The sequence below is a fragment of the Chenopodium quinoa genome, unplaced genomic scaffold (genome assembly GCF_001683475.1).
Source record: "Chenopodium quinoa cultivar QQ74 unplaced genomic scaffold, ASM168347v1, whole genome shotgun sequence".
In the NCBI taxonomy this organism is placed as follows: Eukaryota; Viridiplantae; Streptophyta; class Magnoliopsida; order Caryophyllales; family Amaranthaceae; genus Chenopodium; species Chenopodium quinoa.
Genome location: NW_018742684.1, coordinates 2,851,683 through 3,097,226, shown reverse-complemented (window position 1 = coordinate 3,097,226; position 245,544 = coordinate 2,851,683). Strand labels below are relative to the sequence as shown.

Sequence of the window (245,544 nt, the reverse complement as noted above, 5' to 3'; positions counted from 1 at the left end):
ATTTTTTTTTTCAGACGAGTATAATGAAACGTGAATTTTTTTTTTTGAATTACAGATAAATGGAGACTTATACGATTGTGTGGATTTTTATAAGCAACCTGCATTTGATCATCCACTATTAAAAAATCATTCTTCCCATCCTCAGGTTTGCAATATGATTTTTTTTTTTTTTCCTTATTATAATTCTTTTATATATATGTGTTTCGGATGAAAACAATCGAATCTCGGAAGATCCTTTTATCTTGAGGGAACTTGGTCTCGGTCCGAACAACGCAGGAGCCGAGGGTTTCCTGCACAACAAATACACGTAAACTAGCCTCGGGGGGGACGCCGAGGAAGGCCCCTCCGATGCTTAAGTCAGTATATTAGAGAGAGAAAGCTGTGCAAGAGTTTAGTTGCTTGAGGCTTTATTGTCTTACCAAGAATTGACCAAATTGTTGGCTTTTATACCTTGGCTAATGAAGGAGGCGGATTGGGCCCGGAAGTCAGTTGGGCTGGGCCAAGCTGATTGGGCCGTTGACTGACCTTGACATGGCTTTGAGGATGTTGATTTTTGACTTTAGCACATTTGGAGAGTTGAACCTTAACCTTGGGCTTTTAATTGGATCATTCAGTGACCAGGCCCAATTGGACTAAATTGGACCCAAACAACTTGCCCCCCAGACCCGATTTGGAAGGATGACGGGTCGGGTTTGATTTAATCAGAAAAGGAGGGAAGTGAATGATTTGTTAATCCAAAAATGTGAATTTAAACCATAATTAACCCATGATTAATGAGATAACAACAGTTAATGTGGATAATTGCGGAAGTTGGACGGGTAGTGGGCGATTTAACTGCAAGGTCGTGTGTTTAACGGTTACTTAGTGGGGTGCTTGAGAGAAATTGAAACGCAGACTCCTTGAATTCCCATTTCTGGAGATATAAATAGAGGCACGTCTTCTCTCCCCACTCATTCATCAACACAAACCCAGAATTCTCAAGAACGCTCAAGAGCCCGCATCAAAACTTCGCAAATTCCCCGAGCATTAAGCTTAGAAGCTGAGACTTGTCACTACCAATTCGTAAATCGGCGACTTTTGCTTCAGATCAAGGTAAATTCCTTTGATTTTATTTCATTTTTCTTCGACTTTGCACTCTTTCCCCTTTTTCGACTTTTTCCTTCGAAATTCGTCAATGGTGAGGGGAGTTAGAGGTGGAGCCCGTGCTCCAAGAAGAGCAAGGCTAATCCCCGATCCCAGGGACAGGATTGGGACCTGGAATGGACGAAGGACAGAGTCTGACCCTGCTGAAGGGGTTAGGGCGACTCCCATTTCTTCGGCTCCTCCTCAGAGGGCTGAGGGGGTGAGCGCTTCAGGACGGGATGATGAAATTCCCGCTGTCCTTTGGGATATCCTCCCAGGGTTTTCAGAGTGGGAGGATGCCGAAGTAGCTTCGGCCATGATAAAGAACCGCCCCTACTCATGGTGGGTGGAGAATGCTGATCAGTACCGGTTTGCCGAGCAAATTGAGTTGCATTACGGCATCCTTGAAGCCGATGGGTATTGGTGCCGAATGCCCACGGCCTCCGATAGAATCCACCGTCCACCCCCGGGGTATGTGGGGGTGTACACAAGACAACTCCAGTACGGGCTGAGGTTCCCTTTGGACGTATTCGTCCGAGACTTGCTGATCCATTACAACATTTCCCTGTGCCAGCTGACCCCCACCAGCATCCGAAGGGTAATGACGTACTTATGGGTCTGCAAATTCTTCAGGTACGTGCCGAACCTGCATTGCTTCAAAAGGCTCCATCGGCTAGTGCCAAACATTCAAAGTGGGCACGGATGCCATGGCTCTGGGTGGTATCGGATTGAGTCTCGGCCCCCGTTCCTAACCATGTGGCCGAACGACTCTTCAGACAAGGACTGGAGAGGTCAATGGATTTGGGTTAGGGCACCCACGGAGCCGAGCCACCCTTACGTTTTCAGCGCTCCCCGGTATCTTGCCGAGCCGGATCCTGATATGGGAAGTTTAGGTCCTCCCGAAGATAGCGGGCCAGACCCGAACCTTAATCAGCAGAACATCTTCGGCAAGCTGCCGAACCGGGGAGGCAGCGGCCGAATGCAGCATATCCCGGAGACTTGGCTCCCCGATACGCACTATGTTTTCCAAGAGAATATGCTGGCAGCTGTCGGCCTCAGCCGAAAGTTTAGGGATGGTAATCTTCTTCGGCTGGGGCCGAGGCCTTTTAATTATCTCTTTTCTTCTTTCATTTTGCTTTCTTGTGATGTGCCGAACTAACTGAATTGACTTCTCCCCTTTTCTTTTTCAGAACGGGACGAGACCAACGTCGGCATTGATTACGCTCGCCTTGGCGTCAACCGAGAACGAGTCGTAACTGATCGGGCTCCCCCTATCACTGAACCAAGGCGCCGAGAGGTTCACCTAGACTCTTCCCACTTCCAAATTGAGGCTGTTGCTCTGTATCAGAGGCAGAAGCCTTGGTGGAAGAAGAGAGATCCCTTGTTTCAGCTGCTGGAAGAAGAAGCTGAAGCTGCCCGTACAGCCGAAGAGGTTGCACGGGTTATTGAAGCTTGTGAAGGTGGAGAAGGGTCCTCCAGAGTTGCTGAAGAAGCTGCGGCTAGGGCAGCTGAAGAAGACGAGGCTTTGCTGAAGACCTCGGTGAGCCTTTAGACTTAACTTTGTCTTTCTTCTTTTTTTTTTTTTTTTTTTACTCACATTCTTCCCCCTGCCTGCCCTTTACAGTCTGAAGAGAGCAGCAGACACAGGGAAGGGAAAGCCCCTGTTCGTCCCGAAGACCAAGTACAAGAAGAGTCTTCAGACTCGGGTATGGACGAGCAGCCGCTTCAGAAGAGGCGCCGAAGAATGGCCATCATCGGCCCGCATGACTTTCAGCGGAGGCCGATGACCATCGGCGTTGAAATAAGGGAACCCGAGGAAGGCAATGGATCGCCGAGGGTTCCCCGGCCACCGCCTCAATCACCCCCAAGGGCCTCTCCGCCACCCCCCGAGATGGAGGTGGATCAGAGAACTCCCAAACCTAAGGGAGAGGTTCTGGAAGAAGCTCGAGAGAGTGCCGCCGAGGACAAGGATGGAGACGCCGTGATGCCCAGTGCTGAGGGTTTCACGGCGGACATTGCCAGAGAGGTTGGGGCCTTCGTCCTCACACCTGAAGAAGAAGAGGTCACAATAATTGACTCTTCTGAGAAGGAGGAGGACGTTGAGCCACCCAAAGCTAAAGAGGCTCCATCGTCATCCTTCCCTTCCTTCCAGACGCTGCAGTCTGGAGAAATGGGTTTCTCGGCCCCCCGAATTCCAGTCCCAGACCACATCTGGGACCTCATATGGGGTCAGAACCGAGAAGGTGCTGCAGCCTACTTCGGCGATTTTGCTGGCCTGTCCGAAGTAGATAGGGCAAGGATTTGGTCGCTGAAGGCCACTGCTGGGATGGGCGAATCCAGCAGATCAGTTCCTGACCCTGCCAGGTCCAACCAACTGCTGATGATGCAGGTAATTCTCCTTGCCTTGATTTCTCTCTGAACTCAACCTTTCAGCTATTATTTTTTACTTTTTTAACTTGTGCCCCTGTTTTCAGTTCGTGCACAATCAGACTCTCACTGTAGAGCTGATAGATTCCCTACAAGATAGGGTGGACGCTGCCGAGCACGATCAAAGGGTAGCCGAGGAAGAGCTAAAGCTTGCTAAGCTGAAGCAGGCAGCAGCTGAAGAGAAGCAGCAGAAGGCTGAGGAGTACGAGAAAAAGGCTGCTGAAGCCCTCCAGACCTTCTGCGATGCTATGGAGAAGGAAGTTTTTCCCTCACTGATGGAAGGGGAAAAATTCCTCCAAGAGCACCTGGGGGTGGACATCTCCAAGTTCAAGGCTGCTATCGAGAGCCGAATCCAAGAAGGAGCTGCTGCACAGGCTGAAGTGCAGCATCAGCTAGAATCTCTTGAAGCCAGCAGAATGGCTGCTGAAGAGATGCTCCAAGCTAGGGATGTCCAACTCTCAAGGGCTGCTGCTGCTGCTGAAGCTCAAAGAGCTAAGCTACAAGAGGCTGAGGATCAGCTCACTGCCAAGAAGGAAGAAATGGTCCAAGTTCAGGCCGAGGCTTCCCAGGTTCAGCAAGAGTTTACCGAGCTGAAAGGCTCCTCCTCCAAGCTCGTCGATGAGCTGAAGAGATCCGAGGAAGACTTGGAGGAGACGAAGAAGAAGTTGGCCGATGCTGAGGCTCTACTCAAAGTCCGTATCTATACCCAAGAAGAGTATGAAATGGGTTTTAGAAACGGGTTCAGAGTGTGCCGAAGGGTCTGCCTTCATGCTGAGCCGAAGCTGGACTGGTCCAAATGTGCTGAATGGGTCCAAGATCCCGAAGACCCTCACATGAAGTATGCCACTCCAATCGAAGCTGAAATCCTTAAGGCTGAGGAAGCCGAGGAAGAAGCTGAGAGGATGGAGTTGGAGGCTGAGCAGAGGGAAAGGGAGGCTCGGCAAAGTGCAAAGCCTGCTTCTTCTGCTGCTGGAGCTGAGACCACCATTGGGCCCAATGAAGCTGATCAGTCTGATCCTCAGGCTGAAGCATAGGAACTCGGGCAGTCGTCTTCAGAATCTTGCGGTTCATCATGCGCTCAACTTTAGACTTGCCGCTTTCTGAATTTTTGCCTTTTGTTTTTTTTTTGCTTCAGCTTGCCTTATCGTACAACAGCTTATTATATTTTTATTTTGCCTGTACGTATTTCGGCAGCTGTTACTTTCCGCTTGTGGGCGGCTGCCGACTATTTTTGTAATTCAACATTTTTATTTCAAAGAAGTTCACTTTCTCAGCTTTCTTGTGTATTTTTTTTTCTCTTCGCTTTACCAGTCTTCGCACTTTACTGCTTTCTTTGAATGATCTTTCAAATATTTGCTAAGTGCAGAACTTCGGCTAGCGAGAATCATTTCTGCTGAGACTTCTTTTTGCCGTTTGTACTCGGATGTTTTCAACTTGTGAAAAAACTGACATAAGTATCAAACTTCGGCTGAGCTGAAGGGTATTAGATCAGTTGTGCCATTTCTCTATTTCCCTCTGCCCCCCCAGAAATCTGAAGATGAGGTCTTCTGAATTCTGGAATGGCTGATAATTTTTCTCGGCTAAGCCGAGGATCTTTGAACACTTTGCTTTATTTTCTACATCTGTTTTTAAAGTACTGATTTCCCACCTGAGAGTTTTCACTCTAGAGATGGTACTCTTGTGACACTTTCTTCAATTCATCCAAGGGAACAACTATCCGAAACACCATGCCGGGGCAGCAGTTTATCTGAAGTACGAGGCATCATCATGCAATACTTCAGAGTTGCAACTACCACCCGGAACTGATTCATCCGAAGTACAAGGCATCACTATGCAATACTTCGGGGCTTTATCAGTTCCTATTTTTTAGGCTATGTTTCGGATAAGTCTATGGCCTTTTTGCCCAAAGGAACAGATTCTCCGAAGTACAAGGCATCACTATGCAATACTTCGGGCTTGTATCTTTTTTTGGCAGGTTTTACGGCTTGCCGAGGTACAAGGCATCATTATGCAATACCCCGGACAGCGCCGAATGAAACCTTGAATTTTTGAAAAACCGTAGAAAGCATAAAGACTTAAAGAATACACGCAATCTGAATGAATACTGGCTCGATGGCCTTTTTATAAACAAAATCAGTGTACTTACATAGATTGTACTATCCGAAGGATTTACACATAGTATTTTTTGAGCACATCGGCATTCCAATGGTTTTTCAGCTCGGTGCCATCCATTTGTTTGAGTCTGAAGGTACCGGGCTGAAGCTCTTGATAAATTTCATAAGGTCCCTCCCAAGATGCTGAGAGTTTGCCATGAATGCGACTTTTTTGAACAGCTGCAGCATTCCTCAAAACTAAATCCCCAACTCTGAGAGGTCGTTGATAGACTCTTCGGTTGTAGGACTTGCTCATTCTGAGCTTGTGTGCAGCCATCCTTTCTCGGGCTAGATCTCTAATCTCGTCAAGGAAGTCGAGGGACTCTTTCATGAGCTGCTCATTTTCCTCGGCTGAGAAGAGATTCACTCGTAGGCTTTCTGAGCCCACTTCCACTGGAAGCACTGCTTCGGATCCATACACCAGCTGAAAAGGTGAATGCCCCGTTGCCTCCTTCTCGGTTGTCCGGAGTGACCAGAGGGTTCCCGGAAGTTCCTCTACCCACTTGGACTTTTGATCCTCTACTCTTTTTCTGAGAGCGTTAAGGATCTGTTTATTTGCGGCTTCGGCTTGGCCATTACTCTGAGGGTGGCAAACCGCGGAGTAAGCCAATTTTATCCCGAATTGATCAGTGTATCGGCGCAAGGGCAGGTTGTCAAACTGTCTGCCGTGGTCGAACACAAAAACTTTTGGGATGCCGAACCGAGTTATTATGTTCTGCCAGATGAACTGTCTGACAGTTTGCTCAGATATGCTTGAAGCAGCTTCCGCTTCAATCCATTTGCTGAAATAGTCGATTCCGACTATCAGCCACTTTCTTTTGTATGGGGCCTCGGGAAAGGGTCCCAGAATATCCAACCCCCATTGTGCAAATGGAAGAGGATTAAGAATTGGCTGGAGATCTAGGCATGGCCGATGGATTACCGGTGCAAATTTTTGGCATTTCTCGCATTTTCTGACCATGTTCTTTGCATCCGAGATCATTGTAGGCCAAAAATACCCTGCCCTGAGAGCTTTGTGGGCTAAGGTTCTCCCTCCTATGTGGTTTCCGCAGATGCCGAGGTGAATCTCTCGGAGAATATAGTCGGCATCCGTTGGACCCACGCATTTCAATAATGGAGCGGAGAAGGATTTTCTGAGGAGTTGGCCGCCGAAGACGAGGAATCGTGAACTGATCCGCTTTATCTTGGAGGCCGAATTCCTATCCTCGGGGAGCTCGTCCCTGAGTTTATAAGCCAGGATGTCATCCATCCAGCTCGGCTCGAGTGCAGCGCAGCAGATTGATATTGCTTCGGCTACACTCTTTTCTCGGCGCACCTCCACATAGACAGAACGGCTTAACTCAGTCAGAGTTGAGCTTGCAAGTTTGGAGAGTGCGTCCGCTTGAGCATTTTGACCCCTTGGGATCAGCTCTACTTCGAAAGATCTCAGCTTCGCAATTGTCGATTTGATCCTTGTGAGGTAAGCTGCCATTGAAGGCTCTTTAGCCTCATACTCCCCCCGGATCTGATTGGCGACCAGCTGAGAATCTGTCTTGAGGTAGACATGCTCGGCTTCCAACGATATGCACAGGTCTAAGCCAGCAATGGCTGCTTCGTATTCGGCCTCGTTGTTAGAGGCTTTGAATGATAATTTTAGTGCATACTCGAAGGTTTTGCCTTCGGGAGAGGTGATGACGACCCCTGCCCCCGAACCGTTCACGGTGGAGGACCCATCCGTGAAGACGGTCCAGATTTTCCTCCTTGCATCCAGAGTCTCCTGATAGGAGCACTCGGCCAAGAAGTCTGCCAAGGCTTGCGCCTTGATGGCTGTTCTCGGCTGATAACCGATACTGAACTCGGTGAGCTCGAAAGCCCACTTTGCTAGTCTACCGGATTTTTCAACCTTGCCGAGGACTTTCTCTAACGGCTGATCAGTTAGAACCGCTATTTGATGAGAATCAAAATAGGGTCGCAACTTCCGAGCAGCCACCACCACTGCATAAGCCACTTTTTCTAACAATGGGTAGCGCGTCTCGGCATCCGTCAGGGTGTGGCTGACGAAATAGATCGGCTGTTGAACTTTTTCTTCTTCCCTTAGCAGCACCGCGCTTACCGTGGCTGGACTGACCGCCACGTATAAGTATAGGATGTCTCCTACGTATAAGTATAGGATGTCTCCTTCGGGTCAGGTGCTCCTTGCGGACCAGATCCTCAATCTGGTCCTTCAGCTGGACGCAGTCCTCGGTGCGATGTCCGGGTGAGTCATGGAACTCGCACCACTGGTCCTTTCCCCTCGTCTGATGCCAGGGAGGCAACGGACGAGGTTTTTTGAATCTCCCCTCGTCCTTCGTCGTGCTGAAAATCTTAGCACGGGGAAGGGAGAGTGGAGTGTATGAATCGTACCTTCCCGTGTAGGGAAAGTGTCTTTCCTTCTTCGGCTCGGCAGCAGAGGACGGTTCTGAGGCCTTAGCCTTCCCTTTCCTCTGCGCCGAGACTTCGGGCTGCTGCCCTTTCGGCTTCTCAATTCTCGGACGAGACTGAGACCTGGATCTGTTCCACTCCTCGGCTCGGATGAACCTATCCGATGCTTCCAAGGCTTCCTCCAGGGTCTGCGGGGGATGCATGACCATGAAGTCCAGGAACTTTCCAGCTTGGAGGCCGTTCCGTAGCGCGAACACGGCCAGGCCTTGATCCAGGCTCGTGATTCCGGATGACTCGTTGCTGAAGCGAGTCAGATAGTCGCGGAGGCTCTCGTCCTCCGCCTGCTGCAGACTCATTAGCTCTGCAGTGGTCTTCTCTCGGCGGTTGGCCGTAGAGAATTTGCTCTTGAACTTGTTGGAGAGGTCGTTCCAACCGGTTATGGAGCCTTCCTTGAGCCCTTTGGTGATCCAGGATTGGGCAACACCTTTGAGGGTCGTAGGAAAGTATTTACACCAGGTAGCCTCAGACCTCGGGTTCAGATACATGTGCCCCTCGTAAGAGGCAATGTGATCCTTAGGATCTGAGGTACCATCGTAAGTAATATGTGCCGGGATTTTGACCGTTGGCACATGCTCTTCCAGAATCCACTTCTGGAAGGGCGAGTTCGATGGAACCATGACCGCCTTCCCCTTGTACCCGGCCTCAGGGACCTCGCTCCCTCCTCTCTCAGAGGTGGAAGTGGTTTTCGTCCCCGGCTGAGACAAGGTTGGGTGGGGTCCGGTATCCTCTGGGAAGGTGAGGCGGCTATGCACACTCACCTCCCTCGAACCCAAGCGTTCATGAACGCTTTGGCGGGCGAATTCCGGGTCCTTGGAGGGCCCCATGGAATTCTGAGCTTCGGAGTGGTCAGAGGGTTGAGGGTTCCTCCTCCTCTCCTTACTGGAGTTTCGGGTGTCCCCTCGCCACCTCTGGCCGAGCTGTCTATGTGGTGGAACTTGTCCACCATCATCCTGACCGATCCTCCTTTTCAGGTTTCTCGGCTGGTGATCATCAGGCATCTGGATTGGAGCCCCTTGAGCTTTAAGGAACTCCATGCAGATGGCCACTGCTCTGGCCACTTCCTCGGTGGAGGGTCCGGAGGGAGGAGTCTCCCGCGGATGTGACCTGGATTGCACGCTATGGCGCGGCGGGGAGTTCCTCGCACCTGAGCCACTCGGTCTCGGGGATGGCCCCGGCTGCCGAGTGTGGTGCGAGGTGTTCTCCTCCTGGAGGCTAGGACCTCTTGAGGCTTCCCTTTCCGGAGAAATGGGGGCCTCCGATTCGGAAGAGGCTTGCTCCGGGGAGGGATAAACCGGCTGGCGTTCCCTCACCGTAATCCGGCCTCCTCCCTTCTTAGCCTTCTTGGAACTCTTTCCACTCTTAGTCATGGCGACTGCCGGAGTGTTTGATGACTGACGCGAAATTTAGTAGCGCTCCCCACAGACGGCGCCAAATTGTTTCGGATGAAAACAATCGAATCTCGGAAGATCCTTTTATCTTGAGGGAACTTGGTCTCGGTCCGAACAACGCAGGAGCCGAGGGTTTCCTGCACAACAAATACACGTAAACTAGCCTCGGGGGGACGCCGAGGAAGGCCCCTCCGATGCTTAAGTCAGTATATTAGAGAGAGAAAGCTGTGCAAGAGTTTAGTTGCTTGAGGCTTTATTGTCTTACCAAGAATTGACCAAATTGTTGGCTTTTATACCTTGGCTAATGAAGGAGGCGGATTGGGCCCGGAAGTCAGTTGGGCTGGGCCAAGCTGATTGGGCCGTTGACTGACCTTGACATGGCTTTGAGGATGTTGATTTTTGACTTTAGCACATTTGGAGAGTTGAACCTTAACCTTGGGCTTTTAATTGGATCATTCAGTGACCAGGCCCAATTGGACTAAATTGGACCCAAACAATATGTAACTATTTACTCGTATATATTCATACAAAGGTATGTAATTTACTAATTTCTCTAATATTTGCTTGTCTAATTTATTTTGTTGGGTTCAGATCAGACCTAGTTTTTCTCCATTTGACCCAGAAAATGAGGCACCCACAGAGAGGAATACGAAGTTAGAAGACGAAGGTTGCCCAACGGGAACTGTTCCCATTAAAAGATTGAGCAAAGATGATTTTTTTCGAATTAAACGATTTACGAAAGATTATGCTTCAAGATCCAAGCCCAACTTTGGAGATATATTCGGAACTCAAGTAAGCTAAGCTTTATATTTATCTTCATATAACTTATTACAAAATAATTCCATTAGCAAAATTTTTTTGCATTGATCAACTTAATCATAAAATTGATACTACATGAAGTCAATTAACAAACTTTTTCTAGGGCATGTATGTGAAAAGTCACAATTTCGATTTCTTTAATTTCTCCCTAATTTGTAATTTGTAATGCTCCAATGTCTCATTCGGACCGAAGAAAAACAAACACATACTCCATCTCTTTATTTGTTACGGTTATGTATGGAGCAATTTGTAATTATTTGGCTTACAAGGATTTTAACACGTCTGAATAAAGATCTCTTTAACAAATAAAAATTAATACATATGACATAACATTTAGATTACTACAGATTATTAAATAATAATATTTTGATGTTCAATAGTATTTGCAAAATTAACCATTGTTTTATTTATATGTAAAACCACCTATACTTTTCACTTTATTTTATTTAATTTTTTTTTTTGATATACAACAATGACCCATGCCAAAAACTAGTTTGACTTTAAAAGACTTACCATAAAACTGATGTAGATCTTTTAAACATTCTTTTTAATTTTTAATTGTTGGTTTACATGGAAAATCACGCATGCATAAAAAAAATTATTCTTATTATATTAGCCAAGAAAGGGTGAAAAGATTGAAAACTTGGTGTCCAACTTTGAACTACCCAAATTGCCCCTAAAAACATATATGAAAACTTAAATAAATAAATATTTAATATGATTATGTTAGTTTCCAAAATATTACTACAATTTAAAATATTTCCAAAAAAAAAAAAAAAAAAAAAAAAAACATTAGTCACCATATTTGCATTATTCCATAAAAAAAATTAAATAAATAAATAAACCATAGGAGAATAATATCAAATCAAATAAAACTCTACTAATATTACCATGTAAAGGGATATTATTAACCCTCATGCATTATTACTGTACATGACATATGTCTAATTATCATTGATGAAATTATTTTCCCCTTATTTTTTTTTCTTAAAAAAAAATCTATGCATTTAAGAAATTTCATAAAAGATAATCACTACTAGAATCATGTCGATTTTCAACGAATTGGTTTCGACGGACACGTAATTCCATCGGAAAACCGAAATTTTTGACGGATTTTTTTCCGTCGGATATTTTTCGACGAATTCAAAAAATCCGTTGTGAATCTATTGGAAAATATGTACTTTTCGATGGAATATTCTGTCGGAAAATTAGATTCAAAATAATTGAGAGGGCTTAACTTTAAAAGTATGCTTCAAAGGTCGATTGTAAAAAAAGAAACATTGAAATTGTAATAGTAATTGTGGAAAATTGAAGTTAATGTAGCAATAATTGGGCGGAATACGCACATATAGCGTGTATATAAGACTAGTATTACATATGTTACAAGTTTATCACGATTACTTTTTAGAAAGTATAACAAAGAGTTACCATATGTTACGGAGTATAAGTTTATAACGATCTAAAAAGGTAACTAGTCTAGATTCTAACTCTCTCAAGGATTGGGGGTTCCTTGTCAATTGCAGTTAATAAGATTTTATTTTAGTGTAGATAGCCACAAGGGCGGGGTGAGAATCGATCCTACGATCTTCTGAAATCGGGAGGGAAGCTCTAACCATTTGAGCTATGCCTCACTCTCGGCCTCTCGCTGTCAACAAGATTTACAAAAGTCACGATTTTGTGTTTGGTCTGACTCCCTAAAGCTATGATGACAAAAGCTTGTTAGAAGAATTTAATTCATTTAACTCTCTACAAAATAAAGGTACAACCACTACAAACGAAAATTTTAAACCTAGAATATTCTTTATTAAAATATAAAAATTAGATAATAAGTGAAACAAAAATCTCAAAAAAAAAACATCCTAGCTTAGCATATAAATTACTTCGTATATGTTAAAAGTTTTAACCTACATAATCTAAAACTCTAAATAATCCTAACCTAACTAAAAGTCTTGATAATTATTCAGTTGCACGAAACTTCAGTACTCACACAATAGATTTGAAATTTGATGAATCAAAACATATTTATTTATTTATTCATTTTCCATATATGTGATATGTGGTAATACTTTGTTGGTGTCACAGTTTGCTGTGGTTGAAACAAATGATGACTCACGTGAAGAGACTTACAAAGGAGTAAGATGTAAGTTTAATCTTTATAATCCAGAGATTAAACAACCACAACATTCATCAGGAGTAATGATGATTCAAAATACTGATGACCGTATACAAGTTGGATGGACGGTAGGTTTTTATTAACCTGACTATTTACTCATTTCCTTATTGGCTACTCTTTTGATCAATTTTCATTGCCAAATACATGCCTTTTTTGGTAGAGAGCGAGGGATAGTTCAAATGGTTAGAGCTTTCCTCCCGTCTTTTTTGGTAATATTTTGTTGGCAATACAATCCCAAGCCCAAACACAAGAAACAAACATAAGAGTTTATTTTGTTCATTTAATTAATTAGTATTTACAAAAATCTCATTCCAACCCAAATCTCTTGATCATTTCAGTTGTCACGAAAACTTGTCATATATCAAAACATGACTGAGTTGATTTGACTATTTCATCTTTAATACTTTGTTTGTCCGTGCGAATGCAGGTTAATCCAGGATTAAATAATGACAAGCGTACTCATCTTTTTCAATTCTTTATTGTGAGTTTACGATCCTTCAATTCATTCTATCACTATTCACTACTACCATGATAATTAATACGGATCGGAGTAATAAGTATACTACCTCCGTTGTAGGTTATGTGCAATGATCAGACATTTTCCCTCTCTGCTTTATGTCAAACCGTTACACATAAACTGTAACGGAGGTAATATAATGAATATTTTAGAGGGACTCCACTACCTCCAAGTATATACTAACAAAAATAATATGCTATTTATTTCCAGGCTAACAAAACCCGGTGTTTCAATATGTTATGTCCTGGATTTGTAAGCACGAGTTCAAATGTTCCAATTGACGCGGCATATGACGGTGTATCAGTAAGAGGAGGCACTCAAGGGTATATTACAACTTCCGTTTATCAGGCGAGTACAAAATCTTTCTTAATTAAATGTGCATATATATATATATATATTATTTACATTGAATAATGGGTTTGTAATTGTTTGTAAATTAAAAAGGATCCGAATACGGGGCATTGGTGGCTAGAATTAAGAGACGGGCGGTATTCATACGCAATGGTTGGATATTGGCCACGAGAAATATTTACAATGTTAGGATACACAGCAAGCTACATTGCAGTTGGCGGGGAAGCATACAATTCACAATATGAGCCTCTCACACCCATGGGGAATGGCTATTTTCCTAAAGCAGATGCTCAACTATCTGCACATTGTGGTCGTTTTGCTGTTCTAAATGAAGATCATAAAGTGGTGGATCCTGATCAAACTGACTTATTAGTTACCAATTCCAGCTATGGTGTCATTGATGTTAAAGATTATGGCGATCTAGGCCGAACTGTCTTCTTTGGAGGAACAACAAGAGACTAGCTTAGTACTCCTAGCTAGGAGGGATCGATTGTAAACAAAATTAAACAATTGTAATAATAAATGTTTGAATTGTTTTTCTGTAATTTACTTGTATATATATTCAAAAGTTGGTTGTTTACCTGCTAGGTAAGAGGCTATTCTGAGTAAATAACTTCACACTTTTGATTTACACAACTTCACACTTTTGATGTTTCAAAAAGTTGTTCATGATTGCTTATCTTCTACTCCTTGATATTACTCTTGGTAATTGTTGTTTTTTTGTTTAGGGAGAAGAGATTTATACATACAAGCTGAATGAACAAAGATATTATAGTAAATAGATCTTTGGTTCTGCACATCAATACTTATTTTGTTTATGCTTTTTTTTTTTGGTATCATTTTTTTTCTGGAATAGACCAATCTTAAGCTGAGTTTATATTCATGATACTGTTTCTTGTAAATATTTGGCTTCTTTTATCGGTTTTGATGAAGTACTGTATAATCATGGTTGGTCTTCTCTGGATATATCTCTATATGCTGGCAGTTGAATCTTGATGCAGTGTTCAACATTATCAAAGAACATATATGAAGCAACAATTGCTACCCATCCGATTCCAGACAACTGACTTCTCTAACATCAATAAACATATACAAGCACATGCCTATCTTAGTTGCCGCCTTTCCCCATTTGTTTTTATGTACGCCGTTTCACCCCATTCTTTGCTATCAAAGAATATTTGTTGTTGTAGACACCCAAATGTGTCTTCCCAAAACCAAACCCGGTGATGAGTACCTTTCGCGTCGAATCATAATCGAATGAAGTGAAAGTGTAGAAAGTCTAGTGTTGCAGATAGTTTTTAATTTCTTTTCTCTTCTCTCTGTTTTGAAAACCTATTTTAAGAAAACGGCCAACCAGTTTGGTTTGATCCATAGCAAGGGTTCAATAATGGTATAGTTGGATGGGACTTGAAAAGACCTTTCCAACGATATATTATAAGCCCAATTCCGATGAATAATGAGGAAGTTATGGCCAAATTACTAAACTGGGCCCGACTTGATCCTTATATGCGGCCCAATGATCTAGAGGAGGGCCTAATATGGATTTATCATTCCTAATGCAATTTCTAGATTCTTCTAGACAGTTCTTTTCAATCCTAATTCAATTAGCATTGATAAATTGACTTTGGTTGACTTTTTGGAGTTTTAATCAGAATAAAAGAATGTTTTTGAGGAAAGTACGATTTTGCCCCTTATGTACGGCTAAATTTTATCTGAATTAAGAAAACGCGTGAAAATAATAATTAGCGCCTGACGACAGACATTGGCGCCTGGCGCTAATGACCAGCGTCTAGCGCTAATCGTGTTTTATTCTCGTTGAAACTCTGATTCGTTTTTTTTTATCATATCCGGCTGATTTTCTTTATAAATAGCCTCCTAAAATTCTGTTTTCCATCATCAATTCTCATCAATTCTTATTATACTAATTCTTTCTTCTCACCAACTCTCATAAATAATTTCTTGATTATCTCTCCCTCTTTCTAACCTAGTCTTTTACAAACAAAATTCCGCATTCACAAGACCAAGAAACACCTAGTATAATTCGAAGTTGCCTTCTCCCTATACGTGAAAGGTTTAATTTCTGAGGGTTTGGTCCCAAATCTCTATTTCAATTATTTAATTTAATTGTTTGATTTATTATTTTCCTTGAAGTTACTAACACGTGTATTTTGTTATTAGAAAGAGGTGTGAGGCATCCAAGTAAGTGCTTTAATTGGTTTTATTGATATTATAATGTAGAAATCATGTTTAGGTTGTTATTATGATTCCTAGCGTCATGTTAGGGTGTTTTGATCTTCCTAGTATCATGTTTAGGGTAACAACTAAAAATTCTTAATATCAAGTATGATTAAAAGTATGCTTCCTATATTCTTTCCTAATAGCATGTTAGTATCATGTTAGGTTTAAAGCTTTGGATTTTATTGTTTAGTGACATGCTAGGATTTGTTATTAATCTTGTTAGTATCATGCCTAGGATCTTGCTATTGTTATGCTTTGACATGAACATGTTTATTTTTATAATTATTATTTATTATGTTGCTTGATGTTTATTGTTATTATTTGATCACACCTTTTATGCATGTTTAAAGGGAATTGGTACTTGTAATCACGCTTAATAAGATAATTAATAATCTTGTTTAGGGTTAATTTGATTATAATTTAAGTGATCGCCAATAATAGGTTTTATTTGTGCATTGATATTCAACCAACATATATAAACAGGTTTAGGGTTAATCCTATTGATTGCATGTTAGTCAGAAAGCGCACATGAATACGATCAGAATAAAGTAAAGGCCTATTATTAGGGTAGGTTCAATCTCTTTTAGGTTGGATTTGTACCTTCATCCCCGAACTAGCAGTCATGGTTCCAGAACTATTGGAGTTGACGATCTTCTGGATCGTTAAGCGGTGTAACCTTCACCCTGTGGACTGTTTACAAGTTCCTAAAACTTGTTGGCGACTCTTTTGCTCTATTTTCTTTCCCTTTAGACGTCACCGTACTTTAGTGTATGACCACAGTGGGGTTCAAGTTTGGGGTAATGCTTGAAATATTCCCTACAGTTGCATATACTTCATTTGTTATAAAACATCTCCAATCTCCCTTTCCCTTACATACATCATCCATCTTTCTTATCTGATTTTGTACAACTATATATCAATTCTGATCGAATTAAGAGTTCTTGATGACAGAAATGAGTCTAATATGATTAGCTCAATACAGAGGAATCATTAAAGAGAATATTTGGAGAAGAAAAGGAGATAGAGAGATAATATGATTGCTTAAGGAAAACGGTTACATCATCACATCCTTAATACATGCACTAGGGGTAGAGCATAGCTAGCTGGCAAGAATCTAATACATTCATGCACCCAAAATAACAGAAAGCTAAATGACAAAAAGGAATAACAGAATGACAGCTCATTGGATTAGCTAATAATCCAATTATTTGGTGTAATATCCTTAATACCCCCCCCTCAAGTTGGTGAGTGAGGTAAAGATGAAGCTCCTAGCTTGTGAACATGTTGATTATGCAGCTGAACAGGCAGAATCTTAGTCAAAATATCAGCAACCTGATCAGAATAAGCAATTTTCTCAGCCTTGATGGTTCCCTGTTGAATCTGATCTCTAACATAATGACAGTCAATTTCCACATGCTTAGTGCGTTCATGTAGAACAGGATTAGCAGCAATGGCAAGGGCAGCTTGATTATCACATTTAAGCACAGTTGGTGGCAAATTCTTCAAGCCTAGGTCCTTTAAGAGAGTTGTGAGCCAAGTAACTTCACAGTTAGTCAATGCCATGGCCCTGTATTCTGCTTCTGCAGAAGATTTGGCAGTGACATATTGTTTTTTGACCTTCCAGGAGATAGGAGAGTCACCTAGGAATATGCAGTAACCAGTTGTAGATCTTCTAGTCATAGGACAACCTGCCCAGTCACTGTCACAATAAGTTGTAAGAGTAGCAGCAGAACTTGATGCAAGTAAAATGCCTTGAGAAATTGTACCAACTAAGTATCTTAGCAAGCGTTTAGCATCCTGTAGATGGACAATAGTAGGCTGATGCATGAACTGAGCTAGAATCTGAACAGAAAAGGCAATATCAGGCCTTGTAATGGTGAGATAGATGAGCCTACCAAGCAACCTTTGATAAAGGCTAGGATCAGGAAGAGCATCACCCTTGTCAGCAGTTAACTTTAGATGACTGTCCATAGGAAGCTATAAGGGTTTGGTATTCAGCATACCAAATTCCTTAAGTATATCAGTAGTGTATTTCTTTTGAGAAAGAAAAAATCCATCTTCTGATCTGTCTATCTCAATGCCAAGAAAGTATCTAACTGGACCAAGATCTTTCAAATGAAAAGTTACAGGTAGAAGAGATTTGAGGTTATTGATTTCTTCCATATTGTTGCCACAAATAAGCAGATCATCCACATAAACCAAGATGAGAGTGAGAGAGTTGTTCTGAAGTTTGGTGAAAAGACTGTAATCTGATTTGGATTGAGTGAAGCTCATTTGCAGCTGGGTACAGTACAACTTATGAAACCACTGTCTTGATGCCTGTTTGAGTCCATACAGAGACTTCTTAAGCTTTCATACCAAGGAAGGATCAGCTTTAGGAATAAGAAAAGTGTCTGCAGCTGTCTGAATTCTGCTTCCAAGACATGTGTAGCCTTGGGGAAGTTTCATGTAGACTTCTTCAGAGAGATCACTATGCAGGAAGGCATTGGTGACATCCATTTGAACAGCATGCCAACCTTCCAGAGCTGCAACAACTAGCAATGTTCTCACAATTGTCATTTTGGCAACTGGGGCAAAAGTTTCAGAATAATTAATCCTATACTGTTGCTTACACCCAAGAATAACATGCCTAAATTTATGTCTTTCAATGCTGCCATCTGGGTTGTATTTTTTTTATACACCCAATAACACTCTTACCAGCAGGTAAAGAGGTGATGTCCCAAGTATCATTGAGTTCAAGGGCTTCTAGCTCAGAATTCATGGCCTTGACCTAGTGAGAGTGTTTGACTGCATCCTTAAAGTGAATAGGATCAGTTTCTTTGGTTAGGGAAGACAGAAAATAGCTGAAATCAGGTTGAATAGTGGTGAAAGCAAGGTTAGAGATATGAAAGCTTGGTTTGTTGAGCATGATGTAATCTTTGCTCCAAACAGAAAGATTATGAGTTCTGGTGGATTTTCTTACAGGAGGAGGAGTGGGAGAATTATTTGGTGTAATTGGTGGAGGATGAGTGGGAGAGGGTGTGTTTTGAGGAGTAGAAGGTGAGGAAGAGTGAAGAGGGTAAGGAGTAGGTGGGGTGTCATCTGACTTAGGCTCAGAATCTTCAAAATCAAAGAGATCAGTAGATATAGGCTTAGATATATAGGTCGCATATATGAATACTTAGAGTTAGAGTCGTATGGAAAAATGTGTTCATGGAATATGACATCCCAAGACACAAAAACTTGTTTGGTCAGCAAATTTTTCAATCTGTAACCCTTCTGAGTGGCTGGATACCCAAGGAACAGGTTAGTTACCCCTCTTGCTGCAAACTTATCAGTTGGATGCTCAGGATTGTATGAAAAGGCCAAGCATCCAAACACTTTCAGGTATTCATATTCAGGTTGTTTGTGAAACAAACACTCTAATGGAGTTTTATTGTCAAGAACAGGTGTGGGAATCCTGTTAATAATATGAGTTGCAGTCAGAACACATTCACCCCAATACATCAAAGGGAGAGAAGCTTGAAATCTCAGAGCTCTTGCTACTTCCAGAACATGCCTGTGCTTTCTCTCCACTCTAGCATTTTGTTGAGGTCTTTTGACACAAGATGTTTGATGTATAATGCCATGCTTGGCAAAGAAATTCTGACAAGGGCCATCATCAAATTCTAAGGCATTGTTAGACCTTACAAATTTGATTTTCTTTTAAAAGTGTGTTAGAGCATAAGCCTGAAAAAGTTTCCAGAGTCTTGAGTGAGTCTGACTTGTATTGCAGCAGATACACCCAAGTGTTCCTGCTATTATCATCCACTATGGTGAGAAATAGTCTGTATTTGCCCATAGAGCAGACTTTGTATGGACCCCAGATGTCCATATGAGTTAACTCAAAAGGAACCTGAGCATGTGAATTACTCAAGGTATATGAGAGTTTTGTGAATTTTGCCATAGGACAAGTAATGCAAACTTTTGTGGTTTGCTGAGTGTAGGGTTTTACACAGGCAATATTCTTGAGTTTTCCTAGGGAAGCATGCCCTAATCTGTTATTCCAGAGAGTGAGAGAACTGGAATTATCAGGCACATCCTTCCCATTCTTGTATTCTGAGGTAAGAGCACTCATCTTGCCTTTGAGCAAGATGTCCTGTGCCCAAGAGTCTGTGAGGTGGTTCACTAGATAGTATAGACCATCTCTCATTCTTCCCATGCCTCTGATTTCTTTTGTGGTGCTGTCAAGAATCACACAATAGTGTGGATAAAACTAAACTTCACATTTGTTGTTCTGAATCAGCTTTTGAACAGACAAAAGATTGTGCTTGAATAATGGCACACACAACACATTTCCAAGTTTGAGTCCTATTTCAAGGACAGAAGTTCCCATGTGAGTTATTGCAGCTTTATCACCAGTAGGTAGGTTGATTTTAGGTGTGATGTGCATAATTCTGCATTCACTCAGATTATTCAGGTGAGGGGTCATATGATCTAATGCTCCAGAGTCTATGATCCATTCACTTGGACTCACAGCAGCATGACATGAGATCATGCCTGAGAAATGTTCTAGTTCTTCATCAGTTTCAGATCCTTTGGCCTGAGTCATCAACTTAGGCATCATTTTAGCTAATTGCTCCAGTTGTTCAGGTGTGAACAACAAACCCCCATTTTCTGAGCTGGTTTGAGCAGCAGCTGCTAGTCTAGTTCCTGTATTCTTGGGACCAAAAGTCCATCTCTGAGGAGTAGCAGATTTTGATCTATTGTGAGAGTTGGAAGGATTGTGCTTAGAGTGCCAACTAGGATAGCCAATGACAGTCCAACATCTGTCACTTCTATGACCCTTAACACCACAGGCTGTGCACACAAAGGATCTGTCAGCTCCAGCAGGCTTACTGTATAGAGCCATTACATCACCAGCACTCTTATTGAGGTTCAAGACCTCTCTCTGAGCTTCCTCTTGCTGCATAGCAGCAGCAGTTTCAGCTGAAGGTAAAGGGATCATGAGAAGTAGCTGACTTCTCTGAGGGTTATACACTTCATCTAGGCCATTCAAAAATTGAAATAATTTTGCTTCCTCTTTCTGAGTATTAAAGGCAGTTAACAAAGATTGCACTTCTGGACTAGGATTAGAAATAGCAGGCAACATATTCATAGCATCTAGTTCTTCCCAGACTGCTTTCATCAAAGTGTAATATTCATTCACAGGCATTGAATGTTGTTTAATCTCAAATAGATCTTTATTGAGTTTATATTTTCTAGAACCATTTGTTAGAGAAAAACGTTTTTCCAAATTCAACCAAATTTCTCTAGCAGAAGTCATGAACATAATAGATTTCTTAACATTAGAAGAAACATTGTGGGTGATCCAGGCAATTACCATGTCATTGCAGGTGTTCCAGAGTTCTGCCTTCAATTCATCATCAGTTGGTTTGTCAACCGTGCCAAGAACAAATCCAAGCTTGCGTTTGGAGGAAAGATTAATCTCCATTGTCCTGCGCCAAGCTCTGTAATTAGAGGATCCTTGTAGCTTATCTACTTGTACTGAAGTAGCACTATCAGAGGGATGAAGAAATAAGGGATTCAGCATATCTTGCAAGGAGATTCTACATCAGCCATTGATAGAAGAATAGGAAGAGAAAACAAGAGAAATTTTAAGAATGAGAGATCGAGGAGAAAAGAAGATTAGAAAATAAATTTGAGAGAAGGAGACAGTACAGAATATTATCAGCAATCAGAAGATGATCATTCCAGCACTGTATTGAGGTGCTTTGATACCATGATGACAGAAATAAGTCTAATATGATTAGCTCAATACAAAAGGAATCATTAGAGAGAAGATTTGGAGAAGAAAAGGAGAGAGAGAGATAATATGATTGCTTAAGGAAAACGGTTACAACATCACATCCTTAATACATGCACTAGGGGTAGAGCATAGCTAGTTGGCAAGAATCTAACACATTCATGCACCTAAAATAATAGAAAGCTAAATGACAAAAAGGAATAATAGAATGACAGCTCATTGGATTAGCTAAAAATCCAATTATTTGGTGTAATATCCTTAATAGTTCTAACCCTGCTTATGACTATCATACCAATTCTTTTACACCTTGTTTGGATAAAAGGAAATGGAAAGAAAAGAAAGGAAGAGAAAGGGAGGGGGACAAACTCTCTTGTTTGGATAAAGGATTGGGGGAAGAAAGGAAAAGGAGAGGGAAGGATCCATTTTCCCTCTCTCTTTAATAAGCATAATCCCTCCAAATTTGGAGAGATTTGTAGGGGAAATGGAGTTTACCTCCCCCTCCCTTTCTTCTCTCTTCCCTTCCTCTTCTATCCCTCCCCTTCATTTCCTTCCTTGTTTTCTATCCAAACAAAGCATTACTCATTTTATTATTATTTGATGCTCTTCGCTATCCAACTAGATCAATGGATCATTTGATTCTTTATTGTTGTGATAGTAGCAGAGAATGAAGAACAATAAATATATGACCTCATTTATGCCGCTTCCAGAATTATTATGAACAGAAAAATACTATTAAGGTTGGATAAATGGATGCCTAAAATTGTCTACACCTTGTAGTTCAGGTAGGTGAGCAACTGTGCAGGTGCTGAGCATCTACTGATTGGTATATCTTCAGTTCAGATATATGACAATAATGTTGCTTGACTAGCAAGCTGGGAGTATTAAGAATCGTTTCTGCTGATGCTTATGCTGCTCTCTACTGTGGAATATTGGAAAGGTAAAATTATGCTGTTGTATGATGTCTGAAGCTTTAATTCTGAATTTACTGTATATTTTAAGCTGTGAAGTGATTCATCATTTGTTACGCATTTCACTTTTGAATCTAGCTAATCGACAAGAGATGATATAAAGAGAGGCATGCACACTTATTTAATATCGTGATTATGTTTCTAATCTTGCTACTATTTGTTGTTTTCTAAAACAAATGAACAAATGTAAGCTTGACTCCTTCCAGGCATGGCAGCTGCTTATTGCAGCAATCGCTCATCGAAAGCCTTACATGTTATTGCAGAACATTTTTTGTTTTTTGGATTTCACCTTTTTATCTTGGCAGATGGACCGTTTAAATCTCTTTCTCAATATTTTTTCTTTATAAACAGTTGAATTGGTATGTTTGGAAGAATTGCTCTTTCCTTAATGATATGTTTGTTGCCTAATTGTATGCTCTTTGGTTGCCTGGTCTTCATGCTGATGTACTTTTGATATTATTTTATTCTTTTATAAAAATTGGAAGCAGATATGAAACAGACATGCTAAAAGAATAGAGGACACCACATAGTATATCTTCGACAAAATCAAATTTCTTACTAGGATATGATAGTGTATTGAGTTGGGACTCTTTTCGTGATAATATATCAACTGAATTTATAGGGGAAATGGAAATAGAGATGTGTAGCAACCCCAATTTTGATCCATTGACCTTGAGTGGTGATGATGAGTACTTTTCTGCTAAGAGAAGCCTTGGTAGTTGGTATCGACTTACCAGCTGAGTTCATTGATGGGGATGATGAGTTAGCTGCCAGAATCTACTTCTCTTTGCCTGATCTATGGCTTCCAGAATTTGATTATGAGCTAACTGAGCCCTTGTGTCCTCCCATGTCTGACCATGATTTTATTCGGTTCTACTCCCTTGACCTTCGTGTATCTGGCTTTGTGACTTGTGTTGATTCCGAAACATTCACCACAGAGATCTCAATTTGAGTATGTCTCCCTCACACAAAGTTAGACCAAGGTTCCAGATATTTCATTTCTCAACAGCCTAAATCTTCAGATATTACAATCTTGCATTGGTTTGCTCCTTTGTTTTTCTCAGTTATCCCAAAATTATTATATCTGCAATCTAGCTAGCAACTCAACAACCAGAGGTACAGGTACTTCCTAATTTTGCTTCTGTGACCAACCACTTTGCTCTTAATCTAGCTTTTGACCCTTATACTTCACCTTATTATAAGATCATTTGTGTGCAAAAGTTAGAACTGCAAAAGCCACTTCATCAGATATCAATCTACGCCTGTGAAACTCAAACTTGGGCCGTCTCAGGTAAGCCTTTTTTTGCACCCGGGAACATAGATTTCAGTGATGGGGTGTTTTGCAATGGGATGAGACGTACAACAATAGGTCTGTACTTCAATGTAGAGGAAGAGTTTAGTACATTTGTCTTCAGAAAATATCCCCAGTATTCTCAACTAGGCATAGAAACAGTTTAGTACATTTATCTCTGTCAACATTAGGAGTGAATGTAGTGGTGGTCTTTACAGTTCATACAAAACTCAAACGATCGAAGCCAAAATAAGACTTCGAAAATATAGTGGTGGTCTTTACAGTTCATACAACTGCACATTAGGCTAATAGGAATATTGTTTCAAAAACATCTCCCCAAATAAAGGAAGATTACTTGCTGCTGAATTGCATGCTAATCAATCTCCCCTATTTCGCTTTTTGTTCGAAAAAGAGAAAAGAATTACTTCTTTGATGTTGTCTGAAGCTGTGAGTAACATGACCAACCTGTCAATGCCAATCCCCCAGCCTGCGCAAGGAGGAAGGCCGTGCTCCAGAACACTAAGAAAAGTCTCGTCTACAGTAGCAGCTTCTTTGTCTTTCTTGTCTCGTCTTCCTTGTCTTCGTCTTCCTTAACTTGTGAACACGAAGCAATTTCATCACAATGCAAGAACAAGTAACTCTGGTTTACTAGTAAGAGAGAGCGCGGGTTTACTAGTAAGAGAGAGCGCATGCAAGAGATAATAGTGCCTTAATTAAAATCCAATGACCAGCAAGGCAAACACTCAGGGCCTGTAGATCAAGGAATTCTAGGTAGATGCGACAGAAATGGGAAATAAGTGCGCTGAAATAAGGACAGCAACAAAAGTGTGGGAAAAGGAAATTAAGGGAGTGGTATGGCTTTGCAAGATACTTTCCAAACAGCAACACAGTAGAAAAATAAGAGTATATAAAGCTGACTAGCTAAATGGGTTGAACCCAGAGCAACCAGTCAACCTAAAAATAATTGTTTAGTTAATCTTTTCAAGTATTGGGTTTGGCTAATTATACAAATTAAGGTAACTTCCGGGGGAAATTATGAGGTTACTATTATTATCAGCTGTCTGAGATAAACATGCAACACTTGAAGCTTAGGGTTTGTTTGGCATCAATTTTGATTTGAATTGAAGCTGTCTGAGATAAACATGCAACACTTGAAGCTTAGGGTTTGTTTGGCATCAACACTTGAAGCTGTCTGAGATTTTCATCCTAGTTTAATTAAATTGTCTTTTCATTATCATCTCAGTCCCTGACAATTGCTAAATTTGTCATTCTCCCTCTATGCTGAAAAAAATATTAGGCATTAACTAGTGTACCTGATTATTTTTTAGATATGAGAATAAAAACTAAATAAAATTCATTGTAAGAAATAAGAATCCTTGTAAAACACTTATAAACTAGTGTACCTAATCAGTGAATTGCTCACGCTGAATTACGGGGTCATTTAACTCTGTGTAGGCATTAATCAGCTCGCGCTTATTGACAAACAGCTCAAAACGTTCAGTCAGACCCTCCTTTGTTCGATGATGCTTTGCCATGTAGCTCATTATCACTGGGTGATTCATGATGAAAGTTGGATTGACACAATTCTCCCCAAGAAAATGATCTGCGAGCTGCAAGGCCATATCAGTTCAGTTCAGATTAAGTTAGGGGGGAAGGCTTCGGTTTTGCAAGAACACAAGAACTTACTTTATCCAGCAAATTAAACGAGCTGTTCTCATTGGTGGCTTGCATTTGATGCCATGTCTCTCACATGCCTCAATCAGATATTTATTTGCTTAACACTCTCTCCAATTCTTCAATTAGGTCAATCTTCCTGCAATTTTTGGGAAGTAAAAAGTAATATTAATCACCAATTACCTTAACACTTGAACTAATTACAACATATCAGAAGGGAGGGACGTCCCTTCTAGGAAGGTCTTCCCTAATCCCACATATTATATACACAATTCAAACTTTCAACAATCAAGTTAACTCTCAAGCCATTGCCTGTCTATACTTCTGATTTTCTGAGGTAGCACAGCAAAATCACACAATTTCACATCAGCTTTCATGCAACTGGCAACCTGTTCTAGATTTTTGACATAGTTGTCCCAAATTGGAACATTCCTGGTCTTCTATATATTAAACACAGTTGCTGCAATAATGACAGTATAAATATCTCTATTTCGAAGCACACTCCCTCAAAATCTTTAATTGACTCAGTTACATTGTCTACTATGACTATCACCCCTTGAAATCCCAGGCTAGGCTACCAGAGGAAGCAGCACATCCATCCCATAAGAAGGCTCTACAGCAAGCTATCACTTTCTTCATAACTCTACTTAATTGACAGGAGAAAATTACTAGCCAATTACCTATGCATATTCAGCAGAACAGAATTAATTAGCTGTGTTTTAGCAACACTAACCTAAAAGGAGGAGTAAAATCAATCTTCATGGGCTTCTTATCTTTGTCAAGGCACTCTATGACATGACTTCCATCAGTGAGTTACATCAGCATTTCTGTTTGCATAGACATTGTCAAAACTAAAATATATTGCAATCTAATTAAAAAACAATCTTAAAAACACTTACCACTTAGCATATCATCATTCATGGTAATCAAAGTATTGTAATCTGCATATGACATGTAGAACTCACAGGTTGTAAACTTTAGATGATGAGTCATATCGATGTTCTCACATCGAAATTGTTTTCCGATTTCAAAAACCCGTTCATAACCTCTTACTAACAGCTGTTTTAGATGAAGCTCTAGAGAAATCCGCATGAACAACGTCTTCAAGTTATTGTTGGTGACCACAAATGGGCGTGCAGCTCCAATACTGTGATTTGCATTCATTACTGGGGTTTCAACCTGCATACAGATTAAGATTGTTTTAACAGGAAAGGAGAAAGTTAGCATCAAAATTTATTCTAATTATTCTAATAATACCTCCAGAAAACCTTTCTTGTCAAGAAACCTTTTGATAAATGAGATGACCCTTGCTCGAATTTCAAAGATTTTTCTAACGTCAACATTCACAATCATGTCTAAGAACCTTTTCCCATACCGAGTTTCCTACAACAGGAAACAGTAACTCGCAAATTACACTTTATTTCTCTGATAAATAAGAAAGGTAGATTTGGCAACACGATTTCAACAAAGTCTAATTTAACAGTTTAATACCTGATCGTTCAAAGTATATTGATCAGGATGCCTTGGTTTTCCTGGTGCCCAGCTCTCCATTTTCTGTAAAATAGTCATGAATAACGCCGTAAATAAAAGCCAAAAAGTGGAAAAAAGTATAGAAGGATAATATTGAAATAGACATCTAACTTACCTTAGCCAACGGAAATACATGGAGACAAGGTGATAGCACAACGAAGCGAGTGGGAATAATACACATCAGTCCTTTTTTGCTTTTCCCTGCATACAAAAAATGAGACATTCAATTCACAATCAGCAAGGTAATATAATTGTTCAATGTAAAAAGCTCAGTGAAACAAGAAGAATTACGAAAAATTTCAAAAATAGCCGGACATAATACTCACTAACCTGGAAATCCTGTAACGCCTGCAATATCACCTCGCTTGACAGATTGATGAAAATTCATAAACTCTGTTTCTTCCAAATTAGAAATACTAGCAACAAACAAAGAAAAAATAAAATAAATGTAGAGCCAGTCAAAAGAAATTATGCATACAGCTATTCAAATTACAGTGTATACCTAGCATTAGCCATTATCTGTGTTTCACCACCAACATCATGAAGATCGTAGAAAATCAGTTTCGACGAAATTGTACGTTTAGTCATTATCCTTCCAGCTAAAGACACTTCGACGTCCAGACGATCGTCATGGTTCAGCTCTTTATCATATCTATCTTTAAACTCCAAAATGCTTATTCTCCCAGCAGGGAACTCATGCGGATAGGGATTGATTCCGGATGACTTTTGCTCAGCCAGGAACGCGAGCCTGTTCTTATAGTAATTCTGCAGTCAACAAAAGCAAAACATTGCAATTGTTTGTTAATTCTACCAACTGGATCGATAATAACAGTAACTACACATATATATCATATATGAGCAGTTCCAATTGCAAAAATTAAACACATCGAATATCTTTCTGTAGACAGCCATTTGTGTCTCCCCAAAACCAAACCCAGTGATGAATACCTTTCACGTCGAACCATAATCGAATGAGGTGAAAGTGTAAAAAGTCTAGTGTTGCGATTAGTTTTTGTTAAAATTCTTTCTTTCTGTTTTCGAAAACCCACTCTATTTTATGAAAACGTCCATTCCAGTTTAGTTTGGTCCATGATAAGGGTCCAATAATGGTGTAGTTACATGGGGCTTGCAAAGAGCTTTCCAACGATATATTATAAGCCCAATTCCGATGAATAATGAGGAAGTTATGGCCAAAATACTAAACTGGGCCCAAACCAGATTTTGCCTACGACCCAATGATCACGAGGAGTGTCCAAAGGTTTAATCCTATTCCTAAACTAATTAGGATTGATTATAATCTTCTATAAGTTTCTAAAATATCTTAATTATCCTTCTTTGAAAAGATAAGATTAAGGAATTTGATTTAAATATAAACTTTCCTTTTTTTATAAAACTTTCCTTTTTTAAAGTCCTAATTCTATTCGGATTTAAACATGTTCAAAGACAGTAAGATATTATTTTCGTGCCTCATATTTTTTATCCAAATTTTATATGGTTGGATAGATCTTGAAATTATCTTTCCAATGATATATTATAATATTAAATCCGAGCTATAACGGAAAAGATATGAATAAGATATCAAACTCTATCCGAAACTGACACCGTCTCACTATTTCATTCATATCTTTTATTCTACAACATATTTTAATCTGATTCTAATTGGGTTAGAAAGTAGACTTCAAGATATTTCCAACGACATTTTATTCATCTTATTCCGATTCCTGGATCAAAAGATATGATAAAAACAAAATCCGCAAAAACTGGTGTCTACGAGTTTTATTTCGATTCGAATTTGGATTCTTTTCTTAATTCTTCGACCCTCTTTTTTCCTATAAATAGAGGTCATATCTCCCCTTTTTTCAATTACCAACTCTCATCAAGATTTTCTTGATTATTCTCTCTCTCTCTTTTCTAAACTAGCCTTTTTTCAAATACAAAATTCCGCATTCGCAAGATCTAGAAACACTTAGCCATATCCGAAGTTGTCTTCGCCCTAAACGTGAAAGGTTTTAATTTCTGAGGAAAGAAGTACGAGGCATCCAAGTAAGTACTTTATTGATTTATTGATATTATGATGTAGATATCATGTTTATATTGTTATTATGATATTCCTAGTATCATGTCTAGGGTATTTTTAATATCAAATATGATTGTTATGATGCCTTTTATTTTCTTCCTAATATTAATTCATGTTAGTATCATGTTAGGGTTACAGATTTGATTTTTAATGCTTAGTGACATTCTAGGGTTTGTTATTAATCTTGTTAGTATCATGCCTAGGATCTTGCTATGCTTTAATATGATTATGATTATGATTGATATTATTATTATTAATGATGTTGATTATTTATTATGTTGCTTGATACATATTATTTTATATTGTTATTGCTTGATCACCTTTTATGCATGTTTAAAGGGAATTGGTACTTGTAATCACGCTTAATAAGATAATTAATAATCTTGTTTAGGGTTAATATGATTATAATTCAAGTGATCGCCAATAATAGTTTATTTGTGCATTAAATTCAACCAACATAGATTAAACAGGTTTAGGGTTGATCCTATTGATTGCATGTTAGTCAGAAAGCGCACATGAATACGAGTAGAATAAAGTAGAGGCCTATTATTAGGGCAGGTTCAATCTCTTTTAGGTTGGATTTGTACCATCATCCCCGAACCCTTATTTGGTTCATGACCTTATGGAGTTGACGATCTCTTGGATCGTTAAGGGGTGTAACCTTCACCTCGTGAACGGTTTACAAGTTCCTCAAAAACTTGTTGGCGACTCTTTTGCTTTATCTTCTTCCCTTTTGGACGCCACCGTACTTTAGTGTATGATCACATGGGGTTCAAGCTAGTAGGGTTTTAAAGGGCTTGAAACTATTCCCTACAAACAGTAACTACACATATATATCATATATGAGCAGTTCTAATTGCAAAAATTAAACACATCGAATGAACAACCGATTAATCATCCTACCAATAAAATCAGTACAGATCAAGAATCCAATCACATATCTAAACAAACAACAGTATATAATTTAATTTTTTTATCACTTCGAAAAAAGGAAAAAAAAAAAATTAGACGCATAAATGCTCCAAAAATACGTTGATATATTCAAATTTCAGCAAAAATAAATTCCGGATAATCATCAACTTATTACATTAACATGTAAACAACAAATTGCACCAAAAAAAACATGTAAACAACAAATTGCACCAAAAAAAAACACGTGAACAACAATAATAACTCAAAATTTCTCAGATGAATAGCGTAAGTAGACGTGATTTATAGAAATTAACGTACAATCAAATCAAAAACAACACAAATCCTTTCAATTACACTTCATCTAAAGAGGATTGAAGATTATCAACCGGAATCACACGTTTATACGAACAATATAATGGATCATATACAACTTTGAACAAAACAATGTTTAGATAATTACGTAGTACAATCACATTTAATTAAAATTATTTAGGTCTGATTATCAAACTTTGAATACTAACCTGATTCTATTGTTGATTTTTAGAGAGAGAAAGTGCAGAAATCCAGAATTCAGATAGAAATACAACTTCACAGAGAGATTATATATATATTATTCCTATTTAATCATATTTAACTACTAGTTAATCAAATTTAATTACTAGTTATTCCTAGTTAATCAAATTTGAACAAATTTTTTTAGATAATTACAAGTTAATCACATTTAATTTAATAATTTAGGTTTGATCATCAACATATAAATTTAAACACTAACCTTAGCTTCGTTAATCGCCATTGTTGAGTGCTAGAGAGAGAAAGTGAAGAAATGCAGAATTTTAGAGGGATTTTTTTTTTTTCTTGTCTTAACAGAGAAATAAACGTGGGAGAGAAATTGATTTGATATACTTGTCTAGTTGTCTACATATATATAGACACACGTATATTCTACATCCATCCTACTTAATAGCAAGTGACAAGCAATCCCTTTTAATTCACTTTTTCCACGTCATTCCTCCCCTCAATTGTTTTTATTTTTCTTTTAAAAATTAAAAAAAAAAACAAGAGCACGCACTGCATCATGGCCTCAAGCAATGATGATAATAATCTCTATCTTACACTTCAACATTGCAAGCACTACACAACATACAACTTCATAGTATAGCCCTATGATAAATCAAAGCAATCATACAAGTAAATAAATAACTAATTGATACTCGAATTTATGGGTATAAAAACTTATACATTGGTAAACGTGAAAACCGTAAATTGTTGTTTAAAAATTAACCGAGAAAGTACCTATTTGCAATGCGAGACGTTGGTACAAAGAATCTTCTCCACGAGAATATGACGAGGCTTAGGACGGGTAATAAAATCCTTAAGGATTTGATGATCGGTCATATTTGGAGATGACACTATCAAGGAGGTGTACATGTGTGAGAATGAGACCATGGTCCATTTCGTGATTAGCCAAGGCCTTAATGTGAAATTAAGGTGTATCCAACCTCACGTAAATAAAAATTAACATGAGCAAAGTATGCTCCTGCCCACAAATAAATTGAATTGGGTTTGTCCATGTGTCATACTTGGTTTGGATATCTTTGTCCTAACCCACAACGTCGATTATGTTTATGAGTTTATCTATTCTTAAAAGATCGATCTTCTATAGGCTAGTCTAACAAATCACTGTTTGAAGTCCTAAAAATCTTCCAACAAACATTTACTCCGTATTAAATAGGATAAAATGGCAACAATCCCTTAAATCTTATGCCCTCCTTTCCAATTTAAACGTGTGGCAAGAATATTTGTACAGAGATTTAGGTGATAAGTTCTTGTTATTTTTTTATTTTTTTTTAATAGAAGTTCTTGTTAATTTATCTATTATATTATAATAAAAAAAATATTGATGTAATGACAAATATTGGATACAAATTTTAATTGAATGAAAGAGAATAGTATGTCTTGCATGGACCCGGTCCACATTAACTTTATGTGGACCGAAGCCCATCACTCCATCAGTTAGCCAAAAAAAGGAAATTCATTTTTACTGAAAACCACGCATGGTTGTTGTTCTTCCTTCTCCCTCTAAAAATGCTCTCAATCAATTTTAGGGATAATTTCTCTCTCATCTCAAGTAATTTGGGGATTTTTCTCTCTTCTCTCAATATTTTTTCACAAAAATCATGTCAAAACAAGATCAAATTGATCTACATCAGTACATATATATGAAGCTATAGATCGAAGACTAACTACAACTACAATCACTATATAATTTCGATTTGAACGAAGTCTATGCATGCAATCGAAAGCAATTAGGAAGGTAAACATCCAGATACTTGTTATAATTCGTTCAAATTATACAAGATTTGTTGATTATTGTTATTAATATAATGTAGAGAATTTAAATAATCAGCCAATTGAATTTGGAATTCAACAAGAAGAATGGAGTACAGGTTGAGAAGGAAAATCAACCTATAATACAAGCTCATGCAAAGATTTGTTATAATTAGTTTTTATTTGTTATAATCAGTTTTTATTTGTTATAATCAATTTTTATTTTATGTAATCAGCTTCGTATAGGTACAATCAGTTTAACAACATAATCAGTTTGATTTGATATAATCACTTTTTATTTATTATAATCACATTTAGTTTGATATAATCACTTCTTATTTTTATATTCACAATTACATTTAGTTTAATATAATCACTTTTTATTTATTATAATCACATTTGGTTTGATATTCACTTTTCATTTAGTTTGATATGATCATATACCTGTTCGCTTACTCCATTTTGATGAAATTCCACCTCTAGTTCACACCACCATTGTTAATTTTGGTGAACTTCCAACTATAATATTCACCAAAGTTGGAACGTAGTACAGAGAACCTCAAAGGAGGAGAGACAAAAAAAGAAGAAAAAAGAAAGAGAAAATCATAAGAGAGAGAAAGAGGCGTGTGATATAAGCTTCCCCAAAAAAGACGTGTGATAGATAGAGATTGGTAAAAGTCATGTGATATTTACTCGGTGCACATTAATGTGGTACCTAAGCTTTTGGGAGTGAGAAAGATATTATTAGGCTCATGTTACAAAATGAAGCAGATAACAATAATGTATCGAATGAAAGGAAGGCATTACAAAAATGAAGGCAAACATTATTAATAACCAACATCATTGGACTGGATTGATTGAATCGAGATAAATGTAACACAATTTCACGTGACTATATTAGGTAGTGTTCTCTTCACTTGTGTTTCATTTATCTTATCTTTTTGGCTAACTTGTTAACCCATATTTTTATCAGAACTTATTAACCTTATCTTATCTTATCATATTAGACCTTATTATAGGTTTTACACACACATATATATATATATATATATATATATATATATATATATATATATATATATATATATATATATCTTATCAAATTTTTGACTAACGACTTGAATTGCCTTTAGATGTTAATAACGTGAGTTTCCAAAATTTTAGTAATACATCAATAAAAAAGAGCAAAAAGAGGGAAAATTGGCATAGAATAATACCAACTATCAACGGTGTGTGCAAAATAATACGAACTCAACTATTTGCTATTAGCAGTACCACCTTTTATACTATATGTGCAAAATAGTACGCAAGTGAGAAAGTCACCAAAAATGTATTTTGGGTAACATACCGTCTATATTTATTACTTTTATTTTATTAATTTTGTTTTTTTCAAAATACATATTGTATTAATAATTTCCTTTACAATCAAATTAATAATGCATGCTCCACCCCTTTGTTAGGTTATTTTTTTAATTGTCAATATGTATTTAAATAATTTATTTCAAAGTACATGCAGTGATTATTTCTAGAGTAAAGCACAAATACGGTCCCTAAACTTTCGTATTTGAGCACTTTTAGTCCCTCAACTTTCATTTGTGCACTTTTGGTCCCTCAACCACCACTCTTGGTGTTTATGACTAAAAAGTTGAGGGACCTAGCCCAGTCAGCAAAAGATTAGGGAGTATAGGGACCCTAACTCATTTTTTTCCTCTTTTTATTATAAGCTATTAATAAATTAATATTTATTATTAATACACAAACTTTGATTAAAATAAGTTCATTAAAATGAAAGAAAACTTTGATTAGTAAACTAAACACCACCAACACCCTTGTAACCACTTTCTCACCACACTTAGATATGAAACGAACCCCACTAAAACCACCAAAAACCCACCCAACCAACTCGCACCACTAGCGACGAACACCCCCCACCACCCTCTCACAATCTCACCGCCACCAAGATATAAAACCCCACATCACTACCCCTAAGATTGAAACCCCACCTCATCACCACCAACCGAAACCCCACCTCACCAGCCACCACCAACGAACCAAAACCCCATGTCACCAGCCACCACCAACGAACCGAAACCCCATGTCACCAACCATCACCAACGAACCCTACATCACCAATCACCAGCCACCACCAACAAACCAAAACCCAAACTCATCACCAACAGTAAACTAAAATTCCACCTCACCACCACTTAGATTTGCAACCCATTTACCATCGCTAAAATCGTAAACGCGCAACCATCAATACCTCACCCTTATTGATTAAAAATAATCATTGAACCCTACCCAAATTGCGAGTCGAAAACTTTGTACAGAAAAAAGGAGGCGGCAACAAACAAACAAGGTGGAAGTGGCGCGGTGAATCGATCGAGTAATTATGGTGGTGGTGTACGTAAAGGTTGTGAGAGAAGAGGGAGGCATTATCGTAGCTTGGCCTAAATTTTTTTTAAGGTTAGGAGCCGCCATTGTCGAAGGAGAGGAGTTGTAAGCTATGGGACTATGGAAGAAGGGAGGACAGAGAAAATTGGAAGGGGGTTAGGGAAGAGGGGGGGGAGAGAGAGTGGAATCCATGAAAAGATCTAGGTTAAATTTTTATTTTATTTTTTCAATCAAAATAATAAGTGATTTTTTTGTTTTATTTTTAATTACTTTAGATTTTTAATTAATGCTAATGAAAAAAAATTAATACCATCCAAAAATAAGAAAAATGATAATAATACAAAGATATTTTTATAAAAATAAATTTTGATAAAAAAAAATAAATAAATAAAGTCATACTCCCTTAACTTTTGCTGACTAGACAAGGTCTCTCCACTTTTTGATTAGAAACATCAAAATGGTGGTTGAGAGACCAAAAGTGCACAAATGAAAGTTGAGGGACTAAAAATGCACAAATACGAAAGTTTAGGGACCGTATTTGTGCTTTACTCATTATTTCTACTACCAATCTACTATACAATAGTAAAAGGGTATTTTTTATTTAATTAGTTTCAAAAATTGTTTTAAAAATCCAAAAAAAATCCTACATTATTTTGGTTGGTGAATGTGGGAAAATTTCGAATATTTTGCAACTAATTATATCAACATAATAATAAGGCATTTAAATACCCTATTTACTATTGCGTGATGTAGAAATTACTATATGTATTATGAAAAAAAATTAATAACAAAAAAATCCTAACAAAATGGTGGGGCATTATTAATTTGGATTGTAAAGAAAATTGTTCACATAATACTATGTATGTATTTTGAAAAGAAAATAGAAAATTAAAATAAAAAATAATAATTAATTACAAAGATAGACGGAATATTCATCAAAATACATTTTCGGGCGTACTATTTTGCACATACAGTATAAAAGGTGGTACTACTAAAGGCACTAATAGCAAATAGTTGAGTTTGTATTATTTTGCACACACGTTGATGATTGGTATTATTTTAAGCCAATTTTCCTAAATAAATTATTTACATAAATATGTTAATCAATCAATGTTCAATTTTGATTTTCGTATTATAATTATTAATTTTCTAGCTAAGATCTTAATTTTTAAAATCATATGTTGTTATTGTTGAAACGATTATTGATGCAATAATTGCTCTATTATCTTTGTTAAATTGTGACTTGAAATCTAGTAGGGCTGACTTTGAACGCTTATATCTCTCAAAATACAACTTATTTTGAGGTGATTCGAGTTGGAGGTGATAGCTTGGTTCAAGATCTTTCTAACGATAGGTCATATGCCCAATTTCGATAAGAAACAAGAAAGTTATGACCGTTTTAGGAAAACCTGACGAAGCTGGAAATTTGCAACGAGGCTGCGAGCTATAGCTCTATGCGAGTGAGCTATAGCTCGGCCCTATGAAGACTTGCAGCAGGTATGAGCTAGATGACGAGCTATAGCTCGGTAGTTAGGTTATTCTAGGATAATTTATGGAATATTTCTTAAAATTATATCTTTTCTATGACGGCTATTTGAGTATACTTGGGGAACAATCTTAGAGTTTTATTAGGGTTTCCTTGTGTTATAAAAGGACCCTTTAGTAGATCAATTAGATCATACCTTATTGAGCCATTAGATTTAAGACTCCTTGTATTATTCTCTCGTTCTTTCTCCATTATAGTGAAGAAGCTCTCGAATCCCCCACCCGTGGATGTAGGTCTATTTTGACCGAACCACGTAAATCCTTGTGTTGTTTGTTTATCTTCTTTATTGTTTTTCTCGTTCTTAATTTCATTGACTTGTTCCGCATTAATCAAACACAACTACACCCTAATTTCCTAACAATCTTCATCTATATATCACAATGCATAAGTTATTTAAAACACAATTTAAATTATGTATTACTAAACTAGAATATTCGGCTCTCAAAAAAAAAAAAAAATCAATATTCAATTATTTATGACTTCATATTATAAGATGGTTTGGAATTTTATATTTTTTATTAACAAGGAAAATTTGTGAATTACTACCTCAAAAAAGAGGCATTTGTGAATTACTACCCTAAAAAAAAGTTTGCTAATTACTACCCTAAAAACAATTAATTATACCGATCACTACCTTCTCCTCTTTTCCGATCACTTAATCTTACTAATGACATCATTTTCCGGCCAAATTATGATTAGTGACTTTTAAATCCTAATTAATTAAATAAACCCTAAATTACCACTTATATATCCACCTTCACACCACCACCGCTCCATCTCTGGCAGCCCCTTTACCCCATCCCCACCACCAGAAATTCCCCCTTCCTTAGCCCCACCACCGAAAATCCAACCTTTACCTTTCCCCCACCGCGAAACTCATCCCCTTCCCTTCCCCAACCCCGGATCGCGCCTCCACCTCCCCGTAACACCTAAAAACTGTCTTATTCCCATCCATAACCCTCAATTGCTTCCCCCTCCTTTCCCCAAACCTAGAAATTAAACAGCCCCCATCTATTGCTTAGCCCCCGATAACAGCCAATTCCCCTTCCCCAACCCCTATAATTGTCCTCCACCTTTTCCTTAGCCGCAAAAACCGCCTCCATTCCTCACCCCAAAACCTCATTTCTTTGCGTTCATGGTGTTTAGTGGTGGAGGGGGGATGGGCTCATGGTGTTCATCGGGGGAGGGAGGTGGGTTTGTGGTACAAGACGAGGGAACGGAGTCGCCGTCGGGAGAGGATGGGGTTTGGTTTGTGGTAGGTGCTCGCCGGAAAAGGGGGCTAGGGTTTTTTAATTTTTAAATTAGGATTAATTAGGATTAAAATGATTAAATTAGAATTAAGATGACAAATGACGTCATTAATGAGTTAATTAGCCGAAAAATCCACTTAGGTAGTAATCTGTACAATTTATCACAATTAGGGGTAGTAATTAACAACTTTTTTTTAGGGGTAGTAATTCACAAATGCCCTCTTTTTAAGGTAGTAATTTTCAAATTTTCCTATTAACAATTTATGTAGCATCTATTAATCTATATAGCTTTTTTTTTTGAGGAAAATTAATCTATATAGACAATACAAAGTGTATGACCAAAATAATTAGATTTTTCATATTGGGTACGGTGTATATTTCTTTTACTACTTCTTTATTTATTCTTTAAGCCATCAATCAATATATATACTATATACTTACTAGGGCTTGTTCACTTCACTTTAATTAATTTCAGTTCAATTCAGTTCAGCTCCAATCAGTTCAGTTCAGTTAAGCTCCAATTAGTTCAGTTCAGTTCAGTTCAGCTCCTAATTTTCTTCTCTCATAAAATATTCAGTTCAGTTCAGCTTCAATCAGCTCAGTCCAGCTCATTTCAGTAAATGTGAACAGGCTCTAAGGGGTTGTTTGGTTGACAAAATAAAATGGGGGAAGTGAAAATTCATGGGATTTTGTAATTTAGGTAGTTGTTTGGTTGACACAAAAAAACAAAAATGGAGGAAGTTGGAATTCATGGGAATTTCCACTTACCACAAAATATAGGAGGTAAATTAAATTACCTAGCCCCTTTTGGTCATTCAAAATTCACGGGAATTCCAACTTCCCATTGCACAACCAAACAACTTAAGAAAATTCTTAGCAATTTCATTTGGGAAATAATTTCCCATGAAATACCACTTCCTATGGGAATTCATTTCCCATGTCAACCAAACGAGGCCAAAGTAATCATTAGCATTCTCCCAAAAGTACACATGCCATTTCCACAACAAAAAATTTCCCGTCAAAACTTTTTTTTTCCTTAAAAACAATAATAAGATAATTGTTATTTAAAAAAAAAGAATATATTCCCTCTGTCCCTTTTTTAGATGCCTATTTCTAGCATTTATTATTACTAACGTAATAAAAGACACATCAACAATGACACGTGTCATCTTTTGATGTGTCCATAATATTTTATTTTTTTGGAAAAATTGTAAATAATGATCCCAACTATGCTCCATTTTCTTTTAATAATCCCAACTTTAGATTATTCTAGGGAAAATTGGCTTAAAATAATACCAACTATCAACGGTGTGTGCAAAATAATACGAACTCAATTATTTGCTATTAGTGTTACCACCTTTTATACTATATGTGCAAAATAGTACGCAAGTCATTAAAAACGTATTTTGAATAATATTTCGTCTATAGTTTTAATACTATTATTTTATTAATTTTTTTTTTCAAAATACACATTGTATTAATAATTTCCTTTACAAACAAATTAATAATTCATGCCCTACCCCTTTGTTAGGTTTTATTTTAATTGTCAATATGTATTTAAATAATTTATTTCAAAATACATGTAGTGATTATTTCTACTACTAGTCTACCACACAATAGTATTTTTTATTTAATAAGTTTCAAAAATTGTTTTAAAAAACCCAAAAAATCCTTACATTATTTTGGTTGGTGGATGTGGAAAATTTCGGATATTTTGAAACTAGTTATATCAACATAATAACAAGGCATTTAAATACCCTATTTACTATTGTATGATGTAGAAATTACTATATGTATTATGAAAAAAAATTAATTACATATTGATTTATTTTTAAAAAAAAATCCTAACAAAAGGGTAGGGAATTATTAATTTGGATTGTAAATAAAATTGTTAACATAATACTATGTATGTATTTTGAAAAGAAAACAGAAAATTAACATAAAAAATAATAATTAATAACAAAGATAGACGTAATATTCATCGAAATACAATTTCGGAGATTGGCGTACTATTTCGCACATATAGTATAAAAAGTGGTACCACTAATAGCAAATAGTTGAGTTTGTATTATATTGCACACACCGTTGATAGTTGATATTATTTTAAGCAAATTTTCCTTATTCTAGAATAATCCCAACTTTGGGGGTTGTTTTCTTTCTTCAATCCCAAACCGGTCTATAGAAGTAAACGAAAACAATTATTAAAAATTAAAAATAAACAAAAAAATTGGCATATTAACCGGTCAACATATTTAAAAAGAAATTAACCAGTTCAACAAGTAACCGGTAATTGGGATTGAAAAAAGAAATTAACGAGTTCAACAAGTAACCGGTAATTGGGATTGAAAAAAGAAAACAACACCCAAAGTTGGGATTATTCTAGAATAATCCAAAGTTGTGATTAATAAAATAAAATGGAGCAAAGTTGGGATTATTATTTGGAAATTTTGTCTAAAACCACCCGCCAAATTCTTGTTTTTGTCAAAAACCACCCAAAAAAAATATGTTGCCTAAGACCACTCAAATTTAAATTTCTGTTGTTGAACACCACCTGGATCAACTTTTCGGCATTGACTTTGAATTCCGGCGTTGACCAGGGGCACGTGACAACCACGTGACCCCCCTCCCTTTTTCTTTTTTTTTTCCCCTTGAATTTTTAGTCTATTATTGACCACCACCAGCCCCACCTCAGAACCACCAGCTCACCCAACCAACACAAAGACCCCAACCACCAACCTACCCACCACCACTCCCACCAGCCCATTCCCCACCGTCACACACAACTGCACACCACCACCGACACCACACACCACCACATACCACCACCATTCCACCAGCCCCCACCCCACACTACCAGCTCCACTTCAAACCACCACCTCACCCAACCAACACAACGATCCCAACCATCAACCTACCCACCACCATTCCCACCAGCCTCTTCCCCACCGTGACACACTACCACACTCCACCACCATCCAAAAATTATTGCGAAAAACCAAAATTAACCCATTAAAACGATAATCAACCCCAAACAATCGAAAATTAACCCAAGAAATGAAAATAAGCCCATAAATAAGAAAATTAACACAATAAAATCGAAAAATACCACACAAAAAAATCAAAACCATTAGATCTAAAAAAAACGATAATTAACCAACAAAAATTAAAGAAAATATATAAATATACAATTATCTAATAATATTTATAAATTAAGATCACAATTACATAAAAAATTAACTAGATCTACAATCTAACCTAAATTAAAACAAGATCTACAAGAGATAGTAAGTTATTGCCTCGCGACGGTGGTTGCCTTGTTGGTGTTGCACAGTTGTTGTAGTTGCGGTTGACGATGTTGGTTGTTGGCTTTGTTGTTGTTGTTGCGGTTAATGTTGGTGGTGGTTGGTTGATATTGTAAGTGTTGCGCCGTTGTTATTGTTTATGGCTGTTGATGTTGGTGGTGGACAGAGAGAAAAGAGGAGGGACAAGGAGAAGCTAGATGAGAAAGAGGAAGGAGGACCAGAGAAGGAGAAGAAGAGGAAAGAGGAGAGAGGAGAGAGAAATTCAAGGCAAAAATGCCCAGAAAATTCAAGGAAAAAAAAGGTGGAGGGTGTCACGTGCTTGTCACGTGCCCTGGGTCTAGGGGTGTCTGTTCGGTTTTCGGTTTGGATTTAGTCCAAATCCAATCCAATCCGAAATATAATTCGGTTTTCACTTTTCCAATCCGATCCGATTCGAATTTTTCTCTTGATCCAATCCGAATTAAAATTCGGTTATTTGGATCCGATCCGAAAATCCGAATTATAATACATTATTTTTTTAAGCGCCTAATACAATTATAAAAATAAAGCTTTACTATAAATAAAAGTCTTCAAAATCATGATTAAAATACATAGTTCAACGTCAAGTCATTAATTAATTAATACAAAGTCTCTCTAATTTATTTTATGTAGTATTAAGTATTTGAGTTAAACTTCAAAATATACAGAAATCCATATTTATACAAGCTTAATTTTACAATTTGATTTTCGGTTTGGATTGGATCCAATTAGGGTCAATTCGATCCAATCCGAAAATCTGAATTTCCAAAAAATCTCAATCCGATCCGATCCGATTTAAAGTTCGAATCCGATCCGAATTGATAATTCGGTTTGGATTGGATTGGATTTCGGTTTTTATCCGAATTATGGACACCCCTACCTGGGTCAATGCCGGATTTTGAAGTCAATGCCGAAAAGTTGATCTAGGTGGTCTTAAATAACAAAATTTATTATTTGGGTGGTCTTAGGCAACATATATTTTTTATGGGTGGTTTTTGACAAAAACAAGAATTTGACGGGTGGTTTTTTTTAAAATAATTTGTTAGTAAGAAAAAAATATTTTGCATATAAATATAGCAATATATATGCTTACTTATTCAATATTCTAGAAGATTTTACACGATGGGTTTTTGCTGGTGGTGCGTGAATAGGTGGTTACACGGTGGGTTTTTGGTGGTTGTGAGTTGGGTATAGTGGGTTTTGGGCATGTTTCGGATCTTGTGGTGGTGAGAGGGTGAGATTTTGGTTCGTTGGTGTTAGTGAGATGGGGTTCCAGTTGGTGGTGATAAGGTGGGGTTTCGAATCATAGTGGGGGTGAGGTGAGGTTTTAGATCTAGGTGATGGTGGGGTTTCGGGATTTTGTTCATGGTGGGGTTTTCGGTAACAATGGCGGTGTTAGTGGTGGTGTGAGTTAATTGGTGAGGTTGCTTATGAAGGGTTTCAGATCTAGGTTGTGGTGAGAGTGATTACAAGATGCGGTGTTAGTGGTGGTGCGAGTTGGATAGTGTGGTGCTACTGGTGGCTGATGCGAGTTGGTTGGTGCAATGTTAGTGGTGCTACCGGTGGGTGGTTCGAGGAGAACATGGCAGTTGGTGGTGGACTAGTGGTGGCCCTTGATTAATTAATTATCCCCTCTTTCTCTCTCTCTCCTTCCCTTAATCACATACCTTTCACTTTGTTAATCAAGTATTATCAAATTTTGTCTTGGGAAATGTGCAGCTAAGTTTATTGCAGATTTTATGAAACGGAGGTAGTATTTAAAGTTGTTGTTATTAATAAAATAATAATTAATTAAGAAAAAAAATATATAATGTAGATTATATTATGAAAAATCACACACTCGACTGGATCTTACGGATCCCGTTCATTCATCACATGATTGATCATAGAATAGATTCTCTTGAAATGAACCAACCTAATGCCTATACTCTTTATAAAACTTATATGGCGGTTGGACAAAAGACCGACAACTCGACTTGTGTGTGGCTGGCCATATCGTGTGACCAATTATAAAAGGAAAAAGTAACTCTTTAAAATTGATCAAGTAACTCCTATAACACTGTCTGAGTAATACATATTACATTGACCAAGTAACCCTATAACACTGACAAAGTAACACCTTTAACGCTGACTAAATAATTTCTATTACACTAACAAAGTAACCCCTATAATGATTGGTCACACGGTGTGGTCATCCACATATAAGAATTTGTGAAAGATCAATGCTAATGTGATAGAAATAGACATATACCTACACGACCTAATCTAAAATTCTTTTTGGTCTAAAGAGTGCCACAAATATCGGCTCAGCCAAGTCCACTGATGGTGGGTTGGGCTTAGACAACCCGACCCAAAACCAACTTTACCTAATATTCCTTGATTACTTACTAATCAGATACTCCCTCAGTGCTAAGGATGACAATATTAATTACTTGTTTTATTTTGTTGCAAACTATTTGTTCAAACAATATGTTGTCATTGTTTCCTTTTTTATCAATAAAACAAAAAATATTGTATAAATAACGAAAAAAAAGAGTTTATGTGAGTTATTTTCACTTAAAATGTTCATCCATAAATCATCCGCTCCACCCGTTCCATCCGCGGATGATAAACGGATGGACATGGATGAAGCAGATGATGAATGGATGTGGATGGAGCGATTAAAATAAGGATGGATGCGGATGAAGCTCCACCCAATCCATTGCCATATCTACTCAGTGCTTAGCTCGACAGTCGCCACGTGCACTTTCCTAAACGTACCGCACCATTAGCTTTTTCCCATTTTAAAATCCCCCTCCCCCGAAAAAAAATTAATAATAAAAAAATCAAAACACCACCATTTTGGCATTTTCTGTGCCCTAAAACCCCTCATCTTCCCCACTCTCTCTCGAATTTTCCAAAAACACGTCATTTTCATCTCTTTCTCTCTCCTCAACGACGCCACATTCCTACTCTCTCGATTCCCAATCCAAATCCTCCAATCTCGCCGGGAAATTCTTCGCCGCCAATTCTCCAGCGCAAATCGCCGCCACAATCACCGCCGTTGAATCGCACCTCTCCATTCACTCTCCCGACCAAAACCGCCATTTCTTCTCCCTCGCTTTTCCTGCTTTCCTCTGCAAGTTCTTCGGCTTCGACGTTTCTTCGTCTTCTCCGCAAAAATCGCCTTCTACTGCAGCTGGTTGGATCGATACGGTGTCGTTTTCTAATGATTCTGAACTCGCTGGTAAACTTTTTAGCCTTTTGTCGCCTAATGGAACCTTAATGAATTCAATTATGGTTGTTGATCGATTATCTCTTGTGAAATTTGTTTTCAGTCATGAATAAGATCGAAAAGTGTATATTTTTTATAAGTATATATTTTAAAAAATAATCCAAAATTAGAATTATTGTGAGTAAACGAGCAAAAGTTGAGATTATTTTTATCAAATTTTACCATTAAAGAGTGCCACAAATGTCTATAATAGAATAATCTCTAGAAAACCTGGCCCTAAACAACCTTTAGTTGACCTGGTCCGCACTCCTCGATCAGCCCAGCCAAGTCTATTGGTTGTGAGATGGGCCTAAACAACCCGGCCCAAAACCAACTTTACCTGAAACTGGATTGCTTACTACTCACTTACTCACTGATTTGCTCGACAGTCGCCACGTACACTTACCTAAACGTATCGCGCCATTTGCTTTCTCCTCTTTTTAAATTTTTTCCCCAAATTAAAAAATAAAAAATCACAGCACCACCATTTTCTGTGCCCTAAAACCCTCCCTTCTTCCTCACTCTCTCTCTCCAATCTTCCAGAAACCCGCCATTTTCATCTCTCTCTTCTTTCTCTCTCCTCAATGACGCCACATTCCTACTCTCTCGATTCCCAGGCGAAATCCTCCGACCTCGCCGGAAAATTCTTCGCCGCCAATTCTCCGGCACAAATCGCCGCCGCAATCACCGCCGTCGAATCGCACCTCTCCGTTCACTCTCCCGACCAAAACCGCCATTTCTTCTCCCTCGCTTTTCCTGCTTTTCTCTGCAAGTTCTTCGGCTTCGACGTTTCTTCGTCTTCTCCGCCAAAATCGCCTTCTACTGCAGCTGGTTGGATCGATACGGTGTCGTTTTCTAATGATTCTGAACTCGCTGGTAAACTTTTTAGCCTTTTGTCGCCTAATGGAACCCTAATGAATTCAATTATGGCTGTTGATCGATTATCTCTTGTGAAATTTGTGTTTCCTGTTGAGAGGTTGCCTGAGTGGGTTAGGTTTTTGCTTTCCAGTGAGAAAGAATGTCGAATTTTATCTGATTTAGTTCCCTTGTTTAAGGGGAGGATTAAGGAGGATGAAATTAAAGGGAATTTTCAGGTTCATTTGAATGTTTTTGAGTACTTGATTTTTTGGTTTGCTTATTATCCTGTTTGTAGAGGTAAATGTGAAACTTCTGGAACTGTTTCTGTTAGAAATAGTAGGAAATCTAAGCTCGAGAATTGGGCTTCGTCGATTCCGGTGATTTCGAGTGGTAGTAAACGCGCGCCGGAGCAGAAAACTGATTGTAATTTGTATTTGAAGCTTTTGTATGCCTATTTACGTGCTTTCGTGCCAATGAATGATTTGAATGCACATCAGCCTTACCGTAGTTCACTTCTTCATTACTCGCCGAGCTATGATGATTCTGTTGTTTTGAGAGCTGAGTTTTTCATTGAGACCTTGGTGCACTATTGGTTGTTGGATAGTGACTTCTCACCGTTGGCTGTGAATGTGTGCAAATCGTTTGGTTTGTCGTTTCCGTTTCGCTCTGTGTTGGGTGAGACACCCCCTGCTTCAGGATTGGGAGAAGCGGTGAAGTTGTTTGTGAAGTACTTGAATTTGAGCTCTGTGGTGGTCACTGATGGGTCTAAGCAAGCTGAGTACGGTGGAAGTCCGATGCACACGAAGTTGGGTTCCAGTGATCTAGTGAAAGTTAGGGAGGCTCCTTATGTTTTGTCTAGCTTGTCAACTGGTGGATCTTGGAACTCCCACCTACAAAGGCCGTTGTATAGATTCATTTTAAGAACTTTTTTGTATTGTCCAATGGGGTCATCTATGAAAACTATTTCTGAGGTTTTTGCTGTCTGGATTAGTTATATTGAACCATGGAGGCTTAGCAAGGAAGAATTTGCAGAGTTTGATGCAATGGAAGACGCCTCTAAGAAAAGAACAGACAAAGAATGTGGTGAGTCCAACCAGCTGCAATATTCGAGTAATTGGCAAGGCTATGTGCTGTCTAATTATCTCTTCTACACGTCATTGGTCATGCATTTTATTGGTTTTGCTCACAAATTTCTTCACACTGATGCTGAAGCGATTGTCCAGATGATATCAAGGGTATGTTTCCTGCACATCTGTTGATTTTATTACTTTTGCTTCTCTATATGCTGAATGAAATTGTTTTGATTTTCTTATTTAATCTCTAGCATTATCACGAGATCAGTGACTCAAATTACAGCATTTAGTAAGTCGGTGTAATTGTGCTGGAATATTAATGCATTGAAGAGTGGAACTCCTGAAGTTAGAAAAGAATCTTGTTCCATGCCCCATTTTTTAATTGTTAATTATAGATACATTTTACATAATCGTAAACAGATATATGGGGGAGGAAGACATCTAGAGTTACCATCAACTCTTACTTTGTTAGACAGGGGTGGAAAAGTATGCTGTATTTGATTGGGCAAATTGGGAATTATCATGTTTAGTATGTTTGCGGTCTACCCATATTGCATCTATTTTCCACTAATACTCTGCTTCCTATCACTGCTGAGCGATACTAATGAAAAAACCATCTACCTAAGTCATTGAAAACATCTTTGGTGGCAGTAGCTATTTCCATTGACATTGTATTCATTTACAGTGGCTAAAGAAAAGTTAGTCTGTTGCAATATTGCTATGTTGTTTAAATCTAAACCCACTGTATATGATATTAATTAAAATGAATAATGGTGCTTCTCATATAGAAAATCTTGAATGCTTGGTTGCTGTGTCAATACTCTTTTTTTTTTTTTTTTTTTTTTTTTTTTTTTTTTTTGACATTTGTAATATACTGGGTTTATGCATCCTGCCGCTATCTGAGGATTAGCTGATTTTTGTAAGGTAGCACCTCTTCAGGTTACCAAACCTGTCACTTATATGCTTTAACCTGAAGCCATGTTTGATCGCCTTGGAATTGTAATAGATGTGAGCTTGTGATTAACGTATCTTATGACAAGATCCATTTTGGTGCTGTCTCATTCATTTTGTTTCATGGTTGTAACTTGTGATTCTTTGTTGAGATCAATCTCCAATATTTGTAGCTTTTACTACATTTGTCATGTAAAAGTGGAGAAATGGAATTCTGTCAAGCTTCGCGGAAGAATTGTTAACATCAAGAGTGGCGGACTTGGGAGAGTTCAGGTCAGGGAATTATGTCAAACTCCTTGTAGTTTTTAAAGATGGCATTGATCACTATCTTAACGACTTTTCAGGCCTAATTAGCAGCATGTCGAATACCTGCTAAGCATGAATTTCATGTGATGGCTGGTTTCATGTATGCCGTCAATGTCCAGCTAATGTAAATGTTTGTTATGTGCTTTTAAATCAAACTTTTGAAGTGTTGAACACTTTGGAGCTGAAGTTTTAGTCAAAACCATGTTTTTTTTGCCTACTTTAGGTTTATTTTATTTATTGTAGTGCTCTATGCATCTATGCACTTATCTTGGCTCTTAAGATGGCATGTTTATGAAAAATTTCTTGATTACGAACACATATTCGAGTTCTCATATGATCTTAGGCTGGTCTTATCTTATCTTATCTTATTTGGCCTCGCTGGTCTGATTTATCTAACTTTGACCTTAAGTGTACGATAATCTATAAGTAAAAAAATATATCAAGTGGGGTTTTGTTAGATTCGTAATAATGTGTATTTTGTAATTTTCAACTTTTTTTCATTACAAAATTAAAGATATTTAGTGATAAAAATTTGCACATAAAACGATAATCTGATTTGAATTTATTTTTTCTGAATTAAGTAAAAATAAGTTGAACTAAACAAAGCCCGAGTCACCACTAAGAGGCACAACTACTCCCCTTCCCTTTCTTCATGTTTGTTCTTGGTTTCTCTTTCCTAGTTCCCTTGCTTCTCCTTTTAAAACTTCCCCACCTTTGTAGAATACATGGACAGTGTGCTGATATTTCAAAAGATAAGGTGAAAATACTCTATAAGGATTTACAAAAAGTGCACCTCGTATGTGTGTTACGCTTGCCTTTACCTTGGCATTGAAAACCTTTTGTGGTTTGGGTTACTCGTGCTTTTCTTAGTTTTCTAAGACATAGTTCTGTGATGATTACATTTATCAGTAAAGATGATGTAGGAGTTAGGGGTAATTTTAAACACCTTTGGAGATTTTTGAACTCGTGCTTTCAGTCACATTGTTGTCTGATCTTTTTGGTGAACTGAAATTGCATGTGTAGGTAGATAGATGTTGTGCTGAATTAGGTGATTATGTCAAATTGTGAGGATGTTTAGCAATTTATAATGCTAAATGATTATTCAAGCTCATCTGCAGTGAAGGAGTAGGTGTAGTGACAAGAGTGGCTTTTATCATGGCTGTTTGCCTGTTTCTACTATGGCGTTTGTGGGGTGAAGCTTTGCGTTATTCCCCTGTATTTTCAACTTTTTGATATCTTTCAAAAGGAAATTGGTAAACAGTTGGCTGACTGGTGTAGGGGCACATAGACCGTGGTAGTACATATTGACTTGGGATGTGATGACAATCATCATGTAGATCATCATGTATTGAAATATTTGTTGGAAGCTGAAATATTCTGAACTGTGATTGCCCTTTTGATACTTGATGTGAATAATTAAGACGTGCTATCTTCTGAAAAGTGTGGATTTTAGATCTTATGTAATTAATTTTTCCAAATGCTTGGTTTGTCATCAGCAGATCTTTCTTGGGGATAGTAAAGTGGAACATGAGTTTTTATTGAATGTAATATGATCCATTAGTTACATATTTATTTTATAAAGGCACCCGTGATAAAAAAATAATTTCAAATAACACCTTTTAAAACACTTTTGTTGTGAAAAACCACCTATATACACACACACACACACACACACACTCTCTCTCTCTCTCTCTCTCTCTCTCTCTCTAGAAACACACCTCAAACCATCTTTTTTTTATTTTTATTTTTATTTTTTTTTATTTTTTTTTGTGGGATAACACCTTAGGCCAGTTTCATGGGATTGACCCTGGTTTCCCGGCGTCGACCCTCACGACAGGGTTACTTGCTTGCTTAGAATAAAACCCACTCTTTCTTTTATTCTCTCTCTCCTCAAAACCACCAAGGACACACCGCCTAGCCAACCCCAATTGTTTTACAACCCACCTTCAAAAACCTATCCTCCATTTCCGCCCACTTGAAAAAAAACCCTCCCTTTCTTTTTCCCCTTTCCCCTTTCCCCCCTCTTATTAGACTTTCTTTCTCCTCTGTTCTTCCTAGCAACCCTCGAATTCTATCAATTGAAGGGGCAAACTCCATTGTTTTGCTCAAATTGCTACAAAGAACCTCAATTACCCTAATTTTGAGGCAAGTAAGTTGTTAAAGTTAATGAAATTGGCGGTTAATTTTGTCGGTTTTTGATTTACCTTAGTTTAGGGTTTTTATTTGGAGGTATTAAAGGGGGAGAAACCGCTACCAACCCTCTTATCTCTCTATTGGTTTGTTTTAGGTTGTTAAGGGTTTTTGTCAAGATGTCTGGGTTGTTATTAAGTTGGTGGTTAGGGGTATCTATGGAGATGCTTAGGGTTTTTTAGGGTTGTTTTCATGGTGGGTCTAGTGGTTCAGGAGGGTGGGTGATGGATGGTGTACGTGGTGGATTTAGAATGATTTGGATGGCCGATGATGGTGGCTAGGCGGTGGTGTCGGTTTCGGCGGTTAGGTTGGCTGGGTTGGCTAGGTTGTGGTTTGGTGGTTTTGAGGAGAGTGAAAGTAATTGGAGGAAAAAGGGGGAAAAAAGAAAGGAAGGATTTTGGCACCTGACCTTCACGTGAGGGTCAACGTCGGGAAACCGAGTCAATTCCCCTAAAACCGGCCTAAGGTGTGTTCTCGAAAAAAATTCTGGTTTTAAGTGTGTTTTAACAAAAAATAATTTATAAGGTGGTTTTTCACAAAAAAAGGGTTATAAAAGGTGTTATTTGACAAATTTTTCTTCTTAAGAGGTGTATTGCAGGTATGATATATATCTTCTGTCTGCTTGACTATTTTCTTACCTCTTCCTTCTGATGTTTAAATGTTATGGGAAACTAGCATGCTGCTGATGTTTCTCATGATTTGGTAGCCTTTATGATTGTGTTCCACCCCCTCAACTCTCCCCCCACCCCCAATTTGTGACCCTGTTTGTAACCTTCTATTTTGTGGCTCCTACTTTTTGATAATATCAGTATTATTTAACAGCAATTGAATAAATATACTACTTACACAATTTGATTCTTATTAATCATGATAATTTGTATAGTCAGCACAATTTGGCTGTCCATGTTTACTGATAACATCAACAGTCAACACTGGGTTCTAATTTGATGCCTAGGCTATGGAGGTGATTGTAACAGCTGTCTGATGAGTGTCTTAGTGATAGATTTTTGTGTTGATTATTATTGTAGCTATATATAGTATAAGCCTCATTTTGCTGTCTCTGTGTGAATGCTTTGTCTCTGCTTTTCTCAATTTCCCCTTTTGGACCCCAAATGCTTTTGAAAGGTGATTGGGATATAATGACTCGTGGGTATGGTTAGAGGTGAATAGCTGATTAAATGTCCTTTGACTTCATGTTTAGAGAGTATTGTAGCAATTCCTTTTCCTCTGGTTCAAATGTCCTCTTCCAGTGAAAAAGGGTTAGAATATGTTTTTTTTTCTGTGAACTTCTACTCTGTTGAAAGATTGCAGATATTATCAGCTAATTTAAATGTCATTCACTGTCTCGTCTACTCATCCTTCCATAAGCTCATTTAGTTTTCTATTCTGGCGCTATAGTGTTGCCTAAACTATCTGGAAAGTTTATTGATGATTATCTGTCTCTGCATTCTTTTCAACAGGTGATAGACATATTATTATCTTCAAATGAGTTACTAGAGCTCATAAAGAATGTCGATGCAGTTTTTCACTCAAAAAGTGCTGGGTCTAGCAAATCAGCTCTTAGTAACCTTAACAAATTTATTCCACTGATTCGTGAGCAACTTCAGGTAAACTCACCTTAGTTTATTTAACCATTTTATGTTTCGTTGGATACTTGAAAGTAACTGACGATGTATTTGATTTTTACAGTTTACTTTATTAATCATCTTTTTTTTTCTTATCCTTTTTCCTTCCTAACTTCCATGACCCATCTTATATGTTTATATATAGGAGCTCTGTGTTGATTTATAATTCTGTGATTGACAACATCTTTTTTAAAATATGCAGGATTGGGAGGATGGCTTAAGTGAGACTGAGGCTGATGGATCCTTCTTACATGAGAACTGGAACAAAGACCTTAGACTCTTTGATGATACTGAGGATGGTGGCTCTCAGCTGCTGCAGGTATCTCCATCTCTTCAGTGCCTTGCTCTCTGTGCTCCTCTTCACAAAACCAACTATAATAATGAAAGTGGCTTAGTCCTGTTTGTTTCTATTACTAGGGTTTTCTTTTAGTTTTGGCTGATTTTGGCATCTGCTATAAGCCTATAATAATACCTTGTGATTATTTTTCAGCTGTTCATATTGCGGGCGGAGACTGAGCTTCAGGCTATCTCTAGTGATAATCTTGCAAACAATCTCCAGTGTTTGCAATCTTTGAAGTCAAAGTTACACCGTTTATTTGGTGACCATGCTGTGAAGCAGTCTCGAATGTCTCCGAGATCTAAACAGCAACAACAATCCCGTGATGAGCTATTCAAGCCTAGAAGGGTGGGTAATGTTTCAGCTGCCTATGATAACTATAAGGGTGATTGGTTGAAGCGGCCCATATCAGATGACGAGGTTGCTTGGCTTGCAAAGCTTTTGATCCATTTATCCATCTGGCTTAATCAAAGTTTAGGGCTATATGAAGGTGGAGTTGATGGTAGTTGTCCTTATGTGGAAGTACCAACTGACGTAGTAAATGAGTGGGCTATGTCTGATTTTCTTAAAGTGGTGATGTGTTCCGTAGCATCTTGGCTTTTGGCTGTGCGTTTGACAATATCTAGGTTGATGATAAGATACGGACTGAGAGTGAATCTGAGGGTCTTTGCCTCTAAGAAGATTGTAACAGTGGTGTTTGTGTTTGCGATGTTCAGCATGCTGAGGAGAGCTTTTCGGTCTATTTGGTAAAACGTAGTTAAGTGAAAGAGTAGATAATTTGGAAGAGTCTGTCTATGGCAAGATTTTGGGGATTTGAATTTTCTCTGTTACTGTAAATACAACGTGCGCACAGGTAGATCTGGTGAGTGATACTGGTTTTCTCTCAGTTAACTACCATGGAACTGGTTTCAGCTGATGTCCAATCAGAAATCTAGAGGAGCAGAGGTATCATTTTGGATTGTGAAGGCTTGAAGCTTTGGTCTCTTTTTACCAAAAAAAAAAGGGTGCTGAAATTTTTGGCTCTAGAATTGGGTTTGAAAACAGGAATTACATGAATGTCGAAATATAGTTCATGAGGCGATTGAAGCGTGATTCTGGCGACCAAGGACAGGTTAATGGATATCAGAAGGCATGAGTTCCAACTTATTTCGTAAAGAAAAAGATACGTAGTTTTTGATTGCAAAGGTGTGGAATTATACAAAGGTTGGTTTGTAACAATCCTTTTTTTTTTTTTTTTTTTTTGGATTTTGGCAAAGTCAGTATGTTCTGCACTTCTCATAGATGAAAGATGTATTGCAGCTAATGACCTTAATACATCTTACTGCGTATATATGATGTTAGTAATGATACCTGTTCTTTTTGACAATTATGTCTTGGTAATATACTCGATCATGGTTTTCTGATGAAGTTTATGTTAATCATATTATGCTTTGAAAATCAGGCACTCGAGAAAATTGGAATGGGATATTATCTATCAGCTTTTAATTTTTCCATATTGTTAGCTAGCTTGCTCCAGCCTCCAAGTCCATATCGTTTATACTACGGATGTTGCTTAATAACATAGGAAGGATGTCCACTTAACTCACCTTAATTGTATATGGGTTAAATTAATCAAAGCCTTTTGTAATACTAATATAAATGAATTGTCGTCTAAAAAAAATGAACTACACGTTTTAGTTAGACATACGCCCATATGTATACACATTTATTGATTAAGAAGTCGGACTCTCTAGATTGGTACATCCGGCCCTTGAAGGCATCACATGTAGGGTGGGCTGAAGTACAAAGTGAGATGATTTCGGGCACCAAGCTAATTAATAGGTCTCTCGGAATCCCGGGGCTGTCTTGGAACCGCAGGAATAGCTTTGATGCTTAATCATGTCGGGTCCAAAAAATGTACTCCGAAAGCCAAAAGTTTTAAGAATATGTGAAGCCTCTGCCAGCAAAATAGATTAAACTTGGAGTAAACTCACAAGTGGCAAGCGTTATTATCTAATATTTGGAATCGATTCAGATCTGTACAACTAAAGGTTGCAAGAGCAAATTTATAGGAATATAGGCTAAACAATGTTAAGTTTTTGTATATTTTCATTGCACAGAGAATAGATTATAGGTACATTGTTTACACTTTACTGTAATACTGTACAGTAATAATTACTTTGTATTAAGTACAACATCAATGGTTTTGAGAAGAAAAAAAAATCTTTTTCGTGTATCACCTAATATCAACTATTTCCTATGTGCATCGTGTGGAAGGTATTGAATTGTGTTGCTTCAATATATTACATGCAGAAGTGTTTAAATTGGTGTATACTGAAAGGTGAACTTCAGTGTGAGGAAATCAGGAAATGAATGAATGAAGAAATATCGCTATCCTCTGATGACTGATGTATCATGTAGTTAAAGCATTGAAATATTAACCTTCATCATGTGTTGTATTTCATATACTATGATACAGTATAATCTTGATTAAATGACTTGCTTGTCTTGCCATCTCTTGGTTCTTGATTTCCATACCTCAGACGGAAAAGCACATATCTATCTGTTCAGTCTTCCTGCAAGAATCATTATAGAACTTTAATCTATGGCGAATAAAAGAAGACAATAGGTCCACAGGAGTTTAAGATCGTGCTGATAAGTCACAGGCAACTGCAGATAGCAGGATCAGTCTGATACCTTAATAATCGAATGAATGGATTCCCTTTCTCTGAATGTGCAGTTTCGATTGTGCTAGAAGCAAGATGCTATTGTAGCATCAAGATAAGCAGCAAAGTCTGTCCATTCTCTCTGAGAGTTTCCAGTAGTCATCACTTAGGAACAAATTCTTCAAACAATAACAGCTAAATGTTTCTTGGCCTAATTATATCAGCATGGCACAACTCCTCAGCTATCAGGAATTTGAATCTGGCTTAGTCTGCTATGCCATATTGAATGCAAGATCATGTGGAATAAATCATACTTTATTGGCCTAGAATTCCAAAAGAAATGTCTCTGAAGCATTTTCAGGTTCTGAAGCATTTTTAAATATCGTTTTAGTGGGATAGCCTCAAGAATTTCTTTCAACTTGAGAATGTCCTCCTCGGCCACTGTCACAGAAAACGCACTCCAATCAAGCACATCATCAAATGGAGGAACAAAATTGTCTGCAATAATCACGGGAACACATTCATAGTATATAGCCTCAACTATCCTTGGGCTGTTGACTTCATAACCCATTGGACAAAGGCAGAACTTGCTAGATTTCATGTGCTGAATATATGACATCTGCTTAGATACCCTATGAGGCAAAGGTCCATAAATCCGCATAGACTCCTCTTTGTTATGCCAATGCTGGAGAAGCAAAGGACGGACTCTTCCATGCATATTTCCAGCAAAAAAAGCCAGAATTGGGCGTTGTGATACTCTCATCCCACCACCAATGTTCCGAAGAGGTCTCCTGGGTACTCTTATGGTGGTTTCTGGTAGGGACACATCTTTACCAGCCTTAAATATTCCTTCAGATAAATCAGCATTACAAACAGCTTTTATGGAATTCTCCACTAACTCTTTGTGTGCCTTTAATGTGTAAGGGCCCTATATATACAACATCAATTATATGTTAAATGGAGCAGAATAAAAGATAAATAAGGTGAGAAAACAAAACTGAGGCAGTCTAGTTCTGCTGATGACCAGAAATCTAGTTAGTTAGTAAAGGGCATAGATATGTACCCAGTCATGACAAGCCACTAAAAAGTGATCTGCACCACGAGTGCGGTTCCAAAAAGGATACTTCGCAGCCAGCAAGTTCACATAGTCTCTGATGAAAAGAGAGAGGGGAGCCAGATTATGTGATCCTTGTACATAAAGCGCTTGCTGGAGCTGACGAGCACTATATGGCAGATAGAACAAATGAGCCACCTCAGGGTTTCTGGTGACAAATTGCCTGTTTCCTTCTAATAGCTTCATAAACCATCCCTCAGAGGCATAAATTCCGCTAAGATGTGGTTCGTGAAATATGGGTGGACTTCCATCAGGATAAACATATACTTTAAGTATCAGCTCCATTAGATCATAACTCCTACAGTTGAAAGCGAAAACATTAATCAGGATGAATGATGTTACAGTAGGCTTTGTTATTCTTCTCTAATTCATTTATTCCTAACATGACATAAGATTACCAAGGCTGCTAGATGCTTAGATGAATACAGTTCTTTCACTAAAGTGCTTACTACTAACAGTCTAATACCATGGTTTTCGTCACCTCTAACCTCTAAGCAAAAGAATAGCAAAACAGGAAAACTATAATTTAACCGGCTAACAGGAAATTAGAGGCATCATATGTATTGCACTATTACATATTTAAATATATGATTGCATAGAATCCACATAAAATCCAAGTCACTTTCACTTTTAAGAACTTAACACCTTTAGTTCCTGTTGTGATTGAGAAATGATCAATAACGCCACGAGTATCCTTCATGTAACTCTGATCAGTAATCACTCCAGTGCAAAGATTTCATATTTCTAAGGAAACTAATATAAACTTGGAAAATTAGTAGAGAACATACCTTTTAAAATTAGAGACATTCTTAAAGATAGGAGCATATAGATCAGAATCATTGCCAATAAAAGTGGCATTCTTCAACTCCTTTTTAGCATACAAAAGTGCTTCCTTAGGTGATAAGGACCATACATATCTCTATACCAAAGAGCAAAAAAAAAAAAAAAAACACAAAGTCAAGTCATGTTAAAAACACAATATTGTTTGCAAGAAAACTTCAGAAAATATCAGACAAAACAAATATACCTGCAAGGGTGTTGGTGGAGATCGAGGAGGTGGAGGAGGGGAAGCCGGGATTTGGAAATCTTCTTCTCGCTTTCTCCTCCTCCTCCTTCTTCTCTCTACACTATGTACTCTCTTATTTATTAAACTCGACGAATTCAATGAAACAGGTACAGAAATTTGGTGTAATGGCCAGTGTTTTCCATGTCTCAAGCTTAAATGCAGAGAATTACTGAAATCTTTAGCACTTGTTATTCTGATCATGGGAGAATGAAGCCATGTAGAAATTGGAAATGGAAGAAGACTAATTTGAAGAATAATTCCAACTGTTGTTACAATGGTTAATATGAGAAACAACTTTCTCCAGTCAATTTTGTACACCAATAATACAATAAGACGTTTTAGTAATTTGTTCATCTCATCTCCAATTGTTTCACCTCTTAGAACCCGAAACTCCCCTGCCATTATAAAAAATGCAAACGATTAAAAGGAAAGTAAACATTCGTACAAGTAACTTTCTTCACCATACACACGTGCTTTTAAAGCAATTTATGTTGTGTCTATTCGGAATTAATTGTCACGTTGAAAATGTTACTTGAGCTTACCGTGACAACTAAAACCCCTATCGTACTTTATTCAAATAGTCACCATACAAGGTCAAATGTCAATAATGAAGTGTTAAATTGCCGATCAAACTAAATCCTTTTTCTTCCCAACTAACCCACTAGAAGCATTAAACCTACACTCAACTAATGAAAAAGTTTTCTCCATTAATTCAAAATTGGAAAGAAACCTTAAATTAATCATATCAATCAATATACAAAAATGGGTATCTTTAATTTGACAAAAAAATATATAAAAACTTAGCTTTATGCAGAAATTTGAATTCAAACCTCTTAGGAAAAAAAACCCAGAATTTATTAATTTTCATACTACTAAAATAGAAACAAATCCAGAATTCTCGACTTAATAATTCCAGAAAATTGGAGATTATATATTAAAAATACATCTTTTGGGAAATTAATAAACATAAATTTAATAAATCACCAAACATAAATATAAATCTATTAAAATAAAAACTTACAGAAGAAGAAAAGGGTAATTCAGAACAGAGTAAACATCCAATAGACGAACAACAGAGAAGCTGAAAAAGGTAAAATTAAATTGAAGAAAAATCGAAAAATAAAAAGAAAAAAGAAAGGACGAAATTATGAGGAAAATCGTCTTCAAAAAAATGATGAAAGAAGAAAAGAAATTGAGAAAGTCAATTGAGGAGGGAAGAAAGCAAGAATCCGCGGTTAACGGCTTTCCTTTTTATAGTTGGACCTTAAACGATAATTATTTTAAATATTTGAACAACCTATTAACTTGTCTTTTCTCCTGGATTAGCTATTAGACAGCTAAAGGTTGTTATTCTTATTTTTTTGACAAATTGACAAAGATTTATTAACAAAATTATACTCTTATTTGTCTGATATAACATTCCTCGGATCACATCTTTAGGACATGTAATACAGTAATAACAAAGTGCAAGACTAAATATAAGAAATCAACCCGTGTTTCATTCCATTAAAAGAAACATGCAAATTTTGTTATCATTCCTAATTTTAAGATACTCAAATTTTAAGACTCAATGACATAATTATATTAATATTAAAAATATAGAAATATATTATTATGATATATATTTCATATAGATCTTATAAATTATTTAGAAAAATAATATATTTTCCTATATTCTTAGTTGCAAAGTACATACAATCGAGTGTAAAATATTTCATATATTATGCATGTACTTGTGTAAAAGATTCTTGTAGTTTGTATTAGACATTGTAGATAGCAACATGCTTGTTGATTTAATTGCCAAATTATGATTAGATTGAACCCTAGCATACTAACATTACAATGAGGTATCAGACTAAATAATTATAAATTACATAATTGTTGTTTAGCCAATTTGGAACATTGTAACAATTATCAAATGCACATGCATTATCACATGGTTAGTTCCAAATTGTGCCCATATTCTGTTTGCAATTGAACATAATTTAAACTGGATTTATTTTCTACAAAAGTTGGCCAACCACACCAAATTTGGTAATTGTTTGTCTAGATTTAACCGATATACAAGATTTGCTGTATGGCTGGAATATATGCCCTAGCTTCATTATTATTATAGACCTTTTTAATTTTAAAGTGTGCTAATTATTTACTTTGGAATTATATATAGAAGGTGATTATAAAAATATAATGGTTGCTTGCTAGTTAAGGGATTATTTATTTGTAGAAGTCGGTGGAAAATTTTGTTCAAATCAAACCATATATAAAAAGGGAGTTGGCAATAGATTATAAAATATAGATTTTGGGTGTATCTTAAAGTAAGTTTGATTGTCACCATTTTTAGTGGATTCCATACTTATTTATTGACATTTGATAGTCATTAATAAAAAAAATGTTCCCTAATAGCTTGTGATAAAATATTATACTTTTTTTTTTAAAAAAAAGAGAGTTGTAAAACATATACTCCGTATAATATAGATAAAATTTGATAACTAATGAACTAAGGTATCATTATAACCAATGAACTAAGTTAAACTATCTTATCAGATCATAACTTCTCACAGGTCAATCTGGTTGACTTTGAGGGCTAGACATTTTGAGAGCAGGAAGGAAGGTTAAGGGAAATTTCTACCTTTAAAATGCCTCTAATGGAAATTAAACCCCCAAACTAGAGACTTAATCTATTTTACCACTTGCCCAAACTTTGTTTAGTATCCACTACTTGATACGAGTATTAATTCATAGCACAATCCGTATATGAACATACCCCTAAAATATAAATTATTAAATAACAATGTTTAGGGCGAACTTAAAAAAAACTAAAATTTATTACAAAAAGAAAAACCATAAATACAAAGCCCCCCTGATAAATAAGGTATAAAAAAACTCTTCATACACCAACTATTTTCTTACAATAGAGTAAAAAAAAATTGATAAACATTTAGATTAAAAGTCAAAACGTGTTAATTAATAGAGGTACTATCTGATTCGATACTTTTAAGTTACCCGTCAACGGGTAAGGATGAGGCGACATTCAGGACGGCCCAACGTTTATCAATGGGCTCGATCTGGTTCAATCTGGTATCACCTGAAGTCTGGAAGTCTGGAACTACTTAAAGCGACGTCGTTGAGGTAAGAAACTACTTGTACAACAAGAAAGTAGTTGACACGTAGAGTCAAACAGAATCAACCAATCACATTTTGCCATGTCGTCAACACCACTTCCGTCTCCCACTTCCAGCGTGGCACTACTGAAATTCCCAAATTACCCCTACATCAGCTGACAAATTAGTGAAATTACTCTTTCATAAAGGGGTAAAACCGTAATACTCAGCTTTAATCGATTATCTAATTTTCTTTTTATAATTTTATTACTCATTAGAAGAAAAAAAAAAAAAAAAAAAACAAATACCAGTAAATGAAAAACAGCACTAATAAGAAAACTTTCGATTTTCTACCGATCTGATCACCGAACATTGAACAAATTCATTACAAATAATTTCGATTATCCGCAAAACTCAAAATTCGATGTATTAGTCGTGATAAATTTCGATCATTAGACGATTTTTGTCGATTTTTTGATATAATTATTCGTATAATTTACGAAATTTTGTAGAGTAATTTCAGTTGGTTTCTGCAATAATGGCTGCTCCATTTTTCAATACTCCGTTTCAACCTTACGTCTACCAGGTAATATTCTCTCATACTGTTGAAATTCGATTTAATTTTTTGATTTTGTTGATCTAATTTTTTTGCTGGTTAGGGTTTTGGTTTAGGGTGAATCACAAGTTTAATTTACTGCATTTGATATTAATGGGTGAAATTCTTGCTTAATTCTGTTTGATTTATGTGCAATTTGACTATATATTGTCAAGTTTACAGTATATGTGTAGTTCAAGTATTCTGTTTATACCATTGAATGCGGAATTTTCAAATTGCTTAGTTCGTAGTTTATGAAGATTACTGCAATTGTTTCCCTTGTTTTAATGCAATGCGCCAATCCTGGAAATCGTGTGTATTGTTATTGAAGTTTAGGAGATTGAATATGAACTACCAATGACTTTGATGATTGATTTTTGGTTTTGTGCGGTTGAATGTAGTTTGTTGATTCACGAGAACATAGTTTGTTCTCATGAATTTTCAGAGCTAGGGGTGTAATGAGGCTTATATATGCCGTGTTTTGTATGGTTCGTAGTTTAACAAAATGCTATATTGTACAGAGTCCGCAAGATGCTGTCACACCTTTTCAGATTTTGGGTGGAGAAGCTCAGATAGTTCAGGTGTCACCAATTATTTTAAGTCTAGCATCCTCTACTTCTAAATTCTGTCAGTTTAGTACATAAGGCTAATTATGAACCTTTGTGATGGTTTGTTTATGATCAGATTATGCTGAAGCCACAGGAGAAGGTTATTGCTCGGCCAGGTATGCCTCTGCTATTTGTTGTGATTGCCTGCCTAAGTTTGGAAATTCAAGAATTTTTAGTTTTACATTCTTTCCTTGTAATTTGGTAATAACCTTGATGGGGTTGTTGGTGTCTCTTTCTGGTGTTCCGACAATGACAATGCACAGTTTTTGAATTCCTATTTGTAAATATATGCTATAATTCCTGCCTGATCTTTTTGGCAACACATGATGGTTGCTGGTTTTGGTACACTGTCAGTAGAAGGTTATTAGAGAACAAATGCTGATGTTGTTTGGGTGTTAACCAATTTTTTTCAAATTATTTTTGTGTTTGCTTACAGTTTTCATGTATCCTAGCATCTTTTCTTGATATGAATTGTCTAATATGTACCCCTTTATTTACTAATATTGTACCATCTCTAGCTCACAAATTGTGCATTCCTTCACATGCTTTATTGTTTTTTTCATTGACCTGGAGCTTGCTATTATTCATTTATATCTTTTCAACTGTAAGTTGTTGGGAAAATAACTTTTGTAGTTTGCAGGATCTATGTGTTATACATCTGGATCTGTTCAAATGGATAATGTTTACATCACCGAACAAGAGGTGGGAATGTGGCAGTGGATATTTGGGAAGACTGTGACCAGCATTGTTCTTCATAATTCCGGTTCAAGTGATGGATTTGTTGGAATCGCTGCTCCATCACTTGCAAGAATCCTTCCGGTTGGTCCACCACATCATGCTTCTTTCTTTATATTGGCAAATTCACAGCAATTTACTAACTATAGTTCTTTACTCTCTGTTTTGTACTGCAGATTGATTTGGCTGTGTTTGGTGGAGAACTTCGATGCCAGGTAGATCTTATATTTCCATTCCAGTTTTGGCATTTTGTCTGTGACATGGTCACATTTAGTAACATTATAGCCCATTGTGTCACAAAATTGTTCTAATCCCCATGTTCAATTCATATTATTTGTAGCCAGATGCGTTTTTGTGCTCAGTAAATGATGTCAAGGTTACTAATGTAACTACTGATCCTAGGGCACGTAACGCTGTTGTTGGTGCAGAGGTTAGTTAGTTTTCATCTTGTGTCTCTTTGTTTCAGCTGCTCCCTATACTAGTTCTATAGTAAATTCATGCACTGATAAATTGATCATGATTTTGCTTCTGAAGGTTTTTTTGCGGCAGAAGTTGTCCGGACAAGGACTTGCATTCATTATTGGCAGTGGATCAGGTGTGTGTGTGTGTGTGTTTTTTTACTTTGTGATTTTAGCAAATGCTATACAATGTTATATACATACATGTCCACAGCTATGGATATAGATCAGATATGGACATAGATAATTAGATATAGATCTATATAGATTGGTAGTACGATATAAAGGTCTATAATGCAGCTGGATGCTTTTAATAGTCCAAGGATACTGCTGGTCATTAGTTAGGTTGTCCTTTTTCAAAACTTTTTCCTTAAGGGTTAGATATTTACATAACTCCTGTGCATCATGTGGTTTTCTGCTATTAAATACTTCTATCAATTCAAGAGTTACAAACTTCAAATCCTATGGTATTCAGAGTAATTGATAGTAGGGCTAGTAAGTAGAACTTATTGATGCCTTAGAACTGTACACGTGATTTCAAGATTTTATTTAATCATTCATAGTGTTGTCTTCTGTCTTAACCTTTTTTTCAGTAGGATCTTTCAATATTGAGTTTTTATACAATTTGGTCCATGCCAGTTATACCTTGTCTCTTCTGGGGTCCGATATATACACAATTATTTCCTTGAAAACAATTTAATGTGTCAAATAGATCATTTTAGATGCATGCAGTGTATCCAGATTTGGCTTTTTGTGACTTAGTTTTATAAGCATAAGTTCTGCAGAGCGAGTCTGTAATTTTCTTTTGGATAAAAATGTGTTATGTAGAAAATGGCTTTTAAATTGTCTGTGCTTTTTTTAATGGGAAATATTGCTTGGCTGTTGCATTTCAGACCAATGGTCAATTGGAAACTCCCCCCTTCCCTGTTTTCCAATCAATGGAGCCTCTTTAGATGCATTTGGGTGATATTTGATGGTCTTATATAGGAGGGGTAGCCACAAATTGTCTTCATGTGAGATTTAGAGAAAAGGTATAGAGCTACCAATTGTTTATTGAAACTCTGGGCTAATAGTTAACATATGATGTGAAGTATATTGTGTAAATCCACCCAGTGGCTGATCAAGAGTTCAAGACTTCAAATTGGGTAATGGTCAGTTTTTTGGATATATTTTGTATCAAAATATTATTTGGAGATTGATTGAGAGTGGATGAGGTTTGTGGAGATTGAGGAAAATTTGGCATTAGATAGGATGCCAAGGAAATGTCATGACTTTAAATTTATGTTTTTTTGTTTTTTTTTTTTTCAATTTTACTTAAACTCATTGTGTTTTGCAAACTCTATTTATTTCTTATGTTAAGTTTTTCTCACTCTTTTTCTCTTTTACTCGCTTATTTTTCCTCTGTTTTATTTTCATTAAACTTTCTTAAATTATATATTTTTTTCCGAAAAGTCAAAAATTAAGTGAGAGGTTTTGTGAAATCTTCGGTTTTGGACGAGATCTAGAACTATTCTCAACGGTTTCTTGAATACCTAATATGGCAGATTACATTAACCCCCTTTTTTTGTCACCACGGTTTTTTCTGGTTTTTGACTTTTTGTCCACTTTCAATTATCACTTTCCTTTCTTTGTTTCATTTTTTGCGGACTGTTCCTTATGATGATTCACCCCAAATCATTTTGGGACTAAGGCTTTGTTGTTGAATGGTCTTCTAATATTTTTATCATTGGCTAGAATTTTTGTAATTCATAGTACAATTATCTATGGATTCTTGCTGTAATATAGGTCTTTTTTCTTAGTCCGTGAGTGATTTATGTCAATTTGGTAAGTGTTGTTACAAAAAAATTATGAAGGTCATATTTGTTGTATGCAGCTATCTCTCTCTCTCTCTCTCTCATTAACAATTAGCTTCTTGGTATTTTTTTGTGAGCGATTCCCATCATGCTATTGTTTTTGTCTTTAAACATTCATGTCTAGTCCTTTCCCCAAATTCTTTTACACGCATTTTCTTGAAACTGCTTTATGAGCGAGCCCTTTAACAAAAAAAGAAAGTTGCTCGACTATTGACAAACAGACTTTACTATCTTGTCTTAAGACAAGATGACATGCACATTACAAATGCTATCTTCACATGACCTTGCAGTTTCACTAAATGCCTTTGGTCTAATATATGTTGCAACTACCTACTTGGAACACTGTCTCACAATTCTCTTTTCTACAGTTGTGCAGAAAAACCTGGAGGTGGGTGAAGTACTTGCAGTTGATGCATCTTGCATCGCTGCCGTTACAACCACTGTCAATGTTGAGGTTAAATATAATGGTCCTATGAGGAGGGGTGTCTTTGGGGTAAGTTGCTACAATGTTTGCAGGATTTGGTCTGGATATCTAGAACCTGTATTGTGTGTTTTGTACCTAGTCCCTGTTTTAGAACAAAATCGCTCTTTTATGTTATTATTTTTCTTTCTGTTGTGAGCTCTATTATCCTTATGTTTTTTTTTTTGGAAAGGCATCCTTTTAGTTTTCATCATTAGTAGGTTGGCTCCTTTGTATCTCTTGTCAGCACATATTTCTTGTATTTTTTGGCTGATTAAATGGCTGCATTTATTTGTCTGACTCGATGAGTTGACTGTATGAGTTGTTGGAAGGCCTGGAACGTAATATCAAGAATACTTGCTAGTAGCTTGCCCATGCTTAACTTGTCTAAATATGCAACCATGTGCTGTGCTGTGATTGGTACGCACTTTGATATTGTGGTAAATAATGATGAAAATTAGCTTATGAGTGGCTGTTGTAACATTGTAGGCAGACAACCTTGTAACTGCTGTACTAACAGGCCCAGGGATTGTTTTTATCCAGAGCTTGCCCTTTCAAAGACTTTCTCAGCGTGTTGCAAGGTAATCGTCTTTCACTTTCAGATGAGATATATCAGAAAATTGAACTGACCGTCTGTTTCTTAATAGAATCAATATTTATGTTTGGTAGGGCGGTGACAGCACCAAATGTGAGAGAAAACCCCAAGTTCTTCATCCAGTTGGCCATTTTCTTCTTTCTGGCGTATGTTGTGATTGTATCTTCATTGTTATTGACTGATGTATAACATTATGCAAGGCTCTCTTCTTCCTGCCGAGTTATCACTCCCTCTTCCTGATGTCTCCTTAGTTATACATGATTAAATGGCCAGAATTAGGATAATAGATAAGATGTTATAGATAAAAAATTTCAGTTACTGACCCTGCAATCTCTCTGTAACATGGAGTATGAGAGTTGTAGCCAGTTTCCTCTAATTCAGGGAACAGTGAGATTACAATGTTTGAAATCTAGTGCACAGTAATACTCATTTTATCGTGCAATTGGAGTTTTTTTTTTTTTTTTTTTTTTTTTTTTTTATTTTTTTATTTGTTGATAATTCTTAGATTTGGTATGTCAAGAATAATTTGTTCATAGTATGGAGTAAGCTCTTTTTTTTTTTTTTTTTTTTTTTTTTTTTTTTTTTTTTTTTTTTTTAACCAAGTCTATATTTTTAAAATAACGACAGTGAACACATTGCTCCCACCTCGTTATCATCCTTTGCTTCCTCTCTATCACTTTGTCACTTTTGTGTACACATCAGATGGCAGCCCTTTTAGCCTTTTAGGTGTTACCTTGTCCTAGTTTCTACCAAGTTATTCTCTTCACAATTCTCTTCATTCAACCTTTTTTTTTTAAAATGGGGAACTCTTCATTCAACTTCTTTCAGCTATGAATGTTTAATTGCCACCAATGAATATTTAATCCCGACTAATAGACAACAGTGTAGATGGTATGAGTTTGAATTAGAGTATTTCGTCAACATATAAGAGTATAAAATGATATCAAATTTATTAAATAAAATCATAAATTAAGGGCTTGTTCACATTTAGTGAGCTGAACTTAACTTAACTTAACTGATTGGAGCTGAGCTGAACTGAATATTTTATGAGAGAGGGAAATTAGGAGCTGAATTGAACTGATTGGAGCTGAAATGAACTGATTGGAGCTGAATTGAAATGAAATTAAAATAAGTAAATGTGAATAGGCCCTAAGTTAAAAATTAATGGAAGATTGATTGTGTAAATTCTTTGGTGTTTAATTGCCTTTTTTTTTTTTTTATTCTCAATTCAAATTTAAATGAAGAGGGATGTTGTGGTCTTTTTAGGTGGACACCACACCATAGTCTCTCTACTTTATTTATACTAGTTTTCACATGCACATAATGCGTGCGTCAAATAATAATAATAAAAAATATATATCATGTGTTCAAAAAACAACCTAAATAACGGGAACAAGGTTGACACCAAGGTGATGACGATTGTCGTGGTTGATGATGGAGATAGTTAATTGTTTTACATTTCTTGATGACATGAAAATGTTTTTCCAAAGCATGAAGAACATTTATAAATTAAAAGTATAGAATTGAAAAATTAAATAAATTGATTAATGGAGAGAATAATTTTACGGTATTTAGGGAATTTGTGATTTGATTGAAATAAGAGATTGATTTCTTAAAATCACTAATTGAAGGAATTAATAAAATTATTGAATTTAAGAAACTATTTGATGTAATAGAAGATGATGATTGATAATGGCATTTATTATATCAATTAAAGACATTTGATTTGATTGCTTTTTAATGGAATCAATTAAATACAATTAAATAATAGTCTCTCCGTTCTACTTCTAGCATATTATAAATCTAATTAAGAAACTAAGGGAGTAAGAACTACGAGTACTATTTTTTTAACCTTATTTAACCATAAACCAACCGAGATACTAAGGTCTTTTTAGGAGAACACCACAACCTACTTATTCAACCATAAACCAACCGAGATAGTAAGGTCTATTTAGGGAAACACCACAACCTTCTCCTTGACTTATATAATAGAGATAATAGAGGGTGCTGATTTCATCTTAATAAAAAATAGTAATAACAAGATCACTAATAACCCTAATATAATTACAATAACAAAATAAATCGATGTAATATTGCTAGCCTTAATTTAGTTTCTAGAAGCTTAAAAAAAATAAAAAATAAAAAATAAAAAAAATCCACACCTCTAGTCCTCTCTTTGTTGAGCAAAACGCGGGAACAAATATCTTCTTTGCTGTCTTTGTAACTTAATTCCTTGCCGCGTTACTTGTACTCCAAGATTGTAACAAATCTCTTTCTAAAAATAAAAAAAAAAAGATAAAAAAAAAAAGATTGTAACAAATCTCTATAAATACAACCGCTCCTTTAATCGCCAGAACATACCACTCTGCTTTCTCTTCCTTCCTCCCCCAATATACAAACCCTAACACTAATTTCTGTCTTTTATCCTCCAAATTCATTGCGATTTATTCTATTTCATCGTAAAAATCCATCAATCATATTCGTCTACCTTCCGATTCTCCGGTGGATTGCTTTGAATCGCAATTTTCAACCCCTTAATCAGAGAATTCCTCGTTGTATGAAGTTTGAAGTACGATAGGCGGCAATCAATTGATCGATTTTGACATTGGAGTTCGTAATTGATCGATCACCAGTCGGAAGAGCGTTATTGCGATCGAAATTTTCGATTTTCATATAATCAAAGAGAAGGCGTTCGAGAATTCTGCATCGTTGTACTGAAGAGGAAATCAAGGCGACATAGAGATAAAAAATCATTGTACTTTTGTTAATTTTTGTTGAAAGCTTTGAAACCCTTAATAAATTGTTATCTAGGGTTTCATTGCGTTTGAAATATAATTTTGTTTGGTTGATCGATTTGTTTGTGATTGAAAGAAAGAAAAAAAAAATAGCGAGAAATTATGGCTGTGTATTATAAGTTCAAAAGTGCAAAAGATAATTTTTCGATTCCTGTTGATGGTCCTTTCATATCGATTGCCAATTTAAAAATATCGATTTATGTATCGAAGAATATGAGAAAGGGTACTGATTACGATCTCATCATTACCAATGCACAAACCAATGAAGGTTGGTCAATCAATTTTGATTGTTTCCAGCAACTTTATTAACTAGATCTTTTTCAATTTCATACTACTGGTATATGATGTTATTTAGTTGGAGCGATCTAATGTTGGCTTTTGCTGTGTCTATTGCTTAAACTCAAACTCGAAGTGTTGATTGTAGCTACTGGTTTACGCATAATTAGGCTTTTCGCTTTTTCGTATTGCTTAAACTCAAAGTGTTGATTATATAAATTTATATCTATTGATTTCGCGCGCAATTAGGTTTTTCGTAGTTGAATGGTTGATTTTGATCAGCTTGCTGATCACGGTTGCTCAACTAAATAAGTTTAGTTCAATGCAATTATTTTATCTTTATGTTTGATTTTTTTTGTTTGTATATGTCACTTATAGTAATAGACCGAGTTGACTGGGTTGGAATTAGATATCCTGGTTTGGTTTTAGTCTCTTTTTATTTTGCCTAATGTGGTTAGTTTTAGAGGAAGGAGGGGCACGTCGCGGTGTGTGATGCGTTTTGTACGATAATCTTTGATAAGAATCCCAATTTGGTCTTCATTTTGAGATGGGTTTAGCACTTAAGCGTCCCTTTAAGAGAGTTTGAGCCAGGGGTCATTATGACATAGCTAAGTTAACATTTAGATTTCCCACAAATAATACCTGCCAACATTTGTCAATTGTAGATTGACAATTATTTTAGTTACTGAATGTTGTATTTGCTCTTTTTCATGGTTTGTCTATATGTGTTATGATTTCAGAATATCTTGATGAAGAAATGTTGATTCCAAGAAATACCTCTGTTCTTGTACGCCGTGTACCTGGACTGCCTCGTATGCCCATTGTTATACAAACAAACAAGTAATGTTCTAACCTTTCTCCTTTTGACCTTGAATTATGTTTTGCTGCAACAGTAGATGTTTTATCTAATAAACCATTGTGTTGGTGTGTTTAAAGAAAATTTTGTTATGCATTTATAATGTATTTCAAGGTTCTTGAATCTTGAGTATATATGCTGAACAGAATTGTAAATTGTATCATATGAAGAATTATGAATTAAAATGTGACTTGGTTTCCTGATCTAGAATCTTTTATTTTTCTGTAGTGCAAAGTTCGAAAATCAGACTGAGGATGATCAAAGTGCGAAAAGCAGCATTACAACTGCTGAGTCTTCAGGCATTTTAGCTGTATGTATCCATTAGTTCATTACTTAAATGGTTCTGTGTCACAATACCTCGTATATGACTGATGACATTAATGATTTTCTTTTTTCCTCAGTTTGAAGATTCTGAAATGGATGATGAATTTGGAAGTAATCCATTTGCAATGACCTCTGAGATAATACCAGGACAATCTAGGCTATCCAGCAGTTCAGTGCAGGATTCAGTTTGTGTAAGCAAAGCTGACAAGGACAACAAAATCAAGGCTTTAGTTGGAAATTCTGGTTTAAACTGGCAACTGTAAGATATTTTACATTTCTATTAGCACTATGGATATTGTATTTGTTAATGAATCAACTTTTTCATGTACTAATTGGAACGTCCTGTAAAAAATGCAGTCATCATACTGATGATTTTGGCTCAAGGAGAGGTTCTGGAAGAGGTGAACAGAGTACCCGAGGATTTGGTATGTATGTCTATTAATTGTAGTTTCCTTATATGGTTAGCTTATTGTTTTATGGGATATTTCCTTTTGTTGATGAACCATTCGTTAAATAATAATCTAAAGGGAATTTTTGATCCCATCAATGCCTGTCAACGAGTCAAGTAGTTGGGTTATGGAAATATTCTTATTGCTAATTATGTATCCTTTTTTATTAGTTTGCGGTGGTTTGGAGTTGAAAACACCTCCACAAGGCTATGTTTGTCATAGGTGCAAAGTTCCTGGTGAGTTTTTAAACCTTGACCATTCATGCTTATTATGTTAAGTGTTGTATTTAACGTAGTTAACATTGCTGATTGTTTGTAAAAACTTCATAACTTAGGTCATTATATTCAGCACTGCCCAACAAATGGTGACCCAAATTATGACATTAAGAAAGCGAGACCTGCTACTGGTATCCCAAAGTCGATGCTGGTACCTACACCAGATGGCTCCTTTGTATTGCCGAGTGGCACTGCTGCTGCTTTGAAGCCAAATGAGTAAGTTAACTTTCTTAAGTAGCTAATTACTCTTTTCAAAGCTGGATTCTCGAGCTAACATGACACTTTCACTCTGCAGGGCTGCCTTTGATAAAGAAATGGAAGGGCTATCTACTTGTTCTTTTAAAGATCTTCCACCTGAACTCCATTGTCCATTGTGCAAAGAAGTGATGAAAGATGCTGTCTTATCCAGCAAGTGTTGTTTTGGAAGCTTCTGTGATAAATGTAAGTTGAATGTAAACCATGATTAATTGTCATCAGATTGATATGTCAACTTGTGGTGATTGCACATCTTTTAGACTTAATGTTTATCTAATGGCTGTGGATATCTTTGAAGCACCCCTCCCCCCCCCCCCCCCTAAATTGCATATAGGTATTAGTATTGCACTATTGCTATATTAATGAGGTAATCTGTTGTTTAAGCTGAATGATGAAAAATGATTTATGATCTTGTATATATGTTCAAAGATGTAACAATTTGTTGATTATTGATTTTGAATCTCCTAGAAAAATGTTTTATGGGTGAAATTTGGATCTCCTTTAGTATAGATGAATTATTGAGTTAATACTATTCTTATAAATAGAGAGTTATGTGGTCTTTGAATTGTGATGAACTGTTGAAATTAACTTCTGTGTTTCTTTAATCTCATCTTGTCGTCAATGTTGATCAGGTATCAGGGATTATATCATTTCAAAATCAATGTGTGTCTGTGGGATAAGAGATATACTTACAGATGATCTTGTGCCAAATAATACATTACGGAATACGATTAATCGCATCTTAGAGTCTTCTGGTAATAGCAGTGTAGATAATCCAGGAAGCTCTGCTCAAGTTCCAGGTAGCTATTTAATCTTAGTTTTCCTCTGTTATGATTGTTATTTTTTATTTTGTTTTCCATTATTTAATATTGTATGTTGTGTATTCAGATAAGGAGTCTGCACATCATCCTCAAACTAGAATTTCATCACCTACTCAATCTGCTGTGTCAGAAGGGGCCCCAGATGCTAAAGAAATTTCAAATTTAAAGGAGAATATGGATGATGGTGGTAAGCCTAGTGATGCTCCACAAGTTCTGGTACAACCACAGACTTCAGGGGAAGATAAGATCACTAAAGTTCCAGATGTATCTGAAGCTACACATGAATATGTTACTGTGAAGGAACCTGCATCACAGGATAGTGCTTTACCTCTTACGGAAGGAGGTCAGCCAAAGGTGGCTGTTAACGAAGCAGGTAATTTCTGCGACAGGTGGTTGACATGATTTAAAATTTGTTTAAGTTGCCTGATCTGGAATAGTTTTCTCAGCTTGACTTGTGCCTTCTTGCACCCCTTTTTGTTCACTTGTTGCACTTATTTCTAATCAGTTTCCTAGATGTTGCCTGCTATCCTAATCAGTTTCCTTTTCTTTGTCTTTCAGGGAAGAAAAAGAAAAGGAGGAAGGTGTCTTCATCTGTAAATGGTAAATTTATTTTAATCTTTTTTTTTTTTTTTTTTTTTTTTTTTTTTTTTTTTTTTGCTAAAACTCCTCGAGATGATGTTGTGAGTTTTTTCTTTATTAATATGTGTGTGTTTCTTGTTTAATAATCTTCTAACATTAGGTATGAAATTGGAAATTTGCAGTTTCAGGCGTGCAATGGATGAGTATGACTGGCATAGACGAAAACATGTGCAATTCTGCATTTAATCCTTACCAGAGAGGCATGCAACCTGCCGTTAATGGATTTATGGGCCCTTATGGTGGTAACATGCCTTATAACATGGGGTACGGTCCAGGATCTATGGATATGTTTTTCGGAAATTTTATTTCTCCAGATTCTTTTGGAGCACAAGGGTTCATGATGCCCCAAATGCTTCCTCCACAAAGGTATGTGTTGCCGAGTTTGTGTTTCCTTTTCTTGCTCAATGCATATACTTTGTAGTATTTTCCACTAATTACAGTATGCATGCAGATGAGTGGGTAACTGGGTATAGTAATACATTTTGTACTTGCATCTTTTACCTTTTCATACTACGCCTAAAAATATGATCATGTTTTAAATGTTCTGTAGTAAGCAAACTGTAATTGAATCATGTGAGAATTGTGAATGGGTTGTATTATGCTATTGCCTTTAATGATGGGTTAAGTTAAGAAGTTTGCAGGGCTATTTCTTTGGCTAATGTCTCAATTTTGTTATAGTTAGAGATTATTTGTAGTTGTATTGTTTGTATCCTATTTGTAGTTGTATCTTGTGAATAGTCAATTTTGTTTTGCTTTTATCTAATCCGAACTGAACTTGTGTTGCAGCAGGGACCATCCTAAAGATCGTGATTGTCACAGAGAAGCAAGAAGCAATGACAATGTCCTGCCTGAGAAGTCCGAACTTGTATGTTATTTTGTTGTCCAAATCTCTGTTCTCTCTGGCTTTGATCTCTTGTATTATAGGAGTTGCATGTTGACAAATGAAAATTTTCAGTTTATTTTCTCTCCTTTTGCTGTTATTAATATTTTGGAGAGTTTCACAGGAATAACAGATGTTGTGTTTGTTTTGGTTTTATTGATTTTTATATTTTTACACTTGCCTTGCACTTGTATTTTGTTTTTATTTATTTTTCTCTATATAAAACCTACATGATTGTTTTAGGGATGGATTATCAGAATATTTTGTTACTGGAGCTTTGTTTGTTTGTTTGTTTTTTTAAATTGTAGATTGTGGTTGTGTACTTGAGTTTAGCCATAGGCCCACAGCTCTTACTGTCAAATCCTCCAAAGTCCTAACATGAGTTAGTGCTATGAATTGTGTTATTTTTGTTGTCTCATGTTTGGGGTAAAAAAAAAAAAAATAACAAACTATACAAATTAACAAATACGAGTTAAAAAAAAAAAATATATGTTGAACCTAAGTTTATCAGAGCATCAGTTGATTTTCAAATTTTGTAACAATTATTATACAAGTAAAATGTGGTTAACGGTAATTAACGTTGTGCTAACATGAATACTTATGGCCTTTTGGGATAGTTTAAATGAATTATTTACTAAGTTGGTACTCTGTCTTAGGTTAAGGATTTGTGACAAAATCACGTATGGTGTTACTATTTGATTATTGCTTAATATTTTTTTTATTATTTATCAAAAATTTGAATCTCATGCAGTATCAATTTTTTTTTTAAAAAAAAAAATAATTGAATATTTTCATCAATCCTTTTATCACTATGCTCAAGTGTTTCTTAAAACGTATAATTGTTATTGACAAAGATCTGTGGACTTCGTGCAGAAGCCAGCATCAGCTCATAGGTCTTCAAGGGAAGAACACCACGATTATTATCATGATCGCAACCATGACCGTAAGAGAGAGACCAAGAGAGTCTCTATTGACCATGATAATTACCATTGTAGCCACCAGCAGATCTCCCAGAGTCACCAGTCTTTTGATCATGACAGCCATGGCTCGTATCGAACTCGGCCATCTTTAAAAAGAAAATCTGAACATTATGAGATGGATCATCATCACAATCACCATTATGGCCGCTCCAAGTCGTCATCCTTAAGGCAGTGACCGTCCAAAGTGTCCCCTCTGTAAGAAGTGAGACCAGAAGGCAGGAGAGTGTAGATACTTAGGTGCCTTGAGCAAAGTTGTATTGAGTTGAGAAATGTAATATGTTCGTTTAGTAACTTCTCGCAGATGTGAAATGTAATTGATTTTTCAAGTATAATAAAAAGTGGTTTAGTTACCTTTCACATTTGCTATCAATCTTTTCATATTAATGTTTTGGGATAAATCCTGGTCATTGAGAATGCCTATGTTTTGGAGTTTTTTTTAGTCCTTAATAATATCTAAGCTCGTACTGAGTAATCTTTTATTGTATATTTGTACATATCTAGTTAGTTCTTTAACATAGATGACTACATTTTCATCCTACAAAAAACCTTCTCACATTAAGTAAGTATTGAATAAGTTTGTGGGAATCATATAGTTTTTTCTATTTGTTACTTCCCTCTATATTTAAATAAATAAAACATTTTACTTTGAGTTGAATATATTAAAATAAGCTCGTGGAGTATAAGTTTGAGGGGAGAGAGGAAAAAAAAGGGATTTTGTAGGAACCATTAGTTAGTAAAAAGTAGAGAGTATTATTAAAAAATAAAAAAGGTTACTAAAAAAAAAGTTTCATTTATTTAAACACAGTCGTAGTATGAAAGAAAGTGACGAGGAGCATAATAGGTTAGGAAACAATTTCTTGAACCCAAGAGAGAGAGAAAAAAGGAAGAAATGAAGGAGAGAGGAGAGAGTGATACTTTTCACCATTTCAACCAAAAATAAGCACCATTGATTAAGCTTTTTTTACATCGTTAAAATCTATAATCATGGACAGAGCTTCAGACTCAGCTTACATCTTATTAAGTTATTAACCTCATTTCAGTAAAGAGAGAATTTTGAGCTCAACGACTCTATTTCCTTTGGTTCATATATGTGGAGCTTAATTGGATCTGCATGAGATTCTGAGTACATTCCCATTATCTGGACAGCCTGAGGGGTCAAGGTAGGGATGGCTTGGACCTAAGAAGCTGAGGGCGCTGGCATGCAGCCACATAAAATCTCATGAAATGACAGGGATAAGCTTCAAAGATAATAAACTCCAAAGAGGCAAATCTAGATTCTTACTACACCCTTTAACTATCAAAGGTTTTTAGACCAAACTTTGAGCATTATTATTTAGATAAGCAGAATAGCAAGCACATCAGTTACAATCATACTCTGATTTATGACAGTCTTACAGCCATAAGAAATGCAAATCTATGGTGAAAAGAAAAGGAAAAAAAAAAAAAGGAAATCTAATACATAGCAAGATAGAGCCCTAAATTCTGGAGATCACATCTGGTAATGAGGAGAATTGAGTATTGATTTGAGCTTGTATATCCAATCTGCAACCTGCAGAAAGCAAATTTCTATAATTAATGAAAGAATCAATCAATCAATCAAAGCCTCAATCCCATACGTGGGGTCGGCTACATGAACCAAAGTGACATCAAAGATCAAAGTTGGATAAATGAACAAAGAATTAGAACATCTAATGTTTAAACCAAACCACAAGTATAGAACAAAGGACAATTGGAGTTGGCTAAGTGATTTTTAATGCAACTTGCTTTCAGTTCTCCAGAACCACAGGGCTAATTAATGGACACATTTCTAAGAGACTAAGTACACTTATTGTCACAACAGATGACTTTATTAGCAATGGGTCCAAAAAAATGATATATGAACGCCAAATTTGAAGGCTATAATACACAAAAATTAGAGCAATTTTGGACAATAGGACCCGGTGTCAAAAATTCACGAAATACTATGGGATGCATGTAGAGGTCATATAATGTTGTTTAGATCCATATATGACCATTAATCGGCTACATAAAGACACCGTGAAAACTTATAGCCACTACAAGAGGCATGTACAAAAACGGGTAAATTGGATGCTTAAAGACAAATTGGATGGTTCCAGTCACTTAATTAGACTCCCGAAGAGTATTGGGGTCTATAGGAAGCATCTCGACAATTTTTTTTTTTCAGGTCAAAATTGTCCAAAATTGAAGGCTATAATTCACGCTTTTAGGGCAATTTATGAGTTTTTTGACCCGGAGTCGAAAAATCTCGAGATGCTAGGGAATACATCCTGGGTTCATATAATGTCATTTGAAACCATATATAATCATTATATGTTGTCATAAATGTCCGTGGAAGCCTTGAATTAACGAAATTGACGCAAGTTGTAAACGAGTAAATTGACCGTTTAAAGGCATATTGAATGGTTTCACCCACCCAAATAGACTCCCGGAGTGTATTAGAGTCTATGAAAAGCATCTCGGCAATTTTTTTTCCTGGCTCCAAAAAGAGAAAATTTGTTAATGAAATCCTAAGTTGCCACTTGTAAGTCGTAACAATCTACATGATATTGTGACAGAGAACCCTTTCTAGATCAGTCACAATATCACATAGATGGTTACGACTAATGAGTAGCATGCAAAACATGTACCAGACATTGAAGCCAGGTATGAGCCACGATAAATGCGATGTTGCTGGATAATGATGCAACGGCTAAACAATAGTGGTCTTCAACCGAAAAAATGGAAGCACGAGATTTTAGCGTTGGCTGAGAGATAAATACATCCAATAGCAAGATCAACTATCCCATAAACCTAACTGCCACCATTAAACCTGAATTATAATAATTGAAAATTTTAATGATACTAAGCAATTGAAGGTCAAAGCCTAGGTGACAGCTAAATCCACACGTTAATTAGATGTTACATTGCACCTAACAAAAGCAGCATATTTTGTACTCAAACTAGTATGTGATAAAATGACCAAAATATTATAATCTACAACTGTTGTAAGCTAGCCTATTGCAGCAGTAACAAAATTTCCTGAAGTAATCCTTTTCTACAATGGATAAGTGTAGCAGATTTAACAATATACTGAGTGGGTGAGTATATTGCCATGATGTACAAGCAGTTAATGGAAGGATAAAAGGTAGGGCTACACAAGCCTTTGCAAATGGCCAGGAGAAGAGTAGAAAAGGGCAATACAATATGGAGGACAGACACTTAGATGGAGTTTCTTTGTAGCTCAATACCACACCATAGCATTGCTACAGTTCCACTGATGAGGCATCTGCCTCTGGCAAGGTTAAGGGGTTAAATTTTATGCCACCACATACATGTTCAAAAAACTGGTTTAGAGTTATCAACTGAAAAGAAGTTGTTCTCATCACAGCTCTAATCCAAAAAAAAAGGCAATGGACTGGCATACTTCCCCCATAAAAAAAGAAAAAAAGTAAAAAAAAAAAAAAAAAAGTAGAAGACAGCTTGAACGGGCATTGATTAGTCTATTCAAATTCAAAGTTGACAAAATGCGACAAAACACAATACGCTTAACAATTTTTGACCAGCTTCAATCCTAAATTGAAAGATAGCAATTATAAATAATAGTGTACATGCACAATTCAAGTTAGTTTAGCATCAAATAGGGCACAAAAAAAGGCCATAAACATATTTATTTAGTTTGATTTGATATTTTTAAATTTCACAGGACTAAAAATACTGTATTAATTATAGCTATCAAGGATTTTTTTTTTTTTTTTTAATAAGGTGCACATTTTGGGCACCAGTGAGCACCACTAGCTTCTGTCAGTTTGTTAAATGGTGAGGGGTGAGGTTGCAATAGATTTCTCTAAAATCACAATTCATACAGGGTTTAAGACTTCACGTTTCTCTTTCATCCTTAGTCTATTACCTTTCGAAGTGAGTCCCATTTATAATTTGGAACGTCTCATTTGATTGCCCAACTTATTCATGTTTCCCTACGTAATCAATGCACTAATTCGTAAAACCATATCCTTACTGGTTATTTTTCATGTTTTTCTGGGTTCATAACTTCATATATACACCAATCAATCTAGTTATCAGAATCTTACTCATCAAATTGTCAGACCAAAAATGGACATTAAAGTTGCTGCAAGAAATAACCACAAATACTCAAAAAAATGATTGGAGTATTATCTTTCCATGTGCGTGTGTAAGTCAATCCAATGTGCAGATGTCCAGCATTGGTGATCACCTTTACAGGAGGTTTGAGTAGATAACATTAAGGGCAACAATTTAACAGGTTGTTTTGAGCCCAAAAATACATATTTAGGTTCTACAAAGATCCCAGCCAAGATAAGACAAAAACCATCTCTTATTGGCATTTGGAATTTGTGAAGTTAATACCTTCCAAAAAGCAGCACTCCTTAGTGAACTTAAACAGTTGCTAGGTTAGTACATCGCCAGCTAAGAACCTAAACAGAGAATCAGCAAGTAACTATAATGCCCTGAAATGAAATCCCTCACATCAACAAAAGATCAAAGAAATAACCTAAAAGGCAATCCCAACATAAACATCATTAACCAACACAGAATGATGAAAGCTCACAAACAGTACACTAGCTCACATCAATTCAATTTGGTCAAATCCAACATTGAAGTTCAACTCTAAGGAAGGTTTAGACAACTAATACTAAGGGCATCACTTCCCAACAGGTTGACCTGATCCCAAAAAATTACAATTTTGAGTTTAACAAGTGTCCCAAACTAGCAAGTAGCAACTACAGTAACCATCTCTTATTCCAACAATACCATTCGGATTTAGGAAAGTTAACTCCATCCTATAGCAGCACTAACAAGTGAACTTAACCAATTGCTAGATACCTACATCACCAAATGAGAATGTAAACAGGCCAATAACAAGGAACTATACTCTGAGATGAAATCACTCAAGCTAACATAAGATCAACAAAGCAATAACTTAAAAGTATAGAACACAATCCCAGCACAATCATCATCTAACCAACACTTAATAATGAAAGTTCACAAAACAATATATAAGCTCCAAGATAGAAACATACCCAACAAAACTCAAACTCAAGAGTCAGCAGCTGCTAGCATCCCAGCCTTCCTCGCATAGGCGAAAATGCCACCGGCTTCGATAACAGGGCCAGCATCCCCAATAGACTTCAAAGTATACTCCTTTCCAGTGGTATGATTAATCAACTTGCTCTCACCAAGCTCAATAGTTGCAACATCCCCAGTAGTAAACTCCTCACAAATCTTAACCTCTGATTCCAAGGGATAAATTTCTCCAGTTGACACAGAGTTCCTAAAGAAGATCCTAGCATATGACTCAGCCACCACAGCTTTAGCTCCAGCAGCACCCAAAGCAACTGGGGCATGTTCCCTTGATGACCCACATCCAAAATTGGCACCAGCAATGATAATAGAGTACTTTGTCTTCATTTCATTATCATCAACAAAACGAACTGGGTATGAACTGGGTAATCCAATTAAGGCATATGACCCAAGTTTTTGGTATTCTTCAGGGTTTGAAGGGACCAAAGTGAGGTACTCAGCAGGGATGATTTGGTCAGTGTCGATGTTATCGCCGACGACGTAGCAGATACCGTGAAATGCGGTGGAGGGTACGAAATCAGAGGAGGAATCGGTGGCTTTCAGCGGTGATAGAGACGGCGGAGAGCGGGTGGATTGAGTGTTGGTGGTGAGGAATTGAGTGCGGCATTTCGTCAAATAGGTGGTGGGCAGTTTCAGAATTGAAGAGTTTTGAAGAGGAATTGAGGGTTTTGAAGGAGAATTAAAGGTGGGGTTTGAGGAAGTGAAGGTGCAGAAGGTTGTCGGAGCCGCCTTAGCCATGGTGATTTCGACGGAGATACAACTAGTATGAGGAAAGACAGAGAAATGCAGCGGAAAGGGGCGGCTGATGCTCAATTGGACTAGTAAATGGGGAATATGGAAATTTTTGTGTGGACTAATTATAAATTTCCTTCATTATCCCCAAGGACCCCAACTCCATTAGAATTTTACTCCGTATTATAGACTCGGGTGTAATGCACATCCGGGTCATTTGCTGACCCCGGATGTATGGTACATCTAGGTGTACTTAATAGGCTCTCCAACTCCGTTTATCAACGAAATAAGCCATGTTCTTTTGAGTATGTGAATTACTTTCTCCATTTCTTTTTACTCCGTGATTGATACATGTTGACCTTAGACAATATTATTCATAAACTATATTTTGACTATTTTTTGTAATTTTTTAATCATAGTTATGTGAAATATTGTTAAATTCGTTTTAAGGTATATATTCAAAATATCAACATTTTATAATTTTAACTTGTATACAAGTATGAAGTATAGATATTAGTATTTAGTAATTACTTCCTTCGCTTATCAAATGCGGACTTGTTTACAAAGTTACAAGTTACTACTAAATATAGTGTGGATCAAATTTGAAGGCAGGCTAAAAGAAAGATGAGACAATTAGACAAATACTAGTATTGGTATTCAGAAACAAGGCAATATATAAGGAGTACTTGTTTAGTTACAGTAATAGAGTTGAGAAGGTTATTCGCTTTGATTCCATCCATATGATATCACAAATTGACAATGACATCAAACACCATAGCGTCCTTTCAAATAGAAAGAAAGGTGGGGACAAATAACGAAAGATTAGATATTGTATTGAATTGAATTTTTTATAACAACGCAAAATCTTTTAATTCTAGAGTAACTGAAACTAATTAAGCATTATATATGCTATGAATTTAAACATGATTTTACGCTACTATTCACAAATGCGAAAGATATAAAAAATCAATTAAAGAGCTAGAATTGAAGAACAATAAATGCAATTCATCATATTCCCAATTCAATGGTTGATTTTCCCACATTAATCTTGTGTAACTCAACCATCAGTTTTCACCAGCAACTCAAAACGGAAATATACACACTTTGTACACACGAATCGATCATCCCTTATGAATACGAGCTAGTAAAAAGACCTGAGATCAAATATCGTCTACCAACTTCAACTAACAGATGTTGAACCAAAATCCGCGTCAGCAACAGCCTTTAACTGATAAACTATCCCAGTAGTTTGATTCACCAAAACCCTCTCTTCAACATCAATAGTAGCAACATCCCCTGTTTTAAACACATCACAAATCCTAACCTCAGATTCCAAAGCAAAAATCAACCCACTCGAATTCGACTTCTTAAGAAAAACCCCATCATAAGATTCAGCCACAACAGCTCTTGTTCCTGCAGCACTCAAAGCATCAACATCAGCATGTTCTCTTCCACACCCAAAATTATTCCCTGCAATAATAATCGAGTATTTTGATTTAATCCCATCATCCTCAACAAATCGAAGAGGGTAATGATTCAAGGTGGAATAATATTGTGTAGGAATGATTTGATTAGTATCAACATCATCCCGAACTACATAGCAAAGACCGTAAAAATATGTGGAGGATGAATTATTTGAGGTGGTGGGAAAGGAAGCAGATAAGGAAATTGCGGTGAGTGGTGGTAGTTTTATTCGAGAGGCGGCGAAAGCGGTGGCGGGAAGCTTGAGAAATGAAGGGGTGTGTGGAGGGATAGAGGGTTTAAGGGGTGAAAGGAAGGTGAGGGTGGAAGAGGAGATAATGTGGGATGTATTAGCCATTGTTTTTTTTTTTTTTTTTTTTTTTGAGTCTAAGAATTGAATGAGTATTGCAATATTTGGAGTTTAGACGTGGAATTTATGGTTCATATCTTCAAGAATTGAAGCACGTGTTAGACGCGTGAAATTTAGAGTTGATGTGATGTTTGTCTTTTATAATGCATTATGCATGTAAAATATCAATATATATATATATAATATATGTGATTAACCCTATTTTCAGTTGACACGGGCATATGTGATGTCAATAGAATGTCTAATTAAGCTAGTTGACAAAAGAATATAATGGATTATTTATAATTATTTGGTGTAGATATCATTATGGTATATTGTTATTGCTGATTTATTGGTAATAATTTGGAGTAGTTTGATATAGGAACAATTCTCTTTTTATATAAGGAAGTGGTCAATATATTCGGTTGTAAATTTTTCCGGAGTCACTCATCAATATTACGGAGTATGATTTAGGCATAATAACTCATTCCCTTAATACTAGTATTAAATTATCTAAAAAAGTAAGAAAATAAAGAGAATATACATGTATATGATTTAAGATCTAAATAAATAAAGAGAATAAAGAGAAAATAACACGCCATTTATATAAATTATTAAATTGTTTATTTGGGATGCACAAAGAATATACTAAGTATGATGTATATTACTAAGTATGATGTATATGATTCAAGATTCTGTACTTTATTATTATTTTGGTTCATCCAAAGGTATAGAAGATTGTACATACTAATGTAAAATATCCAATCTTGTAGAAGAGATGTGTATGGCGATTAATGAATTGAATATACTCTATAAAACCGGTTATGTTAAAGAAGATGGAGAATATTGTGACAAAAACCAGTAAAAAAAACCAAGACAAAGATTTACAATAACTTACAAATACTACGTATGATAAAACAAGATAAAATAGAAAATCAAGGAAAATAAATCATACTAGGTATAAATTATAGAACACAATTGAAGTTTAAGATTTTAAACTAAACCATTCATTTCAAATTGATTGTCTTGTTTGAGAAATTCCAATGCTTATTGAATCTAATACTTTATAGACATATATGTATTTCAAACGTACTCATATATTCATGTAAAGTCTTGTCAGATTAATCTCGATTCCAACACTTACTGAATCTAACATGCTAACCCAATGTCATCCTTACCAAATGAGCTACCAAGTCACATTGTTGAGAGTGAGGAATAGCTCAAGTGGTTAGAGCTTCCCTCGCAATCTCAGGAGATCCTGGGATCGATTCTCACCCCGTCTTTGGCTTTCTAAACACCAAAAAAAAAAACATTGTTAGACTTTGGGGCAAGTTCAAGTCCATATTACAAAAACCCCCCACGACACCCAACCCATTTTGCGAAAACCCTACTCATTCGGGAGCTGAGCAGACAATCATGGATTATTGAAGCTGAGCTGAGCTGAGCAGACTTTGGGGTGAGTATCTTTCTCTCTCTTCCATTTTCGTAATTCCGTGTCTTTCTTCTAAACTACAATTTACATTTTGAAATTGCTTTATGATTATTGAAGCATTTTCTGTTCTTGATTAATGCATTTTTTGATGCATTACCCTAATCATGTTTGCTAAGATTTGTGTGACTTTGTTAAATGAAGGGTATTTCGAAATATATGTGATTTGTCATTGTAATTTTACACAATATATACTCGATGATTATTATTCAGATAATTGATTGAAATTTTGGATTTTTTTTCTAGCTGGATCAAGCTTCATTGTTCAAACTCTGAAATGTTCTTGAGTCCTTTGCTCTAAATGCCCTTCATTTATGAGTAATTTGGTGAATTCAACTCTAAATGCTGAGGGAATGATTGAAGAATGGTGAGAATTCAATCACTTATTATATGATGAAGTTCAATTAGTGTGTTTTATATGGATTGAGATATTGGAGTAAAAGTAACTGATTTTATTCTTATAATTGTCAGGGATTTGTGGTCTATCCCATTCATGTGAGAAGAGGCGGTCATAAGAGGCCGGCGCCAAAGGTGTTGTGAATTGTTAGCCAACATGCAACGGTTTAACTCAGTTAAAATTGCAGCACAGCAAGAGGTCAGTTGCGGACGAGCGTGCTGGACTGTTGGTCACAAATTGGGTGGCCTGATTATCTTTGGTAGCTTCATATGCTAAATATGGTTGATTTTTAATTATGTTTTTTTACTTAGAAATTGGGCAAATGATGACTAATCTTGAGTTCCTATAGTTGTAGCCAACACCAATTTGTGGTAGGAGGCTCACTATAGATGAGTTTGCTTTGAGCAAATGATGAATGCAGTCTTTTATTTTGTAGCTATAGCCTCCCCACTCGGCGGTTTTTGAGGCTTTGCTAACGTGTTTCAAGGCAATAGCCACCCCACTTTGCGGTTGTTGTGGCTTTGCTAATGCAGTCTCTAGTTTAATAGCTATAGCCACCCCGCTTTGCGGTATTTGAGGCTTTGCTATAGACTTTGCTACTGTTGTTAAATTGCTACTACTGTTGTCTTTCTCTTTGATGTTGTTGTTGTTGTTGTTGATGTTGCTGCTATTCTGCTGCTACTGCTGTTCATTATGCCTCTTCTTCCTATTCATTCACTTCTCTTTATTAATGCTCTTTTCCTGAATCAATTGTTGGGATGTCTTATGTGGCATCTGGACAATTATTTGGGGGGTAAAAGAGTTCTAAAATGTCTCAAGATCTGATGCCCATTGGATCATTTCCTTTACTATTTTTTTTAATGAACCTGAGGAAACCAACTGCTAAAAAGCTAGACTCTTACGTCTGTCATTGTCCTGCAGAATTAAACTTTCAAGCACTATAAAGTACGGAGTAATCCTTATTGACACTGTTTACAACGCCATCAGAAACAATTCGGGAATCAAACAGGAATTACAATTCTGTCCGCGTGCATAGAGAGAGCACTGTGACATACATTGGCAGGCAAAAATACAGCAGTCTTCATGGCAGCGGTCAACCTCAAGAACAGGCCATCTTGCAGGGCAACACGGAACAGAAACTGGACCAAATCCTTGTGTTGATACAATTAATTTCGGTTATTTGGCCTTTTTTTGGCATCACACATTAGTTCTTTTCTAGTCTGTATTGCTGCTTAGTCTGAAATTTAAGTACTGAATTGTTCAAGACTATCTTTCTTAAACATACAAAATACAGCAGTCTAACTTGTCTAAGGTAGATAGTGGTAATCTAATGCTGGTTGAAATAAAAATATTGGAAACTTTCTTCTAGTCCCTTTTCAGTTCTTTTGCCTTCTGGAACGAATCTGGTTTATGACATTCAACTATGATTTTTTTTTTTTTTGACAACTATTAAATTGAACAATTTAAAAGGCACATCATTGCTGGGTAATATGTTCAACAATCTTGAACTTAACTTCTTTAAACTACTTCCCTTGAGGAAGAATAGTGATTTAGTTGAAGTTCCTAGCATGTAAAGTTGTAGATAGAAGAGAAGTTGTTCGTCTAAAAATTTTATCACGTAGAAGCTCAACAACAATGTCTTCGTATTACATCTCAATGATAACCTTCCCAAAAAATATCCTATGAAGAGAGAGTTCAAGTGCGTCAATTCTTAAGCACTCTACAACCTGCCACTAAGGTAATTCTCTTTGAGAGTTTGAAGCGCTTCTCTTATCGAATCTTCATCATGATTAGAGTGCTTCAAGCATATTAGCCTCTGTGCCACGCGGTAAAGCATCTGAATGGGATAGTATTGCAGTTCATTCACCTCCATCTTCTTAGCTTGCTGTACAAAATAATGTTCAAATGTGACTACTAGACCACATAAATCTTTCTCACATATTGAAAGAGTCAAACCATCTTGACTCTTGAGAGGCTAGAGGTTTAGTACATGTTGATTTTAAGAGCGAAAAAAGGCTTTATAATGGTCTACTATTGTTAGGTTCTAATTCAGTTGCAGAAAAAGAGAGAAATAAACTAGGAAGTATGGAGATCATGAGGATTTGAAAGATTGACCCTCTCTAGCACTTCAAGGTTTGTTAAAAAAAAAATCTTCGAACATTTGCTAACCTAGAGGAACCTTATAGTCTCCCATTGTTTCATTTTACTAAATGTCGAAGGGGTCATATGATCCAGTGTTTGGGACTGCAGTTATCTAATCTAATAAGTCGATTTTTTCACCAAAAGAAAAAAAAGCATACAAATAGTTTGATACAGAATTATGAAGACTTCATAACCAAGCAATTAGTCACTCTCCAGCCTATATACTTTCCATAAATAGTTTTAAAATATATGAGGATTAAGCCTTACGATGTTAAATTATTGGAAATAGAGAAAGGTGATTTGGTTATAATTGTATTTAAGCCAAAGAGGAAAATCAAGTAACGGAGGCTAAAAAAAAGCATTTGAGCCAAAGAGGACAACTGAGGGAGACTTGAGAGAGTTCTCAATACATATCACCTGTTCTAAGATTCTAGATGTGATGACTGAGGCTGTCTCGATCACGGATTTAGGAAGTCCTGCTACACCTGCAAGTAGAAGGCCATAGTGGGGAATATGTCGAGGCCCATCCTTCAGTTGAAACTGGCAAGATGAATGAATCAAGTGTTTAGACACAGAAAAATAAAGAAACATGCCTTTCTGGCCTTGTAGATTAGATTGCTACCTTGAAATCCAATCGGTTGTTTCTTATGTCGACATGAAAATGTAGAATTTTCACATTGGGGTAGAGGGTTGCTAAGTCTGACAGATTTTCCATATGAGTGGCAAAAATCGTGTACCTAAAGATCAGCAAAAGAAGCATATGTCAACCTTCCTGGATAGAGCAATGCCAAAAACTTTCTAAAACAAAACCTATGCAGACACAGAAAAAGTGTAATAAAGGGAATATGGAAGCTAGCAGAATAAGTAGATTCCAAGATAACAGTTCAGCTTCTTACGCTTTCAGAGATAGCAGATGCTCACAGCAGCTCCATGCAACTGCAAATCCATCTGATGAAGAAGTGGCCCTCCCAAGTTCATCCATGACAACTAAACTTCTGCATGTAAACAACAAAGAACTGTCAATATGACAACTATAAACATCTTACACCATTAAACCTCACATGTACCTCTGAGAAACATTCTGCAATATAAATGCTGTCTCTCTCATCTCTGTCATGAACTGTAAAACCAAAAAAGATTTATGTAATGATTGTGTTTCTCTGTAAAAATGAGTAAACTAAAAGTTTCCTTGCACTAACATATATTCTGCTTAAATAAAATTTACTGAAGAAGTCCATTGCCTTTTACATCTGAAAACTTAACAGGACTTTTGATAGGTCTTTGTTCAGAGGGTACAGGGAGCCAGGGTTTCACCATTCCCTGCCTAAATGATTAAAGAAACCACACCAGCAGTTCCACTAAAAAATTAGCATAGGCACTACGGTGGACAGAGTATCCAGATGAGATTTATCCCAAGTAGGCAACCATTAGAAAAATATGGAACTTGTCTAGACTCTAGGGTGCACATGTGTGATAATTCATAATTCTTCGCTAAACACTGTAGACTTCACTTGCATGCTTAATAAGTATATTAAAGATCCTTATGGACTATAGCCCATTTTTCATATATCCTGTAGGCTATGGTGAAGAAGGCCAGGTTTATTGTCAGTCACACATAATACATACTCTGGGAATTCAGGCACAAAGTCATTCTATACTTGGCATCTTTTTTTTACTAAGTCTATACTCCGTTGCCAGTAAAATAGGCAGTTTAGGGCAGAATAGCAGATCATAGCTTCATTTTTCAGAATATTGGATAGCATAGCATAAAGTAATCACTATGTAAAGAGAACATACCGTACTAGAATTGGATTCAAGATTGTCTACCGCCCCGATTCGAGTAAATATACGATCAACAACTCTTATAGTGGCAAATCGAGCTGGTATGTAGCAGCCTATTTGAGCAAGGATGACAATAAGACACACTTGTTGGAGGTAAGTGCTTTTGCCACTCCTGAAAAGAAAATTCCATTATTGCAAGGGTAAACTTAAGGGAGTATGTTTTTGATGATATGTTGAGTGGAAGAATTTCAACTCCAAGAAAGAGAGGGGGAGGGGGGGGGGATCAACCATTATGTTGAATGGTGATTTGATTCATCAGCCACCATATCACTTCCAAATATATCCTACATACCAAGGTCTCTTTTTTATGTTAGGATAGGTCAATATTCGACAAAAGCAACTACAATATCTATGTGGATCATGTACTCTGTACACAGTAATCGTACAGTTGTCTTGAGCTTCTATTGATGTCCCAATGACTGGCAAGATGAAACACATAGATACTGAGAATTTTCCAGATTCACAAATATAGTAATTATACAATTGTGCTGTACAAATAGTCAAATACATACTTTGTACATTTTAAGCACTATGTTGAGAAGACATTAACGGAAAATTGAAGTGTTTCTAGAAAACATTAATGGAAATTGAAGTGTTTCTTACATGTTTGGACCCATAACAATCACCATGTTTGATGCTTCAGAAAGAAAGACATTGTTGGGCTGCCAAAAGAAGAATTAGAGAAAGAAAACTTATTTAGATATACCTCTTATGCAAGAAGGTAAATAAAAAGAATTTCACAAGAAAAACACTATCTCATACAATAAAGTCACTGTGTATACTCTCAAGGATAGGATGTCTTCCAGCATCAATTGCCAACGGGCCACTTTCTGCAAGATCAGATGATGTAATCATTGCTGCAGGCACTTAAATGCTTATTTAACAACCTAAAGCTAAGACAACCATATGAAATTACCTGTAAATCCTGGTCTAATATACCGATCAACTGGCTTGGTTGATATCATGTGAGCAAATGAATTGACAATCATATCCAAAAGGCACAAGACCTCTGCAAGCAAAGTGAGTGCAGATACATCTTCCCTGATGGCATCATTGAGAGCTGCGGTTCACATGGAACATAATTAATCACCCGTAGTGTATCTATTGCATTGGTATTTAAGAACCTTTCATTTCCATGTCATCGACACACTAGCTAAGTGTGAAACAGTAACTGTAACAATCAATGGGCAAACCAAAAATTTAAATTCAGAAAGAAGAAAGAAGGGATAACTATCCTAAAGGCCATGCTCAATTTTAAACTATTAAATATTAGTTTTGTAATGACTGAAGCACAAGTTTAAGCTATGCAATATCAATTATTAAATTTCAATTAAAAAGGAGAGAAAATTTAAAAAGCTCTGTCCAATTAGGAAATCTAGTACTTTACATATTTATAGCTTGATTACTTGATTAGGAGTTGAGTTCAAGTTAAAGTTATGCAACATTGGTCGCTAGAGGCGGAAAGAGAAGCTTTCACTTTTCACATTATCCTATAGTTGTATTTCCAAATTCCATGCTTACATGTTACAACTTTCAAGCAAAAAGCCTTGAAGGGTAGCATAAGATAAACTTTACAATGACAAAGTCGTCAACTAGTTAGACAATAACTGATTACGAAATTATTTTTAAAGAGGAGCATATATTATTACCCTTCACTGATTACAAAATTACTAAAAATTAATGCCTTCACTGAGTTCAATTATCATTAAGTTAGATACAACCTTCCAAGCATAGTTCTGTTCTCATACAACACTCTGCAGCTGCAGACTTGTTTCTGACATTCAGCTGCAGAAGTTACAAGCAATACGTAAACAAAGCCATATAGGTATAAATTAATGAAAAACTTTTTCAAATTAATTTACAGATACAGGTGGAAACAGAATGTGAGGGTGCAAATAAATTATGACGCTGTAAAACTACATGGAAACAGCTACGAAATAAGAAGTGTTCATTTTGACACTACTTGACATGAAATATGCTTCGGGACTTTCAATTCCCCACTCTGATATCACACAACAAGCCAACAAGGTAGCTATCATTCAAGTATGAAGAAATGCTAGTTGGTCACTAGTCCACTACCTAAGGTTTATCTACTTCAAGGTGAGTGACAAGAAGAGTTGATATTTACAGGTAGGGGTGTGCAGAAATGGACCTGGACCGGAAAACCGACCGGGACCGGACCGGAATTGGACCGGACTGGCCCTGACCGGTTGATTCCGGTCCGGTCTTCGGTCCTCACAAATTAGGGATTCCGGGTTTCCGGTCCGGAATGGACCGGAATGTGTATTTTTGTAATTTTTTGGGTGAAAATTTTAAATTTTATGTTTAAATTTCTAAAAAATATAGGTACAAAACTTGTAATTTATAAATTCTAGGTGTAAAATAGGAAAACACGCAAACAAAAACAAGACGTTAAAAATATATGTATATATTAAGATACTAAAATGAAAAAGAAAAATAAAAAAATAATGTAACCAGTCCATTCTAAACAGGTCTGGACCGGAACCCAGACCGGTTGATTACGGTCCGGTCCCGGTCCCGGTCCCCAAAAAAACTCGATTCCGGGTTCCGGTCCGGTTTTGGACCGGTGCACAGCCCTATTTACAGGTAGATGGTGAACTATACAGATGCGATGAAAATATAGGTTTGGGAGAATTTGTTGAATTCGGAAAATTATGGATTAAAGCTTGTTGAGAGACCTATGCCATTCTAACCATATCAAAAGCTAACAGAGTAACACGATAGCATAAATTTATAAGGATATTGAAGGAACTGCTAAAAGTCACAGCAGTACAAGTGACTTGCTTATTAATCTAGGATCCAGTTGAAGCAGCCTCTCTGCTATTAAAGAGAAACCACATGGATCTGATATCTGCATCCTACCTTAGGTAGGAACCTCATCAGTGGCCCATACAACCATGAGATATTTTAAGCAATCTGTGCTTTCAGTTTTCCAACATATAAGTTACCAGAAAGCAGACCAAGAACTGTCAGATACTCAGATTGCTCCATTACGCACGGCCAAGTTCAGGGAGGCTTACATTAGCAGACCCATCCAAAGTTATTTATATGGATTCATAATACAATAATCCAGAGCAAGCTTTGATTTATGGTCACGTCACTATATAAGCAATCATCTAAAATTCATGAATTATCACTAGACTACCTAATTATATCTTAGTCTTAACATCTACGAGGATGTTATCTACATAAACCATTTAGTTATACTATGAAGTGAGGAGCCTGAGGACTCTAGCAAGGGGATTCAAATAATAGAAGCCACTCAATTACTCAGCTGTTTCAACTTGGAACCCTACAGCTGAACAAAAGTTGAACCCAAAAAATAAAGTTTAAGAGTTTTTCTTCAAACAGAACAGGTAAAACAACTTATCTATAAATATAACTAAAGTAACAACCACTGACATCATCCCCTGTTTTAATTGTACAGATGTCAAGTTGCGGTAAAAAAAATTCCCGCCTAAATCAATTGCTGACATCATATTCTTATTTTTATTTTTACTTATTTTTTGAAATCTTCTTTTTTTTTTTACCTTAAATTATTAAATTATATATACGGAGTATATTGTTTTTTGAAGACAATTATCATAATATGTTATTTCTATTTATTTTTTTTTACATTATTATGGATTTATAAAAAACTATCTGGATTCCAAATATAATTACTCTCGGTTTAAGAGTACTCCGTATTGTATAATTTGGTTAAATTTTTACTATCTTTAAAATTATTTAGATCTAAATACCATTGCAATTAATGGTTATGTTTCTATATTTTTTTTCTCATATGAGATACATATATAAAATATAATTATTTCAAAGAAATTTATTATATCGTGCATCGCGCGGGGCTAATTTAGTTTTATAACTATAGATCACCGTGCATGGCACGGGATCTAACCTAGTACACAAGTAAAGTTTAGACCAGTATACTCTTCATGTGTTTCTAAAACTGGTCCCAGAGTAAGAAGCAATTCACAACACAAATATGATTCTCAAAGCTAAAAAAATGGACCTTAAAGAGAAATTCGCATCAATATGATACTTACAGATGCAAGTTCCAACGTAGAACAGTGTATATTGTTTCCATGTTTGACAACCTGCTTCTAAGAGTCAGAAACTGTAGGTGTATACAGACACAATATGAAGTCTTAATGTTCAAATTCAGAACCTGAATGAACTTGCTGGGAAGCTTTCCTTGAACATCTTTTTGAGGTATGCTGAAGTAAAACCCTTGTCTGTTGTTGAAAGGAAGTTTTAGGTTTGGCAGTTTAAAATCTTCACGATATTTGCTTGTTAGCTTATGTATTGCTGTAAGGCACGAGAAAATTTATTTGGTGAAAAAGTGGATAAAACCTATAAGTCATAAAAAGGTATTTCTAGACAAATAAAGCAGATAATACCTTCACTAGTATCACAAAATGTCCTTCTAGCGACATCAAGCAGCCCATCAATACCAGCCTTGACAGCAAAACATTGCTGTGTTCGAGCAATAAAAGGAACCCTTGCATGGACTACATCTTCATCTATCACTTCTCCAATTCTGCAAGACAGTTTAGTTTAACGAAATAGATTAAGCCAAATAAAATCAAGTGCTTTCTCTTATTTTTGGGAAAATGTATTTTATTGCAGAAAATGCACAAGTAGCTTGTGGAAAAATTTGTGTCCGTGAATTTTTAATCAAAGGGTTGGTTTTAGGGCATACAGACTGATACAAAGCTAGAAACACAAAGATTAGTTTCTTCAAGGTTTCTGTCTACAAGTAAGTTGCAAAAGGTTTATGATCTTGCAATGCCAGAACAAAAAATCTAATAGAGCTAAAAAAGTGGCTAATCAGAATGCATGTTTATATGAGTGAATAACAACCTACATAGGCATGAGTTTTAGTCTGATTTGTAATGGAAATGCACATTATTCAGTGTAATCTCACAGCATTTGACACAGAAATTTTCATGATACAAGAAGATATTCACATAAATTCCATTTAGCAATAGAGAATTCGCAATACCTTTGTTTGATGAGTGCATATTTTTCATTTTCACAAATAGATTTGTAGATGTTTCCAAGAAGAAAGCTTTTTGCATCTTTTAGCACCTGAAGCAATGAATGATTATCATTAGTTGGCTGTGATAAATGGTCTAGAAGTGCAGTTGTTTTGTTAATTATCAAAGCATGGAAATATACCTTGGAGAGCAGAGGCAAGGCATCTAAAGCAGTTTTGAGAAGTATAATGCTTGAAATTATTATTTGGCTCTTTCTAGCACCGTCACCAGCCAAAACTTTGTTTGAGACCTTTGGCTTGAAGCAAAAGTGACATAATACTCTATCTGAATATAGAAATCAAAAGGCATTTGCCACTGTTAACTAACATATGAGCAAATAATATATATGCAAAACCCTTGGTTTTCTTACTCTCCTTTTCCTTACCAGTTTCTTTTGGAAACTTGCGGAGAACCTGAGATAGTCCAAAGAAAATCTGTTCATTGCTCATTAATTCATCCTATATGAAAATCATGGAAAAAGATCTTTTTGTAAACTACAAGCTTCAGGGGACTCATTCCACAAGAAAAGAGTAATGATGAAACTGTCATAAGACAAATGAACTTTTTTGAAAAAGAACGACCAAACTCATATGCACAATCAGGTAGGAAATAGGATGACAAGTCGGCTCAACCTAGTCAATACAGCCATAGAACAGTAGAAGATACTAGAACAGTCAGAGACAATTTTAGAAACTTTTTGGCGCAAATCATGCAATGGTGCATGTAGTTTCGAAACTTAAGTACCAGTCACTCCCAAAATTTAAGGAGCATTTGTAAATCTTTGAAAAACCTCCATAAAAATTAATTTTAAATGACCTTATTAATTAAATAATATGAGATCTAGGGTTTGAGACAAGGGTGGTTCACATGTATAAAATGGCCTCTAATTACATTCTAATTAAGCATGCAACAAAAACTATATTTAAAAAAAAAAAAAAAAAAAATTGGCAAAATTGGTGGATACATAGATATATAAAATTGGTTAAACATTTGTCAAACGTGCTATTTCAATCAACTAAAATACAATTATAAATTAATTAGCAAAATAATTGTAACTCAAACAACAAAGTCATAAGCATAGTTCACTATATATAATCATAAATGTCCATAAATGCCAGTGTAACCCATCATTAAGGTTCCAAAAAAAGGTATAGAATCTAAACCACACACCACATTTCTCCTAAAATCTTAATTTGAACACTTTCCTTTTTATTTGCACCAAATTAGTTAGAACACTTCATCATTTTTGGAAAGGTCCAGCCAACTGTTTTATGACTTTTATCATGTCATCTTTCCTTTTGGACCCATTAATTCCTTTCATGCCTGTTACTATTTAAAAATGATACAACACTCTCACTAAATCTCAGCACATCTACTTTTCTTATAAAATAGCATAGCCACAACTCCTTTCCTATGTATTGATAAGTGCTCAAATTAAGGTGGGACGGTGGGAGTAAATCATCAACCAGACCACCAATCAATAGAGAAAAGAAGACACTATTAAACGACATCAAAAACTGAAAAATTTGTGATTTGTGCTAACAAACGGACTTACAAGGCAAACAAGTTAGCCCAAGATAAGTATGCATAAATTTAAAGTTTTGCACGAGAAATCTTCAATTCTTCATGCAAAAAGTCCTAGAATCAGAAACTGTATTTCATGAATGTTGTATCACCCCACTCTTGAGTCCAACATTAGAATGGTATGTACCCTCGTGTCTAACACTTCAATATGTTTTGTACAAGAATTTAGAAAATTTTACAAGCCGATTTCCAAAGACAAGCATCTAACACTAACCAGGCAATCTAGGCGAGCATTTATAGTTTCAATATCTTTCAGAGGCTGCAGAAGATTAGCACGAAGTAATCTAGTGCTGAAAAGAATACACAACGTAAGAGCAGATAACAGGAAAATAATAGAAGTTCATGATTAAATTGTATGTATATAATGAAAATGCATGAGATCTTTTGAACTTCGGAGATGAAGGAACAGCCAATATTGTCTTTTTACCCAATATTGAATTCATACCTCTCTCTTTCACTTGCACAGTAATAAAATTCTTTTAGCAGAAAACTATATCATAATTGATTAATAATCAAGATTCAAATAAGTAATCAACGCATAAATAATTCCTACAGGAAAAGAGCTCTCTAATTAGCTAACCATGCTAGACTTTTGAGCTACAGATTCATAATCCTTTTCAGATCCATGCTTCACGGAAGACATAGGTCGCTGCCTTGAACATATATTAAACATGATAGACTGGAAGTAAAGCAATAGTAGCAGTTCTACAGTCTATTAAATCTATCATTTTCTGATCTATAGATAAGAAATCAGTGCAAGTAACATGATAAGAGATTGTAAGTCAGTCAATAGTAGCAGTTCTGCAGTTTATTAAATCTATTTTCTGATCATCTACAAAACATCAACTTGCAGTTAAAAGTAGAAAGTCCTAGAATTTTTACAATTAATATAAAAAGGGGAAATTGGGGAAAAAAAGTTGATAGATTATCAGACACTGAATGGACCAGCAAAATTATTGAAAGCATACCCCCCTGTGGTTCTTGTTGTTTTAAGCATATGGAAGATACTTTTCTTCTTGTTATTTGTGCCCCAAAGATTGGAATGCAATGGCTCGATGAGTTCCAAGTTTTGCACACTGTAAAAAGAAGCAAGAAATTAATGTTTCTAATGACATTAATTTCAGCATAAAAGGGCAGTGCCAACAGACATTCATTAGATGAAATTAATCTTTGAAACCATGATTGATAGATAGAATGCTCTTGATCAGAGTCTAAAAAACAAATGTTCATCCCCTACAGCCTTGCCTTTTGCAGTTAGCTCCCAGACATAGAGTACTGAGACACTCAGGAAGCCTTTGAGGAATCAGTCAATGTCGGTAATTTATATAGCTTCATTAAAATTGCAGAGATCAGCGACGGCCATCCCAATTAGTTAGATGTTCATGTATAGTCAATGTAGCTATTAATGATGTATGTGGCTATGTGCACTGCCTATCATAACAAGGAATGAAGTTCTAGAGATTCAAGAAGGTACCTAGTAGCATCAATATTCATATGATCAAAGGACCCATTAAAAGTGACCTGAAAAGTTAGAAGGATGTGAAAGTTGAGATTATCCACAACTAATGAGGAAGCTGAACTGTGAGTGGAATGCAATATTGTGAAGCATTGAAAAAGAAAGAAAATTTTGCCCATCACCGATGAATCGAAACAGACTCTAGGAGTATTAAGTGTTGATCCTTTCTTAACTTTTGACTGTTTGATATGTCCAAAGGTCGAAGAGAATTATATGGAAAAAAGCAAAAGGTTGGATTCTCTTGAACAGAGATATGAAATTGATTTGTGCTATAATTATGACGAAGTAAAAAAAAAAAAAAAAAAAACAAGAAAAAAAAAAGGGAAGTAGAACATAGCATAAAGAAAGCGAGGCATACCAGTAATGAATGATTAGTTATAACAACCCCTTTTTCTGCCTCAGTCCTGCATATCATCAATATATAATTAATAATGCATGACTTAACCCTTTCGAAAGAACATCAATTCGTATAAATGCGTGAACAAACAGTTGTAAATGTTCCATATCAACAGCTTATTCACAGCAATCTTAGGTTCCTTCAAAAACACATTACAAGTCTCCAGGATAATGATTGTTATTAATATAAGAAAATTGGATGATTAGATACTTTGATATTTTGATTTGATTATTGAAGAAACTATAAAATCTTTCATAAACAATAGGAGGAGCATTTGAAATTACCATCTAATAGTAGCAGCTGCAGCAGCCAAGCAAAGATAATATTGCTTGTAGTAACTATCAAGACCAAGGGCCGAGGGTTCCTTTGCAGCCAAGTTCTTGACCAAGACAGCTCCCTGTACCATAAAGGATTCATCAGAAAAAGATATTTAAGATAGAACATCGACATCAATTAGCTACTTATCTCAGTTGAATTTTTGGTTTTGGAGTAAGATCGTTCAACCTTGGTATCATCAAAGCAGCCACGAGCCATTATTACCTGCAAAGAAGCACATATTTGTTTGTTGAGATGCCACACCAAAAAAAACAGATTGCAGAAGATATGAAAAGGACTATCACCTTCTTGCTTGCAGAGTAATATCTGTCTACTATTACTGACACTCCAACCATGTTATCAGGAGCCAACTTGCTAGGAGGAACAATAATTGACATTGGGTCGTAAAATTGCAACAAGGTCTTGGTATTCTGGTAAGAACTACTAGTTTCAATGTACTGAGAAAGGTGAAGTGAAGCAGATCTTAAGTCCAAAGCTGCAACGCCAACCTGTCCAAACAAATGGTAGCACTCTCTTCACACAAATAATAGCAAATAGTAGCACTCTTATATTACCTATCAAAGCAGTCTAATAAATTTTCAAACTATATACCTTAACCAACCCCCTAAATCCTTAAAAATGACAAATTAATAATTACCCTAGTTTTCAGTCTGAAAGCAACAATTATATTTTGTTAAAACAAAGTCCCCCAATACCCCCTCCCCCCCCCCCTCTCCTTCTCTTCCCATTCGAGGAGACTAGGTAAATTAGCCTAGAAGATCCTCAAACAACAGTCCAACAAAAGCTTCATTACACACGAGTGAGACAACCAAAAAACTTATTACAAAAACCAATACAACAACATTGAAAACCTGAAGAGTAAGGTCTTCACTAAAACGCCCTAGATGAGTGGCATGAGCCAAACGGACAGCTGCATAATAGGTAAATTTACTTTCATCTCCAACATTTATTTAATATTTTCCCTGAGAGTAACTATTCTATTTAAGTGATTTAACAATCAAGTAAAATGCAATTAACATAGTCCTTTCACAAAAATTAAGCAAATTAAGTCTTATAACGGTATCTATATCCACATCATCATATCATTCATATGCATCTGATGAGTGAAACTACGAATTATACAAATTGATTTGAAATTACTATATCATATAACAAACTACTCATACAAGAAAACAAACTATACAAACAATTTGATATTACTCCAACTCTCCAAGTGAATATACAAATGAGAATTATAGTCTGCGTTGAAGTCCACATTCATCATCGAAACTTTCATAATTCAACTCTAAAGTGAATGCGCCTACTTTAGGAACAATTTTTAACACTTGAAATCGCATGCAAATCACATTTTTATAAAGTTGAAAAAAATTCTTCAACAATTGAATTTTAAGTATAGTACACAACAATGAAGGTCTATTTCATCGTAAAAAATGTCACAATTCAGCTATCGCAGAAATTGAGAAACTAATCAAAGTAATTTCTAACAATGTTGCAACAAAAATTCTCAAAAATTTCGGTCAAAATTATTCCTAAAACGACAATCGAACGAATGTAATCTTCAAAAACTTCAAATTCGACGCTTATAAAAACCTAATTCGTCAAAAATTACAGCAGCCAAAAATTGCTGATGATTGAAGATGAAAGTTGCTGAAAAATCTGGAAAAGTAGAGCAAGGAGTGAATGAGTGATACCTCTTTGGCTCTGTTTTCAATGATGCCGATTACGAAGCTCGATTTCTCTCCATCGTCCTCCATTGTCACAAGTTTGAGCTCCTTTGTTTCAAATTTTTTTCTCGACTGCGGCTTTTAAATGCGCGCGAGGCGTTGCGACTTGTAGCAAAAAAGGTGGGCCACTCTCACGAGAAATGGATTGAAAATTCTTTCAAAAATAGAAAAAAAGGATCGAAAATAGACAAACTAAAATTACTGTAGGTAATTATTGTGTGGTAAAAGGATAAGATTGTGTCAAGGTTGTAGGATAAATTCAAAAATGTGTACCTAGACGGTGTGTACATTTTCACAATTTTGTATAAATTTAAGAGTAATGATATACGAAGTATGTAGCTCTTAGAATTACAAATAAAAATTATGGTATTAATTCATAAGTACTATGATATTTTAATTTGTTTTTTCCATTTTAACTCCTTAACACTATGAATATCATTATGCTAAATGGAATAAAGGGGTTATTACTTGTAACTCAGGAGTGTACATACATCTTAAAATTTTCTTTATTTTCCATTTTAAACATTAAAAACTTATTCTGAATAATACGAAGTATTAGCCAATAATTTCTCGAATAATACGAAGTATTAGCCAATAATTTCTCTATGACTAAATAGTTGCACACTTGCACTATCAGGTTATGAGTCCATTAACCCCATGATCAAAATCATCATACACATGGACAAATTAAGTCCCTTCTAGTTGTGACAACAAACTCCTCACGAGATGATTTGTTAAATAGAGATTGAGTTACTTGATAATTGATAGTATTACAATACTTATACACTTCGTAGACAACTTTCAAAAGTCGTAATTGCTTAAAATAATATACTATACAGTTTGAATAATTCTCCGTAACTTCTTAACATTTCTGAGATTTACAAAGACACTCCTCCCTGGTGATAAAGAAAAGAGAGGCCAATATGAGCATATTAAAACACTCTCCCGGACTATACAGACAGATGAGATGATGATTATTTAGCAACTTAACCTTTTAAGACCTCTTCCATTGTTACAAACCTACCCTGCTCAATTGAAACCTGTGCAGCAACTCCAATAGTAACCGAAATCAACCCGTCTATTAAATCCACCTCAGGCGCCTGGGTGCCTTTGTTCCTAATGGCATGCAAAAAGTTTAGGTGCTCTAAGAAACTTGAACCATGATGTAATCCATCATATCTGCAATGTAATGCAACATAATGTAATTAGAGAAGCACTATTTTACTAACATTGGTCATTGTATCTTAAAGCAATAGGATTAAGATAAGATTGGTTTACTTTATTCGTTCATCTACTGTTTGTATAGTTTGCACACCATTCCTGCCTGCTTCTCGAGTGCCAAACCTCACAATGCCCTCTGGAACAAAGGCCTCACCCTGAAATGAGATTTTCAAGGATTCATGAGTATTAGAAGAAAACCTCAACATGCCACTTCTGGTTTTCCGAGGATTGTGTGGAAAAAACAACAAATTGGATATGCTATGGAGTCGATTTAACAGTTAGGTTTCACCTTTCCTACATCCCCAACTACAGATATTTCTTGCTCATTTTTGCTTCCTTCGGCAAACATGCACAGGTCAAGCATGCCCCGTGAGCCATTGTCAAACTCCACAATAGCATATGCGTTGTCAATTATATCAGGAACCTGTCTCAAAAGCAACAACATTGTTATGGACTCCATCCATATTGCAACTTTTGCCAACCATTTTAAGTGAACTAGGATCTGGATACTAGAATATGCAGAAAATTATTTAATTTAATTTTTTAAAAGGCGTTTCAGTAATGACTCAGATGACACACCTTTTTACCAATTTTCATGACCATTCTGACTGATGTTAACTTAATTATGAGTCCACTTGATGCATCACCTTCTGGTAGTTCCTCATAGTCAGACATTGCAAACATGAGTCTTCTAACAGATTAAATTTAAACTGATGTTTGCAATGTCTGATATCATTATAATATTGTACTTTGCATTAAACAATTAGATGTATAAGCAACTTCACTGAGAAAAATGACTACCTTTCCATCATAAACTTCATTCTTGTGATTAACATCCATGGCACCAGAAGCCATCACACGAACAGGATTTGCACCGACAATTAATCTCATGAGATCAAAGAAATGACAACATTTCTCCACTAAAGTCCCTCCGCTGTTTGCATTGAATCGATTCCAGTTGTTGACCTATATGTGATCAATAAAACAGGATAGAAAACCAGGGATTACAGATTTACAGTGAGTGCCTGATTGGTTCAAAAAAATTGTCGCATTATTAACCTTAACCAAGAAAGGAAATCTGTGCTCTCTTATTGCCACCATTCTGATTGGACCTACTTCTCCTCCCTTAACTATTTCTATCAACTTGGCTACCGGTGGCATGTATCTGTACTCTAAACCCACTTGCACCATTATATCTGGTCTTTTCTTGGCAGCATCTACTACCTGAAAGTAAAGCTTAGATTATGAGTATCCTGTGACTCAACTAATTCCAACCATAGCCATGATGAAAACTTGAAACACCCCAACAAAAGAATTTGAGTACAAAATATATGTCAGATCTTTCATCTCAGGACTCAGATATGGCTTCCTGTATTTAAAACCAGTGTCCTAAATTTAACGAATCAGCCTATAAAACACTCAGATGCATACCCATACTTCAATCAAGTAATATGGACTGTACAAAAAATAAACATGAAAACAGATAAAAGCATTATCAATTTATCATGCAACATAAGTACATAAAACAATCTTTATACATAATCAATCTGCATGAGCTATATATATGATCATCCTTAAACAAACTCCAAAGTACACAAGGATCAGAAAGAGTTTAGGACACAAGGGACACAATGCTGCACGCAGATATCTTACTGTTTCAGTCTGACTTTCTAGTGTTTGCTTGTCAGTGATTACTTAATAAGGAATACCATCGGGTGGGATAAGGAGTACGGTGTAAGAACTTATAACCCCTCTATTGGCTCTATCACCATGTACAATAACAGTTCAACACAACAATGCCACGTCCATTGTTGAGCATCCAAATTTCTGAACAAACTTTTTCTGATCTATTGTATCTACTACAATTGCAGTTAGATGTAAAGCAAAAGAGCTATTGTGAGGGTTCCTCATGTTACTTTACTCATGTGATGCAGTTTGGGCATCAAATTCTTCCTTTAAGGTTGCCTATGATGTTGTGAAAGTCAATATTGGATAATGGTGCAACCAACTACAGAAGTATTACACTATTCATTGAGGGACAATGTAGCAGCAGAGAAATTCATGGAAATTGAAAGAACCTAATTCAGATTTTCTGGCATTTCAAATTTGCCTCACTATATGGAAAACAATCAAATACAGTTAAGTACAACATGCACTCCTTTCCATAACTAGAGCCCGCTCTATGGCATGAGCTCCATGAGCAATGGCTCAGGGCCTTTTTTTGTTTTTGGTGCCCCACATCTTTTTCTGAAAAAAATAAATAAATAATAAATAATAAATAAAAAGTCTTTTCTAAGAATTGAGATAGCATGTTTATCAAAAAAAATAAAAAATAATAATAAAAAAAAAAAATAGGTAGCATTATTTTTTTTTGAAACAGAATAGATAGCATGCTTTACGCCTTTCATGTTCTTGTTTTTTTATTTTTATCTTAATTTTTTCAAGATTTATACTAATTATTACACTCTATTTACTTTCCAACTATGATAAGTAAAATTATTCTCTCATAAAATTTTTCCTACAAGCCTTGTTTGGCGGTAGCGTTTTAAGTAGTGGTTAGCCTTTAAACTAGGTCAAAACACTAGTAGGAAAAACTATGTGCGTTTGGTAAGGTAGCGATTCATATGGCGGTTAGCGGTAAAGGTAGCATTCAGTTAGCTTTTGCCAAACGTTAATAATTGCGTTTGAAGGATAGCGAGTAGCTTTTGACAAATTTTGTTTACTTTATAAGTATTATGGATATATTTTTATTGTATTTTAACATATCAACCGCTATTTTTACCAAATACTAATACTATTAACTGCAACATTGATAGCTAACCTCTACCCAAACCTACGCGTTACTCGACCGCTGACCGCTAGTTTTTCAAAAAGCACCTAAGTCTTATATAAGACGGGTGTACGTTAATTTTATTGTAAGACGGTCACTTTGAGGGTAACTACTATTTCTATAGTAACTTTAACCCTAGTAACTTTTAATTTGTCGTTGGTTTAAATTTTATTTTAATGTGCAATTTTTTTATAGATTCATGATTACAAATTATAAAGGTTAATATGATTAATCTAATACATTATAAGTTTTTTGTAAAATTAAATTTATTCAATCAATCAAAGCCTTAATCCCATTTGTGTGGTCGGCTACATGAACCAAATTTGATTATTCAATGTAAGATAAAATTTATTATTAGAAAAATAAAAACTTTTGTAATATAAAGGGTAACAATTTTTTAAGATAATATTAACCAGTTTTACAATAAATTAACGTACACTCACCTTTTTGGAGAATTTGTGTTTTTCCTATTTGTTCTTTCTAATTCAACCCACGCTTGATAATGAGATATTGAGATGTCCAATCATAGCTTGTGGATAATTGATGAACTATCTTCAAAATCCATTGGACAAGACAAGAGAAGAATAGGTAACGTTGACCTTCTCTAATGTTGGATCACCCACCAAGGTTACCGACACTCCGGCGATACTAAAACTCATTACATGAGTTTTCCAATCAGTCGTCACCGTTCTGAGCTTCTCAAGCCATTGCACTCTAAAGATTACATCGGCGTTACCTAGCCCCAAGTGCAAAAAATCCTCCACTAAGGTCACCCCTCTACTCAACTTGATCTTCACGCCCCTTAAAATTCCACTTCCTCTTACCGTTTCCCAAAGAAACATCTAACTCGACACCCTTGTCTAGCGGCACCTTCGCGTCTTCAACCACCCTTAACGATAGAAAGTTATGCGTTTCCCCGGATTTGTCATCACGGTGACTTCCTTGCCTTGTACGAATCCCTTAAGTTTCATGGTTTTTGGATTAGTAAGCCCCACCATCGAACATAGTGACACCTCAACCACCTCTTCTATTTCCCTTTCCTCACTGTCAGACACCATCAAGTCATCAACACACACACTGAGCTCCTTCCTCTTACACCTATGCGCGATGCCTCACCTTTCATCACAACGAAAGCAAAGGCCTTTTGCTCATCGTTCTTGTAATTCGGCTTATGTAAGTCTCCTAGTTTCAGTAGTGCACTAGGAGGCTTGAATATTGTTGGGCCTGTTTAGATTGACAGACCCTTAGTGATTCGTTGGGCTTAGGCAGCTTCGACTTGGACCAGCATCTAGGGGTAGTCCATAAGTGAGGTCATCCCTCTTCCTATTTTGTTGCTGCTGACCCCACTTGTACTCGGACCGATTTGACTCAGTCCGGTTCGCCACGGTCCGAGCTCACTTTTTCCTCTACTAACCCGGTTCCTAGCCTCAATTTTCCTAGCTAAATCCATAGCCCGTTCCAACGTGCCCGGATCTAACAACCTCAGTTCGGCTTTGATTTCTTCATTGAGACCATGTATAAATTGGCCACTCATAATTATCTCTAGTACGTCCTCCAAGCGAAACGCCAATTCAAAAAAAATTCTTTGGTACTCCTCCACAGTCGTCGTTTGTGTCACTACAAGCCATTGCTCTTGCAAGGTGCCCGAATTGGTGGGTTGGAACTCCTTCGAGATGCGGCCGCGCAGATCGTTCCAATGGGCGAAGGGACGCCGACGATTCTCCCAATGGAACCACTACAAAGCCGGGCCATCCATGGCCACCACCCCCACGGTCACGCGGTCTTCAGTTGATAGAAGTCGAAGTACATTTTGGCCACGGTTGCTTTCAACTCCTCTATGAATTTCTCATTTACTGCCTGAGCCTCCTGGTCCCGCCTGAAACGGTCGATCCGTTCCTCCAACCGTATTCTATCTTCTTCTAGCAATTTTCTCCGCCTCAAACAACGTGGTGAAGTTGTCAGTGATGGCCTTCTATGTTTCCGCCATGGCCCTGCTCACTACCTCTGCCACCACACGCCCAATGGAGGCATCTTGGTCAATAAGCCTCTCCTCGATGGACTTCAGCCGCGACTCGACCTCTTCGAGTTCTCGTCCACCGCGTCCGCCCATTGGGTCAGCAAGGGTCCCGCCATGATCAACCGCTCTGATACCAAGTTGTCAAGGACCGATAATGGACAGTGTAATTAACTCTAATTATTAATTTAATTAAGGGGAAAACTTAGATGATTAATACTAATTAAGGAAGATAAAAGAAATAGCTTTAAGCTATTAATCTCACAGTAACTTTAGGTTACTAATCTCTCGAGTATTTCTCTCATTAATTTCTAGATATCATTTCTAACATATAACTCTAAGCTGCTAATACAAGGGAATGCACTCTACATGTGATCCTTAACACTAAAATGGCAAAACCAAACTTAGACAATTAAACTACTTGTTGCTAGCTTCCCCTGATTAATTCTTAATAATCTTTGTCATATTGTTCTTTGTTGTTGTTGACTTCCTTAGACCTTGCTAACTTTTCCTCGATTTTCGGGTATATACCTCGTTCAGGTTATGGGCTGATCCATAACACATTTTTCATCCGAATTCCTCACTTTTCAATGTTTATACTTTATAGTATGAGATATGGAGAGTAAAAAGCAATTCCAAAATTCCGAAAGCATCAAATGGAACGAATACAAATTAAGAAATAAGCCAAACACAATTTAAATTGGATATAGAGTTCTAATAACAATTTTAATCGATTTAAAACCTTGATAAGTCAAAGTGTAACCTTAATAGTGATAAAATTCGGACGTACGTGAAAGTTTAATAATGCAATAAATTTATATATATTTGATAGAACAGATGCACAAGTTTAATGAACCTAATGTAATACAATAAATTTACACATTTTTGGTGGAACGCAAGCGAAAGTTTAAAAATACAACGAATTAGCACATTTTTAGTGGGAGACTCGCCCTAAAAAACTCATATTTCTAATTTGTGAGAGTTAATGTTAAGTTCAGGTCTCTCACTGCCATGTGAATGCTTTTGCACTCTAAGTTTTATCATGACTTTGGTGCAATATTATTGTTTTTCCACTCAACATCATACATAACATAACATGTATTTATAGTGGAGAATGTTAGTTCTTTACCACACTATTCTTGTATTTGGATTTAGTTGTAGATTTTTCTACTTACAGCTAGAATTCTCTTCTCTAAAATTTGTATAAGATTTTTCTATACAACATAAATTCTAGATTATTCTTTTTTATTCCAGACAAATTTCTATACTAGATTTTTCTAAATTACCATATTTCAACAAATAGCACTACTAAACAACATTCTAAAGCTTTTAATATTATACAACTTGATTGCTAATTTTCCGGCACTACACCACATACACAATACAATTTAAGGGGGTGTTTGGTTCGGAAAATGGAAACGGAGTGGAAAGGAAACAAATAATAGGGGGGAAAGGAATCATTTAGCTTTGACCTTTTCATTTGTTTGGTTTAACCATGGAAAGGGTATTTTTTAAGAGGAGGGTAGGGGTATTTGTTACAGAGAAAATACTTGTTAATATTGCATATTAACATCTTTTGTTTATATGGGGGTGCAGTGGTCAATTTGCACACTTTAGTAAGGGTAGACTCGTCATTCAATTGGTGTCTTTAGTTACTAGTTAAACGCTCGTCAACAAACGTCAATATACTCTGTTCTTGCCACTTTGCCAGACTATGTGTATGACCCCATAAGCAATTCCTCTACGGCTCTACACTAGCAAACTGCACACCACGGTGGTTAAAATTGTTGTTGCGAAGGAGATGATTCCCCAAAGGGATTGATATGGCCCTAATTGACACTCTTTGCTATTAGGGTATCTATTTGTGTCGCCGCGAAGCGACTTTGTAACCTCGAAGACGGTAGTGGTGACTGAAATGAAGACGGGAAGACGAAGACAAAGATGGTGGTGGTGGCAAGGATTTCACGTACGTTGGTCAGACCAAAAAGTGTATGGTTGTGGTCTAGTGGAAGCCATTTTAGATCTGAGTATCAATTTTGTATTTTTGTTGTTTTTTTAAGTTGGAATTTTTAAATGTAATCTATTGGTTGTTGGACTAAAATTTTGGTCTCATATGTAATTTGATTATGACTTTGTCGAATTTGAAGAGTAAAGCATGAGGAAAAGAGTACATCAAGAGGAGGGATGGGAAGGAACGGGGTTGTGTGAAGCTCCAGAACAAGAACAGAGTTACAAAAACGTTAAGAAGCGTCCAGTTAAGTGCCCCATCAGCAATATTCAGAAATAACATTAAAATATTTCAGGAAGTGCTCATAATTGCGAAAATGCCACCATATTAACATATTTTGTTAATATTGCATATTAACTGGTCATAGCTCATTTGTTACACAAGTTTTGAGAGGTAACAAATAAAGGGTAACAGGAAAATGGTAATTGTTACCATCCCTTCAAACCAAACACACGGTATCGGTATTGGTTTAATCGAATCCGTTTCCAATCCAAAATACACTAACTAAACACCCCCTAATTGTATAATCATACATTCATGATAAATCAAAGCAATAATACTTTTAACCAAAAAAAAAAAAGCAATAATACAAAAATTTAATGCAGAAAACTTAGTTACTTGTAATTTCATTTCAAGTCTAATGTTGGATTCTCAATCCTTAACATGGACACAATTCATGTAAAATTTTGGCAAAATTGGCAAGCCAGAGACTTAAACATGTACCCATATCCAACACAAGTACCCGTGTCCGGGCAATGTAGATTAGAAACATACCTGTTGGCAATGGGGGACAGTGGTACAAAGAGGCTTCTCAACAAGAACATGATGAGGTTTAGGATGAGCAATAATATCCATAAGAATTTGATAATGGGTCATATTTGGAGATGAAACTATCACAACATCACACAACCCACTATCCAACATCTCCTTATGCCCTGAAAACACCTTTCATCCAAACGACACCCATTAAAATTAAACCAAACAATAATTAAACTCAAACATCATTTTAATTTTATAGCAAAATTAGAAGTGAAAATTGTACCTGAAGGGGCCAATTGAAGGAGTGAGCAAGATCAAGGGCGGAATCGAGGGAAGTAGGGTGAGGGTCGGCGGCGCATACGACGGAGACACCGTGATCGCGGAGGTGGTAGAGGTTGATAAGGTGTTCTCTTCCCATCATTCCTACTCCTATTATTCCGTACTTTACTACTGTCTTCTCCTCTTGCTCTGCTACTGCTGCTGCCGCCATTGTTGTGAAGGAAAGATCGTAATTGGGAGAGTATTCAGTTCAATTGGGATTTCAGTTTTGACAAAGTCTGTGTGTTCAATTTCCTTCGTCAGAGTGAATTTGGCGTTTTGGTGGATACTGGTCAAGTACTCAAGTAGAAGTTGGGGAGAGTTTGTAACAGGATGAGAGAATTTTTACGGGACCGTGAGAATCTAGGTTGCACGGAAACGGGAAACGGGAAACGGAAAACAGAAACGAAAACGGGGAAATGGGGAATTGGGAAAACGGAAATTTTAAATTTATGGGGAATGGGGACATGAAAAATAATAATTAAAAAGACATTTTATTAGAATAACAAATAGCAAGAAAAAATAACAAACTAATACTTAGGGTCTGTTTCGATTGACTGAACTCAGCTGAACTGAACTGAACTGAACTTATTAATTAGTGATTTTTAACTACGAATTAGTGATCTTTGATTATTTATTATTATACATATGTGTATATACAAATTATTATTATTATTATTATTATTATCATTATTATTATTTATTGATTATTATTAGTATTATTATTATTATTATTTATTGATGATTATTATTATTATTCATTGATTATTATTATTAGTATTAGTATTTCAATTATTATTGTTATTATTATTATTAATATTTATTGATGATTATTATTATTATTATTTATTACTTATTGATTATTATTATTATTATTATTATTATTATTATTGTTAATATTATTATTATTATTGTTGTTGTTGTTGTTGTTGTTGTTGTTATTGTTGTTGTTGTTGTTATTGTCGTTGTAATAAGAGATTAAAAGAATGAAATTTGGCTTTATATCATTAGCAATATCATTAGACATAAATTAAGAGCTGAACTAAACTGAAATGAACTGAACTGAACTGAGTTGAACTGAACTGAACTGAACTGAATTTCAACGGAAGAAAACAGGCCCTTAGTCTTTTAAGTAAACATGGGCACGGGTCGTGCCCGTGCCGCCGCGGGCCGTGCCTGGCCGTGCCGGGGTGGGGGCCGTGTCGTGCCGGCTCCGCGGCGGGCCGTGCCTGAATTTGGCACACCCCAGCCCACGGCACGGCACGGCCCACGTGCCTTGCGGGCCGTGCCGTGCCAGGCCGCGGGCCAAACCGTGCCAGCCTTTTTTTTTTTAATAAATGAAAAAAAAAACGAATTAAACAATATATATTTTTTTAGTACAACTTAATATATGTGATTAATTTATGTTTATGTTAAATGTTAATGTTAATATATTTTGTTTTCATTTTTTGAACAACTTTATTTTAATTTAGGTTATATAAATTATTTATCTAATTAATAATTATGTTTAAGTTTATTTAAACAAATAAAAACAATTTTATTAATTTAGCAAAAAACAACAATGCATATAATAAAAAAAAATACGAGTGCGATAATCCGAAAACACAAAAAATTGAAGAATAACTTATTTTATTATATGACGGTAGCCGGTACGAATGTACGATAATTCAATAATACAAAATAAGTAATGACAATTAAAAATCGTACAATAGTGTATGAATATTGAATAACTTCATTTATTATACGGAATACGAAGTTCGATAATACAAAAAGAATACAATAGTGTATAATGTAAATATGTAATCATGTAATTATTATTGGTCGTCTTCGCCTTCGTCTTCATCTTCGTCTTCGTCTTCGTCTTCTAGAGGTTCAAGTTCATCCGCCAATTGAGTTGATTGAGAAGTATGAGAACTAAAAGAAGTCGACGTTCCTTCATCGTCGTCGTTTTGTGCATAAGTACGATCTTGAGAACGAGTTTCGGCATCCAACCAATCCTTGAAGCAAACACACATTTCAAGTGTTTCGGGTTTTAGTCTTGTTCTTCTATCGTCTAAAACTCGTCCCGACGCACTAAAAGCTCTTTCGGAGGCAACGGAGGAGACTTGGATTGCAAAAATATCACGAGCCATTGCCGACAAAATTGGATGTTTCACGGTTTGTGATTTCCACCAATCGAGGATGTCGAGGCCAAACTTCTCTTCATCGTCCATGCCTTTCATGAAGTCGTAACTTAAGTACATTTGCAACTCCGAAACATCGCTTTGTGTTCTCTTACTTGATGATGATTTCGTACCTGAAAACTTGGACATCATGTTAGCAGCTTGTGCAAATAAACCTTTGGCCCGTTTACTTACATTTTTGGATGTTTGAGAAGGGGCAAATCGAGACACGGTTCCATATTTACTTTCATAAACTCTATATAAAGAAAAAAAATCATTTGTCACCTTACTTTTAAAAGCTTCAACATCATCTTCAAAATTCATGTTACTATAATAAATATCAATTAATAAAAAGGTGCCATCATATTTTTGCCTAGGATCTAAAATAGAAGCAAAAATATAAATCATATGAATATCGGTGTAATATTTACGCCATTTTTCCTCTATAGATGGAAGATATCCACGATAAACATGTTGAGATCGGTGTTCCGCAAAAAGTTGTGCAAGTAAACATGCATTACTAAGAAAAGAATGAGAACAAGGATTATATACAGAAGAAAAACAATGGGTCATACCATATAGTAATTGTAAAAACTGCATATATTTTTCACAATTAACCCAATCATCTTCTAGTAAAGCATTTGTGGAAATTTCATATTATAAAAAAGTGTTAAATGAGCCTTGTACTCGATTGCCCGACTCAACATTTCATAGGTGGAGTTCCACCTAGTTGGACAATCCGGTGCTATTTTTATGGTTTTTATCCGTTGTTGCCTGCAAAAACCTTTCCATTTTTGATATCTCATGTTAGAGCTATTAATAGACATAATAGCATTCCTTATTTTGTGATAAAATGGACCAATTGCTTGTGTTCCATCCTTCACACACAAGTTAAGAACATGACAAATGCATCTAACATGAAGTGCATCTCCATCTAATATAACATCGGTCAATTGGTTTTTGACCAAATTCGCACTATATGTCATAGAAGTTGCATTATCGAAAGTCATTGACATGATTTTATCCCTAAGACTATATGCATCAATGGCTTCCATTAAATAATGTGAAATGTTAAGACCGGTATGAGGGTATTCAAGCATTTTGAAATGAATGATGCGTTTTTGTAACATCCACTCATTATCTAACCAATGACAAGTAACACATAAATAGTGGAGTCCGTAACCACCATCCCATGCATCGGCGGTTAAAGAAACTCTACTAGGAAGATTAGCTAATTCATTTACTAATTTCAATTTGTACTCTAGATAACTCTTCATGGCAGCAGATCGAACGGTTTTTCGGGAGATTTTTTTGTGTTTTGGTTGTAGTGCTCAGTTAACATAGTTGTTGAAGGCATCATTTTCGACGAAAAGAAAAGGTTGTTCCGCATGTACAATCATTCTCCCAAGTTCATCCCTATCTCTCTCGTAATTGTAAATGAAGTCTTGTGGATGGAATTGAGAAATTTTGGGTTGGGTTGGATCACTAGATGGTCCACCACATTTTTTTGTATGTCTATTAAGGTGTCCCGTCCCTCCCTTGGTATCGGCCGAGAAAATTTTACCACAAGTCCGACACTTAGGCCTTTTGTCCATTTTTACTTAATTGATAATGTGACCAAACTTCACTCTTTCTTTTGGTTTGAGAAAAATCCTCTTCGGTACACCACTCTAATATGTTAGGATTTTGGGTGTTGGGCATTGGGTGGATGGTTCACTCGACCCGGAGGCTTGTGTTTGGCTACCTTGGGAAGGAGGAGGAAAAGGAAATTCATGTTGTTGAAATTGACTTTGTTGAAATTGGGTCCAAGGAGCCATATCATCCATTTGTTCTTGCCCTCCCGTGTTTTGGGGATGAAAGAAAGGGGTGGAAGTGTTTGGAAAGGGCATGTTAGGGGAGGGAAAGGGCATGTTAGGGGGGGGGGGCATAGGCATTGAAGTGTTTGGATTTGGTGATTCCCTACGTTTTGACTTGGCTATTCTAGAGGAGGAGGAAGCGTTCGAGTTTGATGCCATGATTAATTAATAATAATAACAATAAAAGTAACAATAACAATAATAATAATAATACAAATAACAATAACAATAACAAAGTAACAATAACAATAATAATAACAATTCACAACAATAATAATAACAATAACAATAAGAATTAGTAAGTAGTTTTTATATAAATTAAATTTTTAAAAATAATTATAATAATAGTAGATTACTTGGATCAATGAGATCCCAGGTAGGAGAGGTTAGGAGCGACGTTGTCCAGAGCCAAGTCCCGCCTTAGACAGATTTCAACAATCCAAATAACCCACAATTAAAATAGAAAGTAGTTTTTATATAATTAAGTAGTTTACAACTTCCAAGAATACAATAATAATAATAATAATAATAATAATAATAATAATAATAATAATAATAATAATAATAACAATAATAATAATAATAATAATAATAATAATAATAATAACAAGATTAACAACTAACAATAACAAATTAAAATAAAGTTGAGTTAGATCTTACAATGACGCTTCAATGCTTTCCCAAATTTATAATTTCCCGAACTTATAATTTCCCGAATGTAAATATAACAATTTTTTTTTTTGGTAGTAGACTAATAAAGGTAATAATAGTAAAAATGTAAAATTTATAAGAGAGTAGGATTTTTTTTTTTTCACAAAAGAGAGCAAGATTGTAGGAATTTGAGAATTGAGAATTTGGGAGTAAGAAAATTAGAGAATAAGAGAGAAGAGATGAGTTGTGAAAATTTTGGAGGAAAATATGAGGTATTTATAGGGAATTTGGGTGGGAAAAGGGGTGGAAAACTAGCCGTTTATAGCTGTTGGAAAACGGCCATAAACGGATAGTTTTCCAACGGTAATTTGGCACGGGCCGTGCCTTGCGGGCTCGTGCCGTGCCGTGCCGTGCCTTGCGGGCTCGTGCCGTGCCGTGCCGTGCCACGTGCCGTGCCGCCGGGTCGTGCCAGCATGCCGGCCCACGTGCCGGCCACCGTGCCGCCCGGCGTGCCACGTGCCGTGCCCGTGCCAAATCCCACAAATTTGTTCACGGCACGGCCCACGGCCCACAGGTGGCCGCCGTGCCGTGTCGTGCCGGCGACCGTGCCATGCCGGAGTCGTGCTGGGCCCGTGCCGCCCGCGTGCCGGCACGGGCCGTGCCCATGTTTACTTTTAAGTATGAAAAGCACAAAACTTCCAAAACACGTGCTCTACTCCAGTACATACATAATTGAATATCTTGAAAGATACATTAAATAATTTAACTTAAAAAAAAATGTACTATTGTCGACATCTCTGCCAAACAAAAAGCATTCATCAAGGCATTCATGTAATATCGATCAAAATCAAAACTAAAACAAATATTACAAAAATCGGTTGGTGGTAATTGGTAATTACCTCTGTTGTTCCGATAAGGCGGTGACGGTAGGTCGGCGGCAAATAAGGGTCTCCAAGCTTTGAAACAGCAACTATGGAAGCGGCAACTATGGAGTATGCTGCTCGTACTATGTAAATTGTAAAATCAGGGGTTTAATTGCTAGCTATTTCTAAGGGAAACGCCTATTTATATTGAGAATCAAGTTTCCCAAGGGTTTCCAAACTTCCCGATTATACGAGACGTTTTCCAAGAATTATGAAACTCTATGAAGCGTTTCGAAACGAGTTTCGAAACATGATACGTTTCCAGAACGTTTCGGACACCGTATGTTGCAGAAATTTGCCGTTTCCGTGCATCACAAGTGAGAATTTTAAGATGGCACTTGGGCGGGCTAGCATAAATCATGTGTTACTACTTACTAGACCTGAGAAAAAGACAACCCGATACAATAATTGTTGCGGTTTATGTAATGACCTTGACCTTTTTATTTTGTGTTTTGCATAAATCAACCTATGTCACAAAAATGGTCGATTGTGTACATATGTGAAGCCTTTTTCTATGTCGTACTTAGTCAAGCCTTAAGACATATCTCTCACGTCACGAAAGATGGATTGGCATGAGCAAAATATGTTCTTGTTGTAAAAGTTGTATCAGTGGTAATGTAAATTGGAAGTTTGTCTCGTGAGTTATAGCTTGCACATTCTTGTGTAAAAGTTGTATTGATAGTAATGCAAATTGGAAGTGTGTCTTTGCGAGCCATTGAGTGAGCTATATCTTGCACCTGCTTAGCATGGCAAGTACAAGCTATAGCTCACAAGCGAGCGATCGCTCAAATGCTTGTATTATTACGGTAAGACTTAACTATAGCTCACAGGCGAATGGGTGATAACTAAGAAGCATGATTGCTTGCGGCAAGGCCGAGCTATAGCTTGCAGGTGAGCGAGCAGGCGATAACTTGGCTGCTCGTGCGTGCGGCTTGGACGGGAAAGGTCTTTTTTTTTTTCATTGACTACGCTTATATAGGCTCTTTTACGTCTGAAATAGATTTTTATTGAAAGTTTGGATTATTTATATCCTATATTGAAGTAGATTTTTTTTGAAGGAAATTTTTCTCATAAACTCTACTCTTTTTTACCGAAACATATATAATTCAATTCCTATTATGTAATACTGTATTTATTATAAAACCGAATATGATTTGGACAGTATCTAATTGAATAAACAAATCAATAAATAATACTCCTCACAGCATTTTTTTTTACACACCGTACAACATTACTTGAACAAGTATTGGAAGCGGCATTCCGCGGCTCTGGTTACTGTCTTGGCCTTCAAGACAACTGCTCCTTCCATGTCCTGCAACAAATTCCAGTAACTGTAAAATCATAAGCAAAGAAAATCCCCAAAATGAAATTTAGGGTTCATCGGAAATTCCCAGTATTCGATAATATCTATCGAATTTCCAGTCTCAAAGTCCTTCAATGTCGCAATGTTAATCCCTTCTTCATCAACAAGCTTCGTTCCTTTTCTTCTTCTGCTAAAGCTGCTCTCAACGATGGCCATAACAGCAACAGCAGCAGCTCTAATGGTTTCTTTCTCCTATTTTTTGAAAATTTATTTGAAATTTTCAGTAATCTAAGTTCAAGAATTTTAGTTAACTTGAATTTTTGATATAATTTTAGCAGGAAATACATTTCTGTTGCCTGGCGCAACTGTGGCTACTATACTTATGCTTGGTGCTCTTCATGCTCGTCGCCTTTACGATGATAAGAAGGTCATTTTTCCATTCTTTTTATTTCTGTATTAATGTTATGCTTATTTAGTTTGGTTGATTAGTAGTGAACTTATATTGATTTTGATTTTTGTTGTTGTTGTAAAATTAGTATGAAATGGATCAAAATGTAGTTCCATAATTAAATTGTTATTTTCTGTTGACGATTTTAGCTGTTGATTAGATTTTTTTAGGTTTTGTTTATCACTAATTGGTTCAGATAAGTTCGTGGCTAATTTGTTTAGATTAATGCATGAATAAAAGTTTAGGTCACATAAATTAAGTTAGGGTTTGGGAAAAAATGGCTACCCAAGTTCAATTTACTACTACAATATGCTCATGCTGAGATGTTCAAAAAAATTGAGTTCAGGGCTATTAAGTTCAAAAGGTTTGGATGTGCGTAATTCAGGTGAAGAGAACATGTCTTTCGCGAATTTATTTTTACTCCATAAGTTCAGTTCATGCTTGTGATTTGTGAAATGTATGTTGGTTTTGAGAAAATGTTTTAGTGCTTGACATTGAAATTGTTTGTTGATAGGTTGAGGAGGCAAAGGAGAAAGGCTTTGAACCTGGGTTCCAGCCTGATGCAAAAGTAATGTTGTTGCTTGATTGTCTATTTGGCTTTTCTCGTGGACATATATTCACATTGATTCATAAAATTGATGAGTACTTGTTTGACATATTTTTTATATACTTTGTATGCCTGTATTAGGCATCATTTTTGGGACTGCTACCCCTACGCACTATCTCTCGTATGTGGGGCTCCTTAATGAGTGTGGTGAGTTTTAACTTTCACTTCAATTTGTAACCAGAAAGTTGTTTACCTTATGAATAAACCATCTGCTGTTCTTAATTTTTATAACATGATGTGCTGCCTGTAGTGGTCAAAATGAATCTTCTCTTGTTTAATTTATCGCAGGAACTTCCTGTAAAAATGCGACCATATGTGTACAGAGCATGGGCACGGGCATTTCATTCAAGTAAAAAATCATTTGCATTGCTTTTAGTGCTCCACTTTTTTCACTTGACATCAATGATGAAATCACTGTCTTTATTTGTTTTGAGCTGTTGTGAGCTTGAGAAAATGTAAGCTTCCTGCAAGGAGTTTTATGAGAGGTTTTTTATTTGCAGACTTGGAGGAAGTGGCTTTGCCTCTGGAAGCATACCCATCTATGCGGGATTTCTTTGCTCGGAGGCTGAGAGAAGGTTGCAGACCTATAGACAATGATTCTCAATGCCTGGTAACTGGTAACAACTTTTTGGTTTCTTTATATGTCTAACCTGCATTTTTATTATCTGCCTTTTGTTCATTATATGGTGCTCGTTTATGATGACAGATCAGCCCTGTGGATGGCATTGTTGTGAGATTTGGGGAGTTGAAAGAACCTGGTGCCATGATTGAGCAAGTTAAAGGTTTTTCCTATTCTGTGTCTGCTCTTCTTGGACTAAATTCTTTCCTTCCCATGGTATCTGGAAAAGATGTGGCTGAAAAGAGCAGTGAAGTAGAGAATGTTCACAGGGATCAAACTAAGAAGTCATGGTGGAGAGTATCCTTTTCTTCTCCCAAATTTCAGGAACCAGTACCTGCTAGGTAAAGAGGCTATTCAGACTACATAATTTTCACACTTTTGATGCTTCAAAGAATTTGTTCAGTATGTTCTTGATATCTTCTACACCTTGATATTACTCTTGGTAATTGCTCTTATTTTGTCAAGGGGAGAAGAGATAGCATTGTGGCTAGTCAAGTTCTTTTCCTTGTTCTGTGTTCTTATTGTTGCCCATGCACGGGCCATATATTGACCTTTGATTTGCTTCCATTGCATTGTTGATACTGTAGTTATCTCTTTATGCAGGTATTTGGTCTTATATATATTTTTTTTTATCATTGATGTGTGCCTGCTATGTTTCATTCCTTTTACAAGTACACAGTCACATATACATAAATTGCACATCTGCTAATAATTATGATTTATTTTGCAGTCCAATGAAAGGTCTTTTTTATTGTGTCTTGTACCTAAGCCCTGGAGACTACCATCGTATACATTCACCTGTTGACTGGAATGTTCTTGTCCGCAGACATTTTTCAGGTGATTCAAAAATTCAGTTTGTTTGTAGGGAAAGCTCTATCTAGAACAATTTGCTTTACGGAGAGGAATAATTTAGATAGTCATGGTTTGAATAGCCAACTTCATCTTCTTGAAACAGAATGTTGTTATTTCTCGTGTAATCTTTATGATACTATCAGCTGATAGTATTAATTTCTTATTATTCTGCCTGGCCTAGTTATGCGCTCAATTTAGGTTGCCCTTTGGCAAGCAATAGCTTGAATTGAAAGATTAGGCTACATGCTCATATTTTGTCTTCTTAGGATGTTAAGCTGCTGTGTTTTACCATAAACATTCATTAATCCTTCATCTTAATTTTTGTATTGGACCTTGCTGGTTGAATGCTTATATACTTACCGGCTGATCCACTTAGCCAAAATAAACTGACCTGAGCATGGCTAACTGCACGGTGTTATGCATTTTCTGCTGTTGCTATTTGTTTTTAATATTTACTTCAGCTATCACCTTCCTTTTATTTGGTGGTTTTAACTATAAGTTAGTCATTTTTATTGTTGTAGGTCGCCTTTATCCTGTGAATGAGCGTGCTACTAGGACAATCAGAAACCTATATGTCGAGAATGAAAGGGTACACAAACTTCTTAATTTCATAACTTTCATAGCTGTAGAAAGACTAGAAAATGCACTCTGCAGAATCATTTGACGATTAAGGAGAAATTTTCTTACTGCAAGTGTCAAACTGGGCTAATCTGCTTTTTATAATGGTCATCATTGGCACTAGGAATGACCACTAATTTCTTTTTTCTGTTATTTGTGGCGGGTGAAACCTAGCTAAAAGTCAATGTACAGCCAATGGTAGACATAGTAACACCTTCTTCTACAGTCTGCATGTGGTTGAAAGTCTAATACAACAAGCAATTGCTCATTTTACCATAATGCTTACGAGATTAATTTCTCTTGAATTCCCAGAGGAGTCATATACTCATATGCAGGCCACTAGTCTTTTACACTACATCCCTAGTCAGCCACTAAAATGCTTTTCAGCTCCTAATATCATGAGTGATGTGTCGAAGCACTGCAGCTGCAAACATGATTTTGTACACTAAGAAGCTAGATAACATGTGTTTTTAGAATTTGTACATGATCTTTTCACATTTTTGCTAATGAGGTTTTCTCTGTTTATTATTCGGCTAAACCAGGTTGTGCTAGAAGGTCACTGGCAACAAGGGTATCTAGCACTTGCAGCAATAGGTGCTACAAACATTGGTTCTATTGAGGTAATCGTATCTCTATCTCTAATTTTTTTGAGCTAGAGATTCCCTTTGCTTTACGTTGCTTGGTTTGCCTTTTTTTTTTTTTTTAATAAAATGGTACGTGCTATTTGTAAGAGTCGTAAGACCACCCTTTATGTAAAAAATACTGATCTTTTTGAACCCTTGATGACCGGAAGCAAGCTGTGTACTTAATAGTAATAGCTAATAGCTAGCTTCTGCAAATTTCAGACTTTTTATTGACTTTTAAAATTATCAATTCTTAACATGATTTACTTCCTTGCACATCAGCTTTACATTGAGCCAGAGCTGCGTACAAATCGTCCTAGAAAGAAGTTTCTACAGTCAGAGCCACCTGAGGAGCGCGTGTATGAACGAGAAGGTGTTGGCTGTATGGTTAAGAAAGGAGAAGAGGTTAGAAATGAAATCCAATCTCTTTTCAAAGTTACTTTACCCTTACTTTCTTGATATTTAGAGGTTAATGATCTTAATTCTATTATCATTCGATTCTATGTTTTGATGGTGTTTCCTTTCATTTGTTGAGTTTTTGTATGAGTGATGACTGTTAGCCTCAAGTCTCGTATGTTTTTGAGATCTGTTTGCGTGTATAGTCTTGATAATTTTGTTACATTATCAAAATAATTCAGGTTGCAGCTTTCAACACGGGATCAACCGTGGTACTTGTCTTTCAGGCTCCGGTAGCCAAATCAACAAAAGACAACACACCATCAACAGACTTCCGATTCAACATCAAACGTGGTGATAGAATCCATGTGGGAGAAGCCCTTGGGAGATGGAATGATGCACAGAAAAAAGAATGAGGCTATATAATGGAACTTGTAGGAGCACACAAATTTTTGTAGGTGACAGAAGATATCATAGAAGTTTTGTCCATTGCAACTATTGAGAGAGCCATTACTAACAAATATATACGCATGTAGTCCCCACTTAGAATTTAATGTATCGTGGTTTTATGTGAAATTCAATTGATTGCCTAATTGTAAAGAGGGGATATATTATACACTAAACACCTATATTGAGGCTTATTGGTCCATATTATGTAGTATAATACTATGTGAAGATTTGATCTCTTCTCTTTTAAGCGTAGAGCATCCGATCACAAACTTATTCTTCGGTTGATTGATCAGGTGTAGAAGGCATTCCAATTTATCTCATGTCTCCATTTCCATCTGTCTACCACAGTAATGGGAACCTGCATGATTCTTCTGCATTAGATTATATCTGGGCTACTAATAGGGTTATCTTGTCAATAGGCTGGTAGTACCAGATACAATAACATGCATCACGAATACTTGTATCATGTAAAAATGCGTTATCTTTACGGCTAAAATTCAATAAACCGAACGAGGTGGATTTATAATATAACTGCTTCTCAAATTATAGCAACCCTTGTTTGTAGTAAATGGAAAATATTTCTTTCAAAAAAAAAAAAAACATAATCCATATGATATTATGATGTAATATTTGCATGCCATTGCAAAGTACGGCGTAATATTACAGAAAGTTAGCAAGAGCTGCGGATCACCGCTCACAAGCAGATCAGCAAATTCCGATTTGGGACTATGATCAGCAAATTTTTTTACTAGAAGGTGGGAGATTAGTATGTGTTCCAACCTCACCTGCAAGTAAAGGCATAGTCATATACACAGATCTCCGACTGAGGATATATTTAGTCTTTCCAGGCCAAATAGAGGGGTAGGGGTATTTTGGGTCAATTTCCCGCAAGTCCACTCCAAGATATGTCAAATTTACTCATCACAGAACAACAGGAGCTGCATGAATAAGATAGCTTACCTTCAGGGTAAGCCATTCTTCTCTATTGATTGAAAAGGAAATATGATCACAGGCATTACTTAAATGAAAAATAGTGGAACTACTCATTGCTGTCACAAATAGGAATTCCCAGTTATGATAATTGACAGAAGCTGTGCTTTAAATGAACAAGCATCATGAAAAATCAGTGAGGAGAAATTTACGAATATTGATTAAGCCATAGGTGATAGGTCCTGTATACCTGTTGCCTTATAGTCCAAAATGAAAGATTCATGAAATTCCAACAGTTGTTGCTAAGGACTTCTTGTATTTTACAAAGCCCCAAGCTACTAGCTTAACCATTGGAGTTGAAATGAAAAACTAGCTCAGGCAAACTAATTTGCTTGACAATAAGAGGAAGAAGAAGCTAACCTATATTGATAAGTGAGATATATTTAAATAGCTAGTAGCTGACCATAGGAATAAAAACTAGCTAACAAGGGGAATAGCTTGAAATCTCTTATGGCATGACAAATTTAAAAGCTAATTTGGCAATCAGTTTGTCGTCGGAGATTCTCTATAACGCTTAGTTTGAAGGACCTCCCTAACAGAATTATCATCACATTTCTCTCAGCATAGGGCATAACAACATAGGCAACACGTAGTAATAATGTTAACAAGAAACCAAGTACAGAAGTGGCACCATTTACCATAACCCACACACCGACCCTAACCCCAATCCTAGGGAGTCAAGCATGCTGCTCACTATAATTCACTTATACTTGCAAAATAGAGACCCTAAATACTAAGGAATTAAAACACCCAAGGGAAGAAACTTCATAAAATCTGCACATTTACTTTCACTTGCACCAACATACTGCCAAGGAATTGACCAGCTTTAACAATCCAACATGGCAACAGTCTGCCGATCTGGCCATAAGCCAACCACTTTTCTTAGCCACTAAACACTGGTATCGTTCATATGGATAACTAAATACAAACAAGGGAAGTTAAGTTGCACTTAGTTTCAAAATGCAGTTCTGAACTAGTTTCCGAAATACAAGTCTCTGGACTGTATAATCAAAAGGAAATGAAAATAATAGCTTGGATAAATCTATTCTCCACAGTTCACATCAAATGCCATCTCAAGTTCGAAGTAGATTAGCAGAGGCTCAGTATTCACCTACTTAAGAGAATTTCAAGCAGGAATTTCAAGAACCAAAGTAATGGTGTGCAGCAACATCGGTCTAGTCAACCTTTTCGTATTCAATATAAGAAGGCAAAGGGAGTCATCAATATTCCATATAACTGAATTCGAATTAAGCTAAAGAAACAATAAGGCGGCAATACATCAATATTGTGCAATGAACACTTCTTATATAACAAACATTTAACAATTCCATATGACCATACATTTACATTGCCACTATATGGATCAGTCCGTGCATTACATTACCCTTTTACTCATGTCACTCTTCATACCCAAATGAACACGCCGACGAAATCTATAATCACTTCTAACATCAAAATTGCTCTATATCAACCCTTTGTTCCTGAAAATACAACCAAATCACACCCTTCAAAATCCTTCCAAAACAATGTCGAAACTTACACTAAGGCCTTGTTTGGTTTGATGTAAAATGTTTTCATAGAAAATGAATTTTCCATTTTTTCCCATTTTCCTTTGTTTGGTTTGTTAAGGAGTGGAAAACAATTTTTCAAGGGTGAAAAATTCCATCCTTAATGATGGAAAACATTTTCCTTTTAAAAACAAAGGAAGCCACATTTTCCTCTCTCCTCCTTACCTCTTTTTTTTACTTCCCTCTCATTCATCCTTACATTTCCACTCTTATTTTTTATTTTTCTTGGACTTTTCTTGTATGCAACCAAACAAAGGAAAACTAATTTACAATTGTGTTTTTCCTTGAAAATATGTTTTCCATGAAAACTAATTTTCCATTGAAAATGTTTTACATTAAACCAAACGGGGCCTAAGATCAAAGCCAAATTCATATAAATCACTCATAGGATGCCAAAATACACAATCAAATGAAGCAATCCAATTTTCACACTAATTCTCAAAAATATACAATCAAAATCCTATAAAATTGGAGAAAACCTAAATCAAAACTAAAATGAAATTGCAATTAAATTCTGGAAAAAAATACCTACGTCTGTTTGGAGAAAGAAGGAGAAGAAGGAACACGCTTATTGCGGAACATCATGTAACCAAGCGGCAATACGACGCCGATCATCATCACCATTGCTCCGATCAAGTATCTCAATGGACTTGGCGGCTCTACTTCTATCAATTTTCCAACCTGCCATTTTCCAAATTCAGTCAGAGATCTAATTCAATTAAAGGATGCCAAAATCGGTAGAAGATTCTAGAAAAAAAGCTAACTTACAGGCATTGTTGAGGAATGGAAAACACAACAAGATCTGGATTTTCTGGAATGTGTTTTGATGATGATGATGAAAGAAGAAGGAATCGGGTAATTCTTCTTCTTCACCCAAATTGCTCCTTTATGTTTTTGCAGTTTAGTATGAAGCTGGAAAAATGAACACCAGATTTCTAATTTCCCGTTTTGATTTCGGGTTGATAATGATTTCGGGTTTTGATCGTTTTGGGTTGTGATATTCGGGTTGATTCATTGACCGTTCGGGTTTGGATCATTTGGGTTGTGTTAATCGGGTTGATTCATTCATCGTTTAGGTTTTAATTGTTTTGGGTTGTGTCAATAGCGTTGATCCATTGATCGTTAGGGTTTTAATTGTTTTGCTACCTCCGTTACAGGTTATATGCAACGATTTGTCATAAAGCAGAGTGAAAAATTGTCTAATCGTTGCACATAACCTGTAATGGAGGTAGTGTTTGATTTAGACCTTACTCTCGTTTTAAGGTTGTTATTGATTAATGTTGAATTTTATTGATTAAAACATATTTTTTTCTACTTGTAAATTTAATTTCGTAAACGATATCTAAAGTAAAGAGGATATGTGTCTTGACTAATATTGATAAAAACTGAATTGTACTAACCTAAACAAATTTGTAAGTGTCAAAGTTGTCAATTAGGAGTAATATACAAGTAGATGTCAATGACTTAATAAGAAAGTCACTAAAATAAAGGTAGCATGTTGAACATGACGATCTCTCTTGTTATTTTTTATGTTTTGAAAAGTTTTCAGTATAAGAACTTTAGTTGCAATCAGACACAATAAATTCTTAATTGTTCTCGAGTACACCTATAGACAGATATATTTACAAGTGTTTTCTATTAAATCATATAATTAGTTTCTCATATTAAAAATTTTAAGGAGAAATTTTCATTAGCCATAGGTGTTTTTTATTTTTGGCATTTCATATCTTTAAGCAAAATTATGACTTAAATATTCATTAAAAAACCACTCAACCACCTTGCTAAAAAGGGTTAGAATTTTGCTTCAAACAAGAATTTGATAAAACGGAGCCCACCCAAAACGGCGTCGTTTAACTTGTTCTCTTCGCAAGCTTTACAGCGTTGCCGTTTGGACCCTACAAAAATTTTGATCCTTACCAGATGAAAGTGGTTGGCCACCATTTTTCCCGATTTCAGCTTTTTTAAAAAAATCCTGGAAAATGGGAGGCGCCCATTTTTACCATTAAGAGAGAAAAACGGAATGAATGAAAAAAAAAAGATGAATTTCTTCCGAAAAATCTCTTCACAATCCCAGTTTTCCAAAATTACTCAGAGATCCTTCAATTCTTTCAAATTTACTGCAGACTCCCTAGATCCTCCTCTTGTTCATGGCATTCATGTCTTCCATTGCCCAGTAAGTTCTTCTTATTATATTAGTTTTATTCAATTAAATTTGTGATCTTTGGCTTAATTTGATTCAAGATTGAATTTTTTTTTTTTTTTATTTTATTATTTTGTCACTGTGTTTTTGGTGGGAAATTTGAAAATTGGGTAAATTTGTTGGAGACAAAAAGGATGCAGTTGGAATAGTGGCAAAGTTATCAGAATGTTTAGCTTCAAGGGGTGGAAACATTTTGGGAGCTGATGTTTTTGTACCAGAAAAGAAGCATGTCTTTTATTCTAGAAGGTTGTTTCTTTTGCTTTTTATCTTTGTTTTCTTCTTCATTTTTAGTATCTTGATTAGTTTTGATTTTTATTTCTATATATGATGTTGCCTTCTGAATATTCCTGCAATAAGCTAATCAAGTTTCAAGTGTTATTTTTGGGAAATAAAAATAAAAATAAATAAATTGTACTTTGGTTCTTGTACACTTTATTATGATTGAACCATAGAGGGTTATATTTTATTGATTGGAATGGAGATCTTAATTGACATATAGATGGTTGCTTGATGCTTACGGGCTACGAGTATGGTCTGAATAAGTGTATCACACTTTCACTGAATCAATAATGTGGTGGATGGTGCAAAATGATGAATTGAATGAAGGATGTGATATGTAAAAATGAGACTGATTTTATCCTAAAAAGGAAACTGAAATGTCCTGAATCCCAATTCCCAAATGAGTGACACTCTGAGATATCTCTATTGGGATTGAATGAGTAGGGACTGTGTTTGGTTTTTTGATGAGGTTTTTTTTCTTTAAATAGAAAAACAGTTAGGTGGAGAAATGAAGAGCGTTTAAATTGGAACAAGTCAACTAACCCTTTTTGACTATTATATTGGAAATTAATTTTGCTATGTAGTTGAATTGGTTTGGGGATTTGAAGGAAAAAGTATGTGTATGTTTCTGTGCTTTATAGGCAAAGAAACCAAATTTTATATTAGTTGCTCACCTTAAAGGTTAACATTAAATGATAAAAATTGTGTATTGATGATTATCATCATTCATCAGTAGATCAGTATGTAAAGTTGTGCTTGCAATTTTCTGTAAGGCAAATATCACATTCTCACTTATGATGGAGAATGTGACAACTACTTCTGATTGGAGGGTTTCTTTGCCTTTTGTCTTCATTTCATCCTAGCTTAAAGGCAATGGTATCATTGTATCTTGTAGACATCTAGTTCTGCTGCACAAATGTGATGTAGATTGTGTTATCTACCAAGTTACAATGGCACCATAACATGTAGTTTATCAAGGATTGGTATTCACATATGTGAATATAACAAATGTTTGAACTCTTCTTTTACAGTGAATTCGTTTTTGATCCTTTTAAATGGCCAAGGGAGCAAATAGATGAGGACTTCCAAAAAATTGCTGAAAAGTTCAATGCAATGAAATCAGTTGTTCGTGTGCCTGATTTAGATCTGAAATACAAAATCGCAGTTTTTGCTTCAAAACAGGTCTCATTACTACATATTTTTTTGCACTTTTTTTCTTGATCAGGTTATGGGCTTGAATTTTGTCTTTAACTTTGTAGGTTAGGGTAATGTTTGCTGCACTATAATACCTTCTGGCTTCATTATTTATTTATTTTTTTATTTACAAACCTTTGTCATTTTTTTGATAGGATCATTGTCTTGTTGACTTGCTACATTCATGGCAGGATGGAAAACTGCCTGTAGATATAACTAGAGTGATAAGGTCATTGTTGAAGATACTCTGACCATGTCTTTTGTACTCTCTTTTGGTGATGTGGGCATTGACTTAAATTTTGTTTTGTGTTTTTTATTTCTTTTTTTGGCTCTTGTAGTAATCATGATAGACATCCTGATTCCCATGTGATGCGTTTTCTTGAGCGTCAGCGTATTCCTTACCATTATCTGAAGCCTGTCGCTGGAAACAAAAAAGAGGAGGAGATCTTGGATTTGGTTCAGGATACAGATTTCCTTGTACTTGCTCGGTACATGCAGGTACCTCAAGTTCCCATATGAAGTCTTTTTTCTTTTCTGTGAAACTGCAATTTGTTTGTGTAAGCCAGTATATATCCTTTTTATATATGGTAATCAAGTCCATTCTCAAATTCATTTGATTTCTTAGTATTAATGACTTTCTGTAAGCATTGTGATCTTGAAATTTAAGTTTACTGCTGGGAGAAGGAATGATATGATGAGTTTTCGAGGTTGAACTCTGGAGAGGTTAGATTATCAGTTATGATTGTATATAATTTATGTAATTAAGTCCAGAATTATGATACCTGGGGTTTATAATTCACCAGTGTATTGTCGGTTAGTCTGTTAGTTCAAATTGGCGAAATCATAAATGTTATAGACTAGAAGTTAGAGGCTAATTTAATTCTGTAAAATTTACCATGATTTAGTTATATAGATCAGTTCATTAGTTTTACTTCATGATGATATATGGAAATATGAAGTACCAGGAAGCTGCTAAGATGTGTGTTGAATATTGGTGGCCTACTAGAGTCAAAGACAACCTCCTTTTTCCATGTTGCTCATGTGTTACTTCTAGATTCCAGTTGTTGTAGGAAGCTCGATTCTCATTTCTATAATCTGATATTCTGATTATTGTGTTGCTTTTGTTTTGCTTCTAGTATCTAAAATCACTTGTCTGTTCCCCTGTTTTTAATTATTATTTTATTTTGCAGATATTATCAGGAGATTTTTTGAAAAAGTATGGAAAGGACGTCATTAACATCCACCATGGCCTTTTGCCATCATTCAAGGGTGGGAATCCATCAAGACAGGTTCGTTTATTTCTCGTCTATGGCTCTTGTCATATCTCTCTTTGCAAGGTATTTTGCTTGCTTCTCATGCTCATATTTCGTTGTTAATTTTGGCAGGCTTTTGATTGTGGAGTAAAAATGATTGGTGCCACAACTCACTTTGTAACAGAAGAACTTGATGCAGGACCAATCATTGAACAAATGGTATGTGCTTTTATTTATGTATTTATAATCTTTTATTTTTCCACTGGTCCATTTGAGCCTACATAAGTTGAGTGATTACATATGTGCTTGGTTTCAAAAAAAGTGCAAGTAATTATTTATTTGGAACTGCAGGTTGAGAGAGTTTCTCACAGGGATAACTTGCGAAGTTTTGTACAAAAATCAGAGAACCTTGAGAAACAGTGCCTCTCAAAGGCAATAAAATATTACTGTGAGCTACGCGTTCTACCATATCTGGATAACAAGACCGTTGTGTTCTGAGTGGAAAATGGTAGAGATTCAGCTAATGTATGTATATACAAACATTCATTTGACTTAGATTTTGACAAGGAAATATGATTATTCTTAAAGAGAAAATTGAGATAAATATATTCAGCTTCCGTTGCCAAATGTGGGTCAAATAAAATGCAATTTATTTACTATGATTACGGTTGCAAGTCTGCAAGTGTAGGTCAAGCAAAATGCAATTTTAGGCTAAGTTTGAGCTTATATGGTGATACAATATCTTTGTTTTTTCCTCTTTGCTCTGCTACTGAGATTTTTAGTATCTCTAGTTCTTTAGCCTTCTGAGATTATTCATGCCTCTGAGTCTGTAAAAACAATACTCGTATACTGCAACTTTACCTGCTGCTGTCACCCTGTTTTCGATTTACTGCTGTATCTTCTCTCTTAAAACATTCCAGTGTAATTGTGTGCTTTATGATGCCCTGTCCTTCCCTCCCACCCTGAAAGAAAAATTAAAAAAACTGGGTAACCAGTGCTTACCTTCTAAGTTGACAACAGTCTCAAAAAGAGATTGAAAGATCAAATGGAATCCAAATTCTGATCAGAAAGAGTAGTAAAGTGTCAAAGTAATCATCTTTTCTAAAGGAATTAGATACATCATATATGTGAATGTCTGAGGTCCTCTCCATATTGATTACTTGTATAGTGGATATGGTAATTACATGAAAAAAGTGAAGGCTTTCAGTTGTTGTAGAATTCTCGCTTTGTCAGAACCCAGACTTCTGCTATCCTAGGTAAGTTGGCTATCTGCTATGCCTATTTAGTTCATAGATAGACTGATAAGAACTTTGAGTGAAGGGAATGTTCTATAGGACTGCTATTTATTCAGATCTATAATAATTGGAATATTGGGAGATAAGATAAGCTAAGGTTAGGATGATGATTGTGGCCTAAATGCGTATGTTAGGAGATAAGATAAGATAAGCTAAGGTTAGGACTGCTATTCATTCAGATATATCAAAATTGAAGAGAACCACAGTAGGGTCAGAGTAGTAAATACATGTATTCAGATGGAGAACTGGCTACAGGGATTTGGACATTTCTGATACCAACAGCACAAGGCATTCACTTGGAGAATGGAAAGAATGAGAGAAAAATGAGCATCTAAGAAATTGAGGGAAATTAAAGATTACAGGATAAAATGTGTAAAATAGGACTTGGAAAACTTAGGTTTCTAAGACTAGTGCGTTGGAATTTGGTTAATGTTGAGGCAAGTAGAGACATTCAAGTGAGTGGATGGCATCTTGGTCTGAAGTCTGAACAATCGACCCCATATTTGTGATCAAAGCTCTGGTGTTGTTGTGTGTCACAAAAGAGACTACAGAGGGAAGGGGATCTCTTTGTTTGTATAGATAAATGGCAACAAGTTTGGAAGGGCATTAGAGGAATCCATTTTCTTTCCACTTCTAATAAATCTGGAAGAGCATTACAAGACCATCCATTTTCTTAGCTCCTTTCCTTTCTCCAGGCTCCCCTTCCTTTTCCCTTGATTGTTATGAAGAATAAAAAAAAGGTTAGTAGAACATTTATGGCGAGATGGTTTCTTAAGTTTATGGTATGGCGGCTGAAGCAGGAAAGAATATGTAGACAATGCAACAATAACTTAATCTGAGAAAAAGCATTTATAACTGATTTTTACATAGTTCCTTTGAACATTGCCTGTGGCTGTTGGTACTGTACCAAGTACATTTCAGTTATTTCAGTACAATATGCCACCCTTAACCCCCCTCCCCCTTTCTCTATCAGTAATATGTAACATTAGTTTCCATCATATTACCAAAATCCCTGATCTTTATGCACATACAAGAAATCAACTAAGAATGACTAAGAATTCTTATTTGACATTAATACGCTGCAACGAGCTGTCAATGTCTTCGATACAACATACTTTATCTAGCATGCTTTGAATCCCATCAACCCATTGCTGCTTGTGGACTTTGTTCTTGCACTTGAACTCCAAAAACCCTTGTGCTGTCTTAAGTCCAAAATAAGCCTCTAAATTCTCCCTTTCTTTTCTGAAGGGCCATGTTGAGATCTGATCACAAACTTCATAGACTAGACCTGTTACAACAAAATAACTCATTTTAACACATGATTACAGTTGTTAGTTTGGAAGAGATCTTGATATTGAAGGTAATAATTAAGCTTACATTTGTCCTTCTTTGAGAAAGCACCTCCTACATGCTTGCTTTTTAATTTAAGTATGACCTGTTTATCAGAGTTAATGTCAGAAACTGATGGAAAATGCTCAATTCTGCTGTCATTTCAGGAAATTGTCTATACCTGAGATTTTTTGTTGATGTAAACTGTGACTTGCTTCCATCTTAACCCACCTGAAAATTAAAACGCGCAATTTTTAATATTAAGCAGAATTTGGATATACCAACTTATGATCTGTCTCTTCTATTGATAATTAATCATATTATAAAATCCTATATAAAAATTGTAATATGATCTCAATGATTTGGGTAGTCATCCATGTTTGAATCAGAATGATGTTTCAATTAAAAATTGTGCTGAATTATTATTATTTACACCAGCCCTCTAAGTTGACATGTAGCCGACTAAGACTTATTTAAGTATTAGTTCATGGGCAACATGTCCATCAGTTCATGTTAGTCAATGAAGATGATCTTGCTAATTAGACCTGGTTAAACCAGTAATTAATTCAAATTTTATCCATTAAAGATTAATAGTGCTAAAATTTTAATTTTCAGCCAAGACATACCTTTCTTTGAGTGCTGCATTAGTTCACCAATGCAGGGGAATTTCGGCTCTTCAGTTTCACTGTGGTAAGGATCAACGCTACTAGCATCGCTTAACCCTTTATCGCAGGGACTGATAGCAGCATTCCTCTTTGCATCTTTTGGCAACCTTGACCTTAATGCTGCTTCTGCTCTTAATGCTGCAATTAGGACCAAGAACAAAAGGCTTGAATTAATCACAAAAATTCCAAATCATAGCTGAACAGAACATAATCTACAATAATTCAATCACTTGAAATAGAATTAACAATTATACCAGTTGCAGCAGCTGCTGTCAGAGTCATCAGATCACCAGGGCTCTGAATATCAACAGCTGATCTGACAGCTGACGCAACACGATCATGATCAGCTCCTGCCTGCTCAGCAATCTCAATGCAATGGGATGCTAAGAGCTCAGTAGCTGATGCAATTGCCCTGCTCATTTTGGAGACTGACGAGGAATCATCAGGTGCCGCAACAGCAGCAAGTGCTGCTGCAAGGCCTGCAATTGAGAGCGCAGCGTGCATATGAGCATTCTCTGCTCTTGCCCTGTCCTTTTTCCTAAACGAGTTGAGATTTGATTTCGAGTCCTTATGGTGATGAAACCACTTTCCTATTCCCCCATTCGCCGGTGGTTAGGATTACTCTTCGACTTATCAACCTGCTCAGTTTTAGTTACAGAAAAGATTAACATCTTAAAATTTCCGCCCTCTCTGAATAAACCAAAACGGACATTGAAAAACACTGACAGAAAGTAGCAGTAGAATGTATAAAAGAAATATAATTAGGGAAAAGCCATTAAAATTTACTTTTTTCAAAACCCAAAATTTTTCAGCCTCTGATGATATCAGAAATATCCACATCAAACTCTTAAATGTGTTAATTTCTAGTTTTCTACCATGTTTTCTGATCTAAAATACTTAAATTAGCATCATACTGTTAGTAGTATAACATAAGAAACAACTAGAGAAACACCAAACACGACAACAACGACAACAACAACAACAACAACAACAAAAGCAACACAATAAGTTTAACATCCAACATGAAGATACAAGAATACTTACAATATGAGGAGGTGAGCTAGATGGTTCTGAGATGAAAGAGGGGGAGTCAATGAGATGCTTATCAAGAAGAAAATGCTTGTGTTTATTAGCAAGTGCCTTAGAAATTTCTTCAGCTGATACACTCCATGATCTTGACAAGAATTCCATTGGCTCTTTCGGTGTTTGTGGTTGAACAACTAATGGTAGTGATTTTGCTTGTTTTAGCTCTTCTTCTACTTCGCCTAAACCATTTAATTTGCTTTTCTTCCAACTTAGATTTTGACCTGTTTTCTCCATATTTTTTTTTCTAACGTTATTTCTAGTTGAAAAATATCAAGAATTTCCTGGGAAATTACTTATGCCAGCTTGCTTGTTTCCTGTCAAAGAAAATTCAAATACAATTTAATTAGATGTCATTTGAAACTATACCAAAAGTCAGATTTTATAACTAAGTTTTGAAGGTTTCAAAAGTTTAGTGAGAGTGGATTAAGTGGTAGGATGCACTATCAAATAAAGAAAGAAATTGTACGAAATTTTAAGGAATTCACGTAGATTTTTTTCGCGATTTTGAAAATGAGAGGTACCCATGTAGAAGAAAATGATGCATATTTTGTTGGCAAAAAATCTACCTATTATAAGTTGCTAACAAAAACAAAACCCAAAAAAAAATCTTCTTAACATTATTAGAAGGAAAACACCTATACAATGAAGAAAATTAAGTGGAACCCATGTAATTTAAGAGAAATAGATGCTTTTCTTTTGTATACCAACCTTTTAGAATTAGATAGCAAGAACACTTGAAATTTGAGTATATGTCCACTTGTGTAAGACATGCATATATATACCACACCAAAAAGTAAAACAAAGGGCAAAAAAGCTAGGACAAAATCCTATAAAAAATAATATTATTTCAATAATTCAAAATAAAAATAAAAATAAAAAAAATAAAAAAAAAGAGAGGAAAAGAAGTATGAGTGAGGTTTAATGGAAGAAGGAGATATTATAATAGAATAATTAATTAAAGTATGCTTTGTAACAATAAAAAGGATTAATAATATAAGGAAGCAAACAAGGGAGAAGAAAATAATGCGGTTAAAGTGGGGGGATGCTCCACTACACTCGTGCATCTAAGCGCGCATATCTAAGCCCAAACCTTATTATTATAAGTTGCCATTTTTGGGTTTATTTGAAAGATTATACTTGAATAATTTCAATAATTTTAGTTGGTGGGCGAAAATTCTTACGTGTAATTAGGTGTATCTATTATTAGGCGTACTTAAAGATATATTTATTTTTGTTCATTTAACAGTTTTTGTTAAACGTTTTCTTTAGATGTACCTATTATTTTTCTCTATGAATACATAGTAAAAAAACGATTCTCAAATTTGGAAATGATATTAGATTTGGCCTACCTAAAATTATTTTCTAATATTGATTTCTTTGACTATAGATTGGCCGTTGATTATTGCAATTGTTGGGGGAGAATTAAGACGTAGAGAAAGGCAAACTTTCGGTTGGAGCTAGTGAGGTTTAATAAAATATTAATATTTTGCCTATCAAAAAAAAAAAGTATTAATATTTTGGGTAACCCCAAAAATTAAGGGGGTGTATGTGTATGTAAACTTGTGTAGGGTGTATCAGCCGTTTCATGAACCTTTGACTATTTAAGATGGTCTTGGTGTGATGCCCCATGGTGGTTAGTACAAGTATTAATATACTAGCATGCTTTATAATTGGCGTTAATTTGCTTAGTAGATTGCACAAATGTTTTAGTTGGCTTAAAAATTAAGGGACTATTTTGACCAAAGGAATTGAATAGAATAATTTGAAGACATTTAGATTACTCTATCTACTTGGCTTTAATTTTGACAGGTAATAATGAAGTTATGACAAAGTGATAGTTGTAAGATTCACATAGCTTGCAGTTACCACTTAAAAGTGTATACGGAATATGTTACGATTTAAATTTGTCCGAGCTATAATGTACTGTCGTGTTTATTTATTTAGAGGACGATATTTTAAATGAGATTTCATCTCACACCTTGAGTATCATTTTCAAGTGCATTAGGGTGTATAATGTTGTCGTCTTTTTCTATTGGATGAGTTGAAATCTAAAGGTTAAAATCTTAAGGTTATTGTATGCTGCTCAACCTATGTAGCAAATAACACAAATCATCTACTAGTATGTAGTATATATAGTATATACGATAACACAAATCATCTACGATCTACCTATGTACTTGTAGCAGATTAGCAGTTATACATGTAATCAAGAGAGATGGATTAGCTAGTTATTACATGTATAATTTAATCATCACTCTTTTAAAGATGTACATTATCAATTTTTTTAAAAAATAAGATCACAACATAATTAAGATAGTTATATCAAATAATGTAGACAAAACTGAATGTTGATGTATATTACAGCAGCAAACTAGTACTAGTGCTACACTTTATACATCATACACACATTTGCAACAAGCATAATCATGAGTTTGTAAGTGAGATGTTGGACCCAAAAAAGCGATGAAATACTACTTTTGGGTCGTCAAATCATATTATTTGTATGATATGATGATACTAATATAATACTCCTAGAATGTGATTATACACTATGCTTTATTGATGCATGTTTCCTATTCATTGTTTTTGCAGTAGCAGCTAATCACAAACGTGCAATTGCCAACGAAGTTGTATGCCAATTTACACAACAAAACTCTCGATATTTTAAAACTAAGTTACCTCTATTTTGTTCCCTGGTTATCTTAAAAATGTCGGTTTGGCTTCATAGTTTATGAGTTAGGACCACAGCCAGTTTGCCACGTTCGATTTTGAGCTTCATTTAACTTAGCTTTGTTTTAATTAAGGATTCATGAAATTAATAATGATATTATTTCATTTAATTTGGGTGTAGTACACACGTGAGAAAGGAATAAATGAAATAGCTAATTAGCTAGGAAGTGTGTGTAGCGTGAATATAATCAAGGATAAGAGGTTGGAACAATATGAAAAAAATTAACGTGGATAGTTGGTAAACATGTATGGAAAGTTTATAAGATGTATGATGAACGAATAATGATCTTATAGGTTCAATAACGTATAGTCGATGATCATGATATACATACAAGTTGATACTTGATAGCTTTATGCATTTACATAAATCTTGCCAAAGAAAGCCTATACTTGATTTAAAAGTTGTATCATCTACAATTGTATAGAGTACTTCGTATAACAGTACATATGCATGGCTTACCATTTTGTTAGCACCAATTATCTTTGAGCCTTACAATCTTTAATACTCTATAACAAATCAGTGTAATCTTACTAATAAATTTTTATGAAAGATAACCAATTAATCTAAATACCTACCTAAGATTTAAAATCTTCAACTAAAAGTAAGATTTATTTGATTCTTTTCATCTTTTAATTCTCTGTTTTTGTACGACATTATAAACATCCCATACATTACACAAGTCTCAGTACAATGCTTCTACGTGGTGATGGACTGATGATTACTCTATATTCTTGTAACAAGAGCAATGATCATCAATAATCTTGCGTGTAATAAAAATGCAACTTTAGAGCATGCAGTGATCATGTAAAATAATTCAAATTTGGGCATTTGGCTTTATAACAAGGAAAGAATATCAGCTTTAAAAATCAACTTTCTACACTCAAACCAGTTAATGCTTAACATGGCTGGAATCATCTTAAGCAGGCTGTAACTCACGTGACAGGAGAGAGAAAAACATAAACCTGACTACCTGAGTTGAGATTTAAGACATCCAATTAAAAGTCACTTTTCATGGTCAAATCTGACCTTGACTTTAAAACCTGAATGAAACGACATTGGATTGTTGTTGTTATGTTCTTGGCCCACCATGACAAAGCTTTAGGGTCCAAATTGCATACTTTTGGCTTTTTTTAGTGTTAGTGCTAAAGTAGATTTACACTCACACAAAGGTTTGAGTAAGATGTAGTGAAAGGAATCATTTTTGCTTCATGATCATGAAAGTAAATACATGGTAAAAAAGATGCACATGTAAATTGGAAGAGATAAAGGAGATGGAAGTAATAATTCTTTCAAACCTATCCACTTAGGTCCTTACCGTTCTATTCAATCATTTCACTATGTTGATGTTATTGTCATTGATTAAATTGATCTTTATTCTCTTCAATTCAGAAAAAAATACAATAATTTGACTTTTACACTATTTATATATCTTATTATTATCAAACTTTTATTGTACATATCTCGACTATTAGCTTTAGTCTAACCCGTCACATGGCTTACAATTTTTCTTGTGTGAGATCTGGTAGTACATTGGAAAATGCTTGTCACTGAGTAATTGAGGATGCTAGTTCAAATATAGATGCTCTACAATGGCAACCATGGAGAGACTGAGCTGTTGTTTATTAGGGAGGTATATAGAATTAAACGTAGGTTGGGTAGTAGTTTCAAATTTCTTAATGTTTTTTTCTGAAGCGACATCGAAAAAATATGCAACAAAGATAGGCGACAGTAACCACTCAAAGTCATACAGAATAGCTGTTAGTGTGGAGTTGGACAATTGAATCACAAGTAGAAAGCTTCTGAAACTACCTCTCCCAGCATTAGTTCTTCTGGAAAAGGTGAATAAACTCAAACAGACGTCAAAAATAAACCAAATTACAATTAGTTTGAAAAATGGTTACTCTTTAAGAGAACATCAAAAACTGGTTTGCACTGTGAATCTAGGAAGCAATATCAAATACTGGTTTGCACAATCAATCAATTGCAGAACTCAGACTGAAGCTATAAAATTATGCAAGCAAACAAAAACTGACTCCCGACAAGACAGACTTGCAACCAAGTGAATTGAATTGGCAATTGACGCCATTCTAATAGATATCTATTCTCCCCAACTCGGCCAAAACATAATTATGGCCCAAAGATTGCACATGGAAGCAAAGGACGCTTGGAACTTTTGTGATCAAAGTATCCGATTTCAATGCTGGAATATACGGATCTGTATGTGCTTACATAAAATCATAATCATCAACAGGATCATAACCACCAACAGCTATATCATCATCAGGCTTATCAACAAGAAGCTGCTTCTTCTTTAAGCCTGCAAGAAGAACAAATAGATGTTCATAAAAAAATTCCTGACAGGACATGTAAATTTTCAAAATGTTGAAAAAGCAGTGGACAAGCAATATTATGGGTATCCAAATCTCTTCACAAGCTGCAGAAACCCATTTGAGTAACCAAAAAAAGGTTTACAAAACATCCATAAGTTGGGCCTTTAACCCTAGTTGCTTAGATAATTTGACGACAGAGGGTAACTTAAAGCACTTAGAGGTGGATTTTGTTACTTTTCTAATGCTAATTAAAATTATTATCAGACAAACAGCATTGTCTGAGTATATACAAGAACACAGGAGTCAACTGTACTCAAAGAGCATGTTGTAATTCATGAGCATCCTCAGGATCTAATATATAGGTAATTGGTCCTCATAAATCATTGTAAATCAATTTTAAATAATACGGCTAGCACAACTTATATATGCATTCAAACCTAAATAAAAGAGCAACACAAAGATGACTACAGAATGTGTAAAAGATTATATTGGACAAAAAAATCACCATGATTCAGTATAAACAAAACCCTTAGACCACCAGCCAGAAAGCTCACAAGTTACATTACTCAATTTCACATCTCACCATGATGCCTAGTACTTTTTTTTTTTTTTTTTGAGGCAATGATGCCTAGTACTTGAACAACAAAAAAAACCCTAATAATTGCCAAATAAGCTACAGCAGACAAGTTAAGAGGCAAAATATCGAGAACTTTGGTCATATATCCAACATTTTTAGCAAGTCTTAGTTCTTAACTCAATCTACTAATCCAACGGAAGCTCCTCACGATGTCAGTAAGATGGAAAAGAAATGATGGTTCAGATAAGCATAGTACACAGCAGGATGATACACATGTGGATTTTGAAAATATGAAAATACATCAGCTAAAAAAAAAAAAAAAAAAAAACCAAAAAAGGTCCCAACTAATAGGTAAATTCCTTGAGGGCTCTCCTTGTGGCAATTGAGTCTATCTACAAGTGGGGTAGACAGAATACAACTGTAAAGAAGAAAAGGTTAAAGGCAAGTGAATTGTTGAGCAGCAGAGATTAGTTTTTATTCTAATATATACATGTTGGTAAACCGTTATAAGGAATATGATTTTCGAAAACAAAACCTACTCTTCTATGAATATTTTATATTAATAAATCTGTTATGAACATAACTGGAACTTCATGTAAGTAAGGTCACAAAGAAAGTAGTAGTCCATTACATAATGAACTATTGAACTAATAAACAGGATAATCCGTCTTCACCAAAATACCTAATGAGATCTACCTCAATATTTATAGTTTCACACTCCCTGCTCATCCAGTCATAACACCAGAAAAATGAAGGTATGTGTATGCCCAACCAAGCTAATTCACCTTAAAGAAGGACAAAGCAGAAACTGATGCTTCTCAATTTCAAACTATAAGGACAAAGCAGAAATTGATGCTTCTCAATTTCAAACCATAAGGACATAGCAGAAATCACTTCTCGATTTCAAACTATAAGGACAAGGCAGAAATTGATGCTTCACAATTTTAACTAAGGTAGAAAATTGAAACAATAGGCATGCATGTTATTTGATGCTAAGTTCCATAAAGAGGGCATATTAGAGAATAGACGAAAACACAAATACATCACACAGCTTTGGCATGTTCTTTTTCTTGTAGAAAACAGGAAATAGTAAAATACATTAGAAAACACAAATACATCACACAGCTTTGGGTCCAATTTGAGGTCAGAATTAACAAAAAATTATCGTAAATGTTTTGTTTTGCCTACTAAAAATACCTTAAGTTGCGTAAAACAAGGCATTTACGATAATTTTTGTCAATTCTGACCTCATATAGGAACCAAAGTACAAAAATGACCCCCAAAAGGACCAAAATACTTTTTTAGCATGAAAATCGAAAAATTATTTTAAAAACAGTTAGAGTTAACGGTTTTCTTATCGACAAGTGGTGAAAAAAAAAATAGAATTATTTTGTTGGTAAAATAAAAATTTGAGAAGTTTTGGTGGTAAAAAACAATTTCGTGATTTTTTTATAGTAAAAGTCAAAAAAAACTTTATTACTCCGTACTCAGACATTTTTCCATAGAGAGGTGATGCAATATCATTCCATGACTTTAGTAAGTTTCAAGCTTGTATGAAGTGACTGCTAATGTTGAATATTAAGCTTGAATCAAATCAGAAATTTATTAAAAGACAGTAGAATCAACACCTTTCTAAGTTTGGCCAATTGACCATATTGGTATATAAGTTAACACCCTTATGACATATTGGTATATAAATTATTGCCGGCGACATATTGGTATAAAAATTAACATGTGGCGACATATTGGTACATAAATTAACAAATTGTGACATTTACCCCTATTTTTTCTTCGGATGAAAGAGCGTGTTGTATACTTCATAAATTTGTTTTAATTACTTTTGCAATCTTATTTATTATCATAATATACTTATTCAGCACCAAATAATAATTTTTCCCTCTTCCCTTCCAATACAATAACTTTGATAAATCAATCAAACGATAAAACCCCAAAGAACTAATAAACAATAGACAAAATCTCAATATTAGTTATTTAATTTCAAAACCAATTACTAGTAGACGCTAACTTTCATTATTACTTCATTTGTATTATACCCACAGCTTTGTAAATCAACAATATAATAAGAAAATATATATATATGAGTGTTTTTTTAAAAAAAAAAAAACCTACCCTTGTGATGCTTCAATGACCAACAGCTCCAACGCCCTCAATACATTCAAGCTTATATCCCTTTGCTCAAGCTTTCCTATTCATTTTCCCCTATCTTCTTTCTCATCACTTTTGGGCTTTCAACTTTTTTTTATTTTTTTTGGATTTTTACTTCATAATTTTTTTAAATTAATATAAAACGTAGAGAAAAGTACAAAAAACAAAATGTCAAATAAAAGTTATTAGCACTAAAATTAAGCGCGTGTATCATACGCATATCCTCCGACGAGAAAATAGGGGTAAATGTCGCAATTTGTTGACTTATATACCAATATGTCGCCACATGTTAATTTTTATACCAATATGTCGCCGACAATAACTTTTATACCAATCTGTCATAAGGGTGTTAACTTTTATACCAATATGGTCAATTGGCCTTCTAAGTTTGATGGAATCTAAAAATTTAAAAATCATCTACTGTTCATAAATAAGAATTTACAAAACTCATCTCATACCACTTGTTTAGAGTACTTTAATTCAATCAGAAACCAAGATCAACCCCACATTGGACTCTTATCTTAGTTTTAAGGGCGCAAGGTGCACCAAGTCCTTGGAGCCTAGGCGCAAGGCACTCGCCTTTTGTAGGTGAGGCGCACATTATTCATATAGAAAAGAATTAATAGTTTCTATTAAATAAGTGTAAAAATGAAATTATGAGAAAAGGTGAAAGGGCCAGGTGATCAGTAACAAGGGATCTTCAAATTGAATTATATGAATGGAATTTCTCTCTCCACTAGAATTGAAGAAAACCTGCCCATAACAAAGTCTTGTGGTATACTTTAGGAAAAATAAACTAACACAATAGATATTGATGCTTTAAAACATGAAGTGCAAAATAAGGCTCAAGAAGAAGCCTAGAAAAAAGCACAAAGGCGCGCGCCTTTTGTAGGTCTTTGAACCTCAAAGAACTAAGGCACCAACTCTTGAGCCTCACTGCGCTTAGGCGCACCTAAGGTGCGCTTTTTAAAACTAAGACTATTATTGTATTTTCATTACACACACAACTAGCCATTTGGTGAATATATGCTGGTTTAAGCTTTCACTTTGCTGACTAATAAGCAATGTAGTAAACAAATAGTACAAGACTTGTTCCAAAGTTAGCTAGTTGATGTCATAAAAAGACGAAAAACTACTGATAGTAAAGACAGTATTTTTAAAGTGAAGAGTCATCTTTACAATCCTTTCTACACCCGACCCGTATTCCAGGTAGAAGGCAGGGAGGGAATGATACTTCTACTTAACATATTACTTGATAATCAAAACAGGTATAGGCAGCCAAACTTTACCCCCCACCACCCTACGAAAAAAAGGGACAAAAACCAGGTATAAAGCAATAGGTCGCAAACTTTACCAACACAGGTCTTACACAGAAGCATACCTGTTTTCTTTTTACCAGCATTGGCCTCTTTTTCTGCCTTCAGCTTTTCATTTGCAATTGCTGTAACAGAGGAGGCAACTTCCTTTGCATCTGCAGCTTTTAAAGAAGTTGTTGACAGCCTCATCACTGCCTTCAGTAGCCCAATATAATGGAAACTCTTCTGCATTGAGAAAGAAGTAAACCTTTAGTAATACATTCCTGCATTGTCATATCTGTCAACGAGAAGATATAACTAAAAAGTACAGAGAAAAGGAAACAAATGGAGCTGATGAGATCACACCTCATATGGACGAAGCTTATGAGAAATCAGCTCAGCGTATTCTAAAAAGTCACTTTCAGATTTTGGTATGAAGTTGTCTAAAGTCTTGTCATCACCCTTTCTAGCGAATAGCTCTGTTGTGGCCTTGTAATCTGCTTCTTCCACAAGCCTGCAACAAAAAACAAAAGCTAACTGAAATTACAATCTCAAAAATATAGCGAACTGCATCACTATCTTCAGGTTGAAAGGAGCCTACACATTATGCAGTCCCAATTAAGTAGGGCTGTAATGATGCTAAAGAGATATATGTACAGGGGGAGGCAAAGTAGTTATTTCATTAATACAAATGGAAGTAAAGAGCTGACAAGGTAAGTAGCTTAGTAGCATACACATGCTAAACTAAATTTTTTACTAAAAAAAAAAGCATCACGAAAACCCCGAAGAAATGGATTTCCCATCTTCTAGAACTTCAAAGAGTGGGAAAGAGTGTGATACCGTAAGAAGGAAAGGTGATTTATCAGTAATTTACTACCTAGGCTACGTAAGTTACTTAAATTCTAAGGTCCAATTAGCCCAATCAGATATTAGCAATTCAAATGATACACAATAAACTACAGATCTTGGCACAATAAACCAACTTGCAAAGTGGAAGATATAACTTTAAGTTCCAGACTATTTACTAGGTAACACCGAGCCATAAATATTGGAAATTATTTTTTTGATAAACAATTCTTGATCAAGAAGACTCATGATTCCAATTCTAAAGCAATCATAAATTTAGCCTAACTCAATGAGTAAAGTTGGGAAAACCTAATTTTAGATAGCACCCTGAGCAGTGGAAAGCATGAAACAACACATTGGAAGTCTTTTGTCTTTCAGAACAAAAATTAATATCTTTTGCATACAACTATACAAGAATGGATGATCCATTAGAATAAAGAAAAAACAAAATGCCAACCATCAAGTTAAAGTGGTCAACCAAGCAGAGAAATTTAAGCTAATTGATATAAACATACTAATGAATAAGGAATCAATGCTAGCCCCAGTACTTCCTTAATCTAAGGTTTTCTTATTAGAAGGTTATTAAGTGTGTCTACAATGATATAGTTCTGCAAGCAACAGATGAACAAAACAAACCTACAAGCCAGTAAAAGTTGTTATAAAAAAGGTTTCTGATTAATTATCATGATGGTATGATCCTGAAACTAACCTTTGTTGACGCAATTTCTCTGTGACAGGATCCAACGCTGTTTCTTCCACATCTTTTCCTTTTTTCCCAGTTTCCTTTGAAGCAGCTTTCTTGGCAGGCTTTTCAGGTACTTTAACTGGTGGAGGTGCCTGAGAAACAAAACAAAAGAGCATAGAAAGAAAAACCATGAGTAGAACTTAAGGGTATTAATCAAATGTAATGATTCAAAACATACATTAGACATTGACATGTGAGACTTATTGCTATAAAAAATCTACTTGTCATTGTCAAATTCTATCATATAATAATATGAACTAGTAAATCACAGTTGAAAGAGATCTGAGGTTCAAAGGTCAAATACCAATACCCATAATGGCCATAACTTACAAAAATCTACAGGTGAAGATCATAAGAAAAAATATATATTGATGAAGACACTGTTCAACATTGGCACAAAATAACTCCACTGTAAACATACCTGCTCTTCCTCCTCCCAGGATTCCTTCACGTCATCATCATCAACATCTTCATCATCCCAACTACTTTTCAGGATATCCTTTTTGGCAACTTGTGGTGTGAAGTCCTCATTCTCTAAATCAATAGGATAGATTTATTACAGGTCAGGAATCCAAAAAATAAAAAACCATGACCAACATCAGCAAATGTGATCTCTTTGTATAGTATCCAAATTTTGACAATTCTATTCTCCTAAAAAATCAATGCACAAGGATTCTGTCGAACAGAGACTCTACATGAGAACGATTACTGCCTCACCAAAATAAGGATGAAGAGAAAAAATTTATTCCCAAAAGTTGAGCCCCCAGGCTTCCCATTAAACTTTATGCAACATGTATCTATAATTCTATAAAATCGAATCACGATTATCAAATAAGTAAAATAGCAAGATATGTTGACACCCGAATTTTTCACACTTAAAAGACATAAGCTTTCGATTACTTTCACACATATAGTGAATTATTAAGTTTAAGGATTCACTTCTATGTCTAAAGATTGATGACACCCGATTTCTTACCCTTATAAGACACAAGATTTCGATTACTTTCACACCTATAGTGAGCTATTAAGTTTAAGGATTAACTTCTATGTCTAAAGATTGATGACACCCGAATTCTTACCCTTAAAGACACAAGTTTTCGATAACTTTCACGCATATAGTGAGCTATTAAGTTTGAGGATTACCTTCTATGTCTAAAGATTGATGACACCGGTTTTCTTAACCTTAAAAGAAGCAAGCTTTCGATCACTTTCACACATATAGAGAGCTATTAAGTTTAAGGATTAACTTCTATGTCTAAAGATTGATGACACCCGATTTCTTAACCTTAAAAGACACAAGCTTTTGATTATTTTAACAGATATAGAGAGCTATTAAGTTTAAGGATTACAGTCTATGTCTAAAGATTGATGACACCCGATTTCTTACCCTTAAAAGACGCAAGCTTTCGATCACTTTCACACATATAGTGAGCTATTAAGTTTTAGGATTAACTTGTATGTCTAAATATCAGAAAATATCAATATCAAGCTTTCGAATACTATTGCCATAATCTAGTAAGCCACTTTCAAATATTCAAAAAATAAATCCTTTTTCTCTGAACCCCACTACCTACCAATTCTGAATAGTAATAATAATAACAATCAAATTTAAGAATAATAATCAAAATCTTACCCCAGTCGTCCTCCATGATTGAATGCTTGTTAGATGAAATCAATCAACAATTCAAAGATATCAAATTCACCTCAAACCCTAACCAAAAAAAAATCAATTCAATTAATTTGAGGAATTCCACAGTAAGGCTAAAAATCAAAAACACATGCAAAAAAAAAAACAAAAAAAAATCATACCTCGCGAATCTCGTATGAGTTCGAGTTCGCGCGGTGCAAATCGATGAATTCAAGGGTCTGAACTTAGAGTGAAGAACTACAATTGAATTTTGATTAAGTTGAATTAGGGTTTAGAGGGCGAAACCCTAGATCTAAGAATTGGAAGTAGAATAGATGATTAGAGGAAAGGAGAAATTGGGGGTTTGATTAGTCTGGAAAAAGTTAGCTACTTTGCGAGTAGAATGGTGGAATACTATCGTCAAAGTTGCTACGATTATCGTCTGCGCTCTTTGTTCTGGTGTATGCTTGATGCTTTTTATGGGTTGAGAGTCCTGAGACAGTGCGGATTATCGCAAGCCCAACAATATATACGAGTATAATCCAGCATGGAAATTACCAATCACCACAAATATGGCAGCTTTTAACAACCAATCGCAATCGGTATACAATACTCCCTTCGTTTCTATATATTTTTGTCTTACATGAGTAGTTTCTCTTTTCCTAGTTTAGAGATCTCAAATGTTGTTTCTGAAATTATTTTAGGATAGTATGTTAAGATCATTATACACTCATTTTTTTTTAACTTTATTCATTATACTTCCTAAATTACCCTTGAATTTTACACATGCCTTGTATTTTTTTTCACTTTCTCTCCCTAAATTTTGTCTATAATTGTACTTTTTACTTGTAATTAATGTATTTCATCCACTTTTATTAATGTATAGGACTCAAGAGCCAATTAATTTGACAAGAAGCTTACAAGTTTAAATCTCATCTACCACTACAATCTCATATGAGAGAACGTGATAGGCCCTGACTAGGCAATGTAGAGCAGCAGTTAGCGGAGCAGAGCGAATATTAGCAATAGAGCACGACAGAGTAGAGTAGAGTAGAGTAGAGCATGCAGGACATATTTCAGTAGAATACAACAAGGTTTCCAACACAATGCACAACAGATCAGATTTCAGCAAAGTATGAGAGCATATCAAGGCAGAAAGACAAAATAAAGCAAGCATAACAACTCAAAAAGAACAGGGCCTATATACACCAATATTAGGCTTCAACTAGGGGTGATTAACTATGATCTGCCCGATAAAATGGTGGGTTTGGACAAACCAAAAACATTTTTTTTTTAGTTAAAAACTCGAACCAGCTTGAAAAAACCCATTTTGACCGGACAATGGCTTGATACTTGATGTTAAGGCCCGACCTTAACCGAATTTTTATCACCTCTTACATGACTTTGAACGGTCTTATGTAAAGTAGTATTAGCAAGAGACTTTTCATTGCCTTCACGCAATCTTTTATGTGAAGTCTTTGAATATGCTTAATATTACTTGGTAAATCAATGTTACGAATTGAAGGACATAGTCTTAACCAACAAGCTTGAAACACAAGTAATCATTTTAATAAATTATAAATGCATATACTTTTATTATTCTTCACATCAATTTTATATGAATCAACAAGAAGCATACTTTGATAGTATCACATTATATAAACAAACTTGTATTAAGACTAAATTCAATTATAATACAAAATTAAATTACTACTAAATACTAATGAAGAAAGCAGCATCAATATGTACAATATCAGCTGATTCAACACTAATTGAAGCCATTATTGGTAACCAAGACTTAGCAGATGAAATATTACTCAGTTTATCTCCAAAATCTCTAGTCAAGTCCAAATGTATATCCAAGAAATTTCTTTCTATGATCTCAAATCCATATTTCGAACGTCGTTATTCCCTCCTTCACCCCCCTTCTTTCTCTGGCCTTTTCTTGGTTCCTACAATTATCGGTTACAACCCTGAAATCGAATATCTTTCTCTAGGTCAATATGATCATGATCACCACCCAAATGGACCGTTGATAAGCTTTCTTACCACCCAAGGTTTCAAGATTTTACAATCTTGCAATGGGTTATTGCTTTGTTCAAGAAATTATTTTGGCAAACAACACATAACAACATATCATGTATGCAATCCCACAACGCGACAATATGTTGATCTCCCTAGGAATACCTTCATGAAGGTATATCATTTCGAGCTCTCATTAGCTTATGATCCTTTAAGATCGCGTTCTTACAATGTTATTTGTGTTCAAATACTTGATGAACATCAAGGTCTATGCCAAATTTCAATTTATGAATCAATAACTGGTCTATGGATGCCTCACAATGAGCTCTTTGTCGCGCCTGAGGGAATAGATTTTGGTCACGCGGTTTATTGCAATGGTAACATTCATTGGATTAAGGGCTCTAAATCTAAGGGATTGTTTTTCAATATCGATACTAAATGCCTCAAATCATTGCCTGAATTACCAACGAAAGAGCATGATCTTCCTCATCAATGCATATACGAGCACTTTGGCCATTCACAAGGCTTTTTACAATATGTTGTTACATCTCCTAGCCTACGACATTTTGAAATATTCGAGATGAACAAAGATTACTCAAGATGGCTGTTCAAATTTAGGATCGATCTTGGTGCATTGGCGCGCAAATTTCCAAGCATGGCTCGTAGGTCTCTTGGTGGCTATATTATGGACTCGAGCTATGAGTGTGATGTGTTATCAGTTTTTCGAGGACAAAATAATAATAGTCATTATAAGGTTTTGCTCTCAATCCCCGGTGAGGTTATTGCCTACAATCACAAGATGAAAACTTCGTGGAAAGTTTGTGACTTGAAGGTTCGTGCTCAAGAGAGGCGTGTATGGTATAGAGTTTACTCTGCCTACGAATATTATGAAACCATTTCTCCTCTTTAACAATGAGGACCAATTCAAGGCATACTCTATGAATCCATGTAGACTTTGTAAATAAGTGTGAAGGCTTTGTTGTTTGAAATGTGTAGACTTTGTATTTAACTTAAAGTAGACCTGTCTTTTATTAACATTATTACAGTTTGTAAATAAAGAGGTTACCATCTCCGTGTCATAATTATTTTCGTGTATACTACTTTGAAATTTGACCATTTTTTACCCAACTCTTGTTTGTTTTCTTAAAATTCGTGTATCGTGACAAATTTTTAAAAGGAAGATTTATAGGAAGGGGTTTAAGTTAGGAAATAGGAATGAAGCAAAAAAAAAAAAAATGAAGATTTGATTTTGAGTAAGGAAGAGGAAATTCACTATGAAATCTGTACAGTAACTTTATTTCACATGTATTTATACAAAGAATTTCAATTTGTCAGAACATATCAGACAAACAGCATAAATCTGTATATACAATTATACAATTGAAGTAGTCAAGTGTTTAGACTACATATATACAACTAATACAATAGAAATTAAGTTGTTAAAAAAGAAACAGGGGAAATGCTCTCAACAAAGTCATAAACTTGATAAATACCATACCATACTTTCTTCTCTTTTTCACTTTTTCTTGATTTGTATATTTTCCTGGAAGTCTTTTCCTTACAGTTATAGGCTATAACTTCACCAGGAATGGACATAATAATCTCCTCAAATTCCCCATTATGACCGCGGAAAACTGATAGCACGTGACATTGGTACATAAAATGAGGGTCTCGAGGGTAAGTCTTCATGGACATCTTCGGAAAATGCAAGGCTAATTCATTGAGCTCAATCTTACATTTGAAATCCCATGCTGAATAATCTTTCTTCATCTCGAAAAGCTCGTAGTGGTGCAAACCTTCCATGGTAAACAAACAATACAAGTACCCTTTAGAGTGGCCAAAGTACTCACAACTACATTGTTCTTGTCTAGGATTCTCTGGCATATCATTTATCGTCTCCTTCTCTATGTCGAAGTATAAGCCCCTCTTCACCCTTTTAGTCCAATGGACTGAGCCATTGCAGTATATCCCACTCGTGAAGTCTATATCACCAGGAGCAGAGAATTCAGGTGCTTTGGAGGGTGACCAAAGGTTTGATTCCGATGAATAGATAAAGATCTTGTACATAGAATTTGAATTTTTCCTTGTTTTTGTAAGGCCAATGATCTTGTAGTGTGGTGAAATCGAAGGTTCGAACACGAGACTGTAATATACAGGGCTTACAGGAGAAAAATCAATAGGAAGGAGTTTCTTTTCTTTGATTGAAGGATTGAAAACATAATATTTTTCCCCTTTGCAACAGAGCAACAATCCATTACAAGATTGTAGTAGTGTGACATTAGTCATATCTTCAAAGGGAAAAACCGGGGTAATTGATTCATTTTGATCACCAAGGCAGATATACTCGATTTGATCATCTTTCTTAGTTCGATATTTTGGGACTAATAAGAGGCCAGAAAGTGAGGGTGGATGAAGATGATTGTACCTTGATACAAAATATAAACTCGAGAACCATAAGCGCCATAGAGTTGATGCCTTTCTAAAGCTGATGAGTAGTTTCACAGACGAGCGAACGGACACTTCACCTAGTAAATCTTGATCGTGTGCAATAGTTTCAGCTGATTTATTTGTGGTGGTTGATAGAGTAGTTGAATTGGCATTCACTGTTTGAGACATTTTCAGAACTCGAAAAGGCTCGAATAAGAAAGTCTGCAGCTCTGCTTTTTAAATACTATAACTGAATCCTTCTTCATCAAGGCAAAAGACAATGTCCACAATTTGAATAATTGATTGTCTTAATTTTCATTCTTAGCTAATTCATGCTGTTCTTTAATCTTGATGCTCAAAGATTTTGTTTTTAGATAAAAAAAAAATAATTGCGTAGTAGCATATTATTTATGATTTTATGTAGATAAAATTGTGTTGTGTTTATGATATGATGAAGTCATCATAATAAAAAGACTATTTTAGCAGTATAAATTATTGCGAAGTCCTCCTCTGTCAACTTCAATTCCAAAATAATGGATGACTGAGTTCAGTTGAGAAGGGGAAGACCACCTCAGTTAATCTATAATTAGGACTTTTTGGAGGAAGTCAATTGTTTACATTAATTTTTCCTTTAGATCATGAAATAAGCCTTTATCATCAATTTTTCGTCCATATAGTTGAGACTTTTCAAAGGGTGTCATATTGTGTGATGGTAGGTCTAATGACATGGTGCAGTGGAAATTTAAATTTTAATGGAGATCCGCCCAGTTTAGACGAGGATGGTGAAGGTTTGGTGAATGATGGGTGTGTTCGTGACGTCGTGTAGATGGAGATTATATATTATTAGTACCCGCTATAGGCCTATAGGTTGTGAGACGGGTATGGATTTTAGGTTGTACTAATTCATGCCTTTATCATAACATACCCCTCAAGATCATTCTAATTTTTATTAATTTTATTTACGAAATATAAGTTTATCACTTCTATTAGTTTATCCACACATATAAGGGTTGTATATTAATTTTCTACGTGGAAACCAAAAGTGTTAGCTCATTTAGTGTTACGTTTCTTAATAAGCTTAAATTTAATCCATAAATACTGGATTAAAAAGTCCTATTTACAATATAAAAAAAATAATGTGTACGTAAAAGCTTGTAGGAGGCTAGTGTCTATAACACTAGAACTTTCTTACTAAAAAGATTAGAAATTTCTAGCACATTAAAGTTTCCATGCACTTCAGCACTTAGCAAGGAAGTGTATAAATAATCACCCCTTCATTTGTACAACGTATATTGTATTTGAGCATTGTACTTATCTTGTATTTATCTCGAGTAATCCAAGCAAATTTAGAACCGTGTAAGGCTTTTTTTTTTAATGCCATAATTTTTACAATATTGTTAGGGTTTGTATAAATAAAGTCAAATTATTTTATTTATTTATTTATTTTTCAATATAAGTTCAAAACCTTAAGAATTAAACCTCCGATTGTTGGTTTAGACAACATAACAAATAATTAAAAAAAAACAATCATATATTGTTGGCATTATGTGTTGGAACAATATGTTTAATTTACAATTTAGAAATTAGTATTTTTCATCCCCATGATCTGATATGTTGTTGCAAAATTACTACATAGTTTTGTCTCAAAACACGCTTGATAATGTACAAATACTTGGCCATAAATATCATGAATTAATAGCATGCATGTTTAGCAAATCTCCTACCATAATACTTCATTTACAAATGTTGGTGGTTCTTTCAATCATGATTAGGTTAACTATTTGTAAATAATTCAATATTGTGTGAATTATTATATATATGAGTTAACTATATACAATATAATATTTATGTAGCAATAAATAATTTTTATTTTATAAATAATATCACGTAATTTGTTAATGCATAAATAATTTTAATATAATTTATTTCATTTTATTTCAACAATAATACTTAAAGATTACACAAGTTATGGAAATAATATCAAAAATGTGAACATCCTTTTCAATACATCAAATCAATATATGTAAACACAAATTTTAAATCCGCAAATAAAGTGTCAAAATAAATACAACAAATAAGATTTTAATAATTCAACAATTTTATTTATTACAATTTATAATATGATATTCAATCTCGATTTCAACGACACATCAATTATTTGTTTTGATGGCCTAACTTATTTATTGGTTATAAAAAAAAATTATATTGAATTAATTATCTTAAATACGAGCTTACTCCATTTGTTTGCTGGGGGTTAGTCGTGGACAGACTGGTCATGCTACTTACTGTCTCTGATAACATAAAGAAGATGATATTGTTCCTTCTCTCGAACAATAAGCGAAAAAGGGAGACGAAATAGCTAATTAAGAAAATTGAAATACAGTAGCAATTAAGACAGTGGAGTTGACCCAAAACTTGAAATTCTATCCAGAATAATCTTTGTTCATCTAGTCAAGATGTTTTTGAAAGACTTACCATGAATCTGGATTGTATGTAACATATTAGAAATTACTCTTTTAATGGTGTGACTGTACAAGATTACATACATGTATTTTTCTTATTTGAGAACAATGATGCGAACTTGAATATAATTGGAATACTCAACAAATACGATTACAGTTGTGAAATGGAGGAGAAAAATAAATGTTTCTTTTATATTCCATTTTTTTTTATAACAGGTGATTGGCCTTAAGTTCATTATCTCAACTTTAATTCCTTTCATTGCAAGCCTACAAAGCGATGCAACGCTTTAAGGTACGCGCTAAGAGTAATGCATTGAGATTGTGTTGATTGATTCAGAAGAGCAATCTTAATTATTTGTCATTTCTCTATATCCAAAATTTTTTGACATGATACTAATCTAAATTTTCATTTTTCTAAAGGTTCGATAATAAACTTTTTACAAAGCATATATTACGTGCATTGAAATGTTATCCGGTCTCTGTCAACACAATATTGTGTTGTCCTTGCATCCCTTGGAGCCTTAAAAAGTTGGAAGGTGGGGTTTTGTCTAAAATCTTATGCTATGTTCTACTCCTGTTAAAAAAAATAATAAGGAAATTTTGACAATTACCATCTTCTGTTATGTCCATTTTAGCAATTACCACCTTCTATTTTTTTTATTTTTATTTTTTAAAATTACCACATTCTATTTTCAAAAACATCAAAAGTTACCACCTTCTTGCCTCTCAACTACCACATGACGTCATTTTGGGCTCATTCTTTCCCTTTCCTCCCTATTTCCCTCACATTTCTCATTCTTAACTCGATTCTCATCCCCCCTTTCACTTTTTTTCCCCAAACAATCAAAAACACTTCAGTTCACTCCTCCAAATCAAAATTGATGAACAATTATTGGTGGTTTGGGGGAAAAAAAGTGAAAGGGGAGATGAGAATCCACATAGGAATGAGAAATGTGAGGGAAATAGGGAGGGAATGGAAAGAATATATGGACCCAAAATGACGTTACGTAGTAGTTGAGGGGCAAGAAGGTGGTAACTTTTGATGTTTTTGAAAATAGAAGGTGGTAATTTTCAAAAAAAAAAAAATAGAAGGTGGTAATTGCTAAAATGGACATAACAGAAGGTGGTAATTGTCAAAATTCCCAAAAAAAAAAAAAAAAAAAACTCTACTTACCCAACACCTTATACGAAGTATAAAATTACAAATCCCAAATTAAAAAAATAGTTAGATGCAAAACATGCAAGCATAGCTTAACACTTGCGTCCCTACTTTGATCGTGCATATTCTGGTTGGTCTGCACAAACACAGTTAATAACTTAATAATAATATCAAGCAAAAGCTCAACAAATTTGGAATCTGTGATGAATTATGTCGTTTATGTGGAGACTGTTCAATGTCTATTCTTCACCTTTTCTTTCAATTCAATGCGAAAACAAAGCAAAAATCACATCTCATGCAACATTTCTGAAGTAAATAGTATATATATATATAGTATATATTAGACATTATAATACATGTTAGGATGATCCAAACTCCAAAGAGATGAGTTGAGACCACGTCTCAATCGATATGAGGAGAATTCTTGATCACCCTACAATTTCCCTTTCTCCCATACATACAGCTAGCCATATTTCAGGCAAGTACAGTTTTAGAATACAAATGTATAATCTCCTAAAGAAGAATTCAAAGCCTTTATAATGCACATACATGTAACTAGATAATTTATGATCAAGTCTAAATTATGATCATACTTTAGCAAAAGACCAGATCGCGTGCTCATCAATTGCCATGGATTACAATTGCATAATTATAACTAGAGCTTACCGCGACATAGTAACAACCCACTGCTATGTAGTAGAATCTGAACAAGATAGGAACTAAAGTTGATAGATAGTACACACTAAACATATTCTGTCTTAGATTATGAACAAATAATCAAAGGATAGAAAAGAACAGATAGAAGGGGATATTTATGTACCTGATATAACAAAATGATTTAGAAGTTGGGATACATTTCAGGCATTTGGCAATAAATTCTGCAGGGTAAATGACATCCCCTGATATTGTATTAGCCTAAATTATGTTTATATAGATAAAACAAATTATTATAATATCATTAAATTCTTAATGTGTATAATAATTGGGGATGATTATCTCATTAATTATTGTGCAAAGTGTGGAAAACTAAGTGGTAAAGTTGGTTGAATGTGCAAAATCTAAGCAAAATTTAAGGAATATGCTTTGCTTGCTTAATTAAGTGATTGAGCCGTGAGGATAAGGTCAATCTTAATTATTAGGGTACAATTATTTTTATTATGTTTTATTCGGAATCCTACAAAAGATGCTGCTGCAAAATCTGGAGTTACACACTAATGTGTATTAATAATACCAATTGGTCTTGTATGGACCCGGTCTACAATAAATTATTGTAGACCCAAAATTTGACACTTTCAAATAATATAATCACATTCTGGATAATATAATCACTTTTGCAGACGATATAATTATCCTTTTGTGATTCATATTTTGAATTATATAATCTCATATTAAATCATTTAATGAGATTATATAATTATCTTTAGGATGATAAAATTTAAAAATCATCTTTTGAATGATGTAATTAACTATTTGATACTTTTTATAATGATAAATTTACTATACATTTACGTATCAGTTTCAGGATTATATAATCACTTTTGTAGTAATATAATCACATTTTGTATGATATAATCACATTCGTATGGTATACTAGAAGGTTGGGTCTACAATAAGTTATTGTAGACCGGGTCTATTCTAGTCTTTATATAATACTAATTATACAAGTATAGAAAACTTGATCGAATTTGCTTGAATTTAAATTTTGTGTACCTAATCTTTGACTAATAGAAATTTTGTCTCTTTCATACTTACGATTTATAATTTAAACTAGACTCGGACCAAACCAGGTCGGGCTAATATTGATTGATTTTTTTAAAGTACTAGATCCTTTTATAGGTCTAAACATGACTCTAACTAAACTAGGTGATTCATTACCCAAATATGATCATAAGAATCATAATTTAACTCAATTAATTATAGATCCTTATCGAATTTACAGTAATCAAATTATTTTCAATCCAAATTATGAGGTTGCCTCTTTGATTTACTATTAGTGCATTGTGAAGTCATTGCACCCCTTAAAGGGTGAGGTTGACATATTAATAATTGTAAATTTGTATGTAATATGTACCCCAACTTTTAAAAAATGTTTAAATGTGCAAGCAAATCTTCACAGTTGCGTCATGGTGGATACATCCAAAAAGGATAAACTATAATTAGTAGGCCAATCTCATTAACTAATTAATTGTCCTTATTTCATGACATTTTTTAAAGGGTTAGACCAATTAATTAATGAGATTAAACTATTTAGATGGAAAAATCAGCTCAAAGAGCAATTTTGTTTATTGCAGTAATGATATCGAAGTAGTTTAGTGGTGCTAATGACAAAAAACACGATTTTGTAAGAGGAAGTCTAAAGTCTGAACGTGCATACATACCATGGTACAAGTTTTCCTTAAAATATTACTTCATATCATTTTTGGAGCTAGCCAAATGAGGTCCTTTTGTCCCTTTCGAAATTTTGCATTTGAAAAGAAAGAAACTTTGATCATGATGATTCGTCACGATGACGTGTAGTCTCATACTCTCATTATACTCGTATATCTCATTTCATCAAATATAATTAGGGAATACTAAAATACTAGCGCTTAAAGATATACAAGTATAAAATAAAACTTGAAAAAAAATTGAATGAAAGTTCGAAATTAAGATCAAATTATACTTCTTCCGTCTCATTGTGCAACTAAAAAAAAAAATTAAATGTCTTATTGAGTTATAAAGACGACGTATTAAAATTCATTTTTATATTTGAGCCTGCTCACGAGCTTCTAAAGCCTACCTTACTCGTTCAAGTCTTTATTCTAGCTCACACTCGGACCAAGCTTTATTGCTCTAACCAAGCTGAGATTAATGTGGCTCAAGAATACACTAGACAAGTATACTCCTCATTCCTCAACTTTTCTTGGATATCCATAAACTCTAAAACAACAATACCAACTAAGCAGTAGTTTATCAGGTACTGTAAAAGCGCAACGATTGCTGGTATTCACCAAAGAACGAAATCTAACCATCAATTCGCTCCTGTATCAATTATCCATAGAGTTATAAACTTATAACATAGTTCACTCCTAATGTTGACCGAGATAAGTGTACTGAACTTTTTCTATGCCTAGTTGAGTATACAGGGGATATTTTCTGAAGACAACCAATAAAATTACATAAAACAAAAGTAAAACTTCATTGTATACATGAAAATTATTCAAGATGAACATAAACAAGGCAAAACTAATGGGACAATCGCACCAACGTAAATCAAGACATATCAATGAAATATGTGTAATAAAAACAAACATATTTTTCTTGATTCTGTCTGTGCTTCATTCACCCTTCTTTTCTACACTGCAGATTCACGTCTGAGCATGTCAGACGCGCTAGAAACCAACATCTGTGACTGAAATGTGTGCTCGGTATGATATGACTATGAAGCATAGGTTAAGGGACAAAGAGAAGTTCGACTGCAATTCTTCACAGTACTTGATAGGAAGTATAAACTCTATACCACACTGCTCGTTCATATGGCCTTACCTTTAAGTCACACAGCTTTTTTGCAGATCTCTTCTCGTGATTGTAAGTAATGACTTCACCTGGAATTGAGAGCGCAACTTCTAAATCTTCATCATCATGGCCCTGTACAACAGACAACACATCACACTCATAGCGCGGTAAGAAAGGATGAGGGTTGCTAGACCTACGAGCCATAATTGGAAAATCCTTCGCTAAAGACTTTAAATCAATTAAACTCCTCAGAAACCACCCACTGTAATCTTCCTTCATCTCAAAGAGCTCCAGAAAAGACAACTCTGGTGATGCAACTACATAGTGAAGATGACCTCGAGACTCCCCAAAGTACTCACAGCTAGCCAAAGGATACCCTTCCTTCAGTGGAGGCTTAGGCATTTTTGTCAGAATCTCTTCCTCTACATTGAAGTACAGACCTATTGTTGTACGTCTCATCCAATGAATTGCACCATTGCAAAACACCCCGTCACTGAAATCTATGTCACCGGGTGCAACAAAAGGCTTACCTGAGACGGCCCAAGTTTGAGTTTCACGGGAATAAATAGATATCTGATGAAGTGGCTTTTGCAGTTCTAGCTTTTGCACACAAATGATCTTATAATAAGGTGAAGTATAAGGGTCAAAAGCTAGATTAAGAGCAAAATGGTTGGTCGCAGAAACAAAATTAGGAAGTACCTCTGGGTGTTGAGTTGCTAGATTGCAGATATAATATTTTTGGGATGATTGAGAAAAACAAAGGAGCAAACCAATGCAAGATTGTAATATCTGAAGATTTAGGCTGTTGAGAAATGAAATATCTGGAACCTTGGTCTGGCTTTGTGTGAGGGAGACATACTCAAACTGAGATCTTTGTGGTGAATGTTTTGGAATCAACACAAGGCCTGATACAGAAAGAGGGAAAATAGAGTAGTACTGAAGAAAATCATGGTCAGACATGGGAGGACACAAGGGCTCAGTTAGCTCATAATCGAATTCTGGAAGCCATAGATCAGGCAAAGAGAAGTAGAACCCGGCAGCTAACTCATCATCCCCATCAAAAAACTCAGCTGGTAAGTCGATATCAAGGCTGCTCTCAGCAGAAAAGTACTCATCATCACCACTCAAGGTCAATGGATCAAAATTGGGGTTGCTACACATCCCTATTTCCATTGCCCCTATAAATTCAGTTGATATATTATCACAAAAAGAGTCCCAACTCTATACACTATCATATCCTAGTAAGAAATTCGATTTTGTCGAAGATATACTACGTGGAGTCCTCTATTCTCTTAGCATGTCTGTTTCATATCTGCTTCCAATTTTTATAAAAGAATAAACTAACATCAAAAGTACATCAGCAGGAAGACCAGGCAACCAAAGAGCATACAATTAGGCAACAAACATATCATCAAGGAAAGAGCAACTCTTCCAAACATACCAGGTCAACTGTTTATAAAGAAAAAAAAATACTGAAAGAGATTTAAACGGTCCATCTGCCAAGATAAAACAACAAAAAAAGATGAAATCCAAAAAACAAAAAATGTACTGCAATAACATGTAAGAGTTTCGACGAGTGATTGCTGCAATAAGCAGCTGTCCTGCTTGGAAGGTCAAGCTTAAGTTTGTTCATTTGTTTTAGAAAACAGCAAATAATATCCAGATCAGAAACATAATCAAGATATTAAATAAGGGTGCATACCTCTCTTTATATCGTCTCTTGTCGATCAGCTAGATCCAGTAGTGAAATGTGTAACAAATGATGAATCACTTCACAGCTTAATATATACAGTAAAATTCAGAATTAAAGTTTCAGACATTATACAACAGCATGATTTTACCAATTTTTACCTTTCCAATATTCCACAGGAGAGAGCACACGCATCAGCAGAAAGGATTCTTAATACTTCAGCTTGTGACTCAAGCAGCAAGATTGTCATGGGACATGGAGGAATCAGTAGATGCTCAGCACCTTCACAATTGCTCACATACCTGAACTGCAAGTTGTAGACAGATTTAGGCATGCCATTTACACAATCTTACAATATTTTTCTCTCCATTTATCCAACCTTGACAGTATTTTTCTCTCCATTTATCCAAACTTAACAGTATTTTTCTGTTCATATAATTTCTGTTCTTCATTCTCTACTGTCGTAACAAAAAAGAATCTAATGATCCATTAATCTAGTTGGGTAGTGAAGAGCATCAATTGATAATCAAAATTACAATAGAAGAATTGGTATGATAGCCAAATGCAGGGTATATAGTTATGCGAAATCAGGGAAGAAAAATGGATGATATATATGAGGAAAAGGGAGATGTTTTATAACAAATGAAGTATATACAACAAAAATTCTTTGATAGCAAAGAATGGGAAGAAACGGTGCACAGAAAAACGAATGGGGAAAGGAGGCACCAAAGATCGGAATGCTCGTACATGTTCTTTGGTGTTAGAGAAGTCAGCTGTCTGGAATCGGATTGGTAGCAACTGTTGGTTCATACATGTTCTTTGATAATGTTGAACACTGCATCAAGATTCAACTACCAGCATATAGAGATATATCCAGAGAAGACCAACAATGACTATAAATTACTTCATCAACACCGATAAAAGAAGCCAAATATTTACAAGAAACAGTATCATGAATATAAATTCAGCTTAAGATTGGTCTATTCCAGAAACAAATTATACAAAAAAATACATATATAAACAAAATAAGTAAATAGCAAATAAAATCATATAGAGATATCTGGAAAATTGACTTCACAAAGGAGAAACACAGATTTACTGACATACTCTGCATCAAATAACAGATAAAGTCTCAAAATGTTCGTAGACTGAATACATTTTGTACCATATGGTTACATCACTGGCCCCAAAAAATTCATCTGGAATGAATTGGTAAATTTTAATCTTAAGATTCCTAATTACGACATCACCGGGAACTGAAAACACTATTTCCGCACCTTCATCCCTTCCTGCAAGATTAACGTACAGAACGTCACATTGAAGCTGTGAGAACATAGGATGCTGCAAAAAGTTCCTAAGCATAGCTGGAATTTTAGCAATCATCACAGTGGGGTTAACCTGAATCTTCAAGTCCCATCCAGAATAGTCCTCCTTCATCTGGTAGAACTCATATTCATTTAGTATAGCACGCGAAACAGCATAAATTAGGCACCCTTGGGATTTCCCAAAGTATTTAAATTTGTATTCTGAATCCTCATGCCTTGGAGTCTGTGGCATTTCTTTTAGTATACCTGTCTTCAAGTCAAGATATGCTCCACTAGATTTGCTCTTCAGCCAATGAATTGCACCATTGCAAAAGACACCTTCATTAAAGTCTAACTTGTTAGGTGCAACAACAGGCTCTTGAAAGAGACTCCATAGGCGAGTTTCAGATGAATAGATTGCAATTTGGTGAAATAACTGCCGATTATTTAGCTTTTGCACACAAACCACCTTGTAATCAGGTGAAGTGAAGGGATCAAAAGCCAAGTTAAGTGTGTATTCTTTTTCCATGTATGGACAGTGAGGAAGGACTCTTAATCTAAATAATGAGGGATTGCACACATAATGTGACAGCCCAAATCGACAAAGCAATAGTCCATTGCAAGACTGTAGGATTTGGAAACCTTTGGAATTAAGAAAGGCAACAAATGGCGTTACCTCAAATGTATTCTTCTTGAATGAAAGAAAATGAATTTTAGGATGTTGAGCAGTTTGTCTAGGGACCAAATACAGCCCAGACAAAGAGGGAGGATAAAGTAGGTTGTGCCTCGAGATAAATTTTCGATTTGAGATGATTGAGAGCCACAACTTTGATACCCGTAGACATTTAGCAAGAGAAGTTGCAGACAGATGACTAAAAATCTCAGTCGCTAAGTCCTCATTTTCTGCAACCTCTTCAGCTGATGTTGGTTCAGACTGAGGGTCAGAAATTGGCTCCTCCATCATTCAAAATATTTGGAACCTGTGAATTTTATCAACTTTCATACAGACAAATCCCAAAGCACCTCCATCAGATTCAATAAACTATTGTTTTTCTACTTAAGATGAGGACACTTTGGAACAATAAGATGAAGAAGCCAAATTCTACAAGCCAAAATCATTTTCATATGTCAAGGATAGTAGTAAGCTTTTTTTTAAAAAATAAATATAAAATAAATAAAAAATTACTTAGTCAATCTATCAGCCAATGTCAATTTCTTTATCTTTATTCTACTGAGGAGGTGTGGAGAGGACCAATGAAATTATAAAAAGTTTAGAAAAACCGAAGGAGCTTGAAAATTAGGTTGCTTTGCTATCTTTATTAAAACCTTTAAACCTTCCACTTGTTCATGAAATGTCAAAAGATCTTTCTTTTTTCATAAATCTGTCAAGAAATTCAAAATTAGCAAAGATAATGGCCAACAATGATCATGTCAAACGAAAGAGAAAGTCTTAAAATTGAAAATTCTACAGGCTGAACAGATTTTATCATATGGAAGTTTGCTCCCAAAATAGAATATCAACATTAAATCAATCATAGTTTTCCTTTCAAAAACTCAATTAGTATATCTGATCTTTGTAACAGAAATTTATAGCCAACAGTATAAGATTAACTCTACTTACCACTAAAAGTGTGAGCGCCATACAATACCAAACCCTAACTTGATGCAGGGAAGAGTCAAGACTAAGAAAAAAGCAATAAGCTAGAGGTTTGTTTCCGCTTTTGGGGGTTTGACAACATCAATAAGGATCAAGACTAACAAAATAGCAATAGTACACTGTCTTACCTTTTCCAGGTGCAACACTATGGTTTGTAACAAGGATCCTACACAAACCTCCAACTCGGAAGTACTTAATGGGCGTCCCATCAAGGAATATTTCATATTACACCTTATTTGCCACACCATGTGTAGTTTTTAGGTTACAAGGCAACAGTAAGGCCAAGGCAAGGTAATAGCATTTTCAAAAAGAATTTTTTACGAAATATAACTGGATGATATGTACAAGAATATATATATGCAGCGACAGGGTCTGTGAAGGAAGGACCCACAATGAACCTAGAGATTGTGTAACAGAAAAGAAAATACTCCTGCAAAGGCTGCAATAGTATAATCTTACAGGTACACTTCCTACTTAAGAATAATGATGCAAAGCTGCATATCTATGAAATATTAAACAAGCAGAAAACCATAAGACAACTGTTATTCCTACAAAAAAGATATATACGAAATATGACTTTATTATCAATGAAGATAGCAACTGTAATCGCAGAAATTCAAACAGGATACAGCACAAATTTTCAGAGCTTCCCAAGGACACCAAGGAAGCATCTATCTAGACCCTCATGAGGTTTTTCCACAGACTAAGCTAGCTAATGGCATCCTCTACTTAAAATATTTTTGCATGATAGAAGTCTTAAAACCTGATTTCACAAAAGAGGCATGCAGAAGTTTATCGACATAGTCTGCATCAAACAACTGATAATGTCTCAAAATATTCATAGACTAAATAGGTTTTGTACCATATGGTTACATCAGAGGGACGGAATACTTTATCTTGGACTACTGAAACATTTTTCTTCTCAAGATTGAAAAATATGACTTCACCTGGCACTGACAAAACAATTTCCATGCCTTCATTGGCCCTAGCGTGATAAATGCACAACACGTCACATTCCAACTCAGAGAACAAAGAAGGATGACGCCCAAAGTTCCTAGCCATAACTGGAAATTTAGCAATTAACACATTGAGATTAACCCGAAACTTCAATTCCCATCCAGAATAATCTTCCTTCGTCTGATACAACTCATAGTGGTTAAAAAGAGGGCGTGAGATAACATAAAACAAGTATCCTTGGGACTTTCCAAAGTACTTGAATTTATATTCTGACTCCTCTTCTCGCCTGGGAGGCAATGGCATTTCTCTTAGTATCTCTGTCTTCAAGTCAATATATGCTCCACTACATTTGCTTGTTAGCCAATGAATTGCGCCATTGCAAAAGACACCGTCCTTAAAGTCTAACTCATTAGGTGCACAAACAGGCTCTTGAGAGAGACTCCATAGACGAGTTTTGGAGGAATAGATTGCAATACGGTAATGTGACGGCTGACTACCTACCTTTTTCAAGCAAACAACCTTGTAATTTGGCGAAATGAGAGGATCAAAAGCCAAGTGAAGAGTGTAATCTTTTTCTGCATATGAACAGCTGGGAAGGACTCTTAATTGACATGTTGAGGGATTGCACACATAATGTGACAGCCCCAGCTGACAGAGCTATAGTCCATTGCAAGAATGTAGGATTTGAAAACCTTTGGCATTAAGAAAAGCAGCAAATGGAAGAGTAAAAAATTTACTCTTATTGAGAGAGAGAAAACGAACTTCAGGATGTTGAGCAGTTTGTCTAGGAATCAAGAACAGGCCAGACAAGGAGGGGGGATAGAGAAGGTTGTGCCTTGAAACAAATGATTGATTTGATATGAATGAGAGCCACCACTTTGATACCCGTAGACATGGAGCAAGAGAAGTTGCAGGTAAATGAATGAAAATCTCTGTTGCTAGATCCTCATTTCCTGCAACTTTTTCAGCTGATGTTGGTCCAAACTCAGGATCAGCGATTGGCTCCTCCATCTTGCAGGGAATTTGTAATGTGTGGAATTTATTTACATTTATACAAAGAATTCCCAGACCACCTTTAATATTAAACCACGTAAGTCTAGGCCCTTCTACTTAAGATGAGGACAATTTGGAACAGGAAGAAGTCAAATTCTACTAATAAATTTTATATCTCAAGGAGAGTACTATGCTTTCTGTTTATTCTAAAATGTGGTCAATACATCAGCCAAGACCAATTCTTTATTTCTTAACTTGGGTAGTTGGGTTGCTTTGATAAACGCTTGAAGTCACTGCTAAATAACATTCTATGACAATGTCCTCTGTCTAATTACTAAAAAAAATGTCCAAACCTACCATTTCTTCATGAAATAGTCAATCATCTTCCTTTTTATAAACTAAAATTTAGTAAATCTCACCTTGCCACTAAAATTTGAGCCAACGGCAGTCCCAACTCCCAAGCCCAAGCCCGAGCTGAAGAGTATAATATTGCCTGACCTATTCAAGGACAATGCTGCAGTTTTGAAGAAGGGGTCCCACACCAAAATCCAACTGAGAGAGATATAGTTAGTTGGCTGCCTACTTAGTAGGTACTAGATAAATCAGAAAAAGAAGCAGATAGCAACTAGCTGATGCAAAATGAAATTCCTTCTCACCAATATATTATGTGGAGTGATCAGCTGATGAGACAACACTAATGACAAGGGAAGGCAAAAGCATTTTCCAAAAAGCTCAATGAAAAAAAATGGTAGTTTAACTATCTATACTAGAAGAATGCTCAATAGGAAAGAAAATTAAACTTAAAAGAGCTTGTTTCTAAATTTTCAAGAAGATAGCTACGTAGCTATGTGTATACTAGGAATACTCGACAGATAGGAAAACAAAGGACAGTAGGCAAATACAAAATCAATACGCCCAAGCAAAAATAGATGAGTTTATCTCCTTGTGCCCGAAGATGGAAACTGTGGTTGTTTGTAGAAACTGGAAAGAGAAATAAGCAAACTGCATTTCTCGGAGCATCCCAAGAACAACGAGGAAGCAATTAGTTATAGACTTACAAGTGTATCATGCATGCTTATAGATCCTAAAATAAAGTTGGCATTCAATCACTTGCAAACCACCTTCTGGATAGCACTTCACAAAAAGCTCTAGGGCCAATCGGACTGTGGAAATCAGAAAACCCAGCCAAAAAATTTGGTAAGATAATTAAGAGTAGCTACTCTCTTCTAGGAAGCTACATTTTAATCTGTAGGCAAGGGAATCTCACATGATTGACATGATAAGTGTCAATCATTCAATCATGATTGACATGATAAGTGCCAATCATTCAATTATATTTTGGGTAGAGAGACTAAATGCCATTGGCATAGCTAGCTAACTTAGTTAGTAAAGTCTCGCGTATGGTACCAACTACCAAGGATATACATGTACATCAATGCCCTTTGCGGTTCTATATACACCAAAAACTATTTTAACTAGTAAGTTCAACTTCAGTCCCTTGAAACAAGTCTATGGCTCTATGCAATTCTCTTAAAATAGCATTAGACCCAAGAAAATCATTAAGAGGGGAAAAACTCTCCATTCCTATTCAAATTACAAATAACACCAAAAATGCTACAATACTAAAACTAAAGGTGATTTAGTTACGCTTCGTATTGACTATTGCAGTATTGCTACTCAGTTATAGCAGCATTGCTACTCGGTTATACGATGGAACCTCACTCGACTTGTGTTTGGCTAATCAGTTGCTCACTTGACATCCAACAAATGCACATATATCCACTTATATGTAGGCAATCTTACTCCTGGCCAACCCAACTAACACCAAATGTGAATTTGGATCAGCCAAGCAATAAATTAAATTGTATCATCCAACTCTTTTATGTACCCAATTTTCCAATCACCCGAATTTGCAATTGTGAAATAGAGGTCATGGAAGATAAAAATCAAAACTTCCCTCTTTTTTTCTTTCTTTTTTTTTTTCCTGAATATTGATGGAAACATAACCCATTACATCAAATTTAAAATTCTCCCCCTTCTCCAATAATCTTTTCTAATTTTCATACCCTTCCTAAATTTCGAAAGAACAATTTAGGTTTAGAAATTACTGGGGTTAATCACTAATTAGAATTCAAAATCAACTTATAATGCACTATACTAGAAATAATTCTTGATCAATAAATGACAATAATAGTACGAAGTATAATTTAAGCATCTAGTATAAGAAAATTGCAACCAAAAAAAAAAAAAAAAAAATGATATTAAGTAAGCAAGTACATACAAAGGAAGAAAGGTAGCAAAAGGAGTGCCATTTCCACTCTTCCGGATAGCTCTCTGTTGTCGGCATTAATCCATCGTCTGCAACACTACGATTTTAGAGGTATTATTTTGGCTTTGATTGTTTGATTTTGTATGAACTAGGAACTTAGGAAGTGAAAACCATCACAATATGGTTTTTTTTTTAAAAAAAAGAAAAAAAAAAACATTACCCCCGAGTTGACTTGACAGTTGACTCAAGTCGAGTTAGACATTATATCGAGTTTAGCCCACCAGCCATGTGTTGTGTCACATTGAAATTATGTACTACCTCCATTACATATTATTTGCAACGATTAGACATTTTTCTTCTCTACTTTATGTCAAATCGTTACAAATAATATGTAACGGAGGTAGTATGTAAGTATGTTATACTTAAGTCAAGTTCAAGTTTAGCCTACTAGCTAGTGTTGTGTCATATCAGAATTTTTAAAATGATGGTTCACCAAAGCTGATATGCTAACAACAACTAACGTAATCTAACGCGTAATAGATATAAATAACCATTAATAAATGCGAGTACCATCGAGAAATATGAGAGAAGTAGATACACATCACAAAGACCAAAATGGTCTACATGGCTAATACGTCTATCAACACTATAAAATGTTAACACATTGTGATTAACATGTGCTTTTCAAGGAAAAAAAACACCTACTCCGTATAACGTATTTTAGAGTTTGTTAGTCAAAACCATAATGTGTCACCAAAGAGGATTCTAGTGAAGTATCTAGCATAAGCCTAGCCTATATGTGAGTATGTGACTCACTGACTCGAACATAATGATAGCTTTGCCTATCAAAGATGCTAACTTCATAACACGAAAAAGATTGAGATGAAACAGTGGATCCATGGAAGACCTTGAGGCGGCGTAATACTAATAGTTTTTCAATATAGCAATGTATATCAAAACATTCAGAATTATTAAAAACAAAATGATTGATCTAATTGTTCCAGCTTAAAATAGAGGAGAATGTTCAATAATTTCACAAAAGAAGGAAACAAGAGCGGATAAAACAACCGATTTAACAAGAAACTTTTATCATATACATTGCTTTTACTAGCAAATTTCACACAATAAAAGACAAGTGCATTACAATAAAGGCCAGATTTTGCACCAAATATTTAGGCATTTTCCTCTAAAAAGAGAAAACAAAAGAAAAGGATAATAACAACTTAAGCATAACTGTCAGAGGCTGGAACAGGGGTATATGACTCAATAAAGATGTCACCATATACAAGCCCAGCAAGCCCACCTCCAATAAGTGGGCCGACCCAATAGATCCAGCTTTGAGAAAGGTCACCACTAACAATAGCTGGGCCGAATGATCGGGCTGGGTTCATTGATCCACCACTGAATGGGCCTGCAGCAAGGATGTTGGCCCCAACAATGAATCCAATTGCAATTGGGGCAATGATTCCGATTTGGCCCTTCTTTGGGTCAGCAGCTGTGGCGTAGACGGTGTAAACAAGTGCAAAGGTGATCACAATTTCCATCACAATGCCTTCAATTGCGTTCATTCCTGAGGCTACTCCGTGGGCTGGAATGCTCTGTTTTCAAAATTAAGACAACCACAATATCGAAGTTTGTTAGTCTTTCTATTCCAGAAAATATTTGTAATAATTTGACTTTTGTACTATTGAATTTACGACATTTGACAATAACTTTTACTATTTATACAAGCTTACTATTGAATATTGATTACAGCTATTCTAAAATAAATAGAATATCTCATCTCTAATTGCCAAAAAATAATATAGTAGGGTTTAAGAATTTAAATTTGTAGGGTTTAAGCCTATAGAATTGAATTTGTATATATATCAACAATCAATGTAATAAATCGACTATTGAAAAAGTTAAGTTTTCTAACAACATACGCATGGTTGTTGGTTTATTTATTTATGGCTTTGTTCTCTTCTTATTCATATTATTTATTCTTGTTTAAGTCAAACCAGACTAGACCATACCAAAAAAGTATAAAGTAATAAGTTTAACTAGACATTAAATTTATATTAGACCAAAATTTCAAAAATTCAAATCAAAACACTTGAATAAGATGAAGAGAACAAAGTGATATAGCTCCCTGGCTAGCTAGTAAGAGGATCGAGAGAGAAAAGAAGCTGACCATGCCATTGGTGGTGAATTGGAGGAGAAGGCAAGCAACAACAGAGCCAAGGACTTGGGCAATCCAGTAGAAGAAGCCAGTAAGAATGGTGATGTGTCCACCAATAGCCAATCCAAAGGTGACAGCTGGATTCAAATGTCCACCTGAAACATTGGCTGCCATGGCAACACCAACAAATAGGGCAAATGCATGAGCCACTGCCACTGCTACTAACCCTGCTGGGTCTAATGCTCCTCCTTCTGTCACCTTGCCTGCACATTATTCATAAACATATATAAGATTCAGTCTCGTATTATTATGACTCTGAAGAATTATGTCTACGTTATGAATTTTTACAATCTAACTATTTGTATGGAATACCATTTCGAAAAACAAAGGATTATTAGGATGCACGGTTAGCAAAACCCTTGTTTTTATTTATACCTCCAATATATTTCTGTTAAGAGTATTACTCGTAGACCTTAGCTTGTTTTCTTCTTTAATTTGAAAAACATTAGTTTTAAAATTTTAACCTATAAAAATAAGTTAAATATAAAAATAGCTTGTTTTAATCGGTAAGAATAAGGTGAAGCGAACTTAAAATGCTTTGTACGTAGTAGAAAACTTTTAAATTTGAACATAGTAAAAACTAATTAATGAAAGAAATAGCCTAAGAAAAAAAAGTACAAGTAGTACTAGACTTACTGAATGCGATTGCAGATCCTACTCCAGCAAAAACAAAGAGCAGGGTGGCAATAAATTCAGCTACATAACACCTGATTGAAGCAAGACTAAAAGAGTCACCAAAGCTACCAAATGCCAACTTCACCATTTTTCCACAAAAAATTCAAAAAACTCTCTAATTAAAATTTGAAGGGATTAATTACTTAGTTAATTAGCTCTAAGTTGTATATTGTGATGATGATTAGATGAAATTCTACTGTTTATATATGCCCTTGATCCATGTGGCACCGTCCAACGGCCCCATGTAATGACCTGTCACTCTTTAATTAGTCGCCGGCCTACCGCCCTTAATTTTGATTATAGAGCATTATGAGGCGCATAATCTTGTATTTTCTCCCTTAAACTAGCCTTGCTTACCTAATCTCAATGAACATAAAGAAAACATACAATAGTAGAATATTATGAACTTTAGAACTTTGGTGTATATTTCTAATGTTGGTCCGTTGGAATATCCATGTCACTAACAAAGAATGTTGTTTATTTTAATCTTAAAAAAGCTGTAACACTTATCCATAATCTTAAATTAAGCTCTAAATTTTGTTGTGGACTAGGCAAATGGCAATAAAAGATGATGAAGAATCTAATCATATGATCATATGATGGAGTGGTTTATCTTCAAGTAATTTTTAATGTTGTTATTAGGTGGACTTTGGACATGAAATAACGACTTTCATTATTACTTACTCCTATTATATAGTTAGTGGTAATGAACGTACGTATATCTTGTTAATTTGTTGTCCATAGTATTATGAGATGGTAGCTATTCCCATCTCCAAGGGCTTGTCTCGGGCTCGACCCTCACCAACTACAAGAAAATGACGATATGGCCTTGTACTAGTAAAGAATTTTAGTAAAATGCCGTTGGATGTGGATCTTAATTCTTCATTATGAGAGGCTAGGGTAACCCATGAATATCATATACATCGTAAAAGAATAGTGTCATACATAGTGTCCATATATGAAGCATGACTAGGTGGAGTTGTAAGAATATTGATTGAATTTAAATAAATCATATACTCCGTATATGAATTCAATTCAGACTTTATCAAACTTCGATCAAAATTATATGCTGCAACATGATTAGATCGATCTAACTCAAAAAATTTCACCTATCAATTTTTCTCCCAAAAATTATACTCACTATTTTGGCAATAATAAATTTGAGATCCACCATATGCTACCCCATTAATTTTCTGTTAGGGAATTAAGAAATGTTATGTCCAAATCACTAATTTGAATTAAATAATTTACGTAGTTTAGAATTTTTCAGATGCAATATAATATGATGTGATGGTTAAGTTGCTCATGTAAGCTTTTGCTAATAAGGTTGTGATATTGAATTAAATAATTTAATTAAATGATGATTATCTTCAAAGACTTCATTATATATTTATGCTTTGTTCTTTTCAACTTCAAACTTGTAAATTTTCACCTAAAAAAAACTAATAAAATTACAAAAAATCACTTATAATATAGGTCTCTGATAAACTTAGTTTAGGCTTGATAAGAAAAATGTGGACAAGATTATTCCTACGTCATTTATACATAGTGTTTACAAATTTATTAATTAAAAAAAAAAAAAAAAAAAAAAAAACTGTGAAAATAATATGGTATTTCAAATTACTCTCCATTTATTTACTAAAAAAAAATCATTTTTTCCCTTATATTGTTATGTTGTATCTTTTTAATTGGTCCTACTATTCGCTTACAAACACCTACCAACTACACTTAAGTTCTCCTTTTGTAAGGGTATGTTCTCTTACGTTGAAATTCAGTTCAATTCAGCTCAGTTCAATTCAGTTCAGCTCCTAATTTCCTTCTCTTATAAAATATTCAGTTCAGTTATCAATTCAATTCAATTTCAGTTCAGCTCAGCTTACTTCAGTTCAATTCAGTTCAGCTCAGTTCAGTTCAGTTCAGCTGAGTTCAGTAAATGAGAAAAGGCCCTAAATCCACTATTCTGCTATCCCCTCAGCAAGACATTAGTATCATAACAAATTAGCAACAGCATTTTATGTGAGCATATCTTTAACAGGAACCTTGCTTTGAACCAACACAAAAGGCTTCCAAATTGCTTTGATTTATGTTGACATGTCTTAGATAGGAACCTTTTTTTTTTTTTTTTTTTTTTTTTCGGGAAAGAGTCTTAGATAGGAACTTTGCCCCCAAAATTTTGCATTTGTTGCTCATTTTTTTCATAAGTGTTTCTTAAACGGTACGTGCATGTAATTAGCTTTTTTCTAGTGATGAGAGCCAAAGTAGGCACCTAGGTAGCAACCAAGACTAGGGATGACAATTTAATCCGAGTTCGATTCGAATCCGATCCGATCCGAAGGAAAATATTCGGTTCGAATCCGTTTAAAATTAGTCCGAATCCGATAAAATAGATCCGAATCCGAATAGGAAGTGGATCGAACTTGGACCCTACGCAAAGTCCGATGGAGTCCGATCCGAGTCCGAATCCGAGAGTATAAGAATATGCTCTATAACTTGGGAATATTATTTTCTTGTTTTGTAACAAAATTTTGTTACATAACTAGTTTATAATTTAAATATGTTATGTTTATACTTTAATTGGTATGACAATACAAGCAATTATAGGTATATGACATTACAAAAAATAAAAATAAAAAATATTCGGATTATTTCGGAGGTCCGTATAAACAGACTGGATTCGGATCCGAAAATTATGAGTCGGATCGGATTCGGACTCGGATTTTTCAGATTCGGATCCGAGTCCAGGATCCGTTTACTAAACAGATCAGATTCGGATTTAGCCACGTATTCAAGCTAATTAAGATGTTTGATTTCATCGTTTACATATAAGGGTTAAGGGTTCGATTTTCCCCTCCAAGTGTTTCACAAAGTGTATCAATCTCCCATATACTCCATTTGTTCCTTAATGTTTGTTTCATATCTCAACTTTCGCTTTTTTAGAAGTGTATTAACTTTGTAAAATTGTTGACAGTCTTGACACTCTACTACGCCGTACTCCGAAGCACTTACAGTCTTGACTAAGGGCCTGTTTTCATTCATTTATTTTCAGTTCAGTTCAACTAAGTTTAGCCTATGGGAACCGGCCCTAATACGGACTAACTAAAAATAAGGCAAATTCAAAACCGACTTGAATTTAATGACATTTTCATGCTCAAACCGGCTTTTAAGTTTCACCAGAGTGACTGGTGATTTCTGCGGATTTTGCCCACACTCCAAAAATAAAATAAAATAAAATAAAATATCATCAATCATCATTATCAGCTTGTTCAAATTTCCGTTTTCAAAGAGAAATCCTCAGAAATATTTCACACGCAGTTGCAGGTGAGAAAATTAAATGCTTCTTCAATTTCTCTCGCATTTAATGCTCCCAACTTCACACAACTTACCCCAATTCCTTCAATTTATCTGCTCTTCTGTTTTCTTCAATTTTTGCTCTTTTGTCCCACTTTTTTAAGGTAATTCGTGTTATCTATTTACTGGGTTCTCAACTCTAAATCATCACCAAAAATAAATCAATTTAATCAATTTCAATTTCAATTTCAATTTCAAATTTTTACCTCCAACTTTTTTATATTTAATGTGAAAGTTGATTGAGTAGTCTTTATCAGTTGTCCTTCAACATTTACTACACTAACTCTTCTTTAATTTTGTTAGTTGGAGAACAGTGAATTGGTTTCAATTTATTCACCTATTTTACCACTTTTCAGATGTTGGGAATTGGAAATTAGGGGTTTTTTGGTACAATTTTGACTGTTTAAGAGAAACCCAGGAAAAAAATTCAATCTTTTGAGGTTTTTAATGGAGGGTTTGAGCATAGATAAAGATGAATGTGTTGGTGGGAGGAGAGAGAATGGGGTTTCAATTCATCATAGGCGTTCAAGGAGGTGACAACATTGCTTATTATAAGCCCATTATTATATTCTTAATTTTCTTGGGTTATGTTTTAAATATTTTTAAAAAAATTGTTTTAACTGATAAAATCAAGTTAATTTGGCCTATTTGTTTATGTTGTTCAGTTGGGCTGTTGAATTTCTATATGGTATATTGGTACTTAATTAGTTGTGCACTTATGCATATATTCATGGGCCAGGACTTTAGTCTATATTTTTGTTGGTGTTTTGTAGCTTTGTGCCAGTTTCTACTTACTAGTATATGGTTAATTGGTTTGGCACTTTATAGCTGCTGAGATAATTTTCATGCTTAACGAAATTTTCGGACTTTGTTCCGCTTATCATTGGCTGTGAATTGGTTTTAGATCTTGGTAAAATCAAAGCTTTGAAGTTATTAAAAATGGTAATCCTGCAATGCAGTAACTTGATGGGTGCTTTTATCAATTTAGCATGGAAAAATTTGTGTTACTATGTGATGTATATGGTGCTAGTTTGGATGCTATTTAGTATTAGTACTCCAAATGAGAACAAATTGATGTATGAGTAGAGTAGTATACCATATTGGGGTGTTTATATTGCTGCCTTAATGTCTCCATTTTTCTCACTTCAGTGCTTCAGACAAGAAAGCTGATATATCAAGATTTGGAGTTCCTTATTCTATTGAGTGCAACCATGATTTATCACTTGTAAGACCACATATTCTCCTTATTGGTTTTGAATCCAGCTTCACTGTATGGTGGTTGGACTATAAGATGTTAAAATTGTTACAAAATTATATGTCGAAGTTTTGAATCTTGTTGTCTGCTTATTTATTTTTGGATGATGAGTATGGTTTACTTTGACGAATTACATGTTTTTTTGGGTTCTTGTTGTTCATAGGACTCACCATTTTCAACAAGGACTTTCATAGGGCGATCCATTGATTCGAGTACAAGCTCATCAAATCACCGTGCCTCTTTGGAAAAGGATGTAAGTTAGTTTGGCGAATGAATGAATTTAACTAAGTAATCCTAATTTTGAAAGATTATCTAATCTCACTTTAAGGAGAAAGGGATAGATGTCTTAGCAAGTAGGTATTCTGGTTTCTTGTTATGAAGTAGGAATCTCAACTTGTAATAGGGTTGTTATATAATGTGCTTAACATAATTATGCATGGTGTAATGCTAATTGCAGGTATATTTACTACAATCACGTTTGCAGCAAGAGAAGTCTATGCGCATTATGCTGGAGAAAGCAATTGGTCGGGCCTCTAGTGCTTTGTCGCCAGGTCATAGGCATTTTGCCTCTCAGGTAAAACAAAGACTCTAATATTTTAAACCTACTGATGCTTAATGACTCCCACTTGTGGAAATGTTTGTAATCATATTAGCTTTGATCATTGAGGAAACTTGGAACAAATATCAATACAAATGAACAATAAAGATCTTATAATATAGGAATTTAACTAAATGAATTTGTGAGTAATTAATTGCATTAGGGTCCTCAATAAAACCATGCCTTGATCCACTAGTGGCATAGTTGACTTAGGAGCTTGAATCCTTTTGCTTACTTGCACTTTGTGGAATATTTTTTATTAAGAAAGTAGAAGGTGCAAGTTAATGGTTATTTTGTCTTTTGGGTGTCTTAATTGGAAACTACTGTTGTTAACTTCTCTGATTTTATCAGGCGAAGGAGCTGATTGCCGAGATTGAGTTACTTGAAGAAGAGGTATCCAATAGAGAGCAGCATGTTCTTACTCTTTACAGGAATATCTTTGATCAGTGTGCCAGTCAGCCATCTTCTGTGCAAACATCTAGCTTGAGTTCTCCTGTTCATACTAAAAATAAACCAAGAAAGCATCCTAGCATAATTTCAAGCGCATTTTGTTCCTCGAAGAAATTCCCTTTGCGAGGTCTTTCGTTAAAAAACATTTCTGCAAAGAAAGATGGCAAGATTAAACATGGCTCATTATGCGTAGGAAAAATAGACATCCATAATGAGAAGCCCTGTTCTAACCAGATCAAGGTATTTTCTAGAATCCAGACACTTTTTTTTTTTTTTTGCTTCGCTTGGTCATGAAATCATGAATTAGTACCATTTTTTAATAATAATTTCTATCTAGAGTCCCTATCAAATCTTGTCTTGGTCAACAAAATGAAAAAAGAAATTGCCAAATTATAATTGATTTCCTTCTCTTTGTAGTGATTAGTGAGTGGATGCTAGATGTTTGAAATGATGTGATGACCTATTACTTTCACATAAATAGCTATATATGCATTGTTACAGTCCCCTAATCATGTAGCACAGAGCCACAGATATTAATCATTGTCATAAATTACATTTGATGGTAATTGCCAACTCTTTAATTTATAGTCTTCTCTTTATAGTGAGTAGATATCAGAAGCTTGAAATGATGTAATGAGACTGATGATGTAAAACTCTCACATCAATGTCTACATATGCATTATAATCAAAGAAAATCTCATCATGTAACATGCACTTACATTGGCACTTGATGTTCATATGGTATAATAGCTGCAAATGGATACTTTTATTCATGTAGAAAGGGAGGGGGATATGGCAGGTTTAAATGTTTGATATGAGTTCTATGAATAATACGAAGTAATACATAGTAATTTGGCCTGTTTGTAAAATGGCCCACAATTTCTGTTGATAAAAACGTCGGATTTGTTTATTTTACCCCACCCTACCCTCGCTCCACCCCAGCAAATTGAACTCAAGACTGGAGTCTGTATTCGTACTATTGCTTTGATATCAATGCCAGGGAAACAAGTGTTTAACTTCTTGGGCTGGGATAGGCTTATTAGAGCTGAGGCATTCAAATATAGTTATATAGATTAGGTATACTCAAACTTGGCCACCACACCATTTTAAGAAGTGAAAACTACAAAGATGAATTCAGGTGATGAAATAGGTGCTTTGGGTTCATATAGGTCGGATGCAGGGCATTTAGGAAGGTCGGTTAGGAATTTGAGAGTAGCAAAGATGTGTATGTTGAGATAAATGTGCAGGAGAAAATGTGGGAGGTGACATGAGGTTCTAGCAGTGTGTTGATGAAGAAAATAAGAAACGGATCATAGGGGTGGGGAAAATGAGTAACTTTAGGTAACCTTGTATGTACTTGTCTCTTTTTTTGTTGAGCAGCAACTCTTATTAGTACACAATTGGTAAAACAATGTAAAACTGTTTCTGTTTCTGTTTCTCACAACTGTTTGTTAGATTTGGTGGCAAGAAATTCTATTCCTAATAAATGTTTCTCTAGATTTCTAGAATCACTTTCTAGGAAATGTACTTTTCAGAAACAAAAGTTTATTTTCAGATGGCTTAACAGACCCTAACCTTAAAGAAAGTTAGGCCTTAGACCAGCATCACCAGCACTTGGGTTGTTTTTGTTGTTATTTAAATCATGTTGCATTGATTTTCCTGCCTTCGTGTATGGAGATGAGGAGTTCCTTATAGTTAATTTTATCTGTCCTGTTGTAATGATGGCATCTGCCAAAAGGTTGATTTAAATGTCTGAATTAGTCAGAGGCTCTTTCATCTGCCACTGACCTGGCTGTCTTCAACTAGTTCAACATGCTGTAATTTATTCTTATTAGGCTGTGCCTGAACCTCTCTCTCTCTCTCTCTCTCTCTCTCTCCCCCCCCCCCTCCCATTCTGCCCCCTCTAAGTGTGACTTTGATATTTGTTCTACACTTCTACTTAGATTTCTTTTTTGTGCTTTTCAGGTTCATGGAAAGTCATCAGACATGGTGAAGAATTCTGGTGTGCGAACATTGAAGGATTACCTTCATCAGTGCCCTAGCAAATTGTCTGAGGAAATGGTTAAGTGTATGGCAGCAGTTTACTGCTGGTTTTGCAGTGCTGCATCAACAAGCTCGGAAAATTTAAAGAATCATCAATCATCTGGTGTTGCAAAGTCTTGTGGTGATTTTAATCCCCAGCTTGGCAGCCAGAAAAAACATACTTCGAAATCCATGCTAGAGATATCCTCAATGCCAACTGAAAAAAAACAAGTTTCTCGTGCATCTTATGCAATCACCAGCTATAGGTGGGTTTCATTATTAAACATTACCCTTATGCCTGGAAGAGAATATTTCCCTCATTAGTGGCAAAGTGGCAAGGCTCCTTATATGTGGTCAAACCCAAAACTGTAATGTGCTGTTTACAAGTTTGTGTTATACAATCCAATTGTTTTGCAAAAGGGTAATTGGAACTTAGGATAGGTATGCTGTCATTGCGCTGGTTTTTTTTTTTTAAAGTAAAGTTTTGGATCTTAGATCCATGAATACTTGTAAATTTCAGGTTTACTAAGTCACCATATATTTTCTCTGATCAGTGGCGTAAATGTTTGGTACTTCTATCTTACACACATGAAACTTTTAAAGTATGTGTAAATTTTGAACGCAATCCTTTATTTCCACTTGCAGAGAACTCGTTGAGCAACTGAAAAGGGTTAATGTGAGCCAAATGGAAGTCGAAGCCCAGATTGCATTTTGGATCAACATCTATAATTCACTCATAATGCATGTATGGATTACAATATGAAATTGCTGTTTAATTTTTGCATGTTATATGTCTTCATTTTAACTCTTTGATCCTTGTATTTTGTAGGCATATTTAGCGTACGGAATCCCCCATAGCTCTCTGAGAAGACTAGCTCTGTTTCACAAGGTAGTGCAATTACATGATGTTCTTATTGATGCATCAGGTCATGCTTTATTGACAAGGGATATTATTTGGCATATTAGGCAATGTGTCCCTTACAAATAAAGTCACTTTGATATCAAAGAAACATTTTTTCTTTTCCTGCAATTCTCAATACCATCCTCCTTTCAAGGGTTCTTTTAGATCCTGCTGTTTGAAAGGGATCCAAATAATAAATTGCAACATTTTGATCAACCCAACTAAACAGCTTAAAAGCTGGGTTTGAGATGCATTTTATTCACTTGATTTTCACTTACTATAACTTATTTTACTTATTTTAGTTGTAAATTGAACTATTGGTGACCCTTGATGAAAGTTATTTAGACTTATTGTTCTAGAACATGTACTACTCCCTCTATTCCTAAATGCTTGCAATACATGTGTTTGCGTGTAGTTTAGGAAAGCTTGGGGGGTAGTATATTGAATTGAACAAACTAATCTACAAGTAGAGCTAACGGGGGCTATGGGGTTATTTTTAATTGTTGTGGAAGAGAGAAATAATAAAGAATTAGTGCAAGTAGGGTTAGTGGGAAAAAGAAACAATAAAATAATTGTGGAGACCCATGCCAAAATAAGTATTTAGAAACAGACAAAAGAGGCAAGTGTTGCAAGTATTTAGGAACAGAGGGTATCAAAACCTATTAATCCTTATTTGAATTTGTCTCAACTTATAAACCCTTAAATAAGTGGAAATAAGGTGAACAGTACAAGATCCTTAGTCTTGTAAAGGGGGTCAAGGGTGACCTATTATGTTTGTACCTGGAGTGGATGATACCACAAGCCATTTAAATTTTGAACCTTGTCACGCATGATACATGATTTTGTTATAAGGTTTCGCATAGTGCTTTGTCTAGCTCATGAATAGTGAGGATCAGGATTAAATTGATGATTCAGAAACATATGTGTATTTTTGCTTTACCTTTGACCAAATTTCTTTAATTTTCGAGCTACATGTAGCTACATGTTCTTAGTGATAGCTTTAGTAAGGTTTCGAACAGCATTATTCTTAAGAAATGGCTTTAAATAATTGTGTTTGTGTTTATATCTGAGAGGTTGGCTTCTCATATCTGAGAGGTTGGCTTCTCAAATAAAAGATGTAATTCATAAAAGGGGTTGCTAAAGCTCTTATTTTCAAGGATACTATTAGTCTCTTAGCTTAATGATTCGATAATAATTCTGTATTTTCACAAATTTTTACACCATAAAACCTGATGAATTGACAGGTTTCTCTGTGTAGTGCAGGCGGGCTACAACATTGGTGGCATAGTTGTCACTGCAAATGCCATAGAACACTCAATCTTCTGCTTTCGTACACCTCGAGTTGGTGGGGTAATTGCTTCTGGCTATTCTCTATCATTAATGTAGCTTAAGGAATGTAGTCTCCAGATTGTAACTGGCCATCTGCTTGTGTCCTGATACTTGATTCATATGGATTTGCCTTCAAAATTTTGTTAATACTCAAAATAATGTTAAAGAATCATTATTTGTTGTTGGCTGTCCTTTAATTAAGTGACTTTACTATCCCTAAAAATAATGAAGATGTATGTGTATAGCTTTATGTACTTATTCGAACCTTCCTATTTACACACTTCTCTCTCTTCCCGATATCCATAAGGAAAGTAGGTTTTATTTTTCAAACCTTCCAGTATTTTCTTAAACTGGACCTCTAACATAAAGAGAGCTTCTTTTTGGAATTGAGTAATGTACTGCTATCATCTATTGATTTCACCTCCTCCTCTATCCTGTTAGACTGATATTTACTCGCATCTTTAAAAATAAATATGTGCCTGCCAAATTGCGTTGCAGGGATCTGAATGAGAGAATGGTAGACTGGCATCCTTCCCTTGTAGAAAAGTTTGTACATGAGCATCCTTCATTTCCTTTTCCTTATGAAACTTGGAGAGAGAAAACAGTGGTGTGAAATCAAACTAAAATTTTAACTGGAAAAGATTAGATATAGAGTGATTGCGGAAAGTTTTTTTTTTTTACTGTTGCAGGATAATTTCCTATGTCTGCTTGGATGATATTCTTGCATTTTCACAATTTTAAATTTTTTTTATTGTTTATCAGCATCAGCTATGCAATCTTTTTGATTCAGTTGCATAGGAGTCGAAGAAAAACATGCCTTCACTAAGTAGTATTTGTTTGTGCAGTGGGTTGAAACCTTTCTATCGACTGCCTTCAGAAAGAAATCTGGAGATGAGAAGCAACTCCTTAGCTCAAAACTCAGTCTTCCTTATTCACAATCCCTTGTTTGCTTTGCACTCTGCACTGGAGCCTACTCCGATCCTGTGGTAACTTCCTTGCTCTTGGACTATCTCCATTATCTATTGTTGTGGTATAAAGCTATAAACGGTAAACACAAGTCTCAATCTTTACTGTCGTATAGATGGGACTGACTTGAATGCATTAATCACAGTTGATAAGGTGATTAAGGTCTATCATGCGGCTTAGGACAAAATTAACCTAGACATTTATCTGAAACATTTGGGCTTTGATAAATTTAATTAATGTGTTCCTAAACCATGGAAACTTTTTGCATTTATATTTGCTCTGTCAGTCTGCTTCTGTTATGTATTATTACTCATGATGTATAAAGTTGCGTATCTATGACATCCAGCTGAAGGTCTACACAGCAGCCAATGTCAAAGACGAGTTAGAACAGGCAACTAGGGAGTTTCTTGTATCCAACATAATTATAAAGAAATCAAAGAAGGTATTTCTGCCAAAGATGCTCGAAAGGTATTCAAGAGAAGCTTCCATAGGAACTGACGAACTTCTCAAGTGGGTTTGCAAGAATGTTGATAAGAAGCTCCAAGACTCAATTCAGCGATGCCTTGATTCTAAGAACTGCAAGAAAGCATCTCAGGTAATAGAGTGGTTACCATACAGCTCTAAATTTAGATATGTATTCTCAGAAGGACTTGCTACAAAACCTTGGTGGGTTTGATAGCTTTTGATTTTCTACTGCCTGTATGATGAGAACATATCGAGCGCGTTCCATGATCACATGTTAGAAGATTAATTTTCCCCAAAAATTGTATTAGGTTAATGCATAACCTAGACTTTAACTAATCTTCTCCCTTGTTACTTTGTACAGGAGTTTTCTAGGTCCTTTTTAGTTTATGAATCCACATGCTTTCAGTTACAATCTATCCCTAAAATCCAAACTCTGTCTTACAAAGATGTTTTACTGGCCGTCATAACATGGTGATGGTTTTTAGGCTGTCATTGAATATTATTTGTGCCTGTAACAATAGTTGCTAACATTCCAAAACACCGTGTAAAAGTCAATTTTTTTTATGACCATGCGTACTACAACACTCAAATTACGACCGAAGGCTGTCGTAGGTATTAACGATGTTTTTTAGACCATCGCCCTTAGTTTATTTGCGAATTAATCTATCTATTTTTATTTAATTTATAATCTTAATAATTATTTTATTAACATTGTATATTGTGTGACAAACAGTGATACACATATACAATTAAAGTAAAATTACAAGAATTGTTTCAAAAAAAAAATAATACAAGAATTGAATTCCCTAAATGCTTCATAAGGGGTGTGAAATAAAAATGAGAAATAAAGGAATGATTTGAGAGAAATTGTAGGAAAGAGGATTGGGGATTGGGTAAAAAAAAAAAAAATAGAGAGGGCGTGGATTGGGGAAGAAGACAGAAAATTAAGGAATGATTTGAGAGATTAATATGGAGGAGTTAGTTAAGAAATATTCCCTCTAAACAAAGTTACTAAGATATTTTGCGAGTACTCAGCAAGAAAACTGAGTTTTTTTTTTTTTTTTTTTTTTTTTTGATACATGTATAATTATTTTTCTACTTAAATAAAATTGCAAGTTTTATGCCTGTCAAAAAAAAATGTAAATTTTATGGACTAAAATTGTGTTGATGTTGCTAATGCTAATGCTAATGAAGTTTTAAATCTTGTTAATTACTACGTAAATTAATTAAACAAGTGTGTAGTTTAGGATTAAGGATCAACCCTTATTGTATTATCCATCAAATAGATGTAGCATTATTTGCTTTTTAAACACGTTTTATTTTTTATTTACATTTTTTATTTACATTAACTTTTAGGTTAAAGTAAAATTTTAGTACTCTAAAGAAAGGCTAAATTATAATTGACGGATATAAAAATAAATAGTGAAACTCATACTATAATATTTATGACAAATGCATTTTATTATATTCCTAAAATTAGAATACATTGGTTAGAATGCCATAAAGTTGATAATTTATTGCAAAATTTCACTTCATATAGGAGCATTTTTTATTTTTTTTTTTTGAACGGGAGGAGCATTTTTTATTTGTTGAATGTAAAATCGATCCATCAAGTAGTATTATGTTTACTTTGTTGTATGGGCATAAATCTAAAATGATATTGGACCGACCGTGAGTAATCTCTAGCTCATGATCCATGCCTTTTGAGGCCCTTACATTATCATTCAAATAAAAGTGAGTTGTTATGATTCTAGTCCAGCAAAAAAAAAAAACCCAATAATTAAGGTAAGAAAAACTAGTACAAAATTCAATTACGCAGTTGAAATTACGAACAACTTAACCCAATATATATATAACTGAAGAAGATTTTGTTAAAATACCGAGTATTCCATATTATAAATTACATGAGGCCCATCTATTAAAATATGGTAGACATACTATATTGGATTTTATTAACATCAATCACTTTAGTCGTGAGAAATGAAAAGATTTTAGCCTATATATGTTGTATGGGACATAAAATTCTAGCAATATAAGTCCATTATGGCGTTATCTAAACCTTTCATAACGAACCAAATAAAAGTTGGATTATTTAATTTATGTAATACTCTATTCAAAAACAACAAAATTGCAACATTTTTTGACAAGAAAATTGTAATACTTAATTGCATAATACTACTACATATAAACATTTAATATATTTTCTAAGTTCCTGTCGAAAAAAAAATATATTTTCTAAGTTAGTACTCCGTATTAATTTGAAAATGCATTATGCATGGTAAAAATATTCATAAAACAACATATGAACATAATTAGTGTTGAATTTAATTTACTCAGTAATATTTATGTAGTCATCATTTTTCTGTACTGTATTAATTTTATTAATCTTTGAATTAAGATCAGGATTTTTTTTAAACCAAATTAATTACACATTGTAATTTTGCATTATCCCCAACCTTAAAAAAAATACAAAACAATAATAATAAAAAAAAAAAAAAAAAAAAAAAAGGCGCGAATGAAATGTAATATACCCCCTGAAAACCCTAACTGCTCAAACCTCGGATCCTCCAAAAGTTTAGTGACAGTTATTCTCCCACTTCTCACTCTCTCTTTCTCTCTCCTCTTCCTCTCTTTCTCTCTCTAGCAGTTTATAGCAGTTACTCCTCTCATTCTCTCTTACTCAACTCTACTCTCTAGTCTTTGCTCAGTCTTTTCTTTCTCTCTTAAATCCCCTGTTTTTCCTCAGCTTAGACAACAAATCTATGGCTTTAGATTGGCAAAATCCTAACTACTTCCTTAACCAATCTTACCCTTTTCACCAATTTCATTTCCAAGATCCTAACAACATTCTTTCACCACCTACTGAAACAGAGCTCCTCTGTTTTGATCCTCTGCCTCCTTCGCTTTTCGACTTCGATGAACCCCTGTTTGATCCCATCCCTTTACAACAGCTTGATTTCAACTATGATTGCAACATTCATAACTGCAATAACAACTTCTCCCCATTCTCATATGTCGATTTCCAGCCTCCAGTGATCGTGCCGGCCGAGGAAATTCTCTCATTCGAGGATAATGATTATTACCCCTCTCAATTCACTACCCCTTTTTACAAGAAACAGAGGGTTTCAGCTCATCTCCCCTGTTTCAATGAATCCTACATTCCTGAAGCTCTCGCGGTGCCGGAGTATAGTGTTGATTATGTGAATGATAATTTCAACAATTCCCACAATTATGGTTACTGTTGCAATGGAAATGAGGGTGGAGCTAATTTTAATGAAGGGTGTGGGAGTAATGGAAATAAGGCGAAGGCGGTATCGGCTCAGAGTAAGGCAGCTAGAGAAAGGAGGAGGAAGATCACTGAGAAAACTCAGGAATTAGGGAAGTTGATTCCTGGAGGTAATAAGATGAATACTGCTGAAATGTTTCAAGCTGCTGCTAAATATGTCAAGTTTATGCAAGCTCAAATGGGAATTCTTCAGTCTATCAAAACATTACAACAGGTAATTTTCATTTGATTTGATTGTATATTACTCATTTTTATTATTTCAGCTCTTTTTTCTTCTGTTTTTTAGCTGATTTTTTTTTTTTTCTATTTCTATTAAAGAATCATGATTTAGTATATTAATTAGGATTTATTATTGCACTATTTTGTTGATATAAAAGCAATATCTAGAATTGCTCCTAGACAAGATTTAAAGGTCACAAACAAGTCGTTCGAATTGATTGGTATGAAGTGTTATGTTATGTTTTTTTCGGATTGAGTCAAGTTGAGTTCTCTTGATGTGTCACGTGTCAATTGAGCACCAACAATGATCGAGTCAAATATTGATTGCAAGAATACAATAATGAGAGTGACTCACTAATATACTTGTATATAATAGTCATGTTATCATATCTTATCAAAACATGTTGAATTGCTCCCCTATTTTTCCTTTCAAAAGTTGCTCTCTTGTAACAATTAATGAAACAAGATTTGTACTAACATGACAGTTTCTTTTGGAACATTATCGATTTAGTAGTTGATTTTGCAAACATTTGTTATCCTTATTTAATTTATTGTCTGTGTTTTTAAGAGATAGATTATTATTATCAGAGTTCTAAAATTGATTTTACATTTCAGCTTCTTTTTTTTTTTTTTTTTTTTTTTTTTTACTAACCTTGGTAGTGCTTTGATTGCTATAGCAGTTATTAGACAAGCTTGTGACCTAAATAAAAATTTGTTACTATCCATTATTTAGCTGTCAAAATTAAAACCACTATTTTAGGCATAATAATAGGAAAACAGTTATTATTTGACTAACTTTTTTTTTTAGGAAGACTAATTTATTTATTTAGTTATTTGTCACTTTTTTATTTTTTATTTTTTTAATTTATAGGCAAGTTACAATATGCTTTGTAAATATTTTGTGAACAACGCAATAGTCTAATCGATGTTGATGAATAGATATTAATGATCAAGATACGACCCCTAGTATGAGTTTATTGAATTTACATGTGTTTGCTGGTGTACACTATAAATCCGTAATCTGAATTGGAATATGTATTTGGATTTGTCAATTTTTGCAGGATAATGACAAAAAGGCCAATTTAAGCAACCTTCCAATTTTGTCATCAAGTATAGTTCAAGAGAAGCTATATGCAAAGGAGCAGTGTTTAGTTCCCTTGGAACTTCTTCCAATACTTGAAGAACATTGTGATGATTATGAGGCAGATCCATCAATTAAACAGCAAATCGAGGATCTTCTCCACTAACAATGTTGTTAATTATACGATGTTGTTTTAGAAGTCCAACATATGTTGCATATATGCCAATTCTAATTTTAGTCACTAATCACCTAATAGGCTAATATGTATTCTTTGCATATTGATTCCCTAGATTAGTTTTTGTTTATATGCTAATATTTTTTGTTGGTCATCGCACAGGGTGTGTTTTTACTACTCCATCAGTTATTTGTTTATTAATTAGGGTTGTTGTAGGTAAAACCGTTGAAATTAGGAATTGTTTTAGAATTTGTTATCATATATTTGTGGTTGTAGCCTTGTAGTTGTATTTGTTTAACTCGTATTAAATAAAATGGTAATTCAATTTTCTATTCTTTATATCATCTCATTTGATCTTGTGGTTGTACTTATATTTGATGTAAAAGAAAGACTAATTGTTGAGATCAGTAGCAATTACAGACTTACAGTTCATGTACATGTTTTATACTTTTTTAAAAAAAAATAAATAAATTTTTTTAAAAAAAATAAAGGGGGGAAAAAAGGTGGTATTGGCTGTCTAGCAAGAACAATGTAAACCACTACATGAAAATTGTATATTACTAATGTTAGTCATGAGTTTATTTTTACATGTAATAATCTTTCCAATGTTGATTAGCATAGTTATTTTTACCCCTAAATGCCATAACAAGTACTCTGTAAATATGTTATAAGTAAAATTTACGAACGAAGAGCAACAAATCAGGAGAAAGATGTTTAATAAGTGAAAATTTGGTGAATTTTTTTTTTTTTTTTTTTTTTTTTAGGAAAAGGTTGGACGAGCATATTATTATGTTAAATCAATTTCCGCCAAAGTAGTAATACTTTGAGGGAAAGGTCCCGTACAAATAAGTTCATCACACACTCCGGTATCCCATCTAGCAATACAATGGGCAACCGTATTACACGCTCGTCTAACATGAGAAAAACTACATGAATCAAAACACAAGTTGTCTAGTCTAACATCTTCGTAAATAAGCTGTATTGGAGTCCATCCAACCGTCTTGCCATGGATGCCTTGGATAGTATTCGCTGCGTCACTCTCAACTGCCAGATTGCGAAACCCAAATCTTCTAGCCAATGTGATCCCATACCTCACAGCCAACCCTTCTGCAATATCAGGAGATGTACAAGGAATTCGACGAGTTCCTGTTAATAAGACCACACCATTCTCATCCCTTAAAACAACACCAAGTCCCACTTGTCTTCCCCTACGCACATGAGCATCAACATTGACTTTTACCACCCCAACAGATGGTCTAATCCAAGCAGCAGCATTACTCACCACATTAGCCCTCTGCATTGCAGGCGCACATATAACGCGTCTTGCATACCCCCTATACTCATCCACCAGCCCAACAAAACCCGCAGCAACACGCATAGCACATGGTCTTTCATTGCAGAAAACATACTTGTTTCTGCAGAACCAGGCTGCCCACATCAGAGCCCCCATAGTGATCAAGTCCTTTGCATTCAATTTATGAGCAAGCCACCTCCACCTCTCCTTAAAAGAGTCAACAGGAGCCCCTTCTAACGGACTCACCAAATCACCATGTTTCCATATTTTCGTTGCAGCCTGATAGTGGAAAAGGGAGTGAATAATGGACTCAACACCATGCCCACATACCTGACACGTTGCTTCAAGAGTTACATGTCTATGTAGCAGCCTTTCTTTGACAGCCAAATTACCCATACAAGAGCTCCAAATGAAGTGTTTTAATTTCGGAGGGCAATCTAACTGCCAAATTCCTTTCCACAAGCTCGCGTCATCATTAGCAGCTTCACTCTCCAAATTAACATCCCCTTTACAGCGGGCCAACCAGTAGCAAGATCTAACGGAAAAAATTCCATTTTTTGTTCGAGACCAGTATAGCATATCAACAGGCATTCTGCTAGATAACGGAGTAGATAAAATTGCAGTACACACATTTGCAGGGAACATACTGCTTATCAAGTCTCTATTCCACTCCCCATTATATTCTGAAATCAGCTCGCTCACCATCATATCCATGTTGCTTGTAGTACTCGGGTTAGGAAAAATAACCTTCTGGTCATTAATGATCCACGGGTCTGACCAAACTTTTACATTGTGGCCATTGCCAACCCTCCATACCAGACCATCACGCAGCAGAGATTTGGCTCCCCAAATACTTCTCCATGAGAAGCTCGGATTATACCCCCTATTAGCATCCAAAACATTCGAATGCTTATAGTATCTAGCCTTTAAAGTGTGATGCAGCAACGTATTCTCATTCATTAGCAACCTCCAAGCCTGTGTTTGCCAATAAAGCCTGATTGAAACACTTTAAATCCCTAAACCCTATTCCCCCCATTGCCTTCGGAAGACACAACTTCTCCCAACTCTGCCAATGAAGTTTCTTCGTATCCTCCCTAGACCCCCACCAAAACCGACAAAAGAGGGTGTGAATTTCATCTAGAAGTCCATCCGGGATCCTAAAAACACTCATCATATATGTAGGAATGGCTTGAGCGACCGATTTGATAAGCACTTCCTTTCTCGGTCTAGATAGCAATTTCTCCTTCCACCCATTTAATTTCTTCCAGATCCGCTCCTTAAGGCACCCAAAGACAACTTTTTTTGATTTACCGATAACAGTTGGTAAACCCAGATATTTCTCATGTCTATCAACCTCCCTTACACCCAAAGTTTCAGTAATCTCCCTTCTCCGATCAACCGGAACACATTTGCTAAACGTTACCTCTGTCTTGTCAAAATTAACTTTCTGACCAGACGCCTTTTCATAACAACTGATTATATCAGCAACAATAGAGCACTCCTGCATAGTAGCTTTAGCAAATAGAAGGCTATCATCGGCAAAGAAAAGATGAGAAACCCTCGGAGCTCCATAACAGACCCTAGCTCCTTTTATTTTTTTATCCCTCGCAGCACGGGATAACAAAGATGAAAAAGCATCAGCACATAGTAAAAACAAGTACGGGGAAATTGGATCCCCTTGTCTGAGTCCTCTCGTCGGATGAACGTCACCTGCTATTACACCATTCACCTTAAAAGAAAATGAGACAATAGCAAGACATTCCATTATTTTACTAATCCAAGAGTCAAAAAACCCGAGCTTCAACATCACTTTCTCCAAAAAAATCCATTCGACTATGTCATAAGCTTTACTCATGTCAAGCTTCAGAGCAATTGATCCATCTCTCCCTTCACCCTTTTTTTTCATAGCATGAAAATTTTCAAAAGCAACCAATGCATTATCCGTAATAAGACGCCCCGGGACAAAAGCACTTTGATTAACTGACACAATATCATTCAACAAAGGTTTTATTTTGTTTGCTAGTGTCTTTGATATTATCTTATATAGCACATTACATCAGCTAATCGGTCTAAAATCTTTCATCTTTTTAGGCTCATCACATTTCGGAATAAGAACAATGCATGTTTTATTTATTTCTGACAAATCAACCCCACCTCTCCACCATTTTTTCACAAACAATATAATATCAGGGCCTACAATATGTTAAAATTTCTGAAAGAATAATGCATGCATACCGTCCGGACCGGGTGATTTGTTCGGATGCATTTGAAACAGGGCTATTTTTATCTCCTCATCACTTGGCTCGGCTTCCAGTCTAGCATTCGACACCTCCGATACTTTAGTCTCAAGACCCGCCAAAGCTTCATCGTAAAGTGATGGATTCTCCGTCTCGAATAAATCAGAGAAATAATCCGAGACAATGTCATGCAACTTCTCTTGTTCCTCCTGCCATACATCATGCTTATCATAGAGTCCATTAACATAATTCCTTTTTTTCCTCTGGTTCGCCTTTCTGTGAAAATAGGACGTATTTTGGCCACCATCCCGTAAATCATTAGCCCTTGATCTTGCAAACCAGTAAGACTCTTCTAGTCGCCTCAGTTCATCAAGTTCAGCAGATAAACCGACACATTTATGCATAGTTTGAGTATCCATCCTGCCAGATTGAGCCTCCCCAAGTTCAGCTTCAACTTTGCGAATTTTCTTCTTTAGCGAGCCAAAAGTAGTATCTGCCCACTTCGTTAGGTCCCTGGAACAATTCAATATGCGCATATGAGGATCAACCCCAACCTCTTTCCTCCACGCATTTGCAACAACCTCACTACACTCCTCCCTTGATAACCACATGGCCTCGAAACGAAAGAGTTTTCCCTTCTTTCCCCTTTCAAAGTAGTTTCCAGCTTCTAACAGGATGGGCGCATGATCAGAGTTCTGGAAAGGTAGGTGCTTCACCTTAAAAGTTGGCATCAAGTTACACCATCCGTCCTCAGCTAAGAATCTATCGAGTCTTTCGCAAATTATTGTTTCAAGCGTATTACCTCTCTGCCAAGTAAATTTATACCCCGAATAGCCCAAATCCCGAAGACAACATTGATCAATTGCCTCCCTAAAACCGTCCTTGCAACGTTCACTACGAGTAGCACCCCCCTCCTTTTCATTATTACTAACAATTTCGTTGAAGTCACCAAACATCAAACACGGCGATGACCCCAAAGAGTGTAAATTCACCATCATCTCCCATGTTCTAAATTTATTCTCCCTTTCCGGCCACCCGTATATGCCTAGAGCCCTCCACAAGACAGTGCCCTCCCCATTAAGAATATTAGCTGCAACATGATGTTTAGAGAATGAGATCAAACTGACATTAATGTCACGCCACCAAAACCCCATGCCACCCGACCTCCCATCACTACTCAAGCAAATTCCATTCTCAAAACCACATCGAGTTTTAATTCTCTCCAAAATACTGCTATGTACTTTTGTCTCTGAAAGGAAGACAATGTTTGGCCTCTCTTTCCAACAAATGTCGCAGAGAGTTCTAACCGTCCATGGGTTGCCAAGCCCATAACGTTCCAGCTTAAGGTTTTCATTGTTTTTCGAGGGCTTGGTTCGACCCAAGACCCTCTACTTGAGAAAAGTTCAGACCAGCGCTGCTTTGTTTCACACCTTTAATTTTCTTCACCTCCTTCTCACCTTCCCCTCCTGCATCACAGCCAATAGAAGAGTCGAGGCATCTTTTCAGATTACCACTCCCCCTCCCTACCAGATTACCTGATACATGATCCATTTTATCCTTCATAATAATATCATTCCTCCTAGCAATTCTCTTCCAACCCCTCTCCCCCTTTTGTGTTTCAGATCCCACATCATGCACTAATACACCCTCATTATCTCCTATTAAATTACTAGTAATTTCCCCCCTGATAAAATCAACATTGTTATCATTATGGTCCCTTACTTCTTCCACTCTACACATACCCCTCTTATCTACCCCATCTTGGTTCACCTCCCTTACACCACGCGCCTCATTCGACTGCCAGCCAACCGACTCAACACCACCCTCATCATCAGAACACATGTTCTTGTCATTCTCATTCACTACCGACTTTGGTCTGTAAACTAATTTGTTGGAGTTTTCATCCAACATCACTGTTAATTGAACTTCCCTCCTCTTAGGGGGAGACCCCTTTCCACTAGGACTTGGCGTAGCAAATTTGAGTTTACGTGCCACTCCTACAGGCCCCAACTTCACAGCTCTAGGATCATTATTCATTATAGTGCAAAGAAGATCCTCTGTTGCCACTTCTTAATTTCTCCACAAACTTTTTCTCCATCTCCAGAGCACTAGCAGCATTTTTTGATGTTTTTAGAGGAGACGACCTCAGCCACGGCCCATATTGATACACTACCTCCTCCCCACTATCCCCATCTTCCTCCTTTTTAACGCATTCTCTGTCAGTATGATCAAGCACTCCACAATAAAAACAAAAATCGGCCAGGCGTTCATATTTGATATCAACCCATTTGGGCTTTGCAACCACAACTGATACAAACAAACCACGCCGTAAAGGCTTACTCACATCCACCATTGCCTTAATTCTCAGAAACTCTCCCCACATGAGAGGATTCGACTCATCCATACCAACAAAGCCACCCAGAGCATCACCAATCTCACGCAGTACGTTACAGTTCCTTTTGTTAAACGACACATCGAAAAGGCGAACCCACATAGGCGTACGATCGAACACTACTTCAGAAGGTTGTTCATCCCCCTGTAGTTCTTTCAATAGAAGCAATTTCCCATCAAAAGACCAAGGCATACCATCCAAGATTCTGTTTTTATCCTCATCAGTCACGAATTGAAATATGAATAGGTTTTTGTCAATTGTTCGTATAACCATGTTATCCTCTAATCTCCACACATTCGTAAGGGTTTTCTTCATTGCTTCTATGTTAAAAGGTTTCACTGTAAGAAGTTTTCCCACCAGAGCCAATTGAATATGAGTACTTGACTCGACATCGTCTTCTACATCCAGCGATTCCCCAATTATTGAGTTTTCTGCTTCTGTTAATTGGAATTTCTCCCAATCTTATATCAAATCATCCGCCATCCAAATCACCACTCTCAGAGAACCAAGATCAATGAAAAAAACTAGGAAAATTGAGCACAAAATCGAAGCGAGTACCACGAACCCTAAGCAAAGGACCACGAACCCTTGAAAATTTGGTGAATTGAATACACCCCAATGAATTTAATTTTATTTTCTTTGTTTTTATTAAAAAAAAAGGTACGGAGTATTGATTTTCATTTCTGATTTTGATAAAATATTATGGATATGGAGAAATACCATTTTCTATATTTAGCTGTCAATTACTCGATGATAAATTAAGTTTAAATACATGTAATTTTTTTTTTGTTTTTTTTTTGGTGTTTAGAGAGTCACAAGGGCGTGGGTGAGAATCAATTCCAGGATCTTTTGAAATTGGGAGGGAAGCTCTAACCACTTGAGCTATCCCTCACTTTTTTTTTTGTAAGAAAATCCTTCACTCTCAAATACATGTAATGGTCTGAGGATATTTTATTTTAATATATTGTGTTTTGATATTACCTTATATAAGTTTATCCTTTTTAAATTGCAAATACCTATTATGTAAGATATGATGTATATATAATAGTCTTTAGTTCAATAATATATACTCAGTATGTAATAATAAATATATTAGCCAAATAGGAAGGAAACTACGGTAATTTATTGAATATTTTCCACTAACATAATAATTAGCAAAGATTTTTTTAAAAAAAATAATGTATTTCAGTTCAATGTATATGTAATAATATATGTTAGCCAATTAGGAATTAAAGTAATTAATTGTAATGCATTGAATAATAATGATTTATAATAATAATTGACAAAGGGAAAAAAAAGAGAAAATATTGAAATAATATATTCTAGGTCAATGTATATGTGTAACAATATATTAGCCAAATAGGAAGGAAATTATTGTAATGTATTGAATAATTTATAGTTTTCTACTAATAAAATTGACAAAAAAAAAAAAAAAAAAAAAAAAAAAAAAAAAAAGAGGGAATAAACTTTGACAGAAAAATATTGAGGAGATCATATACACGCTGATGTATTTTATTGATATACAATACACTAGTAAATACGTAAGTTTATCGAAGATACTAGTAAATATGTGAGGTTATCATAGATACTAGCTAATCAATATTTTCCTATTTTTCCATATACATCCAATTGTATCTAGTATTTTGGTAGTTGTCCATGTTCAACTGCTCAAACAAGCTAAGCAAATCAAATTTGCTATTGTTTTCAATTACTTTGATAAATTTGTTACTTCGTTTGTAAGTAAGAAAAGTTAAATGAAACAAGTGGATGTAACAAATTTTCTTTTGCAGAAAATGATTAAAATTAAGTAGCTTATTTTGTAGAAAATGGTAAAATCTGATAATTGACTGTAGATATTATACAATCGTGTGTATAATTAAAAATATCGTCGTGAATTGATTGAAATATTCATTTCAGCTCAGCTCAGTTCAATTCAGCTCCAATTTTTGTTCAGTTCAGCTTCAATCAGTTTAGTAGGCTTGTTCACATTTACTTCATTTTAGTTTAGTTTTTGTTCAGTTCAGCTTCAATCAGTTCAGTTTTAGTTCAGTTCAGCTCTAATCAGTTTAGTTCCTAATTTCCATCACTCATAAAATATTCATTTCAGCTCAGCTCAGTTCAATTCAGCTCCAATCATTTCATTTCATTTCAGGCCAGTTCAGTAAATATAAACAGACCCTTAAGTTAAAAGAAACAAGTGTGCGTAATAGATTTCCTTTTGCGGAAAATGAGTAAAATTAAGTAGCTCATTTTTAATTGACTGTACACTACAAGGTACAATCACTAAAATAATTAAAATTATCACGGTGAATAGATTGAATTCATATGTTCTATAATAACTTGTAATTTAATTAGATTTTACACTTCTTTATCAAATTGCCGCTTCATTATACAATAAATAACTACTACTAGCACACGTATAATGGTAGAATTTTAAGAGGTGCATTTAAAAGCGGTATGGATAAAGTGTTAAAAAATTAAAATTTATAAATTTATAAATTAATCTTCTCTTTTATGTTTACAATTAGGCCGACATTTATCCTAATTTAATTTTTCTTACTTAATAATTTCGATTAAGATTTTTAAAATTACTCGTATTTTTTAAAGAAAATAAAGGATTGAAAAGACTCCCTAAAACCTTAAAAAGGTGTACTAGGAGGCAAAAACTTGCGTGATCCATCCACCAATCCTCAACCACGTGCTCATCATGTGACACCCCCTATAGGATAACTCAAGAATCAACAAGACACAGACAGTCACTACACTACTAAAACCTACGGAGAAACTTAAACCCTAAACTCACATCCCATGTCACCAAACTCCCCTCACTGCCCAATCAAAACACTCCACCACATCACTCTCTTATTGTCTTTCACACAAACTCCGTCACCGCCATGTTCATCAAAGTTAACCCAGTTGCTTTTCCTCACTCTTCCCATCCGACAATCCACACCCTTACACGTGTCCTATTCTCTTCAACTCTCCACCGTTAGATCATTTCCAAATTTTCCTCACTTTTTTCAAATTCTATATTATTCACTCATTTTATTTCCTCTTTTCTCCCTCCTTTTTTCTCATTTTAACATTTCCCATCGAAAACGACTCACCAAATTTTCTCTCTCCTCCCCTCTCACACTCTCACTTTCTCTCTCCTCGACTTTGCCGGAGCTCCGCCGTCTTCGCCGCCGCTAACCGGAAGCTTCTACTACTCCGGTGACTGAATTAGGGTTTCTAATTTACTAAATTTATGAAATTTGTTTCTTTGTGATTTGTAGATTGAGTTTGAGTTTGGTAGTTTTTGCGGCTAACCCTAGAATTTTTGTTTTTGTTGATTGTTTGTTTCAAGGGTTTTGGCTGATGTTCGTTCGATTAGCAGAGTTTTGAATTCAACGGGTTGGATTTCGTCGCCGAATGGAGGGAGGTAGCGTCTCTACTGCCTTATATGTTATGGTACTGTTCATTTCTCCTTTTTATGCGTACGCTAATTTTGCTGGGATTAATTGCACTTCTCACTTTCAAATGGTGGTTTTTTTGATGAAAAATGCCGTCTTTTTCGTCGAATATGGTTGTCCTGAGTGCCTACACTACACTGCTGCTAGTGCTCCTGTTACTAGTGTAGTGTATAATTACTAACTAATGAATTGGGATTAGGTTGGAAAAGGGTGGTTGTTTTAAAATTCGCTTTGATCGAGTTTGGTAATTAATTAATCTTAAAAGTTTTCGTTTCGGGTTTGATTCAAGTTATATGTTGCATTCTTAGATATTTAGATGAATTGCAGATATATGTTGCATTCTTAGATATGGAAGAATTCAAGTTAATATCTGATATTGACATGAAAAGTTAATCTCCTCTCACAATATATTATTTTACTTTTTTTTTTTAAAATAATAAAAGTGAAATAGTAAAGTGGCAGGAAAACATATGCATAAAGTTGTGAGAGGAGATTAACTTAGAATGTTAATCTCGGAGATTAATTGGAGCTCCCTCCTTAGATATTTGATGAATTGTACATTTATAGACCAAATTGGGGAGTTTTCTTTTGGTGTGCCGAGTGCCCAAATTCACATGTAGTGCTTTGGTTTGCGTATTTAGGAAGATAGTCCTAAATAGGTTCGTCATTGATTTTTTTTAAAAGGGAAGGTAGTTTTCCTTAATATGTGTCTGCTATTCTTAATGCTATAAATTTTAGTATAGTATGTTGAATTTATATGATAGTTACCATTCGAGTCAATACATGAGAACCTTGATTGCGTTGGATTTGGATATATATCTTCTATCGCGGTAATATTAATTTTGGCTGCTGTTTTGAAGACACTGTGTGCTCTTTGTTTTGTATGGAGTACCTTTTTATACGTGGTAATAATTAATAAACACCTTGTTTAATTTGCTCAAAGACTGAATAGTATGTTACCCTTAAGTGCGAGTGATGGTCTGAAGTTCTGATTAAGGAATCCCACAGTTTGAAGGGATAGGTGAGAACTTTGAATTAGGAATTTTATTTAATCTAAAAGGCAATTTTAAAAGCGTAGGATTAAATTACAGGTGCTAGTCTGCTAGATCAGTCTCTTTGTTATCTTCATAAAAGTAGCTTAAAGAAAATGAGAAGTTTTTCATTAAAACATCACTTTCATTATTATCTGTATTATTTTTGGGCCGCTAGTACCAATGAGCTAGAGCTTGGCTAGACCGACCCTTGTCTCTTTTAATTTTAGGAGCTAAACAAAGTTCCCCCTTTCTTAACCCCATTACCATAGTTATTGTTTGGTTTGTAAGCGAGGATTCAAGGGCAGGTGTGTAGCATACGTCAAAAGTCTTTGAGGTGTATCCTTGATTAAATTACTAGGAGAAACAATCATATTGGCTTGTTATGTTGTTTCCTTATGATGATTACTGAGAAATGCTGGCATTTTTATTGCTGTAAAAGCTGGCAGTTTTATTGTCTGTAGATAAGGTTATTGCTTGTCTAATGCACGAGAAGTACAAATTTTTAGGAAATCAAGGTTCAAGAAGTTGTTAGATTGGTACTAGCATGGAATTTTCTAGGAAATTCTACTTCCCACAAAATAGGAGAAGTAGCTTACGGCTTACCTAGCCTCACCTAGTAAGTAGAACTTCCCATGGGACTTTCATGTTTGTATGGCCAATCAAACAATTTTGATCACTTACTAGGAATTGAAAATCAATGAAATTACAAATTCAAGGGAAGTGTAACTTTCTACTTCCACCTAACACCCACAAGGTTTAGAGAGTGATCAAAGCCAAATTAAGGAAACGTTCTACTACCACCTAACACCCACAAGGTTTAGAGAGTGATCAAACCCAAATTAAGGAAATTTCAGATATGCAGATTATCTATTGACTCTTTAATTGGGCCCAATTTTCTTTGAGATGTCCTGGTTGCTCTTTCTCTAAAGGTTGTGATTACACAGTGGGACCAAGCATAGGCAGTTTAAATCTAAATAAATTTATTTAATAAGTATTAGATCTAATTCCATTTATTAACTGTGTTTTTTAAAATTTGTGTGAATACCTGGATTGAAGTTAGTGCAATGAGAAAAATGTTAACTGCTATGAAGTCTTCATGTGGGCTTACATGATTTATAGACTTTTAAATTATGTCTTATTTTCTGTTTTGATGTGGCTTGCACATGCTTTTCCTTTTGATTTCAATATGTATGCTTGGATCTTTAGTGGATTAGTCAATCTTCTGTGGTATTGTCCCTCACAGTTTCTGTGATACCAGGGATATGCCAATGGATTATGATGACAATGATACTTCGCGCCATAATCTTCAGTTAGCTGGTGAAGGTAGATCTAGATCTTCCACATTAAGACCATATGATTTTCCAAAGTTTGATTTTGATGACAGCCTCCAAGGACATTTGAGATTTGATAGTCTAGTTGAAACTGAGGTTTTTTTGGGTATCCAAAGTCAAGAAGATAACCAGTGGATAGAAGATTTCTCCCGAGACAGTAATGGAATGGAGTTCAATTCAACTCCAGCTGATTCATGCTCTTTATCTAGACGAAATAATGTTTGGTCTGAGGCAACATCATCAGAATCTGTTGAAATGCTTTTAAAATCTGTTGGTCAGGAAGAGATGATGCCTGGGGCATCGATTTTACCAGAATCGGATGCCACTCACGATCAAGGTATTCCGAGTAAACATGGGGAAACAGGTACTACACTAAAAGAAAGCAATGATGCATGTGTTGTAAACCCTGATACTGCATTAAGGCCTGGTGATGTTCTTGAAGATTCTCCTGCTTCCGAAAGGCATATGGTAAGGCAGTTGGAAAACCCTTCAGCTACACATGCAAAGATCGAATCTGCATGTGGCGATTCTAGTAATGTCAATCAAAGTGCTATGTGTGACAATGGTAGAACATCAACAAATGAAGTTGTGCATTCTTTTCATGATTTATGTGCTGGTGAAAAATTAAAAGAATCCCAAATATCTGTTGAGAAGACTATGAACTCTGGGGCCGTAGGAGATTCTTTGAATTTGGTAGATGAAGGCAATAATTTCGCTCCCAATGTTGGGATTCTAGGCACCTCAAAAACCCCTCAACAAGTAAAGCCTAATGCTTCTCATGAAAGCTGCAGTAATGATGGACATGAAAGTCAGATTTCCAGCATGACTGCACTAGAAGACACTGCTATTTTGGAAGAAAAGGCAGGTGTCGCTAGAATTACTGTGAGCAACTCTCCTAGTTTGACTTCAGATTCTGGAAGGGACTATAAGGAGGCAAGCCATCATTTTTCTCGAGATTCTACAAATAACTCAGTTAAAGGAGAGTCTGAGCTGAAATCTTCGGAAGGAGATGATGAAAACTCTTCCACTTCAAATCAGACTTCGAGGCGTGAAGATATTTTTATTGCAAGTAAAGAGGCCAAAGAGCCATTTGACGATCAACAGGGTCGGTCATCGATGGATTTTACCCTGCATCCTGCTGAGTCAGGCAGCTTACATTCTGGACATTGTGCAAGTACTGAGCAAGATATGGATGTTACTGTTCACTTGCCTCACAAAAATGACAATGACAAGGAAATTGTGTCAGCATTACCAATGAATCATGAGAGTATGTCTGGGATGCATTTGCTTTCCAATGATAACAATGGAGTTTCAGTGAAAAAAACAGATTTTATTGGTGAAGCTGATCTTGGTAATCCATCTACTGTGGCAGTTTTGTCTTATGCTGCTGATCTCAAGCATACAGAAGATGTTGAAGGATGTCATAGTGAGTGTGTAGGCACTGGAGAGGAATCTGCTGCTATTGTATGTTCTCACGGTAAGGATGTTTTCATTCAAGGGATTCAGGATGTTAGTAGGCAAGTTAATTTTTCTGAAAGTGAGAAGGATAGTTGTAAAACAAAAGAGGCAGATAAAGAAGTGTCTACTGAGCTTGGAAATATTGAATCTGGGAATGCTGGAACTCTGAATATCGATCAGAGAACTCAATCTCTTGAAATTGGTGAAGGGATTGAAAGTAATAATGCCATTCATAATTTTCAGCCTCAGATTTCTGGCGAACCGGAATCAGGTACTACACAGAGTGTATGATACTATGTGCTGACACTATTGTATTTCAACATTTTTAACAAGTGTTTTGGCGATATTTGTATGATGAATTGCTATTGATTATGTTGCTAAACAGTTTCATACGCTAACTTAAGCTCATTTGATTCAGCAAAAAGTATATCTCCTCTCGCAACAACCAGTGCTTTAACTGCACTAGATGATTGCCCTGAAATTGGACAAAGGGAGCCTACAGCAGTTGGATTATACCATTCAGCCAATGATTGTGAAGAAGCTGGAACGAAGGAGTCTAATGATACAAATATAGGAGCTGAAGCTGATAGCACTTCTAAGGTTGAAGTTAGAGTGGCTGATGGAAATTCTGAAATGGCTGCAAAGTCCCTGCAACCTGTGGATAAAATTGATGATGTCTGCAGCATTGAACATTCATCAGCAGAAGCTATGAATTGCTTGTACTCAGATCATATGCAGGCTATATCTGACAGCAATACGAAGTCAAGTTTGAAGGAAAGTGCTGATGCTCATTTGGTCAGTGGTGAAAATCATGTGAAAGCAATGTCTAAGGAGGAAGAAAGGGAATCTGCACCGAATTCAGGTATGTATGTTTTTTTTTTTTAATTTTTTTATTATGTTACTTCCTCTTTATTCCGTCATTTTCCTTGCAGAGTAGTCTTGTTTACTTATTTTGCTGGTTCCTTTCGAGCTTTTTCCATTTTATGTTATAGCATATGGCCATATTTGGTTGGTATTAGGAAAAAAAGGAAATTTTTTGACAGCATCCTTCAACAATCTTGACTAACACTTCATTTCGATGAATAAGTGTTACATTGGGTTTGTTTGTGGGATGTATATGTAAACAAACCTTAAATGATGAGGATATGATCGTGCATTTAGAATTCCGTTGAGTATAAATTTCTTGTGTTCTCTTTCAAATGCCTTGACAGGTGATATGGCAAAGGCTTTGGAATTTTTTTATGCGTACTCATGCTACTTTATAGTGCTTGTAATGCTGCCGATTTTCAATTGTACTCGTTCTTTTTCCTTTAGTTTTAAGCTAATTTTATCCTGTCACATTTTTGGTCTTGACCCTTTCCCTATGTGAATTTAGTTAAAACATTCTGATATTTTACATGTTACATTGATTGTTTTTTTTTTATTTTTTTTATTTTTTTTAAAGGGAGTCATTGCTTTAAGATACTCTGAGATCTTCCTTTAAATTTATACTCACTTTGGGGTCATGCCTTGTTTTGTGTCTCTATATAATACCTCCATTTCTTATTATTTGGAACAAATGGGTATTATCTGTGATACATAAAAAATTTAATGAATACTCCCTCAGATCATTATAACTTTTATAAGTAGCAGTACCTTATTATTATTTTATTTTTTTAGGGAATTTGGTAAATTTAAAATAGTTTCAAAGTTACTTCCTTTGGATTTTGGTTCTCTCTCTCCTCATCCCCCCCCCCCAACAAATATCTCACTCTGCCTCTCCTCATCACGTTGTCCCTCTAATATGTGTGCATCTCCCCCATGTTGCAACATCAAAAGGTAGGTATATATTGGTAAACAAAGTCCAGTCCTGAAAGAACCAAGTGCCAAAATAGTACACCCCTTAGTTCTCATTTATAAAAAATAAGGAGAGGAATTGGCTGCCTTATATTTGTACTTTCACTGCACTCCAGTTATATAGCAGCCTTGGGATGGACCTAAACCATGGTTTGAAAATGTGGTTTCGGTCGCGATTGCGGAAACAGTCGCGTCGTGGACTGCATTGCGGTTGTCGCGCATTAATTTTATATTTTAGTTTTATGTGTTTTATAACAAAATTATAAGTGTTTTTTCTCATAATTTTTTTATTATTTATATGCTTAATTTCTCTTTGTATGTAGTATTATTACTATGGAGTACTTTTAGTAACTTCTATAACACGTAGGTATTTTGGTTTAATAATTAAATAATTTAAAAATAACCCACCACTTCTCCCCCCTACAACCAATTAATTATTTAACCTTTTATAAAGTATGTTTAAGTTAAATATTTTAACCAAAATATTTCACTAATGCTATTGTTAATATAAAATAATAGTTCATGATTACCAAAGATATTTGAATTATTTGTTGTTCACCAAAGAGAAAATTAAATAATACGTGAGCACCAAAGATAATCTCCCAAAAAATAAATGCATTAGTAGGAGCCTTTCGTCTTTCAAACCTCATTAGTTGGGGTATGGATACTAAGATTCTTGTTGAGTACAGGGCAATTATACATTACAATTTTTCTGGCAGTATCTTCCTTCAGTGAGGTAATTATGTGAAAGTTTGTAAGCTTTGGACATTGGACCTTGAATAATTGATTTGCACATCCAACCGCACACTAAAAAAAGTGTTGATTATTGTTAAACTAAGCTCACAGATAATACGCGGCAGCACATAGGGTGATTTCCAGGTGCAACCAGTGTATTAATGGCATGCCTAGACGCTGTGGCGTGGGGGGATGTGGGCTATGCATCTCTATTTTATTCTAGGCGAGGTGATTTAGATGAGGCGTGCTTAGGCGCTCTGCGGCGCACAAATACTAATTTTTTAATTAGAATATTTAATTTTTTGATGAAGCACACACATGTTGCCCCATTGTGCTCAGAGCCTTTGTATATTTTGGGTGACAATTGATTGTCTTTTTTTCTTTTTAATATACTAAAGTCGTGTTCTTATCTTATACTTCCTCCGTTTCTATTTAGTTGACGCGTTTGATTTAGGCACATATATTAAGGAGAGGAGAGAGTGAGAGAGAATGAAAAAGCAAGTGGGGTAGCTTGTAAATCAAGGTAAAAAAGTTACCCCAAAAAGAAACATGTCAACTAAAAAAAAACTTCCTAAAAAGGAATACGTGTCAACTAAAAAGAAACGGTGGTAGTATTGTATAATATTGATAGACTATTAGAAAATTTTGTGACCTTTTTAGTATATTTACCTAGCATGTGATTTTTTTTAGTTTATTTATTGTTTTCCTGAAGTTTATTGTGTCGAAGACTGTTTTATGTGTACCTTGCTGTGCGCCTGTGCCTTAAACTCTTGGACACGTTTTGCCTGTTGTCCTTACTCCTTGTTGCTTAAGCCCCTCTTAATGTCCTTATCATGTTCTGAAAATCTGAATGTACACCTACTATGGATAACCAAATGCCTTTTACAGTTTCTACAAGAAAATTGAATTTCTTGTATATTTTTTTTAAATATGAATTCTTTCTGCACAGAATTTGATAAGACTTCCTGTGGTTCTCCGACCATCATCAGCTCAAGTGAGCCTTCTCAAATGGAGAAGGATAATCACGAGGAAGGTAGGAGTCATATCTCTGATGAGGTTGTCAAAGATATTCAATCTTCTTCTGAGGACCCAAATAGAAAAGATCTATTGGTAGAAGATAGCAGCTTCACATTTAAAGTCAATGTATTGCCAGATATGACCGAGAAAGAACCTGCAAAGAATTGGTCTCCATTCCCTGATGTTGAGAAACGCAAGGTAATACCATGGCATCTTTTATTTTCCAAGTGTATCTATTGGATTGCCATACTTTCAATTTCAGCTTCTTTAGGAAGAGTGAGTTTGTTTAAGTGTTCTTTTTAGAGCAAAATAACTTTATAAAAGGTCATTTTGTAGAATCCTTGAAAGGTACATGTTTTCTTTTCTTCTCTCTTTTTTTAAATTTTTTTTTTATTATTTTATATTATTTATTATTATTTATTTAAACGTGAAACTGCTTACCTATTTGCTTATATAATTTTCTTTAAGGTTGTTGAGGAGACTGCACCTTCTGGCAAAGGTAAGACTGAAAGAACAACGCTACAAAAAACTCCTCGCCACAATGCTCGAGTATCTGATGGAGAAAGTGGACCTGGGGGCTCTAGAGGCACATCTGAACGTAAAGGACGTCGAGGATCTGCAAAAGGAACTGCCAAAGAGAATTCTAAGAAGGGGAATCAATTGAAGGGTCCTATTCAGGATAATGCATCTATGAAAACGGACAAAGTTTCCAATATGCAGTTGAGCCCACCTATCAGCAGTCCACTTGCTCAGTTTGGGCAAATGCAAGCCTATGGGATTATTGAAGGAAGTAGCAAAAAACCTTCTGGGGTGGTTGCTGTCCCTACATCAAGTTTACCAGATTTGAATACTGCAGCTTTAAACAATACTACCTCTCCATCAGCTTCATTTCGACAGTCTTTCACAGACATGCAACAAGTTCAGTTGCGCGCACAGATATTTGTTTATGGATCTCTAATGTTGGTTCTTTCTCTTTCTTCCCCTTTTCCTTATATATTTCATCTATGCTTGATGTTGATTTATGGCCATGCTTGGGGCTTTGAATATTGGAGGCTATTTATTCTGTCCATCTAATAACAGTTCTTTCTGATGAAATAAACTTTTATTACCACCTGTTTTCTGAAATAATATGGTTAATTTGGTTTTTGCAGTCAAGGGACTGCTCCTGATGAGGCCTGTATGAGTTCTGCTTTTGGACCGACTGGTAGGTTATCATAAAAACATAGTATAGCTGTTTGAGTCGACAAAATTTATAGTGGCTTCTGACATGTCTGTTTTAATGTATCTCTTTTAGAGGGAGCACATAATTCTTGGGAACCAATTTGGCGAGGTGCTGTTGAAAGGGTTCGAAATCAAAAATCTAGTTCCAGTGCTGCTGAAACACCTTCCCGTTCACCGTCAGGTACAGCATTTAGAGTTAATGCTTTCTAATTCTTGTATTTTTGAGTTCATCCTCTTTTTTGCTAGTGCTAATATAAAGCACCTTAGGTCCTAGGGCCTCAGATGGTGTTAAGCAAGGCTCACATTCAAGCAAAGTGCTAGCTACACCTGTGAGTAGAGGCACCAACAAAGACACCCCTGCAGCGGCTGTTAGTCCAATGATTCCTTTATCATCACCGCTTTGGAACATTTCAACACCAACCCGTGATAGTTTGATGTCAAATGCTATGACTAAAGGCCCTGTTGTGGATTTTCAGCAATCAGTTACACCTGTGCATTCTTTTCAGACTCCACCGCTAAGAAATTATGTTGGTCATACAGCTTGGCCACCTCAGACATGCTTCCCTGCTCCCTGGATGGCTTCTCCACAAACTGCTGCCTTCAGTTCAAGTGTTCGATTTCATCCGGTGACTATGACTGAAACAGTGAAATTAACTCCCGTCAATGATACTTCAGCGGTGTTAACTTCTAGTGCGAAGCATACAACTTCTAGTACTGCTGTTCAAAATGTGAGTTCCAGCCCTTTATTGGGAGGAATGGCGGCACTTCAAGATCCAAAGATAATACCCTCAGCTGAACAGCATATTGTAGATTCAAAGCCTAGGAAGAGGAAAAAGGCTCCTGGTTCTGATCCTGGCCAGGTCTCCTCAGTCTCTGAGGCTCAAACAGGAGTGGTAATTTCAGACGTGGCTACTTTTCCATCCTCATCTATAGGTGTTCCACCTCCTGCTTGTCAACCTTCAGATGCTATTCTAAGTAGATATGTTGTTGATGCTTCTAGAGTTTCTTCCATTGAACCACTAAAAAAAGTTGATGGAGACACAGGGAAAGCTGTCTCTTGCTCAGAAGAAACGCTGAGTAAGGTTGCAGAAGCTAAGAGTCAAGCAGAGAATGCTGCAGATCTTTCCGCTGCTGCTATTCGTCACTGCGAAGATCTGTGGAGCCAGTTGGCTAAGAAGAAGGACTCTGGATTGGCCTCAGAAGCTGAAGTTAAATTAGCTTCGGCAGCAGTTGCAATTGCAGCTGCTGCATCAGTTGCTAAAGCAGCTGCAGCGGCTGCAAAGATTGCTTGTAATGCTGCACTGCAAGCAAAGCTTATGGCTGATGAGGCTTTTTTTTCCAGTAAAACCGGTGGGATGAAGCCGTCTTGTGGAAAATCTTCTAATGATTTGCAAGATATAGGAAATGCTACACCGACATCCATTTTAAAGAGTAATAATGTCGGTAGTCAATCAAGTTCAATACTTCTAGCTGCAAAGGAAGCTGCTAAGAAGAGGGTTGAAGCAGCTTCAGCCGCATCAAGACAAGCTGAAAATTTGGATGCCATAGTGAAAGCTGCAGAGCTTGCTGCAACTGCAGTATCCCAAGCTGGGAAAATTGTTGCTATGGGCGAGCCTTTGCCTTTGAACGACTTGATTGAAGCTGGTCCAGAAGGCTGCTGGAAATCATCTCAACCCTCTGCAGTGTTGGCGGAAAAAGTGTGTGATGAGAATGCTGAACAGTGTGGTGCTGTTAGTTTAGAAAACAATGCTGATGTGCCTGCCAGTAGTCCTGTAGAAAATTCTATACATTCTACAGAGGGATTAAATGGCTCCTTGAATGTCAGCGTGAGCTCATCAGTTGGCATCATGGGCTCCAAACATATGGATAAAATGGACTTTAGGTCTGGGATAAATCGTAATATCCCTGAAGCGTCAAAATCTGGCAGAGTGGCTTCGGAACCTGGTTCTCTCCAGGATACTACTAATTTTAAGAATGAGCGTGAAGTGGGCACACTTGCTGGGGAAGAATTCAAGGAGGGTTCTTCTGTTGAGGTTTGTATCAATCAGAGTTTTGCTACCCATTTTTTACATATGCATGAAATTACTAAGAATGTGGCTTTTTGAATTTTAGCAATCTAGATTACCCTTTTGTTGTTGTTGTTGTTGTTTGGGTAACTTGCACTTATGTGTATCACTATTTATTTTTTGGGTTATTGGCTTGTTTTAGCTTCCTCTCTGCGCTCACCTTATTTCTGTCTTTTCTCCTTTTTGAAAGGTATTTAAGCCTGGAAATGGCCTCAAGTCTGCCTGGTACTCTGCAAATGTCTTGAGTTTAGAAGAAGGAAAAGCTTATGTATGTTACAACGATCTTTTGTCTGAGGAAGGTATATCCTATATGTCGTATCGCATTATGTCATTTTTTACTTTCCCTGGCAGAAACAATAGTGATAAGAGCTTTTCTGACTTTGGAATATGAAATGTTTTGCCGAATAATATTTACCCTGTTCAGATCCAATGTGGAATGAATTGATGTATGGGTCACAGTTGCTTCTAGTACCTACAACTATTAAAAGATTTGGCTACCATGTGCAACTAGATAATGAGGCAAGCGCAAGAGGCTTGATTATGATTGTAGTCTTAGCATTAACATGTACAAGTCTGTCAATTATGTGGCTGCTCTTTCTTTCTTTTTTTTTATTTGGGTGGCAGACGAAACCATATATCTTGTATTTTATTTTGCATTTCTTTTCAGAAAATGCTCTTATTTTTGGGGCTTTTTTTGAGAAGTGGGAAGAGAGATGTGTGTGGATTGGTGTGTGTGTGTTTGGGGGGGGGGGGGATTTACGAGGACTACTCAAGCACAAACCTAAAACCTTTGCCTCTGATGCGTGATAGATGTGATGTTGCTTAAGATGAGTGTCTTTGTGGGCCTAAGATGTTTGCACAAGAGTGAAAAAACTCTCTTTAATGTTTGATTGATTGATAATAGCTGTCTCTTTATTGGTTGCTAGGTACTGTGTTTCGATGACTTTCCTTTTTTAATTTTTTTTATTTATTTGGGTGGCTGGGGGAGGAGTTGGGAAGAGAATTGGGGGGATCCATGTTCCATTCCCTTAAATAGGGACCTGGCTCATACTTCCATTGTTGGAAAGATTTAGACGGAAAATGCGAGGTCACTGCTTCCTTCACCTCACCTCTGTTTTCCTTCCCTCCTTTCTTTCCATGATAGCTATGCAAAGATACTATTGCAGTATCAGCAACATAGCGTATATTTCCATATTATTCCTGAAGTAAATTTTGAAACCACTTTTCTCTCTGTTACATTCCTTTTTATATTTTTTATATTGTGTTTCTGAAAAATTCCCTTGTTCTCTCAGGTGTTAAGATGTCATCTATTTAAGAAATATTATATGGTTTTTTGTTATACTGTAAATTTTCATCTGTGAATTGTTTAATTCAGGCTCCGGAAATCTCCGGGAATGGGTACCACTTGAAAGTGAAGGGGATAAAGCACCTGTTATACGTGCTGCCCATCCTTCGACTGCTTTGCAATATCAACAAACACGAAAGAGACGCAGAGCTGCTCTTGGAGATTATGCTTGGTGTGTTGGAGATAGAGTGGATGTGTGGATTGATGACTGGTACCGTATCTTTATTAGCTTATGTTTAAGTTTTGTTGGTTTACTCGTTGTGCTATGTTTTGTTACTGCAATTCTCCATAATAAATACGAGATGGGTTCTGATGCTTTTTTCCCCCATCCTTTTTCAGCTGGTGGGAAGGTGTGGTGACTGAAAAAAATGAAAAGGATGAAACTACATTAAAAATCCATATTCCAGGTTCTAATTGTATTTATATTACATTGTTATCTTGTTTTTCTAAGGAAATTTCTTATTCTGACTATTAAACTTGCTGCAGCCCAAGGAGAGACTTCAACTGTTAGGGCGTGGAATTTACGAGCATCACTTTCATGGATAAATGGGAAATGGATTGAATGTTCCTCTTCAAGAGTACAAAATGCTTCTGAGCAGGTATTATTTCTAGAATTTTCTAAGCATAGCTCTTTTGCCTATATGTACTTAAGCATGTGTAATCATATGAATTAATATCATAATTCCCGATGTTAGCAATTATAGGAAACGTATCTAATGCTATCTTAAACCTCATTCCCTCAGGACTGTAGCTTTACAAGTTAATTATGAGTAGTTTGGGGGGTATAAGTTGGGGTTAGGGAAGAAATTCTAAATTTATGGAATAGGGAAATAATGTCAAGCAATGATCTGATTATTTTGTTTAAATTGTAGATTTCAAATTTGTAGATGATCAAGCCTCTCGAAAACTTAAATATCATTTACAAAAGCTTTAATCTCCTGCTTATTATCAATCAATAAAACCTTAGAGAGTTTTTTTTACTGTTGTTTTACGCCATTTGTTAGTTTCTCCTGTACGTTGTCAGAAGCAAATATGTGAATAAAATCAATTTGTCAATAAAGCTCCTTTTGAGTGATATTTTCTGATTGAATTTTTGTCATCATAATGAAATTCTTCTGATGGATTCCTTAATACTTTTGTGCAGAGTGATACACCACAGGAGAAACGTCAAAAGCTAGAAATCTCTCAATCAACTACCAAAGCGAAAGATAAAGAATCAAATAATGTGGATTCTGCTCAGGGAAAGCATGAACTGTCAAAATCTTTTAATTTTTCTACTAGTGAGAGAACTTTTGACATTGGTAAAACTACCAATGATGATAGCAAGCGTGCTGCACGTCGACCTTTGAGAACTAACCAACAAAAGGGGGGATCTGGAGGAGTAGTTTTTGGAGTTCCTAAGCCAACTGGAAAGAAGCGGAAATTCATGGAAGTCAGCAAACATTTTCCTGCAACTAAAAGCAATAAGAGTATTGAATTAAATGACTCGGTCAAGTTCACAAAATACTTAGTACCGCAGGGAGCAGCTTCACGGGGATGGAAAGCTCCGTCAAGAAATGATTCCAAGGAAAAACGAACAGTTGAATCAAAGTCTAGAGTTCCTAGCACTCGTAAAGCTCATCGCACTCTGTCTCTTAAAGAAAACTTTAGGTCTACAGTGACTCGAGATGTTGAGAATTCGATGGATCATGGAACTGATGTGGAGGATTCTGCTGGTCATGATAATACATCGGAAAAGTTGATGGACCATGGCTCAGATGCCTGTGAAGATACATCAGAAGCTCCTTTGTCGTCTTTACTTCCTCATTCTCTGAGCACTGGATCTAAGAAGGTCCCTTCATCAAATACAAAGTCTGATAGATTAAATAGAGGAAAACTAGGGCCTTCTGGTGGAAAGTTGAGTAAAATTGAGGAGGACAGAGCCTACTCTGCTAATACTGACAAGTCAAACTTGGATGGTTCCGAGCCTCGTAGATCTAATCGCAGAATCCAGCCAACACATAGAGTAAGTTTTCTAAACTAAGAATTTTTTTACACATGCATAGTTGCATCCATGGAGAATCGTTGATAATGTCTCCAAATTTGTGTTTTGAACTTCTGCAAATTGTGTTTATTTCTGCATCAGTTGTGGGTATAGTATTGGCGAAACTTCTTTAAAATATTCTTTACGCAGCACAATAGCAAATATAATGTCTCAGATTGTGAAGCCCAAAATTTTCAGATCCAGAAAAATTATGATCCAGACAAACTTGATTCTGCACTAAATGAGGCTCGTGTGAATATGACATAAGCTGTTTAAGCTAACATTTGGAGAAGTGTAGAACAGTTCTGAAGATATTTCACTAACGTTCTCTGAAGTCTTTTTTTCCTTCTTTCTTTATTTTTTTCTGTGTCACTGGAATATTATTTCAAATCATGGTCTTTATGCCTTCTGCTATAATCTCTTGTTACTCTTCTGCAATAGGGTTCGGTGCATTGCTGCAAAAGTTAAGACTAGTTTATGGTTAGGAAGAGGGAAAAAGTATTTACCTATTTTGTGGCCATTTTTTTTTGTTCAAGTTGTTACATGAGCTGTTGACTTCTCAGATTTCTATATAGTTTCTATATAGTATTCATACCATACTGTTGGAAAGTTTTTGGTTGCTGCTAATTAGTCTTAGTGGGTTTTCCCATTGTTGGCCTTCATTGTTGCATCTTTATACTATAGGGTCTCCATTAGGAGGTAATCTTTTCTAAGTACCTTTGGATTTATTTTCTGTCACCTTAATGTCAAATCAGTATTCATCTCTTGGTGTATGGAATTGATAATAGTCATGGAACCTAGTTACATACATGGTTATTCAGGAACATTTTTTTTTTTTTTTATATTTTAAGTGTAATCATAATGAAACCACTTATATTTTCAAGTTGTGCACTGTAATATCACTAGATATAGGACACTTTAATTACATGTAAAAAAAATCTTAGTATTTTATAATGAGCTTGGAGGTACCCCTGTTTTACTTCAGTGCCTTGAGGACCTAGGGGCAATCGCTCATTGAGCTGTGTGCTTCAGTTGTGCTTTTTGATTCATTGGTATGTATAGGATTTATGGTATGCGCGATTAAGGTACATTGTGTTTGATTGCTTGCTCTATGAATGTTAAAAGGGTGGTTTATTGATGTTTTTTAGTGGGGAGGAGCCTAAGTGCCTAACAGACCTGTTGAGTATTTTTTATTGAGGTACCTTTTAGATATTTGATTACCATAAGCTCCCTTTGCTACTGGCCTCTGTCATCTTGTTGGATACTATTATCAAAATCTGGGATGGTGTGTTATTCTTGTATTGCTTATTATAATTAGATTTTACATTAGTGAAAACAAGATCCTAGCCTTTTGGTAGGGTATTTTTCACTAGTATGTAGGTTTATACACCAATAAGCACTATTGCCTTTCAGCATACTTTTTCTTTATGATAATTTGGTCTCAGGAAGGCTTGGAATTGAGCAAAAGTGAATTTGCTCTTTGCTCTTTATTGGTCCATGAGAGGGCCAATACTAGCCAAACTAAAGGGCATACCTTTCTTGTGGATTGCGTTGGTGGTGAACCAAAAGGCATACTCCTTGCTGATTATGTAAAGCCATTATCATTGAGCTGGCTTGTATCTTACTTAATGGTGCTCAACACCCAAATATGAGCACTGACTTTGAATAAGGAAGTCTCTCTTACTTATGTCTGGCTGCATGTGAATATGCATGAGCTTCATATGACTTGCTTGGCTAACTGAAGTTATTGATTTGCAGCTATTAGAAGGTCTACAAAGTTCGATGGTGATTCCCAAGATGCCTTCTGTTTCACATGACAAAGGTCGGAGGAATTTGCGAGGTATATTATCTGTTTCTCAGTGCACAATTGTACCATGTCTTAATGAGATGAAACTGACCACCATTGTTACAGGAAAGTAACTTTAGGAGACATTCTATTGTGAGGTTCAACCCAATTCTGGAAGTGAAGAAGGCTACTGATTGATTATTAGTCCACAGGCAGTCTGTATATTTATAGTTACTTTGTTAGGAGCTAGGACTGGAATTTCTCAGTTTAGTTTTTAGTTGTAAAATCTGCTCTGTAGATGTTTATCTTTGATTGTAGGTCTTTAAAATGTGGATCCTACTCTCGGGTTCCTCACTCAAAGACATTTGTACATGATTGAGCTTGGTATAAGGCTTTAAGATGCCTTTCTATAGCATTTTAGTTTTTCAATGGTTGTCATCTCATGTTTTGGTATTTTGTTGTGGATTCGAAGCTTTATGTCTTCGAGAATGAGTAGTCCTTGAACAAGGCTGATGTGGTGGGTCAATTATGCCTAAATTGTATACTTTGTATGAGTATAAGATATGAGTATACTTACGGCTGTATATTGCATAATATATTTTATGATAGTGCTAATTTTGCGCTAAACAGCTGGTTGATGATAATTGGCTGAACTGAAGTATGCAAATAATTATCCATATTAATGTAAATTTCACGTTAGTTCTATAATTACTCCGTAGTAAAATTTGAAATCTATGGTTGTTTTCGACCTAATTAAAAGTACTACGTATTAACAACAGATTTTACTTGTTTGTGTCCCAACCCCATATGTATACTTGGCCGAGGTGTGGTTAATATATTTGTTGCCAAACAATGAATTTGCCTTGGTTTGATGAAAGTGAGAAAAACGTGTAAGCTAAAGCTGTAAAGCTAAGCCTTGAAAGGTTACGGAGTGATATAAGGTTTGTATGATTAGCTTGTTCTCTCTTCTAGAGTTGTAGAATTGTCTAAAAGCTACCAGATGATCCTACTGTGACAACATTGAGTATGAGGGTCGATTGCTAAATCATTTCGGCCACACTGTGAAACATACTTTTCGTTCGTATTTGAAGAGAAATGACCAATAAGAAGTTTGTAATTCAACTAACGAACCATGGATTAAAAGAATGAAGAATGAACACATCGATACAAAATGTTGCTTTAGCAACGAGTATGTCAAACTGAGAGAAAGGCCTAATGCTAGGTCACACATCTTGGATCTAATCACACATAAAAAATCAGTTTCAGATCTAGCTACATAAGCTGCAAAAAAACATTTATAAACAATTGGAGGTCATCAGAGTGTTCTAACTGATATTTACATCAATCTAGCTCGAATTTTGTTGACCAATATCCACTCAAAGGAAATTGAATCTATCATGATATCACCTTGAGGCGCGTGATGAAAATTAAACACAAATCACAATCTAGGCAAAAATTCATCATCTTCTGAAGACCCCAACCGTTCTGTAATAGCTGTGTTGTTTGATCTTCGCCACCTCTCACTCTCAGAAATGTCAAGTTCTTCACTAGTGTTGTTAGTAGGTTTCCTACTTCGCCTTCTGCATATGCAAGCGGCTGGAAATTCATGAAATTCACCCCTTCCTGGCTTCATTTCATCGGGTTCACCCATGAATCCCCTCTGAGCTGATTTGACCTTTTTAGCAAATGTACGCCAATCCATCGTGTCCCTTGACATGAATAAAGCGCTAAGCCTTTTTGCATTTGGTTTAATTGTCCTCTTGTGGCCCATATACCTCCTGAATAAGAAATTAGATTGCCAGAAATAAGGTCTCTGATGGTTTAAAAACATGTTTACTACCGAAGTTGCATACCAAAAGTTGAACTAGCAAACAGAGGATTTAAACATATTCTACAAGGTGAAATTGCTCAAACAAGTGGTTTTTATTTTATTTTTTAAAAAAATTCCATACACAAATATTCTTACCCTATCTACATTATACAGCTTTTCTCTGACCTTTATTCAGGGTATTTGCTAAACCAGTATTGATGCTCATATATAAGCTCAACAGAATCATGTTTGGAAACACTATATACATTTAGAACAGCCTATCTATTGATTTATTTTTTAGGAACTACTCATTTAAAGTTTCTGCCAATTAGAGCGTGAAGTGCAAGTCAGCAACAGCATGCACAATGAAAAGGATTGAAGCTTAAATTGGCAGAAATTACAAGAGCTCAATATACACCAATTCAACATATGAACATACTCAATAATAAAGAGATTATCAAATAGACATTCATAGAAAGACTTCATAACATTTTAATATTTACCAAGTTTCATTTCCACTGAAACTACTTCAGCAACAGATGTCAATGACTATGCTGTTTCTATATGTAATCACAATAAAATTCTAATAGACAACAAACATTCTTTTAAATAATAGCACGCAACTTATGAACAACAACATGCTGCCATGCCAAGAAAACATTCTATTTGCAAGGTCAAGAAAAACCTTTATTAGTGCAATCAAGAAAACATTAGTTCTATGTAAGTCAACCACTAAGCAAAGTACAATCAAAAGGATACAGTATATGCATTTAAGTTAATATCCCACATATATTCAGGGTAACCTTAGTTACATAAAAAGGAAACTATAATGCACATATTGTGAAACAAGAGTCCACACAACTGGTTGAAGGTAAATAAGTAGCTTTTGAATTGGATGGCCAAGTACCTGGAAATGATATATAATTGGACGATTAAGTTTGTTCAACTGCCTATACAATTCCTAGCCTATGTGAGTGTCCATGTCCAAAGTTCTTATATGTTATACCCCCCCCCCCCTCTCTCTTCTCTTCCTCCTACCTTTTATATTCTCTTACATATTACTTTTCCTTTGTATTCTGTTATTTACTTTGAGAGCTTAAATTGTCCAGTTTTTACTTTTAGAACTTTTCCTAACATCAGTTTCAAAGTGGTGTTTCCTAGTTCTTTTAAAAATATATTTCCACAAGCCATGATTATGAAGGACATACAACCTCCCAGGCTGCGCCAACTGATTATTAGGGTGTTGTTGGAGCTCAAAAGATTTCTATTCCCCAAGCCCGTTTCACGAAGCGAAGTGCTCCCTCTGTTTCTTTTCTATGCATACGTTTCTATTTTGAGCATTTCCTTTCTTTGTTTACGCTTCTCCTTCCAAAAATATTCTTACACGCTCACCGTCATATTTACCTACTTCCAATGCAACTATTCTCATATACCAAACTAATTACACAACCCCAAAACAACTATTCCCATTTGCCAAAAATATTTACCTAATCCCAAAGCAAATACTCCCATTTACCAAAATATTTACCTACTCCCAAAACAAATATTCCCATTTTACCTACTCCCAAAGCATTTTTCTTAATACCCACATAAAATCCGAAACCTAACTATAGAAAAGATACGGAGGGAGAAGTTTACAAGCATACTATAAGCCTTGAGAATTTTCTTACAAGCATCTGCTGTCAACACTATCAGCATTTTAAACTCTTAGCAAATCACAAAACAAAAAAACCTCTGTCAAAAGATTTCAGAAAAGTTCAAGATTTTTGTTTTACCCTATAAGTTGGAAAGTTTGAATCTTACCTGCGACCTGCTAGTATCTTTGCCATATTCCCATTGTTGTTGGTCACAAATACATCACTCTCATCACATACTATGTAGTCAATGGCAGCAAGACGAGAAGAGAAAGGCACAAGTGAATTCAGCTCCTCGCCAGCAAGGATCTCCTTTGTGTAAAAGTTAGGAAAAAGTTCCCTAAGAGGTTGTAGAGTTGCCTCCCCACCATATATTTCACCAGACGCCACATAAAGGTAGGTGTCATTCTTATAGCCAAGTGCTCGCAGCATTACACCAACTTCTTCAGGAGTAAGTGGACATTTTCCTCTTTTACGCTCTTCAAGAGGGCTCAAATTCTAACAAACAGCAAGAAGCAGATTAGAATTATAAGTCGGGTTTATGGCCAGGACAGAAAAGTCATAATTCAATTTTAATGAAAAGAAAGAACAATATCCACATTCTAAGTAAGTTAACCAGGTAATGCTTATAACAAGGCATGACAACATATGCCATATGGTCACTTGGATCTATTAGCATCAGTTAGTTTCACTAAGATGATGAACTCCTGAATTCATAGATCACCAAAAGTTGTGACAAAGTCAAGTACCTTGAATCATCACAGGAAGCTATAAAAAAACTACCACAACTATTTCTTTCTGAATTTTAAAATAAAGAAACATATTAAGGAGACGAAGCAAGATGAAATCATAGCCAACACTTAAGACCAATTATCAGTGGTGTCATGCTTCACAAAACTTAATGAGCAAATAAGTTACCTGCAAGATGCATCAGGTTTTACAGATTATATGCTGGTCACAAAACCTTGACATAAAAAAGGGTATTACACTGACTGCCAATAATGAACACAGAGTCACAGATGAGTAGTGTATCAAACTGCAGGATTTATATGCACTAATTGAACTCCAATGCAATTATATAGGTAATTCTAAGTGATATGTTGATGGACAGGATCACACCACACCATATAGGAGATCGAGGACAGGGTTTTTAGGAATTAAAACTGGGTTTGATGCTGATGGAAGCAAAATTGGAATCACTTCAAAGCATAATTCAATAACTGTATGTGAAAAAAAAGTGTTGCCTTTTGTTCATATGTAACAGTTGGTAACTGACCACTTGAAATCTATAGGTACTAGAAAGACTTAATAGTAGGGGTTACCACCCAAGTACGTGATAATAAGGACAACAACAAGGAATGAATATGGTAAAGTTGAAAGCAATAAGAAAGAAAGAAATCTCACAGGTAATGTGTCCCATCTTTTTCTGATTTCGCGAAGTTCATTTATTTCCTTTTCACCTCCACCATAGTAGCACCCAGAAAATGCAAGCATATCAGGTTCAAACCTGCACATGTTGGATTATTAAATATTGGTAGCAGAAAATAGCATCATCTCGATCTAAGTTCACAATTAATTTAATTAGCAGAAGCTGACAAGATGTCACTGATGTAAGCATTTATTTATGGCCATAAAGATAGAACACAAACAATTAAGCACAGCAAACTAACAAAGCATGAACTCAACTTTACCCTATCAAGACAGTAATGACTAATATCAATCAATAAAAACCAAAGGCTGCTTAGAAGTAGCAAAAAAGTCTTTTTCTTCCCAAAAATCATGAGTTAAGCAAAAGATTATTAAGTGTGAAATCTTTCTTTGGAAGAAATGAGCAGCTATTAGGGACCTTCTCTAGCAGTGAGATTTATTTTAATGGAGGGATTAGTTTTACCAGCAGAGTCAAGAGATTCCAAGGAGCTTACACAAACATACAGAGTCTCATTTCCATTTATGAACGTTTTATTACAAATCAAACAAACCTCAAATGAACTGCAATAAACCGATTAGCCATCTCACGCATTTTCAACACGACTTTCGAACCAAGTTCCTGTATTGGTTTGGTAAATCTTAGTGCATGATAATTTACTCGGCAACGCAACTTCTGAAGCTCTGGATCAAGATCGTTTGCTAGCCTGTAGTCAAACTTGTACAGCTGAACAACCTGCACATATTATACACATTACTAGGCTACCCTTATAGCTAAAAAGCAAGGAAACAAAGAAACTTCCAAATCATAAAAAATGTTCATTCAATATATTGTTATTATTTCAGCTATAATGGAAATATGATTTGAAACCATGCAGGGATCAGAAGATAGAAGAAGTTTTCTTACATGTCGCCTCATAAGTATTGGCAAGACTAGCTCTATATAATCTTCAGGGGTTGACTTCCTAGGCACTCGCATAGTATAGGGAGGCTTTTCCATGGATCTCATGATTTTATCTGGAACTCTTTTCACAATTTTCACATCCTTCGCAAGAGAAGATATGAACCAATCAACATCAAAAATGTCTGCAAAGTCACTGCACATGAAGGATTTTAGACATGAGACAATCAATTAATGGTCACATTAGAATTGAGAGACACAAGCTTCATTTTATTTATTAAGAAAAAAAATCCAACATACCTATCATCTTTCCAATAGGAATTGTGGTCCAGTGAGGGAACAACCAGAGTAGCATTAAGTATTCTAGCCACAACCACAGCATCTGTTATCTGTACAAAAATAAGACTATAAATCCCAATAGGAGGAGAAAGACCATAATAGGAAAAATAAATGAGTATAATCAATATCCTACATAGTACATACAGAAACATGAAGAGTAAAGCATGAAAGCCCTCCACTTACCCCAGTTCTCTGCTGATTCAGCCCTCCACTGGTGGCGATAAGCAGATACCCATTTGAAAATCGCTGTGGGACAGCAGCTGCATCAAACCAGGCATTATTAGAGGAGGTACATTAATGTTCAAACCCGAACTTAACTCATAATAAAAATTCATAAGATTTCAGATTTAACTTGGGGTCTATGTGAGATAGCATGTTGAAGAAAACTCACAATAATCCAAGTCCATAGAGGTATTTGAAGATGAAAATTGATAGGGAAGGAATCAAACAGCTAAAGTTGGCAATCGACAAACAGAAGGGCAAGGCTTTATTTTACCAGAAGATATTTTTCCAACATCCTCTGTTTCTTATTATCATTGAAAAATATATGGACAATTACTTTAAAAATGTCATTAAAAAGTTCTCAAGAATAGAGAATCTTATTGAAATAGCATCCCTAATAATCGTAATACATAAAAAAAAAAAAAATAATAATAATAATAAAATAAAATAAAATAAAAAACCAGCTCAGCCAGATTATTGAAGCAGAAATCTGCATTGCCAACTGCTGAAAGAAAAGCTTAGATACGTAGATACATGTGAGGCTTATGCCAGATATGATAGGTAAAACAAACAGATGAGTCAGCTAATCTACACTGCACGCATGGTCAAATCACCATAACCAGTGAGTATCCATAGAAAAGACGTAAACTTAATGAATAGATTTCACAAAACAAAGCAAATATTTGGGGTTTGCCATCATTTGCAACAAAAATAGAAAACAAAAGGCAGAGAAAAGGAGCAGAATAAATGCAGGAATAACCAATATGCTCCTCCATTTAGTTCAAAACCATAATATGGAGTACATGTTTGCAAAAAATGTAAATAAAATGACAGCTTATAGAGTGAACATTCTGCAAGTCTCTAGAAGCTAAATCAATTCAAATTACTTGGGAAATGATTACAACTTACAACGAAAATGCCGGCCTCTTCTACTGCATCCATAGTAAGCATCCATATATTTTGATTTCCATATGTTAATTGGTTCATGAATGCTTGCAGCCTACAGAACAAAGCACAAGAGGTTTGCATTATAAACATGTACATAGCAGTCTATCTCTTGCAAAGGCTATATTAAACAATACTATACTCCTATCCCCTTGATAAGAATTTTTCATAAGCTAAAATGCTAAATAAACTTGTACATACATTGCCTCGAAAACACAGCAAAATAATTACTCACAACCACTTTTGTCCATGGTAAGGAAAAAAAAAAAAAAAAACAAGTTTAGATGCAGATCAGTGGCTGAACACCGGAAAAGAAAAATGCACGTTGTGGATAGACTAAACAAGAAGTAAGTCTCGAGGTCAGACACTCAGACTAAATCACTCTCTCCTATTTTGCTTCAATTGGAATCAGCTCACCAACTAAATGAAGGAAGAGATTTCGTCTAGGGCGTTTAAAAGCCTACGTTACGCTATCAAACACATTTTTGCATGCACACTACCACACATTGCTTAATCCACCAGAACCTAATCAATCAATGTGCTTACTCTCCATATACAAACATAAAAAGAATATCTAGCAAGAGAGAAATGGAAAAACCACGAAAATGGATCATCAAACTCAGGTAACTCCAGAACATTCAATCATTGTAAAATACTTAATTCACAATACTCCCAGTTCCCCACCCACCCAACCCCCACCCCTTCTTCCCCCACAAACAAAAAATAATAAAATAATAATAAGCAAAACAAATTTATTTATTTTACATATATCTAAATTGGAGCAAAGAAAATCTCAATTCCGATTTTATTGAATGCCTGACCAAATAAGTTCTAAACCAGGAAAGACTTATTTGGGTAATAAATTCAACTCTAATTGCCATAAAAAGTAAATTCAGTATGTATTAACCAAACTAAAACCCAAAATTCAGAATTCAGAAGCAACAAAATAAAATTTAGCTAAATTGAAGAAAAAAACAAACTTAACCGCAGAAACAGAAAAAGTAAACCAAAATTTACAAAGCAGCTAAGCATTACATTGATTCAATCTTCCAAATTTTCAAATTATCATTTAAAACCCATGAACCAAAATTAGGGTATAAGGCAAAAAACTTCAAAAACCCAGAAAAAAATTTGACAAATTAACAAATAATTTAGAGAGAGAAATTACCCATTTGGTGATCAAGTGAGGCTTAATTAAACGCTGAGAGTAGTACTCAAGATCAGAAACAACATGTCCAGTAAACAAAGAGATTAAACCAAGAGCAAATAACATAATCCCACAAATTAACGACCATGATAATGGCTTTCTCTGAGATCTCCAGCAAGAAATATGATGTTTTTGAAGCTTCATGAAATTGGGATCATTTGTATTACCATTAATATTAATATTAACATTTACATTACCATTCATTGTGGTAGCATTAACCAACCCAGATTCAACAGAGGGTTGGTTAGTGCTCCCAACACCCATCTTTCAAAACCCAAATCAACAAAGATTGCAATTAATCAATTTTCTCCTCCAAATTTGATAAAAATTATCAATGTGTTGGGTTCTTATGGGAATTAGGAACCCTAATTAATGAAATTGGGGGTGGCACTGAAATTGTGAAGAAGAGCGTTAAAACAACTGCCGAATTTATACTATTAATTTGGGTTTTTGTGGGTTTGAATTTAATGGAGATGATCTATAGTGAAGAGCTGGGGTTGTGTGTAGACAATGGAAGAGGAGAGAGAAAGAGGCGCATTTAAGTAAGAAAAAAAAAGGTGAAAAAAAAGGAGATTTATTTAATTTCATGAAAAATGGAAATTACTCAAGGTGGAAGTTATGCTTATTCCATTTTTTTAAGGGATATTTTTGAAAAAAGGTGATAGTCATTTTTATTTGTTGGGTGTAGGTGTAACCCTTTAAGGAGTCCTAATAACACTTGGTTTTGTTCTTGAGTGTTAGGTAGGGCTTTGTATGAATCTAATACCTGAATCTCTACCGCTGTTAAATTGATGTATACGGACTATATGATAATCTGTTTTACAATAAAAATGATAACTATGAATTGAATCGATAAAGTTTCGATAGCTCATAATCTTGAATCAAATATCTAATATTTGATATGAATAATACTTCAATCTGTATCATTTAACACTGGTTACCAATATTTTCACATAATCGATTACATTACCAATACAATTATTATATTGATCAACTTACAAAATGATTAGTAAATAATTTAACTTTAATTTAATTAAGAGAGAAGAGACAATATGTTTATTCGATGTTGCTCTATTTATCTAGTTAGATGTCGGATTATTCTCGGATAACTTTACTCAACCTTTAGATACATAACAGATGCCATTTTAAGAACTTAACAAGGATGTTCATTATTATACAAGCCATATAAAGAATTGAAAATGGGATATTTCAAGTATGATGTACAAATTACATTTTCAACAGCTAGTAACTTAGGTATAGCAATAGGATCCTTAAGATGTGAAAACGTGATGAAGATCTACATGACTACATCACTTGCGCACACATAAGGTGGAAAAATGCGATTTAGATCCCAAATCATGTTACAACTTATATAATTATCATATCATAGTATATAATTTTGCTTCAATCATCCGCACTTACAGAGTATATTATAGTGTTGGTGCATGTGGTATTATATAGATGTCAAGCTGAATTGCTTTATAAATAAGTTACAAAGATTTTACAAAAAAAAATGTCAAAAGTAGACCTCAGACAAGTTGCATTGCTTCCTTCAATAGCGCATGGTTCTTTTTTTTTTGGAAAATAAAAAAGACTAATGCATGTTCTTTTACCAAAAAAAATGGATATAGTATAAAAAAAAAAATTATAAAAATAATGTATTTAGATTTAGTCACATAGAGCATGTTCTTTATATGTACAGTGTGCTGTGTTTAGCAAATTATGTCCGGTATATTAGGCCTTATTCTTCCATGTTAGTTGTTAGTTTGACTTTTTTTTTGGTAATAAATAGTTTGACTTTTCATGTTATGTTCGTTAATTATGTAGATGTTTTATGAAGAAGTACCCTCTAAAAAGTGGTCCTTTCCTCTTTAACACTAAACTAAGTCGATCGCTACTAGGCAACTAGACATATATAGGAGCAATTTTTTTTTTCTAAGCTAGAGGACATTAAACCCATGTCGATAACCATCAACATCCTTGGTCCTCAGACAGGACGGATGAAAGGAACTTACATGGTTGGATGGAAAAATGTGATGCATGTACGACAAAGAGTCATGTGTGTGTAATACCTATATTTAGTTTGGTTTTTAGCGAGACTTGGCATATCAAACATATGTTTAATTTGATTAATTGAAGGGACCTGAATCTAGTTCGTCTATCCTAAAGGCAAAATGTCATAATTCTCTCATTTTGCCCGTCGTTTCAAAAATTCTAAAGATGTGGGTGATTAAGGGTTTGGTGACGTGTGGTTTAACAATGATGTGTTTAGTATAAGGGTGACAATGAAGATCGGAGAGATGGACAAGGGAAAAAGAGGTGGGAGGGCCGGGTGAGGGTGGGGGGAGGAAGGATGGTAGTTACTAGTTAGGCTTTGAGAAGGTAAGGTGGGAACAATATAAATCCCTAAATGATGAGTATGAGAGGTTGAGAGTAGACAATGCATGCATGACAATATGACATAGTTAGGGTTGCGTCGGGTTATTCTTTAGTGACAAAGCGCTAAATTTGTGACTCAATTACCACGTATTATATTATGCTACAAAGTTTTGAAAGTTGCCAGAAAGATGACATGATATATTTGTATAAGAAACTTATAAAATACCAAAAGAATTAGAAAACAAAAAAATGACACCACAAGATATAACTTAACAATTGAAAATGAAGATTATATAACATAGTAAACATGCAAGTATGCAACATAAAAATAAAAATAATAATAAATTAAATTTAAAGCTGAACTTCTATCATGAAGGCACTACTTAATTTCTCTTAAAAGTTAAAATATACGGATTACTTTGTATTACTCTGTTTCAACTTTATAAACAGTATAGAAGTAACATATATTACGTAGTAATTTTTTTTGAAAGAAAACATATATTAAGTAGTAATTAACTAGCCAGGATTGCAATTTGAGATGAATCCTTAATGATCTAAAAGTCTCATAATTATTATAGTTGATTTAGTCATAAGTAGTTGAGTACTACTGTATTTAATGAGCACAAACTAGTTTATAAGATGAAAACATGCATACGTAAGTCTCAACAAAATTGCGAAATTGGATAACAAATACGTGAATTAGGTAGACACAGACCATACAGTACTAATGATGCTATGAAAGGTTAAATCTGATAAAACTAAACATATTAAACATAATTCATAATTAATGTTTTAAAAATAACTTTGAATGATCTTTAGGTTGATATTGATGAGTGCTACACTGCTACTGCTTCTTTTTATGTGACCCAATCAAGTGACCGATCAACCAATCACGTCATACGGTCCCAATTTGTCCTTTTTCTAGTAGTCCCATATTGTTTTTTTTGGAGCCAAAACATTATGATAGTGAACAAACATTATTCTACTCTGTTTTCCAAATTATGTCTCATTTATTGTACTCTTGTTTATTAAAATTATGAGGAAAAAAAAAATTGAGTGGGAACGTGTAAGTAAAATAAATTACATAGTTGGTGTAAGAAAACTAAAAATAAATATCAAAAATAAATTAAAAATTTTAAAGTATTTAAATTGATGAGTGGGTCTAACTTTCAGACATTATATGTGAGACAGTATTAAAATTAGTGGCATATGAGTAGACGGAACCTTTCACCAGGGCCATTTAAGGCCCAACTCTGATAAAGTATTGTAATTAATTAGTTGATAAATTTAAATAAATTTATTTTATAAGAGTGATTATTTTTGACATTTAAGCGACAGGTAAAATATTCAAATTTGGACTCTTAAGTCATATTTTTTGCCAAGATCCGTCAAAAAGTCTAAAAGAAAGCAGTGGGGGTTGAGGAACCCACAACATGGGCAAAAGACCCAATGGCAATTGAAATAGGGTCAATGGGTCACTTTCTAAGCTTGCTCTGAACTAATAGCAGTAATTTCTGGATTTAATCAAGTTTGGTATGTCCACATGCAATAATTTTTGTATGATTTACTGTTTCTCTATAATAATGATACATTGATACCTCTAGAAAAATACATTAATTTTTTTTTATTGAAGTAGCTTTTATATTAATATTATCTTCACTTTTTAGGTGAAGTGGTGAAGTAATGAATCGCATATTAAAGCTTGCAGCACCAGTACCTTTTTTTTTTGGGGTGGATACATCATAATTCCATTATCTATAACTCTATAAGCTATACTAGTCACATAAATTAGGTTGAATGATCATAGAATACTCCATCCAATTGAAAATTATAGATTTGTACGGAGTACATATACTATTTCAGTATTATGATGTCTAGGAAAATTATTTGTCTTTTACTAAAATTTTATTTTGTTTTTCTTTTTTCAAAATATCCATGATTAATCAAACATAAAAGTTTTTTGATTTTAATAAGATTGTGTCATTTTTTGTTGTATGTCTTGTAATTATATCTTTTTGAGGGGCTAAAACAATGTCGATGAGATTTACAAAAATAGATCCTTTTAGATATTGTTAATTTGTGATGCAAGTATTAAGCATGACATATTTTAGTTGATACACGTACATCGTTTGAGGTCAAGTGTTATTCCTTTTACCAATATATAGTGCTACACAATATATATTGGTACTATATATTGGTAAAGGGTATATATATATATATATATATATATATATATATATATATATATATATATATATATATATATTCTAAAACAAAATGTAGTATATGATTTGTTTTACTTTTTTTATTTTTTTGGAGTTAAGTAGTTATAATGGACCCTTATCTATATATTAGGGTGTGGGATGGTTAAAGACAAAATTTTCATTGTTATGTTTATAAACACAATATAATAAAGGGTAATGTTACATGTAGCCCTAAGGGATATATATAAGCATTAAATATACTCTTAGAAATTGTATAAAATTAGGAATTTAGGACAAAAAACACGCGTAAATCAGTGTATTTAATATTTATATTTTTATGATTTCTTAAATTTTTACGATTATTAAGTGTAAATTTAATGCTTATATATATCCCTAAGGGCTTTGTATAACATTTTCCTTTTATAAAACATCTTTATAGGAAGGAGGGGTTGGAGGACTTTAATTTGCAGGCTTTATGAGTATTATGAGTTAATGACTCCAAATTAAAATGTCATTAATTACCTTGAATGTAATATACTAATGTTGTTGACAAACGTATATAGAAAAACATGTCAAATTTATTCAACATGCTCTATAATAATTGTCACCAAAATTCTTGCACAACGTAAATTGCAATTTAATTTAATTTGTACCCTACACTGAAGTTTTTTAAACAATTTTCAAAATTAATTAGATAAAAAGTTGAGCCTCAATCAATAAATGTATAAATAAAAAATGAGCACAATTGATTTTTTTTTTTATATATAATTTTTATATGTACCATAAAAAAAGAATCAAATAAAAGTTTTGACGTATTATTGAATTATTGTTTTGTAGGGTGAATTCATATACTTTGTATGAAATATGTACAAGTCACTTTCTTATAAAAAAAAAACATTTAAAATAGTATTAATTCAATGGCCACTATAAACTTTTGATCTAAACCCTTCATTTTTAGAGGAGATCTTATCCAATCATTTATCAAACCATAATTTTTTACAAACAAACAAACAAAAAAAAAAACATTGACAACATATTTAATGACGGTATAACTGCTTCTCTATTGATGGGAGGTTGGAACTTAATTTCCATACACATTAATATAGGCATTAGGAAATCAGATTGTACGATCAAATAGCATTATATTGATTCATAGTAGCATTATAAGATTACATAAATTGGAAGAAAGGTATAGAATAGAACAGATTGAGATGATCAATGATGGAATTTGTCATATTTAAAAGTTTTAATTTTTCTGTTCAGTTCAGTTTAGTTTAGTTCATAGTTTCCTTATCTCATAAACAACTTATTTCAGCTCTATTCGGCTCAGTTCGTTTCATTTCAGCTCAATTCATCCTCAATTAGTTAAGTTCAGTTTAATTGTTTTCGGTAAATCGGAACATGCCCTATGTATGGTATGGCCTTTGAAGATAATGAATTAATGGTAAACAATGGAGAAGTATGGAAATCGTGAGTCTAGAATGGAATTGAAGAGGATGATAAATTGATGATGTAGTTTTTATTTAAAGGTAAAACTAGGGGTGAAAGTAATTCAGATTAAAATCGAACCGAACTGAAATCCAAGCCGAATTAGTAATTCGGTTTGGATTTTTTTTTATTTTATTTATTTCGGATTGAATCGGTTTGGAAAAATTAAAATATATGGATTACAGATTGGATTCGTTATGGGGTTTAAAAAAACGAAAATCGAATTACAAACCAATTTTCGACCCATCTTTAAGCCCAATTTTCTTTTTCAAAGTATCCAACCACTTTCCCTTTTCATATATAAACTTAAAAAAAAACCTGATTCTCAATTTTCCTTTCTCAATATCTTACTCTCTCACAAAGAATGTAGTTAACAAGAAAAGGTTGAGTGATTGTAGGAATTTTCACGGTGAACTTCGGGTTTCGGGTTTGAATGTTGCAAAAGAAGAGAATAAATTTCGGTTTGGATTAAATTCTAATTTGAAAAACCGAATTAATTCGGTTTGGTTTGAATTGGATTGAATCTTAATTCGGTTTGGATTCAGATTGAGATTTTCGAAATCGAATATTCGGATTGGATTCGGTTTTGACTATAATCCAAACCGCAAACCAAACTTTCACCCCTAGCTATAATTAAATATTTTTTTCAAGTCAACTCAATAGTCAATATGAATGATGTGGAACTATTATTAACAAATGTAAGATCTTGATTTAATAGTTAAAGTGTCCACAAAATTATTGTAGCCATTGCACAATTGTCCATTAACAATATATTTTATCCTTGGCGAAATTAAGGAGGCGAAAAGGCATGACATGGAGCATAATCTCGTCGTACCTTTTAAATGTTTTTTCAATAGGTAACTACTAAAAATTTATAAAGTAAGTTTGAATACAAAGGCGGGTTTGTTAATAGGGCTTTGGTTAGTTTCTAAAGGGTAAGTAAGATGATTTTGACATCCATTATTAATTAGTCTAATACATACATGAAATATGAGACATATCAATCTTATTCTAGAATAATTTGTGTCTGTCTTTTTCCTCTCGTCATCCAATCATTGAACTTGAAGTATGGGACACTTTTCACACAATCTCACTATCACGGTATCACATAAACCCTACTTTATTAAATTAATTTTCTTTTTAACCAAGGAAACTGAACTTAAATTACATCATTTTTATTTTATATTTTATATTTTGTCAAGATATTTTAATCTTGTTTTTAAGTAGTTACGTATCTCATACAGATTTTAAGACAAGATGTTTTTGTTTTATTTATTCACTGAGTATTATATTTTGATGGCAGCTTGTAGAGAAGACAAATGCTAACTTACTTTGGCCGTATGCATGCAAGTGAATAAGTAATGGTTGTAAGAGTCTTGTGGAGAGTCTTGAATGGAGTCTTGAGTAAGTCTTACCGATAATCTTGTTTGAAATTTGAAGGAGTCTTGAAGTGAGTCTTTAAAAACCAAACTCTACTCAAGACTCACTTGGCATATATTTGTTGACCAACAAAGAGGAAATTAAGTTGACAAAGTTTGCATGGCCCAATAATACCATGCCACCTCATCATCATCACCAATGTTGTTTTATGAGCAATACCAACGACAACCTGCTCCAACTCTCTGCCTCATGTTTTACTATAAATTTTCCAACCGCTATTTAATTAACAGTAATAATTTTACCTATAAAATAATTTGGGATCAATATTCTCCCATAATTTTCTTTCTAAAAAAAAATAAAAAATAAAACTTAACATAAAAATAATAATTCATGGATCCAAATCAAAATTTTGATTTGAATTCTTTATTGCATTTGTTGCAAAATAATTCTCAATTACATTCCCTTATAAATCAAACTGAAGCACCCGAACTTCATCATGGTCTTATTCGAAATTATTATGCAAATCGGGATCGATACTTTGAAAATCATATTCGAATTCGTAACCGAACTCAATGTCATCAGCTGCAACATGATTTGATGGAGCATATATGGTCACGTTTTGGAGGAGGTGCTAGCTAAATAGTGTTGTTTAAAGTTTCATGTATTTTTAAGTTTCATTTGCCTTTAAATTTCACGTGCTTTTAAGTTATTGTTATTCTATTATATCCAAAATTATCGTTGTTTTATATTTTATGTATTTTGAAGTTCGGCTCGCCATTAGATTACCAATGTTCATTAAATTACAAGTTTTATTCTAATTTAATTTTTTTCCTAATTATTAAAATACCCGAAATATTTTTTTCAGATTATAATATATACAAATAAACATTATATCATTAGTATTAAAAATAATTTTATAAAATAAATAGATTTATAAAATTAATGTTAGTATTTAGGAAGGTAATAAGTGAGTCTGGAGTGAGTCTTGGGATAATGTGTGAAAATGGAGAGAGTCTTGTGTAAGTTTGAATAATAAAAAAAGTAATTAAAAACTAGTGGAAAGCTGATGTGGCAGAGTTTGGAGTCTTAATCAGAGTCTGGGGATAAACTTACCCTAAACTCAAGTATATATAAATTCATGTAAAACGTTGATTTTTCGACCAATGGTCAAAGTCATTTTCGATAATATTTTTATAAGAATCTTTAGATTAAAATTATGTGTGTGTTTTTTTTTTTTTTTTTTTGACAAGAAGAAAAGGGATTTCATTAATAAAATATAGCCAAACGGCACTTACATATAATTCCTAAAAAATCAAAAATTCCAACATAAGTACACACCTTAAAACTAAATACATCGTAGATTTGATTAACAATCGCCTTAATAAAAAACTTCATCTGAAGCAATACAATCTGTGAGTTCGCACTGATTCGGCTTGAAATCCACTGATGCGTAGTCGTCTGAGTGAAAATACTCATGTAGTCCTCTGAATTCTTGTAGAGATTATGAAACCCTAAATCTTCATTTTTCACAAAACAAACACAAAAAGAAAATAAACTCAAGACAAAAATCATCATCACAAGGATGAGATCTATTTATTGAAAGCAATTGAAATGTTTTTAGGCTTACCACCGGTAAAAATACCAATGGAAGCCCCTATAAAGATTCACAACTGAGACCAAGAGGAAAAGAGATGGAGAGAAAAGGGAGAAGAGAGAAGGAAAACTTCAAAGAAATTGATAAAACCTAGCAATGGAGGCTAGGAAAACCTTCCCAAGGGAAAAACCCTAGAAGGAACCAAAAAAACCCTCCCAAGGAGAAAACCTAGAGGAGAGATCAAACTTAACTAAAATTATGTGTTTTTAATTGTGTATATAATGAGTAAATTTTTTGGCCTGACACGATAGTCTGTTTGTGTGTTGTTGAAATTTATACGGATACTCATATTTTAGAAATATTTCGTATGCATGTTATATATTGATTCATAATATTTACTATGTCATGAAAGAAGTATTGTGTGTTTTTTTTTTTTAAATGATAATCTTTGAATTCAACTTATGCATTTTTAATTGTAATATTTTGTACACGTGTTAATAATTGATTGATAATATATCATGAAAGAGGTATTTGTCAATGCACAAATTTAACCCTAAATATAAGGAGTATAAAAAAAACTTATACTCAGATTATGATGATAGCGAACAAAAGGGATAAGAATTTAATGAGGACGACAATAAGAACGGCCCATGAAAGGGAAAATGTAGTAGGGAGAGAAGAATAGTAGAAAATGGGGGAAATGGTGGGAAGTTGGGGGAAAATGGGTCTAGGCAAAGTCACGTGCCCCACACATGAATTGCAATGCTTGAAAGTTTGGGGGTCATCAGCTGGAATTGGACAAGAGGTACCTTGGTGTAAAAAAAAATGTCTTTAAAGGTAGTTTCTTGCCTTTTTTTAAAAAAAAAGAATTTTATCTTATTTCACAAAAACTTGAATCTAATAGGTACATTTTGACAAGTTTTCTAAGATTATAATGCTTTGTACATTCGTATTAATTTGCTTTTTTGTATTTAAAGAGCCACAAGGACAATTGATGAAAATTGATCCCGTACTTTGCAAATATCAACTATCTCAAATGATAGAGCACAATCCCCCCAAAAAAAATTATCTTTAGGCTTAAATTATGTTTGATTATACTTGTACATTATTACTATCACACTTGCTTTTACATTTCATGTGCATAGTCCAATGGGCTTGACATTGTAATGTGAAAGAGTTTATGGCCCAAAGCTTTGTTTAGACTGATCCACATCTACAATAGCACATGTTAATTTGGTCAGAATTAGATAGCCTATTGAAAGAGGCCCAACTTGATATGCATCAGATCACCAAATTTAGTTGGAGATTCGACGGCTCTGATATTCAGTCCAAAAATTGAAATGCTTAACTTGAAGCTCATATCTCTTACTTGCCAATCTAAGCTACTAATTGTTAAAATTAGTAATTTGATGTAATACTTGACAGGATATTCTTAGAGTATAGAGAACCGATTCATTTTCGTACACTTACCTTGCTCCAAACCTTCTTCTTTCAATTAACTTGTATCATTAGTACACCATTACTTATTAAGCGTAATTACTTCATTATCTATTCAATTTCTCATAATCTATAAATAAGCTCTCAAATTGTTTAGATTCTTAAATAGAAGGTGAATGAAGTAATATATTATGAATATTACGTAGTATTAGCTAGGTTTAATTTGCATGGTAAATATTGTTTGAGAACAAAAATTGAATTTCATGAGTTCATTTGACCCAAAAATAAAACTTATGCTCTATATTTTTGGGACATATGCAATATGTTATACTAAATATTAAACAATGTAATTTATTAGCTTTAGAAAAAATTTGCTTCCATGACTCCATGAGACTATGAATGAGTGTCAACTTTTGTTCTTAAATATATATATATATATATATATATATATATATATATTATACGTGTGTTAATATATGCATTATATATTTCAATTGTTGATATATTAAATCATTTATGAATTAAAATTAAAATATTTCATTATTAAAATATTATGGAGCCATGATTGGTTTTTGTAGACATCCATATGTGTCTCCCCAAAACCAAACTCAGTGATGAGTACCTTTCGCGTCGGATCATAATCGAATGAAGCGAAAGTGTGGAAAGTTTAGTGTTGCGGATAGTTTTAATTTCTTTTCTCTCTGTTTTTTGAAAACTTATTTTAAGAAAACAACCAATCCAGTTTGGTTGGTCCATGATATGAGTCCAATAGTAGTGTAGTTGGATGGGGCTTGACAAGAGTTTTCCAACGATATATTATAAGCCCAATTCCGATGAATATTGAAGAAGTTATGGCCAATTTACTAAATTGGGCCCAGTTTGAGCCTTATATGCGGCCCAATGATCTAGGGGAGGGCCTAATATAGATTTAATATTCCTAATGCAATTAGGATTGGTTTTAGTCTTCTAGATTCTTCTAGAAGGTTCTTTTCATTCATTAATTCAATTAGCATTGATAAATTGACTTTTGTTGACTTTTCAGAGTTTTAATTAAAATCAAAGAGCATTTTTTAGGAAAACACGATTTTATCCTCCTGTGCGGCAATTTTTATCTGATTTTAAGAAAACGCGTGATTTTCTGAATCAGCGCCAAACGCCAGCTGTAGCGCCTGGCGCCAGCTTTGGCGCATGGCGCTGATGTTGGCGCCAGGCGCCAACAGCCAGCGTTGGCGCCAGGCGCCAACAGCCAGCGTTGGCGCCAACTCAGTTTTACGTGCGCCAGACTCTGTTTTGATATTTTTATCTTTTTGGCTAATTTTCTCTATAAATAACGTATCAAAAACTCCGTTTTTGATAACCAGTTTTAATCAATTCTCAACCAATTTTCAATAATCAATCTACCAACTCTCATCAAGATTTTCTTGATTATTCTCTCTCTCTCTTTTTCTAAATTAGTTTTTACATATAAAAATTCCGCATTCATTAAATCTAGATACACCTAGCCATATTCGAAGTTTCCTTCGCCCTAGACGTGAAAGGTTTAATTTCTGAGGGTTTGGTCCCAAATCTCTCTTTCAATTATTTAATTTAATTGTTTGTTTTATTATTTTCCTTGAAGTTACTAACGTGTGTATTTTGTTATTAGAAAGAGGTACGAGGCATCGAAGTAAATACTTTAATTGATTTATTGATGTTATGATATAGAGTTCATGCTTAGAATGTTATGATTCCTAGTATCATGTCTAGGGTAATTTTAATATCAAATATGATTGTTACGATGCCTTTTATGTTCTTTCTAATATTTATGATTGTTAGTATCATGTTAGGGTTAAAGATTTGATTTTTATTGCTTAGTGACATGCTAGGGTTTGTTATTAATCTTGTTAGTATCATGCCTAGGATCTTGCTATTATTATGCTTTAACATGATTATTATGATTATGATTATTATAATTGTTATTATGATGATTATTGTTTTGATGATTATGATTATTATTTATGATTATTTATTATGTTGCTTGATGCTTATTTATTGTTATTGCTTGATCACACCTTTTATGCATGCTTAAAGGGAATTTGTACTTGTAATCACGCTTAATAAGATAATTAATAATCTTGTTAGGATTAATTTGATTATAATTCAAGTGATCGCCAATAATAGTTTTATTTGTGCATTAATATTCAACCAACATAGACAAACATGTTTAGGTTTAATCCTATTGATTGTATGTTAGTCAGAAAGCGTACATGAATATGATCAGAATAAAGTAGAGGCCTATTATTAGGGCAGGTTCAATCTCTTTTAGGTTGGATTTGTACCTTCATCCCCGAACCCTTATTTGGTTCAAGACCTTATGGAGTTGACGATCTCTTGGATTGTTAAGGGGTGTAACCTTCACCCTGTGAACGGTTTACAAGTTCCTAAAACTTGTTGGCGACTCTTTTCCTCTATCTTCTTTCCCTTTGGACGCCACCGTACTTTAGTGTGTGATCACAGTGGGGTTCAAGCTAAGGGATTAACGCTTGAAATAATTTCCTATAGTTTTAAAATTCATATTAAATGAAAATACTTTGTATAAAAGTTTCTATTAATCTAACATGCAAGATTTCACATGCATGCATGACTTTATTTCCCAAACTAAATTTGAAAGATAAATAAGGGTTTGTTCTTTCAGCTTAATTTCATCAGTTCAATTCAGTTGAGTTTCTAATTTCTTTCTCTCATAAACAATTTAGTTTAACTTAGTTGAGTTCAGTAAATGAAAACATGCCCTAAAGCTAGTCAAAATACAATACTTATGAATATAATTGAATTCTTTGAATAGTATATAAGTTTAAATAAAATAAATAAACGGAGAAATTAATTATTTTGACTTGTTGATTTTAATATATTCGTAATTTAAACTCTTGATCTCACTATTGACACCGAAGTTTTGTGATCTCGTAGAATTTTTGATAGCTATCTTGTTTAATACTCTACGACACTCTATATAAAGAGAATTGTTTCTAGAGTTTAATTAGGCTCAGATGGAATAAGTCACTAAAACTTCATCTTCTCCCGACTACCAAATAGTATGGAATAATTAAGCAACTCTAGCCCTTTAGAGAGAGGAATCAAGAGATCTATGAGAGTTGTAACTCATAAATTATCAATGAAATAATTGTTCCCGTATACTAGTCTACCTCTTTAATTATCTATTGCTGGTTTGAATTTTTATGATTTAGGGTCTGTTCTCTTACGTTGAAATTTAGTTCAGTTAAGTTCAGTTCAGTTCAGCTCAGTTCAGTTCAGCTCCTAATTTCCTTCTCTTATAAAATATTAATTTCAGTTTAGTTCAGTTCAGCTCAATTCAGTTCAGTTCAGTTCATCTCAATTCAGTTCAGTTCAGTTCAGTTCAGTCAATGAGAACAGACCCTTAAACTCACAAATTGAAAGAAGTGGCATGACTTCATCATGAAGACACAACCAATATGCATCAAGCCATCTAGATATAAATTTACATCAGATTTAGCCATAAATAAAGATTAATTTTTATAATTGTACACAAACTATTAATTACTAATGTGAACACATAACTAATTTGAATAATATAATTGAAATTTGAGAAGAAGAGTAGTTAAGTTAATTAGGTAATTTTCTGACCAATATTAAATATTTTTTTAAAAGAATTTTATACACATCAACAATAAAACCAAATAGCTAGACTTTTTCTATCTAATATAATATTGTTGACCGAAAGAGACGCATACTAATGTAGATATATTGATTAGTTCCGTATAATAAAAGTGAAAAAAATATCCACAAAGAAAAGAGCCGCCAATTTTTTTTTCTTTGATTTGATTTGTTGTTCTTTCAGGTCTTTTTATGGTTTCAACTTGCAACAATAATAAATTGATGGTTACATAATTACATGAAATAAAAACAGGTGATCCACCAATTAGATTATGTGTCCCCAAAAATTAAATCAAATAGTATATGATTATATCAAATGCACATTAAACACTTGTTACTGGTAGATTTTGGTAGCTGAAAAGTGCTAGTGCAAGAGCTAGACTTTGACGACTTGCATGATGATTAATTGATTTAACAACACTATATGCCAAGATTGCCAACTAACGACTTAACAATACACTCTTTGTAGTATATACAAAGTACAGGGAAATACTTGTATATAACAATTTACTTTAATATTGTCGAAGCAAAGCTTGATGGAGTTGGTGGGAAACTCACCTTGTCACGAGTTTGAGCCCACCAACTACAAATTGCTTGGGAATAGGGGGATTCCCTTACCTCCCCCCTCTACTCCCAAGCAATGAGTTGGGTTAGCTAAACCTGTGAGAGGTGCCTTTTAAAAAAAATTATTGAAGCTTTTAACTCCGTATTTTTAGTGTTGTATTCGAAATAAAAAAAAAATTGTAGTAATAAGTATGTAATTAATGGTAAGAACTAAGAAGCTCAAAACAAATTGACTCTGATATTACATTAATTTGTTGAACGAAATTGTTGAATAGTCATGAACTTCGTATAAAAAGAATCATTGATCTTTTAAGACATTTTTGTCATTCAATTTACAATCACAACAATGGTACGATGACAAATCACTTTGATCATACAAGTCAAATGCAATCCTTTTTTAGAAAAATGAAAAGCTTATTCTAGTAATGGCATATGTTATATGAATATGATTTTCACTTATCTAATAAGCTTAATTGAAATTAAATAAACTTTTCACAACTTACCTCGCATTAGACATCATTAAAACTTCCAGTTCAAAAAAAAAAAAAAGAAAAAAAAGACATTATTAAAACTTACATATATAATACGAAGTATATTTATTGTAAATTGAGTTTTTATATGACTATATCATATCACTTATTAGTTATTAATCTTTATTTAAACTTATTAACCCATACACAAAGTATTAATTTAATTTTTTAAAGGTGTATATCTCTATATAATTAGAAAACTAAACTTATCGTATCCGATACAATTACTAAAATTAAAGTATGTACACTAGAAAAAATAAATTAAACTTAACCTTTTCGATACAAACTATAAAAATTTACACAAGATCCGATCTAATGTATATTTAAGGATGACAATAGAACTAATTTTCTAAATTTTCATCTCTAGCTATTAATATGAGCCAAGTAATTAAGAGTAGATGACAAAAAATAGAACATCCCTCGGAAGTTTCTCCTATTCATGCGAGTAAGTAATTTACATGTACGTTGAGAAAAAATCAATGAAATTCATGCCTATTGACTCGGAGATCCCATCTTCCTCCAAAAATACCAAACTTATTCAGACATTCCGTTAGCCTTCAAAAAGGTATTACCCCTCTTTAGACCAATAAATCAAATTTTCATGTTTGACAAGTCTAAACTAAACCCTACACCTTAATTTTCAACCCTCTTACAAAAGTCTTCTTTAAACCCCCAATGTATATATGTTCCAATAATAATTGTAATAAGTCTTAGAATTTGTCAATGTCATTAAATAAAAAAATTTGGTCAACAATAAACAGAGTCAGATGCAACAATATTAAACTAATATTTGTTTAATTATTTACTAATTCTTATGCTTATTCCAATTTGACACATACGCTATAGCATACAATCTAAGAAGAACCAACATTAAAAACTTTTAAAACATACGCCGTGTAATAGTAATTTTATGATTTCATCATCCCATTCTATTATTCAACGTTCATTATATCACCAACTTCATTTGTGATTTCTTGTTAATATATACGTGTATATTACTATTATTCGTAGACAGTTAGGGACTTAGGGTGTGATCTATTCACTTTATTATATTTGAACTGAATTTATTAAACATGGCTAAATATGTAACCTATCATGTTTAGCTTATTGGTTTGATCTCAATTTTTTTGGAGAATCTGTTTTATCTCGATATTAATGAATGAAGAATGATTAAAGACCGATTGATGTTACGTTAACATAAAGCTACAACACAAAAGCAACATAAAGCAAGTAAAAAGAAGTGGATTAAACAAAATTGCAAATAGTAGTTTGTTCACCCACCCAATGGTTCATTAGACCATCAAACTTTGCTTAATCCCCCATATTTGAAATGTTATTCAAAGCACGGCAGAATCTTCTAAACTTTCTCTCTCCTTCAAACTACAAATGGTTGCTTCCACCCTCCCCACATTCTTCTCTTATATTACTCCCATTATTTTTTTTTTATTGTCCAAATTTTTTTTAACATCTTTATAAATAAACCTAAACAATTTATTTAGATTTTGAAGGCTCAACTCCCAACATAACTAACTTTTCTATTTTTATTTGTTCATTTTTTTAGCCATGCACTTTCTATTACCCTTTTTGCTCTTTCTATTACAACTACCTTCAGCCTTTCCCGCCAGAACTTTCCCTCAACCATCTATCCTAAACTTAAATGACACCATCTCCACCTCCATCGCGGCTGCCTTTAACTCCTCCTCCACCCCGTGGGGGGACTTTGCGAGGTTCGCCAACCTCGAGAAGGGCAGCCACGTAACCGGGATATGTGATCTCAAGACGTACCTCAACCGCTTCGGCTACCTCCCGGCGGCGGCGCCGGGAAACTTTTCCGACGACTTTGACTCCGACCTCGAATCCGTAATCTTAACTTATCAAAAAAACCTCGGTCTACCTCCCACCGGAAAACTCGACACCGACACTATTGACCTCATCATGGCCCCACGTTGCGGCCTCGACGACTCCCACCTCCGCCACAACACCACCACCATCACGAACCTACACGAAACGCGTCGTTACGCCTACTTTAACGGCCAGCCACGGTGGACTCACAACCCTCCTATGACTTTAACATACGCTTTCTCACCGGACCATATGATAGACTACATCTCACCGGAAGAAATCAAGACGGTGTTCTCACGCGCCTTTACGCGGTGGTCCGAGGTTATCCCCGTGAATTTTACAGAGACACAAAGCTATCGAACCGCCGACATTCGTATCGGTTTTCACAGTGGCGATCACGGTGACGGAGAGCCGTTCGATGGCGAACTCGGAGTTTTAGCACATGCTTTTTCACCTGAGAATGGAAGACTTCATTTAGATGCAGCTGAAACGTGGGCCGTTGATTTTGGAAGACAAAGATCAAATGTAGCCATTGATTTGGAATCAGTGGCAACGCACGAGATTGGTCACGTGCTTGGGTTAGCCCATTCTTCTGTTAGTGATGCTATTATGTACCCGAGTTTAAGACCAAGGAGTCGAAAAGTGGACCTACGTGTTGATGATGTTGAGGGGGTTCAAGCTTTGTACGGGTCTAACCCAAATTTTAATTACGGGTCGTTGTTAGAATCCGATCGGGAAACTTCTAACAGCGGTGCCGGTGACGGTGGTGGATATAGGAAAGGTTTCGGGTTTTCGACGTGGTGGCTATGGACTATTGTTCTTACTTTAGCTCAACTCATTTATTTTTAGGGCCTTCAAAATAAAAAAAAACATACTTATACTTGGTATATTTTAGAGGATCGAATGTGAATATTAATTTTTTAATTAATTTTTATACGTGGGTTAGTTGATGTTGGTTGCTCATTTAGTTGTTACAGATTTTGGATTATAGAATTATTCAATCTTATTTATTTTACTAGCTTTATATAAATTAAAGTACGAGCACATTTTTTTGAAATTGATTACGGAGTATTTACAAGTACATATTTATACAGTATAGTAATTTTCTTGTGTATACTTCATTATTGATCTAATAATCATGCACTCATGTCAAGGATGAATAATCCATTCAATTCGCGTTCTTTGTTATTTACTCCATTTAGTAACTTGGAATGAGTCAAATAATTCAACTTATGTTTAATTCCATGCATGTTGATTTCAGGATTTTTTTTATATTGAAAATAAATTCTAACCAAGTTGACAAATGTCATTTTCATTTTACATAAACATGAATGAATTATTGTGATTGAAAATTCATCTTAATTACTGTATAATAATAAATCAATAGTAAATTGCTACAAGGGAATTTATTAAAATCCAAATTCGACCTTGAATAATGTTCACTTATTTTGTTATTTATAATCAGAAATTTAGCAACGACATTAGGTAACATAAGTTTAGTTAAAGTTACTTAATTACTTAGTAATATACCTATCGTTGGTTTGGGTTATGAGTCATGTCAACATTCTAATGGGAGCAGTATTCGATCGATTATATTGCATATGTAAGTGACACAAAACATATATATTTGATTATATTGTGGTTGAAATTAATGCTACATAATTTGTTAGATTTATGAGATATGATCAATATCGAAAGATGTATACTTATTATATATTTGTGTGATATATTTATTATTGATAAGTGTACGGCCGGTATAAATGCAATGAAAAACTTGTTTTTATATATTCATCAACCAAATAAAGTATTTACACAAAATAGTAACTAGTTATTGAGACAATTCGAAAACTAGAATATTTACAGACTATATCATACTAGCCTCTCTCTCTATATAAACTAGAATATTTCCCGACTATAAACTAGTAGGAAGTATAATGTATACTTTATGTTTGCAAAGATATTAAGAAAATACGGGAGAGCAAGACCAAGAGAGAGTTAATAAAGTACTTTTACCGTGGTGAGAGTCTGAGAGGGTGTGAGATAAGGTGTTTATTATAAAAGAGATTGTGACATATTGTATAAAAATAAATGAGTATATATAAGAACAATAAAAAAAAAAGAAAAAAGTTTAGTTTATTTTTGTAAATGTGAGACGCTTATTACATGTGTAATATGTTGTTTGGGAAAAATATGCCTCAACTTTCTCCCTCGTATGTAAGGTTCCTCTTCAATCCAGACACATGTGATGTTTAATGGGGCCAAAATACATTTTCACATTTGTCCTTGTATGGACCTATTCAATTAGGCCCAAAGTACATTTCAGCCATTAAAGGTCTCAAATTGTAATCTTGGCTCTGATACCATATTTAATATGAGTATGGGTTGCATTTGCCCTACACACACACACAAACACACACACAGAGAGAGAGAGTCTAGTTTACAAGACTAAATTAAATTATAGGAATGATGATGTTAATCGGGCCTAAGTTATACCCATCATAAAGTGAATGCAACCTTTTGTTATTATTCAATGTAGGATATATATTCCAACTCTCCTTTCTCACTGTTCATCGTTTTATGTGGGACGACACTTTCACTCACATGTGGATTTAATTGTTCATGACTTGGGCATACGGATGGTGATTTGAAAAGGAGGTATTATCACAACATTCTATATTTATAGAACTTTGTGGGGGTTTTTTTCTTCACATAAAAAAAAAAAAACATTAGATAATTTACTTCAAACATCCTTTCTAATGACATAAAACCACTACATGTGAATAGATTTAAGATCTAGTCTTAATGATACAAATTAAAACAACATTCAAACTTAAAAAAACAACATAACCCACTACTTTTAGTTTGGTAGGCCATTTTCTGATGAGCAGTGGAAACTTGTATAAGCATTGTTGAAACCCATTGTCCCACTTGTGAATGTTCCACATTGGAGAAAGAGAAGATGTGGTTCCAATTTATAAGATAGAGGAGTAACTCTTACTATTTTCAATTGGTTTTAGTTCTGCTTTTGACATTTTGCCCACTACAAGTCTACAACCACCCAATCATATAACTAATATATAAAGCTAAACTTTTAGCCAGGTCACGAGACAGCGACACTTGCCGTTTCAATTTTTCGCTAAGTGTCGTCCCACATTGGATAGATTTAAATAGACTTCATAAGATAGAATTTTAGAATAAAATTGTTGATTTAGAGTTTTATTTTCGATAAAATACCAATATTTCTGACGTACGAATTGAATTATAATTTTATTCAAAAAAATTATTAGATTATAATTCTAAAAAAATATCATATAAATTTATTTTTTTTGTATCATAATATTTTTTGGAATGAATGAAGTAGTTCAAAGCACAAATCATTCATTTATAATATGTACTAATCGGTTAAAATAACATATATACTTCACAATCTAATAGAATTTTATTACTATATAGACCTGTTAGGTCTGGTCATGAGTTAACTCGAACTACAAATTTATCTTAAAATTCAATAAACAACTCGGGCATCGCCGGGGTACAAAACTAGTTATCTTATAAAACTATTTGGTTGTGACTTATGCGATAGAGAGAAAGTTTGCGTTTAAAAGTAACTAATACAATCACTTAGCCAAACCAAATTTAAACATGTTACAGAAACGCTAATTACCAAACAAGACCGATAATCATCTCTTCAAGCCTTCAAGCCCATGTTTACATAAGAAACAAATTCATCATGGGCTCTTCTTCTAAACTTAGCCCACATAACAAAACTCCCAAAATTTAACCACCACTAAACCCTAAACCCCTCTGTTTTCTCTCTCATCTTCCAAAATCAAAATCAATTCAATATCCATTATCAAATACTTCAAGTCTTCAATCCTTTCCTGAAACTTAATAAAAAATTCATCAATGGCGTCGAAATGCGGTAGATTCATGAACAGAGCATCACTATCTTCTCTCAAATCCTCCATTAATTCTGCTACTAAATCTACTCCAAGGTCTGCTGCATCTGCTCTTCCTAGATCCACTTCTTCAAATCTTCCTCGAATCAATTTCTCAAGGTCAGTTTCTCTCTCCTAATTTCAAATTTATCATAATTTTCTCTCATATTTTTGTATTAATCTTTGATATATATATTCCGATCGATAGATTGCCGAAGGAATTGGGAGGAGCGCAGTCGCTGTTGCCGCTGCACAGCGCCGTAGCAGTTGCGAGGCTGACGTCATGCTTAAGCACAACTTCGAGGAGTTCCAGAGCTCTCTCTCAGGGTACACTCTGCCGTACCTCTCCCGACCTCTAGTATTCTTATTTTTAGGTTTGTGCATTTTGCATTTGATTGATTATATGGTAAATTCATATAATTAAATTCAATTTTGATTAGGTTTTCCTTGCTTTCCTAATAAAAATCATCATATAATTGCTAATTTTAGCTAAGAATGAACTAGATCAGCATTGAGATTGTTTTGGTGACTTTAGCTTAGTTTACCTTGTGATGGTTGATGTTTGATATTAGGTAGTAATGTGTACTGGGACATTTCTCGTTAATCGCCGATCACATTAGCATTGCAACTGTCTTACAACCCCCGATTCATCTAAAGAAACCACCTTTTGATATTCTCTGGTCTTAGCTTAGTTGATTGCATCATGTGAAGTTGCATTATTGGGAGTATGCACTGTGAAGTGTAATATCTGATAGGTTATCCAATGAATGAGTGTATTTGATTTGTGCAATTGTTTCATGTGGTTTTGTTCATTGATGGTACTTTAGCCAATATGGAGTATAATCTAAGTGCAAACTTTGCATAGCATTTTAGTTTCGGATTTGTGAAGTTTATTGGGGAGAGGAAATGGCAACTTGAGAGCAAAATGTGTAGGTAACTTATTGTTTCTGACTAAAGCAATGCCGTGCCTTGTGATTTTTTGGTGAAGTAAGATTGACATTCCATAGTGAGGTTGTTTTGGGTTTAGCGTTAGCTTTAGGCTGCAAGCCTGTGATTGTTTACTTCTGTGTGAAGAGGGATTAAATTTTGATTGTGATGGGAGGGCAAAAATTCATATGTCAAGTGTCAAATGTCAAGCTGACTAGAGTATTTGGTTCCTGCAGGCACATAATGTCAATATGCTTGAAAGAAATAGTATGGGTCCTGGGGCTTGCCAATCATGAATCCCTGCATCGTTATCAAGTATGAAACTATAAATGCTTTTTTTATAGAGACAAAATATGTCATACAAGAATACACCCTTTCTAATTTTGTAATTGAATGGCTCATTTTTAGAGCAGTTGAAAGTATTGGTAGTATAGTCCTTTTGCTGGTTAGTGAACTTAAATCATTTTTTATTTTATACTTGTCTCATTGATTGATGATTTAATCATTTTGCTCGAAATGTAATAAATGGCTGAGAACTAAATGAATTTTACATGGGTTGAAGGTATGAACAATTTAAAGGTTGTTGCCACATGCTCACACTAGCTTGTTTCTGTGGGGACAGATATGCTTTGGGTTCTTTAGCAGTCTAGGGTAGGTCATTCAAATGATAAGGCATTTAGGAAGATAATTTGATGATTTATCATTATCTTTAAAAGGAGCAGAGGATGATTCCCAGTAAAAATATTGATGCAATGGTTGACAATTTCTTTCAACTTCATACCTTTGCAAGTTTGCATCCTTTTTGCAGTCAATCCGTTCTTCAATCCTCTAGTACTATTGCACTTCTTACCTTGATTCAAAATGAAACCTCTTACAGTCTTATGTGTATACTATGTATCAACTTTAAGAGAGAATGATTGTAGTTGAAATATTGTTTTCACTGTAAAATAACGTATCTTAGGTCCATGAGGATGTTGTAGTGACATACCTGCTTATTTTCCCCAGATGAAACCGATGGTACGTGAGAGGTTTGAAGGTTGCTCAATTCACCAGTGCTTCCATGTTCCTTAGCTATAATGATTTTACAACACGGATATTGTATGTCTGATGCAAAGTCATATATGTACATTTTTTGGAGCAAATCTGTATCAATGCAGATGAAACCCTTTTTGTTTTCTTTGCGACTACAGCTTACTGGATCTAAGTCGAACAATATATTCAAGCATAATTAGCATATTGAAGTGCTACTTCTCATAGCAGTTTCTGATCAAAATTTATTTTCTGTTTGCTCTAGAGCTTGGTCTGTCCGTACCCAGGTGACTTAGCAGTTCATCGCTAATTCAAGAAGCCGTCTTCATGTGATTGGAAACACAACTTTTTGCTGCCAAAATTTTTATTGTAAACTGTACAAATCCTCTTTTCAGCAATTGAATTTCTTTGCTGGTCAAATATTGGATGTGAAGGTATTTATTTTTGAAAGTTTAACTGATGGAATAATGTGGTTTTTGTATTGTTACCCTGAGCTTAACTGTAGCAACACCGTCTTATACTCACTATTGCCGCAAATGCTGTACTTAATAATCTCAATTACATGCTTTGTTTCTTTTGACTTTCCAGTCCTACAAAAAAATTTATTTGTCGAACATGGTAGGCAACATCACCACAAAAATTTATCAATTTACTCTCTTTATATCAAGTTAGTGTTAGCTTTTGGGAGAGTAAAAAAATGTAAGAACATTGGTGCAGTCACTTTCGTTGTTCCTTCCATTGCAATTTCTTGTATTTTCAAAAGTAACTCGTTAATTATCTTTCAAGCAGCAAACTTCGACTCATTATTCTCCTCTGACCGGCTTCGGCTGGTATTTCAAGCCCAGGATTCTCCTCTGACCAACTTTGGCTAGTACTTTAAGCTCAGGGTTCACTCAATCCCTATTTGTGTTTGACTATATGCATATCAACCTCTAGATTCTTACTCAATAGTCTGTCGCTTTGCTTGACTTATAAGAACATTGTGGCCTTCATGGCTTCACAATTGTATCAAGGATTCACCTCTGTAGAACACTAGAATACGGTCACAGCAAAACATGCTCCGAAAGTATCTAAGATTCGTACTTAATCAGATGAATCCCACCTTTCTCAGCCTTCATCTGTTTAAGTCCGCATGACAATCGTTCCAGTTCTCATAACATTATGCGTCATGTAAATCTTCTCTCTTCAACCCAACTAAACCCAGCTTCTTTCATCACCCCTTGACCTCTCATCTGATCCCAAACTGCAGTTGCATCCACCCAATTGCCTCGGTCTTTGTTTATGTTAGATAGAATTACATAGCCCAACTCATTGCCTTCTAATCTCTTCAACTTTGCAGCTGCAACCTTGGCAACATCCAAATCCCCGTTATCTCCACAGGCACCAAGCAAAGCCCTCCAAACGGATGGGCATGACCCAAACCCTAGCTCATAAATCAACTTCTCGGCTTTGCATAGCTGCCCATGATATCCCATAAGTCTGATAACAGAAGCTAAATGCTCAGGATTTGGTTTGATTCCATAATCATAGTACATAGATGTCAAATACTCATAAGCTTTCTCCAATGGCATTTGGCTATGTGAACATGCTGCCAAAACATTCACAAAGGTGATTTCATCGGGTTTCAATCCCTTCGCATCCTTCAACTCCTCGAAATATTGGACCACCCTGTGTGATTCCCCATTATGTGTAAGACCAGCTATTAATGCATTCCAAGTAACAATGTTTTTCCTTGGCATGAACTGAAATAACATCTCTGCATCTTTTACCTGTCCACATTTCGAGTACATGTCAACCAGGGCACTCCCGATGATCATTGAAGTAATCAAACCATGTTTGATAGCACAACAATGGATTATGGTACCAGATCTTAGAGCTGAAATACACGCAATCCCACTCAAAATGCTCGAATATGTGAATTCATCTGTAACGACTGATTCTGCATGCATTTGAGCAAAGAAATCAAGAGCTTCCCCTACTCTACTCCTAACCACATACCCTGATATAATCGCGTTCCATGATGAGGAATTTGGTTTAGGCATGCTCCTCAATATCTTAATAGCCTCATCTATGTCCCCAAACTGCGAAATTCCATTAATCATTTCATTATAGGTGACAGTATTAGGGCAAGGCATCTGATTAAAGTAGCCAGAAGCTAGTTCAAGCCTTCTATTTCTGACACACGCAGCAATAACTGAATTCCATGAAATCACATCCTTATCTTTCAACTTGTCGAACACACTGATAGCGCAATCTTCAGAACTGCACTTCCCATACATATCAATCAAACAGTTTGCAACAACAACACTAGACTCCAGTCCATCCACGACAATCCTCGAGTGTATGGACATGCCTAACCGCGGCAATGTCAACTGCCCACAGGCAGCCAATGCAGAAGTAAAAGAGTATGCATTAGCTCGAATGTCAGACTGATTGAGCTGAAGAAACAGTTTCAGTGCATTCCACAACTTTCCAGAATGTACATACCCAGAAATCACAGCATTCCAAGAGACAACATTTTTCTCAGGCATTTTATCAAACAGTTTGTGGGCATCTTTTAAACACACAACTTTGGCATAAAAACTTACCAAAGCAGTATTTACATAGACATCTGAAGTGAACCCAGATCGTAAAGAGTAGCAATGAAGCTGTTTACCATGAAAAACACAACCATGATTAATACAACCTCGAATCATCTGCACCAATGTAAGACCATCTGGTTTGGTATCCCATCTGATTGTTGCAGTTTCCCCAGAAAATGAAATTCTAGTATCATGAGAATGATTTCTACGGATGAAATTGAGAGAAGTTTTAGAAATTGAGGAGAGAGAAAGAAGAAAGAGGTGATTTTGGAGGTGATTATTGTCAAGTGTCCTGACTCCTCTTCTGAGCAGTGTTTTTTGCATTACTTGCCTGAGGAAAGAAAGGTTAGGTTTTGTTCTTATTTGAATTTAGTTGTGAAATATATTTGATGGATTTGGTATCATGGCGAGTTGGCGACTGTCACGATCAAGTTGGTTTTTTTTTATTTTATACTAAAGTGCTTAAAAAATTTCGACATTTTAAGACTTATTTATAGATGGTGTGAATATGTGTTATAGATATACGACAATACGAGGAATGATACACATATCTTTATTCTTTAAGGATATTTTTAGTTTTAGGTGGTGTAGCTGTGTAGCAATTTAAGGCGGTACTAAGAGGCATTTTGGCACACCGTGAAGAAGTCAAGAAATGTGGATTAAGGGGTACACATTTCTATAGGAAGTGGGTTGATCTAAAAAATCCCTTTACTTGACATCGCGAATGTTACAAATAATGGAGCAAACAAAGGTTGTGTAACAAAAAAGCATCAATTCCTAAAAGCATTTACTTGTGCTTTTAACAGAGATTGGAATAGGCTAACTCTACTCGAATCTGTTATCAGTGATGTAAAATAACATCTAAATTTTCCATTAGGAGATACAAAAGAATCTGATACTGTCAATTTAACTATTGAAAATCAATAGCAACAGCATAAAGAGTTTGTTTATGAACGAATCTTTAGCTGTTTTGCTGCGTATCTCCGCCTGTCCAGTATGTTTTAACAGCAACAAGAATTTTCTCTGGGTTGAATGGACCACTTTCATGATCTGCAATATGGCTTTTCCACTTCATTCTCTTTGTGATTGCTTGAATCTTCACTAGAACTTCTACTGTGTCTCGGAATATCACTGTCCCTTCCGGTCTCAGTAATCTGTCCATCTCGAGCAATATGTAGGTAATGTCACACCTACAAAAAGAAAATTGCTTAGCCAACTTAGTGCTACATGCATACATATATAATTGTGTAACGAATTGTACGTAATACAATCAACAACTAATGATTTTACCTGTCCTGGTAGATGCTGAAAACTCCAGCAGCATGAATTAAGTCATAAGTTCTTGGGTATGAAGAGAATGCTTCACACCAGTCATGGTATACACCAATGAAACCGCGCTCATAAACTACACCTAGAGTGTCTGTATTTGAATTGGCGGGAACCACATTCATAACCCAAACAGGATACTTAATCATAGCTGCTGCAAAACCACCCAAGTATGCATTCATGTCCATCACATTTCTGTACCTCCCTTGTGGTAGAGGAGGGACAATCTTCTTATAGTATGCCACTCTGTCCTTCCACAAATCATTGTCTTCTCTGTATTTCTCAGCTGAAATTCCTGGAACTGTATTGCTGCTTATTCTAGGAGGAAGAGCGTGTGCACGTTCAGGCCATTTTTCGAGAGCTCCACCTGCTACTTCATCTGAGCTACTTACTTCAGGTAATGGGGCTATGCAAGACTCCATATCTTTGTACCTATTTCATAAACAAGGAGTGAAAATACAAAGATTGATACTGTATTACTTAGGAGATAAACTTGGAAAAGATAGCGAAATTTATGTTTATAGTTATATATACATACCAAGCAGCATCTGTATTGTCTGATTTGCAAATATGTGGGGTGGGATAAGTTTTCTTGCTCTTAATACATTCAATGTGATTTATAGGCTTTTGCCAAATGGACAGATCACCCTGTTCAATGACCTTGTTCCAGCACAACTTCTTTGCTACACTCTCAATTGAATCTTGTTCTTGCTTTAGATCTTCCTGAGTCCTTTCCCAACCTCTCCAGTACTTTTTCCAGCGAATCGGAGGTCCTGAAAGAATCCAGTACCCTCCTGGCCTTAACACTCTATCCACTTCCATCAAATACAGTCCATCTGCAATAAATAAACAGATCAAATATATAATCCATCCGTTTGTGGTTGTTTTCAAGTTGTTACTCAATAGCCTAAATTACAGTTTTTTTTGGTGTTTTATTACAAATATTGATGTGTTTAACAGAAAACTTACCATACTTGTTCCAGGGTATTAGGCAACGGGAACAATGAGCCATGTCGAAAGCTCTTGCAGGGTAAGGAAGCCTCTGGGAAGCCATGATGCCAATCATAGCAGGAACTCCTCGCTCTAAGGCAAACTGCACCTGAGCTTCATGTGTGTCTCGCGGTGCAAAAGACATTGAAATGATGTCTCTCTTTAATAAGTAAGCACCCCAACTTGCAACCTTCATCATCCAACAAATAAATGATTCAGGCTGTTCTTCTGTAGCATTTATAAAATTGTTTAATGAAGTAAAAGTGAAGTAAACACTATCATAGAATAGGCTCTATTTAAAGTTTATGATACTAGTTGATGTCTGACAATTAAAACAGAAGAATCAATCACTAACAGAAGCTAGCTAGATAAACTACACAATAATTTTCAGTTATTTGTTGATTAGTTCCAAGTGTCTCCAAGTTCTTGCTGAATTACAGGATTAAGCTCGGTCTCACTTGTTGTAACAAAAAGGCGGTGTGGTACTTAAACCTTCATATACAACAGAGAATTTCTAAAACACAGGTGCATCATTATGAGAAAAAACAAGTTATATGATGTACTAAAAAAACAAAAGAAGGTTGTGTAACATACCCCACAGCCAGTGTCAATGGCAGTCCGAATCTTGCCGGTAGTAAGGGGAATGAGATTATTAATATCATCAATGTAAGCATCAGCACCACGAGGGAACATAGTGCCTCCACCAGGAAACCGAAAACGGTCACCTTCAACTTGGATCCAATTTTGGATAGCCTTCTCAATACTAAGCTCTTTGTGAGGAATATTATCATACCAAGCATAATCTCTGCTTTGAGGCCACTTAAAAGGAGTCTTATACTTTGGAGGAGGCGGTATTAGACATTGTATCAACTCGTCTTTACTAGGACAATGTCGCTCTCTATACTTCAACATGTAACGGTCAAACTTCCTGCCCCTCCTAGGATCTTGGCAAGGTGTGTACTCACTTAAGGACATATCACACGGTGGAAACTCTTTCACTGCTGCATCATCAGTATCATTCATTGCTAATTGATGATGGCTTTCAAAGTCTAGATTTGCTATTCCTGTTGAAGGAGAATTGGTTCCTAGTTTTGAAACTTCAGGGGACGCGTTGTTTGTGCATTTTATCTTCCCATCGTTGATGTTGTTGCTGTTGTCGTCGTTGTTGTTTAGTCGTTGAAACTTGTTAGCAACAGACGGTGTTTTACCTTGCCAAACGCCGAGGATGTAGAACAGGACACAAAGGCTACTCACCATAAAAATGTAGGTAAGGCGTTTTCTCTTAGCCTCTATGTAATGGTGGGGTTTTGGAGAACCTCCTCCATGCTCCCTTGCCATTTTCTATACCAAATATTATGATTTGCTTGAAGAGATATTATTGACTTAGGTTTTTTTTTACAAGAAATGATCAAAACATTGTTCTAAATCTTCAAGTCTTGTGCATTTATCCTGAAACAATGTTGATGAAAAATGATGCTATTATATAGGTATTCAAAAGAATGGCTAGGAGATAAATCACATGAATTTTTTTGGTAAGAAAGCCACAAGTTATTGTTCATAGTCATAAATTTTAGGTTGAGACCATGTCAGGCAAAATAATAAAGCCACAATATGAGATCGAATAGCATGATCATATTTATTTACGGTCTTATGGATATTAACATGAGATTTTTCATACGAAATTATAGATACATTCACTATCATTAAATTGTTGTTATAAAACATCTCCTTACGCATTGTAAATATCAATCTTCTTGCTATATTTATTATCTATAAACTTTGACTAGGTAATTTATAATTAAGTTTTATGCGAATGATTTGGATCATTCAATAAATATTTGAAAGACATCAAAATTACTACGCAGGAAGTAAATTATTCTTTTTGTAGGCTCGCATGGAATTACCATAATGTTTGATACGAAATACACATAAAAAGATGCAATAGGATTATGTCCAATTGAACCGTTAAAATTATAACAACCAAACACAAAAGTAAAAAAAAAAAACATTAAAATGTTGTTTTGTTCTCCTATTATGTACATCCGGCTATAATTTGGGAGAAATAATAAACCCTCCAATTATTTAATTAGAAAATTGGGAGGATCTTGCTCCAAAAAAGATTGATCACTTTCTAATGTGGCTCACATCGTTGTGAACAAAATTATACATATTAACCCATTTTTTTTTTTATTTTTTTTTACTTACAATAGCTTTTAATTTGAAGATAATAGATTGTTCTAGCAAATATATAAATTTTGTATTTTTTTTACAACACATTTTCATGTAAATATCATATATAAGGTTTATTCTTAATGAGCTGATCATCACACTTACATAAATTTTAGAAAATCAAAACAAAACTTAAACAAAATTGTCATGATTTTTTTTCCTTTAGCTTATACAATACTTAATTGATTAATTATTTAGAGAAATATGAATAAATGGATTGAAACACCAACATATTTACATACCT

At 35.2% G+C, this 245,544-nt stretch overlaps 25 protein-coding genes, 4 long non-coding RNA genes and 3 pseudogenes across 39 annotated transcripts; 14 read left to right on the top strand and 18 right to left on the bottom strand.

The window, feature by feature from the left end:
* The first annotated feature begins 12,457 nt into the window (after positions 1-12,457).
* On the top strand, positions 12,458-14,071 carry LOC110722581. The gene is made up of 3 exons (XR_002511616.1): positions 12,458-12,610; positions 12,970-13,023; positions 13,270-14,071. It is a non-coding gene; the product is annotated as an uncharacterized LOC110722581 (long non-coding RNA).
* A 2,813-nt stretch (positions 14,072-16,884) lies between these two features.
* Positions 16,885-17,708, bottom strand: LOC110722542 (uncharacterized mitochondrial protein AtMg00810-like). Its single transcript, XM_021901808.1, has one exon. It carries the CDS (start codon positions 17,617-17,619, stop codon positions 16,885-16,887), a length of 735 nt encoding a protein of 244 aa, XP_021757500.1. The 5' UTR covers positions 17,620-17,708.
* A 5,288-nt stretch (positions 17,709-22,996) lies between these two features.
* On the top strand, positions 22,997-23,838 carry LOC110722541 (annotated as a pseudogene).
* A 210-nt stretch (positions 23,839-24,048) lies between these two features.
* Positions 24,049-30,657, bottom strand: LOC110722540 (annotated as a pseudogene).
* Positions 30,658-44,201: 13,544 nt separating this feature from the next.
* LOC110722823 lies at positions 44,202-52,661 on the top strand. The gene is made up of 4 exons (XM_021902124.1): positions 44,202-46,048; positions 50,794-50,940; positions 51,161-51,277; positions 51,449-52,661. The coding sequence occupies exons 1-4, from the start codon at positions 44,540-44,542 to the stop codon at positions 52,043-52,045; spliced, it is 2,370 nt and encodes a 789-aa protein (XP_021757816.1). The 5' UTR covers positions 44,202-44,539; the 3' UTR covers positions 52,046-52,661.
* Positions 52,662-53,356: 695 nt separating this feature from the next.
* On the bottom strand, positions 53,357-57,414 carry LOC110722822 (probable glycosyltransferase At5g03795). The gene is made up of 6 exons (XM_021902123.1): positions 57,142-57,414; positions 56,082-56,515; positions 55,843-55,973; positions 55,004-55,352; positions 53,972-54,868; positions 53,357-53,850 (listed from the first exon to the last, which is right to left on the bottom strand). The coding sequence occupies exons 2-5, from the start codon at positions 56,472-56,474 to the stop codon at positions 54,179-54,181; spliced, it is 1,563 nt and encodes a 520-aa protein (XP_021757815.1). The 5' UTR covers positions 56,475-56,515; positions 57,142-57,414; the 3' UTR covers positions 53,357-53,850; positions 53,972-54,178.
* Positions 57,415-59,496: 2,082 nt separating this feature from the next.
* Positions 59,497-64,990, top strand: LOC110722821. Its single transcript, XM_021902122.1, has 10 exons — positions 59,497-59,807; positions 60,338-60,397; positions 60,501-60,540; positions 61,065-61,243; positions 61,336-61,374; positions 61,500-61,589; positions 61,694-61,754; positions 63,839-63,963; positions 64,420-64,511; positions 64,600-64,990. The coding sequence occupies exons 1-10, from the start codon at positions 59,760-59,762 to the stop codon at positions 64,712-64,714; spliced, it is 849 nt and encodes a 282-aa protein (XP_021757814.1). The 5' UTR covers positions 59,497-59,759; the 3' UTR covers positions 64,715-64,990.
* Positions 64,991-66,302: 1,312 nt separating this feature from the next.
* On the top strand, positions 66,303-73,432 carry LOC110722820 (E3 ubiquitin ligase PQT3-like). 2 transcript variants are annotated; one of them, XM_021902121.1, is made up of 14 exons: positions 66,303-67,588; positions 68,337-68,436; positions 68,681-68,762; positions 68,854-69,035; positions 69,134-69,201; positions 69,396-69,461; positions 69,560-69,716; positions 69,796-69,941; positions 70,388-70,555; positions 70,644-70,949; positions 71,135-71,176; positions 71,338-71,581; positions 72,005-72,080; positions 72,969-73,432. In XM_021902121.1, the coding sequence occupies exons 1-14, from the start codon at positions 67,423-67,425 to the stop codon at positions 73,248-73,250; spliced, it is 2,085 nt and encodes a 694-aa protein (XP_021757813.1). In that variant the 5' UTR covers positions 66,303-67,422; the 3' UTR covers positions 73,251-73,432. The 2 variants fall into 2 exon arrangements, with proteins under 2 accessions (XP_021757813.1, XP_021757812.1); XM_021902120.1 differs by having other exon boundaries at positions 72,002-72,080.
* Positions 73,433-74,309: 877 nt separating this feature from the next.
* On the bottom strand, positions 74,310-79,098 carry LOC110722819 (3-isopropylmalate dehydratase small subunit 3-like). 2 transcript variants are annotated; one of them, XM_021902117.1, is made up of 2 exons: positions 78,133-79,096; positions 74,310-74,624 (listed from the first exon to the last, which is right to left on the bottom strand). In XM_021902117.1, exon 1 carries the CDS (start codon positions 78,929-78,931, stop codon positions 78,149-78,151), a length of 783 nt encoding a protein of 260 aa, XP_021757809.1. In that variant the 5' UTR covers positions 78,932-79,096; the 3' UTR covers positions 74,310-74,624; positions 78,133-78,148. The 2 variants fall into 2 exon arrangements, with proteins under 2 accessions (XP_021757809.1, XP_021757810.1); XM_021902118.1 differs by lacking the exon at positions 74,310-74,624 and adding an exon at positions 77,431-77,526 and having other exon boundaries at positions 78,133-79,098.
* A 773-nt stretch (positions 79,099-79,871) lies between these two features.
* On the bottom strand, positions 79,872-80,985 carry LOC110722818 (3-isopropylmalate dehydratase small subunit 3-like). Its single transcript, XM_021902116.1, has one exon. The coding sequence runs from the start codon at positions 80,742-80,744 to the stop codon at positions 80,106-80,108; it is 639 nt and encodes a 212-aa protein (XP_021757808.1). The 5' UTR covers positions 80,745-80,985; the 3' UTR covers positions 79,872-80,105.
* Positions 80,986-81,803: 818 nt separating this feature from the next.
* On the top strand, positions 81,804-84,050 carry LOC110722817. The gene is made up of 4 exons (XR_002511642.1): positions 81,804-82,191; positions 82,471-82,591; positions 82,696-82,880; positions 83,543-84,050. It is a non-coding gene; the product is annotated as an uncharacterized LOC110722817 (long non-coding RNA).
* A 49-nt stretch (positions 84,051-84,099) lies between these two features.
* On the bottom strand, positions 84,100-97,280 carry LOC110722816 (DNA mismatch repair protein MSH4-like). The gene is made up of 24 exons (XM_021902115.1): positions 97,187-97,280; positions 95,780-95,983; positions 95,664-95,699; positions 95,444-95,556; positions 95,121-95,166; positions 94,721-94,767; positions 94,215-94,322; positions 93,461-93,536; positions 92,048-92,120; positions 91,805-91,947; positions 91,629-91,714; positions 91,024-91,163; positions 90,792-90,931; positions 90,670-90,720; positions 88,327-88,390; positions 87,522-87,665; positions 87,368-87,435; positions 87,209-87,267; positions 86,561-86,717; positions 85,831-85,883; positions 85,660-85,758; positions 85,386-85,500; positions 85,181-85,303; positions 84,100-84,506 (listed from the first exon to the last, which is right to left on the bottom strand). The coding sequence occupies exons 1-24, from the start codon at positions 97,247-97,249 to the stop codon at positions 84,342-84,344; spliced, it is 2,373 nt and encodes a 790-aa protein (XP_021757807.1). The 5' UTR covers positions 97,250-97,280; the 3' UTR covers positions 84,100-84,341.
* Positions 97,281-97,915: 635 nt separating this feature from the next.
* Positions 97,916-106,798, bottom strand: LOC110722815 (inositol 2-dehydrogenase 2-like). The gene is made up of 7 exons (XM_021902114.1): positions 106,335-106,798; positions 106,067-106,237; positions 99,500-99,664; positions 99,242-99,406; positions 98,730-98,864; positions 98,498-98,595; positions 97,916-98,398 (listed from the first exon to the last, which is right to left on the bottom strand). The coding sequence occupies exons 1-7, from the start codon at positions 106,539-106,541 to the stop codon at positions 98,206-98,208; spliced, it is 1,134 nt and encodes a 377-aa protein (XP_021757806.1). The 5' UTR covers positions 106,542-106,798; the 3' UTR covers positions 97,916-98,205.
* Positions 106,799-112,805: 6,007 nt separating this feature from the next.
* LOC110722814 (phosphatidylserine decarboxylase proenzyme 1, mitochondrial-like) lies at positions 112,806-118,124 on the top strand. Of its 2 annotated transcripts, none has more exons than XM_021902113.1 (12): positions 112,806-113,505; positions 113,603-113,691; positions 114,227-114,280; positions 114,401-114,466; positions 114,608-114,668; positions 114,820-114,929; positions 115,026-115,279; positions 115,669-115,775; positions 116,312-116,379; positions 116,951-117,028; positions 117,314-117,436; positions 117,670-118,124. In XM_021902113.1, the coding sequence occupies exons 1-12, from the start codon at positions 113,325-113,327 to the stop codon at positions 117,841-117,843; spliced, it is 1,365 nt and encodes a 454-aa protein (XP_021757805.1). In that variant the 5' UTR covers positions 112,806-113,324; the 3' UTR covers positions 117,844-118,124. The 2 variants fall into 2 exon arrangements, with proteins under 2 accessions (XP_021757805.1, XP_021757803.1); XM_021902111.1 differs by having other exon boundaries at positions 113,600-113,691.
* A 1,903-nt stretch (positions 118,125-120,027) lies between these two features.
* On the bottom strand, positions 120,028-121,592 carry LOC110722813. Its single transcript, XR_002511641.1, has 3 exons — positions 121,204-121,592; positions 120,968-121,116; positions 120,028-120,348 (listed from the first exon to the last, which is right to left on the bottom strand). It is a non-coding gene; the product is annotated as an uncharacterized LOC110722813 (long non-coding RNA).
* Positions 121,593-122,191: 599 nt separating this feature from the next.
* Positions 122,192-126,250, top strand: LOC110722812 (formyltetrahydrofolate deformylase 1, mitochondrial-like). The gene is made up of 8 exons (XM_021902110.1): positions 122,192-122,608; positions 122,769-122,881; positions 123,946-124,096; positions 124,264-124,337; positions 124,447-124,606; positions 125,299-125,397; positions 125,494-125,580; positions 125,713-126,250. Exons 1-8 carry the CDS (start codon positions 122,456-122,458, stop codon positions 125,857-125,859), a joined length of 984 nt encoding a protein of 327 aa, XP_021757802.1. The 5' UTR covers positions 122,192-122,455; the 3' UTR covers positions 125,860-126,250.
* A 1,236-nt stretch (positions 126,251-127,486) lies between these two features.
* LOC110722539 lies at positions 127,487-130,438 on the bottom strand (annotated as a pseudogene).
* Positions 130,439-134,212: 3,774 nt separating this feature from the next.
* LOC110722811 (eukaryotic translation initiation factor 3 subunit J-A-like) lies at positions 134,213-142,575 on the bottom strand. Its single transcript, XM_021902109.1, has 7 exons — positions 142,236-142,575; positions 142,060-142,137; positions 140,848-140,960; positions 140,391-140,518; positions 139,202-139,349; positions 138,922-139,081; positions 134,213-134,784 (listed from the first exon to the last, which is right to left on the bottom strand). Exons 2-7 carry the CDS (start codon positions 142,073-142,075, stop codon positions 134,693-134,695), a joined length of 657 nt encoding a protein of 218 aa, XP_021757801.1. The 5' UTR covers positions 142,076-142,137; positions 142,236-142,575; the 3' UTR covers positions 134,213-134,692.
* A 1,201-nt stretch (positions 142,576-143,776) lies between these two features.
* LOC110722537 (F-box protein At5g07610-like) lies at positions 143,777-144,985 on the top strand. The gene has a single exon (XM_021901806.1). It carries the CDS (start codon positions 143,777-143,779, stop codon positions 144,983-144,985), a length of 1,209 nt encoding a protein of 402 aa, XP_021757498.1.
* Positions 144,986-145,506: 521 nt separating this feature from the next.
* On the bottom strand, positions 145,507-146,691 carry LOC110722536 (F-box protein At5g07610-like). Its single transcript, XM_021901805.1, has one exon. It carries the CDS (start codon positions 146,689-146,691, stop codon positions 145,507-145,509), a length of 1,185 nt encoding a protein of 394 aa, XP_021757497.1.
* A 3,723-nt stretch (positions 146,692-150,414) lies between these two features.
* On the bottom strand, positions 150,415-151,158 carry LOC110722809. Its single transcript, XR_002511640.1, has 2 exons — positions 150,944-151,158; positions 150,415-150,826 (listed from the first exon to the last, which is right to left on the bottom strand). It is a non-coding gene; the product is annotated as an uncharacterized LOC110722809 (long non-coding RNA).
* A 2,119-nt stretch (positions 151,159-153,277) lies between these two features.
* On the bottom strand, positions 153,278-162,805 carry LOC110722807 (F-box protein At5g07610-like). Its single transcript, XM_021902107.1, has 2 exons — positions 162,501-162,805; positions 153,278-155,615 (listed from the first exon to the last, which is right to left on the bottom strand). Exon 2 carries the CDS (start codon positions 154,789-154,791, stop codon positions 153,589-153,591), a length of 1,203 nt encoding a protein of 400 aa, XP_021757799.1. The 5' UTR covers positions 154,792-155,615; positions 162,501-162,805; the 3' UTR covers positions 153,278-153,588.
* Positions 159,080-160,237, bottom strand: LOC110722535 (F-box protein At5g07610-like). The gene is made up of 2 exons (XM_021901804.1): positions 159,919-160,237; positions 159,080-159,801 (listed from the first exon to the last, which is right to left on the bottom strand). The coding sequence occupies exons 1-2, from the start codon at positions 160,235-160,237 to the stop codon at positions 159,080-159,082; spliced, it is 1,041 nt and encodes a 346-aa protein (XP_021757496.1).
* A 669-nt stretch (positions 162,806-163,474) lies between the features above and the next one.
* On the bottom strand, positions 163,475-165,576 carry LOC110722808 (probable aquaporin TIP-type). Its single transcript, XM_021902108.1, has 3 exons — positions 165,346-165,576; positions 164,662-164,912; positions 163,475-164,086 (listed from the first exon to the last, which is right to left on the bottom strand). The coding sequence occupies exons 1-3, from the start codon at positions 165,470-165,472 to the stop codon at positions 163,712-163,714; spliced, it is 753 nt and encodes a 250-aa protein (XP_021757800.1). The 5' UTR covers positions 165,473-165,576; the 3' UTR covers positions 163,475-163,711.
* A 3,426-nt stretch (positions 165,577-169,002) lies between these two features.
* On the top strand, positions 169,003-177,348 carry LOC110722806. Its single transcript, XM_021902106.1, has 11 exons — positions 169,003-169,265; positions 169,882-169,957; positions 170,151-170,240; positions 170,445-170,561; positions 170,937-171,275; positions 173,001-173,323; positions 173,703-173,802; positions 173,887-173,946; positions 175,222-175,308; positions 176,133-176,273; positions 176,600-177,348. Exons 1-11 carry the CDS (start codon positions 169,180-169,182, stop codon positions 176,927-176,929), a joined length of 1,749 nt encoding a protein of 582 aa, XP_021757798.1. The 5' UTR covers positions 169,003-169,179; the 3' UTR covers positions 176,930-177,348.
* Positions 177,349-179,480: 2,132 nt separating this feature from the next.
* LOC110722534 (transcription factor bHLH52-like) lies at positions 179,481-181,789 on the top strand. The gene is made up of 2 exons (XM_021901803.1): positions 179,481-180,227; positions 181,285-181,789. Exons 1-2 carry the CDS (start codon positions 179,481-179,483, stop codon positions 181,468-181,470), a joined length of 933 nt encoding a protein of 310 aa, XP_021757495.1. The 3' UTR covers positions 181,471-181,789.
* Positions 181,790-190,457: 8,668 nt separating this feature from the next.
* On the top strand, positions 190,458-207,144 carry LOC110722805. 3 transcript variants are annotated; one of them, XM_021902103.1, is made up of 16 exons: positions 190,458-190,615; positions 190,749-190,852; positions 193,147-194,948; positions 195,096-195,539; positions 198,198-198,463; positions 198,734-199,224; positions 199,417-199,469; positions 199,560-199,667; positions 199,754-201,519; positions 201,743-201,851; positions 202,928-203,108; positions 203,237-203,304; positions 203,384-203,496; positions 204,042-204,902; positions 206,679-206,760; positions 206,833-207,144. In XM_021902103.1, exons 2-16 carry the CDS (start codon positions 190,845-190,847, stop codon positions 206,838-206,840), a joined length of 6,360 nt encoding a protein of 2,119 aa, XP_021757795.1. In that variant the 5' UTR covers positions 190,458-190,615; positions 190,749-190,844; the 3' UTR covers positions 206,841-207,144. The 3 variants fall into 3 exon arrangements, with proteins under 3 accessions (XP_021757795.1, XP_021757797.1, XP_021757796.1); XM_021902105.1 differs by having other exon boundaries at positions 190,458-190,629; positions 190,749-190,823; XM_021902104.1 differs by having other exon boundaries at positions 190,458-190,629.
* A 679-nt stretch (positions 207,145-207,823) lies between these two features.
* LOC110722804 (uncharacterized protein At1g04910-like) lies at positions 207,824-215,821 on the bottom strand. Its single transcript, XM_021902102.1, has 9 exons — positions 215,151-215,821; positions 213,947-214,037; positions 212,999-213,075; positions 212,777-212,865; positions 212,483-212,672; positions 212,130-212,311; positions 211,555-211,657; positions 210,320-210,648; positions 207,824-208,484 (listed from the first exon to the last, which is right to left on the bottom strand). Exons 1-9 carry the CDS (start codon positions 215,451-215,453, stop codon positions 208,145-208,147), a joined length of 1,704 nt encoding a protein of 567 aa, XP_021757794.1. The 5' UTR covers positions 215,454-215,821; the 3' UTR covers positions 207,824-208,144.
* A 15,659-nt stretch (positions 215,822-231,480) lies between these two features.
* LOC110722803 (metalloendoproteinase 1-MMP-like) lies at positions 231,481-233,207 on the top strand. The gene has a single exon (XM_021902100.1). The coding sequence runs from the start codon at positions 232,001-232,003 to the stop codon at positions 233,126-233,128; it is 1,128 nt and encodes a 375-aa protein (XP_021757792.1). The 5' UTR covers positions 231,481-232,000; the 3' UTR covers positions 233,129-233,207.
* Positions 233,208-236,007: 2,800 nt separating this feature from the next.
* Positions 236,008-238,753, top strand: LOC110722800. 6 transcript variants are annotated; one of them, XR_002511638.1, is made up of 4 exons: positions 236,008-236,337; positions 236,426-236,591; positions 237,381-237,459; positions 238,150-238,753. XR_002511638.1 is itself a non-coding variant. In XM_021902096.1 (3 exons), exons 1-2 carry the CDS (start codon positions 236,186-236,188, stop codon positions 236,574-236,576), a joined length of 303 nt encoding a protein of 100 aa, XP_021757788.1. In that variant the 5' UTR covers positions 236,008-236,185; the 3' UTR covers positions 236,577-236,591; positions 238,439-238,753. The 6 variants fall into 6 exon arrangements, 4 of the variants coding, with proteins under 4 accessions (XP_021757788.1, XP_021757787.1, XP_021757789.1 ...); XR_002511639.1 differs by having other exon boundaries at positions 236,016-236,337; positions 236,426-236,544; XM_021902096.1 differs by lacking the exon at positions 237,381-237,459 and having other exon boundaries at positions 238,439-238,753.
* Positions 238,436-241,627, bottom strand: LOC110722799 (putative pentatricopeptide repeat-containing protein At5g47460). The gene has a single exon (XM_021902094.1). It carries the CDS (start codon positions 241,077-241,079, stop codon positions 239,340-239,342), a length of 1,740 nt encoding a protein of 579 aa, XP_021757786.1. The 5' UTR covers positions 241,080-241,627; the 3' UTR covers positions 238,436-239,339.
* Positions 241,628-241,682: 55 nt separating this feature from the next.
* LOC110722802 (probable methyltransferase PMT17) lies at positions 241,683-244,504 on the bottom strand. Its single transcript, XM_021902099.1, has 5 exons — positions 243,666-244,504; positions 243,051-243,261; positions 242,620-242,917; positions 242,046-242,513; positions 241,683-241,945 (listed from the first exon to the last, which is right to left on the bottom strand). The coding sequence occupies exons 1-5, from the start codon at positions 244,407-244,409 to the stop codon at positions 241,717-241,719; spliced, it is 1,950 nt and encodes a 649-aa protein (XP_021757791.1). The 5' UTR covers positions 244,410-244,504; the 3' UTR covers positions 241,683-241,716.
* Between the last annotated feature and the right edge of the window lie 1,040 nt (positions 244,505-245,544).

Coding starts and splice junctions, on each gene's coding strand:
- LOC110722542 (XM_021901808.1), bottom strand. CDS start 17,619: ATGGACAGTCATCTAAAGTTAACTGCTGACAAGGGTGATGCTCTTCCT.
- LOC110722823 (XM_021902124.1), top strand. CDS start 44,540: ATGACGCCACATTCCTACTCTCTCGATTCCCAGGCGAAATCCTCCGAC. Junction 46,049..50,793: donor TTGTCCAGATGATATCAAGG/GTATGTTTCCTG, acceptor TCTTTTCAACAG/GTGATAGACATATTATTATC. Junction 51,278..51,448: donor GTGGCTCTCAGCTGCTGCAG/GTATCTCCATCT, acceptor ATTATTTTTCAG/CTGTTCATATTGCGGGCGGA.
- LOC110722822 (XM_021902123.1), bottom strand. CDS start 56,474: ATGAACAAATTACTAAAACGTCTTATTGTATTATTGGTGTACAAAATT. Junction 55,974..56,081: donor CTCCACCAACACCCTTGCAG/GTATATTTGTTT, acceptor TCTTTGGTATAG/AGATATGTATGGTCCTTATC. Junction 54,869..55,003: donor TAGTGGCTTGTCATGACTGG/GTACATATCTAT, acceptor TTGTATATATAG/GGCCCTTACACATTAAAGGC.
- LOC110722821 (XM_021902122.1), top strand. CDS start 59,760: ATGGCTGCTCCATTTTTCAATACTCCGTTTCAACCTTACGTCTACCAG. Junction 59,808..60,337: donor TTCAACCTTACGTCTACCAG/GTAATATTCTCT, acceptor TATATTGTACAG/AGTCCGCAAGATGCTGTCAC. Junction 63,964..64,419: donor TGAGGAGGGGTGTCTTTGGG/GTAAGTTGCTAC, acceptor GTAACATTGTAG/GCAGACAACCTTGTAACTGC.
- LOC110722820 (XM_021902120.1), top strand. CDS start 67,423: ATGGCTGTGTATTATAAGTTCAAAAGTGCAAAAGATAATTTTTCGATT. Junction 69,036..69,133: donor TCTGGTTTAAACTGGCAACT/GTAAGATATTTT, acceptor TAAAAAATGCAG/TCATCATACTGATGATTTTG. Junction 71,177..71,337: donor GGTGTCTTCATCTGTAAATG/GTAAATTTATTT, acceptor GGAAATTTGCAG/TTTCAGGCGTGCAATGGATG.
- LOC110722819 (XM_021902118.1), bottom strand. CDS start 78,931: ATGGCTAAGGCGGCTCCGACAACCTTCTGCACCTTCACTTCCTCAAAC.
- LOC110722818 (XM_021902116.1), bottom strand. CDS start 80,744: ATGGCTAATACATCCCACATTATCTCCTCTTCCACCCTCACCTTCCTT.
- LOC110722816 (XM_021902115.1), bottom strand. CDS start 97,249: ATGGAGGACGATGGAGAGAAATCGAGCTTCGTAATCGGCATCATTGAA. Junction 94,768..95,120: donor TAACTAATCATTCATTACTG/GTATGCCTCGCT, acceptor CTAACTTTTCAG/GTCACTTTTAATGGGTCCTT. Junction 90,721..90,791: donor TTCCCAGCAAGTTCATTCAG/GTTCTGAATTTG, acceptor TCTTAGAAGCAG/GTTGTCAAACATGGAAACAA.
- LOC110722815 (XM_021902114.1), bottom strand. CDS start 106,541: ATGGCGGCAGCAGCAGTAGCAGAGCAAGAGGAGAAGACAGTAGTAAAG. Junction 106,238..106,334: donor CCTTCAATTGGCCCCTTCAG/GTACAATTTTCA, acceptor TTTGGATGAAAG/GTGTTTTCAGGGCATAAGGA. Junction 98,865..99,241: donor ATGAAGTTTATGATGGAAAG/GTAGTCATTTTT, acceptor CTTTTGAGACAG/GTTCCTGATATAATTGACAA.
- LOC110722814 (XM_021902111.1), top strand. CDS start 113,325: ATGAAATTTAGGGTTCATCGGAAATTCCCAGTATTCGATAATATCTAT. Junction 114,467..114,607: donor GGGGCTCCTTAATGAGTGTG/GTGAGTTTTAAC, acceptor AATTTATCGCAG/GAACTTCCTGTAAAAATGCG. Junction 114,930..115,025: donor ACAATGATTCTCAATGCCTG/GTAACTGGTAAC, acceptor TTATGATGACAG/ATCAGCCCTGTGGATGGCAT.
- LOC110722812 (XM_021902110.1), top strand. CDS start 122,456: ATGAATGAAAAAAAAAAGATGAATTTCTTCCGAAAAATCTCTTCACAA. Junction 122,609..122,768: donor TTCATGTCTTCCATTGCCCA/GTAAGTTCTTCT, acceptor GGAGACAAAAAG/GATGCAGTTGGAATAGTGGC. Junction 124,338..124,446: donor GATATAACTAGAGTGATAAG/GTCATTGTTGAA, acceptor TGGCTCTTGTAG/TAATCATGATAGACATCCTG.
- LOC110722811 (XM_021902109.1), bottom strand. Junction 139,350..140,390: donor GAGAAATTGCGTCAACAAAG/GTTAGTTTCAGG, acceptor TTTTTGTTGCAG/GCTTGTGGAAGAAGCAGATT. Junction 134,785..138,921: donor TGCTGGTAAAAAGAAAACAG/GTATGCTTCTGT, acceptor TTCTTCTTGCAG/GCTTAAAGAAGAAGCAGCTT.
- LOC110722537 (XM_021901806.1), top strand. CDS start 143,777: ATGAAGAAAGCAGCATCAATATGTACAATATCAGCTGATTCAACACTA.
- LOC110722536 (XM_021901805.1), bottom strand. CDS start 146,691: ATGTCTCAAACAGTGAATGCCAATTCAACTACTCTATCAACCACCACA.
- LOC110722807 (XM_021902107.1), bottom strand. CDS start 154,791: ATGGAAATAGGGATGTGTAGCAACCCCAATTTTGATCCATTGACCTTG.
- LOC110722535 (XM_021901804.1), bottom strand. CDS start 160,237: ATGGAGGAGCCAATCGCTGATCCTGAGTTTGGACCAACATCAGCTGAA. Junction 159,802..159,918: donor TGCTTTTCTTAATGCCAAAG/GTTTTCAAATCC, acceptor GTTCATATGCAG/AAAAAGATTACACTCTTCAC.
- LOC110722808 (XM_021902108.1), bottom strand. CDS start 165,472: ATGGTGAAGTTGGCATTTGGTAGCTTTGGTGACTCTTTTAGTCTTGCT. Junction 164,913..165,345: donor AGGATCTGCAATCGCATTCA/GTAAGTCTAGTA, acceptor AATAATGTGCAG/GCAAGGTGACAGAAGGAGGA. Junction 164,087..164,661: donor AATTCACCACCAATGGCATG/GTCAGCTTCTTT, acceptor TTTTGAAAACAG/AGCATTCCAGCCCACGGAGT.
- LOC110722806 (XM_021902106.1), top strand. CDS start 169,180: ATGGAGGGTTTGAGCATAGATAAAGATGAATGTGTTGGTGGGAGGAGA. Junction 173,803..173,886: donor ATAATTCACTCATAATGCAT/GTATGGATTACA, acceptor TGTATTTTGTAG/GCATATTTAGCGTACGGAAT. Junction 173,947..175,221: donor GACTAGCTCTGTTTCACAAG/GTAGTGCAATTA, acceptor TGTGTAGTGCAG/GCGGGCTACAACATTGGTGG.
- LOC110722534 (XM_021901803.1), top strand. CDS start 179,481: ATGGCTTTAGATTGGCAAAATCCTAACTACTTCCTTAACCAATCTTAC. Junction 180,228..181,284: donor CATTACAACAGGTAATTTTC/ATTTGATTTGAT, acceptor CAATTTTTGCAG/GATAATGACAAAAAGGCCAA.
- LOC110722805 (XM_021902103.1), top strand. Junction 198,464..198,733: donor CTGATGTTGAGAAACGCAAG/GTAATACCATGG, acceptor ATTTTCTTTAAG/GTTGTTGAGGAGACTGCACC. Junction 203,305..203,383: donor ATTAAAAATCCATATTCCAG/GTTCTAATTGTA, acceptor AACTTGCTGCAG/CCCAAGGAGAGACTTCAACT.
- LOC110722804 (XM_021902102.1), bottom strand. CDS start 215,453: ATGGGTGTTGGGAGCACTAACCAACCCTCTGTTGAATCTGGGTTGGTT. Junction 213,076..213,946: donor AAGAGGCCGGCATTTTCGTT/GTAAGTTGTAAT, acceptor GGTTTGATGCAG/CTGCTGTCCCACAGCGATTT. Junction 212,866..212,998: donor TGAATCAGCAGAGAACTGGG/GTAAGTGGAGGG, acceptor ATTTTTGTACAG/ATAACAGATGCTGTGGTTGT.
- LOC110722803 (XM_021902100.1), top strand. CDS start 232,001: ATGCACTTTCTATTACCCTTTTTGCTCTTTCTATTACAACTACCTTCA.
- LOC110722800 (XM_021902096.1), top strand. CDS start 236,186: ATGGCGTCGAAATGCGGTAGATTCATGAACAGAGCATCACTATCTTCT. Junction 236,338..236,425: donor CCTCGAATCAATTTCTCAAG/GTCAGTTTCTCT, acceptor TCCGATCGATAG/ATTGCCGAAGGAATTGGGAG.
- LOC110722799 (XM_021902094.1), bottom strand. CDS start 241,079: ATGCAAAAAACACTGCTCAGAAGAGGAGTCAGGACACTTGACAATAAT.
- LOC110722802 (XM_021902099.1), bottom strand. CDS start 244,409: ATGGCAAGGGAGCATGGAGGAGGTTCTCCAAAACCCCACCATTACATA. Junction 243,262..243,665: donor CCATTGACACTGGCTGTGGG/GTATGTTACACA, acceptor TGGATGATGAAG/GTTGCAAGTTGGGGTGCTTA. Junction 242,918..243,050: donor AATACCCTGGAACAAGTATG/GTAAGTTTTCTG, acceptor TATTTATTGCAG/ATGGACTGTATTTGATGGAA.